We start from the raw sequence: 259927 nt of genomic DNA on the forward strand, positions 1-259927 counted from the left end.
TACGGGAAAGTAACGGTAATCTAATTACCGTTTTTGCAACAGTAATCCCTTACTTTACTCATTACTAGAAAAAAGTAATCGGATTACAGTAACGCATTACAAGTAACGCGTTACTGCTCATCTCTGGTCAGCAGTAAAATTACAAAAATTGCATCATTGTCTAAAAAGCAAAGGACAACATAGTGTTGACCTTGACCTGACTGAGTCACCTGTGTCGTTACAGTCCCCATAGCTGGTGACAAACATTTTGTCAGTCAGTACTGTCCATATATGTTAAACACACACATTTATTTAATGTTTATTTGGTTCTTGTCGCAGCTTTGCAAATACCAGCTGTCAGATTAAATAGAGCTGTGCACCATCCGCAGAGTCCTGTTATGTTTTAAAATAACGATGTGGAGTCCGTACTGAATGTCAGTGAAAAATCTTAAGCCAGTTTTATATGCAACAATTCCAGCTGAAGCTTATTCAAACCAGAAAACCACATCCTCCGTGTTGACATAAAGAGAGACAAGCAGCAACCCAACTGAGAATGAAATGCAGGAAGAAATATAAAAAGCATGGAGGTGCGGATGTAGGATGTGGAGAGTGTGTTATGCAGTGCTATCGTTTTTGCAATAAAACATACAAAAAAACCTGCTATACCACTAAAACAAACTCGTTTGACAGCAGCCATGAGAGAAATCTGACTGAAACTCTTCAAACTGACTAGAAATCTATCTTAAGGTCAAGAGCCTGATCATACAGTGCAGCTGATTATCAAGGATTGTGACTCACTTCGAACAGAACATCAAGGACCAAATGATCTGGCAAAAATTTGATTCTAAAATTAGCGTGGGCAGAGATGTGGAATTGCTCAGCTTTGATATATTGAGGATGTAATTCAAGTGAAATGAACTGAATGGAGGCAAAACAAAGGAAGGCAGAGAAGAGAAATCATTAGAAACTAAAATAAAATGCAGCTGGAGGAGTACGTGCTAGATCTGCTGCACTGTTTTATCAAACACATACTGAAGGAAATTATATTTAAAACTATTTTAAAAGTCAAAAGCAGGAAATACAAGACACACAGTGCCCACAATGAAAAATAATATTATTCATGTCACGTCCGGTGTGGCAGACGTGTGGAGTTTGTAGAAAGGACCCAAAAGGCGGCAGCTCTGGTGCAGGTGAGTATTTATTTACAGGAGTGGGTACAAACAGCAATGGTGGGTGAACATGAAACTGGAAAACCTAAACTGGGTAAACTAACAAAACAAACCAGAAACGAAGATGCAGGGAGGTTCGGGGAAATACACAGAGAGACGCAGGGAGACCGAGGGGAAACAACAGACGAACCAGCAACGAGGACGAGGTAACACACACTATGGCTGTGTCCCAATTAAGAGACCGCACGCTTGAAGTACGCGCACTACGCGTACTACGCGTAGTACGGTGCATACTATAAGTACGAGAAGTGCGGAAGGGAGAGGCGTGTGAAATGGGACGGTCTAGCCTTCGTCGCGCTGTTCAGGTTGCCTAGCAACCATGATACTAACCGCGAGGAACGTTACATACAGCTTTGTTTGACAGAAATGAAGGAGAAAAAATGTTTTGTTGGTCATTTTTGTCATGACATCACTGTGGTTAGTTGAGTATCTGAGGCTGAAACCACGGGACTGTAAAACTGGGCTTCATTTCTGTACCGAACAGTCATTTAAGATTAGTTAGTAAATAACACATATATATATATATATATATATATATATATATATATGTGTGTATATATGTGTGTATATATGTGTGTATATATATATATATATATATATATATATATATATATATATATATATATACACACATATATACACACATATATACACACATATATATATGTGTGTGTGTGTGTGTGTGTGTGTGTGTGTGTGTGTGTGTGTGTGTGTGTGTGTGTGTGTGTGTGTGTGTGTGTATATATATATACAACCAAGTTAATGCTGAAAGTAATCACTAATGTCACATAACTTTGCCACATGTGGCCAAGAGCAATGTTTTAATGTTCTTCGTTATTAAACATTCGCACATGAATAAGTGACGTCATATTCAGTACTTAGTTTTGACAGTTCACTCTTGGCCGCTCCCTTCTGCCGTATTTTGCAGCAAAATTATCCACACCCACCGCCGCGCTATGAATTGTGGGATATATGGGACCACGAAGCGTGCACCGGACCACGCTTGATATTTGGGGAAATCGACAGCACACTTGGAGTATGCATTTGAAGTACACTTCGAATTGGGACAGCCATCGTCGCGTGGCGGTGACGTAATCACACTTAAAATGCGTACTTCAAGCGTGCAGACCCTGAATTGGGACACAGCTACAGACTTTCGCAATAAAACAGGAACTTACACATGAAAGGACAAACTAAGAAACGCGGACTAAACACAGGAATACATGAGCAGAACAGAGTAAACACTAAACAGAGGAAGAACAGAACCAACAATCACACTAATGGAAAACACAAAACGCTGGGTCAAAAGGACCCAGGACCATGACAATTCACATGGCTTCTCGTTCTGCTTCTTAGCGAGGACTCCCCACCAGCTCCAAGTCCACTGTGAAGTTAGCAGAACTTAAATTAAATCAACCAGCTGCCTTAATTTCTTTACATTCATGAACTTAGAAGCTTATCAGAACTCCAATATTTTGATTGCATTTGACATTTACCTTTAAAGTAAAATGTTTAATAATTAAAATTAAAAAATATTGAGAATGTAGAACCTAAAATTTTTACTCATGTCTCCCTCTGGAATAAATTGACATATCTTAAGCAAAACTTGAGCGCCTTGAGGCAACTTTTGTTGTGATTTGGCGCTATATAAATAAAATTGAATTGAATTAAATTGAATTGAACTCAATATTTATTGGTCACTTTTTTAATTAAACAATAGTCAAACATCAACACTGAAAATTCAAAAACATCACACATCACGTTAAAAAAAAGGCAATTTTCTCAATTGCATTGAGCACTGCTAAATTTAAAAGCTTAAGGGCATTTCTAAAATAAAACATTTAAAAAAATATTGCACAGCAAAATGCACTTTTGAATATCTTAATAGCAGATGTAAACTGCTGAAACTCTAGTACATATACCGCTGTCCTGGTTCTGTTATTTGTCAACGCCTGCTTGGTTAATGTTAATATTCAAAACAATGACTATAAGAAATGTATTATTTTGGTTACAACTCTGTATTTTGTAGTTCTTTTGAGAACAAACTACATATTGGTAAAAACAGATGACATGTGTTCTAGACAGTAATCTGTTCCAAGGCCACGAAACCCAACTGATAAAAAGAGATGCAAAGCTGAGATGGTGTGGAGGGATAGTGGACACAAGAATTTGAAGATTGAGCTGTAAAAGCTAAAAGGAGAAAAGAAAGAGGAAAGCAAAAAAATGAAAACAAAGTGGGCTAATTCAAGAATTCAAACTCCAAGGGATACCCCAAGTTTTGACCCTTTGCTATGGTGAACCTCTGTTGCTCATCAAAGTAGCTAGCACATTTGGTCTCTGGTAATGGGGACTAGAAAGAGAGAGCATATTTCTCCTGTTTTGGCTTCCCATCATTGGCTTCCTGTTAAATCCAGAATTGAATTCAAATCCTGCTCCTCACATACAAGGTCTTAAATAATCAGGCCCCATCTTATCTTAATGACCTTGTAGTACCATATCACCCTATTAGAGCACTTCGCTCCCGCTCTGCAGGCCTACTTGTTGTTCCTAGAGTATTTAAAAGTAGAATGGGAGGCAGAGCCTTCTGTTTTCAGGCCCCTCTTCTGTGGAACCAGCTTCCAGTTTGGATTCGGGAGACAGACACTATCTCTACTTTTAAGATTAGGCTTCAAACTTTCCTTTTTGCTAAAGCATATAGTTAGGGCTGGACCAGGTGACCCTGAATCCTCCCTTAGTTATGCTGCAATAGATGTAGGCTGCCGGGGGATTCCCATGATGCATTGAGTTTTTCCTTTCCAGTCACCTTTCTCACTCACTATGTGTTAACAGACCTCTCTGCATTGAATCATATCTGTTATTAATCTCTGTCTCTCTTCCACAGCATGTCTTTATCCTGTCTTCCTTCTCTCACCCCAACCGGTCGCAGCAGATGGCCCCGCCCCTCCCTGAGCCTGGTTCTGCCGGAGGTTTCTTCCTGTTAAAAGGGAGTTTTTCCTTCCCACTGTCGCCAAAGTGCTGCTCATAGGGGGTCATATGATTGTTGGGTTTTTCTCTGTATCTATGAAGCGCCTTGAGGCGACTTTTGTTGTGATTTGGCGCTATATAAATAAAATTGAATTGAAATTGAATTGAATTGAATTGAATTAATATTGGACGTTGTCGGAAGAGACTGAAACAAGAATTACGACTTCCAAAAGGCTGATGGGCAGCAACATATTCCTCTCAACAGGTTCAGCCATTTCTCTTCACATTCATATTACTAAAGGTTAACTTCTCTTTTCTTTTATAAGCTCATGTCACTTTTGAATTCTTTATTAACTCAATGTCTTGATGCTCAATCATCCAGGTAAGTAAATCCCAAAAAGTTGATTCTGTTCATCTGGACGTAGCGTTTTGTGGGAGAAACGTTTCGTCACTCTTCAGTCTCAGTCTCAGCTGACTGCAGGTTTCCCCAACTTTATAAACATTATGTTGCACGAGAACTGACACTAGCACCACTGAATGAACGATGGGTTGTGAGGTAAGGTCCTTGATTGTTAATATGCAAATTCTCATGACTATTGATCAACAAACACTGATCAAAACCCACTGATCAATGGCCATGAGTCCCATTCACAGAGAGTTGGGGAATGGCTGCAATCACAGCATTGTAAGATGGTGACAGATGTACCCTTAGGCCCCCTCCTCAATTCAGAGATGGTCTTTCCCTTTTCACGTAAATGGCCTCCTTGACTCCGCCCTCAAACCAGCGTTCCTCCCTGTCGAGGATGTTACATCCTCATCGTTGAAAGAGTGTCCACTGGCCTGTAGGTGTAAATAGACTGCAGAGTCCTGGCCTGACGAGGTAGCTCTTCTGTGTTGTGCCATCCGCTTCACCAGAGGTTGTTTGGTTTACCTGATGTATAAATCCTGGCAATCCTCCTGGCACTTCACAGCGTACACTCTGTTACTCTGTTTGTGTCGGGGGACCCGATCTTTAGGGGTGGACCTTTTTTTTCAGTCATTATGCAAATGTCCTGTTTGTAAGATTGGGGAAACCTGCAGTCAGCTGAGACTGAAGAAGTCACTTGGATGAGTGGCGAAATGTTTCTTCCATTGACTACTACCACTACGTCCAGATGAACAGAATCAACCTTTTGGGATTTATTAACTTAATCCTGTTAAATTTAAAAGAATATACTAATGAAGTCTTCTTTAGAAGATAATTATATATATAAAAAAATTAAATCTAAATAAACTGATTGTTTTTAAAGCTTGCATTTGCGACAGATTTTTTTTAAATGCCATAATAAAATAATTGCAGTAAACATTTAAGTTATAAATTGTTTTTTAAATGTTTATTTAATATTTGAAAAAGAAATAAAAGCAACCAAAAAACAAAACAAAAAAACGTAAAACTCCATCCATTCGCTTCCGCTTCTCCTTTTCAGGGTCGTGGGGGGCGCTGGAGCCTATCCCAGCTGTCATAGGGCGAGAGGCGGGGTACACCCTGGACAGGTCGCCAGTCTGTCACAGGGCCAACACACAGAGACAGACAACCATTCGCACTCACATTCACTCCTCACATATGGCCAATTTAGATTGATCCCCACTAACTGCATGTCTTTGGACTGTGGGAGGAAGCCGGAGTACCCGGGGAGAACAAAGCCAGTGATGGGATTTCCAGCTCTTTTTAGAGAACTGGCTCTTCAGGTTGTTTTGTTGCTTTAATTAATTTATTATTAACAACAATATAAAAATATGCACAAAAGGAATTACTAATGTAAAAAGAAATGTGATTTTATTTATATATGTTTATATATAAATATATGCGGTGGCTCCTAGAGACAAAACACGTACAAACTCCAAAACGCATTTCTAGCATTAACTGAACTTCCAAAACAGTGTGTATTGTTTGTGTATTTATACACAAGCACTCATATATATTCAAATAATTTTTTTAAAAAAAGTTCATTTACCTGTTACTACCACACACCAAATAAAATGTAATAAATAAATCATATAATACAAAAATCATCACTATTTACATTTCAACTTTTAACTATTTAAATTTTCAGCTATTTCCTTTTAAACAAATTTAAAGTGAAACAACACAAAACACTGCAAACCACAACACAATTAAATACAAATTTCTAATGTGACGTTGTTGTCCCTGGCTCTCTTTCTCTCTCTCTCCCTCCAGCTCTGTTCTTGTGCTACTGCGAGTGTAACTACCACCCCTCCCCCCTCTGCCCAGCGCAAAGCACAAGGCTCGCATGCGGAGTGAAGCGGGAAAAAAGGGCGAGAGAGAGAGAGAGGGTGAGAGAAAGGGGGGGGAAAAAACCCACAGCTTCCAATAAGGAGCCGGCTCCCAATAAGGAGCCAGCTCCTGTCATTCACTTCAAAGAGTCGTGTAAATACGGGGAGAACATGCAAACTCCACACAGAAAGACCCCGGCCTGATGGTGGAATTGAACCATCGTGCCACCATGGTGCCATTTGTTACATTTTGTTCAAATTTAGTGCAAGAATTGTTAAAAGATGGAGACATTTCACTCTTACTCCATTTTCTCAGGATCTAAATCTATCCAGCTTTATGTTTGGGGTCAAGCTGATCCCAGGAATCAAAACCTGCCAAAAATGTCGTGATGTCATTTAAATAAATTAGTAAAATGAAATTATATTCTTTAAGTAGCAGGTACTTAATACACAAAATAGTTGAAGTTGAACTAACTTAAATGGAAGAAAAGGTTCAGTGAACTTTGAGTTAGAAGGACTGTTTTAAAATAAAGAGGTTTACTTAATTGATTTAAGTACTATGAGTGTTTGGGTTTACAGTGTGGTCACTCGATTGCTGATCTTTTTATTAATTGTCCTGCTTAATTCATTCACATATTTGCATGTTTAAAATGTCCTTAATCAGCTGAGCTCTAAACATGCATCAAACAGCCCAGCAATATCAGCTTTTATTTAGCATATTTCTATGCAAATCAGAAGAACTGCAGCTGGACTCATTTACATATGCAGCTTTAGTATATGCTTTGCTAAATTGAAAAATTATGGTTACATAAAAATATGTCACCCTGATTATTCCAAAGTAATATTCTACTTAAACTAAGTGAAGTACTCAAACCCAGCGTGCTGTCGTTTTAATGGCACAACTATCAAATCAGATGCTAAACTATTCTTGCGCATCAGTGAGGAAGGTTTTTAAAAACGTCTTTTGGTATTTGTCATGAGTGACTGTTATATTTCTTCTGCACTCGTTCTGTCTGCGCTCACCAAATCTGCTCTGGAGATTTTTAAGATGTGTGACAAGAAAAGTGTATCATGATTTTTATGGAAATTATCATGAGACCAGGGCGAAGCAGAGCCATTGCCCTTCTGCAGAATTTATTTTCAAGATGTAGATGGATTAAGTATAGATACACTCATTATGGAATATGAGATCAAGAAAAATGGTTGAACAAACATTGGAGCAGGCATGGTCATCCTTTACTAAAGTCGTAATCTTGCACAGACTTTCATGAACTGCTTCCGATATTAACTCTCAAGAAAACTCAGTATATCTGTGAAGTGTCTAAAAGTATCTGGGCCGTGCTTTTGACCCATCATGAAGTAGAACGAGACAATCCAACTCCTAAAAGCTTACTACTGAGAGGTCTTTTTTTGTACCTCCCTATAAGCTAAGACCTTACAAAAAAGGTTAACCTACAAAGAAATACAGTTGTAATTGGTGCAAGTTATCCAGATACAAATGTTAAATCTGATATCTGATGCTAAGCTGCAAAAAAGAGAAAGCTCCATTACCTGAGTCAAACACTTTGATTCAAGGACCAGTGTTGAGCACATGAATTATCAGTACATGGGGAATAAAAACAAAAGAAAAAAACATAATGCTGATCAACTTATTTACTGTAGTCCATCACAGCTTGTGCTGACTCTCTTGGCCACTTATGGTCATGCATCCATCAGTCTGTTAAAAATTCGTATGTGATTGTTGGCAGCTTGTTTAACCCATAAGGAAAAGATTTGTATAAATCTTATAAAGTTTGTATCTGTCTTGTGTGAAACTTGTATGAAAAGCATACAAGAGTGAAAACAGATATAAGATCCCTTGAAGAATTATATAATGAACTTGTATATTTTGGATACTTACTAAAACAATATATGAAAGTAATGAGAAAGTGGCCACTTTCATGAGTAAATCATATAAGTCTTTACTATTTCTTTTCCATATGGGAACCTTGATGAACAGATCAGTTCTGTGGTTATAGTAATTTGTTTCCAGTTGAGATTTTGGGACAAATTGAAGCACTTTCTTATATTGACTTTGTCATACATGTTGCACGTGGTCTTATCATGACAGGACTGGATTATTGTAATTTTTTGTACAGACGTTTACGACAGTTCGTTCAGCTCAGCTGGTGCACTGCTGCTTAGCTTTTAACTGGGAGAGGAAAATGTACTCAGTACTTCATTGGTTTCCTGTCAATTTTAGGATTAATTAATAATTTGTAACGTCCTAGGGCCACTGCATTTATCTGCTCTTATGTTCACATTCACTTTCAGTTGATCAAGAATATTGTAAGATGTCGACCTAAAAATTGAGTTGACCGAAGTCTCTGGATTGTCTCAGCATTTCATGTTAGATCTGGCCAAACCGTTTTTACTTTTAAGTTGTTTCTCATACCTGGCCTTTAATTTGAACCAAACCTTCATATTTTGTTAATTATTGTTATGTTTTTTTATTTATTTATGCTGCCTGTGAAGCAGTTGGTTAATTCCAATTGTTTTAAATGTGCTATATAAATTATATAACTACCTTAATTGCTAATTGTGTTTACATTTTAAACACAGTACTGTAAATGACCTTAAATTTGGTAAAAAAAAATTTACGTTTGTTTGAAAGGCACTTCGGTTTTATTTTGAAATCCAGGCTTTTATTCTGAAACAGGAAACTGGCGCAAAACCGTTAAAGGGCTTGTTAGTAACGTTTCTTTTAGGATATGGTAAATAGTGTGCCTTAAAGTGAAAAATATGTACGTTTCCTTTGCCAGTTAGTACCTGGCTGACAGTGGCACAAGGTTTGTTAATGTTTCCTTTAACGGAATAAGTTACATGCAATCAAAATGTCGTTTAATAGAGTTTATGTTGTTAACCTTGACATTGACCTTTATGTGTAGTTGTAAGTTAGTGAGGTGATATAATGAATTGAGTGATGTAAATTTGATGTATATGCTATATGTGAGCAGGATAAATTTGTTTCCTTTGATGTTATGGTATTAATATTGCTGGTTTTGTTTTGCTCCTAGCTCTTACGGTGTCTTCACTGAATGTTTCAATAAAAACCTTTCCAATAAAACCTCTGTGAAGCATAAGATAATAATAAGAGACCATCATTCAGCCAGGTGATGCTACAAGTACTAACCTTTTTGGAAATAAGGTTATATGTACACTGTTGAAGCCAGGGCTTTTATCCACAACACAACATTTCTTTGAAATAAAAACAAATGAGTACTTTTCAGATATAGGTCCCCTCAATTGTCTGTTGTAGCTTACTACAAAAGGATGTATATCCATTGGATACTGTTTAGGATATTTGGACTACATTTTTAATGTCTCTAGGTTTAATGCCAGTTTTTTTCTGGGCAGCAAATGAAACACAGAGTCCCTCAAAATGGGCTGGAACACATACAGCAAAGACATACAGCTAATTCACATTTGAGTGTGTGGCCTCTATTATCTGTCTGGACAGTCTTGTGGGGATAACGTCAAGGAGACTGGATGAGGGTCTTATGTGTAACTTGGTATTCATAAGAGCATGCAGTGATATTAGCCTAAAGCAAATCAACAAATTTAGACTGAAATTGGGTGCAATAAAGGTCCACAACAAAGACAGCAGGAAGGATGTAAGCCCTGATATGGCGAGTCTTTTTGACAAAGAGGGTAAGATGTTTTGCAAAAATTAGTAAGCTAAACAAGCTATGAACTTCGGTGTATTGAAAGCCATTTTCTGTTAAGGGTGCAGATACTACTTGGGTGTAGTGCATGTTGAAATCAGGTGTAGAATACGTTTTTCTGTAACTGCTTTCATTGACAACGTCTGTCATTTAGATTTCATATGGTCTTTTATAATCAGGTAGTAGACTAAATAAATGCATTTACACAAACACACAAAGTATACCCAAAGTAAGTATATACAGGCCCCTAAATCTCACCCTAAAGCCTACCCAGAGTCACAAATGAATGAAAAATGTGAATAAATTGAATCCAAAAAACAGAGAACAGGACAGGTGAGCAGTGTTTCCGGATTTGTGTCAACAAGAGGAACAATGTGAAAAAGGGTTCATTGATGTCAAGCATGGCAGGAGGCTCAGTCACAGACACTGAGCAACTGGTTTGTCAGTAGGAATGCTAAGTTAAATCTGCATTTAGAGCTAAAGGAAAGAAACCAGTAAATTACTACTGGTGACAGTGCACATGACCACAGTGGTTGTACATTAAGCACAAAATGTAATAAAACTTAGAAGAGCAACTCTTCCTCACCTGACCGAGAGCGTCTAAAGCTACGTTCACACTGCAGGCAAAAGTGCATCAAATCAGATTTTTTTGACCCTATGCGACCCATATCCGATCATGGTGTGACAGTGTGAACGGCACAAATCCGATATTTTCAAATCCGATCTGGGTCACTTTTGTATGTGGTGCTGAATCCGATACATATCCGATGTTTTAGAAAGCGACTGCTGTTTGATGGTCATGTCGCATTAAATCCGTCTTTTACGTCACTGACACAAGACAGACGCCAATTATCAGCTCCGGAGAAACGCCTGATAAGACATCGCGAACGCTTCCTGGCCATCCGGTGAAACTGTTGGGAAGACAACGTTGGAGAAACGTGAACATTTTATTTGTACTGTATAATCTGCAGATTCTGACAGAAATCTGCAACTATCCTTTGAAGCACCGCTCCTCTAAAACAGCAATAAGGATCATTATTAGGTTATTTACATTATTATGTAAATAACAAAATAACTTAAAGCAAAAATTGGGAAACATGAAGTCCGAAGTCTTTATATTAACATCAGTCAAACAATACTGTTGCTCTGGGTCTAAACAGAGCGCGTTGTGTGTGACGTCTTCTTTTGTGCATGTGGCCGCTTTGAGCGTTCACACTAGAGCGCGTTTGCTGTCGCATTTTATTTGTAGTGTGAACAATCAAAATTTGATCAAAAAATAGGAATTGAGCATTAAGACCTGCAGTGTGAACGTAGCCTAAGGGTCTAGAGCAACGCTACTTTTTAAAGTTTGTGAAGAAATTTCACTTCCCATCCAGGAGGCATCTTCAGTTCTAAAAATGCCCTACACCTTTACCCAAGCCTTGAAATAGGTCAGCATACACTATGTTGCTTGACATAAGTCAAGGTATGAAAAAGGCATAGCTTATTACCTTACCATCAAGTTCACCAGGGAAGACACGAAGGATGACTGTTTGCCTTTCCTGGACTGCGCTGTGCACATTGAAGAGAATGGCAACCTCAACATCGAAGTTTACCGGAAGCCCACACACACGGACCAGTACCTCCTGTTTGACTCCCATCACCCTCTGGAACACAAACTTGGAGTAATTAGGACCCTACACCACCGGGCAGAACATGTTCCCTCTAAGCCTGAAGGGAAAAAGAAGGAACACACACATGTAAAGGAAGCACTCAAAACGTGCGGCTATCCTAAATGAGCGTTAATAAAGTCAGCAAAGAGGCACAGAAAAGAAGATCAGACACCAGCGAGGGAGGATAAGAAGGACAGGCGCAACAACATTGTCATCCCCTATGTAGCCGGTGTATCAGAGAAACTCAGGAGGGTTTTCTCCAAGCATGACATCCCGGTGTACTTCAGACCCAGCAATACACTCAGACAAAAACTGGTTCACCCGAAAGACAAAACGCCAAAACACAGACTTAACAATGTGGTGTATGCCGTACAGTGCAGCGAGGAATGCCCAGACCTCTACATTGGAGAGACCAAACAGCCACTTCACAAGCGCATGGCACAACACAGAAGAGCGACCTCCACAGGACAAGACTCAGCTGTCCATCTGCATCTAAAGGTCAAAGGTCACTCTTTCGAGGATGCCAATGTTCACATTTTGGACAGAGAGGACAGATGGTTTGAAAGAGGAGTGAAAGAAGCCATCTATGTCCACTGTGAGCGACCATCTTTGAACAGAGGCGGTGGTTTACGACACCAACTGTCTGCCATCTATAATCCAGTTTTGAGTTCCTCCCCAGACGCCTTAACGCCCACTCACATCCTGGGCCATCTGACCTCAGGAAATCACATGATAAGGTGGGGCCAGGTTTCACAATGAACCCACCCGAAACTCTGGCTGATTGGGACCCACACCCAGTTCCACACCTTGGCTCAGGCGATTAGAGGATCATCAGGGGGTCCTTTTGTCCCTCTGTGGGGGGACACTCCCACTAGGGTTATATCTGGGACTCTCCACCATTTGACCTTAGAACTGAAGAAGCCTCTCGGATGAGAGGTGAAACGTCTTCAAGTAACTTAAAGAAGTCCAGACGCTTTTCTTTGCAAGCTCCTTTGAATAGCTTATTACCAATCAACTGGAGTTAAGGGTGCAACCTCTGTGGGACATTGCCACACCCTGTCATATTGAGGTAACCAGGCAAGGTGTGACTGGGGATTAAAGTCCCTGGGGAGGGATATCAAGACTGCATTGTAGGTGGCTGACTGTTGCTGTAAGTCACCCTTCCTGTTAGATAATGGCCCTTCACAGTTAACATAGACAGTTTGGGGGAGAAGTAAAGACGCCATCTGTCTTATTGGTCCAAAATGTGAATACTGGCGTCCTCAGGAGAGTGTTCTTTGTCCTTTAGGTGTAGATGTACAGCTCCTGTTGACATGGCTCTTCTATGCTGTGCCATGCATTTGTTGAATGGCTGTTTCGTGGCTACTATGTAGAGGTCCTCACTGCACTGCACAACACACACTATGCTGCTTAGCTTGTGTTTGGGAGCTTTGTCCCTGAGATGAACCAGGTTTTGTCTGAGGATGTCATGTTTGAAGAAAATTCTTTCTCTGACAATCCGGCTACATAAGGGATCGCAGTGGTGGTCCATCTGTCATCCTGGTTCTCCCTTGTTGGTGCCTGGCCTTGTTTTCTGTGTGTCTTTGCTGATTTGAGGAAGGCAAAGTCAAGAAAACCATGTTTTAAGAGATTTCTTTACATGTATGCATTCCAGTGTAAATTTCGTTGAATAATCATTTTTGTCAAACCTTTCTTCTTTTTTTTTTTTTACATGAAAACAAGTCAATAATTAATAAAAACTAATGGATGAGGACAAAACTATGATGAAATGTGTAGACACTTTTGTTAAAAACTGAAAAACTGAATGGAAGCGGTTTGGAAGAGTTTGGAACAGATCCAATCAGAAGTATGAAGAAAGGTTAGACGCACAACTTGATCTGCCACCAACAAACAGGGTGGGAGAGAGAGGAACCATTTCCAAACTCTATGATACTATCCTGTCTTTTAGTAACCATTTAAATGTTAAGCTTAAGTGTACATGGGAAGGGGAACTAGAAATTCAAATACATGAGGAGTCTTGGAAACAGGCTATAGCGAGGGTACGGACTTCCACCTCCTGTGCTCGTCTTGGACGTATTCAATTTAAGGTCATACACAGGGCGCATTTCTACAGAGCCCCGCAGGGGACATGGGAGAAAAAAAAATTAAGACAGACTTTTGCGAAATCTCGCAAAAGTTTTGCGAGATCTCACAAACATTTTAGCCGCATTCTTCGGACGCTGGCTCGAAGCCGACCGGGAGGTCGAGGCACGATGTGCCGGGAAAGCGGTGTTCCTCCCGGCTGTAGTAGGTCTCGACCTCCCGTTAGCTCGAAGCTAAGCAAAACTAAGCAAACTTTTCCCGAGTTTGTTTTGCGAGATCCCGAGTTTGTTTTGCGAGATTTCGCAAAACTTTTGCGAGATCCCGAGTTTGTTTTGCGAGATCTCGCAAAAGTCCATCTTAATTTTTTTTTCTCCCATGTCCCCTGCGGGGCTCCGTACATTTCTCTAAGTCTAGACTTTCTGAATTGTATCCAGAAGTGGAAAATAAATGTGATAAATGCCACGGCTCTCCTTGTCACCTTAGTCACATGTTGTTTCTGTGTCCTGAGCTGGAAGGTTTCTGGACAGGGTATTGTGCTATTATGTCAACTGTTGGGGTAACTCTTCATCCTTGTCCTCTGATTGCTGTATTTGGGAATCCTGATCGCTCCCTTACACTTGATTCTACACAAAAGGATATTATTCACATCCCTATTAGGGATTAGATGTCTAATATTGTTGCATTGGAAGTCTGTTAAGTATCCTACTATTTCCCAGTGCCTTAAAGATGTCATGTTTTTTTTAAAAACTTGAAAAAATGAAATATACGTTGAGAGGTTGCACAGCCAAATCTTTCCACAGAGTGTTTTTGTTTAGTTGTTTTTTTCTATATATAAGTATATTTACTTAGGAAAATGAAGAAAGGTTAATTGTATTTCGGTAACTGCAAGTACTTTCTCTCACCCCAACCAGTCGCAGCAGATGGCCCCGCCCCTCCCTGAGCCTGGTTCTGCCGGAGGTTTCTTCCTGTTAAAAGGGAGTTTTTCCTTCCCACTGTCGCCAAAGTGCTTGCTCATAGGGGGTCATATGATTGTTGGGTTTTTCTCTGTATCTATGAAGCGCCTTGAGGCGACTTTTGTTGTGATTTGGCGCTATATAAATAAAATTGAATTGAATTGAATTACTGTGTTGTTTTCTTTTTTCAATTAAAAAAAAGGGAGGGAGGGGAGTTATTGTGCTTCTTGTTTCTCATGAAAACATGAAAAAATGCATGTGCTTGGGAGGAAGCGAGGAGCAGATATCTGGACGCAATTCAAATGTCAAAGGAAGGCGCTTTGAAAACCATATGGAGCAATTTACTGAAAAAAAACACAACTTGGCTTCAGATTTAGTCTATGATAATCTTATATTTATTTGACTAAAACAAAGTTAGATGCCTAAATTATGACCAAAATCAAGGTGTATAAAATCATGCAGACTACAAACATTTGTGAAAGAAACGGTCGCACAGTGAATTGTAGCGTGGGACCACCTGTGTATGCAGCCTGTGCAACAAGTCCAGTTGTGGAGATAAATTATCTGAATTTCAGGAGCGGGACCACGCCTCCAAACACACCCCTTCTGGGTTTTATCTATATGACCCCCCAGTTCAACAAGCTGTTCGTTCTCTTTTTCGTGCCCCTCCCTCCCTCCGCTTTTTTCAGTTCATTCACGTCCTCACTTCTCATTAGTACAGGAGGATCTGCCAGGCCTGGGAGCTGCCGCCAGGCCCAATAGAAACATTCCCCAAACCGCAGCTCAATTCTTAATTAAGCCATTCGCCTTTGCCTGCTAAAAACGCTGCCAAACCTAAAATGAGGACGTGGGTCCAGCTGCATTGTGCAAGTGTGAAGTTTAGTGGAGAGAGGATTATGGTGTGGGGTTGTATTTTAGGAGTTTGGCTCATCCCTTCATGTTTCAGGATAACAAGACATTTCCCTCCCCAGACGCCTTAACGCCCACTCACATCCTGGGCCATCTGACCTCAGGAATTCGCATGATAAGGTGGGGCCAGGTTTCACAATGAACTCACCTGAAACTCTGGCTGATTGGGACCCACACCCAGTTTCACACCTTGGCTCAGGCGATTAGAGGATCATCAGGGGGTCCTTTTGTCCCTCTGTGGGGGGACACTCCCACTAGGTTTAAATCTGGGACTCTCCACCATTTGACCTTAGAACTGAAGTAGCTTCTCGGATGAGAGGTGAAACGTCTTCAAGTAACTTAAAGAAGTCCAGATGCTTTTCTTTGCAAGCTCCTTTGACTACGATGACCTGGATGACTGAGAACCTTCACAGACAAGACATTTCGGACAATTTCATGCTCCCAGCTTTTTGGGAACAGTTTGGAGATGGCGTCTTCTTGTGTGACTGTGCACCAGCAAGATCCATAAAGATATGGGTGAGCGTGAAGGACATGTCCTTCAGCATGTGCAATGTCAGATTCTGTCACTAGTTAGTTAACATAAACGAATGTAAGTCTATTAGCCACAACCAACAAACCAACCACATGTTGTCACTGACAGAAGATGGAGCTAATCGTGTTTAAAAGTTCAACTCCAGCTTCACAGACAGTGTTACATCATACATGTCATTTGTTGACAGCTGGGCTCCATCATGTAAATTAGTCTTTATGTGTTTTGTGTTTTAGGTCCACTTCAATCCAACGGCGCAAGAAATTTGTTTCAACAAACCAAGAATTTGATATGAAAAAATAGGAGAGAGAGAAACAGGTCATTATAATTAGCTTGGTTCATCTGTCATCATCACAGTCAGTATAATGACACATACCTGTATATGAGTCAGTACTTTCATTTACCCAACAAACGTTCATTAGAATGATCTGGAATACTAATGTTGCATGATTATTCAGCGGTAACAAAATGAAGGTGTCAGAAACTGAGGAAGTGGAAAAACAGATCAGACACAGTTACTGACTGGACTAGTTACCAAGACAGCAACAGACTCTGTGATGGATCCACTCCCAGTTTGCTTTTGTTTTTTATTAAATAAAAGCTTCTTTTTTAAGTTTATTACATTTTTTTTTTTTGCAACAACCTTCTTTGTTTTCTTTTTTTCATAATTTCTGCCATTACTGGATAAAAATGTTTAATGAGATTTACAGAAAAACTAAGCTGATCTCATCTCACACGTCATGATAGATGACAGCTTTCTTATAGCCATAACAGAGATGTTTTACTGAGTTACTAATACTGGGCTAATCCACTGTCAATATGTGACACTGTGTATTGAGCCTTTACAGAGCATACCTAACCATTTACACGAATCTGGTTCTGGGCAGACCCACTGAGACCAGTTTAGGTTATTTTCAGGTGAAAAATGTTTCGGTTCAGACTCTGTTCAGTTTGTTTTATAGTCTTAAGGTCATCTCAGCCTCATCTTCACTAATCTTCAGGATCCCAGCTGTGACAGACATTGCACTTTGGATAGAGAGAAGGAACAAATCTGTCAGCTTGTTCAGGACAGCAGGGAAAACTCAGCTTGTTAAAGAAAACCTGCTGCTCACCTGGGTTAGTTAACAGAGTCTGTCACCCTGGTAACTGTTTAAATCAACTCTCTTTGTGGAACAGAAAACCCAAAGTGTTCCCCTAAATTCATGGGTTTCCCTTCCCATAATGCATTGGTCTGCGTTTCCCCCATGATTTCTGTTTTAGAGAGTAACGTCAGGTAACTACACAGTAACTGTTCTTACTGCTGTGCTTCTCCACCAAGTAACCAATCACGTTTCCTTGATGATCAAACACTTAGTGACTCAATTACAAGCCAATCAGTTTGTAATGTTCATGTAATGTGTTTTTGTCTAGATTTGTTTGACATTTGGTGTCTCTGCATTGAAATGAAACTACCATGAAAATTGGAGGCTTTTCATTACTTTGTGAGAAAACTTACAAATTCAGTCGGGGATCAATATGCTATAAATACATATTTCCTTCTAGATATTGATGGATTATCCATTGTTTTTCTGTATGGATCGATCCCTGGCTCCCCCAGCTTGCATGCCAAATATCCCTGGCAAAGATACTAACCCCGACTTGCTCTCCGATGCATCCATCGGAGTATGAATGCATATGAATGATAGTTAGAAAGCACTCACTGTATAGGTAGTAGTGCTTGTGTGAATGGGTGTGTATGGGGTGAATGCGGCGTGTTGCATAGAGTGCTTTGAGTACTCCAGGAGAGTAGAAAAGTAGTATATAAGAACCAGCCCAATAACCATAAATTAATGCATCACTATACATTATTGCACAATCATTGTCTAAATGGAGGCTGTAAGTAGGGATTATGTTCGCTCAGTTTGTGACTGCAGGCTCCTCTCTAGACTCATCAGCTGCAACACGTGTCTCTGTTTACCCATCTACAAATAAAACACCTCCACACGTTCATTTACTGATAAATTATCGGCGCCTCTCTAATTAAAGTTGGGGCTGTGGGCGCTGCACTGATCCTGCTAGTTGGATGTTACAGCTTGATATCCATTCTTAGTTACTGCAGGATACGTGCGCCCATTTTTGTGTCTTCACTTTTGGAGGAATTCCTATAGAAAGAGACATCTATAAGTTATTTTTTTAAAGTGATAGATATGTATAGAAGTATAACAAGGTATGGGTAATCTACTAGAGCCTATTACGTTCTGTGCACAAAAGAGAACCTTATATTAGGGCTGCTCAATTAATCGAATTTTAATCACGATTACGATCGGGGCTTTCAACGATCATTAAAAATGACTGAGCCGATTATTAGCCCCTCCCTCGTGCTTTACTCTCGCGCTGCTCCGTGTGGCAAATCGAGCGCACCTCTCTGCATTTCGAACACGTGTCACAACAATTAAGAGCAGCGGTCTCCAATCTTTTTTGCGCCACGGACCGGTTTAAGCGCGACAATATTTTCATGGACCGGCCTTTAAGGTGTCGCGGATAAATACAACAAAATAAAACTAGTACTGGTACCGAAAAAAGAAGATTTATTCATAACACACGTGAAAAGACCCAGGAAAACCGAGTAAACGATAAAAACGATAACAAAATAACGCTGAAAACCGATAAAAACCCTGAAAACTATACATTTCACACCTGAGCCTCAACTCTCGCGGCCCGGTACCAAACGACTCACGGAGCGGTACCGGTCCAAGGCCCGGGGTTTGGGGACCGCTGATTAAGAGGACCCGAGGGAAGCTTGGAAAGCTCAGCAGAAGTTATTTGGAGAGGAGAGTGACTGCTGTTGGTTGAAAAGAGGTAAAAACTTCAGTGGTGTGGAAACATTATGGGTTCGTGGAGTCAGACGTGGATCAAGTAGACACAGTGTGTAAACTTTGCTACAGTGTCGTAGCTGCACCACAGAGCAACACTGCAAAGTTCACTAAACATAGATGTTTACATTTTTCATTTATTTCTTATATTGCAAACATTTGCACTGTTATCAGTATTTGCACACTATTTTATATTATTTTTTAAAGTCATTATTTAATACATTGTTATTGTTAAATAAATATTGTGATTATCACTTTTGCCATAATCGAGCAGCCCTACCTTATATTGTCTTACCCATCAAGTTGTGTGACAACTCTCTGCTTCCTGCTATCATAGTTCATTAGGCCAGTTTGAATGGAAGATGCTACACTTACCACCAGTTATTATTCCAACATCAAGGTGTTCTTTTGATGTTCTGTTTTATTATTATGTAGTAGCAGTGTGTATGTTAGCCTAGTTTCTGTATTTTCTTCTTTAAATCTGTTGTGTTGTTTGATCTGCACTTTGTTCAGCAGCCATTTAAAATAAACATTCAGATAATGTGTATTTTCAACCTTTTATATCAAGCTCAACTTATGAGCCATGTGGCCCACATGCTCTGAGCCATGTGGCCCACATGCTTTGAGCATGTCACGAGCAGGTTTGGGATCAAAGGTAGAAGCTATGCCTGACAGCACAGGTAGACACTGGCTCAGCACTCTGTTGGAGACGCACAACATATAGTTATATGCAATGCTCCCAGACATTTAGACAATAATTACAACAAACTGCTAAAAGAAAAAAAAAAAAAGAAAAAAAATTAAAAAAAAAAAAAAATATATATATATATATATATATATATATATATATATATATATATATATATATATATATATATATATATATATATTTACATTTTCATTGTTTGCTGTCCAATATTAATGCTGAAAAGATAAAAATAAAAAACACTGCAAGTTGCTTTAGAGTGGATTTCAGCCAAAGCATTTCACTTTTGGTCTTCTTGTGTTTATTGCATGGAGCATAAAACTTGCTTTTATGCTACTCTGCATGTTTAATTTGGCAAACTTTTACATCAGAGGCCCGTTCTGATGCAACCCCAAGAGGGATTTGTATCTCTAGCTGGAGATGCACCAGCAACCTTTCGCTAGCAAAGCAAATGTGCAAACCACTCTATGATCATATGGTTGGTCAAATACTATTTGGACTACAGACTAAACAGGAAAAAAAGTCATTCAGCCTCAGTTATTAATGTGTGTCCAGAAAAAAGATAAACAAATCATTGCCAGTTCAGCGCAAACTGACCCAGTAGCACTGACCCCTCTCTACACCTCTGTCAATGTTTTATCAGAATTAATTCAAACCTTTTCAATCTATCGTCACAAAGAATCAACAGACAGAAAGAATGACGCAGACACAGATGGTGGACAGAGTGGTGACTGTGCTGTAAACACGAACACCTGCACCGCTAAGGCGAGAAAGAAGAAGTCTGACCTAAATAATCCAAGCAGAAAGCCAGAAAAGACACATCTTTCCAAAGCGTTTCCACTAAATGACCAGTTAAAAAAGAAACAAAAAGCAACACTCTCTATATGTAATAACAGAGGTGCTTTATAATGTTTCCCAGAGAAAAAGAAGAAGTTTGGAATGAAAGTTGATATAACAAAAAGACTAAAAATACAAAAAAAGAAAAAAAGAAAATGAGGTGGAGGACAAGCAGCATGTGAGAAACTCATTTGAGCTGGGGGCGGGTGCAGCTTCATCAGCATACATGAGATGGTGCCAAGAAAGAGGACAAGTGATGACATCTAGCAAGGATAGAAATCATTTTTAATGAAAGCTACAGAAGTGGAATATGTTTAAACTGGGTTAAATCATTTTTAGCATTGATTTTTCTCTACATGCAATCTATTTCTGATTGTAATTGTGATATATAAATGACCAAAAGGCAATAATAATCGCCACCATCATTAGTAGTAGAATTCTTTTCAAAGGCTTTTAAATTCAATGAGTGTTTAAATGTGTCACGACAGCCAGGCCTTCATTTGTTTGTATCTAATGTACGAATAAATTTAGGCATGAAAATATTCGAATGGTATTTGTGCACGGTTGATTTACCAGTTCCTGTGTATGGACTGTTAGGAAAAGAGGGCCTGAAAGTCCCAAAATAAGATAAAATAAGAAAGTTACCTGAGCGAAAAAGAAAAGTAAATACAGACAGAGAAGCAGAGAATTTGTGAGATAAATATTAAACAAACACAGACATAAAAACTATGACATTCTTTCTGGAGATTGATGAGCATTCAGTTTTTATTATTTGTGCCACACGTGAATGAATTTGAACAAATGGCCAATTACAAAGACACAAAAACTGTGCGATATTAAATAATGATATAAAATATGACTTAATGTTTGTACAACTGACAACAGAAACAAACAGCAGTAGGTTTCCTACGTCAGAAATGGCTTGTAAAGTGAAAATATACTGTGTTCAACTCATCAGACCAGAAAGTCTTCACTTTTAGTTGTGCTCTTCCTCTTCACATGTCCTTATCCGTCCATCCCCATCAGCAGTTCATCAGTCTGCTTTCCAAACTGCTGATATATCAGTGTTATGATGTAACTGCTTTGCAACGGAGTCTCCAAACTGGGTCATGCCATAAAAGACCTCTACACATATACAGTTTCCATCTGCAAATTGTGCTGTCTACAAAGGTAAAATTTTCCTATAGCAGCAGAGCTGACTGCACTTCTGACTGCACGCTGCCACGCTGCTGCTCTGCCAGTCTTCAACGTTCTGATTCCTCTGAATGATTTTGTTTGAATGGAGGGATGAAGCCTACCTCTAACCGAGACTACTCAACACCTTCAGGTGCTTCGAGGCACAGACAAGCCTGTGCAAGAAGCTGACAATTCACAACACCTTCAACATGTCCCGAACCTGCTGAGCAGCAGTGACCGCAGGGTCAGGTAGCACCATTCGCCTCAGCTTTATTGCTGTGGATCACAAGGACTATATTAATTACAAAGTCTGTGGTTCAATGCATGTGGTGCATGCACCATCTGTTTGTAAATATGACTCACCAAATGTACAGCTGTTAGTGCAAAAGCAGCGTTTAGTCTAGATTTTAAAAGTGGTGTATAAACACCCCTGCATTCACCCTTTGGCTTCACTGTCGCAGTCATGGCTGGACCAAAAACAGCAAACATATCAGAGAAATAATTATAACGCTACAAACTGGAGCAATACTTAGTGCTGTAGATCTATTAGTTGCACTGACAGCACGATGGAGTCACAACATCTGAGCACTAATGACTAGACTAGAAAGAGAGAGCAGATTTCTCCTGTTTTGGCTTCCTGTTAAATCCAGAATTCAAAATCCTGCTCCTCACATACAAGGTCTTAAATAATCAGGCCCCATCTTATCTTAATGACCTTGTAGTACCATATCACCCTATTAGAGCACTTCGCTCCCACTCTGCAGGCCTACTTGTTGTTCCTAGAGTATTTAAAAGTAGAATGGGAGGGAGAGCCTTCAGTTTTCAGGCCCCTCTTCTGTGGAACCAGCTTCCAGTTTGGATTCGGGAGACAGACACTATCTCTACTTTTAAGATTAGGCTTCAAACTTTCCTTTTTGCTAAAGCATATAGTTAGGGCTGGACCAGGTGACCCTGAATCCTCCCTTAGTTATGCTGCAATAGATGTAGGCTGCCGGGGATTCCCATGATGCATTGAGTTTTTCCTTTCCAGTCACCTTTCTCACTCACTATGTATTAATAGACCTCTCTGTATTGAATCATATCTGTTATTAATCTCTGTCTCTCTTCCACAGCATGTCTTTTATCCTGTCTTCCTTCTCTCACCCCAACCGGTCGCAGCAGATGGCCCCGCCCCTCCCTGAGCCTGGTTCTGCCGGAGGTTTCTTCCTGTTAAAAGGGAGTTTTTCCTTCCCACTGTCGCCAAAGTGCTTGCTCATAGGGGGTCATATGATTGTTGAGTTTTTCTCTGTATCTATGAAGCGCCTTGAGGCGACTGTTGTTGTGATTTGGCGCTATATAAATAAAATTGAATTGAATTAATGTTTACAGCTTTAAATATTTCAACAGCAGTAGTAGATTTTATAATAGGGCCAAATGCCTGTATAAGGTATTTGTGTCCATGCTAAGGTCTTTGTATAAGGAAGACACTATTAAAAAAGAGATGCAAAATTCCTTAACGGTGTTTACTGGACATCAGGACATAGACCTGAGACAGTTCTATTAAAAATGACCCAAAAGGCACAAATAGCACAAACATGTAGAGAGGTCCAATTCATTTACTTCAGTTATAGGTCAGGGCTACAAAACAGCTGTGAAAACAGCCATGCCTCTAATTTTAAGCCTTTCCAGGATCTAGATGGATGAGCTAACAGTTGTTATAAAGGGAAAAACAACAGTGGGAGTATTGGAATACAACACTGCTGGTATCAGAAGTGAAACATTTGAAGTTGTCTAAGGTAAAGCTGGCAATGTGTACTGATTGTAGGATGTACAGCAGTTGTTGTAGTGATCTAAAAATAATAATAATACAGAACCGCTGGTTGTAGCTGATAGCAGTTATGGCAGTTTTGGTGGTTGGAGTAATTATTGTGACAGGAGTGAGAACAATGCAAGACAGACAGTGCCAGTAGTGTAAAGCACAGTTAGGCTTAGCTGTAGAATCAGAAGTAGCATGTGTAGCAATTATAATACCCGTATTATGGTAAATGTTAAATGGCCTGTATTTATATAGCGCTTTACTAGTCCCTAAGGACCCCAAAGCGCTTTACACAACCAGTCATCCACACATTCACACACTGTATTAGTGGAACTAATTTTGGTATCAACATTAACAACAATTATTCTGCTGCCCTCAGGTGAATGTATGGCTATTCACCCTATGCAGTGAGCTTAACATAAGAGGAGATGGTTCCAGTAACGACAGGACACATCGCTTTGTCTTTGTGTCTTTAACTGAAGACCGTTTTTTCCTCTTTTAATTTGTAAGACTGTGAACATACAGTAAAATAATACGTAAGCATCAGTATCAACATATTTTGTAAACAAAACAGAAGTTAGCAACATAGCTTTCCTTATGCTTTACATTCATTATAAACATCTTTCCTTATATGTTCAAATAACCTTTTAAGTAACATGAAAGTAACAAATCTTACAGAAAATGAAGCTAGACATTGCTTACTTACAGATTATGGCTCAACAAACTCCCCAACGATGTACACTGGGCTTAAAGTTTTGCAGCTTGTTCTCTGCTCCATGCATTTTCTCCCACTGCCTGCGTGAACTTTGCCTGCTGCTTACAACACATCACCAAAGGGGGCAGTGTAGTGCACACCAAATAACCAAAGAAGAAGCCACAAACTGAAGGGGTAATACTGCCCACTATTGGGAAACCTGAGAAATGCGCCAGCCAAAGAAACCCAACAAAGCAACAACCGAGGGGCAGAATAATTATATATAGAGTAGAACATGACTGCTATAGGACTTTTATATCAATGCTCATATTTAGTAATTTAAAAAGCCAATATTCCATTAGATTGGAAAATTTGAAACATAAGCAGATTGTCGTGGCATTTAACACGACATGCTCGGATGCGTTGCTTGTTGTTTCTGGTGTTCCAAACTTGCTGCACAGTTCCTTCCATCCTACTCTTGAAATGGTTGAAGATCGTTTTTTTCCATCTGTTCTTTTTTTATTGTGATTTGTCAGCCATTATAAACACCAACACAGACAGATAACCAATAAAATTGGATGACCAGTATTATTGCTATTATTGCTGGCTGGGAAAGAACAATCTCATCCTGAGGCATCAAGCACTGGTAAATTGTAAAGTGCCATTAATTTAAAATTCAGTCGTGTGAGGTGGTATCAGAGCCTTCATGCACCTTTTGCAGCAATAGTAGATTCTAGAAGTTAAGATTTATCTCTATAGAAGCAAAAAGTTCTTATTTTGATGGTCCATTGAAGTTTTTGTGCCCTGTTTGGACTTCTGTGTTTTCAGTCATTGATTTACGTCATTTTTTTTCTTTTGCCTTCACTTCATATACTGCAAAACTACTTGGTTTGATTTACAAAGTGAGAGCTCCGTGGTTAGCTTTGGAGTAAAAAAAACATCCCTTCCTAACACTGAAAAATTCCACTTACCAAGTGTGTTTACATGGGACATTAGGGGATCTTTTACAAGCATCCATGTGAGATTTCTTAAACATGCGTCATCACGCTGAATCAAAAAGAAGTATTGGTTTCTGTGAGACACCGACAACTTTTACAATGCAGCAGAATTTAATTCTCTGGAAATGAGAACACATTGTAACAGCAGTATTAAGGTGTTTAGTTTTTAGTACGCTATCAATAAGCAAGAGCAGAGATATCGGAACTAGAGTAACATGGCTGTATTAGTAGCAGCAGTTGTTTCAACAGTGTGTGTCAGCAGTAAAATTATTAGGCTGCTATTCAAGGTTTTTGAAATATTGGTTTGAGCTTTGATTGCAAACAATGGGACGCTGCCTTCTCAGTGCTGCAGAATTTGAGGAAGAACAAGAGAAACACACGAGACGAAGCAGAGGGAGGACACAGCGAGCAAAGGCTCGTGGTGCTACAAGAAGTGGTCGTTTGCTTTTCCTTTCAGCAAATGATGTAACTCACTGCCACTGGCCAGTGCAAACAAGGCACTCAGATAGTATACTAGTTATGCGGACACACACACACACACACACACACCTCCTATGTAAATACAAGATTGTGCACCGGTGTGAGAGACGGAGATGGATAGAAGCATATGATGTTACACAAAACATACCGCAAGTCTTTACTTCAAAACCAGTTTGGAAAAAATAAACCCTGCACTGTTTTACCTGTGAAGAAGAACAATACTGCCCTCTAGTGCCGGGAGAACGGATAACATTGGGAACGCTGCAGATGATTTCATCCCACCCACTCCAACAAGATAACAAGTGGCTTCTCTCTTTCTTTTTCTGTCTGCCTTTTACGTGTCTGTCTCTGTGTCGCCTGGACAGAATGGATGATAAAGACTTCCTAGGGTGGCCTGGCTGTATCTACACCATAAAACTGTCATGGACCACTTGGTTAATTCCTTGGCCAAGGCAAGAGCAGAGTAGGAGGAATGTTATAAGTGCAGTCTATCAGCCAAGGTTGGGCAAAAATGATGAGGCTGATCTTGATTAAACTCGTTGGGTAAAGGAAGAAGCTGTGAAGTGTTGTTGATCCACGTCTCTTTAAATGGTCTTTGGGTCTGTGCTCTCCAAATATCCGTTGACTTATATGCATGTCATTCTTGTCACTGGTCACTTATACCCACTTAGGGTTTGGCTTGGGTTCTGTTTTAGCCACATGTTTAATATTTTCAGAAACTAGAATATTTGAAATTACAAATCCTAAATGTTGGCATGATAATTTTTCAGTTAAAAGCTTTTCTAATTCAATTAATGTAATTAATGTAGTTCTTTTGTATCTTCGTCTCACTGATCTGGCTGCTGTTCACCAAAAACAAAGAGATGTGCTTCACTTTATTATGTACAGTATACTAGACTGCTTAGATTGATTTTTTCCAATGGGTAGTGAACCAAAATATCGACATCCCTTGGAGCCACGGTGGAGGCTGATACCAGACAATGTTTTATTAATCTAAAGCATCATGTTAAATGGCTGCTGAAAGGCACTCTGGGAAACACTTCTGCTGGAGTAGATGTGTCAAGGTTGAGGGGGAAAATCATTATCACAAAGCAAGTCCTGGAATACATTTGGCATCACAAATTAATGATAGATAGTAGCATGCAGGTTCTTAAACATTCATCTTAGTGTGTTTTTAACATTACGCGAGCCTTTCCGAGTCTCATCACTCCCACACTATCCATGTTTCCTTGTTAGTACAAGAAAACTCACCTGTCTAGGAGGCTGCGGTGCAGAGGCACTAAACAGCAGGAATTAGATTTGTGTAACAAGTTTACATGTCTCTAAAGATATAAGGTAAGCATTTTAATAAATTCAAATGTGCCTGCTTAGCTCTGTGATATACACACTGTTTGGGACCTTTTTCCCTTAAAGGGAGCCATTCTGCTTTTTATTTTCCATCATATATATACAGTTTACTGTTCCCGTGGTGGATGCTTATAGTAACATGGCTGTAGTTTGTGATACTGAAGTCTTTAATTCACTTCAGTTTAATGTTATTTAGACAGCGCCAAATCACAACAACAGTCGCCTCAAGGTGCTTTATATTGTAAGGTAGACCCTACAATATATACAGGGAAAAACCCAACAATCATATGAGCTCCTATGAGCAGCACTTTGGCGACAGTGGGAAGGAAAAACTCCCTTTTAACAGGAAGAAACCTCCAGCAGAACCAGGCTCAGGGAGGGGCGGGGCCATCTGCTGTGATTGGTTGGGGTGAGAGAAGGAAGACAGGATAAAGACATGCTGTGGAAGAGAGACAGAGATTAATAACAGATATGATTCAATGCAGAGAGGTCTGTTAACACATAGTGAGTGAGAAAGGTGACTGGAAAGGAAAAACTCAATGCATCATGGGAATCCCCGGCAGCCTACGTCTTTTGCAGCATAACTAAGGGAGGATTCAGGGTCACCTGGTCCAGCCCTAACTATATGCTTTAGCAAAAAGGAAAGTTTTAAGCCTAATCTTAAAATACTCAATGCATCATGGGAATCCCCTTTACAATAATGTATCTTCTCCTATTTTACCTTATCTGTCTAACCACAGCAGTCTACACACGATTTGCTTATTTCTTCCACTCAAACTCTTCTCTTTAAAAGTATGTGATATTAATGACAAATGCACAATAACCAGTAATTAATGGGTCTGAATGTGCCTTACATACAATACATACAATGCAATGCCTACCATGTACATTTCTCCTGACACTTGCTTTAAATCTGCTCTTTATTTGTTTTACAGGGGCTGCATTTGGAAAAGCAGCACATAATAACAAGCGCAGTTCAAACGTTTTAGATTCCAGGCGTAATTAACTGTATAAGTTCATTTAATTTCCCCCTGCATGAAATAATTAAACTGGGAGCATCGAGATCATCACCCCCATGACACCTGCTGGGTTGTGTTGTTTTTTAATTGACTGCCGCCTGTACAAGTAATTGCCTCGTGTGGTCAGCTGATAAATTAATGATAATCAGCCATATGGTGTGAAATTATAATTACAACAATATAGAAGATGTCAGCAAGCCCACTTCCATACACACTACACTATGTTTAGACATCTTTGTGGGAACCTAAAAGTGGCGTTTCTGAGGTTATGATTAGGTTGTGTTTCGGTTTAGGATGCCCTCACGGAGATATGAAAATGACTGTGTGTGTGTACCGAATAGTTTAGTGCCAGAGCACGATTTTGCTTGTTGTCTCTGAGTCAGAATTAAACATGGAGAAGCAGTATTTCATTTTTATGCTCCACATATTTGGAACAAATTCCCATAAAAATTGAAGTCTGGCTCTCAGGGCTGCAGATTTTTGTATTTGTGAATTTATTCATATCTCGTACTGTAATGTTTTTTCCTCCTGTTTAATCTGTAATTTTTTTAATGTCTTTTCTAATGTCTGGTGTTTTTTAAAGTATACATATGATGTATAGTATTGCTCCACAATCCGATTTTCACCCGAGAAAGAGAAGATTACAGTTTAAAAGCACTATTAAAAAGACTTGAAAAGCTTTAAAGATCTGCATCGTCTACACTCGTGTTATGATATCCTTTGAAGAGCTGCGTAAATTCAATCCCAGCAGAAATTATACCTCATTTTATTGCTGCACTGCGGCTACAGAGTATTTTAAAGACTCATCTGTGGGTTTGAATGCCTTATTGTGCTGCCTTATTTTTCTTAAGATATCTGGGGTTTTAGTTGGCAGTGTTATCTTTTTATCTTTCATCTTCGAAATTTATATTATTTATATATTTATAATTTAAAAATGTATAATAATGTTTTTAATCTACCAAATCTGCTTCTTTTTTAATTTACAGGCTATACATGTTTTCTTGTTTTCTTTGCTGGGATGTGAATTATTGTCTTTTTCTTTATAAACACATTTCTGATTTTCAAGACAAAGTCCAGCCTCCTGTTGCTATGTTGCAACTGGACTTCAGGAAAGAAGTAATCTTTACATCTCTCCCTCCTTCTCCTTCCTCTCCTCAGTCGCCGATAAAATGAATAGCCAGCTGTTTCTCTTTCTTCTTCAATACATCAACCTTAATAGAAACAAGCTGACAGAGGGGCTGGGAATATGAAACCAAGAACAGGAGGGAGGAAGAGAAAGTGACACATAAACCTGAGGAGGGGGGATGGGTGAAACCGCACAGAAAGATGGGGAGATATCAGAGGACTGCAAGTTAAGCCAACCCAGGAAGGTGTTTGTGTTGGTTACACATCTACATTCGTTGTAGCCATTCCTCTTTCTAACTTTCCCCCTCTCCTTTCTACACAGCAGCACAGGCTGAACACACACTCAGTCCTTCACATGTAGGTTATTTGCCCGTGTTTGCTCATTTATATTTAGAGATAATGTAATACTGATGCATCACCAGGTTCTGTCCACCAGATGGCATCAGAGTAACAGTCCAAGCTCTGAGTGGCACTCAGACCATTTCAAGGTTACAGATCAAAGCTGAAAGGTTTTTCCACTTTTAGTTCATTTTATATTAATTATTTTACTGATGTCGCCCAAAAACAAAGGAAAAGACATCAAAGGATGATTAAAAAAATTTGGACAATTTCAGCGTGACAATGTTTTTACTCCCAAACTTGAATATAGACATGCCTGTTCAAAACCACAGAGCTCCCTGTCATGTTCTCAAACCAGTTGAGATGATTGTGTGTGTGAGTTAAACTGCGCTCTCTCGTCAGTATACCTCTGCAGGTATGCCATTTGGACCAAGTGCCTTTCCACTCTCTATCCTCTTCATATCTATGCTTACTTCCTCCTTACTCCTCTGCACTTCCTGACTCAGTAACTGTGCTCCATCCATCTTCCTCTTTTAGTTCACCTACAGTTCACTATAAGCCTTTGCCGTGTCTCTCTCTCACAGTACTCCTGCCTATCTCCCTGACTGACTTATATACCAAATCTTCGTAGTTTTCCTCACAACTGTACTTTCCGAGTCATCTGGTTACTCTTCCCTAGCACCCAGAGTCTGTCTCAGCTCCTTCCTGAACTCTGTGCAACATTCTTCAAATCCCACCATTTAACCTTGGCTCTGCATTCACTCACTTCCTCTTCCTGAATTCTGAAGTCATCCTATAGTCTGATGCTGTCTAGCTGCATTCTCCCCATCACCACCTTAAAGGCTTCTGTGTTCTAAGTTGTAGTCCACCTGTTTGCACCTTCCTTCAGTCTTATATGTTACATCATGTTCCTTCTTCTGAAAGTACATGTGCACCACAGCCATTCCCAAAGTCTTGTGAGGTATAAAAACACACTGACAACATTCATCAGCACTCTTTTGACTCCACTGGCCCCGACAGATTCAATATAGAAATCTCATTCTTTATGATATTCATGTTCGATTACTCCAACCCCTCCCATTTATTCAGGCTTGGCTTTTAAGGGACACCCCACTCTGTTCCTTAACATCAGGGACATACTAAGAGACAGTGATCTCACTTTCTGGTGCATTTATGTGCCCCACATACTGCACATGAAGCACATGTGAACCCTGAAGATGAACCCTAAAGTCATAGAGGTATGTTAATAGACAAACTTTGACACTGTTCTCTATCCACAAACCACAAAACATATGCTCGTGAATTTAAATCAAAATACAACTAAAATAATAACAGCATGGATAAATGAAAGATTTGACAGTAGGCATTCGCTGTCTTCATCACGTGCAAATTGCTCAGTGGAATAACTATAAAAAACGTAGTAATATGGGCAAAAATCACAAATATCTGTATTATAAACAGTTAAACACACTCATTTAAATTAGGTAAAGACCTTGTTTATTAACAGTGCACCATTAAACCAGCAGTGTGTACTATGTCAGCACGGTAGATTGGGTGTGTGAATTAATGCTGGTAATGCAAAATCTTGAGCCTGAGGTGTGCCCAGAGGCACTACACAGAGCAAGAAATGACCAAAGTAAGCATATCCCCTCTCACTGCAGCTCTGCCTCGTGGCAGCTTGCCAAATAATCACAAAAATGTAACATATTTTTGTGTTCATGGACGCAAATTGTAACATTTTGCTTGTGTATGTTAGTGAAAGGTGAGGTGTCACTATGGCAACCAGGACAACAGAGTCTTGAAAGATGTGACAGCTGTTACATTTTGACTTAAACCATGGTAATTTATTAAATGCTACCCAGTAGATTAATGCCTAAACCTAACAAAACCACATACTTGTAATTAATGAGGTATTTAGAAATCATACAAATAATGTGTAAAAACATCTGAGACATGAATGACTTAAACCTGAGTGTGGTGAAAGTCAAGATGTCTTCTAAACCAGCGGTCTCCAACCTTTTTGGCGCCACGGACCGGTTTATGCCCGACATTATTTTGACGGACCGGCCTTTAAGGTGTCGCAGATAAATACAACAAAATAAAACTAGTACCAGTACTGAAAAAAAGAAAATTTATTCATAACACACGTGAAAAGACCCAGGAAAACCGAGTTAACGATAAAAACGATAACAAAATAACGCTGAAAACTGATAAAAACCCTGAAAACTATACATTTCACACCTGAGCCTCAACTCTCGTGGCCCGGTACCAAACGACTCACGGACCGGCACCGGTTCGAGGCCCGGGGGTTGGGGACCGCTGTTCTAAACAACCAACCTCCTTTTAGACTTTTTCTTTGCTCTTTAAACACTGGATACAGCATGAGACTGTCTTCATGAAAAGTCAAGTTCAGGAATGCAAAATAAAGTTGGGAAAGCAGTGATGAGGAACACAAACGATTTGGAAATTTGCATCCAGCAAATCTCACTGTATGATCGTGTCACATTTGACCTCTGACCTCTGTCAAGTATGCTATGTTTATCGCTGCCATTGTTTGCATTGACAACATATAGACATATAGGGAATTAGATATCGTGATTCTAAATATCAAATTACGTTTGGCTTCCAACATCTTCCTCAAGGTCAAATAAGGTCAAACTTTCAGAAAATATCTTTTACCTTTAAAACGATGCTTCCAATCAATTTTACTGCTTTTGTTTGTATTGGCAACATTTAGGAACTGATACACGGGTATATTAGGATTCTAAACATCATATTGTAGTTTGCATACTATAGCTTGATCCTTATACGACCGTTGCAAGAGCTTGGTCCTCATAGCAGTGAGTGTTGGACTCCCCCCTTTGTAATCTTGGGTTCCTGCCCCAAGTGGAAGAGTTTAAGTACCTTGGGGTCTTGTTCACGAGTGAGGGAAGATCGACAGACGGATAGGTACTGCGACTGAACTGATGTGTGAAGAGAGAACAAAAACGAAGCCCTCGATTTAGTGGTTTAGAGGGAGGTCAGGGCTTCTCTAGGCTGCTGCCAATGCGACCTGGCCCGGAAAAGCCGAAGAGGACAGATGGATAGTTTGCATCCAAATATCACGTCACATTTGACCTCTGATCTCAATTTTACTTTTCACATCTGCCTTCTCTTTAAGTTGAACCCATAAGGTTTTGTAGTATTGTCAAAAAATGAGCTGCCTAGTGGGTTAGAAATATACTGTAATGTAATATTATATAAGAAGCTCAAGTTATTTGTGTCCAGTTATTTATGAATCAACACCTATTATCCATTTCCTGCTCCTACATAATGTTTGTGTAATCAGAGTAAACACCCGTCATGCTGCCCTTTTCTGATTTTTACTGCACTACAAACTTCTTAAAGTATATTTTAAAAAAGAACAAGGAAAACAAAATAAATATACATAAAACTAAATACTCCTCAGAGAGTGTGGTGCCTTGGTGAGGCTTTAATTCTGTGAATGCATCTTGGTTTTATTTGAAAATGCAATTTCTTTGTATTCTCACTGTTTGGGGGTGGGTGCAAAAATTCCCTGATGAATTTGTACATTTTCTCACTTACAAAGAAATGATGAGCCTCTAATTTTTACAGTAGTTTCACTTTAATGGAGAGAGACAGAAAAACAACCAAAAAGTCTAGAAAGGAAAATACACGAAATTCTAAATTAATTTGCACGTCACTGAGTGGAATAAGTATTTGATCCTCTACAAACCACTGAGAATTCTGGCTCCCACAGACTTGCTGTGAGCCCACGTGGCACACAGATTACGATCAGTCAATCAGTTACAAATACTCCTGATGTCAATTTGTTATGTCTATAACGCAAATCCATTTTTTCCAGTCCACCATGGGCAAGACCAAAGAGATGTCAAAGGATGTCAGGAACAAGATTAGAGACGCTCTCAAGGCTGAGGTGGACAACAAGACCATCAGCAAAAAACACTTGATGAGAAGGTGACCACTGTTGGTGCGATTATTCAGAATTGGAAGAAATAAAAAATGACCATTAATCACCCTCAGTCTGGAGCTCCCTGCAAGATCTTGTTTCATGAGTACGAACTCATCCTTAAGTTTGCCAATGAACAGCTAACTGATTCAGAGAAGGAGTGCTGCAGTCTGACGAAAACTAAATCTAGCTTTCTGACATTGATTCAACCGTCCATGTTTGGAGGAAGGAAAATGCAGAGTATGACCAAGAAACCCCATCATCCCCACAGTCCAAGCATGGAGGTGGAAACATGCTTTGGGGCTGTTTATCTGCACAGAAAGACTCCACTGCATTGCACTGTCATTGGTAGTGTCTTCGGTGGCTCCCCTGAGAGTTTATGACGTCCTGCCCAGTTCACCTGCGGCTTTATCAATGGTGTCTGGTTGCCAGTTCAACACTGGAAGTGTGTGGCTCAGGGAGACAGAAGGAGAATTGTATTTGGCAAATTTAAGTGACAAATGGTGACACTTGATAAACGTTCGCTGAAAAGATTGAGTGACCATAAATGAAAGCAAAGAATACTGCTGATTGACATACTACCTGCTAGTAAATACATTAACGGGTCACCTAGGTAACTGGAGCTATAGTCACTAGCTGGCAGCTTGAAAGCGACACTGCTTTACACGAAAACATTTTCAGAAATACGGGATTTCCAGCTTTCAGTTGTACTGTACTCATCCTCATCCTGTATTCATATACATACGAAAATGTCTGTTCTGCAGGCACAGCATCGACAATGAGAACACGGTTGCCTGGGACGGAGTCGCATTTCCTGCTTGAACTAAGTTCCAGCTTTCCTTTCGTCTTTCCGTCTTTAGCTTCTGTTGTTTTGGCGGAGGGAGTAATGCGAGCGCTTGCTATCGCGTGCGCGTAACTAGGTACATGAGCGGAGGGAGTAGAGATGAGGAGGTAGCGCACGCGAGGCAGAAAACCCGCTTTCGGATTGGCTGAGAGACACTGGTACCCAGCTCAGTGAAGCTCGAGAAATTCGCCTCAAACGACCGGAAGTTCCACCGGAAATCGCATTCTTACATTGTAATGCAACAAACCGTAAGAAAATAATATTTGGGATAGAATAGGTTTCCACACAAAGTATTACGTCACATTTCATTATATCAGATAAACTGAGTTCGGAAAATACTGACCAAAAACTTCGCGGTATTCGGTTTTCTAACGGCGTGTTTTGGCCGCATCCTGGGACGTGTGCGCGGTTGTTGCTAGCTTTACTTTGGTCCAGAGAAAGAGTGAAGGATGTGACTGAAGCCTCTTTCGCGTGCCTCATCGGCCCTGACTCACTACGCCGTTTGTGTACACTCCTACTGCACTTTGCCTACGAAATGGAGCTCGATGGAAATTAGCAAGCGTGTACCTCTTCGAATTCCCACCCTTACCTTTGGAGAATGATCCACCGGCAGGTTATTTTATCCCAGGTAGGTCGCCTCCATTGTTGCCTTAACGTTGATGTAGTCTCATATCCTGCCAGTCTCCAGCAGCGGGCCCAGGGCTCGGTAACCCGCATTTATGTCATTCTCTTCCGTGTGGAGGAAACGTTACGCTGAATTGTTTAAACAGTGAGTGATTTATTGTAACAGTACATAACGTCAGCAAAAATATCAAGTACATAGCCGCAGCATTTAGGCAGAGTGCCTTTTCAGAGGCGGTTTACTTTAAAGCCAAACGTGTTTCCCCAGTAGCTTAATTTTCTATTGCTGCAAGGGCGTAACATCCTTTAAAGTTGTTATTTTGTGTAATAAAACATCTAAATTGAGACTGTGTCAGCTGTATTACACGTGCCGAATTGAAGGGTGGCGACTGCTGTATGAAGACATTAAGCTATGTTTCAGTGAAAACCTTGCCCTTCTCTGGTAAGCAGCGCTGCATTAAATTAATTAATTTCTTGAATGATGTTTGGCGTGAATGTATTGGCGCTGAAGATGTCGGGGCCCTACAGCGTCGCACTGAGTTCTTCCTCCTTATTTGTAATGTACCACGAGCAGGCTATACAAGAGAAAGGCTTACCCCCTCCAGGCTTTGTGCGAGGATTCCCATCCACAAAATCCTCTTAAATACTGGAGCCACACATGATCTGTGTATTTCCTTTTGTTTGCTTCTGTTCTTTGGAGACATGATAATAATAATAATAGAAAAGGTATAGCCATGAAGAGACAGCATTTTTCCAAGTTTGGGGGATGCATATCACCAGTGATGGTGGTTGTCTAGCTGTCAAGCTGCTGAGTAAATTGTGACCCACATAAATCCCTGTAACAATGGGGAAAAGGAAACGTTTACTGGGTATTGCACACTACCATTTGGTTCTTACTATGAACTCAGATCTTCCAGTATCAATAGGGCAAACCTAATTTTTGCTGGGTTTTCTGTTCTGAATGGATGCCACTGATTTGCCACCAGCTATTTTTAACATATTCATAATTATGCACATAGGTATGGTTGGTACCAATCAATGGTGGATATTCTCCCATATATGCAGTATTTTTGTTGTATAATGTCAATGATGTTCATAGTTCCTGTAACTGCATGCAAGTCTGCAGTGGTTGGCTATCACCAGAGGTGAACTCAGGTAGTTTATGATGAATATGAGAACCAGACCCTGATGTTTTCATGTATCACCCACTCCACTGTAAGTCACACAGGGCTGAATAATGTTTCTACTAGAAAGCCTGAGAGGTTTGAGCACATCTTTGTGACCTGAGCTCTGAAGATAAGCTTTTTATGTTTATCTTTCTGTGGGCATTGCAATAAGTAAAATGATAAGCACTGTTTTCTTTGAGTGGTTCACCTTCTTATGCTAAGAAATGTTAATCAAGCAGGCCCAAGTGAAAAGGATTTTTCTAATGCATTGTCAAATTTAAAGCATGATAAAACAGAAAAGCACTTTGCTATTTTAAGAGAAATCCCTGCTTAACCAATCCATTCTTCTGTTTGATTGGGGTCTCTGATTATTGAAAAAAGCATCATCATAATTATTTCTCAGTTATTTAATTTGATTGTTAGTTAACATTAACATTCACCAGGTGGATGTTGAACTACTTGGGGGTAGGGTTAGGTTTCATGCTAACCAAGCGTAGTTTCAGAAACCTAAAATTAATTGCTTTCAGATGAATTCTCTTCCATGCATTTTGGCTTTATAGATCTTCACTTGTGAGATTACATTTGGATACACCAGGTAGATGAAAACTTTGTTGTTTTGTTCCAACAGAACTAAACAATGAGTGAGTTTTGGCTAAGGTGAAACACTCATTTGATTTAAAACGCAAGACAAAATAGTCTCATAGTGAAAATAAAAAAAAATTAAGCACTTTACCCAGATTTTCTTTATTCATAATTAAACGTAACACGCGTTCTGATCCAATCAGCTGAATGTTGAATTATCTTTACATAATTCAGCATCATTGTGGATTGCATATGTAAAAACATATTCGTTACACTGGCAAGAAGAAAGTCAGATTTATCAAGAGAATTCTGTCAAAGCAAATAGAAGTGCAACATTTTCTGTTTGGCTGGAGAGACGCCAAGTCAGGTCAACATGTACAGATGGAGGAGCAAGACAGTTACTGTAGCAAGAGCAGGTTAAACATGTCTTTGTCTGCTCATGCCAACTGTCATGGCAACTCGGATACAATCAAAATAACACCCAACGTGGGAAAATGCTGTCGAGTGGATAACTCCTCAAAGATGATATATAATAATTAAAACTACCATGATGTTCCTGCCACAGCTGGCTGCCTAACATTATTTCCTGACACCTGACAGTTTTTCAGCAGAATAAATGACAACATAAAAATTGATCTAAGCCAACAGGAATACGTAAATAAGCCAAACAACAGTTTAAAAAGAAATATGAAAATGGAATAATTTAGGATAAGTGCAGCAGCTTCTGCCACTTAGCTGTAATGTAATCATTTCATACTTCAGCCTGTTAAAAGACACTGCTTAAATGTATATGCAAGAAACAGAAGAGGCAGATTTCCAGTAATAAAAGTGTACTTGATAGAAGACTACCACTGCATGAGAAGTGTAGCCTGTAGCTTTTTTCATTCAAGAGGTTTAAAGGACTAAAGGTAGTTTAAAGGTAGGACTTGAGTCCCCAGTTTCTTTTTAATGAGTTTTGCAGAGAAAAGTTATACGCAGTCAGAAGCTCTACAAGCACTTATCATAGTTTGGTGAGTATCAAAGCTCACAATACAAAAAAAACTCAACGTAAGCAACACTTACACTGTTTTCTAGCTGTTTAACCTTTCAAGTGAGAGAAAAAAGTGTGCAAGCTATCATAAAGTGGCCATTTACTGCATGATGACAGCAGCTGCTGCTGCAACCAACTAACTTGATTAATAAAGTGGAAATTGTTTGATCATGGATTATTTCTGTCTCTAATATGTTTGTCCTAGTATTGCAAGCTTTAAACAAAAACAACATCTGCAATTTAAATGTGTGTAGTTGGGGACTGGTAGAGATGGGTGTTTTCAGTTTTGTGTGTGTTTGTTAGCAGTCACTGCTTTGTGTCACTTGGTTTGATTTAGACAGTAGCGACAACTGTGCAACATGTTTATCAAGTTTACTGGGACATTATAAGAAGCAGAGTATGCCATCGGTCTTTATTCCTAATGATGTAGCATAATAGCAGTTTTTTGTTTCAGTCCTTTAACATCACTTTTATAATTTTATCATGGCTAAATTGTGGATATTTTAATATTGAACGATTCAAGTAACGCTGAGATAATTTGATTTTAATGACTTTTCTCATCTAAATAAAATATGGAAGGAATTAATTCTTCTTTATTCCCAAGAAAGTTAATTTGATTTTGTGCATCAAGATGGGCTGTGTTAAGTGTCTACAGAGGGAGGAGTGAGTAAAACGATAAATATCCAAGTGAGTGAGTCAACCCCACACTCATCCTCTTAAATAACTTGCGCTACTTTACCACTTTTAGCACAACAGACCCAATCTGATCCTCCACACTAGAGTTTTAAAGCCAGTGCTGAAACCAAGGGGAAAAAAGATACTTAATACTAGTGGTGCAACGGATCACAGTTGATCCGTAATCTGAACCGATCCCACTCCACGGTTCGGCACGCACGTGATCCGAAGATTCGATAAAGAAGAAAAAAGTATATGTATGGTGCGCGTGGTGGGTCTGTCAAGCGATAGCTATGGCCAGCGCTAGTGGTCCAAGTGGAGGAGCAGAGGAGTTTGTGGCATTTAAGCAGCCCTTTGCTGCCCAGTCCGACCAGACTAAAGTTATTACAAAAGCTGTTGGGGTGTTTAGCTGCAGACGGGAGGCCGTATTCTGTTGTGCAAAACAATCAGAATCAGAATCAGAATACTTTATTAAAACAAGGGGTTTAAACTATGATGAACGTGCTTGAGCCACGCTATGATATCTCGTTGCGCGTCCGCTTTAGTGGCAAGATCGTACCCAGGCATGTATGAGCAGGAAAAGATTAAAGTTATGGCTGAACTGTCACAGGCATCTTCTGTTGCCCAACTACAAACAGGTGGACCTCCAGGTCAACGGAAAGCTACGTGACCGTGACCGCTCATTATATCACAGCGGAGTGGTAGATATAAAGCCCTGTACTGCCCTATATTGCACCTTAATTTGTTTTTATATAATTGCGTGGAATGAGTCTTGAGTTGAATGTTTTTAACAGGCAAAAAATACTTAAAAAGTAAATGTTAAAAATGTTTCTTTTTTTCTTTTTTGCTGATCCGAAAATTGATCCGATCCGTGACTTAAAACCGTGAGATTTTTGAACCGTTGCACCACTACTTAATACCATTTCCAATGCCACTGGGGAAAACAGAGCAAAAAATTCAGAGCGGTTATTTAAAAAATGGGAAAAGATTAGAATAACACTCGGTAACAGCACCATTTAAGATGTCTGACATAGTGCAAAAAACATGCCAACCACGTTAGCATTTATGAGAGCTCTTTAATTTAGTGTGAAACTGGAGCTTTACTGACCTCTCAAACTCCTTTATGAGGAATGCTTTGGGAGCTTCGTTGTGCTGCTTGACTTTGTAGGGTCATTTGCACAATATAATATAATATTAAATATGTTGTGTCTTGGTCCAACTTTTTAAGCAGCTGCCTAAAGAAGTCCTTTTTTACATGTAACTACGTTAGTAAATTCCATTGATTCTTGACTTTTTCTGTCTAATGGAGTGCAGATAGCGAGTGCTGCCACACTTGTTGGAGTCATTTGTTTACATTTATATCGAACATCACCTGCTGTTAGTGTGTCCTCGTCTGTAGCTCAGTTGTGTGTTGTTTCCAGCTTCAATGGGAACAATATCTTGCTAATTAATGCGCTTTATTGGAGGTTTTTGAAGTAGCTGTCTTTTTCGACTCATCGGAGGCTGACATGTGGCTCTTGCTCTCAGATATATCCCGGCTTGTCTTGTTGTTGCTGCGTGCACTATAGAAAGTGCGTGGTGTTGTTATAGAAGTGATTGCAGTATGACATTTTCATACCATGCAACAATTTAAATCAGTATTATCACAGATGATGGGATATGGCACAGCCTGAGAAGACTATTGTTGGTATTAAGACTATTATAAATCGGCATGCTGTTATGATTTTTAGTATCTCACAACCCGTTTTTTTCTTTCTTTTACTTCTTGGATAACACTACTGCACACACAGCATCAGGGCAAACATAGCATTCTGTTCACGGCCTAAAAGTGTTTATCCTTAAGAAATTAAACTGTGGTCAGTATCGTGGTAGACCTCAGTTTCATTAAGCTGTCTTTCCATTGAATTTTTAATCCCACGGACAAAAACTCAAGAACAATAAAAAACAAAACGAAACAAAACAAAAGCTAAATTTACTTTGCCAGCTTAAGTTTGTGTGCAAGAAATACTCATGTGGAAGGCGTTATTCTGCAGAATGGAAATGTAGGGACACAAACAGATCTTAACAGGAAGAACTAGTATCTGCAAGTTTCATTACATGCAAACAGTATCAGTCAAAATATTCAATCTGCATCTACCCATGGCTGTATTTCCAACTAAAACTGCTGCTTGACAGTTAAATAACAGAACTGAAGTTGCATGGACTTACTCACTGGAGTTTGTGTACACCTTTAAGCATTATGGGAACTCTATCGTAGTTCTCAAAGTTTAGGTTTTTTCCTATTCTCAACTGTTATTGGCTACAATACATAAAATGATCTCCAACAAAAGACATACATCAACACCAAACACACTAGACTTTTAAAAATAAAAACATTACATTATATTTAAGCCGAGTTCAAAATGTCCTTTTCCCCAGCAACTGCTTGACATTGCTGGGAAAACCATTAGAGCTCTGCATTGATGGTATAGCCTAAGACTTCACTGCATCAGCAATCTGCTCTCGATCTGTTTAAAGTACAAATAGAAGTATTAATATTCGGTTTGTTATTAGGTTTTACCAAGAGCTCAGGTCATGTTTCTGATTCAGGATTGAGTGGATTGTTACTTTGTACTAAGTCGTTTTAGCAATTTGCTTTGATTCTGTTTATAGGTCTACAGTACATTATTTACAGGGACCAGTAGGATCGACGGGTACATTAGCAAATGGGTCCAGTCTTAGTTTAAAAAGACATAAAAGCACCAGCTTAGCGCTGTTACTAAATCAATGGGTTTGGGTTCAGTTAGTGTTACAAGCTGAAAGAATGAATGAAGCTTCATTCGAAAGTGACTATTTATTATGAGCCTAAAGCAAAATCCAATCCTAACCGTAGCCAGTGGCCAGTTTTGAGATGAAGTGAAGACTCTACTAAGTGACCACATTCCTGGTGATAGTCAGGTCATCACTCAGATTAATACTAGTTCTGTAGTACACTGTGTTTTGCAATACCGTGTTCACGAAACTCATGAAACGTGTTCATGAAAATCATTATGTGAAGTCCATGTTGCTCTCATGTGCTTATATTGGTCAGGGAGATCTGTGTTGTAGTGCTATCACAGTAGAGGCTTCCAAATCTCACCCATACTGGACTGAATAAACGTCATTTTGAATGTGATTATACCAGTTAATTGTGCAAATGTAAGGATAAGCAGGAAGTACAAGTGGGGACATTTCCTAGGAGAGTTTTGCCTTAGTGAAGCTATGGCACTGTACTAATGTGTAGCTATGAAACTAATGAGCACTGTAGGGATTTGAATGTGACTGTATAGTTTTTGTTTTCTCTCTTATTTGCATATGTGTGTCACACATGAGCATTGTTTTTGTGATGCATATGTACTCAGTGAGTGTGCACTCAGTGTATCTGTAACTGTTAGTCAGGCTGTTAGAAAATAGAAGGGTGAGTAAGAAAATATGAACATAAGGTGTCAGTGTGTTGGGATGTAATATTGATCATTTCTTCATTCACACTGACGTGCAGATATGAGCTGACTCTCCAGTCGCAGATGTCAGACTGTCCTTGAGTACATAAACTTTTACTGTATTGTGTTTAGTCACAGAAATAGAACAAGTGCATTTAGAGATTTGTTATTTATCCTGATTAATGGAAGTAAATTAAACTCTTGCTGCAGGCTCAATCATATTCTGTCGTATTCAAATTTTTGTCTGGGCCGTTTTTAGCATAGCTGCTTTTCCTGTAGTAGGTCAGTCTGTAGTAGTCCTGTTAGTCTCTTGGTTTTGTGCTTCTCATAGATGCTCTGCAGTCTGGCCAGAGAGTAATCCTTCAATTTGCTTTTCATTTTTGGCAAATGGACAAAGTTGCAGGGAGGCAAATCTGGCAAGTGGTCCAGCTGGTGAGCAAAGTTTATGTCGGTGTTCCAGAAAAAGTGCCTACGTGATGTTTTTCCTGCTTGCCAACACCAGCTCTGATTGTTTGCTGCATGTTTCCTCCTCTAGCTAAGTGAGGATGTTACAGAGGAACTAGGGGCTGAACTCACAGTGAAAAATCCTGTGAATGCTGAAAAATGACGCGCATAGTCCTGGCTTTATGACTGTGACATTGTAGACTTAGAGGCGAAATTCAAGCCAGATTTTGGAGAGTTACTGAAATTAGACTAGTTACATACAATGATATGCCATTGCATGGCTATCTTTGGAGCTATTGTTGGGCTAATATAGACACAGAAGCACTGAAATACTTTAGGGTGAGGGATGAATTGTTCCTAATTGCATGTTGGGGGTTAGTCTGTGGTACTTGATTGGCAAAGTTCTGTCGTAGGGCAGGAAGAAGACATGGTTTAATTGGAGTCATTCTCCTTTTAAGGGGCTCTGCTGGGTGTGCTTGTGCGAATGCAGACATTTTGCAAACTTGCAGGGAGGCAGCTCTTGTGCTTACAAAATAAAGTTTGGTTGTGTATAAGTCAATGGGAAAATAACCTGCCACCTACGCAAATACTTGGCTGATTAGTTGATGGTTTCATAGCTGGTGTCACATCTGATTGTTTATTTCATAAATTATTGCCATCAGATCAGGGTGTTGTTTAGGGTGGGCCTTACGTGGAGACACCTGGGGACCTACACACACCTGAACTAAATCTGATAAGGAGACACTGGGGGGTAAACTAAAAATAAGGCAAAAGAGTCTAAGAGTAACTTGACAGAAACACAAAGACGAATACTAGACAAAAACAAAAGGATACTGGAGATAATAAAAGAGATAATACCCAAAGATCCTCACTTTAAAACAGCTGAGGTCAAAGGCAAACATTGACCTTAAATCACAAGATGGTTATAGAAAGGACTGTACACCGACCATAGAGTGTAATTAATAGTAAAGCTGAACTCAACAAGTAGCACTCACAGAGTGGAAATGAGTGCAAGGTGCAGGATTTTGTTATTTGCCCTATTGAAACCAATTTTAATATATCTGACATAAATTTCAATACAATTATTTTTTTAAATACATTTTTTATTAAGGTAAAAATGTTTAATAATAAATATAAAATTTTTAAAAAAAAGTATATCACCCTCAGAATTTATATTTATTCAGAACAGTGCGCATGTATTCAAATTGTTATGTATTTAAATGGTTAAAACCTGTTACTCTGATGTACTTAACAAAGTCAGAATAACATATCATGATATTTAGAATGGCCACATATCATTCCCTGTATTACTCTCTGTTGTCAATATAAAAAGTGGCAGTAAGTTTTAAATGGCTGTATATGGCATTACTTTGCCCTTCAGATCAATCTGGTGACCTTAGAGGAGACGTTAGCGGTGGAATATGGAATTATATTTTAAATCCTTATGCATTACTTTCTACATTTTGGCTGCACACAGCATTTGTTAGAATAATGGTTACAAGACTTTTTTGTCAATTTTCAGCTAATACATGATTCAGTAAAAGGACTAGATGTTACAGTCCCTGATGATGCATTGCTTTAAATGGAGAGAATCTTGAGGGACGGCTGTTATGAGGAAAGGCAGCCCAGAAACTTTACCAACGGGACACATCGTTGTGTGCCTCAACTTTTGGTCTTTTACTCAGGCTAATCTGCAATTTTTTGGTTAGGTTTAGTGATTAGAGATCTGATCTAGATTATCTTATTAAAATTTGGGACACATCGTCAGCAGTGGACCTTGGATTCATCGGGTGTTTCGGCCATTATCACTAGACACTCTCATCCAAGGAGGCCCTGCCAGGGTTGATCAGGCCCCGGAGTGTGCCACTGGTTTATGTTAAATTGTTATTTCTCTTCTTTCTTCTTTTTGTGTCTCCATGTGTATCTGCCCTGAGTAAGGCTAATCCTACAACCAACCAAGTCATTAAGACTTGGTTGGTTGTAGGCCACAGTCTTCAAGGTCATTAAGATGACCTTGAAGACTGCAGTGGATGTAAGCCAAATTTCATAATCAGAATACTTTTTTAATCCCAGAGGAAATTATGTTTACATTTTAATGGATTGTTGAGCCCAATCTACACCTCTACAATGTTTTCTTTCTAAACTTTCTGAGCTTTCACCTTTACAGACAGACATTTATGGAAAATCCAAACCAAAATCGTAACTTCCATAGAAGAGGTAGAAAAAACAACAAAATAGTCCAGAACTTCTCAGAAAACTCAGAAAACTCAGAAAATGCTCTCTCCAAGGCTGAACAAATGAGCATATATTAGTTTTTTGCTTCTACAAATCAACACTTTTCCCGCTGTTGCCCCACATGTGGTAGTAATGCTAAGTATTGCTTGAAACTGCAAGTTATTGTGTATATTGTAACACTGATGCTGTGTTTCCCTCAGTGCCTCGGGACATTTTATGAGCCAGAGTGGCTGTTTGCTTATATAACACAGTGATAGTAGGCCTGGGGCTGTGTGGCGAGCGAGGATCCGTGGCACTTTTTTGCTAGTCCGTTAACCCTTGGTTACGTAGAGTGACGCAGCTCCATAATATGTCAGTATAAACAACTCTGTCTCTCCCTATATAAACTTCAGCAATATCATTTTAAAAATTCAATTTACTGCCCAGTCATCCCGTAATAGTTAGTCTTCATCCTATCTATTTTTTTACTGATATTTATTTTTTATTGAAGTTTCATATTTTCAGGTCGTGATTCTCTGCTAGCGTCTGATTTCATTCCAGTGAATTCACAGAAAACAGCATTCAGAGACGTCTTGTTAATATTTGTAGGCTTGCTTCTCCACTGCAGGAACACCGACCATGTGAACATCTGCAGATGCACATGAAAAGTGATTTTTGTTGTATGTGTTGTAACTGTGTTGAGTCTATATGTCTGTTCTACCTGTGCTATAATTGTGTGTTCTCCATGTCTCTGTTTCCACTTGTTTCTCCATCTGTGCTTCTTTTCTTGAAGTATTCATATTTTTATCTGATGAAGATGAAGTATGAAAAGATGATGATGATGTTTCCCCGCCTCTAACACCCTCCTTCACTTTCTCCTCTGCATTCACTGCTTCTGCTTTTTGTTTCTGTGGTTTGTAACACCCCACCGTTCTCCTCCCACTTCCCTCAGGTTTTGGTCTGCTTTGGGTTGACTGGTCATTATGCTGATGCAGCTCTGTAGTTTCAAGGTCAGTGCCCCCTCCTTCCTGCAATCACTCTCCAGCTTCTTTGTATGTGCACCTCCACCCAGCTTCTGTTGTGCATTTATGAAAGCTGCTGCAAATTTTACACACACACACACACACACACACATTGGTTGGACGATAAAAAAAATCTTATTTGTAAACTGTAAAAACTCCACAACTGTATTTTAAATAAATACCATAGCTATATATGATAAACTAAAACCTTAATTGACTCGACTTACAGCTTAAAGTGCTACAGAACAACACTCACAAACTGAAAACTTTAAACTTTGGTCAGTTCCAAAGAAATAAAGTAGTCATAGTACAAGAAAAAAAAAACTACCTCTACATTGCATCAGTTTTTTGTATACAAACAAACTGTTTTCAGTTATTGGGTAGAAACATTCAAATGTAAAGAAAGGAGAACAAAAACAAAACTGACACCTAATTTTGGTCTGTTTATTCTTTAAACCTTTGTTCATATGAAGTACAAGTACTGTGTCGATAGAGTGGGCAGTGAGTTGTAATAAAGGTCAGTTACTTTAGTCAGTACATGCTGCTCTGCTTCTTTCCTGAACTTTAAATAATCAATTCCCCAATTTCTCAACAATGTTGTCATCTTTTGAACCCTGGGCTGTATCTGCTGACATTAGCAGTGTCAAAGCATCCTGTGGTCTCACCTGGAGTCCGGTACAGGCAGTTTTTTCTGGGTTTTACCTGTACTGCGAGTCGAGTGTTTTGACCAATGCATGAAACAATATATTTTTAGATCTAAGTTTGTAATGGCCATTTTCTTTGTGCGTATTTATTACATGGCGTGCTGTGGGGAAAGGCCTGTTCTAATGTTTGAGTCTAAGGTTTATTTTGAGCACCTGACGGCTCTTTTTTTGCTTCTCCTCCCTAAACTCTCTTTGATTACTCTTTCACGTGATCCTTGCGTAGGTGGTAGCAGAGGTTTGTCGTGTTTGAGTCTGGGGTGGGGACCGGTTTCCTGCATAATTTGCATAATACAGTTTTCTGGTCCGTGTCAGACTTTTCATAACCAAACCATGTCCATGCTAGCCCCTCGTTTAGAAATAAGGTCCTCGTATTGTTTTGACTGGTCCTTCTGTTTGTCATCATTTCAGTTTATTTTGAAAAATCTCAACAGGATCTTAAGCTTTATTGTGAAAGGTTTATGTGGAAAATAAACAAGCGGACGGCGGCTGGGTTTACCGCCGTTGTTCCTAGCGTGAAAACAGTCGCCTGTCTGTCCGTGTGGTTATTTTAAATATAAGACAAAGAGAGAACATTAAAAAATTAATATAGAAACTACAGTGACCATCAAAACGATGAAAAAATATTGCCGTAAACAGTTTATTTTGCGACACCACGAAACAAAGAATAGTGTAAAATGAAATGATAGACGTTTTCACATCGTCATCCGATATATATCGTTATATCGAACAGCCTAGCAGAGGAGAGAAGAAGGGCATTCCAGAAGCTTAATGTTAGTTTGCTTTGTCTATTCCAAAACATTGGACAATGGATTGGACGAACATTTAGACTTAGACTAGCTTTTTATTGTCATTGTGCAGTTTCTTGCACAGCGAAATTGGGTAGCTGAACCACAAAGGTGCTAAAGTAAGAAGAAGAGAAACCAATATACAACGAAGGCGGAAAATAAATAAATAATTAAATAAATAGAATAAAATAAAAAACAGTGTATATGTATACATATGTGAGTGGAACTATATACATGGTGTATGTGTAGGAAACATTGAAACAGACTGGGACCAAAAATATTGCACATAGATGATCAACAGCAGTGTCAGGGTGGATGTGTTGGGGAAGTCTTTACACACTCTTAGTTTGCATTAAGAGCTCTGACAGCCCACGGGAAGAAGCTGTTCTTTAGTCTGTTGGTTTTGCACCTGATGGATCTGAGCCTTTTTCCAGAGGGCAGGATGTTGAAGAGGTGGTGGTTAGGATGGAGGTGGTTCTTTATAATTGCCCTGGCTCTGGAGAGACTCTGGAAAAATTTGGATCAATTTGAACATTTTGGAGCAGGTGTTTTTTTGGTCAGCACCCTCTGTCCATAATAATGTAAAACTGGCTTCACTGTCAACAGTGAGTCTAGTGTTGCAGCAGCTTTAAGTTCATGTGAGTTGACCTGAGTTGTTCCTGAACATCCTAACTAATCTGAGGGTCTTCTTGCAGACTTTGGCAACACATCCAAATAACTTGTGCTCTCATACAGTTGTTTGGACTGATGATCTTGGAATCTGGAGTTGCTTAGAAATGGCTCTAAGAGACATTCACAACTTGTGTAAATCTGCAATCCTCGTTCATAGCTCTTCACTGAGTTCCTTGGACTTTCCCGTTGTATTGACAGTGAGTGCTGTCAAACAAATCCTTTTTATGCTGGCAAAGTTGTAGTTAATCATACTAACAAAAAGTTAATAGGCCTCGGCTTTCACAAATATAAAAGACATCATAGAACCTTCAGCACCACCTCTGTACAGTCAAGTGAATGTGCAGTCTGTCAAACTTAAATGTTTCAGATCATCCAAAAATTCTAATACGAGACAAAAATAAACCAAGTGAAAACAAAATGCAGTTTTTTAAATGATGAGTGTGCCCATGTCTCCACCATGGTCGATAGATGTCATGGTATGCTGAAGATCACGAGTTGTGCCTTTTCTCCTCCATACTGTTTTCTTCCCGTCATTCAAGTTCATTTTTTGTACAACTTTGCAGGCGCTTCCAGTTGCCGAGGGTAACTAGTGGTTTTCCTCTCTGTCTCTTGATTGTACACTTCGGACATCAAGTTATTTTTCTTAGTCAAGAAAATAATTCTGGTATCGTCCACTTAAGTTTTGTTCTGAGTCTTCCTGGCCTTTTGGTGTTGCTGGATGTAAGTGATATAACAGAAAGAAAGCACTGGCCAGTTTTTGCTTTCTGTGATAGGTTTATTTTTGTTTCTTCAGCCTATTGATGGCCTCGGTGAAAAACTGACACATCCAAGTTGAACATTCAGAGTGCCCTACATATATTTTATTTGTGTGGCTGCCAAGGAATAATAGGCAGAGACCTAATAGACCTGACCATGAAACAGCTTGTACATCTGACTCTGACTCTGAAAATGTGGTTGTATATCTCAGAATGGCTGTAACTTCCACTGTGATCCTAGCATTACTGTAGGATCTGCTGTACAATATAAAGCACCTGGAGGCGACTGTTGTTGTGATTGTGACTGTTGTTGCGCTATATAAATAAAATTGAATTGAATGCCATGCTTTTGTTAAAAACTTGAAAAAGTTTGAACTTCAGTACAGAGACAGAATTACAAAAACTGTGTCATCATCTAACTGGCTCACTGTATCAGTGTTCAAATGGGACCCACAAGCTGACTAGGGCTGCCACGATTAGTCGACTAGTCACAATTACGTCGACTATCAAAATCGTCGACGACTGATTTAATAGTCGACGCGTCGTTTGAAGCTTTGTAAGATCCCAAAAGACGCAGGAATAAGTAGTAGGATTTAAGAGTGTAATAACGGACTGAAACAGAAGATGGCAGCACTGCATGTACAAGGATGCCAGCTGCTGTTAAACCCCGAAGAAGAAGAAGAAGCTGTGTTCCAGAATTCATAGCGCAGCCCTGCTCAGTTTCCAACAATGGCGGCAGCTAGTTAGTTTTAATATTACTCTTATTATTCTTTCTGGGTCACAAAATAAACGTTTAACATATTTTCAGGCGAGAATGTAGCTGTGTAAACCTCAAATATCTGCTCAGTTTATCAAGACACCACATATTTTCAAAAGCGCTCTGACGTTTTCAGAGACGTCTGTTACCCACTAGCTCGATAGCTAGCCGGGGGCTAGGCTCACTAGAGCCGTGAGAACACCGGACTCCCAGCAAATCGTTTCAAAACCCACCGCTGTCTTTCGCTACTCAGGTTAAACATGATATATAAGTCACTTAGATAACTTAAAAATGTTATTGTTTGGCTTTTTTAGTATTTTATTTGTTCCTGAGTAAATCGGTTTGGCTGAGAAATAAAGTTATAGTTTTTACACAGCTGAATAAACGTCAAGCAGACAACTGATTATCAGAAGTGTGAGATGATCCAGAATATACTCCGGTGTCCTGTTATATTTTAGATAGCAAGGAGCAGACGAGACTGAGTTTATTAAACTCCAACGAAACAATCTGCAGATTTCATTAAACTTTAATAAACTATTATCTTGTCTTTATTTTTAGTTAGCACATACCTTAAACACTTCAAGCTGTAAGCTAATGATATTTATATAAGAGCAGATGCTGCTGCAATAAGCTGTACGTTTTACGTCCAATGGATGATGATCTGATTAGTCGACTATCAAAATAATCGTTTGTGGCAGCCCTAAAGCTGACACATCAGCATATTAACTTAGGGCACAAAGACTTACTATAACTAAGAGATAAAGCACAGACTACACACATAATAATAAGGTGAAGGTAAATTCCATGATTGTTTTTTAGGTTGGAAGTGTCACATTAGAAGAACAGAGGCAGTGGTGCGTCCCTACAGTGGCACAGGATGACTGGCAGGCTGATTTAACACTGATTTAGTAGCTTGCATTTCAGCTGTTGGTCACAGTTAAAAAACAATCTGCTAAACGATTAACAGAATATTGCTGTGTGAGCAAACACAAGCTGCTCTGCTTCTAGCTGGAAGAAGATCTGTGTTTGACGTCAGTCATCAGACAGCATTAAAATACATGACCGTTTTCTGTTATCAGCGCATCATCATTGCATTGTAGCTGTGTGATCGAGTTGATATTGAGGATATTTTTTGTTTTGGTGTCCACCAAGCTGCAGCATAAGAGAGAGCACTGACCACCATAGTGATCAAAATGTGTATAAAAACATGAATTCAGTCACTTTATTGTTTTAAACGAGTTTTTGACAGATTTCTATTTCTATTTTTTATTTTGTTTTTACAAAAGCCGGTCAAATAAATTTATATTGTTTATGAAAATGCACTTTTACGTTTTAAAGCACCCACAAATTTTCAACCACTGTAGGTACTTCGTGTTTTTGTAGCTTTGATTCTGCTAAAAGCTTCTTTCTGTGTATGTCGTTGCAGAACTTGTACCAAAATCGGTTCCTGGGCTTGGCGGCCATGGCATCCCCAACTCGCAGCAGCCAGACCCGCCAGCGCTGTAAGGATGCGGTTCGGCACAGCTATGGCCCCGAGTCCTTTGCTGTCAATGGCCTGAACCAGGATGCTTTTATGTTGGGACTGTCACGCTCCACCAGCGACACTGATCTGGTCTCTCCAGATGCACGTTCCACTCTTACCATCAGCTCTTCCCACTACATCATAGGCCAGTCCGAAGATCTGGTGATCACATGGGACATCAAGGAAGAAGTGGATGCTGGAGACTGGATTGGGATGTATTTAGTTGGTAAGATGTCACGTGCTTTGAGATTTTAGAGTTTTAAATATATTGACTATTTGTTTTTGTACAGTATGCTACTCTGGTTTGCTGTCCTCTGCTGTGATGGTTATCACGTCATGATTTTAGTGCCATTTGTCTTTGTTTAAAAATGGAAAATAAATCAAAGATGTGTGTAAATAGAAAGCACAAGTGGTTAGTTAGAAACTGATATTACAGCATGCACTAACCACTTGTAGTCATTTACCTTACTTACTTTTCTGTATGCATTTATGTTATTGTTTGACTAAAGGTAACATGTAGGCTTGCTAATGAAGCTTTAAGCCTTTAAAGCTGGTCGGAGCGGGCACGCTCTGTTTTGCGTAACTACTTTTAAATCCCGGTAGCTCTGCAACCACGTAAGCTAGCGCAATAATTTTTTTTGCATATGAAACCGGAGGAGTTGTACTTACATCTTATGCCATCAGCTTGTCCTCGGTCACAGTTTCCTTCCACATATAGCTTTGCAAATATTGCATAAAAAGCGCTTGCAGCAACAAAAACATAATATTCCAGAAACACGCTTTGCCGATCCGATCAGCTTTTTGTAACACTTCCTATGTCCATCAGCGTGAACTATCGCATGTCCGCCATGACCTGCCCGAAACCGGAAGTGACGTCATTTTCACGGAAATGTCGTTTTTTACCACCAGGGCCTCATGAGCCTATACTGGTATTTTTAAAAGTTATCTTGTTTCTGGGATGCTTAGGACTCATATTGCACTGCTGGAAATAGTTTATTTTGATGCATATGCTGCTTTTTTGCAAATTTGCATTATAATATTTATTTTCGTTTTTCCTGCATTATATAAAAATTGGTGTATTTCAAAAATAAAACTATGAAGGCACTCAAAATAAATTTCCTGTGGTGGGAAACTATTTTGTGCAACTTTTTTGTATTTACAGTTTTGAGGGATAAGCCTCTTAAATTTCTCTAACTAGAAATATATGTTAAAAAAACAAAAACGATTTTCAATTTTTTTGTAGTTTATTGCACTTTTTTGCAATTTATGTAATTACTATGCACTTAATGCAGACATATCATTAAGATTTAGGCTGTAATGGTTGTATTGATGTATAGCAACTTGAAATGCTCCCAAAAATGGCTCCACAGCATGTAAAAATATAATATAAGCTCTGGCGGCCTTGGTTCTATGGTAGGTCTTAAAGGGTTAAGACACAAAGCAACAATGTAACTTCAGTGCTCTTCTCTGAAAAAGCTGATAGCTCTGAAGTCTGTGATATAGATTTTCATTCAAGCAGACACGTCATGCATCAGGTCGTCTGTTCTAGACAGGCAATATCTGCAAACATACAGTCACATTAAAAACAAAGTACACCCAGTTAATTCTAAGGTTTTACATATCAGGCCTTAGCAGGTCTTAAAATGAGGTAAATACAACCTGAGATGAGCAACAGCACATGAGCTGTTATGTTAGAAGAAATAATTGTTATATTATTATATCATAAATTATTTATTTAATAAACACTAAGCCAAATGCAGAAGCAGTGAGTGAAAAATTATTTACACCCTATGATTCAGTATCTTGTATAACCACCTTTAGTGGGCTGTAACTTAAATAAAGTAACACTTTTGGAAACCTTCTGGTACACAGAAGAGTTCGTGGTGGACATGGTGGTGTTGTTAAAACGACGCAGCAAGACCACGAGAGAGCCGTACGTAAGCGAACAATCAAAAACCTAAAACTACTTAACCCTTTAAGACCTATCATAGAACCAAGTCCGCCAGAGCTTATATTATATTTTTACATGCTGTGGAGCCATTTTTCGGAGCATTTCAAGTTGCTATACATCAATACAACCATTATAGCCCAAATGTTAATAATATGTCTGCATTAAGTGCATAGTAATTACATAAATTGTAAAAAAAGTGCAATAAACTACAAAAAAATTGAAAATCATTTTTGTTTTTTTAACATATATTTCTAGTTAGAGAAATTTAAGAGGCTTATCCCTCAAAACTGTAAATACAAAAAAGTTGCACAAAATAGTTTCCCACCACAGGAAATTTATTTTGAGTGTCTTCATAGTTTTATTTTTGAAATACACCAATTTTTATACACTGCAGGAAAAACAAATATAAATATTATAATGCAAATTTGCAAAAAAGCAGCATATGCATCAAAATAAACTATTTCCAGCAGTGCAATATGAGTCCTAAGCATCCCAGAAACGACACAGAAAGTCATAAAGTCAAAGATAACTTTTAAAAACACCAGTATAGGCTCATAAGGCCCTGATGGGAAAAAAGTACATTTCCGCAAAATGACGTCACTTCCGGTTTCGGGCAGGTCATGGTGGACATGCGATAGTTCACGCTGATGGACATAGGAAGTGTTATGAACAGCTGATCAGATCGGAAAAGCGTGTTTCTGGAATATTATGTCTTTGTTGCTGCAAGTGCTTTTTATGCAATATTTGCAAAGCTATATGTGGAAGGAAACTGTGACCGAGGACAAGCTGATGGCATAAGATGTAAGTACAACTCCTCCGGTTTCATATGCAAAAAAAATTATTGCGCTAGCTTACGTGGTTGCAGAGCTACAAGGATTTAAAAATAGTTACGCAAAACGGAGCGTGCCCGCTCCGACCGGCTTTAAAGGGTTAAGCATTGTTTAAAATCAATAGTGGGCCAACATTTCTCCACAACGATACAACACACTGATACATTCATACATAAAGCGCTTATTTAATTTTCAGATGTGCTAAGGGCCAAATAATCATGTCCTGATATTTAAAACCTTAGAAGAGTTTACTTTCTCTCAAAGCAAAGAATTTCCGCTTGTCCAGTGAATACCAGTAGTTTCAGCTATCATTTTATTTTGTTGCCAATACATTACAGACAGAAATTCAGAAGCATGGACGTGCAGTACGGTTTGAGCTCTCATTCATCTTTCTTTCCAGATGAGACGTTATCGGAGAACTTTCTGGACTACAAGAACCGAGGCATCAATGGATCTCACAAAGGACAAATAGTCTGGAAAATTGATTCGAGCTCCCACTTCAGTGAATGTGAGTAATAAAAAATGTTTTTTTTGTTAATATAGGGAACACTTTGTCTCTAAGAAAATGTCTTTTACCAAACAGCTCACAATATAAAGTAAAACAAACGATTCCACGTCACTCACGCTATATTGGACTTTTGGGGGGAATTGTGCACATACGCAGTCAGTCGTGTCAAAAAGGTAAAACTTTAGTGTTAAACTACAATCAAGATGATATTAGCAGCTGGTGACTTGTGACCCAAATGAAAACAAATATCTCAAACAAGCACGACTCTACCACCTGCTCCATATGACAGACAAAACATAGATGTGGCTTCCGGTCGAGTGAACGCTGGCACGCTTGGCTGCCGCTGCTCATTATTATTACTATTACTATTTTTATTATAATTTTTTTTAAGTTGCTGACGACAATTTGAACCAAGTATCTAAGGCGCAACCCTCTTTTGACTTGTTTTCGCAATATTTGCGGGCTTCTACTGCTTGCGCTGCAGCTGTCAGCTGGTTGTTCGGTCCCTCCGTTTGTGTTCAGTGCTCGGCCCTGATTAAGATGCGGATCCACAGGGTGTTGGTGTGGCTCGTGCTCACCTGGGTTTTTTTATCCATCATTCATCACCCGGCGACAGCTCTTCTCCAGTACTCTGCTACGGATCTTTTGCGGCTCCGTTTTTGCCTGGCTGTCTCTCCACCTGTGGCTCTATACTTCTACCCGGACATCGCCTTCCAGCCCCGCCGCAGGTATATCCACCGAGGGCTTCGCCGGAAGTTCAACATCAGTGACACTAACTCAATATTTTCCATCTGGTCAAAAACTCGTCGTCCTCCCCGCAAGACTGACCGGGCTGTTGACCACAGTGTGCTGGCCCACCTGGCTAGATCAACTAAGCCAACCGTCCAGCATGGCAACTCCAGCATCAAGTTTGGTCTATTAAACATCCGCTCTCTCACTGGTAAGGGACATCTCATCCAAGATCTCCTCTGTGTTGGACTTTCTTTGTTTGACTGAAACATGGCAACAGCCCAATGACTTTGTTTCTCTCAACGACTCCACTCCATCTGAGTTTGTTTACACCTGTCGTCAAAGGAGCTTGCAAAGAAAAGCGTCTGGACTTCTTTAAGTTACTTGAAGACGTTTCACCTCTCATCCGAGAAGCTTCTTCAGTTCTAAGGTCAAATGGTGGAGAGTCCCAGATATAAACCTGGTGGGAGTTTCCCCCCACAGAGGGACAAAAGGACCCCCTGATGATCCTCTAATCACATGAGCCAAGGTGTGGAACTGGGTGTGGGTCCCAAGCAGCCAGAGTTTCGGGTAAGTTCATTGTGAAACCTGGCCCCACCTTATCATGCGAATTCCTGAGGTCAGATGGCCCAGAGTGTGAGTGGGCCTTAAGGCGTCTGGGAAGGGATCTCAAAACTGGATTATAGATGGCAGAGAGTTGGTGTCGTAAACCACCGCCTCTGTTCAAAGATGTTTGCTCACAGTGGACATAGATGCTTCTTTCACTCCTCTTTCAAACCATCTGTCCTCTCTGTCCAAAATGTGAACGTTGGCATCCTCGAAAGAGTGACCTTTGTCCTTTAGATGCAGATGGACAGCTGAATCTTGTCCTGTGGAGGTCGCTCTTCTGTGTTGTGCCATGCGCTTGTGAAGTGGCTGTTTGGTCTCTCCGATGTAGCGATCTGGGCATTCCTCGCTGCACTGTACGGCATACACCACATTGTTAAGTCTGTGTTTTGGCATTTTGTCTTTCGGGTGAACCAGTTTTTGTCTGAGTGTGTTGCTGGGTCTGAAGTACACCGGGATGTCATGCTTGGAGAAAACCCTCCTGAGTTTCTCTGATACACCGGCTACATAGGGGATGACAATGTTGTTGCGTCTGTCCTTCTTATCCTCGCTCGCTGGTGTCTGATCTTCTTTTCTGTGCCTCTTTGCTGACTTTAAGAACGCCCATTTAGGATAGCCGCACGTTTTGAGTGCTTCCTTTACATGTGTGTGTTCCTTCTTTTTCCCTTCAGGCTTAGAGGTAACATGTTCTGCCCGGTGGTGTAGGGACCTAATTACTCCAAGTTTGTGTTCCAGAGGGTGATGGGAGTCAAACAGGAGGTACTGGTCCATGTGTGTGGGCTTCCGGTAAACTTCAATGTTGAGGTTGCCGTTCTCTTCAATGTGCACAGCGCAGTCCAGGAAAGGCAAACAGTCATCCTTTGTGTCTTCCCTGGTGAACTTGATGTTTTTATCCACAGCGTTGATGTGCGCAGTGAAGGATTCCACTTCTTGTGTCTTGATTTTGACCCAGGTGTCGTCTACATATCTGTACCAGTGGCTGGGTACTCTTCCTTTGAAAGAGCCAAGAGCCTTCCTTTCCACTTCCTCCATGTAAAGGTTGGCTACAATAGGTGACACGGGGGAGCCCATGGCACAGCCATGTTTTTGTCTGTAATAGCCTTCGTTGTATTTGAACACCTGTCAACCTCGCATCTCGGGGAGGGGCGGAGGTCTCGCGATAATTCATCGGAAGCACTGGAAAGTTCTCCCTGTCTCTGCCTCTCCCTCCCATTCATTTGAATACATTGCACTACAGCTTCCTGGATCTATCCCCACCATCATATGTACTCTTTCTCGGCTACCTAAGCCAAACAAGGAGTTTTAAAATGAATTTTCTGCTCTTCTCACTCATTTCTCTGTACTTTCTCCAAATCTGATAATTGCTGGTGACTTCAATATTCATATGGACAATGATAAAATCTCTCTTTCCAGAGATTTTACCTCCTGCCTGGAAAGTTTTGGGCTTCTACAGTACATAAAATTTCCTACCCACTCTAAAGGTCATATCCTGGATTTGGTCTGTTGTTCTGGCATTACCCCCACCCATTGTAAAGCCACATTGTTTCCCCAGTCTGATCATATGTTTATTTATTTTGATGCAAACATAACCGCTTCCAAAACCTGTATCTCTCGTAATATCACTTTTAGGAAAATTAGTAATATCAACCCAGCTGTTTTTTCATCTGCCGTCCATGACCTTCCATCTATCCACTGCTCCTCAACCATCATGAACTCGTTTGTCATTATAATGTCAACCTTCATAACCTTCTTAACATATTTGCTCCCATTAAACATCCAACTGTCTCATTTTCCCGTTCAGCTCCATGGTTGGAATTGTTCCTGAAGCACTGAAAAAGGCTTCTCTTATCCCAATTCTCAAAAGGCCTGGTGCAGACCCCAATAACGTTGATAATCTTCGCCCTATATCAAATCTCCCCTTTATTTCAAAACTTCTTGAAAAAGTTGTCGCAGCTTCATTTCCATCTCAATGACCATAAGCTCTATTAACAATTCCAATCTGGTTTCCGCCCCAATCATAGTACAGAAACTGCTCTGTTAAGGATTACCAATGACCTTCTGATGGCAGCTGATTCTGGCCTCCTATCCATCCTCATCCTTCTTGATCTTAGTGCGGCGTTTGATACCATTTCTCACAATATTCTCCTGAACCGGTTAGCATCCATTGCCATTAATCACACCCCCCTTGCCTGGTTTCCCTCCTATCTCTCAGACCGCACTCAGTTTATCTAATTTAAATCCCATTCTTCAACTCTCTGTCCTGTTTCAGCTGGTGTACCCCAGGGTTCAGTATTAGGGCCTCTTTTATTCATTATTTACATGCTCCCTCTTGGTTATATATTCCGAAAATATAATATAAATAATCACTGTTATGCCGATGACACCCAGCTCTACCTTTCTAAACCCAATTCATCCCTCCCACCTACCTCCCTCTCAAACTGTCTTATTGAGATTAGATCCTGGTTCTCCTCCAATTTCCTCAAACTCAACAGTAATAAAACTGAAGTTTTACTTGTTGGTACACCATCTATCTTAACCAAATCCCACAGCTTTTCCATTAACATTGAAAATTCTCCCACCCTTCCCTCCCCTCAGGTTAAGAGTTTGGGTGTCATACTTGATAATACTCTTTCATTCCAGTCTCACATTAATTACATAACCCGGTCTGCTTACGTCCATTTACGTAATATTAACCGACTCCATCCCTTCCTTACTCCCCATGCTGCTGCCGTCCTTGTCCATAGTCTTATTACGTCCCGTATTGATTACTGTAATTCCCTCCTATTTGGTCTCCCTAAAAGGTCCCTTCATAAATTCCAACTTCTTCAAAATTCTGCAGCTCGGGTCATAACTTGCACTCCGTTAAGAGCTCATATTACCCCAGTTCTTCAGCAGAAGCCAGGATAAATTTTAAAATCTTACTTCTTACATACAAATGTATCCATAAATCTTCTCCTTCATATTTGTGTGACCTGCTCCATATCACCACTGTTTCCCGCCACTCAGATCATCATCTGCTATTCATCTTACCGTTCCCTCCTCTCACCTTATCACTATGGGGAACAGAGCTTTCAGTCGCTCTGCTCTTTGGCTCTGGAACTCTCTTCCTCCTGCACTAAGAAATATTGACTCCCTTTCCGTATTTAAGACACAGCTCAAAACACATCTGTTTAAACCGGCTTATTCGCTTTAATGCTGATTTTATCTGTTGTCAAGCTTTGTTTTGTAATTTTAACTTATTTTATGTATTTTGTGACTACTGTTCCTTTTATTAATTTTGTTTTTTGTAAGGTGACCTTGGGTTTCTGAAAGGTGCCCTAAAATAAAATGCTTTATTATTATTATTAGAGGAAACAGTGGATGGAAAGTAGTGATGTGTTTACAAGGTGGTAAAGGAGGCCTTTAAGCAATTTGGATCAGCTGAAAGACTTTTCAAGGGGTTGTTAGGATAACCTGATAATAATGAGTTGGAGTAGTCAAGCCTAGAAGTAATAAATGCACGAACTAGTTTTTCTCCATCATTCTGAGACAGAATGTTTCTAATTTTAGAGCTATTGTGCCAATGCAAGAAAGCAGTCCCATATATTTGTGTAATATGTGCACTGAAGGACATAGCCTGGTCAAAAATGGCTCCAAGATTTCTCACTGTGTTACTGGAGGCCAATGTAATGCCACCCAGAGTAAGCATCTGGTTCGATACCATATTTCTGAGAATTTAAGGAGCTAAGTACAATAACCTGAGTTTTATCTGAATTAAGAAGCAGAAAATGGGAGGTCAGGCCTTTACGTCTTAAAGACATTTCTGCAGTTTAACTAATTGGTGTGTCTCCTATTTGTGCATTAATGTGAACACTGAAGAACATGTCCTAGTCAAAAATGATTTCAGGAGCCCTCACAGTGTCACTGAAGGCCGAAGTCATCTGGCCTTTAACCTTTTAAGACATTTCTGCTGTTAAACTGCAGGAATGTTTTAATATGTGTCGTGTGGAGGGAGAGCACACATTTTCATTGCTATGCAGATAAAACGTAGCTCTAAGGGAAGCCTGAAAAACAGTGTGTAATCTAAATAGAAGTGGTCCTAGAATGGAACCTTGTGGAACTCCATAATTAACCTTAGTGAGTTAGGAAGACCATTTACATGGACAAATTGGAGTCTAGATATATATAATTGAAACCGCGCAGAGTGGCACCATTATTACCAACAGATTGCTTTAATTTCATAATAGTAAAATCATTTAGTTTGTTGGTTTGTTTGCTAATTTATTTCACTCATCTAAACAATATACAGAAGTTCATTTAGCCTGTTGATGATATTTAGTAATATCATGTTTGTTTGCTGTACTGAAATCCAAATCCAGCGTCTTTAAAATCTTTTGTTTCTTACCCCTGGCAGGCTTGTTCTTTACCATGGGGCTTTCTTTGAATTTCTTTTTTACTTCACACTCCAGTCCTTGACACTTGGAAATCTGTGATAACTTTGTATATTCATCCCCTGCTTTTTGAGGATGAAAAATTATTTTGTTTCTGACATGGTGCGTTCTCAAGTGACAGCTATACTGTGTGTGAATTGGAAGTTAACTGCCAGTTTTAACTTGATTTTACAAGCTTGAGTTATGGCTCAACCAGAGCCGCTACCAGCCTCGAACCGCGTCAGTATGGTTGCCTGCAAGCTGCAGTCACCAATAAAATGTTGTGTGTGTGTTTTTTTCTGCATTCATAAATATCATTATCACAAATGTCTTTGAAATGTCGTGATATAATTTTGAGCCTGTTTGCTCATCCATAGATTCAGCATAATGCTGAGTAATGCGGTGATAATACCTCACAGCACAGTATACCTGAAAATCAGTGGCAGTATCACTGTACTGTAGTTTATGTCAGTTTGGACCAATACTGTTTTAAATGGCTTTATATTCTTATATCCATATATAATTTTCTATTGGATTGAATTTGTGCCTGAGCTGTTAATAATAAGAACAGTTAATAATATATTTATATGATGTAGATGCTGAAGAGCTTTTTTTTTTATTTTTTGACAAGTCAAAGCTTAAATATAACATCTGGTATGTAGCTGAGGAGAATAACTGGTCCCTAATTTTACAGCTCAGAGAAACCCAATGTTGCTACCACTCCACCTTATGATAATGAAATGTAGTTAATTACAAAGGAAACACAAAGAAAATAGGAGCACTGGTTATTGTTGTCATGATACTCGAGTTTTAAAGTAAACACAGATACAAAGGAAAATACTAAATACTCGATACCATTTTCAGTACCATGGGGAAGATTTTGACCCCCTTCTGCAATAGCACAAGTAACAAGTCATATCTTGATATGTTAACTAACTAATAAATACAAAATAAGTATTTAACATTAAATTATTATCATTATTCATTTTAGAAAATGGTTTAGGTCATTTGATTGCAGATTGTGAAGTTAAAATATATTCAAGAAACTACTAATAGGCATGTTGCTCTACCCTAACACATCTAAATAATCTAATGTAGAAGAAGAGCATTATGGAACAGTGTGGTATTAGTTATGCTAACAAAAAGATGCACTCGCCGGTTGCTGCCTGCATTTTAAAGCTGAGCTCACTATTGGCTCCAACAGAAAAGTTAACGTTTATGATCGTAGCAGGAATGACCCGCGCTCGGCAGTGTGAGGCGAGTCTTTATTTACAGCGTGCTTTTCAGTACTGTTGTGCTTTCACCAGCAGCTTTTCAGCTCCTCATTGCTTGGCAGCTCCTTCCTCTCACTACTACCACCTCGCTTCTTCTCTGGCCCCGGCACATTAGTGATGCTTTCCAATCGTGATGACCAGCCTCCCCTGAAACCACACCCTAAACCCTCCCCTCCACCCCCTCCCCTGCAGCTGAGCCACCAACCACTTCCCACCACAATCATCCTGTCCACATCTAACTGTAGCCTCTCATCCATCTCTCATCCATCATTCACCCTGCTCCGTCAGTCTCCAAATGTTTACATCCTCAGCTCTACTCGCCAGTACTGAATTTTGCCTGTCCCACTCTGGATTTAACTCTTTACTTGCTCAGTTTAGTTCTCCACACTCAGTTCACCTGCTGTGCTGTACAGTCTGCAACCAGCCTGGTTCTCCATGGGTCAATAATCCGCTCCATCCAAAACCCATTCATCCAGGAATAATGATTCATCTAACCACAGTCCGCTAGCCTCTACCTTAATGAAAACAGATGGCTAATATCGGGTAGTTCCTAATAGTTGAATGGCTAATGTTAATGCGTTTGCTGGCCAGGTTAACATTTATAATAACTGTTTAATACGTCACTGTTTTTGAAAGGAGAGATTTACCGACCTCGGAAATTCCCCCTAAAGTGTAGCTCAGTGTTGGGAACATTAACGTTGCCGTCTTCAGCTGTCAGCTGGCGGAGACAAAGACAGTGCAGTTGGTATTGAAATGGTATTGATACTATTGTAAATGAGTTTCTATATATAATTCAGAATTGATTTTAGTATTGAATAATATCATGTTGTTCTTGTTTATTTGTTTTTTTTTGTTTGACAATCTTAGCACCGGCTAAAACAAACAAACGAGGAAGAAGGCCATGAACCAACTCGGCCCAATCGATTGGACTGCATTGTGATTGTGTTTTTAAAATAATGTGGAGATATCGGATTGAGGTCTTTTGAAATATAAAGTCTAAATGAACAAAGGACAGAGTGCACTGAGCCTGTGAGGCACTTAGTACTGTAATGGTATTACAGAGACACGAGCCACAAGTCCCATCATCAGAGTGAGGGAGAGATGGAGACAGAGCGAGCATGACAGCGAGAGAGCAAACGCAGGCAGACATTCATAAATGGCGTGCAGTGACTCTGTTTAGGAATGTGGGAATTGTGCGTAGGAGTAAGAGAGCTACAAATAACACAGAATACCCATATCACCATGAAGTCATGTAGGTGTTTCCACTCCCACTAACCTCTATTACACAGGAAGTAGAAGTCATTTTTTCCTGTGACTTTACCTTCATATGACTGAAGATGCTACGTTAATCTGAGACATCTGTTCAACTTACTCCGAAATGTATTCTCGTCAGCATGGAGAAGCCTCCAAAACAGCTAATTGAATACAAACTACATAGTTTACATGTTTGTAGCTAGCTAGCGAGCTACAAAGCTAGATAGCTCGCTAGCTAGCTCGCTAGATAGATAGATAGCTAGATAGCTAGCTAGATAGCTAGATAGATAGAGAGATAGATAGATAAATAGATAGATAGATAGATAGATAGATAGATAGCTAGATAGCTAGCTAGATAGCTAGATAGATAGATAGATAGATAGATAGATAGATAGATAGGTAGATAGATAGGTACAGTGCCACTGGTACTAAAACATTTCTTTGTATGCCAGGGTTTTAACTCCTACAGTATTAGCCAAGCTTTTGCCCCTTAAGCTTTAGCCAACATGTTAGCTGATATAACCAGTAGTTTATCTTCCTGTTAGCCATTTTTCCACATATAAAAGCTGCTTAGTTTAGACATAAAAAAAAAAACAAAACAAACAAATGTTTTGATTTAATATTAGGGCTGTACTCAGACATTTAATTACTGTGGTGTTCAGTGTTGCCAGCTTTTAGAGTTTAGCCTTTTCATATCAATGTAGTGGATGGCGATGGAGAAAGTCTGTAGACAGTATCTTTACACTTTGCAACAAAGTGCTGCTTTCCTAACGTAGGAAAAGCTCTCTCTCTTTCCCCCCCCTCGCTCTCTCTGTTGTGTTCATGTGCAGCAAGGCTTATCAGAGTGACAGAGAGCAGCTGTGCACAGTTTGACTGAACAGTAAGAGACCTTTTGTTGCTTTTAACTTTTTCACAGAGTTATCATTTTACACATAAATATAAACAGAATCACAGCACAGCTATAACTGCTGTGTACAGTTATTTTGTTTTTGCTTTTCAAGTAAGAAAGTACAGTTAGGAAGTCAGAGTATCTGTCCCTGCTTGCTGTTGATCAGAGACCCATGTATATTAAATGCTTCTTTTTCTCCTTTGAGCGCTCTGCAGAGCGTCTGCTAAATGCAAACAGCTTTGAGTTGCTGCTTACTCTTTTAGGTATTTTCTCATCTGGCATTCTTGCTCTTGAGTGTAACCTTGTTCTAAACGCTCGACTAACCCTTATCGAGGTAAAACATAAGGCTCGCTCTTTCGAGGATGCCAGTCTTCACAGAAGACAGACGGTTTGCAAGAGGAGTGAAAGAGGCCATCTTTTACTCTTGCTGTGAATGTGGGTCAGTGACCACCTCCTAAGGGACAACCCACACTGCGGTTTACATACCTGGGACTCTTTTGGTTTTAGACCTGAAGAAGCTGCTTGGATGAAAGTTGAAATGTCTTTAGAAAACACACAGAAGTGCATTCACCTTCTTTTCAAGCTCTTAAGATTACCATGACTTGGATTACTGAGAACCTACACAAAACGACCTCTTTGAGAGTGTTTTTGGATGGATGTTGTGAAGTGTTTTTCTTAAGCAAGGATGCAATCATCAATTTGTCTTCGGTTTTTCATTGTTTTCTGTATGTACGCAGGTATTTGTTATGGTAAAAGGACTGATATTTTCCTACTCTGAGCACTCAGAGTACTTTTTACTATAAGCCTCAATCACCCAGTCACACAGTGTGTTCAGTATGTTGCCCGAGGATAATTTGACATGCATACTAGAGGAGGTGGAGGGGGGCACCGACCTTTCGATTGGTAGACAACGTGTTCCATCTCTTAAGTAGAGTTGGATGTCTCGAGACCACTTTTACGTGGTCTTGGTCTTGTCTTGGTCTCGCTGTTTCGGTCTTTCTGTCTCAGATCAACATAGTGGTCGGGAGATTTGGAGTCAACAGTATCCATGACACACAACGTAACGTTCGATAATGTGTCATGCGCAAAAGCATCAGCTCTAAGAGCCGTGCTTAGAGAGTGCTTTGTAGTGAATCAAAAGAGTCGACTCCCATTGAGCGAGAGCCGCTCCTCACTTCATTTCCTTTTGCTGCTCAGCTCTCACACAGTGGCTCAGCTATGCTCCAATTCTCCATATTGTGGCCAATCACATGCGAGGATATAGGATAATATCATTATGTGAAAAACAGAGAGGGTGAGAGACGCGACAGTCAAGTGGAGCGTGCGTCTGTCCTCTCAGTAAGTGAGTGAGACAGTAGACAGCGGTGAGGAGGGCTGTGCGAGTGCAACGCAAAAACACATAAATATGCCTGACACCCGTAAACGAAGCAGCATCTGACTGCAGTTTAAAGACTTTTTTGTCTTTGTCTTGGTCTCGGTCTTGGTCTTAACTCTGTTGTTGGGATTTTGATGTGATACAAGTAAAGGTGATTTGAATTGAATAGCATTTTTACCAGAGGAGTGTAATTAGGGTTAACAAGCTGTGACAGTCTGGGGGAATTATTGATACCTAAAGGTCTGTGAAGGTTCTCAGTCATCCAGGTCATCGGAGTCTAAGGAGCTTGGAAAGAAAAGCGTCTGGACTTCTTTAAGTTACTTGAAGACGTTTCACCTCTCATCCGAGAAGCTTCTTCAGTTCTAAGGTCAAATGGTGGGGAGTCCCAGATTTGGTTTCCCCCCAAAGAGGGACAAAAGGACCCCTGATGATCCTCTACCTAATCACATGAGCCAAGGTGTGAAACTGGGTGTGGGTCACAATCAGCCAGAGTTTTGGGTGAGCTCATTGTGAAACCTGGCCCCACCTTATCATGTGATTTCCTGAGGTCAGATGGCCCAGGATGTGAGTGGGCGTTAAGGCGTCTGGGAAGGGAACTCAAAACTGGATTATAGATGGCAGACAGTTGGTGTCGTAAACCACCGCCTCTGTTCAAAGATGGTCGCTCACAGTGGACATAGATGGCTTCTTTCACTCCTCTTTCAAACCATCTGTCCTCTCTGTCCAAAACGTGAACATTGGCATCCTCAAAAGAGTGACCTTTGACCTTAAGATGCAGATGGACTGCTGAGTCTTGTCCTGTGGAGGTGGCTCTTCTGTGTTGTGCCATGCGCTTGTGAAGTGGCTGTTTGGTCTCTCCGATCTAGAGGTCTGGGCATTCCTCGCTGCACTGTGCAGCAAACACCACATTGTTAAGTCTGTGTTTAGGAGTTTTGTCTTTCGGGTGAACCAGTTTCTGTCTGAGTGTGTTGCTGGATGATACCTAAATATTTAATTTTGACAGTGTGAAGTGGGATGAAATAATGATCTCAGGCATCTTCAGAATGAATAACATTATTCTAATAGTCTCAGTGTGTTCATTAGTTCATTCATTACCTGAATGTTTTTTTCAACATTTCTGCTTTTATAGAACTACCATGCTTTAACTAGCCATTAACATAGGAACTACAGTATAGAAAGATGGGCTGAAAATAAGAATAAGGGAAGTGGAAACACCTGGGGAAACACAGCTGACACAAATTAACATGACATGAGGGGGAAAGTAAAACTAAGCACCTTGAACATAGAAACAAGAGACGTTCAAAATGAAACAGGAAACATGGAAAGACATGAACTGGGACAAGCAAGCTTGACACAAGAGACCGAGGGAGCGAGAGAGGGACACAAGGGACGGGGAAGCATAGAAAAAACATAAACCAGACTAAAACTCAACCAAGACAAACTAATAATAATACTAGAACTAAACATTATCTCATAAGACATCAACAATACAAAATAACACAAAAAGCTGGGACCCAGCCCCTGATAAGGAGTCGGGAGAAAAGGTTTTACGTCGTGTCCTGAAAGCAGCAGCACTCCCAGTCACCCTGAAAATCGTCTCCAGTCAGAAGCTGAGACTTACAGTGTCCACTTATGCTGACCACTTTAACTCGTAATATGAAGGTTGCAATGCATGCAGGGATTTGGTAATTACATAAAATGGTAAACTGTAAATGAGAATTTAAGGATTTTGTCACTCATTTTAATAATTTTACTGTATTTCTAAAAAAACTGAGGTTTGAATTGTTGGTTGGACAAAATGAACACCAGTAAGGAATGGTTTCTTTGGAGTCTGCTTTTTTCACCATGTTCTGTATTTTTAGAAACAAGCAGTCATTAGAGAAATGGTGATGGTAGTCTGAATAATTCATGTGGAAAATGATCCCCTGTTTGCAGCTGGATACCAACTGGCTCAAAAGCAACAACATCAACAACAGCAAAGTCCTGCTTTTCTATTAATGTACAAGCCATAAGAACCTAATGATAGTACATAGTGTTACAGACAATTACAGAGTCACAGCATATGTTTACTTTAATTATTTTAAGTGCATTTTCCAGATTCTAGTCATTTGCGAATACGTTCTCTTCCACACGTTACTCAGAAGCCAAACGACTTGAATAGTTAACATGAGCTAAGCTTGCATGCGGTCTTGCTGCTCCCTTTTCCTTGTCAGAGCATCGAGTATGTTTGAGACGGAGCAGAAAAACATGGAGCTTTAGTATGACCTTAATCTGCTTGTGTGTCCCCCCCAAACACACACACATACAACCCTGCCTTGTCCTTCTCTTGTTTCTCAGTAGCCAGCAAGTGATTTGTCACTGCTGTCACTGAATAGTTAACAAATAAATTAATTTAAACTGATAAATGTTTAGTTTTACACACGTACATCCAAACCAAATCTCTTTTTTCATAATCAGAGGCTGCCTCTGGGTTCACTTCGGCACAGATCCAAGCGAGGACCAGGCTGACCGGCAGAGTTTACTTTACCACTTTGCACAGGCCTACACTACAGAAATCTAAACTCTGTGTTCTTCTGGAGCTTGCCTGGCAAGGCAAAGCACACGAATTCTCAAACCCCAGTTCAGGAAAACTTAACTCAGAGATTCCATAGCTGATGCTTTGCTGTAAACTGCGTGTGTCAGCTGGGTCCAGCTCACTACTTAACCCTTTAAAACCGATCGGAGCAGCACGCTCTGTTTTGCGTAACTATTTTTAAATCCCGGTAGCTCTGCAACCACGTAAGCTAGCGCAATAATTTTTTTTGCATATGAAACCGGAGGAGTTGTACTTACATCTTATGCCATCAGCTTGTCCTCGGTCACGGTTTCCTTCCACATGTAGCTTTGCAAAAACTGCATAAAAAGCGCTTGCAGCAACAAAAACATAATATTCCAGAAACACGCTTTGCCGATCTGATCAGCTGTTCATAACACTTCCTATGTCCATCAGCACGAACTATCGCATGTCCGCCACGACCTGCCCGAAACCGGAAATGACGTCATTTTCACGGAAATGTAGTTTTTTACCATCAGGGCCTCATGAGCCTATACTGGTGTTTTTAAAAGTTATGTTTGACTTTATGACTTTCTGTGTGGTTTCTGGGATGCTTAGGACTCATATCGCACTGCTGGAAATAGTTTATTTTGATGCATATGCTGTTTTTTGCAAATTTGCAGTATAATATTTATTTTTGTTTTTCCTGCAGTGTATAAAAATTGGTGTATTTCAAAAATAAAACTATGAAGACACTTAAAATAAATTTCCTGTGGTGGGAAACTATTTTGTGCAACTTTTTTGTATTTACAGTTTTGAGGGACAAGCCTCTTAAATTTCTCTAACTAGAAATATATGTTAAAAAAACAAAAACGATTTTCAATTTTTTTGTAGTTTATTGCACTTTTTTGCAATTTATGTAATTACTATGCACTTAATGCAGACATATTATTAAAATTTGGGCTATAATGGTTGTATTGATGTATAGAAACTTGAAATGCTCCCAAAAATGGCTCCACAGCATGTAAAAATATAATATAAGCTCTGGCGGACTTGGTTCTATGGTAGGTCTTAAAGGGTTAAAGCAGGGGAGTCCAACTCCAGGCCTCGAGACCGGTGTCCTGTATGTTTTAGAGGCCTGGAGTTGGACACCCCTGCCTTAAAGGGAAGAGGTTGATTAGACTGGGAGCACATGTGCTCCCCATCTCTTCTCCTGAAGCTGAGCCAAAATCTACAACCCTCTGCTGCAAGATGTTATAGTTATCTCCAATAAATGACCATGTACAACTGGAAATTGAATGTAATTGTGTGATTCATTTAAAAACACCTGTTAGATCATCTCTCTGATTGGAATTAAAGATGTTTTTAAATCCTTCTGCAGCAACCATCACTACCAGATTCTATTCATATATCTTGTATTGTATTTTATGCATTGTGTGTTTTTTCCCCATCATCATTAATCCCATTTTTTTCTCCACAGCTGAGACCCAGGTCTGCTTCAGGTACTACCACGGTGTCACTGGGGCACTGAGGGCAACCACACCCAGTGTAATCATCAAGAAGGGCTCAGCGCCTGTGAGTCTCTCAGCACTTTATCTCCTTATTGTGACCCATGCAGCTTTGTGGAGATTCTCACTCAGTGTCTCGTGGCTCGCTGGGAATGACAGTTCGGTTTATTCATTAGCGCTTACTTCCATCGGTTGGGTCAGTCATTCAAGTTTTAAGAGAAGAGACAAGCTGCTCTTAAAATAAGTTAGCTGCAATTGCACCTATGCTGAATGAACTTGATCCACTGAGTACACTTGCATCTGACATGTCAAAAAACGGACTGCTTTTACAGTTAAACCCCAAACAGAAGTTTAACAGCACAGAGTTGATTTGTCCCTTTAACACTTAGCAAATACGGAGAGATGCTTGTTGGTATAGACCTTATCGCAGTACCCAGACTTTAGTGTCATAGGAAGGTCATGGTGATAGAAAGGTGTTATAGACAAGCAACACTGTAATTATTAAAGACAGATTTTAGCCTCGTAGTGTCCACCAGTTGAGCTTTTTAGGGTTAAAGGCAAGGGCTAGGGTTAAACTCAAATTACTCCTTTACGTGAAGTTTTCACCTATGCAACTGGAAATTGTTTGACAGAAGAACAGTGAGGCCAAAATGCACGAAGGAGACTTAATTTGAAAGCTGTCGTTGTCTAGTTCCTGAAGCCATGCTTATTTACCATGAAGCTAATGCTAACCAAGCCTCTTAAATGGGAGACAGTGTCACTGTCGAGGGCTGGAAGCAAGCCGACACAGCTCATACTTTACAACTTGAAGGTTATAACATTCTCATATTACAGTATTTTCCCATTATGAACAAAATGTTTGAAATGATAGTGAAAAGAGAGTCCTTCAAACTATTTGAGTTTGTAACTTTTATTGAGCTTCATTTATTTGTTGATTGCTGTCCATACATCCACTTTAGGATGCTCCAGAAATACTGTAAGAGTAAGAAATACTTGCAGTCCACAGCAGACCAAATGACTCAACCTGTGGTTAAAATGCATCTCATAATGTTGCTAACTCTTACAAACTGCCTTTTTAGCAGAGCTACCTCACCTCGTATTTGATATTTGCTGTAAGAAAGGCACATCTGTTCAAGCTTCTTCAAATCTGTGCACTAAGTGACTTTTCAAGGTGTAAATCTCATGCTGTCAAATAGTGCGTGAATGTAACCAGTGTGATTCTGCGTTGTGTCTGATAAAAAAGATAAAAGAAAGAAAGCTCCAGCTCCTCTCCCACAGGGGAATTGTAGAAATAGGGTGGCATTTATTTTTACATTAAACATAAAGTATGCATTTACACGTAACATATTTGACATAAGATAAAACAAAAACAACAACATGAAATCCGACATACCTGATAAAAAAGGTAAAAGAAAGAAAGACCTCCAAGTAAATAATTTGCCCACTCCAGCTCCTACGACCAAATACAAACAGAGGGGAAGAGGGTTAGCTCAACCCACCACAACTTCCAAGCTAGCAAGGAGTATATTCATGCTAGCATTTATGGCGCCTAAAACACATTTATGATACACACATACTACACACTTGTAACATCTAACAAAAACAGGCTTAATAATGACAATAATTGAACTAAAATCGCAATCAGAAACATCCAGGTGGCTAAATATGCATTATATGTGTGTTTTAAAGTGTTGGAAAGAAATGACACCCACCTCTCCCACAGGGGAATTGTAGAAAAGGGGAGAGGCAAAAGGGGTACACTGTATTTATAGGATTGCACCAAAGAAGAAGAAGAAAAGAATGAGGAGGGGCTCTAACTGATAATGAACATAACTACAGGCTTGGAGGTCCTAAAAGTCAGGTATAAAAGGAACAGTTTGGGGGTTTAGGACACATTTTGGGTAATTATAACAATGTGATTTATGACCCTGTTACATGAACACTGTATAAGCAGTAATTATGTAGAAATGCAGTGTTTTTAACAATCCTATTATTCATCGGTGTATCACACAGCATTGTCCTAAGGCCTGTATCAGTCAGTTGCTGTCATCAAGAGGGTGCCCGACAGGGTGATTGGATTTCCATGTTTCCCTTCCCATTCTGCTGCCGTGGGACCCTGGAAATGCTGATGGCCCTAGAACCTGATCTGTACTTGCTTCCTGAGGACAAAGGAATAAAAATAACCACCACAGAAAAAAAGACAGGAAGGGAGGGAACAAGTAGAGAGAGCAGAAATCCTGTCCAGTTCAGGTAAGTCATTCAGGTATTTGGAGACAAGTGCTAATGCGGCTGGAGACTCCCACATCACAAGAAGAAGAAGGAAAATAATTGGAGACGAGAAGAAAGGACATGGAGAGCCGGGATAGCATTACAGAGTGAATCGTCTGAGCTTGTTTACTGTCGCCAGTCAGAAACTGTCAGATGCAGCAGAGAGAGAAGACATTGTGTTTGTTTGTGTACGTGTGTGATGGATGGCATGTGTCTCCAGCTGGGGCTACTGTCTCCCAGTCACCCTAACAGGAGCGGTAGGAGGACAAGGCTAAGCTGGATAACATGGGTAACTGTACATATCTATTCCAACCTGTTCATGTGTTTCCTTTCTGTTCATCTCTTTGGTTTACTTGCATCAGCTTAATAGACGTGTCAAATTGATTGTGATGCAGTAAATGTAGAGTCAGCTTATCATTGTCATATGTAGATCATTGTCTGATATATTATGCACAAAACCTAGCCAGTGGTTAAAAATGTATTACAAAAAGTAGGACATTTGCTTTTGGTCATTTTTTCTTTGTTGTAACAATGCTTCTTGGCAATAAATCTTATACCTAAATGGTAAATAGTGCTTTTCTACTTTATCTGAGCACTCCAAGCATTCATGGGTTGAGCAGCAGAATTATACCCATGAAAAATCTCCCAAATCTTGTGTTCTGGTGCCAAACAGCTCATTCTGCTATTGACTCTTGCTTGGTGTTGTTTGTTTGATTGGAAGATTGAGGTTCGAAGAGACAAGAAACACTGGTACTTTAAGAGCATTTGTCATAAGAGAGAAATGCTGGTTGAAGAATGGGATAGCGGCGTGTAACCAAGCCAGTGACAGCATGAGCAAGACATGGCAGGCTGTTGGAGCCGTGCATGGTTCTTTCTCATGCTGCTGAGGACCTTATTCATTTAATGCATTTTCGTTACAAGCCTGGCACTATTTAAGAGGAAATAAACAGACTTTCCACTGGTATAAGATTTATTGTGAAGAAGCATTGTTACAACAAAGAAATTGACCAAACATACATTTCTTTAGAAGTTTATTTGATGATGCTGTAATGCTGTGCTTTAGCATCGCATAGTTTTATTTAGCCTTACCTGAGACAGGTCAACAGCAAAAGCTCTCCTTGGACCACTGTCTTAGACAACTGGGATTCTCCAGGTATAGCCTTGTACCTACTGCCATAGCTTCGACATGGTAGCAGAACAGGAAAGGAGACAACATGGTAAATGGCCTGTATTTGTATAGCGCTTTACTAGTCCCTAAGGACCCCAAAGCGCTTTACACATCCAGTCATTCACACACTGGTGATGGCAGCTACTTTGTAGCCATCCTGGGGTGCACTGACAGAGGTGAGGCTGCCGGACACTGGCGCCACCGGGCCCTCTGACCACCACCAGTAGGCAACGGGTGAAGTGTCTTGCCCAAGGACACAACGACCGAGACTGTCCAAGCCGGGGCTCGAACCGGCAACCTTCCAATTACAAGATGAACTGCCAACTCTTGAGCCACAATCGCCCCACATGTGTGTCTCTTTTCCATTCCTGAAAAGAACTTTTGATTCGTTGTCCATGGAGTACTCTGTATGTCATCCCTTTGTAGGCCTGGCTGCTTTCTCATAGTTATAATGCTGATGTGTAGAGGGAACTTTCATCACATGTCACAGTTTTCCTGCGTGGTTAGTGGAGTCTTGCAAAAACTAGCAGAGTGGTCCCAGAGGTAACAATCAGTCAGCTCTTTCTGTTAAAGAATATCTGAGTCAGGACAGATAGTGGTGGTCTTTTGTTGATAGAACATGAGCTAAGTCTTTCTTTGGCACCTTAATGAGATTACTACCTTTCTATTCTTAATCAGAGACCTACTTGATTATACTCGATTGATGAAAAATTACAAACTACAAAACCAAATCACCAAAAAAACACCAAATATGTCCAAATATGGTTACTTTTGTCTCAAAAAAGAAAGCAAAGGTGATAATGTTGAAGCTTCAGAAACCTGTGGGTGACTATATAATGGTTATGTCTATCATCTGGAGTCCCTTTGTAACTCTTTCCATACTGATGCCAGTGACTTTGTTTCTTAGATGTTCTTGAGGTTTTTTTAGGTTGCGACATGAAGTGTTGCCTCCCCCCCCACTCCCCCACCACCACCACATCCAAACAACAATTCATGACTTTCTTTGAAGAGCAGAGTTCAGCTAAAAGATAAAACACATTTACTTAAATGCTTCTCCATTTATGAAATGCACTGTCAGAGCAACTTCCTGGGTCATTTTCACTGAAGTGCAAAAAGCACCAGTCCCATAAAATGCAGCCAACAGATCAGCATTAGACGATGGCGTTCCCCGTCCACCCCCACCAGCCCTACTCTCAACGCTGAACTAACATAACCTACTTAACATTACCCTCCCACTCCCTGTCTCTCTGCTCATCCACGCTAACTGATTTAGATCACTCAGCCTTTCCGTCTTCAAAGGCAGTGGGGTGTATTAAAATATCTTAATACCAGGGTGTCTGACCTGCAATCAGATGGGGATGCACTTTGTAAATGTAAGCTCTCTTTCGGGGTTGCAATGGTTGGAGAGGGGTACTGTTATTTCCATAGAATCAGTCTCGTCTTACATTTAAGATTCTTGCAACACTTGAAGGATGCTCATGAATTATACATACTTTTCCTTTCTTTTATACTTTTAAAGTGTCTTAGTGTTTGGTCTTTCTCTGAAGTGGGTGGTAAATGATATAAAGTGCGCTACAGATGGATGCATTTGTCATTTGGTTTATCGTGAGATTAGACCCACTGCAGAGACCCACGGTGGCACTTCTCTCCATAACTGTACTCAGCAAGGCAGATTAGCATCTCATTAAAATGAATTGGTCTAAACATCTGTCATTTCCTTCATCCCTTTATCTTGTTGTTTTCTCTGCTGGAATTGTTTCTGCTGTTTTGTTTCCAGTCAGTTGCATAAGCACTGAGAGTGATGCAGCATTTTGTGTATCATTGTGGAAAATTCTGACAGCCTGACAAAAAAAAGCTTTTATGGAACAGAAGTGTAACTGTAAATACAAAACTCATAAATCTGTGTAAACCTATGTTTCAGTAGACCTTGTCTTTATTTAAGTGTCCAGTTTAAGCACAGTGCTGCCTCCTGACTAATGCTTTAAACTTGGCAGCGCTACTAAATTCTTTTTCCTTTGAATCCATAAGCATCAATAATTATTTTGTTTCCACAGACTAACTATTTGATCAGCTTTTGTTTACTGCAACAAGACTGGGTCACATCATACTATACAATGAAGAATTATCTGTTTGCCCAACCACCGAGGATGCCTCCTCAAACTACTGGTTGTTTATTTGAAACTGTTATCTGTCTCCAAGTGCGATAAAGAAAAGAAAACACTGAAAGAACTTGAGGGCATGTGTATAGGGAAGTGAGAGGTGGCTCAAGACTTTTGCACTGATCAGGACTGAGGTTAGAACTACCATCTACAGCCACACTCAGCTGCTCGGCTGTTAGCTCTTGTCATTTCTCAGCTGTTGTAGCATCAAGTGCTTGTGATATACAGATATTTTGTAAATTAATTCAACATTTTCTTAACCACATGCTCTAAACGTAGTAAATCCGTCTTCATTTCTGTCCTCAAAAAAACAAAACTTATTTAACATAAGCTTTTTGACTTTAATAATTTGGTAGGAAACAGCTTGGATATCCTTACAATCCTTTTCCTATTGCTTTGGTATGTAAGGGAAGTCAAACATGGGTGCTATATGTTAAAGCAGATGAACGATGGGAGTCTTTACACTCCCCTCCATTTCCAGGACTATGAGGACAGAGTATTGATCTGTCGGCCTCACTGACAGTGGAGCTTTAGCAAACACTGTTGAAATGAAGCAGGCCTAAACGCGCATGCATCATTACGTTTCTCTGACCGTGTTCTTTTTGTTTACGAACACCTATTAACTCTTCACATCTGTGTGTGTGCGTCCAGATACTGAAGCCAGTGGTCAGTCCTGAAGTCAACCATGGATTGGGCAACAGAAGACTTATTAACTTTAACCTGTCAGGTAGGCTGCTTCACTTCAGCTACAGTACAGTGACTTGTGTGTAACTTTACAAATGTGTACATCCAAACTAGAATATATAGTAAAAATTCTGGGCTTCCTCTGCATTCCTGTGCCGTTCAACAAAACAGAAGATACACAGAACAGCTCGTCATGAGAAAACAGTTTTAGCTCCACAGTTGCCTATGAAGGTTAATAGACGGTTTAAATAAGCTGCTGCTACATGCTGAAGGTTTTGCTGGGAAAAGTCAGCCAGAGCTCAGCTGCAGAGAGAGAACAGCATGGTTACACATCCCTGTGGCTCATCTCTGGAGTGAGTACATGCAAAGTAATATCGATATAATCCAGGCAGTTTGGAATAACTCGTTATGTTAATCCGAAGCATTTTGACATCAGAGTTCATCACCAAGTTAACAGCTTTCTCAGCTAACACCATTATGTTCTTGTGACAGTTCTGACAGAGGCTCGTGCAGTACGTTAGGAACAATGTTTTTATGGAGGCTCAGGGGTTCGTACCACTGTAAACCTTTAACTGTGCTTCATTCAGGCTCTCAGTCTCTGTAAAACATAACAAAATATCTATTTTATAAAAAGAGTGTTTGCGTGTGGGTGATTTAATCACACTTACTCGTTCACAGGTTGTATTGCATCACATTATAAAGACACTGCTTTTGTGTTTTGCACACACTATCGTAGGGATGGGTACTGGTATCGGTTCTGACATAAACGGTAGTAACCAGACCGAAAAGCACATTTCGGTGCTTTTTTTTTCCTGAGCTGTGCTACACTTTAGATTCTAGCCAATCATTTTACATTTCCGAGGATAGTAGGCGGGTCCAGGTACATACGTTCTTTTAGAGCAGAACTACAACAAGTGCTTTAAGCTGATACTGTGATACTGTCAAAGGAGGTAACACCTCGAATCCGATGAAACACCTGGCGACGTATAGCGTTTTTTTAAAACCCGAGAAATGCGCCGTATTTGATAGCTTGCTGCGAGACCTCACACCGAGCACATCTACTGCGGGTGTGGTGCCTGTTATCGACCCGGAGTTAGCAACATCCCCCAAAAACCCGAAGAGGAGAGTCCTGGCCCCTAGCCCTGCCAGTGTAGCAGAAATGATGAGGATGATGATGCAGCAGCAGCCGTTCTTCTCTGCGTGAGTAGCTTAATGTTGTTCGTGTGTAATTTACGTTGAGTAGGCTAACCACGTAATTACATTAATGCATGTAAGGTGAACTAGCAAACATCATCATAGCTACATGCGGCTGTCTTCTTGTTTGATGGCAGATGCTCCCTTCACCCTGGACAAAAAGGCTAAAATGACCAAAGAAAAAGTGGAAAACAGTTAAACATGAGAGGTTTTTGGACAAAGTTTGTGTTTTTTCCATTGTTTAAGCACTGCTTCCAGCCAAGAGTGATACCATATATGCCCCATAGCTGCAGAAAAGGCTAACATAGTTACCTTTTTACAAAAAAACAGTTAAACATGAGAGGTTTTTGGACCAATTTTGTGTTCTCCATTCTTTAAGCACCGGTTTGAGCACCGTTTAAGCACCGGCACCGTTTCAAAAGTACCGGTTTGGCACCGGTATCGGATAAAACCTAAACGATACCCATCCCTACACTACCGTATATTTGCTGTCATGTATTTGTATGTAGTGAAGAAAGTGTTTTCCGCTCTGTCACAGTATTTCCAAGGGTCACAGGATGTTGTGAATGTGAAACATAAGTACAGCCTGTTCCATATTTTCCATTATTCTCTGTAAACAAAAGTTTTACAATTTCTAACAGTAAGTGACAGTCATGCTGCAGTGTACAACGGATGCATTACTTCAGTCTTCAGCCACTGCAGCCAGTACAGTATTTCAGTATTTTCCAGAAAGGCAACTCAAAGTACTTGAAATGATGCATTAAATCATTAAAAGATGTCAATAAGACAGTCGTAGGAAGTCTGTCTGTGTCGCTGTTGCAGTGCTCAGCACACTATGTGACGTCCTCTCAGCACGAGTTTCTAGGATGATTTGAACTGGAATTATTGGACACTGCATCAGCCTAATAAAAGCTGCATTTTCACTGCACTCGTTTGCCTTTGGGTCCTCAATACTCCCACACTTGTTTTAGACCTGATGTTTCTAAACATCATCTCCAGGATTTCTGCAAGCTGAAGTTGGCCGAGAGCAGAAAGCTGTTTACTTGGTGTTCAGGATGAATCACTAAGCTAACATGAATGTTAGCCTGTTGTTATTAGAAAATGGTGAGATTAGCTTCAAAGTGTTCTTCCACATTATCTAGATTATATCTATATTACTATTATCATATACTGACTTCAGAGGATGAGCCACAGCATGTCTCTGTGCTCTCCATCTGCAGCTGAGCACTGCCTGATTTTTCTCTGCAGGGGAACATCCAGGTTATGTAAATCATATATTACCTTCAAAGGCTGTGTGCAGCGTCTGTAACTGGAATGTCTGTTTTATTAGAAGGAAAAAAATGGAACACAGAGAAAGCCCAGATATGCCAGTTTTCCACCACGGTTACATTTGTGAATCTGTGCAAACCCCCAGGTGAGCACGTGACCTTGATGTGTTAATGGTCTCGTATCAAGGCAGTCTGGACTTGTAGTGATTTCTCTGCTGCCTATTTGATGTTATTTTAATTTGGGGTAACTCAGACGTCACTCCTTTCTGTGGTTATGTAATTCATGTTTTTCCCCCCTTTGTAGTTTAAGACCAGACTGGGCAGCCTCCTGTTTTAGTTTTTCTGTCCAGAGTAAAACCTTTATTTGTGCTATAGAGGGGAAGTGTCCCAGCTGTCCATTTGTGCTGATTTTTAATTCTTAGAATATTTTTAAACAATGTGTTTTATGCTCACTGTGGACTCCTGTGATGTAATTGTGCTGACGTGTAGATCAGTAAGGCTGAGCTAAAGCTGTGAGTGTTTCCAGGAGCACAGCAGGGTTCAGAAACTGCAAATGATCCCTTTATTCAGAGTTTGTATATCTTTGGTTTTGTCTGGTGAGAATTTTTCTAAACGTATTACCTCTAAAAATACTTCGTCTAAACAAACTGTAGCTTTGACTAAATGAACATCTGAATCACAGACTAATAGAAACCAGACACATGTGTGTCTTCCCAATTTTACAAAACTGTGTGTGTGAATCTTCAGACCTCCAGGCAGTGGGACTGAAAAAGGGGATGTTCTTCAATCCAGACCCATACCTGAAGCTGTCCATTCAGCCCGGAAAGCACAGCATCTTCCCGTCTCTGCCACACCACGGCCAGGAGAAACGCTCCGGAGTGGTCTGCAACACTGTCAACCCTAAGTGGAGCACAGAGGCAAGCCTTCGCAATTTCTCTCCTGTGTGTTGCTTGCATGCATCTTTAGACTCTCAAAGTGTTTAAATGACAGTATCAGTATCCATCCTTGGCCTTTCCTGCAAAATGCAGGCTTAAAGCAGGAAACCTAAAGTCAATCACATGTTTTGAGTAAGTTTGACTTAACCAGGAGGAAATGAATGTGCATTGTTTAACCCTTTAAAGCCGGTCAGAGCAGCACGCTCTGTTTTGCATAACTATTTTTAAATCCCGGTAGCTCTGCAACCACGTAAGCTAGCGCAATAATTTTTTTTGCATATGAAACCGGAGGAGTTGTACTTACATCTTATGCCATCAGCTTGTCCTCGGTCACAGTTTCCTTCCACATATAGCTTTGCAAAAACTGCATAAAAAGCGCTTGCAGCAACAAAAACATAATATTCCAGAAACACGCTTTGCCGATCCGATCAGCTGTTCATAACACTTCCTACGTTGGAATAGACGTCAGCGCGAACTATCGCATGTCCGCCATGACCTGCCCGAAACCGGAAGTGACCTCATTTTCGCGGAAATGTCGGTTTTTTTTACCATATAGCCTCACGAGCTTATACTGGTGTTTTTAAAAGTTATCTTTGACTTTATGACTTTCTGTGTCGTTTCTGGGATGCTTAGGACTCATATTGCACTGCTGGAAATAGTTTATTTTGATGCATATGCTGCTTTTTTGCAAATTTGCATTATAATATTTATTTTCGTTTTTCCTGCAGTATATAAAAATTGGTGTATTTCAAAAATAAAACTATGAAGACACTTAAAATAAATTTCCTGTGGTGGGAAACTATTTTGTGCAACTTTTTTGTATTTACAGTTTTGAGGGATAAGCCTCTTAAATTTCTCTAACTAGAAATATATGTTAAAAAAACAAAAACGATTTTCAATTTTTTTGTAGTTTATTGCACTTTTTTGCAATTTATGTAATTATTATGTACTTAATGCAGACATATTATTAAAATCTGGGCTATAATGGTTGTATTGATGTATAGCAACTTGAAATGCTCCCAAAAATGGCTCCACAGCATGTAAAAATATAATATAAGCTCTGGCGGACTTGGTTCTATGGTAGGTCTTAAAGGGTTAAACAGTACACTACTTCTATCACCTCCGGCTTTAAAAGCAGCATTTCAAAGATGGAAACACCATCACCTGATCTACAGTTTAATCTTCAAAGATTTAGTTCATAGAGATATTTTCGCTTGTTTTTATATTCCATTCTTTTTAGCTTTCACATGTCTCCATGTTTGATGTTATTCTCATCTAATGAATGCTGGCATAAAGGCATTGTTTCCTATTTAGACCAGATTGTGGTGGTTCACGCACAAGTACATGCTGTTTGTGTTTGTGATACAGACCAACTCTCCTTAGAGAATGTCTGCGTTAAACTTAAGCTTAGCCGCCAATACAGTGGATAACAACAACAAGTGTTTTCTAGTGACTTTCTGTGAAAGATGGAAACAGCTTTCATTAAAGGAATGTAACGATATATTATCCATTGTTTATTTGTGCTGCTATAGATTGGTGGTCTAATCAGGATATAGCCTCTTGCTGTATGACAGCTGGGATAGGCTTCAGCCTCCCTGCCATCTTAAAATGAATGCTGAAAAACAGAAGGACCATTCAAAACAAATTGAGGACTTTATTCCTAAACACGGACCAGAAAACTGCACTAATGTACAAATTATGCAGGAAACCGTCCCCACCACAGACTCAAACATGACAAACCTCTCATACCACCTATGCAAGAGTCAAGTGAAAGAATATAGAGATAGTTTACGGATGTGAAGCAAAAGAGAGCCGTCAGATGCTCAAAATAAACCTTAGAACAGGCTTTTTCGCAGCACACCGTGTAATAAATACTCACAAAGAAAACATATCTAAAAATATATACTTTCATGCATCGGTCAAAACACTCAACTCCAGGTACACGACGCTCAGCGGAAAACATTTCACACAAGTGAAGTTGCCAGAGGTTCACAGAATTTACAGAAAATTGACTATTTTGTGAATTATATTGTTATTGGCTGAGAAATGTTTTATATCGGGATATGAGATTTTGGTCACATCGCACAGCCCTATCATATCGGTGTATTTATATTCCCAGCAGGTGCCTAAGCTCTTGTGACCAGGGCTTGCAGGCCAGCACACCAGATTAAAAAAAAAAACGTGACAGAGCCTCTGGAACTCTCTCCCGTTGAGTTTGAGATCTGCAGACTTAAAAAAACTCATCTTTTTAAACTTGCCTTTGGTTGATGTTTTTTTATGTTCCAGCTTCTGTGAAGCACTTTGTGATTTTATCTTGAAATGTGTTACATATATACAATTTCACTTACTTATTTATTTATAATAATAATAATGGATTCCATTTATAAAGCGCTTTTTGGGGCCCTCAAAGCGCTTTACAATTCCACTATTCATTCACTCTCACATTCACACACTGGTGGAGGCAGCTACAGTTGTAGCCACAGCTGTCCTGGGGCAGACTGACAGAAGCGAGGCTGCCATATCGCGCCATCGGCCCCTCTGGCCATCACCAGTAGGCGGTAGGTGAAGTGTCTTGCCCAAGGACACAACGATCGAGACTGTCCGAGCCGGGGCTCGAACCGGCAACCTTCCGGTTACAAGACGAACTCCCAACTCTTTGAGCCACAAAAATTTACCATTAATGTAGTGATAATAGGAAGTGTGTTGACAATGCTGTTTGACAAGAAACCGATACAAGAACTGATACAAAGGCACCCAAATTACAAAAACAAATAAAAGGATTGTGCAATTGTAAAAACAGACAAATATAAAAGGGAAATATGACCAGAAACTGCAGAAGGCAGTGAAGAAAAATGTATGCAGTTAAATGCAGAACGACTGCAAATAAGCAAAAAACAAAAAAACAAAACTGGAACTGGATGGAACTAAAAATAGATTTTAAATGAACACAAATGGATGCAAATGGGATGTTCAAAATGTGTGCAGAAAGACACGAAATCATCATTACTGGATGGCATGTAACACGAAAGACAATAAAATCATTAAAAAAAAACAGTGAAAAGAGACAGAAAACCAGTATGAGAAGAGTCAAATCTGTACAATCAAAGCAAAATGATTATGAAAAAGCTCAAAGGTTTTCAGTTTGAATCACACTGACTCTGAATCTTTCCATGAATTTACAGAATCATTTCTTCTTTTTTGTGGGAGAAACTATTTCCGGTCCAAACATGTACTACGTTTAGTCAACCTAAATGCTTCTGGTCTTATTTTCAGTGAAGTTTGAAGAAATTTAGCCTGAAAATCTGTTAGTTTTGGTTGAATCATGACGGGTAATACAATAATAATACAATAATAATACAATAATACAGTGAGCAAAATGTAAGTTATTCAAGCAAATTCTGGATGGTGTATCACAAAAAAGTCAGGAAAATAAATTCTATTAATCATTAATATTATTAATGACTTGTGGCTATGTGGTGCAGTGGTTAACACAGCCACCTTATACATAGAAGATCCTAAGTAAGGAGACAAACCCAGTGTCATGAGGTCAAGTGAGGCTAATGTCTCAAGGTTAGCATCAGGAAGGGCGTCTGGTCTAGAATCTGCACCCAATCAAAGATGTGGATACATCCACTGTGACGACCTCTTAAAGAAGCAGTTGAAAGTACCAATGGTAAATATAAAATGGTAAAGGGCCTGTATTTGTATAGCACTTTACTTAGTCCCTAAGGACCCCAAAGCGCTTTACACTACATTCAGTCATCCACACATTCACACACATTGGTGATGGCAGCTACATTGTAGCCACAGCTGTTATTAATAAATATTTTAGTTCTCTGAAAATCATCCAAAAGGCCCCAAATCAAAAACATGGTGAAGTCCAGCACCTGAATTAGCAAAGGTGAAGCATGGACAATACCAGCTGGCTCCAACTGTCATATGACACTGTTTGGCAGGAGAAGGTGAAACCCAATACAGGACTCTCAAGACGAGAGTTTAACTCTGACTAGACAGAAACCAGGAACTGACTGAGTGACTGATAAGCTGGAAGCACCTACAGTTATACAGCTCACACAGGGCACACAGCAAACTGAGGGTTTAAATAAAGATTAGGCCAGAGTGGAGAAACTTGGGGAACACAGCTGAATAGAATCAAAATTCTCTTAATTCCCCAAATTGTCGTATTATATAATTTCTCTTATTGTTGAAACAACAGAAGCATTTACAAAGGAAAACGTCCTGCTGCCCGTACAGCACCAGAAAGGATAGTTAGGGTGAAAATCAGTGTTTGCTTTGTGAAAAGCAGAAGCACCTAATTATTGTAGACTTTCTGGAAATTACTCTACAATCTGTTGTGGACAAAGCAAATGAAAACGGAGTAGGAAAACAGAACACAAAGAATGTAAAAAACAAACAAAATATGTTAATGTTAAAAGAGTCTGCTACATTTAATTTCCCCACTCGTGCAAAATATGTTACGTTTTCCACGGCAAGAGAAAAAGGATCATGTGTGTGGGACACATTCCAATAACCACCCAGACATTTACCAGACAGCCCATCCTAGAGCGCATCATCCTCCCAGTTTAGTGTCTTGTATCACAGTTTCACAGAAAGTGATTTGCATCCACACCAAAATCACTAATGGTAGCTCATTAGCACTCTTGCAGGCAATATATCTTCATTTTGACTCTCACCTGAAGAAAGAAGTTGCACTAGTGTGAAGTGACTTGATACCAGTTAAACCACTGTGCTGAAGTAGGGAGTACTTTGCTTGACTCACGCTTAAACAAATGATCCAGTTTCCAAACATTTTCCATTGATCATTTTATTGCATGAGCTCTAGGAAAGGCAAGTGACATGCACCCATTCTCCATGTCACCAGACCGGTAACCAGGTGAATATATTTCCTACTCATTCCTCAAAAACACCTCAAACGGGGCATGCTGTCATGGTTGGCTGTGTGGCAGGCAGGCAAGCAGGAGTGGTGGACCCAAAATGCAGAACTCAGACATGGAAGTGAGACTTAAAGCGCAGCTTTATTGCTGGGAGAAACCTCGTACTAAATAAACTCACTAAAAGACAAACGAAGGTCGTAACAGAGGAACTGAGAACTGAAACACTAGAAAAGAAACACTAAACTGGAGCAGGTGACTAAACACTAGAAACATGGACGCAGAACACACAGCTAGTTGAGGGTACGACGCGACACTGACACAGAGAAACACAGGGCTTAAATACACAGACCACAGTAATCAAGGGATGAGAGACAGGGGGGGAACACACCTGGGAGAAATCACAGCTGACGAGACAGGGGAAACGTAAACTGAGCACACTCACATAAGACACAGACCTTCACAATAAAACAGGAAACTCAGACACAGGGAACCAGACAAGACGCTGAACTGAACAGACAGATTCACAAACAGAGGGGTGACACCATAGACAGACAGAGATACAGACACAGACTCAGAGGCAGACCGAAGAGAACTCAAACAATAATAATCATCATAATAATAAACTAGAAAATGATAATAATAAACTTAAAGCGCTGGGTCACCGACCCAGGACCATGACACATGCGTGCCAACTGTAATCACTGGAATAGACATGCAACACCATACACACACTACCTTATCATCATAGAGTCTATGTGGCTACTACACTATGCATGAAGCCTTTTCTACACTGGTATTACATATACAGAATCTTTTAAACACAGTAAGAAGGATCTTTTACATGGTAGAGTGAATCATGCCCAACACAGTTAAGACAAAGATGAAGCCTCGACATGAAGGCATTTGTCCCTCTGCTCAGTTTTAGCGTTAAATCTGTTTGTTTGTTTTTTAGATTTATTCCTTTGTTTTTGTATCCAGACATCACAAGCAGGGAGTAGCTCTAACAGAGGAACTGATTATATGCTTTTGTTACGACCCGGCTCAAAAGCCGCAACATAAAAAAGGGACGAACACCAGAGTGTCGGTGAGCAGAGGTTTTATCTTAACATGGAAAACCAGGTTGGCTAAAAGGGCTGTTGCCACCAAGGCAAAGACAAGTGAGCTCAGGTATGCTTTTATCCACACCTGACTAGGTGTGGCCAATTAGCACCAGCTGAAAACATTGGGGAGGTTAGGGGCTGCAGAGGGACGTAACAGCCCGTAAGCATACCCTGCTTTACTATGTGCATTTAAAAACACATTAAATCAGAGAACAAGATTGGCTTCATTTTTAAGCAACGCATTAAAGTATTGATATATCATGAATTGCTCCCTTTTCATTGGAGTCAGGTGTCAACATGGCTGTCATATTGTTCAGGGAGCCAAACCCTCTGAAGTATATGTCTATGGAGACAAAGGTCTACACACAAATACATGTAATCCTGATTCATGTTTATATAGAAATGTGTCAGAGCACATAGTTAGATCCTCAGAGCAGGATTCCAGCAGATGTATTACACAAAGCGACCTTAAGTAACTAAAAGTAACTTTAGAATTCAATTACATTTGAAATGAGGTAGCCAGATATTTGACATGGTTTAGGGACTGCGTTGTGAACAATACAAAATGTGAATAAGCAGTAACCATTGTTTCAATAGGAGATTATAAATGAGGTGACGTCAATCAGCACTGTTCTTCTACATGATCTGGATAGAACAGGCATAACTGTGCTGTGACCCTGTGATTTGTGCACAAGCTCCACTGATCGCAGTACGTGTCTCAGGATGTCCTGTGGCACAGTCTCTATCTTTATTATGTCCCTCAGGAGACTCATGCAGAGATTTAATGTGGTGTCCCAGTTGACAGCATCCACTCAGCTCTAAGTCACTTTCCTTTTTCCAAACTGATCCCATTTTGAGCGAGCTGCTCAGCTTGGCAGTGATGTACTGTGTCAACTCTAATGGAACATGCTGGCTCATCCAGCAGACTTTCCATACTGCAGTCCAGCACTGCGCTGGATGAGACACAATTTTGAATCAAACCTGAATGTTTAATATGGCTTCCTGTCTGTAGAAGCAGACTCTGTTGTTTATATAAAGGTGTGCAATTCTCTGTTAACAGATAATTGTGTTTTAAAATGAAGCCTGATTAAACTAGAGCAGAGTAAGAAACCATTAGTAACAATTAAAGGTTGAACTAACGGCTAAAAAGTCAGGCGAACAGAGGTTGACCTGAATGTAACGGTTTTAACGTCCAAGTCAATCAACAAAACAGGCTACAGAACATATACAATGGCAAGTAATAAACTAGGGATGTAAACAAAACAGCAAACAATAGAAGAAGGATAGAAGCAAATGACATGAGCAAACACATGTAACTAACAGTAACTTCCAGGCCATGGCTAGCTGCTCACAAAATAATAATAATAATAATAATGGATTGGATTTATATAGCGCTTTTCAAGGCACCCAAAGCGCTTTACAATGCCACTATTCATTCACATACTGGTGGAGGCAGCTACAGTTGTAGCCACAGCTGCCCTGGGGCAGACTGACAGAAGCGAGGCTGCCATATCGCGCCATCGGCCCCTCTGGCCAACACCAGTAGGCGGTAGGTGAAGTGTCTTGCCCAAGGACACAACGACCAGGACAGAGAGGTATCGAACCGGCGACCTTCCAGTTACAGATACGCTTCCCAACCCCCCTGAACCCCGGTCGCCCCAAAACAAAAATCCACAGCTTCCATGAATAACGCTTTTAAACAGCTCCAACTAACTGTGGAGGGACTGAAGAAGTAGTAGACAGGAAGGGTAGTCAAGATGAAAAACAGGTGGAGGACCCAAGAGCAAAGAACCTACAATACACAGTTAAAAACACTTAAATAAACTGAGGGCTGTAACAAACACTGGCAAGTTAGCACAATGACACTGGAAGATTGTGATGATCTACCACTAGACGGATTCTGCTACAGAATAGGGTCAGGATCGTTAGCTAATGGCACCAGCGCAAGAGCGAATGTTGTAAGCACTGTGTGAAGAAGTAGAAACATACCCCTACATTCACTTGAATTTCACACCTAACCTGGTGTCTAATGTTCTGTTGCCTAGCGCTTTAACAGGGACACTGTTCATGTCTATAAAACTGATAATTATTTCCTGGCAACAGAAAAAGAAAAAAAATGAATTAAGGTGTTTGTAAGAATCTTCTTATTGCAGATGTTCATCAGGGGAAACAAAGACTTTAGATGCTACTGGAAAACTTTGGACCCTTCGACTCTCTCCAGAGGTTCAAGAGATTGCCCAGGAATGGTGCCTCTAGTTTTTGGACAATTGATTTGTCAGTAGGCAGTGGTTTCATACCTATAGATCTGTAGTTCTATCACATGGCAGTTTACACCTGTGAGAAATAAACCAACTTTGTAGTACAGAAACCAAAGTTACCTGGATAAGACAGCCTCAGGACAGGAGCCCAGTTCATCAGTCACATTAAAGTGGGACGATTAGCCTGCCTGACCAAGCAAGATTGCTAATTTTGGCTTGATTCTAATCAATTAACAAAAAACTGAGATTAAGGTAATTAATCTGGCTGCTGTCTATTTGCCAGCTCCTTAACATTCACTGTTTTATAACCACTTACTTTAAATACAGTGGACAGCCCAGTGAACCTGCTCTGTATGACCTTGTAGGGATCAATGGCCTCATGTCGAGACGCTTCAGCTCCTCCTGCGTTGTGGATTTGTGGTGCTGAAATGAAAAGAGCATTTTTTTGGCTTGAGGTGAATGTTGTTGTGATTTGGAGCTGTACAAATAAAATAGAATAGAATTGCCTTTTTTTTGTGAGACTCAACCTCTGTACGCTGTCAATCAGAGATGAACCCAACCATGGTGGTGTTATTGGTAGACTTGACGATGACGTTGTTTGGGTGGGTTGGTTTACAGTCATAAGTAGGGATGGGTACCGGTATCCGGTGCCATGATGGCACCGGTTTTGTCATAAACGGTAGTAACCAGACCGAAAAGCAGCGCACATTTCGGTGCTTTTTTTTCCTGAGCTGTGATACACTTTAGATTCTAGCCAATCATTTTACGTTTCCGAGGATAGTAGGCGGGTCCAGGTACGTACGTTCTTTTAGAGCAGAGCTACAGATTAAAAATGCCCAAGGCGAAGCGGTCAAAGTCTGGCTGTACTTCACAGCAAAAGATGCAAACTCAGCAGCCTGCAACAAGTGCTTTAAGCTGATACTGTGATACTGTCAAAGGAGGTAACACCTCGAATCTGATGAAACACCTGGCAATGCATAGCGTTTTTTTTAAAAGCCGAGAAATGCACCGTATTTGATAGCTTGCTGCGAGACCTCACACCGAGCGCATCTACTGCGGGTGTGGTGCCTGTTATCGGACCCGGAGTTTGCAACATCCCACAAAAACCCGAAGAGGAGAGTCCTGGCCCCTAGCCCTGCCAGTGTAGCAGAAATGATGAGGATGATGATGCAGCAGCAGCCGTTCTTCTCTGCGTGAGTAGCTTAATGTTGTCCGTGTGTATTTTACGTTGATGTAAGGTGAACTAGCAAACATCATCAAAGCTACATGCGGCTGTCTTCTTGTTTGATGGCAGATACTCCCTTCACCCTGTCCAAAAAGGCTAAAATGACCAAAGAAAAAGTGGAAAACAGTTAAACATGAGAGGTTTTTGGACAAAGTTTGTGTTTTTTCCATTGATTAAGCACTGCTTCCAGCCAAGAGTGATACCATATATGCCCTATAGCTGCAGAAAAGGCTAACATTGTTATCTTTTTACAAAAAAACAGCTGAACATGAGAGGTTTTTGGACAAAGTTTGTGTTCTCCGTTCTTTAAGCACCGGTTTGAGCACCGTTTACGCACCGGCACCGTTTCAAAAGTACCGGTTTGGCACCGGTATCAGATAAAACTTAAACGATACCCATCCCTAGTCATAAGTGTACAGAAGGGGGCTGAGAACGCCTCCCTGCGGGGATCTGGTGCTGAGAGAGAGTGGGGGAGAGAGGTGGGGCTGACTGAGTGAGGCCGGTTGGTTAGGAAGTCTTTGATCCAGGAGCAGGTGGCAGCGGGATCTGAAGGTGGTCCAGTTTGGTGGTGAGGATGTCTGGGTTTATAGTGTTGAACACTGAGCTGTAGTCCACGAAGAGCATCCACATTTAGCTCTTTCTGTTTTCCAGATGGCTCAGCACTCTGTGAAGGGTGATGGTCTGTCAGAGTTGGGGGGCTCTGGCCTGGTAGTTGGTGAAATGCAGAAGGCAGCTGTGAGCTCAGCCTAAATCTTTAACATATAACTCTGAAAGATGTTGACAGACAAGGAGGGCTGAATTATGTGACATTTAGAGTCAAGGATTTGTGGGATTCTTATTTAAAAATACATGAACCGCAGCCCCCATGGCGCTGATAAGTATAAGCCTATGAGAATGGATGGATGAATGACCCAGAGCAACTTTACTCTCTACTCTAAAATACAGTACATTCAGAATATACAGCACTCTATATATACCTCAATGGCGTTGTTTCCCCTTGAACTTGGTTTCTATGAGCTATTTCTGCTGTGATAAAACATGTAATTATTTACATGATACCCACATTACCCCACATCCACCTCCCATCCATCCTGTGCAATCCCACTGGCACCTTCCTCTGCCTGCGCCTGCTCTTGTAAATGATTCACTCGTTCTCCATTTAATCCTCCTCATTTATCTCTCTGCACACAGATTTCCACAGCCAACTCTTTTTTTCCTGGTTTTCATTTTCCTGCATTTGCCACTTCATTTTATCCCATGCAGTCAGATCCATTTTACATTGTTCTGCTCTCATTTCTTGAGTGAATATGTTTTTCCTTCTGTCCTTCCCACAAAAGAACTATCAGGGACACACAAGAACACAGTGAGTGGAACAGATCGGAAAAACAGCAGCCAACACGATCAGCACTTTAGTCATTGTCTGAGACACTGGCAAGGGTAGCAGAGTAAAGCAGATAGAATGTAATGTAGCAGCCACGACACACACACACACACACACACACACAGACACAGACACACACACACTAATCCAATCAAACTTTAGTGTCACCCCTTCAGGTTTCATTTCATCATGTCCGACTGGACTTGCAGGAAAAAGGAAGTTCAAGCCTGGAGCTTCCAATCACCTAAACACACATGGATATACAGAGACTTGGCTAAGATATTAAGAGAAGGAAAACCCAAAAAATGTAAAATCTGCTGCTGAGAAAGAAGAGGGAGAATTCAATTCAATTTTCAATTTTATTTATATAGCGCCAAATCACAACAAAAGTCGCCTCAAGGCGTTTCAGAGAAAAACCCAACAATCATATGACCCCCTATGAGCAAGCACTTTGGCGACAGTGGGAAGGAAAAACTCCCTTTTAACAGGAAGAAACCTCCAGCAGAACCAGGCTCAGGGAGGGGCGGGGCCATCTGCTGCGACCGGTTGGGGTGAGAGAAGGAAGACAGGATAAAAGACATGCTGTGGAAGAGAGACAGAGGTTAATAACAGATATGATTCAATACAGAGAGGTCTATTAACACATAGTGAGTGAGAAAGGTGACTGGAAAGGAAAAACTCAATGCATCATGGGAATCCTACGTCTTTTGCAGCATAACTAAGGGAGGATTCAGGGTCCCCTGGTCCAGCCCTAACTATATGCTTTAGCAAAAAGGAAAGTTTGAAGCCTAATCTTAAAAGTAGAGATAGTGTCTGTCTCCCGAATCCAAACTGGAAGCTGGTTCCACAGAAGAGGGGCCTGAAAACTGAAGGCTCTGCCTCCCATTCTACTTTTAAATACTCTAGGAACAACAAGTAGGCCTGCAGAGCGAGAGCGAAGTGCTCTAATAGGGTGATATGGTACTACAAGGTCATTAAGATAAGATGGGGCCTGATTATTTAAGACCTTGTATGTGAGGAGCAGGATTTTGAATTCGTGAATAAGTGTATATGGATGGTACTTTACAAGAACACAGCACCGAGCAAAAACTGCTGTTCCTACATCGTATCCTGTAGTCTCAGAACGTAAATGACCTTGTAAATAAATGTTAAACAGTAAATAAAAAGTAAAATGTTTATTTATGCTATTTAAACAGTGAAATTAACTTTTTTTCGTAGTTAATAGTTTTATCATTTTTCATTAAGGGCTGGTTTTAATACTTGTATGAAAATCTTTTGGAGTCAAGGACTGGCTGTAGAGTCCATGGACATCAGCGTGTTATTTCCTTTCTTGACATGTTCTGCCAGCACGCTCCAAAGAAACACACCCTTGTTTTGACTTCAGTGACTTAAAAGCATGCTGTGGTTGTGAAGATCATGTGAATGGCTTAAAGGCCATTTAAGAGAGCATTTCTTTGCTAATATATACCTAAAAAAGCCTGCCCTTTTCTGGATTCTCCAAAACTGATCAGAAATGCAAAGTTTGCAAAAGAAATCCAGCAAACCAAAGCAAAGTCTGATTTGCCCTTCCTCCTCTTGAGCATAAACAGTGTTCACCATTTGCTGTAAAGCCTCTGTGTTTCATGAAAGCATCAATTATAGACTGAATAATTGTTGTGATGGGTGTGAATAGAACAGCTGGTTATGAAACTACTTGTTAGTCAATTGTCTGTAACCTCTGAGCCTCTGAAAATCTCCAAATATGTATAAAAAGAGCTTATTTCCTAAATATTTCATGCTGTACTTTTGTTAAGACCTTTAAATTAAAAACCTGCACGTCTGTCACATTTAAATGATCCCTCAGAAAAGTACACATAGCTAAGGATAGTTAACCTTGGGGTTACATTTTGTCGAAATATTACCTGTAGGGACAGAAATGCTAAAATAATTACTAAAGCCAGTGCTGGTCTTACTTAAGCACAAACGTTTCAGAATCCAAAGAAATATCGTGATGTTACTGCTTCTATGTTACAGAAGGAGTCTTTAACTTTAATTTAGAAAAGAAAGGTGCTTTTAATGACAGGTTTAGTTGTTGTGTATATCACCAGAATCTTCTTTTGATGTTCTGATACCTTTGATGAGGCGGCTTCAGGGCAATCCATACTTTAGACTGACATTAAGAACCTATGGAATTGGGCTGTTGGCAAAAACGAAGGTTTTCCTAATTCAGAAGTCCCTCACTGCAGCAGGCTCCTTCGTATTAGTAGTATGGTTGCAGAAAGACCTGTTCTACAAGGTTTTCACAGGAATTATTCATGTGGGCATCTATTGTATAGGAAATTAGGCATTAGTGAAGTCTTAGGAATTCAATTTTAAGCATCATATTAATGAGTTTGTAGACTAATCTGACACTAAAGAAGAAACATTTCGACCACTTACAGATGAAGAAAATGTTGATTAGCTCATAGCTGCTGTATAAAGACAGTTGAGACCATCAGTGGAGAAGTACTGGAACAAATGGGTTCCATGATGGCTGCACGTCTCAGCTTCCAGAACAGAAGTGCTGCTAATGCACTGATGCCTGACTCCACGCTTCAAAGAGTCAGAGTTGTTATTCTGGCGTGAGCAAGGCCAAAAGCATCTTAAAGACAAAATGTTTCTACTCACTAGTATATAAAGAGTTAGCTGCAGTTTCTTTATACTTCATCATGACCATCATGAAGTAAACATTAGAAATACTCTCAGAATAAAGGCTTCAAACAAGCCGATTACACCCAAAAAAGGGGGTTTTTGGAGCTCCTTGCATCAGAGCCTCAGCTGCTTTAAAGAATGAGGAGGCTGAAGTTAGTCCGAATACTGTCTGAAGCACCAAACACAAAATGTAGAGCAACATATATCAGCTAAAACATTAAGACCACTAACAGATGAGGTAAAGAACACTGATTACCTCGTCATAATGCAGGTTTTTATTGGGAATCCTTGGTTCCTACTAGAGCAGGGCGATATGACCAAAAATATTTATCACGATATACATTTGAAAATTTGCAACGATATAATTGACACGAGACAAAATACTTTACAACTCCACAACTTTATTAGTGCAACCCCCCCCCCCCAAAAAAAACCATCAATGTATTTTCACTTAAGCAAGCAGCTGTTTTTTATCTCCATTAAAGTTATATAAAAGTTTAACAGTGCAAATGCAAATTCCTTGCTGACAGTTTATCCAAAAGGCATTTCCAGTGGAAACTGGCCGACATATCCTCAGCATAACCAAGTATAATATCCACAAAACTTAAAAAGAGGTTATGCACACACAATACGGTAATATTATGTTGAAGCACAGTACGTATCACTCCGCGAGGCTCCAGACTACGATAGCAGTAATGCTCCGACAATCCATCAAGCGGTGCGGCTTCGCAGCTTAGCAAAGTCGCACTAAAACATCTGACAGATTTTTGAGCCCCGATACATGAAATCCTTTTGAGGTCAGTAAACACAACCAGAGTTCATACATAAGGCACACGGGATTATAAGGGGCACTGTCGACTTTCAGAAAAATCAAAGGATTGATTTTAAGTGTGCCGTATTTTCCAAACAACACGGTAATAACGACGGCCCGCTAGCATGCTCTACCAAAAATAGAGCTTTGTTGTGTATCTGACGGACGAAAGCTAAACCAGTTCCACACCACTGAAGTTGCAGCATTTTTACAAACCAGTTCAGGTTCATCTGTTTCATTCAACGATCCACTTTCTCTCTTCTCATTCTGCGTCGCCGCCATGCCCAACATTATACTGTATTACTGTGAACAGTATGATATGGCCCAGCCCTAATTCCTTAGTATTAGACTAAGACCATTCTCTATGCAATGACAGGCCCTAGGTACACAATGCACTTTCCACACTGCAATAACTGCTTATGAATTGCTTGAGGGACTCAACAAAGATCATCTGCCTCATCTTCAAAACACCCAGATCCTGATGAAGTATATCATCAGATCAAGGCTGATCCACGGATGCCCCATTCCACAGCATCCAAATGAAGCCCCAGTGCCAGACACCACTGTGATCACCCAGAGGTCCTATGTGCATTCCCCAACAGGGCAAAACCTCAGGACAATGTTAGGCTGGTGGTTTTAATGCGCCTGTTGATGCCCATTACTTCCCCACAATAATAATTTCAAGGAGTGTTAACTTTAAATGAAGACGCGGACATAAGACAGGACTTACAACAACAAGCAGGTGAAGACAGAGACAAGGAAAAGAGGTCTTTGTATTGACATTTGAATAAAATGTATAAATGCAGAAGGGAAGTCCCATCATGGGTTTGTTGTTGTTGTTGTTGTTTTGTTTTTTGATAAAAACCAACTAACAGGTTTGTGCCAGTACTAATTTAAGCATTTAACGTTTTTGGTGCCAGAAATTCTGAAGCTTGTCTCAAAGAGCTTTAAGCTGCAATCAGTATTTCCCTCTAAAATCTATCTTGGTAAGAGTGAATAAAAAGCTTTGGAGGATTTGGACGGTTCCAAGCTCTGAAGAACTGTATAAGAAGCTTGGACGGTCATCAGAACCCCAAAAGAGAAAGATGGGAGACAGGGAATTGGATTCTATCAAATAAATAAAGTACAAATAACACAGAGGAAGAAAAATAAACCCCAAATTAGGCATGCTAAGCTACCGGGAAATGTTTTAATCCAGGACGTTTACATGGTTGTGATTCCTGAGCCTTACTGTATGTGCAGAGTTTCTTTCAATGATTATCTGCTGAAGAGGGAGCACTTTAATCCTCCCACATATTTTTTTCTTTTTGATCAAGGTCTTTTTATTGAACAAAGAATTGCTTCCAACAACAATTACGGCAATATTAACAAACAGTCGTGCCCCCCTCCCCCCCCACCCATCCAGAACAGTGTAACTAAAACCCAGCCAAGAGGAAAGAAGAGATAAAAGAAAATAAAATTACAGATACAAAGTAAATAATAAAATAAATGAACAACAGCAAGGGAAAAAAAACACTCACACGCACATTAAGCGATAGTATCCGGACTTAATCTTTCAAAGTAAGAAAAGGTTGCCATGTGTCATAAAACCTCCGAACTGAACCCTTTACAGTGTAGCGGATCTTTTCCAGCTGAGTATAGTACATGACATCCTTAACCCATTGCCCAACCCTCCCACATATTTGCAGAAATTTGAACAATCACGTCTGCAGCATTCATTTGAGATAAGTCGTTTTTAGTAACCTGGGGAGAACTTAAAATAACATACAAGTAGAAACACTTTAATACCACCGTTAGTTCATTTCATTCATTAGTTTATTCTAACAATATCAAAGTGTAATCATAGTTTCTTAGTATAGTAGTTGTGGAACCATAACGATGATTGTATTGCTTAATTCCAATAACTATAATATTTAATTACAAATGCAAAAAGTGATTTTAGTTTGAATAAGTCTCACCTGTGTGAAATGTGGCAGAACGCACATTGTATTTTATGAATAAATAATGAAGTTGTTGCTGTTGTGTCACATGCATAAATGATATACGTTGGTGTAAATATGTATACGGTTGTTGGTGTTCTGCTCCCTTCATTCTGCAGGCATTTACTTGACTTTGCCTCGTGCCTCAAACCAACATGTTTTCACAGTTTTCTTGGTGAGTCATGAGGATTGATGTGCTGGCACTGACTCTGGTCTGGTCTGTTCAAGGGTTGCCAGATCTGTGTTGGTTTTAGGTGTATGGATTAGGGCAGTTTGAGTAAGTGCGAGCAAAGAATTCAAGAATTGGCACATTTAAGCCGGTTTAGATTCAACACTCAGACCCAAGTCAGTCTACAGAATATGGACATTTCTGGCATCTCATTTAGTAATATATTCTTGTATGCCAAATTTGGATGATCAAGTTTTTTGCCTGCTTTTTTTCCCTTTTTTTTAGGTTTTATAGTAATTCACGTTGCCTGTTAGTGCTTTAAACACTGGATGCTGTAAATGATTGCCTGTGTTACATATCACACATCCAACAAGAAATTGCTCTGTCCTCTGTTGTTTCTCCAGAGGTTTAACTTTGTGTCCCTACCCACTGATGTCCTGGAGATTGAGGTGAAGGACAAGTTTGCCAAGAGCAGACCAATCATCAAGCGTTTCCTGGGGAAGCTCTCGGTCCCGGTCCAGAGACTGCTGGAAAAACATGCCATCGGGTAAAACACATTTATGAGGATTTTCCCTGTTTAAATAAATGCAGCATGACTGTCATCAGCTCAGGGGTTCAATCTGTAAAAGTTCTCCTACATAAACTGGCCCACACAGGCTGTCCGTGAGGTAAATGATGTGGGTGGTTGTAGCTGCTTTAAAAGCCATGTAACAGTCTGATTTTAGCTACTATGTTATTTTTACTTCTTTCTCCCTTCTCTCTCATTTACATACCCTTTCTAACTGTCGTCTGTCTCTGTGTTGTCCCCAGGGATCGAGTAGTAAGTTATTCCTTAGGTCGCAGGTTGCCTACAGATCATGTCTGTGGCCAGCTGCAGTTCCGCTTTGAGCTGACCTCCTCCATTCACCCAGGTACACCAGGCTTAATGCTATGTAGTAGTATGGACAGTTTACCTTGAATGAGCAGCTGTAGATTATGTAAGAGACTGAAAAGGACTTGGATATGCTGCGAGATTTATTTTCTCTCTATAATACATTTTATAATATAAGATTTCAAACTGCTACTAATGTAATGGCACAACCATTGTACCCAGTTGCTGCCTTCAAATGGAACTTATACCGGCGGTTAATGTTAAAGTAACATCCATCAAATGTTCCACTCAGGCGGTTGTTGGCCGACTAAATGATGGTTTAACCGCACTATAGCAACTGTTGCACTATGTGTGGTGACCCTTCAGTTACAGACATGCATTTTTAATTTCTCTTTGATATTTGGGCTGATTGGGTCCTGATGAATATAAAAACAAACAATTACCAGATGAGGATATTTGTTTAAAACAGTTCGATAGAACAGTAGCAGTATAATGTCCTCATAAGTGGATATCAGGCCCTTGTAGAGCAAAATTGAGTATTGAGTACACTACATTTGGAGAAGGTTGAGTGCTAAATTAAAGTTAATGATAGCAAGCTTGGTTAACATACTACGGAGCCCCGCAGGGGACATGGGAGAAAAAAAATTAAGACGGACTTTTGCAAGATCTCGCAAAACAAACTCGGGATCTCGCAAAACTTTTGCGAGAGCTCGCAAAAGTTTTAGCCGCATTCTTCCCGTTAGCTCGAGACCTACTACAGCCGGGAGGAACACCGCTTTCCCGGCACATAGTGCCTCGACCTCCCGGTCGGCTTCAAGCCAGCGTCCGAAGAATGCGGCTAAAACTTTGCGAGGTCTCGCAAAAGTTTTGCGAGACCTCGCAAAAGTTTTGCGAGATCCTGAGTTAGTTTTGCGAGATCTTGCAAAAGTCCGTCTTAATTTTTTTTCTCCCATGTCCCCTGCGGGGCTCTGTAACATACTGCATCCATGGACATCCACACACCATATGCTTGAATCACACAGACACACATCTGCTAATTAGTGCTAAATAACAAATACTAGATTTTCATTCACCTGAGCAGTTGCACACTGTTCGTGCGGGAGCTGTACTGCACAGTCTGTCATGCTATTTGTCAGATGATTCAGTAACAAATACTGCAAAAGGCACCAGCAGCTCAAAGTTTAGTCTCTAATTAGCAGGTAAATCTTTGCTCTGTATTAGAGGGCCACACACCCAGTATTTCTCTGAAAAATTAGTGATTTCACTTAAGTCACTGCACTGAACTGAAGACAAAGCTCAGTTTGAAGGCAGCAACTTGAAAATGAAACTTATGAAACAGTGATGAAAGCGTGTACCTTTCTTTCTTAGACGATGAGGAGGTTTCCTTAGTCATAGAGGCGGCCTGTCCTGAGGGTGGACACGCAGCAGATGTCAACCATGCTGCTGACGCTCCCGATGATGACACACTGAGTGTGGGCCCTGACATGCCTGATCTTCCCTTGGATGCTCCTCCTGACCCTGAGACTTTACCTGAAGCAGCCTCCGCACCCAAGGAGGTCCAACCCGCTGAGAAGGAGCAGGGTGAAGCGACGCCACAGGAGGAGCAAGGAAGTGTGGAAGAGGAGACCACGGTGAGAGAGGAACCCTTGACTCCTGAGCCTCAGGTGGAGCAGGCAGAGGGAGAATCTGCTGAGCAGCAGCAGGAGGGAGGAGAGGAGGGGCAACAGGAGAAAGGAGAGGTGGAGCAGGGAGAGGAGACTGCAGCCCAAGCCGAGGAGGAGGTTACAGCAGAAGGAAGAGAGGCTGTGGATGAAGCACAGTCAGAGCCACACTCTGACTGTGCCGTAGCAGAAATGACTCTCGATGAGGCCACTGCTGTGGAGGCTCCCCCCGAGGAAAACACTGCACCCCAGGAGGCTCCTGTAGGCCCAGCTGAAGGGACCCCGCAGGAGGTTGGAGAGGGAGGGGAAAGAAGCTGCGCCCCCTGCTCCTGCCAGTCTCTCTTGTCGAACTACAACTCCAATGCTCATTCACGCCGTAAAACCCGCCCCTGCTCCCTCCCGGTGTCAGAGCTGGAGACGGTGATTGCCTCGGCCTGTGGCGAGCCTGAGACGCCACGATCCCACTACATCCGGATTCACCACCTCCTTCACAGTCTTCCCTCGGCCCAGCACAGACCGCCCAGCCAGGAGGAAGAGCAAAGTGGGGAAGGAGTGAATACAGACAGCACTCTGGAGACAAACACCACATCACCAACGCATAAAACCTCCAAAGAGCAGGAGGGGCAGGAGGATGATGAAGAAGAGGATACATCACAGTCACCCTCTCAGGTAGGGGCAGTAATGGGCTGGTTAGACACTTGCTGTGTGTATGCAGTGGAGCTTCTTCAGCTGGAGTTTCCCCAAGAAGTGTTGCAGTACACCTGTTTAGCATATATAGCATGTAAGCTAGCTTTTCTCGTCTGTGCTCATACTGTCTCTTTGGTTTAGTTTCCGAGGTGTGTTAGCTATAAACCAAAACGATCCAAATGAAATTGTTCAAACTGAATTTGAATAGCGTGCTGTTTATGAGACAGGGAATTGCCCGGTAGCAGATCAGCTGATGTGCTGGGATTGCTCACACGATGCATGAGCAGATTTATTTGAGAAAGCTGTGGCAGCATAAATCCTGTTCTCATTCTGCACTGTGACATACTGAAGGGCTAACCCACTCATTCACTCTGATTCACCTCTGCTGATTAGTAATAAAAGATCTGTGTCTTTAAACTCGTGCAGGTTCTGGGGTGTCCGGGCCCCTGCTGTCGGCGCTCGCTGCCCCGCAGCCTCTCCATTGAGCGCCTCTCTGAGCTGAATCAACTTCTGGAAGGTGAAGGATTTGGAGGAGGCCACACAGCAGTCAGGAGGATCTCTCCTTCCTGTCCAGAAAGCGAGGAGGGGGATTCCAGCAATGGAGGAGGAAGGAGGGCTGGCGGCAGCGCCCACAGAGCTCCAGGTGAAAGCGAGTGCGAGTTTTGCGACACCTCCTGCTACAGCACCTCGTGCTACAGCACCTCCTGTTACAGCACGTCATGCTACAGCAACTCCGGCTATGAGGGGAGGGGGCGGTTTTGCAGCCACACCCGCCTGTCTTCGGTGGAGAGTAACCGGCTCTCCAGCAGCACTGTGTTCTCCTCCCAGGAAGAGGAAGATGAGGAGAGCGCCTTTGAGTCAGTACCTGATGGCAATCACGGCCCTGACGGACAAGAGCAAGGCGGGGCCGAGAGGAGGACGGGCAGATGGAAGGAGACCAGGAGCGGAGAGCAGGGGGATCCAGCTGTGGCGGGGCCCAGTGATCAGAACAGCATCGGTGAGATTGTCTCAGAATAACTCTCAGCTCCAGCTTTCAAATTAGACTAGAACACATTCAGCTTCGCAGGAAGTTACCTTACCGGCCATATATAAAGTGAAGCTTTTCCCCCAATGCCTACTATGTTGGCCTATTCTTATAGAGACAAATACGCTAGCTCATGCTTCTCTAAAGCTTTCTTGTCTCATTGTCTGGCATGAGGAGAAAATTGACTTTCTTTTTTGTTGTTTGGCCATTTCTAGAATGAAATTGAACCCACAACAATTAATTTCCAAGACACTCAACTGGATGTTTTTTATGTTTCTTCTCCTTCTTTAGTCAGTACGATGACTTTTAGCTGTTCTAACACTGGTGTGTTGGTCCCTCCCATGGCTCCAAAAATGCTCTGACATATGGGGAAGTGGTTATCCAGGGGATGTCCTGTTAAGTGTGGAATGATGGAGAGAATCATTTGAGATCTGTGAGTGTTGAGATGGGTCTCTGTGGATTGTCTCAGGCTCGTGTGCAGAGGTTCAGTCAGCTCAGCAGCTTAGGTTCAGCCGTGTCATGTTCATGAAGCATTTTTCTTCTGGGGGTCATAGCTGTCATTGGGGGGAGTTGTTTATCATGGAGGGGTGCCTCAATGTTCAAGTGAAGCCCAAATGAATACATGTTCCTATTAATATTCGTTTTAGCCAATTTAATGTAACTTTGTATCTAGCAGGTTTTCACAGAATGCTTCTGTTTACCTTCTGGAAGATTCAGGTTCTGCTTGTTAATGACCCTCACTTTACTTTCTCAGAAAGGAAAATTCTCAAGTGACAAATTATTTAAGTATAAGCTGTAAACGTATTTATTTAAGTATAAACTGACTTTTACTACGTTGGACATTTTTGTATATGTGTATTTTTTGCATGATGTTGCCTGTAGAGAGTGAAAGCTGGATACACACACTGTTTTGCAGAACCCTGTAAGACTTCCTTTTAATGTAAACCCTCTGCAGAGTTTGATAGCTGTATAGTTTTCTTCTTTCTGCTTGTTACGATTATATTCTTGCACACAAAGATTGTTTTTTCCCCAACCATTTTGGCTTTGAATGCTCTTGGCTTGAATCTGCTTTTATCACTTCTCTGATATTTAATTTGGTTGTGTGATTATGGGAAACCTTTAAGTGTGTTTGGGTTTTTAAGACTTGGACCAGTAATTGGTTATTTATGCAATTTTCAGAGCTTGATGAAACCATAGTTTCTCCATCCAGATCTGAATTTCTGTCAAGTGTGGGTGCTGTGTCGAGTTTGTGTGAATGATCTACAAAAACATGTATGGGAAGATTGTGTGTGGGTGTTCAGCCTCCGCTAGCATGATGGAAACTTAGCAGAAAGTGAATGAGTAGTGCTGTGACGAGAGTGGAGTTTCCTCGGTTGCCTCTATTAGAGTGACTGTAACTAGCTAATCTTAAGGTTTGATCCCTAGCTCCTTCGGTCTGCATGCCAAGGTGTCGGGCAGCTTAGGATAGAGCATTCATTGTGTGTGTGACTGGATGAATGAGGCATGTAGTATTTGTGATTTGAGTGCTTAAAATGGGCAGACAAGCAATATTTAAACAGAAGTCCATTTGCCATTTATTCTTGGACCAAGTTGTTGGAGTTTGTGTTGGCCTTCTGGGTGTGTGTTGGACTGCTTACCTGTTATAACAGATGGTTTGTTACCCCAAACCATCTGGACAGTTGTCCTTGGTAACTCTTTGGAAAAGGACAGGCAGGTGAGTAAATGAACCATGTGTCATTCACAGGCTCTTACTTTCTATCACACTTTTAGAATAACCACATCCACAACAATCATGCCCCTGCGCATCCACAGCAGCTATCTGTGGGTGAACTGTGGGGCTGCGTGGGCAAAGCAAACCCACAGGTATCCCGTTTTGGCCCCAATTGGAGGCAGTCCAGCTTCAAAAACCATGTGGACCCCTTGTAGGCTAGCCCATGTGGCTCCCACAGCAGTTTTACCCTTTTGGATTCCTGCGAGGGAATCCTCTGTGGTTTAGCCCAATGTTAGTTTTACCTGCAAGGTCCCCATCATGGATTGTTGGGTCATTGAACCATTGGACCATATAAAAGATTGAAGTCGCCACTGTAGTATCCCCTGGTGGTTTGTGATGCCATGTTATTGTAAGGCCATGTTGATATTTTGAAACTGGATGTGATGGAGAGGAACACTGCAAGAACACTAATATCCAGTGTAGCAGTACAGAATGGGGGGAAAACAACAACTGAAATAAGACATAAAATAAAATCTGCATTGTAAGCTCCTTACATATGGGGATAAGCTGAACTGTGCTGCTGCTGGTCTTAGGTTTACTGGTCTTTGTGGGTTTAACTAAATTCTATAACATTTAAGCAAACAGATCAGCCTGCTACCCTTGATTAAACATTGACCATAAACACCACAGGCTGCTTTGACAAGTCCATTGTAGTACATTACTGTTAACTTTATTACCACACTTCAAACTAATACTTTTAACTGGCAATAAACTACATTAAACTGTCATGTATTCTCATTTAACCTTTCAATAACACAAAATTAAATTACTTAAATTTGTTTTTTCATATTTTTAAAGATTTGAAAAACAATTTTAACTATGCCAGTCCTTAACTTTGAACATTTCGTTCTCTCTCTCTTACATCTGATCACTGATTACTGGCACACTTTAACTTCTGGGAAATCCAGCCTCTGTACCTTTAACTCCCAAGCATATTGTGTTCCAAACTGCACAAAAAGTTTGTGTTTTGTGGTATTTGTTGAGATTTTTGAAGCAGTTATAAACATTACTTTATATGTGCTCACTCACTTCTGTAATGCTAGTCACCTCTGTGGTGAATTTCCATGATTAAAACTTTACTGCCATCTACCAGCATGAACATCAGCAGGAAGAAATGCCAGACCTCTGTCTTTATTGAACTGCTCGATTTGATTACTCATTAATTGAAGTTGCCAGAATGTTGTTTCGGATTGTCCTGGTTTACTTTAACTTGTGTGCTTTTGCAACTTTAGACTAGCTTCGCTATTAAAATCTGCTTTTCCACTATAGAAACCTTATAGCCTGTAACTGGAGCTTTCTCTAATCTCAGCCTATGAGAACCTTTATGGCAAAGGTGATCGGACCAGCTTTGCCTTCCAACTATATGTTACAAGAGGTAATGATAGACATTGGCCATCTCCACCCTAAAGCCCAAGCACTGAAGCCTTAAAACATCTCACCTCTTTTTTAATGTATATATATTAGTGCTGTCAGCGTTAATCTCGTTAAAGTGACGTTGACACCATAAATGCATTAATGCGGCAAATCTCAATTAACGAGTTACACACAGTGATGCATATTATGGCCTTCCGTCACAGTCCTACCACAACAGTGATGTTTCTGTCTTTTGCAATGTATGTACAGCCAGTGTGCTGCATCAGTGCTTCTGCCTAGGTGATAAATGTTTCTTTTTCAGTGGAAGGAAAGCTTGCTCATTAATGTGATAGCATTTTATGGATTACATTTCACTCAGGCTGACTCCAGCTAATCCTATCACAATCCCATCTCAAAGCATGCTATGTCTGTTTGCACTTCACATTAACACACATTTTCCTTCATCCAGACCACTCACTCACCATTTTACCATTTAACTAGCTGATGGAAAAGCTGTTAGAGACTATTTCAAAACAGTCTGCAAGAAACAGTAACTATATATATATGTAAATGGAGACAGCGTTTATTGTTGGTGGGGCAATTAGCAGAAAGACTAACTTCTAGCTCTTGTTATTGGTGCTGGTGGTAGAGTAGTTCAAAAAGAGATTAAAGGAATGTGGTTGGCAGATGGGCATGATTTGTTTATGTGTCTGCAGGGCATGAAAAATGTTCCAAGAAATATTTTCATTTTTTAGATACTCTAAAAACTTTTTCTAGGGTGTAATGACTGTATAGCATACACCTTTAATCACTTAAAAAAAGAAAAATTGGGTGTAAAAGTTTACATTTATTTAGGATTTTCTTCAGTCCACACAAGGCCAATGGTTAACACAAAGGCTCAAATATGTAGATACACTCAAATCTTTTAATAAGTGTGGCTGCAGGTTCTAAAGTGTCTTTTAACTAGACCTCCTAGATCTCCTTAGTGACAGACTACAGTTGTTAGTTTCTCTTTGCCAGCAAAAGTATTTATTTGACAGCATTTACTGACCAATACTCATAACATTTGAAAATTTGTGCTCAGTTCATGCCAGGCAAGAAACCAATTTAAATAAACAGTGTCAATTCTGCCAAGACGAATGGTCAAATATCCAGTGAGAATTATGCCAGGAGCTTGTTTTGAGATGCAACTTGTACAGATTTATTTACACCCAATTCTTGAGTTGCTAAAGACCTATGCTGTACAGTCATTTCACCTTCCTATTATTAAAACCCAAAATTAACATGACATTCATGCTCATCGGTATAAGCACCTTTATGACCCCAACTGTATATTAAGCTAATGTAAAACTAGCAAGATAAAGAAAAGTATCAGGTTCTCAAATTTAACAACAGGAAATGTTCTGATTCAAAAACAAAATGAATTTGTTCTTAAAATTGTTGAGAATAAATATTCTTTTTTAACCTTTCATTGGTAAACTGACACATTGGTATCTTTAACCTTATTGATTTGATAAACAGTTACAGTAGCATTAGCCAAATATATGCTAACATTACATGTCATTAACTCTATGACATCTATATATGAAACATTGGGCATGTCTGTCTACAGCCTCAGTGTTCACATATCTAACTAACAACACATGGGGATTCCACATCTATGTGGGCAAAGTGCAGTTTATTCCCAGTCTTATAGTTGGTACAGAATATCCTTGGCCCTATGGTGATTCACCCCGTGCTGTTTCTCTAATGTCCTGTAGGCTCAAGCTTCTCCCCTCCTGTTGGCCATCTTCCAGTCCTGCGACCCAGCCATGACCTAAACCATTTTCCTGCTGCCACTGACCAAGCCTTACCTCCAAGTAAGAACCCACAGCTCCCAGTCTTACTCTGGAGTCTCATGCTAACACTCTGAGTGTTTGTGCTGTGTGTGCATGCCGCCACATTTATTTGCTTTCCAAATACATTCCTTCTCCTCTGTGTTTCTTATCATTGTCTCATCGAGCTTTGAACATACAGCTTCATACTGCTCTCTGCTTCATGGTACATGGTTGGAGATTTACTCTGAGTAAGATTGTTGGATGGCTCGCTGGCCTATACTGATAGGCTGTCAGAAAGCCTAAACTCAACCGAGCTGTTACATCATCACTGAGAGTCCCCAATCACTGTTTCCCCTGCAAGCACCATTTTTCTCACACAGTACTGTAAAAGTACTGTATTTGTAAAAGAGAAACTGCTGCTGAGTTTTTTCCAATTCTAATGTTTTTGTGCTTACAGCATTACAAAACTTTTTTGTTTCATTCATCTATCCATTCTGCTTGGTCTGATAAATATCCCTACAAGCCAGAAAGAAGCAGCATGTAAATATGGAGTGAACTGAGTAATTAGTAATAAGGATTGTTTGGGAATGTTTTCCTGAGGACTATAATAATGTCAAATTTGCAATTTGCGCCACTGGTTTTTCCAGTGCTGTGGACTCTTTTTGGACCACAGTTGACTTCCAATCAGTTGTCATGACGTCCTGCTCATCTGTGCACTGCTCACAGAGCTCACAGAATCTTTTATCTTTGAAAATCAGACATGACCATGAGTTAAAAGTATTTTATTTTGTAATTCATAAAAGCCACACTCTAGTTTCAATATTAATTCCTTCTTGATGTTTAGTATGTGGATTCAAGAAGCTTTCTGCAGACAGGCTGGATGTAGTGGTCTTACAACACATACAGTCAAGTAGGGGAGACCGGGGATAGTTGTAACATTTTTGACATTTCTGTCTGTAAATTGGAGCTCTTTTAAGGTAGTGGATTCAAAATGTAATGCAAAGTATTTACATGTCTCGGCTATTAAATAGTGCAGCTATTGTCTCTGCAGCACAATTACCCATTGCATGGTATGGCCTCAAACACAAAGAGTGAAATGTTACAATTAACCCCATAGTCTGGGTTAGTTCAAATTTCAAATTTCAAATTCAAATTTTATTTGTCACACACACACACAACCATACACAGTATGACATGGGGGTGAAATGCTTGTAGCTGCGCAATGCCCGACCATTAAATGACAGAAAAAAGATTTACAGTATTTACAATTACTACAAAATTTACAAATTAACTTAGGAATTTACAGTAAAAATAAAAATAAAAATAAATAAAAATGTGCAAACAGCAGAGAGAGATTATAAAGATTATAAATTATAGGAAATTATAGGAAATTATAGGAAATGTGTGGTGGTGCGTGTGGTGATGTGATGTGTGTGAGAGTCCAGTCTTATAGTGATGTGTGTGGGAGAGTACAGTCCTACAGTCCTACACCTGGTTCAGGGCCCGAATAGCCTGGGGGAAGAAGCTCCTCCTCATTCTCTCTGTTTTGGCCTTAAGGGAGCGGAAGCGCTTCCCAGACCTCAACAGTGAGAAGAGTCCATTGTTGGGATGGGAGAGGTCCATCATAATCTTCCTGGCTTTGGACTTGCACCGCTTGGTGTAGATGGACAGCAGGTCAGGGAGCTCTGATTGAATGATGCGTTCGGCTGAGCGCACCACTCTTTGCAGATCTCGTCTGTCCTGCTTGGTGCTGTTCCCAAACCAGGTGCAGATGTTTGCCGTCAGGACGCTCTCGATGGTGCAGCAGTAAAAGTTCTTGAGCACCTTCAGTGGCAGATGGAAGTCTCTAAGTCTTCTGAGGAAGAAGAGACGCTGACGGGCTTTCTTAACCTGGGTGTTGATGTGGCAGGACCATGACAGGTCCTGAGTGATGTGGGTTGTAACATATCCTGGGGTGAAATGTAACACAATGAAATAAGGGTACTAACAAAACATTAACATGTAATCTTGTTTATTCAACACATGAATGCACTTAGAGCCATTTACGTAGTTATGTGTGTGTGTGTGTGACAGAATGCAGAAATCTAGCTTTTGAACATATGCCAACCCCCCCAAAAAAGACAAATTATGGAATTTTCTGCAACTGAATATTTCAGTTGGTTTTGGTTGGTCTTCCTTGAGTTTGGCCTCATTGGCTCAGTGGGCATTATAACCTACAACTCTTGCACCAATTTTGAACATAACAATGAAGCTGAAAAAATGTAGTTGTTCACCAGCATCGCAATTCCATTACTTTTTTTCATGGCTTTCCTTGGTGTGGTTTGCAAAGTGCTTCAGAAAGATGAGGAAATCTGTTTCTTGCACCCATCCTGATTTATTTCCACTACCAGTACTTCCTACTGGTCCATCTCTGACACAGTGGTATGCATAATGTATGTGTGGGAACACAAACAGTGGAGGAATTGTGTTGCCAATGGCATTAACCGCATATACAAATGCGACCAGTGAACCTCTCTCTGCTGATGTCGTTGCCCCAACTTGTTTAATATAAGTTAAAGTAATAGTGTGGTAAGTTGTAACATCTGCATTATTGTTACAACTAACCCAGACTGTTGCTGTTACAACTGACCCGGACTCCTATAGCCATGAACTAGCTAACATTACAGCCAACGGCTAAAACATTAGCACTAAAGACCTACACAGAATATATCCCCATAGGCATACAAATAACATAATTTAAGTTTGATGAGTTTAACTACAAAGCAGATAATGCTATTAGAAATTGAAATAAAGTAGAAAAACTTACTTTTTGGCATACAAATTACTTTTTTTCGTGTTAAATTGTCTGTGTTTGACAAAATGTGTTGATTTTTCACATGTGATAGCAGAACTGAATTGGGCATGCACAGGATGAGTCACATCATTTGAAACTTAGCCCTGATTGGAGAAATTGGAAGTGTTACAACTGACCCACGTTACAACTATCCCCGGTCTCCCCTACTATGTTTATAATATATCTTTTCTTTTGAAGAGAACAGGTGAGTGACATTATTAGATCACGAAAATCTGATCCAGACCACCTAGAGCCCAGAATAGAACAAGACTGTTAAACTAGATTAGAGATACTAATTCCCTAAACACAGTCAGGACAGCTAATAAAGGCTGCTCAAGAGTGTTTGTGCGCGTGGACAGGCAGAGCAGTCATGAAAAACAACACAGGGGTTTTTAGTCCTTTGGGAGCATTCTCCATCTTCCTCCTACTCCCAAAGCAGTTAGACAGAGCTGAGGAAAGCTGCAGTGGTACTAGTCCGACACGTTCACATTATCGCTATTAAAGGGCTAAACAAATCCCGGATGTGGCACTACAAGACTGATACTGCTGTCTATCCGGTCGTTAAGTCTGACGTCACTAGCCGTGTCTGGGCCTAAACTCCGCTGCAGGTCCATATATCACTATAATAATAATAATAATAATAATAATAATAATACATTTTATTTATAGGCGCCTTTCAGACCCTCAAGGTCACCTTGCAGTAGCACGTAAACATACCATAAAAAACATAAGAAAAATGTATATATAGCAAACATGGTAGATAAAATTTAGACAAACAGTCATAAAAGTATAAAAGCAAATATAATATATACTATGGCATTACTGAGAGTTGAAAAACTGTCTAAAGTCTTTCATCTTTAATAAAATGATCAGCGTTCTGCTCTACCAGGTGTAACAATTGAGTTTAACATCCAGGCATCCATGAAAACGGAATTTATGACATTTAACGGAATTAGAAGTTAGCAGGAAGTTAGCTCGCTAGCTTCTATCTAAATACAATATAGCATGTCCTGACTGCGGGGTTTTGGAAACAAATTAAAACGTACAGCTCTGTTATCACTTCCAACATAAATGAAGACAGAAAACTAAACAGCAGTGACTTTTGTAGGGTTACTGAAGTTTGGCTAGCTGGTATATAATGATGTGCTATGTGACTGCTAGCAACACCGCTATGTTAGCATAATATAAACAAGCTAACTTTTTTTCCACTCGATAAAAGTTACCGTGAGGATTCTCGGTGGTCAGGAACAAATGTAATCGCATGGCAGGATGCTGTAAAAGGACCAAACTTCAGCAGGAGAACAAGTGAGATAATCCATCCACAATACGAGGTTAGTCATTCATATACTGCTGCATGGGCTGGGCTGTAGTTACATCCTAAGGTTTTAAAAACTGAGCTTAAATAAATGATTAGCGGTAATAAAAGCCGAGGGAGGTCAACAGTGATCACTGACTGTTTTAGGAGCTTTTTGAGATTAAATAGAAGAAAATACAAAACATTAAACATGTTAACAACACAAAAGCCATATTAAACACAGACTACTTTAGGCCCAGAAGTAGGATTCGTCACGTCATCACTTAACGACCGGATAGCTACATTTAACAACAAGCAGCAACCTCCAGGGCAAAAAAAAATGAAGCAAACCTAGAACTGCCCAAAGATGCAGTTTCTGTAATTGCCACTTAAGGTTGGCTTCAAAGGCAAGTGAGTCCACATAAACCTCTGTGTTAAAATGCCCACTTTTAAAGCAAAAATAAACATGGTTCTTACAAAATACCAAAATCGATATTTCGAGTGTTCCTCTTCCTAAAAGCTGTGTTTTTTTTAACTCATTCATTTGAATGTTGTTAAGACTTTGACTTATGACAGCTTTGATTGACAGGTTGATTCTAATAGCTGGTGTTTACTCCAAAGCCTCACTCAGAACTGAACCTCTTCTCTACATGTGTTTGGTTTTAATGGAATCATCTTTCAGGTAATATGGATTAGAAGTTGGATAGTCCTAGTAGTAGTTTCTTGTAGTCCTAAAAGTACTACTGAGTGCTTAATAAAGTTTGCCTTCGATATAGTTAGAACTATGTGTGGAAATAGCATTTAATATTTATATATAACAAACTGAAGACATTTGCCATCTCATCATCTGTCATTTGTCATGTCAGAAAGGACCTCACACCATTACACCTTACTCATCTTGGGCATGGCTGTCAAGGGTTTGGCTTATTTCTTTGAATGATTTTTTTTGTTTGATTCATTTTATATTTATTGCACCAGCTGGCAGTTTTCTTAGGATTGAAAGCCTTACCTTTACTCCTCCAAACAAACCTCTGGCAACTAAACCACTCAACATTTGTCTCATCCATCCATCCATCCATCTTCTTCTGCCTATCTGGGCCGGGTCGTGGGGTCAGTAGACTAAGCAGAGAAGCCCAGACCTCCCTCTGGCCACCTCCTCCAGCTTGTCGGGGCGTAGATCGACCGGTAAATTGAGAGCTTCGCTTTTACACTCAGCTCTCTCTTCACCACAACAGACCGGTGCAGCGTCCGCATCACTGCAGCCGCAGCACCAATCCGTCTGTCGATCTCCCGCTCCCTTCTCCAGTCACTCGTGAACAAGACCCCGAAATACTTTTAATGTTCTTCCAGAAGGATTTTCCTTTGTCTATGTGGTCAGCTGGAGGTTTTATTCAAATTGTCAGTGTGCTGTATTTGGATGTAAGGTTTCTTACCGGAACCATCTCCATCAATAATGATAATAATATCTTTGTTTCCATGACACTGGTTGTTCGGGCAGTTTCGTTCCTGTGTCATGGCGGTTTCCTGGTTGTTTCTGACCATTTGGTTCTCTGAAGTCGCTGCACCTCCCAGTAACTTGTATACCTGTTAGCTCGGATGATTTTGGAATCTGCAGTTCTGAAAGTTTCTGCTATGTTTTACTTTACTGTGTGCTTGTCAGTCCTACAAGTGCCCTCAAACACACCTTTTAGCTGTTGTAGAGTAGAAGGTACCAGCTGTTGTCAATTATGGTCACAAGCATGGTAATTGTTGCTAACTAATGATTACATTTTATGACCTTGGCTTTGATAACGCCATTCTGGAACCTTCATTTTCAACAAGTGTTTATCTCAAAATATCAAAAATAAATTTGAATTTGTGTAACAAATTCTTAAGAATGTGCTTTTTTCAATTTTCAATTATTGAGCTTTGAAAAGAGAGCAGGTCACACTAATTATCAAAATTAGTGTGCCCTAAAATTAGCAGCCAAAGTTTGGCATCCATGAATGCATGTAAATTTCAAACTGTAGCTGTAGTTTATTAAATTAAACCTGCAAAAATAAGTAAACACGGCAGCTGGATTTCTGTTACTTCTTTGTTTATTTTGTCACTAGAAGACATTTCCAGTCTGGTTGCCTAGGTAACACTCTGACATATTTATCACCATATCATATGTCAATCAACAGCATCCTTTGCTCTCTCTGGCAGTCACTTCAATCGCTTGTGTTGAAATTCAGCTCAAGATCTGCCCTCTTTGCTTTGCCAGCAGTTATTTTGCCTGCCGTTGCTTGAAGTCGCAGAATGTCATTGGCTTTCTATGGTGCCTGGTCGCCCTGTCACTGTGAATTGCTTCATGTGTGGACACTCCGTTGGAGCTGTGCTTCCGCCAATAACTTTATGTAATAAACTGCCCTCTGTCACCACAGACTGGGAAGCTCGGATTGACAGCCATGGCAGAGTTTTCTACGTGGACCATGTCAACCGGACCACAACCTGGCAGAGGCCGAGCCACGCTACCAAATGTAACCATGGCATACCTCGCTCAGGGTCCACGCATCAGATGGAGCAGCTCAACAGAAGGTCAGAATAGGAACACGCAGAGAAAACTCCAAGTGTAAGACTGCAGCAGTTCTGTCTAGACCCGTCAAAATAAGATACATTTCTTAACTGCAGCGATTTATAGTCGTTGGTATTGCTCTGGTACCTGAGCCTGCTATGCAGCAAGCAGTAAGAATGCCTCATTATTAAGTTAGCATGGATGGAGGATCTGGAGTCCAGACGGGTTGCAAAGAGGCTTGCAGATGCACAGTTAGTGTATGAAGAGAAAAGGGAGGGAAGTGGATCAGTTGAGTGATCAGCTGGTGTGGGCTAGCACAGAGATCAGTGAATCTGATGGACCTTCGTCCTGCCAGTAACTATGTTTGCTTTACTTCCATAAAACATGGAAGGATTATGAATGAAGTGTGGAAGAGAAGAGACACTTGGTATCTTCTCAATGAAATGTACTTTATAGTAATTAGATTAAAATGACCAGAATACATACATTTCTTAATCAATTGGATTTTTAGTCTTTATCCATGTCATAATTTATAAACATAGTTTATAGAGTTTTTGACTGAAGTAAATGTGTTTTTCTTTATTTTGTAAGTACATTAGTCCGATATATCTAAAATATTTGTAATAAAAATATAATAATGTACAAATTTGAAGTGGAAATATAGTGTAGCTGAAACTATCTATGTAAAGTACAAATTGCAGCCAAACCACCAGTTTGAACAGAAAGGTGAGGTAGCACTCAATAGTCTGAGCCTGTGCAGTAAGATAAACTAATGTGGAGTCAGGGTGACATCTGGTGTCTGGAAAAGGGATCGAAAACATGAAGTAGTAAATATGATGTGACATGAGACAGAAATGTGTACTTTTGAAAGGCTCTCAGATTCCTGGCTGTCGTTTATTATGCAGGTACCAGAACATACAGAGGACTATGGCCACAGAGGAGAGTGGAGGGAGTCAGAGGATTGAGCGGAGCAGCAGTACTGAAACTGATCCTGACTCCACTCAGACGGGTACAGCACTGAGCCCTCTCATGCTTTACACTCACACGGCCTGCGCCTTTTAATACGACCGTCATTACGCATGAAAGACAAGTGTCCTGATGTGTGCTGGATTATGTTGTGTAATTGTGAAGGTCCTGCCTATGTGTAAGTGTTACTGCAGGTTCTGTTTTCTAAAGCTGTGCTTTAAATGTTGTGGAGTCATAGCTGGACTGGCCATCGGGCATACCGGGCACTTGCCCGGTGGGCCGCTGGCGATTTTTTGTTTTTATGGGCCGATCGATTTTTTTTTTTTTTTTTGGAAGGGTATAAATAATGAAAGGTGTTGGATTGGCCAATTGGTCATGATCGACTCTGGGCTGGACCAATTACAGCCGAGGAGGTCGGATGCACCCTCCCCCTTGTTTAGCAATCTTATAGGCCATCCATCGGCTTTGTTACTTCGGAAACATGGCTTAAACAATTTCCACGACGTAATCCGATAACAACCGATCTCTTTACCCGTCGGCTTCCCGTGGCTGTCATGCAACAGGTGTTGTGCCAAAAAGTGATTTCCAATGTTTGCGTGTATTTTTATGTGTAATATCTATGTTGGTAAATAGACTTCGGTGAACAGCGTTTACAAAGGGGCTATATATGGAATTAAAAAATTATCTGTTTTTTCAAGTATCTTTACAACTCTGTGTTATTGTACTTACATTATAACCAATCCGGTCCTTTATCCCCACTTTAAATATTTTTACAGAACTATTGTAATATTTGAGCCATTTCTGCTGTCCAACTACTTCTTACAAAAGACATTTTTAATGTTAATTAGACTTTTCTTTTAACGGCATAAATAAAGGTTATATAAAAGTCACTGCCAAAGACTGATTGCGGCTTCTACCTTGTTACACTAATGTTGTTTGTAGCTCAATATGACTTTATGTCATCCATGAGGGATGCATTTGACATATGTTTCACATATTATAGCCCAACAAGTTACTTATAGCAATTTAAATACGAGCAATCAGTTTTTGGCACAACACCGGCTATTGCAGTTAATAATACAACAGTTTCTTGACATTTTTTGTGTTTCTTTTTATCACTGTGCAACTGAGTTCAATTGAAAGCCTGCATGCGCTAGTACCGCTTGCCACAAGTTCCCAGAATCCTTTGCGGTTTTACCCCTGATTGACGTCACATTTTTGGTGGGCCGGTCTCTAGTCAAAATGCCCGGGCCGATTTTTTGTCCCAGTCAAGCCCTGTGTGGAGTGATGCTATATGTATGCACTGGCACAGAGTACATGACATCAGTCAAAAATCATGTTGTGTTACCACCTATTCAGCTTGTCCTCCGCCTCCACCTGACTCACTAACAATTTAACATCATATTCCTGTAAACCCTCTAATATTTTACATGAACATGGTTTATAATTCGCTCTTGTATAGTTGGGATGCTGAAATCACCTGATTGTCTTAAATGATGAAAAAAAAGCTGTAGCAGTTGCACTTTAATGTACATCAAACTGCATGGGTGGGTTTAAAACAGTAATAAATAGTAAAGATTTCATTGTATAAGCTTCCTAAAGGGCCTGTTGCCTGTTTGCAGGCCCCGCCTCTCCTGTCAATCAACAGAAGATCAGCCATCTCCTCCAGTCTCCTGCTGTCAAGTTCATCACACACCCAGAATTTTTTACTGTGTTGCACAGCAACTATGTGAGTATAAACATACAAAAAGATACATACAAGCACATATTATATGTTTATTGCCCTTTGTTGGGCTTTTTCACTGATATCTTCCTTTATCACACATCTGCAGTATATCACAGTACTGTTCTTATCCAGGGTGAAATACTGTAGTATTAAGTAGTTTAATGGGTTTATTAAGAGTCCCACGCTCGATACTTTTTGGTGACTATAATTTGTGACCATAGGCAGCGTACCGGATGTTCACCAGCAGCAGCTGTGTAAAGCACATGATCCTGAAGGTGCGCCGTGATGCCAGAAACTTTGAGCGCTACCAACATAACAGGGACCTTGTGGTCTTCCTCAACAAGTTTGCAGATAGTCAGCTGGAGCTGCCAAGGGGTTGGGAAATCAAAACAGACCCCCAGGGCAAGGTAGGACAACTCGCCCACACGAATGCCCTTTCAGCAAATGTCAGTGCCTGATAGTCAGCAAGTCCTTGTGCTTGGAAATGTTAGTGAAGCGATATGTCATGGAGCTGAGAGGAGCTTCATAAGCACTGTCTGTTTCCACCACATGGTGGTTATGTGAATTTATTTTACGATATAGACCGAGGATGGCATTTAACAGATGTTATATAATGAATCCCAACAGTTCTAGGGTGTTCTTTTCTTTTTAAATGAGTATGACTGATCCATTTATTAATGCCAAATAAGAAATGTACACTTTCTAAATATTTCAATAGTAGAAAATTTGATAAAGACACTTATTTTGAGGAAACTCTTGGTCCTGGTCAAAGTTGACCTGGACCGCACTGTTAAGGCATGAAATATGAAGAGTAAGTAAGGGCTCATGGGAATTTCTATGTATTTAGACAGAAACAGGTTTTCAGACTGCCTATAATTGCCAGCATGACCCCATTTAAATTCAATATAGTAGCAGATTTATCTGTTTGACTTCTCTGACTCACCGAAATAGCTTTGAAGACATCAACTGACTGAGTGCTCGCCAACCTGGTCCTGGCAACTATTTGATAGTCAACAAGATCACAAATCCATTGCACACAATAATTCTCGTTTTCCCGTATGTGACTACACTGAACCAGCTCAGTGCTCTCCAGATTACCTTTGGGTATTTATTTTATGCTGGTGCTGCCATTAACAGTTGGAACCTCTCATTTTGAATGATTAACAAAAGCAAAGAATATGAGTGTTTTCTGTTATCAATCTACATGTTTGCTTCAGTCCTTTTTTGTCTGTCTCTTAGTCTTTCTTTGTAGATCACAACAGCCGAGCCACGACCTTCATCGACCCTCGGATACCTCTGCAGAACGGCCGGCTGCCTGGCCACCTCGCCCACAAACAGCACCTGCAGAGACTACGCAGCTACAGCGCCGGGGAGGTACTCTAACCCATCTGCATCTGTCGGTTTACAAATACTGCTCCTGCTGGGTGGCAGCATTTAGGCCAGCTCCTCCCCTGGCTGGCCCGGTCACGCTTCCACCTCCGGGGTTTCGGCACCAATGTGACACAGATGACGACCCTACCACACTTTTTGCTTTACTTTATTTTTACTCTTTCCGCACGCGGTCGCTGTGCACAATCACATGGCTCGGCTGCAGCTTTTCAGGTCAGCCGCCAAACACATGAGCAACAACCACATTAGACAGACACAGACTTTTGAGCCAGCGAGGCGTGATTGCGGATGCCGCTCAGGTGCGTCACCTGCAGCGTCACCGCAGACCTTGCCGCGCCACAAGAGTCTGAAAAGACAAAAGAGGTCATTATCTTAAATCTTATCTTTTTCATGTCTGTTTTTAACTTAAACAAGAATTGCTGGAGTAGTGGTCACGTCCTGAAACATTTTATTCCACAACAAGACGTCCAACGCCATCGTTATTTAAATAGCTTCTCCATCCAAACTGCCCCCAAAACAGAGTGGATGGGCTTTTCCACCTATTAGTGAATTTTCCTCACGTTTCCAGTCATAAGAGGAAATTCACCTCCTTTTCCAATTTTTGCTTTATATATCTTTATATATCTATATTTATATTTATATATCTATTTATTATTTATTATTTATTTATTTATTTATATATCTATATCTATATTTATATATCTATTTATTATTTATTATTTATTTATTTATTATTTATCTATTTATTTATATATCTATATTTATATATCTTTTTCACCCATTTATTTTTTGTCATAATTAACCCTGGGACTGTTTTATCAGCGATGATCTTCAGAACACTTGACTTGAAACTTATTCTAATTTGTAAAAACCTGTTAAAGTCTGCATTTGTTACAGCACATTCTTTTAACTCTCTTCTTAAAGTCAGCCTTATAAGGAAATCACGATATTTTACCAGATCAAAGTCCTTTAGTCTTTACTGAAGGACTAGCAATCTGTTTTGTTGGGAATAAGGTTTGAATAAGAAATAATTAAAAGTAGAGCGCTGTATCAGTGTTCCTTATTTTGTTTTTCTCTGACTGCATCAAACCAAATTTTAATGGGGTCTCCATCCGTGGATTAGTTTGGCACTGTTGCTTATTATAGCTTGTAGTGAAATATCACATGACATTTGGCCTTCTATCTTTCCGCTGTGCTGGACGGGTTGGGTAAGATAGTAAAATGTTTATATTTGGCAGAGAATGAACGCAGTGCTCTTTAAAGAGCCAGGTGTAAAGTCTTACAATGCAATATGTTCATTTTGACAGCTTCTGCTCTTTGTGCAATATCCATGTGAGGCTGAATAAGGGCAGGATGCTGACCTTTAATGACAGTCCAAAAAACCTCAGGGAAAACATGGCAGCAAAGCAGCGCGTCACAGAGTACTGAGACAAACTGAGACTTCAAATACAGCCGAAACCATGAAACACGAGGCCAAAGGACGGTGACACATTCCTAAACAAGGATTCAATCTTTGAAATTAAAGGTTCAGAATTCATTGATACAGTATTATTGAGATTTGGGGGCACTCACCTCAAAATACTTCACTGAATCTGAACCCATTTTATTTTCAACAAAATGGTAATTAACATATTTATTTAACTTAAAAACCAGAAACTTTTTCACATATAAAACTGTAAAAATTAGCTCTGGGAAAAACATATTTTGGCCCCTGTCAAGAGCGCAGGAGCAGAAACGTGGATGACAAACCGCTGCAGCAGAAAAGGACAATAAAGGTTCTTTTTCTCACGGCACACTGCTCAGTGTAGGATATACATGCGCCCTTCTTCCCTTGTCGAGTCTAATCAGGAGATAAATAAAAAATGTCCACGACTACATCTTTCATTATATGTGGACAGCAGTCTTACGTTGTTTTTGTTTCAGGCCTCTGATGTGTCCAGGAGTCGAGGGGCTTCTCTGATGGCCAGGCCGGGAAACAGCTTGGTAGCTGCTATACGAAGTCAGCATTATGCTGACTCACAGCAGCTGAGCGCTCCATGTAAGCCCATCACCGGCACATCGTTTGTATTTTTTACTGATGAGTCGCTCTTTTACCGTGTTTATGTCTGACTGCTTCTCTCACCAGCTTACAATGACAAGATAGTGGCATTTCTGCGACAGCCAAACATATTTGACTTGTTACAGGAGCGACAGCCCAGCCTGACTAGGAACCATGCACTGAGGTAAAACATCCGCCTGATGCCAACGTCGTTAACAATCATGTTAGGGTTTGTTTTATACGATTAAAAGACAAGTAGAGGCAACGATAACTTTGAACCGGACAAAGCTTAAAATGAGTAGATAATCAGCACAGTGTATTGGTCTCTCTGTCTTGGTGTTTTTTAACCCTTTAAGACCTACCATAGAACCAAGTCCGCCAGAGCTTACTTTATATTTTTACATGCTGTGGAGCCATTTTTGGGAGCATTTCAAGTTGATATACATCAATACAACCATTACAGCCCAGATTTTAATAATATGTCTGCATTAAGTGCATAGTAATTACATAAATTGTAAAAAAAAAGTGCAATAAACTACAAAAAAATTGAAAATCGTTTTTGTTTTTTTAACATATATTTCTAGTTAGAGAAATTTAAGAGGCTTATCCCTCAAAACTGTAAATACAAAAAAGTTGCACAAAATAGTTTCCCACCACAGGAAATTTATTTTGAGTGTCTTCATAGTTTTATTTTTGAAATACACCAATTTTTATACACTGCAGGAAAAACAAATATAAATATTATAATGCAAATTTGCAAAAAAACAGCATATGCATCAAAATAAACTATTTCCAGCAGTGCAATATGAGTCCTAAGCATCCCAGAAACCACACAGAAAGTCATAAAGTCAAACATAACTTTTAAAAACATCAGTATAGACTCATGAGGCCCTGATAGTAAAAAAACTACATTTCCACGAAAATGACGTCACTTCCGGTTTCGGGCAGGTCATGGCGGACATGCGATAGTTCGCGCTGATGGACTAGGAAGTGTTATGAACAGCTGATCGGATCGGCAAAGCGTGTTTCTGGAATATTATGTTTTTGGTGCTGCAAGTGCTTTTTATGCAGTTTTTGCAAAGTTATATGTGGAAGGAAACTGTGACCGAGGACAAGCTGATGGCATAAGATGCAAGTACGGTTTCATATGCAAAAAAAATTTTGCGCTAGCTCTTGTGGTTGCAGAGCTACCGGGATTTAAAAATAGTTGCGCAAAACGAGCGTGTCCGCTCTGACTGGTTTTAAAGGGTTAACAATGCTTCATAAGTCCCTCTGCCTGACTGATGACTGCTGCTGAGATGTTGGAGGTGGTGGCATCACGCTGTCTCTCAGCAGCAGGAGCAGACAGACTGGTCGTACCTGAGGGAGGGATGAGATATCTTTAAAAAGACAAATTACAAACCAATTCGTTTCTCTCTCGATTGTTCAGGGAGAAGATCCACTACGTCAGGACTGAAGGAAATCAGGGAGTGGAGAAGCTGTCATGTGACGCTGACCTGGTCATCCTGTTAAGGTGAAGAACTTGGATTCAGGTGGATTCAGCTTCAAACCCAGTGTCTACTTTCACACCACTAATCAAAGTTTTGCTTCTCTGCTCTGTTTCTTGCAGTTTATTTGAAGAGGAAATCATGTCATGTGTTCCAGCTCACCCCATCCATCACAACCTCAGCTTCTCTCCTCGCTGTTCCCCCGCCTCGTCGCCACAGAACTCTCCCGGTAGGACTTCGTTCCTTTAACGATGCTGCATCCTTTATAATGAGTTCCTCTTTCAAATTCTCACTAATTAATTCCTAGCCGCAACTTTTATAGTGGCTCTGTGTCACAATTATGCTAGCGTGTGCTATTGTCGTTGTTTTGTTTAGTTTTAATTTTTTTTTTTGACATTTATTTCATTTCAAATTTATAACCCCCAAAAAAGTGAGAAAAAGAAGTACAAGTGATGGGATTTTACTTACACGGAAGGTGGAATTTGAAAGAGGGTGGAGGGTGCAAGAAAAGGAAACAAGAATTAAGAGAGCTGTTCTTTCTCTCTGTGCTAACTAGAGAGGGATCAAGCTGATCAAGAAGCTGTGGGAAAGAGTTGGTTAAGCTAAGTTAAGAGGGATGTCGATGAGTGAGCAGCAGTATGGCTTCATGCTGAGAAAGAGCTCCGCAGATTTAAAGTTTGCTTTGACAGTGTTGATGATGAAGTATAGTTACGGATGTCAAGAGAGCGCCTTAGGGCCTTAGAACACAGATAAGATTCATGAATGTAGTTAGTGTAACAGAGAAGGGTGCTGGGGATAGGGTGAGATGGCGCCCCCTAAAGGAAGCAGCTGAAAGAAAAAGAAGCACTTGACATTATAGTAACTGTGACATATAACATGTAACCATGAAACTACCTATTTATTTCCCTACATTGGTATGATCTGTGATATGCTACTGGTTTAGCATTCCAGCCTAGAAATGGAGGAACAGGATGCATGTGGCATTCACCAATAACAGGTGACCATAATACAGTAGACTGTATATAAAAGATGGACATAACCACTGTGACGTTATTGTTTTTTTTTTTTTCCTCAGATATTTTTATTAAATTTTCTGCATCGATTTTTACAAAAGACAAATTGAACAATATGCCGTTTTCTTTTTGAAGAACATAAAACAATATGAAACATACACTCCCACCTCATAATTATAGGAGTACCAGTGGGTGTACAAAAAGAAAAAAGAAAGGGTCCAATCTAATAATACAAATAGTAAACCCTGGAGTACAAGATAACAGTTCCTAAGTGTACAAGAGAGCTGTAGAGAGTTTCAGAGCCCACACCCCCACACAGACACAGAAAAAACAAAACAAACAAACCAAAAAAAAAAACAAAAAACACAAACACAAACATAATGAGTGGTCAGCTTAGTTGTAGAGATAAGTCAAATCTGTAAGAGAAAAGAAATATGTATAAAGTAGGTAAGTAAATGCCATCATAAAGCGCAGGAACAATAGAGTCCATATACTTAAACATAAGATAAAATAAAATAGAATAAAGTCTAATTGGGACCGTTGTGGGAAGTCTGAACATGGTCAAAAATGGGTTGCCAGATCTTAAAAAAATTGGCCATAGACCCACGCAGGGTGAATTTAATCTTTTCGAGTTTGCTAAAATGCAAAGCATCTCTGATCCAGATTTCCCAGGATGGGGGAGAAGGGGACTTCCAACAACGTTATTGGTTTTAGACTCATTTAAAGTCTCGACATTAATGTTTGTTTATCAAAACTTTTTCTTTTTCTTTCTTTCACTTTTTTGGGACAAGAAGTAGGAGTGCTAGGTTGTTAGCTAATGCTAGCAGACGTGCATGCACGCTAAGTAGTGTTAAGTAAAAATTCTATTTAAAGAATAAAATTTCATTCATCAAAACTGAATTCTTGGACTGTATCACACAGCAGGAGGTGTTTGCTGTCGGGTATTTTCATGGATGTGTGCTTGTGTGTACCTGCTGTTTGAAGCAACCATGTGTGCAAAAAACACAAAAAAGCTGATCTCATATGCAGGTGATGAAATCTGGAGCCCATCACAGTGCACACAATAGACACTCACACACAGTGACAACTCATAATAGACACGCTGTGCTGTGCGATGCTGCTCTAATCTTATCTTAATGAGCTCCAGCAGACTTCTAACAGGCCTCAACAGTGTTTTTGTGAGTGTGATTTGGGGTGTGCGTGTTCTTGATGGGAGATTCTATAAAAGGAAACTAGGTCACAGCAGGGAAGCCTGGTCTGTAAATGTGTTTCATTCATTAGTTGTGCTATTGTCTTTGTTGAAACGATGAACGCTGCACCGCTTCATATCACTCATTCACCGTTAGAACTATCCGTCGCTGCCTACTTTTACTTCTTACTGACCCTTGAAGCATGTTTGATCCTTTAATGCTGTAAAGGATTTTTTTTGCTATAATTTGATAACTTTAGCACCAAGATTGAAGGGAAATGAATGAGGAGTGACATGAAGGAAGAAGTCTCGACTGTCACAGATGAGAGCAACTAATGTGCAGACAACAGGAGCCAGCAGATGGGTAGAAAAACAAGGAACTGTAATTAGCCTCACAGTTAATTAAACACCACGTCACACTGTGACAGGAAGAGCCAATGAACTTACTTACGCTAAATAATTTTTAAAAAATGTGAGTCAGCAGAAGAAAATGAGGGAGAGTCATTTATGGACTAAATAATAAAGAACAAAGAGAACAGGTCAATTCAATCAGACACTAATGCAGGCATGAAAAGAACAAAGGGAGGTGAGCACAGAAACGATCCTTCAGGACAAGACAGGAAGTAAAACGAGAGCCGATTAGCAATGAACTCACACAGGCAAAGAGAAGAAGAGTGAAAGTCTGGGGAACATTATATCACCATAAATGCCAGGTGTTAGCCAGCGGCCACCAGGAGAGTAAAACCCAAAACCTCAGCAAGAAAAACGTGTGCTTAATTTTTCTGAGTTACAAGTAAGAATAAGCAGATGTTATCACACAGTGTGTACAAGATGAGGAACAAGTGCAGGTTGTTTTTTTGTTTTTGCAGCTGGATGATATCTAATGGAGCTGACTGTTTACTGTGCTGCAGTTATTACTGTAAAGTGGATTCTAGTGGTTAACAGCTTGATAAGACTAGTGACTGCTTTTTCTTAGCAGTGAGCAGTGTTGGTCAAGTTACTTGAAAAAAGTAATCAGTAAGTAATTACTGATTACTTCCCCAAAAAAGTAATCCCGTTACTTTACTGATTACTTATTTTCAAAAGTAATTAGTTACTTAGTTACTTAGTTACTTTTTAAAAACACGATTTACAACCTGAATAGGTGATAAAGCGATAGATCTTTCAGCCCAATTCTACTTTTTCTGCGTAATCATCATACAAAATGTAATCAAATGGAAAAGTCTCTTTTTAAAACTTGTTTTATTAGTTTTAATCTTTTAACTTTATGCATCAAGTAAAAATTTAATTATATGCAACATTCTCTGACTGGAAGAAATTTGTTTAATATTTAAACCTATTTTCTGCACATTCCAGCACATAAAATAAAATATTTTTTTGTTTACACTCAGTCTTTCAAATAGATGCAAGTAAAACACAGCAGAAAATAAATAAAGTCAAAGACTAGCGGTCCTGTTGCTCTGTTTTCACCTGTAAAGCAGGAGTAGAGTAGGCGGAGGTTTATCCTGGTGCAGGTGTGCAGCGGTCAGTGGAAGAATCCGCGAGTTTCTCTGTGAGTTTCTCATTACGTCGTAGCTACTCGGTGCTTGTTTGGAAGTTTAGGGGTTTTTTCGCTGTAAAAAGAAGTTTTCTTCCCACGCACAACGGACACTAATGTTTTTGTCACTTTTTATGGAATCAAACTCAAAGTAAGGTCAGTACTTCCACGCTTTAAACGCTGCACGCTCATACTCTCTCTGCACTCGATATATGATCCATTGTTGATCTGCACACAGCTGTTGTCACGAACGTCGCTTACGTCACTGTCATGAGACATTCTCGCAAAAAATCACGGTTTTAGTAACGCAGTAACGCAGCGTTCCTACGGGGAAGTAACGGTAATCTAATTACCGTTTTTGCAATAGTAATCCCCTACTTTACTCGTTACTTGAAAAAAGTAATCAGATTACAGTAACGCGTTACTGCCCATCTCTGGCAGTGAGATATGAAATAAAGTCAATAGGCCCGTGACAGCCTGGCCACCTGCCTAGGCTGTATCCTGCCTCCCACTTTGAACAAAACAAAGTTGGTAGAACAACTTCCCAACTTGTGCAAGAAGCACATATTTTCAGTGTGACACAGGCAGAAGAACTGGGTGGCAGAACAGTGGTGGCTGTAGCTCAGGAGGAAGAGCTGGTACTTAATAATTGGATGGCTGATGGTTTAGATTTCGGACTGCTCCAGTCTGTATGCCAGATATCCTCGGGCAAGATATTAACCCCAAGTTTCTGTCCATCTGGGAGACCTACATCCACTGGAGTATGAATGTGAGTGAGTGTTACATAGAAAAAATGTTTGTATGCAGAAACCAGTTCGTTTTTATTTGGCATTCCTTTGAAAAAGGTTTTGCCTCAGAGGGTTTCATAATCTGTTGTTAGACTGTTTGGTGGACTAGATGGTGATTCCCTTCACATAACTGGCTGAGTGTAACTGTAACTGCAGTTTTACTGACTGGCAGAGTAATGCAACTTGTGTTCTGTGTGCAGGCCTGCAGAGGGCCAGGGCTCCAGCTCCTTACCGCAGAGACTTTGAAGCCAAACTGCGAAACTTCTACAGGAAATTAGAAGCTAAAGGATACGCCCAGGGGCCAGGAAAGATCAAGTGAGAGTTTTTCCTTCCCACTGTTGCCAAGTGCTTGCTCACAGGGGGTCCTTTGATTGTTGGGGTTTTCTGTCTATTATTGGGGTTTTTACCTCGAGGTTTGAGACCCTTGAGGCAACTTTTGGCTTTATATGAATAAAACTGAATCGAAGTAAGACCCAAATGGAGCAACTCGTTTTATCATGGCAGAGTTTGATGCCCATGTATTTATTTACATTGCACATGTATCAGCATAGGTCCTGATGCAACTTTAAAATACGTCCAAAGACATATTTGTTCACTGGTCGTAGCTATAAAGGAGAGTGGTGAAGTCTTTTTTTAAATGTGTTTCTCAGTAATCAAACAGAGCGCCTCTTTAGAAATGATACTTATGTTGTATGAATGTGTCAGCATTGCTTAAACAGTGGTGAGGTTTTTTGGGGTATATCGGTGCGTTTCAGCTGTCCTGCTTGTTGTAGGTTGCTCATCAGGAGAGAACATCTACTGGAAGGAACCTTCAACCAAGTGATGGCATATTCACGCAAAGAGCTGCAGAGGAATAAACTCTATGTCACGTTCCTTGGGGAGGAGGGGTAAGACAAACAACCACGAACAGGTGACCGTGGATGTACCACTGCAGTGCCTACAGTACTGCTGTCACACACTTTAGAGGCCTCAAACTGTGTGAGGAAGAAGCTGAGTGCTCACCCATGCCAACTACACACATACAACTACAATGCACCACTAGATGAATCCACTGAAAACTAGAATGCGTAATGCGGCCATACTGTACGTGCTGTCATCTAGAAACATGACCACTCCACAAGCTCACACCGGGACTGCACGCACCGCAGTTAGAATCTTTCTCAGCGCAGAAATGAGTTTTCATGCATGAAGGTAGAGGCCCCGTGTGATGGCGTGACCTCAGTGACCTCTCAGTTTCTGGCAGCTTAGCTCTGGCAGCACTGGCGTCTTCAGAAATGCTTACATTCACTCCTGTACTCAAGTGCAGCACAAATCCGATCAATAGTCGTATTAGCATTTAGTTCACAGTCGACTACTTAAACACCGTTTAGCAGTCCAGAATTAGCCTGTATTGTCAGTTGAAGTTGCATCTTCTCTCTTCAGGTTAGATTACAGCGGTCCTTCCAGAGAGTTCTTCTTCCTCTTGTCTCAGGAGCTGTTCAATCCATACTACGGCCTGTTCGAATACTCAGCCAATGACACCTACACCGTGCAGATCAGCCCCATGTCAGCGTTTGTTGAGAACCATCTGGAATGGTAAGCTGTGTGACGCATACTCACGTCCTTCTCTCACCCCAACCGGTCGCAGCAGATGGCCCCGCCCCTCCCTGAGCCTGGTTCGGTCGGAGGTTTCTTCCTGTTAAAAGGGAGTTTTTCCTTCCCACTGTCGCCAAAGTGCTGCTCATAGGGGGTCATATCATTGTTGGGTTTTTCTCTGTATTAGATTAGATTAGATTAGATGAAACTTTATTAATCCCTTGGGTGGGTTCCTCCGGGAAATTCAGTTTCCAGTAGCATAGCACCGAAAGAAGTTGCATGTTACAGATACATTAAGGGAAATGAGAGTAAGGATATAAGCATAAATACACCATATATACACATATACACATATATAGATACAGAATATACAATATGGATAAATAGGATTGCTCATTTGAGTGAGTATATTGCACAGTGATTATTGCACAGTCGAATATAAGAAAAAAGACAAAACAAAAACAAATATTACACAGTGTAGAAAAGCACCTGCAGCTCAGCTGTTCCCGCCCTCCCTTGTCCCCCTGTTTCTCCTCCCTCTCCCCTCCAGTGAGGAGTTAAACAGTTTGATGGCGTGTGGGACAAAAGAGTTTTTAAGTCTGTTGGTTTTTGACTTGGGGAGAAGCAGCCTGTCGCTGAATAGGCTCCTCTGATTGTTTACGACCGTGTGCAGAGGATGCCCGGCATTGTTCATATTATTGTAGGTCGACCTTATAATATGAAGCACATTGAGGGAACTGTTGTTGTGATTTGGCGCTGTATAAATAAAACTGAATTGAATTGAAAAATAATAAAAAGCCTCTTTTATAAATATATTCAGACCACAGATGAGTGTTTTGACTGGGAACACACAATGAAGGCCATCACCTTTCAGTTCCTTACACATTTTACAATGTGAACAAACAAGCATGAAATGAAATATGTGAAAAGCTGTCACTGACATAAGACAGGTTCTTAAAGCATGCTTCAGTTGTCAGTTGTCTGTCCACAGCAGAAGCGTTTAAAAGTGGGCTGTCCTGTCATAATGAAGAGAATAAGAAAGTCTCAGTCCAAGACATGACTGCCCTCGGCTCACTGCTACATGTTACCCATATGTTACGCTATTTTTCAGTATTTCCCTCACATGTGATGCAGGGTTTCTCCTAACATAAACTTTAGGAGCAGCATTCATTCTTTTGTGTTCCTGTCGTTCCCTGTGGTCGTTCAACAGTGAACGCCTTCCATAGTTGTCTTGTTCAACATGCACTTTTTATGAAAACACAGGCATCATCAGCATCTTTCTGTTTGCTGATCCTTGCTCGGAGCGTCGTGCATGATAATCAGGATGCTGAGACAAAAAATAATGCACACGGGAATAAAAGTAGGAGGAACCATACAAATATATTCAAGGCCTGGCGTTTTGGACATTACTCTAAATCTGGTGAGGGTTGCAGAAATCACTTTGTTCCCAAATAATTAGGCACTGTCCAATTAGCAAAGGTTGTCTTTGTGCCCCTAAAAGACTTGGGTTGCCTTGAAATTGTGATCAATTAAGTACAACAGTGAAAGAAAGTTGGTGTCAGCCAATTTAAAAACACTAATTAAGCTAACGTGTCTCTGCACTGTTGGTGAAAACCCATTAGGTAAAGGGAGAACCTGCGAACGCCACATAGAAAGGTCCCAGGTGATCATGAGATTACAATCTAGACCCTTCTTTCCATAATGTGACGGTACACCACTAAACCAGTGGGCCACCCGGGCTTGTTTGTGTGATTCTGAAGCAAATGTTGGGTTTGTGTGTCTCCAGGTTCCGTTTCAGTGGTCGCATCCTGGGCCTGGCTCTGATCCATCAGTATCTGCTGGACGCTTTCTTTACTAGACCGTTCTACAAGGCGCTGCTCAGACTGTCAGTACACACACGTAGTTTCAGTTGAAACAGTTACAGCTAATGTGTTAGTGATGAACATTTGAGGAGCGAGTGAAGCGTGGCAGTTGTGTGTCAGTGCCTTTGACTTTTGCGTCTGTCTCAGGGCGACGGACCTGTCTGATCTGGAGTATCTGGATGAGGAGTTTCATCAGTCTCTACAGTGGATGAAAGACAACGACATCACCGACATCCTCGACCTAACCTTCACTGTCAACGAGGAGGTGTTTGGCCAGGTCAGTGTGTGTGTGTGTGTGTCACTGACCCACCACCAGTCGCGGCAGATGGATGAACACTTTTTAATCAGAGCATCAAAAGTAGGGATGGGTATCGTTTAGGTTTTATCCGATACCGGTGCCAGACCGGTACTTTTGAAACGGTGCCGGTGCTTAAACGGTGCTCAAACCGGTGCTTAAAGAATGGAGAACACAAAATTGGTCCAAAAACCTCTCATGTTCAGCTGTTTTTTTTGTAAAAAGATAACAATGTTAGCCTTTTCTGCAGCTATGGGGCATATATGGTATCACTCTTGGCTGGAAGCAGTGCTAAACAATGGAAAAAACACAAACTTTGTCCAAAAACCTCTCATGTTTAACTGTTTTCCACTTTTTCTTTGGTCATTTTAGCCTTTTTGTCCAGGGTGAAGGGAGTATCTGCCATCAAACAAGAAGACAGCTGCATGTAACTACGACGGTGTTTGCTAGTTCACCTTACATGCATTAATGTAATAACGTGGTTAGCCTACTCAACGTAAATTACACACGAACAACATTAAGCTACTCACGCAGAGAAGAACGGCTGCTGCATCATCATCCTCATCATTTCTGCTACACTGGCAGGGCTAGGGGCCAGGACTCTCCTCTTCGGGTTTTTGGGGGATGTTGCTAACTCCGGGTCGATAACAGGCACCACACCCGCAGTAGATGTGCTCGGTGTGAGGTCTCGCAGCAAGCTATCAAATACGGCGCATTTCTCGGCTTTTAAAAAAACGCTATGCGTCGCCAGGTGTTTCATCAGATTTGAGGTGTTACCTCCTTTGACAGCATCACAGTATCAGCTTAAAGCACTTGTTGCAGCTGCTGAGTTTGCATCTTTTGCTGTGAAGTACAGCCAGACTTTTGACCGCTTCACCTTGGGCATTTTTAATCTGTAGCTCTGCTCTAACAGAACGTACGTACCTGGACCCGCCTACTATCCTCGAAACGTAAAATGATTGGCTAGAATCTAAAGTTTATCACAGCTCAGGAAAAAAAGCACCGAAATGTGTGCTGCTTTTCGGTCTGGTTACTACTGTTTATGACAGAACCGGTGCCATCACGGCACCGGACACCGGTACCCATCCCTAATCAAAAGTCAATTAAAATGTGATTTGTTTTACATTTTTTTGAGGAGTAAAGTTTAACACCTGCTCATTTCCTTTTTGTTTTTCACCTGTCGAGGCTATAATGTCACTGACTTTCCACACTGCTGTTATTTACCTCTTTACTCTTCTAACTGTGCTGCCAGGTAACGGAGCGTGAGCTAAAGTCTGGTGGCGCCAACCTCCAAGTAACTGAGAAGAACAAGAAGGATTATATAGAGCGAATGGCCAAGTGGAGGGTGGAGAGAGGAGTGGTGCAACAGACGGAGGCGCTGGTCCGAGGCTTCTACGAGGTAAACGACACAAGGTTTTCAACAACTCGTCAGTGCTTGCAACACACAGTTCACTTCCTAGTGCCTGCAACCTCAAAGCATCATAATACACACATGGAAATAAATGTTGGCACAAAGAGCTGAACCTTTTGTTCCTTCCTTTCCAGGTGGTGGACTCCAGGCTGGTGTCGGTGTTCGATGCACGGGAGCTGGAGCTGGTCATTGCTGGGACGGTGGAGATTGACCTCGGTGACTGGAGAAACAACACCGAGTATAGAGGAGGTGTGTTAGACAAAGAAAATAGAAAGAAATATTGACTCTTTGATATTTGCAGCTCATTATTTTTGTTCTTTAGCACTACTACCTTTATGCTGGGGCTCTTCCCAAAATAATCCTGGATTATTATGAGTTTGTCTTCTGTCTGAATCAAGATGGTTTAGCTCCAGTCTTCACGTTACATTGGCTCACATTAAGCCAACTTTCTGCAGAGTGGCTGCCCCTCGTAAACAAAATACTTGAACAGCAGGTGTGTGGGATTTCTGTGCTTACACAGTGAGCACAGAAATGAGTATATTAGCTGTACAACAGCAGAAAATCCTGTTTTTAGAGCAGTTTGGACTAAGTTAAATATGGGTTGCCACTATTTTAACTGCAAATGAATAACAGAAAATCCTTGTTTTGTCAATGTGTGTAACCTTAGTTAAATGTGATGTCGCACATGCTAGGTTACCATGACGGCCACATAGTGATGCGCTGGTTTTGGGCTGCAGTGGAGCGCTTCAACAATGAGCAACGCCTCCGTCTGCTGCAGTTTGTCACGGGGACATCCAGCGTTCCCTACGAAGGCTTTGCCGCCTTGCGAGGTTCGAATGGCCTCCGGCGCTTCTGCATTGAGAAGTGGGGCAAAGTGACATCGCTACCCAGGTATCTAGTCCTCTTCTGCACTCCTACCTGTTCTTTACAATCAGTAAGGAACATGGTTCAAGTAGAGTGAGCTCATCCTGGCCACCAGGAACAGCACAGCACAGTTTTCTACAAAGCCTGCATGTGTGTATTTTTAAAACAAGCAATCAGGAGGATGGCACTTCAGCACCAAAATGTAGATTTATCAGCTGGTAAAAATAGTTCCCAAATGATGGAACTAAAAACCTATTTAGCTAAAATCTGAACCTTTATGACAATCACCTGGCTGTACCTGTTCTACCATGAACAGAATCAACGACACCCACCAGAAATCCACAAAAGTCCAAAAAATACACGTAGACAGATTGTACAAACCCCCACATACTCTCGAACGTCCTCAAGAGGATTAAGAACTGATCTGTTGTTCCACGACCAGGATAAGGAACTGCGTTGTTCCTCTTGAATCTGAGGTTCAACTAACAGACACATTTCTCCAGTACGCTGTCATAGGACCAGTTCATTTGGGGCTGCTCAATTAATCGAATTTTAATCACGATTACGATCTGGGCTTTCAACGATCATTAAAAATGACTGAGCCGATTATTAGCCCCTCCCTCGTGCTTTACTCTCGCGCTGCTCCGTGTGGCAAATCGAGCGCACCTCTCTGCATTTCGAACACGTGTCACAACAATTAAGAGCAGCGGTCCCCAACCTTTTTTGCGCCACGGACCGGTTTATGCCCGACAATATTTTCACGGACCGGCCTTTAAGGTGTCGCGGATAAATACAACAAAATAAAACTAGTACCGGTCCCAATAAAAAGAAAATTTATTCATAACACACGTGAAAAGACCCAGGAAAACCGAGTAGACGATAAAAACGATAACAAAATAACGCTGAAAACCGATAAAAACCCTGAAAACTATACATTTCACACCTGAGCCTCAACTATCGCTGCCCGGTACCAAACAACTCACGGACCGGTAGCGGTCCGAGGCCCGGGGGTTGGGGACCGCTGATTAAGAGGACCCGAGGGAAGCTTGGAAAGCTAAGCAGAAGTTATTTGGAGAGGAGAGTGACTGCTGTTGGTTGAAAAAAGAGGTAAAAAAAACTTCAGTGGTGTGGAAACATTATGGGTTCGTGGAGTCAGACGTGGATCAAGTAGACACAGTGTGTAAACTTTGCTACAGTGTCGTAGCTGCACCACAGAGCAACACTGCAAAGTTCACTAAACATAGATGTTTACATTTTTCATTTATTTCTTATATTGCAAACATTTGCACTGTTATCAGTATTTGCACACTATTTTATATTATTTTTTGACAATCTTTAAAGTCATTATTCAACACATTGTTATTGTTAAATAAATATCGTCAAATAATCGAGATCTCAATTTCAGTGAAAATAATCGTGATTATCATTTTTGCCATAATCGAGCAGCCCTAAGTTCATTTACAACATGCAGTATTTCTGACTTCTTTCTTGAGAAGTCTTCTCTGATTGGTCAGTGATGTTGTGCTCATGCTTTTTTGGTAATTTTCCTTTGAGGTCTTTTTAAACTGCTTTCAGCTCCATTTCCCATTCTTTTGAAAGCTTATTCTAATGCCTTGTTTTAATTCAGGAGTTGTGCTGGTTGTCGTTTGGATATAGTTGGATAGTAATGAATATTTCTGACACACAGTGTCAGCACACAAGTGAATATACCCTGTAAACGCCTCTACCATGTCATCATCTTGTTGAAAGACATCCCAGTCTGTAGATGGAAAACAGTCGTTTAACTCCATGTAATTATCTTGCCAGAGCTCGACCATCTCTGAGGTTTACTACATTTCAATGCAGATGTGTGAGTGGGGGATAGATGGTGCGAATTACAAAGAGGTGGTTACATCTCAACATAGTGTGCATCTTTTATATTACCGTAACATTTGTCCAGTGTCTTGTGTTTTCATTATTAACGTATTGCTGAAATACAAACATGTAAACAACATGTTTGTATTTGATGTCAGTATGTGTAAATACCGATCGCCTTACATGATTTTGGGTGTAATAAAGCCACCTGAGGTCATGAAGGTTGTTCCCTTGACATCAAAGCTGCAGTAAAACTGTCTGCCATGTCAAAGTACCTGGACTTTGATTGACTGCAGCAGTGTATTATTTTGTTGAGGCTGTATACAGGATATACAGTTCAAATGTGTTGACATTGATCAGCAGAGAGGCTGTTTGGCTCTCCCGCCTCTGCAGTGCAGCTAGATGAGAAATTGTTCTCCGACCTTGGAGTCAGATGTTAATTTGATAAACAAGCAGTGCTCAGCAGAAAGTATGCAAGAGTCAGGTTTTACTGCAAAGGAGGGAAAAGGTGCAGGTGTTTGATACTTGCCTGGAGCACTCACATCGTTCTGTTGTTCAGCTAATAATAGGAAGTGTGGAAATGGTGTGTATGGGACTGTGTCCAGCCTTTTTCAGACGTGGGATACTTCGAATCGACAGCTTCCTAATTTTTTCAAAATCACTTCCGACATAGGTCACCATAGTAGTATTTGCACTGGACACAGGAACTTTCTTTCAAGGAACTAAAAGATTCCTCTGCACCATTAGTTGTCTGTCTTTCCACTACATCTAAATAGCTTTAACTATTAGGCAGTCAATCTTGTCATGAAAAAGTGTTTTTACGTGTTATTTTTGATGCAGCTACACCAGCTACACTCACTGCTCCAGACCAGTTGATTTATGTAACATTGTAACATTCAATAAGCCAATGACGGCCCTGTTGACTGATATAGTCAACAGGGCCGTCATTGGCTTATTGAATGTTACATTAATCTGGGCATTACAACTTTGAGCAATCCAGTAGGTGGCAGTAATACAGAAGATATTCTTCAAAACAGTCCTGTTTTTAAATCAGCTGTTCAACTCCAAAAGACTCATTTTGTATGTGCCTGCACTGCGCTGATAATTCAGTTCAGTTCAGTTCTACTGAATTCATGTGTCAAAACACAAGACGTGCTGCCTCAAGGCACTTTATATTGTAAAGTAAAGACCTTACGATAACAGAGAGAAAACTCCAACAATCAAACCTGTGGGCAAGAACTCGGCAACACAGAAAGAGAAAGAAACTTCCAGCAGAACCAGGCTCAGGGAGAGACATACATGTATTGCAACGGGTGGAAATGAGGGGAGGTGGACAGGATAATGATGTGTTATCTGTAAATGGTACATAAGTATTACTAGGGCTGATCTTTTTGGACGGCCTCATCCATCTTTGATATAAAACTGATCAGACACGAAGCTGACACATTCAGATTTCAGATTCAGACATTTAAATATTTTAACATTGACTGTTTGTTCTGTAATTTACATGGTCACCCCCAGCTAGCCAGAGATTTTTACCATGCAGATAGCACCACATCTCTGTGGGACTTCGATGTCGAACAAAACGTGTCAGCCATTTCAGATGAACCTGACATAATATTAATGGACTTTTCAAGACCCCCAAAGCGCTTTACAATTCCACTATTCATTCACTCTCACATTCACACACTGGTGGAGGCAGCTACAGTTGTAGCCACAGCTGCCCTGGGGCAGACTGACAGAAGCGAGGCTGCCATATCGCGCCATCAGCCCCTCTGGCCAACACCAGTAGGCAGCAGTGTTGCCAACTTAGCGACTTTGTCACTATATTTAGCGAGTTTTCAGACCCCCTTAGCGACTTTTTTTCTAAAAAGCGACTAGTGACAAATCTGGCGATTTTTTTCTGGTATTACTGAAGACTTATTTATGACGACTCTTTGACGTGAAAACGCGTATTGCTCTTACTCTCAACAAGCAGCGGTGCTGCCGTGGGCGCCTCACCCGTGCCAAAGCGCTCACAGGTGGAGGATAGTTCTCCCCCCGCTGCTTTCAGGGCAGGAGACGTTCACACCTGTGCGTCCAAACTGCAAATGAATCGCGCATGAGTGACGCCGCACTGACTGTAACGCAGTCAGTTCTTCTTTTACTCTTATACTGTTTTGTGGATCAGGTTTAAAACTACTTATAAACACACACACACACAAAGTAACTCCACCAGAGTGCCAATTGCCGGTCCACTTTTGCCGGTCCAGGCCCGGGTAAAGGAGCAGGGTTGGAATTGTGACATTAAAAAACAATAATTGCTAAAAGAAATTTAATTTGTAGTTCTAAATAAACTCTGAATGCATTTAGGACGTTTTTACTCACTTTATGTCTCTTCTATGATGTTATTTCTCTCTCCAACAACATAGGTTACAATTATATTAGCATGACCAATTATGCAAATTGGGCGATGACGTCACTTAGCGACTTCTAGCGACTTTTAGGACAACCAATAGCGATTTTCCTTACTGAGGAGTTGGCAACACTGGTAGGCAGTAGATGAAGTGTCTTGCCCAAGGACACAACGACCAAGACAGACAGAGCTGGGGATCAAATCGGCAACCTTCCGGGTTTATGGATTTTAACCTGCAAGGAAAGTGGGCTGCAGCTGCTAGCATCGCTAGCAAAGCTAGTCTGCTAGCTAATTAATTAATTTAGAGACTGTTGGGACCAGCCCAGCTGAAAAGGAGGCTAATGAGCATGCTCGTCTACTTGTCTACCTCTTGTATATTCTGGCTCTCAGCTCTATTTATGGAATGTACTTGTTAAAGTGGATAAAAGCTCCGTTTTGTTTAAATGTCTGTCTCTTTCTCTCTGTCATTTCTCAGAGCTCACACCTGCTTTAACCGCCTCGACCTGCCTCCCTACCCTTCGTACACCATGCTGTATGAGAAACTGCTCATTGCTGTGGAAGAAACCAGCACATTTGGTCTGGAGTGAGACAGACAAATCGAACACTGCACGCCTCTATGTCCAACACTGGCTGGGCCAAAATGTGAAAGGAGCGCAGCCTAACCTGTCTTAAAGATCCCGGAATTGTACTGGAAATGTTTCTGATCATTTTGGATACACAGTATGTTTGTCACTGTCATGGTTCTGTGCGTCAGAGTCTGTCACTTACGAGGATCTTTACGATTGCACGCAACACTCACGGCGTCACAGCACTTATTTTTCTATAAATCATTAGAAAATAAGAAACAATTACAAAGACTTTTTTATAATTAATATTGATCAGTTTGTGTGTACCTGAAGAATGAGTATGTCAAATTTTGTTGCATGTACCACAATTCATCCGACAATGAAAATGCTTTGGCTAATAAAAGCAAAAGCAAAGTATTTATACTCAGTACAGCAACAAGTGAAAAGTAATGTACAGAAATAAGAACAATATGAGCAACACAATAACACTGAAAACAGTCATTTTCCATATGACAATAACAACAGCAATGTGCTTGGAGACATGCTGGAATTTATCTTTAATAGACAGAAAATATTTAAATAATAATTTAATAACCATCAAAACCTACTGTAGAAAGAAAATCGGAAAGAGAAATGAAAGAAATGGGTTAATAGAATTAAATACTATTAGTTCCTCTAAAAAATGTTACAGTCATTGCAAACTTTGATTCAGAAATCTTCTTTTTTTTATCAAAAGATGTATGCAAAGATTGTTACACAAATCCTCAGGTGGTTTCCTGCTGTGGACATGTAGAATGTCTAATGCAAGTTTAAATTCAAGAGAAAAAAACCTCAATCAGTTTAATGCAAAGTTTAGTAGCCGTGAAGCCAAAGGAACAATTGTCTGGGTTTTTTGTTGTTGTTGTTTTTTAAAGTGGAGATACTACAAATACCAATATGTATCTATGTGGACTGCAGCAGCCCAAAAGGAACTTGCCTGAGGACTTAAGAACAGAACTGCAGCACAATGGGAGATAAGAGGTTAAGGCTAATATATGACGAGCTGCAGACAATTAAGAGAGAAAGACTGATTATCACTCAAAAAAATCCCAACAGGTGAAGAAAACTGCACTGAAGACAAGGTGAATAACACAGGCTCAAAACTCAGAGACTACTGAACATCTGGAAATGAAATGAATATCAATAATGGGCAAGCCACAAAGCAGTGAAGTTTCTGTTTCAAGCAATGTGAAGAGTAGTCTGGTACACTGGAAATCAAGAAATATACATTCACAGCATCCAGGTTGTACTGGCATAAAAAGACAGGCCCTCCCTGCAGTTAAAGACTCCGCAGTACTAACATGCTTCTGATACTCATCCTGGAAGTCCTGCATCTGGGCCCACAGCTTCCGGTACTGTGCCTCCCTTTAAAGTGATGACAACAATTGGACACAGACACTCCACAGTCCTGTCTGACTGGACACTGATGTTGCATAGAGCTCAGTGATGAGGCAATGATGTCAAGTATTGCGAATGCAAAAGTAGCCATCAATTCCAGCACAAGGGCTTCTGGGATTCCTTTTGTGGAGACTAAGGGCGATTACGTCAAACCAAGCTACGCGAGCTCCGTGATTCGTGACTCTTCGTGACAGAATTTATACCTGGACGCTCTGCAGATGGCTAAGGAGGACTAAAGTGGGATTCTGCTTTCAGCCTGTGGTCTGGCTGTTTGAATGGGAGCTTCTCACACTCTTGTTCGAGTCTTCCACAAACGAACTTGTCATCTCTGACCATGCACCATTGGTGCTGCTCTTTGTATGGAGCCGGTACTCCAGTATTTAACTCTTTACTGTCTCAAACACAGTGACCAGTGCAAGAGCAGCGTGTGGAATCTCCACTGGCCTCAGACCAGTGTAACAGATCCCTGAACTGATGTGGCCCTACTGGTAGAAATGTGCGATGTGTAAAGGGACAAACAGGTGTAACATATGCAATAGTTGAGACCTTTACTCCAATCTGTTCCACAGTCTGCCATATTGTTTTAGACACTGACCGACTGCAGTGCACCCTTGACATCTCCAGCCCCTCGCCTGCATCTCTAGCTGAGTGATGAAGCTGTGCCTCAGTTACGTTCTGCCTCATACATGCCCTGTGGGGGTGACAAAAGGAAAGTCATTTGCCTTGTTTTTTTTAAGTCAGGTTAATTGGTAACAGTCACTGATTACTGTATTTACAATGGATGTAGCTTTGTGGGCAGATAACTAGCCTGATATAAGCAATGCCAAATATAAAGAGAACCAGGAGGCATTAAAGCTGGCTGGAAATCTGACACATTTTCGCCGGATTTGACAGATACACTTGTAGCTACTCTTCCCAAGCTGTAGGCTTTTGTCAACCTAACTGTTGAATGAGTTGTAAGGCTAACAGAGAACTAATGGCTTACACATCAAAGTGTGTTTTACCATTTCAAGTACAGCTACAATGTTCATAAAACTTGAGAAAAGTTGTCAAAAATGCTTTCTTGTGGAGTTGCGTATCTTTGTCGCAGGCTAGACACAAATCTCCAACCAAGTGGTCAAAGCACCAGGTTTCTGAATGTTTCTGAAACCCATGACTGACATCACGACGTGCAAAATATTGTAGTCCATTTACATCTTTTGTAAACTTTATTAATTCCCAGTTAAAGCAGACGACTCCAATGGTGGAACAGTTCAGTTAACGAATGAACTGGAAACACTTCTGAATCATGGAGTGTAGTTTTTGTTCTTGATCCAGATCTGATTAAGCGACTTGGCCTGTGGTAAAAATAATGTTTGTCACTTTTATTATTGCTCCCCTCTAAAGACAATTCAAGGTTTGAACCAAACTGTGCTTTTAGAGAATTGTTACATACCTAATAAATGTTAGGTGTTTGCAGGGAAGACAACTGTGTGCAATGAGAAAGATGAGATCTCTTGTTCTGCTTCTGAGTGTTGGGATTAATTGTTCAGGTTTTTGTGAATCTATAGTTAATAATCTACTGAAGCCAGTTGCACCAGCTGTTCATAAATTCAAACTTAGCCCTGTGTTTGCTAAGTGGCACTTTATGCAAGATGAAACTACAACTGGTTGCAGCACAATGACAGTTTCTGCACAGAGATTAGTTGTTACTAAATATTCATACCCACTAACCACCATGTGTAACTGGCATACAGCTAAGTGAACATAGCAACAAAACCAACAGCTTAAAAAGAAAAAGCTAATATGAAAGTCTTTAAATTCACTTCCTACTACCTGGCAGGCATTTTGGGAATTCTCCAGGGAGTTATTTGGAATCATCCAAGGCCGTTTAAAATAATTGGGAGCTGTGAATGCAAAAAAAAGTTTAAAAGGTCTAACAACTTTGCCCCAAAATAAGGTTTAAAAGCCATTATTTTTATTTTAAGCATAGAAGGTAACAACAGTTTTCAAAGCACAAACATAATAGTAATACTTGGCAGATTTAGGGGCGGCTGTGGCTCAAGAAGTAGAGCGGGTCATCTAGCAGTTAGACGTTCGATCCCGTGCTCCTCCGGTTTGCATGTGGAAGTATCCTCGGACAAGATACTGAACCCCAATTTGTCCCTGATGCATCTGTGTGAGCATGTCGATAAATGTTAGCTAAATAGCAACGCCTGTTCCTATGTGAGCAGGTAGGTTTGGCTGTCTTTCTTACCTTAACAAATCAAAAAATACTTTAAAGAGTGCAACTTGTATTTACTCCGGCTGTCTTTGTCTAACATTTGCTTGATGATCTGGAACCTGTCGTGTGACAAATATGCAAAAATTAATAAATGAGAAGGCAGCACATACTTAAATTGCATGGATACAGAGAAAACAGAGTGTTTAGGAATACAGTCCCTATTAGTCCACCTGAACACCCTATATGAATTCCCCAAATAACTGGACAAACTCAAATAATTTCAAACATAAGGATTGTTTTTAACTCATGAACACAGGCATCCAATATTGATTTTGACCTTGTCCCTTGCAAACAGATTTCTCTAGGTGCTCAGAGTCTTTTGATGATATTGTGTACTCTTGATGAGATATTGAGCGTCTTCATAATTTTACGCTGAGGAACGCTGGTCTTAAACTGTTCCACAGTTTGTAAATGTGCTTTTTTTGCAGATTGGTGAACCTCTGCATATCTTCACTTCTCAGAATATTTATTTAAATTATACACAGTGTCCGTGTAAAGACATTGAGGCGTCACTTACTTGCGGCTTTTGACAATGGTACAGCTGCCTCCGTGAGAGTGTTCTTGACTTGAAGTTTTTCTTAACCAAGAAAATATTTCTGTCATTATCCACTGGAATTTTTTGGACAAAAATCTGTCATTGTTCAAAACCAGTTTACCTAACTAAATGAAGAGTTGGTGCAACTCAGTCCAGCCGGTTTCCAAAAAGCTTTAGGTGGATAGCCACCAGAGGGTGGTGGTAAAGTATACATAAAAATATATTCAATCACATTGTTAGTTTAGTCAGATTTGCAGTGTAAGCAGCAGACGTTGGTTTATGTCTAGACTGGGTTTATGGGTAGAGGTACAGAGCATCAAACTTTGACATAGGAAATAAGAATTTCTGTTTAATGTTTGTGTTTAGGGTTAATAAAATGCAATCTTTCGTTACTTAATTGCCTAATCCTTACCATACCCTTACCCAATGACAATCTTTCCCTAACCTGGCCCTCACTGGTCTGTGTCCTGCCGTGTGCAGATGTAGGTATTTAAAGCAAGATTTATTTATTTTTTGTCATTGTTGCCACTCTACATTGTCTTGCTGTGCTTCTCTATCGTCCACCCAAAGCATGCTGGGATAGAATCCACCTTCTGGTCCAGAGTAGGACTGATGTGTGTGTCAATTGTCCACATCTTATCGTGTGAAAGATTTTCACCACAGCAGAACTTTTCACCTTCATGAACCATCAGCAACTCAAGTAGACGTGTGTGAGATGAGTTAGCCGAAATCACTTTCCAGGTATCACATTTGGGGCTAATTTGGGCTGTCGGGTCACTGACAGCCAATCTAGGGTTAGGGTTAGGGTTGGTTAACGTGCGCCCCTTTTTGTACAGTTTGTGCTTGCTTAGAACACCCAGAATGATTGTAATGCCAAAAATATGTGACTTCATTGAAAACGTGTCATCTGCTAGTGTCTGACTTTTTGCCTATTTAGCATGCAGCTCAAACAAAACCCAAGCCTATCCCCAATGTGTCACCAGTGACTTGGTGGAAGAGTTTAAGGCTCAGCTGTGGTGCCAGCAAATGTCGTGTGAACCAGATATGGCCCAGATATCACAGAATGCTGAACTTGTAGCCAAACTCACCCTGGGTCAACACTATGTTGTTACTCACAAATCAACTACATGTCAAAGTTTGACACATAGCAAAGATCCCTTACTTCAGCGGCCTGTCAAATTTTAGGCTTCTTTATTCCCAACATGGTGTGATGTTTGAAAAGCTGACTATATCTCCAGATTTTACTTTTTTTATTTTCATTTAAAATACAGCACTGTCATGAATTCGCTTCCCTGTAGAGGAGAAAAACTGCAGTGATAGGTTCCACTAAAGAAGAATCCACAGAACTTTGATTGACACAAATTTGAGATTTTTGGAGATTACCCACGCTTCTGTGAGTCAGATCGATAATTACTCCACTTATTGTTTGGTGTGGCAACATCTTGTCCACACATCCCAACACACACAAGGACAAGGCTGTGATTTTGTTGCTCTCCTCATACCTTTTTCTACAATCGTTTGTACTCTTATTTATACAGTATTGTATTTATAAGCAAGGGGAAGTCCTGCAACTTTCCTTGAATGTTTTCTTTCTATTTTATTTTGTAATCATGTAATTAGGAGGATCAGTGGAAGATTTTGCCTTTGAATTTGAAGCCTTTGGGTTCTTATGTGTGTCTTTTCTATTCTAAGCTGGCTGATTTTTTTTTTTTTTTTGGTTTTCTGCGGGGAAACTGTGATGTTTGTTCCCATTTGGCTCCTCTTTTTCTGTTCACCACTTTTGCTGGTGGCATTATTGAGGTTAATGTCAGCTGTGGCTCACTCTGTTAGAAATGTCAGAGCCACATGAATCCAGGAAGCACTCTATTCTTTGGGCAGTTAATGACAGTTAACAGATTTCTGTATGTGCTTTGGTGAACATGTAAAGAGAGCTTACTGATTTGTTGTTTTTGTTGGGTTGATATGATGAATGCATACGTCATAACACTGATATTTATTGTGGGAAAGGAATGATTACAAATGTTCCAGTAACACTTATCTGTAAATGTGCTGATAGAAGCTATACAAGTTTAAACAGAATATTGGAAAAGTAAATGATGATGGGCTGTCTTGTTGCTGCTGTTTTGTGTGTGTGTGTGTGTGTGTGTGTGTGTGTGTGTGTGTGTGTGTGTGTGTGTGTGTGTGTGTGTGTGTGTGTGTGTGTGTGTGTGTTGAATTAATCAAAAGTAGACAGGAGAAGACCAGGTGGTGACACTAAAACATGAATATTTTCTTTTGTTTCCAGTTTCATGTGTGGTTACTATACATGTATGTACATAATGTTAAAGGGTACAGTTCATATTTGACTGAGAACAGGTTTCTAAATACTCAGGCTGTTCTATTGCCCCACCTTACCATATGGATCTTAATAAAATGGTCACTTTGTTACTGCTGTGTGTATTCATTCTACAGACAAAGGGGTGAAAAATGAAAAGGTTCACTGTTGATCTTTGATAAAAGGTTTTTATTTTTTATAAGTCTTATATTAAATATTAAGTAGAGATAGTCCTTAAATTCATGTGTGCCCTGAATGCAGGTAAGAAGGTATTGGATATGAGACCTAAAACCCACCTGGAAGTTCCCCACTCTACATAAAAACTGGACTGGTTCTTATAAAGTACTTTTCTACTTGAATACTCAAAGCATTTTATACAACATAAACAGTTTTCTATATCTAAGTGCTTTCTGTATAACGTTCACACACATTCACACTCTGATGAGTGTATCATTCAGTATCTTAGCCAAGGACACTCAAACCACCAACTATCCACTCTGCTTCCTGAGCCTTCCTCTGTAGATGTTTTGTTTCTCTTTCTAATCATGCCATATTAAACCATTATACACCTTAATAGTAAAATTAAAAATGTGTTTAAATTGCATGAATTAATATTTATTAACGTCTCTTTGTGACGTCATACTATGATAATGACTGCCACAAACAGAGCGTCCTCCTGTAACCATGGTTACAGGAGTTCGTTGCAAGAAGTGTTGTGAATCTCGCTGAGACGGGGAACCTCCTGCTGGAGGAATGCTCTGCGATGATGGTGGAAAACAGCCGCCATTCCACCCATTTGAGAGCTTCAAAGAACTGGCTGCAGGTATGATTGAAAGTTTGACAACACCGACGTTGATGCGTCTGTGATTTATTAGTGATCGCTCACTTGTGTGCGCGCGCATGTAGGTGAACGCTCGCGGCATGACGTCACACAGCTCAGTTCCTTTCTGCTTTGATGTCACAGTACGTGCCTTTGATCTTGCAGCACGTGACCTCCACTTGAGTCCCTAAATAGGGGTGAAACAGCGGCTTTATACCTGAATCTTGCATTTTGCATTTTTAGTTGTCGTACGTTAAATGTACAGACCGCGATCTTCCCTTTCTGAAAGCTTTCTGAAAACGGATTTCCAAAGTAATTGTAGCGAAACTAAGTCATTGACAATGTCTTTATCCAGTGTTAGAACCCCTACCCCCATTAATTCAGAGCCTTTTTCACCTGCTATCAGCGGGTGTTTCGATAGGCTCTCTGGATTACAGTGGCGCTTGATAGAAAATGGGATCTGGGACTCCGATGTCCAAGTAGCACTGGCTGATATGATTACTGATGTCATTCAGTCAGTTAGTGCAAGCACCATAAAAACTTTACTTGTAGGAGGTCAGGACCAATTAAATGATGCATCATTCCAGACATACCTTAGCATAGCCGTGACAAAAATAAGCCCCGTATTGGGAGACTCTTTCTCAACCAGCTTTGCTGCTGCTCTTAATGTCACCCATGAGGAGTGTGAAAGCGCTGTGGTGCTGACACAGATGATTGAGGAGGAGATCTCAAATAAAGTCAACTCGGGTTGGGTTCTAGTCCCAGAAAACCCGGATTCTATTTATGTCACCAGAAAAATAACAAACATAAAAAACCTCAGATGCATGGTTTCTCATGCTTTCTCATGTCTGAAGAGTTATAAAGGTAAGCTGAGCGGCCTGTTCATGAGGGGGGCTTTACCCACTTCCTTTAGTTCAAGTGATGAGAGTCTTGAATCCAAGCTCTCTGAGATGGGAACAATTAAAGAAATAAGTATGGCTCTCATGAGGTGGAGTACAGACAGAGAGATAAGTAAAGATGACCAGGACTGTCACATAGAACTGCAACCCGTGGAGGAAAAAGAAAGTGATGAGTTTGCAGAAGCTGAGGAGAAAGCTCAAAGTGATGTTGAAACAATCCTCAACAATCTGAATTATTTACATGATGCAGATAAAGCTGCAGTTGACATTGTAAATGTGTTAATTGCTAACATTGAGTATCCTGATGCAGAAGATATCACATTAAGTGATAGCTCACCCAAGCCTGCTTTTGATGTGGACCTGGTGATCAAAAAGGTGAAAGACTTTTTTGCATCATGCGCCCTAATTATGAAACCAGATGAAGTAAAACAACACTTCTTCAGGTTTGCTAAAAAGGAATTTGAAAAAATGAACAGTGAGCTGAAAGATCATTTGAAGAAAAGCAAAGGATTTTTGACCTTTCAGAGACAACAGGCAAACTCCCCGGAGAGTGAGAGAGCTGACTCCAGGAAAAGCGAACACATGAATCCCTCAGAAGTTCCCAGAAAATCACCAACCTTAGGAATCAAAGTTAAAAGTTCTTCTCCGCTCAAATTTACAACAGTTGTGCCGGTTCTGAATAAACTGTTTAGTAAATTAACCCAGGCAGGACACCTTGGCCTGACAAGTAAGGAGATGTTTTCAAGGGAGTTGACAGAAAATGTGTACGGCCATGTCGAGTCAACATATCCAGCCCCCACGATGCAAATGGGTAAAAGTCTCTCAGACTTCTCTAAGACTTCACAGGGTGACTGTAATGTACCCTCTGCTCCTGAGGTGCCATATGTGCTCGTAGAAGATTCAGTGGAAAGGTTCTTACAAAACCTTCTTTTCTGGTTGGAGAATGAAACTTTAACCCAAACTATTATAAATGACAAAATTTCTGGTGCCGTGGAAGATATAGTAAGAGTGCTGACCCCATCAAAGGAAGAAGTTATGATTGGACCAGATGCTGGTGAAACAAGCGACAGACTGTTTACATCACGGTCAAGTCCAGTTACTGATCTCACCAAACAGCCAGTCTGTGTGAGTGCAGAAGACCCGGACCTGGTTTCAAATACAAGCAGTGATCAGGCATCAGTGTCTCACTCTGAACCCACAGAGGGTCAAAGTCAGCCAGCAACCTCTGAAAACCCAGAGGAAGAACTGTCAGAAACATTAGTTACATCACAGTCAAGTCCAGTTACTGATCTCACCAATCAGCCAGTCTGTGTGAGTGCAGAAGACCCGGACCTGGTTTCAAATACAAGCAGTGATCAGGCATCAGTGTCTCACTTTGAACCCACAGAGGGTCAAAGTCAGCCAGCAACCTCTGAAAACCCAGAGGAAGAACTGTCAGAAACATTAGTGTCACCTGATGATAGGCTAATTGCCAATCAATTTAGTACTCTTCTAGCCACAAGAATCGCACAAAATTTACACGAAAATACCAGAAATCTTCTGGATCCAGAAAAAATAGACTTAGTTATCAACCATCTGACAGATTTGGTACTTTCTGAAGATAGATGCACTGAATACCTAAAAATTCTTAATAATAACATAAATAAGTTAGTCAAGGACACAGCTAATAGTCTTATCAAGGAGTTTGGATCTGCAGACAAGTTCTTCGATGTAATGTTGTCAGAAGATTCATCTTTTGACGACACTATTCTGAAGCACCTAGCAATGAATCTCGGTGATCAGGCATCAGTGTCTCACACTGAACCCACAGAGGGTCAAAGTCAGCCAGCAACCTCTGAAAACCCAGAGGAAGAACTGTCAGAAACATTAGTGTCACCTGATGATAGGCTAATTGCCAAACAATTTAGCAGTCTTGTAGCCACAAGAATCGCAGAAAATTTGCACAAAAATGCCAGAAAACTTCTGGATCCAGAAAAATTAGAGTTAGTTATCAACCGTCTGACAGATTTGGTACTTTCTGAAGATAGATGCACTGAATACCTAAAAATTCTTAATAATAACATAAATAAGTTAGTCAAGGACACAGCTAATAGTCTTATCAAGGAGTTTGGATCTGCAGACAAGTTCTTCGATGTAATGTTGTCAGAAGATTCATCTTTTGACGACACTATTCTGAAGCACCTAGCAATGAATCTCGGTGATCAGGCATCAGTGTCTCACACTGAACCCACAGAGGGTCAAAGTCAGCCAGCAACCTCTGAAAACCTAGAGGAAGAACTGTCAGAAAGATTAGTGTCACCTGATGATAGGCTAATTGCCAATCAATTTAGCACTCTTCTAGCCACAAGAATCGCAGAAAAATTGCACAAAAATGCCAGAAAACTTCTGGATCCAGAAAAATTAGAGTTAGTTATCAACCGTCTGACAGATTTGGTACTTTCTGAAGATAGATGCACTGAATACCTAAAAATTCTTAATAATAACATAAATAAGTTAGTCAAGGACACAGCTAATAGTCTTATCAAGGAGTTTGGATCTGCAGACAAGTTCTTCGATGTAATGTTGTCAGAAGATTCATCTTTTGACGACATTATTAGGAAGATCATAAGAAAGAATCTAAGTGTCTTCATGAATCTTCCAAAGAAATCCAAACTTGCCAGGTTTTTTTCAGCAGTGTTAAAAGCTTTTAAGAAGCTGTTCAGCTGCTGCTTTAAAGGCAGTACTGATGACTAAATTGTCATCTTGATTTTTTTCAAATACCTCTTTTAAAATCTTAAAGCAGTCTGGCCTCAGAGTTAACATCTGAGGTATATTTTATTTTAAAACTATTTCATTCGACTTTAATTAGACTGAGAAATATTCTTCATCGTGTCTCCTCGTATTATCGTTACCATCACCCCCCACCGGCCGAGGCAGATGGCCGTCCCTTCTGAGCCTGGTTCTGCCGGAGGTTTCTGCCTGTTACAGGTAGTTTTTCCTCCCCACTGTCGCCAAGTGCTTGCTCATAAGGGATTATTAATTAATTGGGGTTTTCTTGCTGCTACTGTAGGGTCTCTATCTTACAGTATAAAGCAACTTGAGGAGACGGTTGTGATTTGATGCTATATTACAAATATTAAATTCAACTGAATCTTAAAAACATGTAATATAGCATCACATCACCATCAAATCAAGAAATGAAAAATAAAACCAAATAAAAAACCAAACCTACATTGAAAACTGTTTGTGATTTGTCTTGTGCTTTAGTCTCTTTCTACATTTTTGTTTCTTTGTGTAACTACTTGCGTGCCTTTATTTCTCTTTTGTTAAGTTAGCTTTTCTGTTGCTTTTGTTCTTTGTAGTTTACATATCTTTTGTGTTGCTTTTTAAGAGACTTACAGTACTATCAATATTTATTATTAAAAGCAATAGAAATGTATACATTGTATGCATTTTTTTATATTAAAAGGGACGGTCCCGCTATATATTTTACGTTTAATTTTTAATTCGCCGATCAACACAGAAGTCTCTCGCTCTCTCCCTCTCTCTCTCTCTGTAACCCATTCCGATTGGCAGGCACGCCTGTCAATAACCACGTGCTGCCATGGTTACAGAAAACGCAGCACCGGTTCAGCTTCTAAGTGAGGAGCAAGTTGAGGGACTGACAGGCAGGGCGCTGAGTGTGGAGTGATGAAAATGAGCTCTCCAGCTGTGTTTTTAATATAATGCTAGACTGAGCTAATAATTTGAAACTTGGCCTAGAAGACGTGACGTTATTCTGTCCCCCTAATGTTTTGGGTTTTGTTTGGTTTCTGTTGTCGTTCGGAGAATAGTAAGCGGCGTCATTTAATGTAATTGTGCTGACTGTTGTGTTGAAGTGTTTAACGTTAGCCAACTAACCGGTCCAATTAATCGTCGCCATGATCCCCGAATGCCCGCGTGCCGGGGACTCGAGAAGCAGAAGCCGCCTTCATCACAACCACGCAGCTGGACCGAGCCAGAGCCGTAGTGTCAGCGGCTTGTTGTCCGAAATCCAAACCGCCATCCACAACGAACCTTTCGCCGACCACTACACTGTTATTCCCGGCAGAGAGCTCGGAAGGTAAGAACATGGCACACTTAAACATAAATTTAGCTGAGTTTATGTTTAGTTTCGTGTGTTTCTTATTTTACCCAGCTTAGACTTATTAGCAGAAATAGATCTGTTTTTATTTGGCACGACTGCTCGAGCTTTGGGACTCTTCCCATACGAGTGGTGGAAGAGGTCATGTAAAAGCACCAATGTCGTGAAATAGACCTTTACACCTCTGATTTTTGTATTGAAAATGTAACGTAAGTAAAAAAAAAAATGCAAGGAATCCCACGAGAATGTGCCCAAAGCAGTCTGTCGGGTCTGATCCAGACTTTCTGAACTGGTCTGGTCGCCCAACCAACTGGATGGGGGGCTGTTGGCCCAAGTCAGAAAATAACACTCACACACCCTGCACTATTACAGTGTCTGCCTCACACGTGCTGGTCACCGCCAAGCACTAAACCAGTGTTAACCGAATAAGGAAATCGAGTTCGAGTTGCATTAACTTACTGTTTACGTTTTTAATTACTAGGCTGTGTGAATTCATGTAACTCCCAGCATCACAGTCCTACAGTTTATAATTATAATCAATGTTGATTTGTTTTCTAAAATAAACATCTGAGCTCAAATGAACATCAAAATTAACTTCCAAATTAGTAAAATAATTAAAAAGAAAAGTAGCTTATTGGAGCTGTAAGATATTTTCTGTGTCTTAATTTTGTAAATTAATTAATTAAAATTGTGACATGAATGTAGTGGAGTCACACATAATTGGAATATTGGGTTAGGGTTATACCGTTACAGTCCCTAGGGATGGGGCCACAATACTAGAAATTAAATCCCTGTGAATAACGGGTAAAGTTCGGGAGCAATGAATACACAGTATACTCAGTTCACCATAAAGCATGGTATTCTTTTGATTATAGTGGACAAATTCATCTCTTATGGATACTGAAATGAAGGAAGGTAAATGTACGTTATTATCATCACTTAAGTATACATGCAACTTTCATATGTTCTCTTACATCCAATAACACTGATGTGGGCTTTGCACTCTTTGGTATTTAATTATGCTTAAAGTGGACCTGAAACACTTCATGTATAAAGACTGATTTACATGATGGAGCCTTGCTCTCAAAAACAGCCATGGATGTAACTTTGTCTGTGAAGCTGGATTTAAGAAATAAGTGCTAAAAAATGCGTAGCGCCATCTTCTCTCAGTACAGAACGTGACACCATTGGTTGGTTGTGGTTAATAGCTAAAATAAACTAATCTAAGTCTAGCTAGTAACAGAACCGTCTAAGGAGTTTGGAAAGAAAAGCGTCTGGACCTCTTTAAATTTCCTTGAAGACGTTTCACCTCTCAGTGGAGAAGCTTCTTCAGTTCTAAGAGCAATTGGTGGCGAGTCCCAGATTTTAATCCCTATGGTAGTGTCCCCAAGAGGGTCATGGACCCCCTATTGATCCTCTACCTAATAGAGGATCAATAAGGAAACTTAAAGAAGTCCAGACACTTTTCTTTCCAAGCTCCTTGACTGACTGAGAACCTTCACAGGCATAGTAACAGGACCAATAACTCAGGGGAAAACAGGGGGACTTGGAATAAAAATCAGTTTAAGGGGTCACTTTTGTGCTGCCTCTGCCTGCAACAATGAGTTTTTGTGTTAAACCGAGGATGTAGCGTCCACTTTCACTGTCTGTCTCCTGTCTCAGCTGCACTGAAACAGGAAAATCCAGCTGTTAGCTCCAATGTTCAGGTTTGTAAAGCACTGTTTAAATGACAGAGTGGGGGAGAGCCTGTTTGAGTCATCAGACTAAAGAGAAGCTGGAGTCGCACACTCTGTTTTTCCACGCCACGCCGGGTGTGTTTCTGTTTGAGAAGGTTATCAGCATGTTTTTCAGAGGATGGAGAATCGTTTGTCCTCTGACCTTCTTTCCACCACAGCTTCAAATGTGTCCAGTTTGCAGCCAATCACAGATTCATGTTTGTCGTTTTTTACCATTTGTGCACCTTAAGCAAATATGTAGAACTGATTTCATTTATCGGTACAATATCACTAAAATTAGAAACATCTTGACTTGGAGTGATGCTGAAACTATAACTCTGCATTTATTACTTTGAGGTTGGACTATTGTGATTCGTTATTATCAGGCCGCTTTAAAAGCTCTCTGAAAAGCCTCGAGTTGCTCGAGAGTGCTGCAGCGAGAGTCCTGAGAGGGACTGGAAAGAGAGAGCATATTTCTCCCATATTGGCTTCTCTTCATTGGCTTCCTGTCGAATCCAGAATTGAATCAAACTTTTTCTTCTTACATACAAAATCTTGAGTAATCAGGCCCCGCGATATCTTGAAGACCTCATAGTACCTTATCATCTTAACAGAGGACTTTGCTCTCAGACTGCAGGCTTGCTTTTTTAAAGTAGAATGGGAAGCGGAGCCTTCAGCTTCTGGGCCCTCTGCAGTGGAACCACTCCCAATTTGGATTTGGGAGACAGACACCCTCTTTAGTTTTCTTTCTAATAAAGCTTTTAGTTAGGGCTGCATCATGTAACCCTGAAATAGATGCATCTCTCTCTCTGTGTTTATACATTACTGCTGCATTCCCATATGGAAAAGATATATATAAATCTTATAAAGTTTGTATCTGTCTTGTGTGAAACTTGTATGAAAAGCATACAAGAGTAAAAACAGATATAAGATCCCTTGAAAAATTATATAATGAAACTTGTATGTTTTGGATACTTACTAAAACAATATATGAAAGTAATGAGAAAGTGGCCACTTTCATGAGTAAATCATGTAAGCCTTATATGATTTACTCACGAAAGTGGCCACTTTCATGAGTTAAGTCATATAAGTTTTTACTATTTCTTTTCCATATGAGTTTGTTCATTGGTTACTATTAGGCCTGCACAATAAATCGAAAATTTATAGTCATCACGATACCAGCATGTTCAATGGGCCCATCGCAAAAGACGGCGTAAACTGCGATAATTGGGTACCTTAAAATGTTTACACACGTGCTTTAAAGAATTTACCAATCAAAGAAACCCATTTACACATTTAACCAGTCGAATAGAGCCCTTCATGGCCAATCAAATGGATTAGAGGCCCGCCTCCTACGTAGGTGGGGAGCGAACAACGCTGCAGCAACAAGTCAGTTGTAATGGCTGAGAGCGAGACGCATGACGAAAACGCTACTGACTATGAACTTGTGCCTAAAAAAAAAAAAAGTACCTCGCTTATTTGGAGGTACTTTGGATTTGATAAGGACGACGTTCTCCAAACACAGATACTCTGCAAAACTTGCCGAACACTCGTGGCAACCACCAGAGGAAACACGACTAATCTCCACCATCATCTTCAACAACCACAGAGAACTGTTTGAAGAGTTCCAGAAAGACAGGGCTAGCCAAACAAAGGTTGCTAATGTTAAGACAAAGAGCACCGACAGACAAAGAGTTTTTCAAGTGGAACTCCTTATGAGAAAACGTCGAAGCGCTACAAAGAAATAACACGAGGCCATTACACATTTTTTGGCTAAAGACATGATGCCTATAAATACAGTTAGCAGAGAGGGCTTCACCAGTCTGATACATAAAGTGGACCGGAGATAACGCATCCCCTCACGAAACTACTTTTCCCATGTCGCCATTCCACAAATGTACGAAACATGCCGCAAGACCGTCATGTTTGAACTGAGCCAAGCTGAAAACTACGCAGGCACTACAGTAAAGTTTCCTCTCCAGTTTTGACTTACATCATAACTACTTGGTGAGTTGTAAAATGATGAACAACTGCATTGAGATAATTTGCAGTATAATTTAAGTTATGTTTATTTAAAACTAATTCTAGAGACCGGGAAGGACGTCTTTCAGAATTCAAGCCTCGGAAATGTTTTTTTTTATGGGGGCAGTGTTTCAATGTTAAAGTGCACTTTGTTGTTACACTGCTAATACAGCAGCTTTCTTTAAATAAAACTGTTGCAGTAAAACGGAAATTATTTGAATTTATTTAAATGGGACAATGCAGTTAAACATAGTTCAAGTGCAAGACATGAGACTGATGTACCGCACATAGGTTTATAGCTACTGCTAATTTTCAACAATTGTCCCTTGTTGGGCTTACAATCTAAATAAATACATATTACAATAAAATGTAATACGAAATGTATTCGGGTTTTTCTTTTTTGCTATTTATTTTATTGCAAGTCATATCGTTATCGCAATATTGATCAGTTATCGCACATCGCAGGTTTTCCTAATATCGTGCAGCCCTAGTTACTATTACCTTCTCTCTCCTCTTCTCTTCCCTATTTTGCGTTTTGTCCTGTCCTGACCAGTGGAAAGTTTTTCCTTCCAACTGTCAACAATTATATGCTCATAATTGGTCATGTGATTGTTAGGTTTCTCTCTAATAGTTTTCCAATACAAAGCGCTTTGAGGCGTTGTTGTGAATTTGCACTATAGAAATAAAATGTAGGTGAATTGAATTCATAGAATTAGGGAGCAAAGGGTAATAGACCATTATACAACTAGACGTCCTTTTGCCACCTTTCTGGCTGGTTGCTGGTGTACTGCTTCTCAGTGTCATCCAGCCACTTGCCAGAGTCTCTTATAGTAATGCAAGTTAGAATTTTAATCCAACTCTACGATTTTGGATTCCAGTTATATAGCAGTGAGATTGTACATGTACAGCAAAATTGTGGGTGCTCCACACCAACTGCACTTTGATAAAATATAATGAGTAAACAGTGGGAATAAAAAGCAAACAGAAGAAATGTATACAAAACAAGGGAAAAGCACACATTGGAGAACAAAATAGTGTCCAGTCTAAGCAAAGTTGTTGCAAACCTGCAGCAGGTGGAGAACTGGTTCTGCTTCACAAAGTTCCATAAAGTTGCACAGCAGAACAAGGACTATTGTCACCGGCTGCACTTCATCCATAGGATGACAAGCTTGTTAAAGCTTATTAATGTTATGTTTTGTTAGAAAGTGTAAATGGTTGTCAGTCACCCAGGTCATGGTAATCTAAGGAGCTTGGAAAGAAAAGTGACTGTAGTTTAATACGTTTCTTGAAGACATTTTATCTCTCATCCGAGGAGCTTCTCAGATGACGCTCAGCTTTTCCTACATGTCTTTAGATGTAAATGCTGTTATTGATTACTGGATAACCTTCCTTTTGCTAGTGCACACAGCACATTTGTCTTTTATACTTCATGCTATATACTTACATACATAGTCTGTGGTTAAAATGAGACACCAGGTCTGTTGGCCAGTTTTGCCAACATCTTTTTGTGTGCAAGTGATCACTGAAATTGCAGTTATGGTTCTCTCTCCATTCATTTAGATAGGTTCTTGTACCTGAAATAACTGCCTAGAGATGTTACCAAGATAGCTGTAGAGCGGCAAGTTCTAGAATGACTTTGATTATAGCACACTTATACAGCTACAATCTTAGCTACACAACAAAGGCTGTTTATGTCTGTATGTCACAGACCTGACATTGTGACTGAGATTAGCTGCAACAGAACAACATGAAAGCTTACATTAATCTGCAGAACCACTCTGGCCTACAGCACTGTAGAAGATCAGCTGACAAAAGGTCATGTGTCCAAGTTTATGTTCACCAAGGCACTGCTCAGTGGTTTGATGTAAATGCAGACTTATGTGTGGGCATACTAAAAACCATTGATTGGGGAGATGGAGAGAGGTAGAGAGCAAGGCACAGCTATATCAACTGAACACCAGCACCAAACAGCTGAGATCATAGTGTCCAAGAATAATAGTCAAAAAGTCTAAATAGGAATCAAAAGCTTAGCTCGCAATAACCAAAAGTCTAGAGCATTAGCACACTGAAACTATAATGTTTGATTTGGCAGATTTTTACACCAGATGACTTTCCTGATGCAAACCCTCAGGGATTTGTTTCCTTCTGGAATCGAACCAGGGATCTTAGGTGGATTTGTAAACCACTACATAAGTAAAGATATACATTCTCATAAGAGACAACATACAGCAGTAACTTGTTAAGGCTCTGTTAGTCAGTGTAATAACAGATGAAGGTGCTGTTGTTCTGTAGCCATACAAGTTGTGTTTATTCCGTAGCTGACTCTTAGCCTACTCTCTGCATGAGCCTTCTGAACTTAGTGGTGGAATTTCATTCATGAGGCTTTTTTGGATTAAAGGCTCAGCTGTAAACTTGGCTTTGTTTGCCCATGCATTCCTCTGTGGAGTTGTGTTTTGTTGACTGTGAACATGATCAAATGTATCAAAGAGGTTAAGTTACCTCTACAATTACACTTTTTTGAATTTGGAACACATTTTTTGACTTCCACACCTAATTACTCCTCCTTTATTTTTTGCTTTTGTCCTTTTAGTTTTAAAAAAAAAAGTTGGGGGTTTCATGACATTTCATTATTGGACTTTATGGTTTACCTCAAGTTCCAATATGGGCTTACAAATGTATGCTTTGAAACTCCACACTAATGCAAACCTTTAGTTCTAAAAATGAAAATGAGTGACTTGGTGTTGGTATGTAATTTTTCAAGACGTGCCTGAAGTTTGAAAGCTTGCTATTAATTAATTAGTGCATTTTTAATATGGCTTTCAGACCCTCATTAACGATCTACTTTTCACATCTTGGGGTGGAAGTAGGATGACGATGGGGGCTTTGAGGTATTGCTTTTATGCGGTGGGAGTCCCAGATGGCTCACACCCAAGCTCCTTTTGTAACTTGTACTATGGCGAAGCTCTGAATTACATATGGTTAAGACCCAAAGCTTTTTCCTTGATGGGTTTTAGTGACAGACAGGGATTCTCACTTAGCCCATATGGTCCTGGAAAGAGCATTACACCAGTGACTGTGCTTTAGTCAGCCAAGAGAGACCAAAACATAAATTTTAGGCTGTTAGGTTGATTTACCTGTCAAGCAGAAAGCAAGCGACTTTAGAGTCGCTGTTAAAACCCTTCTTTCTCTGCATCATCTTCTGTGAAAGGCTGCTGTGCCAATATTTACTCTGTCGTCTCTTTCCTTGTGTTTTCACTTCTTTGGTGAAGAGGACCCCCACCAAATAAGAAGTAAAAAAAAAAAAAAAAAGAAGAAGTATGACCCTTCATAACTTGATGGTATAGGCATGAATTTAAATTTGCCGCCATGGCACACAAACACGTATAAGTTCCCTTCCGCGCTGCCTTTGTCTTACTATGTTGTCATTCTCTAGCCCAGACCTTCCCAAAGTGTGGGGCCCGCCCCCTAGGGGGGGGGCGCAGAGCCATTGCAGGGGCGCGGTATGAAAAGGGGGGGAAAAAACCAAAACGCTTGGACACTGCTAGCACGGGCTCCCACACAAACGCAAAGCAGGAGATGAAGCATCGCTGAATATGTTTCCAAACCAACTTCATTTTAAGCCAAAGACTAGAAAATATGGTGAAGCAAATCTTCCCTTTGGCTTCACCTGCAAGTGCCGAGGTAGGTCTCCCCTGCAGGATTGGTTTTCCCTGTGTCGGGAGCACGTGCTGGGCTCTCCAAATCACGGACAAACAGAATCCCACATTCTTGATTTTTAGTTCACAAACACTTGTTGTAATAAATAACTACTCCTGACATTTTGGAGATGTTAGCTCTTTATACAGTAAAGTTACAGCGGGATACAAATAATATCAGGCTGATCCTGCCACGATTTGTTCCCCCAGTTCAAATCCCGGACAAACAGTATCCCACAGCTGTTTATGTTTTTAAACCCATTTTGCACAGAGGCATTTTTTTTTTGAAAAATGATTGAATATTATTACACAGGAAAAAAACAACTACATGTAAAATAATCACACCATGACGCCTCTGCCTTTGTAAATGGAGGGACAGTAACTGCGTATGTAAATGTAAGCGTGTAAACCCTGCAGATAGTCAGATTAACAGTATTTTGTCTCTATCTGCTATTCTGCAATTCATCTCATGTAAACAATAACGTGGTGCACAGCGTGACGTGGAGGGCACATACCTTTGACGTTGTGTGACGAACTCTGTATTCCTCGTCCACACGTAAACACAAAAAAGGAGTGATTCGGTGATTCGAAACGCCGTTTACGTGTGGACGAAACAGCTGCATTTTCAAAAATACCCGTGTAGGTGTGGACGTAGCGTAAAAGAGTTAGGAGCAAAATATGGGTGTGTGTTGTTGGAGGATGTGTGTGTGCGCACGGGAGGGGGGTCGCAAACATTTTTCTTGTAAAACAAAGGGGGGTCTAGCAAAAAAAGTTTGGGAACCACTGCTCTAGTCACATACAGAAAATGAAATTAGGTGGAATGGCGATGTCCATCCCAACCACTGTATTCAAGACTGATGGGGAAACTTGGCAGTTTCCACAAATCCGGTGCCCGTTCATATATTTTTAATAGGTTAATTCCAAGTTTATGAGAGTGCATCAATGTCTTGGAAGACAGAATTACACACCAATCAATGCATATTCATGACTGTAATATTCTAAAAGTCAAAGCCAGAATCTTAAAGTGGACCCTTAAACGTTTGCACAGACAAGTGAATTACAGTAATTCAAATGTGATTAAATAATTCAGAATGTGACAGCATGTAACTCAATTTGGCAATATTACTTAATTGATAAAACCAAGATTGAACCAGAGATTTGATGTTAGCATCCAACGTGAAAACTGAGTCAAATAGTCATCCCAAGGTTCTTGATGAAAGAGCAAGTGGCAAGGGGACCCACAGCTCACATTACCTTATACATAAACATGTTTGGGGAGACAAAAAGGGACATGTGTTTTGTCTTTACTGTAGCTTGAAATATTTTGGGACCTAAAAGCAACACTGTTGTGGCTAGAAGATTTCAGCTCATCATGGGCATGAATGTCATGGCAATTTTGGGCTATGAATCATTTCTTTAAACTGTTCTTTTTCCAAGGTGGGCTGATTATATAGCATACATGCTTAATAACTTTAAGAAACAACAATCCACACATGGTTAAAAGTATTCATGCACTCACTTAAATATTTGAATGTGGTGCTGAAGATTCTACAGGGTCTTTTAACTTGACAAGGCCAAGGCTTAAGAATTTATCAGCGATCCTGATTGAGTTTATCTTTGCCAACCCCAAAAGTTACTTGTCTGAAAACACATTTATTAAAGTCATGTTTTTTCAGCTTTAGGATCAGTGACATCTTTGATGTCAATAAGTCAACATTACCAGTTTGCAACCAACCCTAATCCAAATGGATAGTCAGTGATGGTAGTGGAAGTGTTAGACACTGAGCTAGTGGGGTCGCTGGAGCCTATCACAATTGTCTTAGGGCAAGAGGCAGAGTACACCCTGGACAGGTCGCCAGTCTAATGCATAGAGACAGGCAATTATAACCACCTTTGGGAAATGTAGAATAACCAGTTAACCTAAACCCACCCATGTCTTTGGATTGTGGGAGGAAGCCGAATAGACATGCAAATTCCCCAAGCTAATGGTGGAATTCAACTCACGACCTTCTTGCTGTGAGGTAATCGTGTTAACACCTGTCCCACCTTCTACCTGAAAATCTTTTTCATTAAATGAATCTAGGGCACCCTTTCACAGGGACAACGCAGCCAGAACACTGATACACTCCAACTACTGATGGCTAATAGTTGGTAGAAAACCTACATTACCTACACATTTTTGATGACTAGAGCTTGAACTTCAGCAGTGATTTTAACAATGTCTTCATGCCTAAATGTATTACTTTGCTGCCATGTGATTGGCTGGTGAGATATCTGCGAGCAGCTGGATAGGATGGTGGCTGCAAAATCACTGTTATAGCATAGCATCAGGGGCGATCGTGGCTCAAGAGTTGGCAGTTCGTCTTGTAATCGGAAGGTTGCCTGTTCGAGCCCCGGCTCCGACAGTCTCGGTCGTTGTGTCCTTGGGCAAGACACTTCACCCGTTCAGAGGGCCCGGTGGCGCCAGTGTTTGGCAGCCTCGCCTCTGTCAGTGCGCCCTAGGGTGGCTGTGGCTACAATGTAGCTGCCATCACCAGTGTGTGTGAGTGAATGGTTGGATGACTGAATGTGTAAAGCGCTTTGGGGTCCTTAGGGACCAAGTAAAGCGCTATACAAATACAGGCCATTTACCATTTAGCACCTCAGAAATCCACCTGTCATACCTAAAGACTATTTATTTCAACAATTGTGACCATTTCATCACTTCTGGCTTGGTGCATGTGTGTGCACATATACATGGACTTGCACACATGCACAAAAGCCATCTCTTTCAGGGTGTAGCCTGTGAATGAGGCTGCTGGCTTTGGAAATGTGCTGACGCTGCTTTAGAAAAGGCTGCGGTGGCCCAGTATGGTTTCTGAAAGGCAGGCCTAGACTCCAAACTAAACAGCGTCTCTCTGCGTTTTTCAGGCAAGACCACTGCTAGAACGTGACGCACTGCTCCCAGAGGTCTTTTAAGGGTGGCTGCTTAAAGCAATCCCAGTATAAACCTTCATTAATTAATATGCATGGCCAACAACTTTCCAGTGCACTACTTTCCGATACCAATAACTGATCAATTCTCCATCCTCCCTCTCTCATCCCCTGCTACTTGTTATTTTAAATATAACATTTTTTTTTCTTTTGCATGTTTATGCAAAAGTTTATTTGGCTGAGAGCTGGTGCTCAAAATAATACGATAGTCATTGAAGTTAGTAAATCTTCAGTTTTCTAGTACACGGTCAATCAGTTGGTGCAGTATTGTCTGTTTCCTGTTCACTGCAATATTCATGTGCACAGCTGAATAGATGAAAGGTTTACAAAATAAAAAGGAAATGCCAGAACCGCTTAGTGTGGTGGACAGAAAAAGCTGAGTGTAGGCTCTGAGGAAGTTTCCCATTCACTGTAACAGGAAGGCATTGACTTGCTTTCTAATATAAATCTTTGAAAGTGCTTAATGAAAGGAAATGTGAAGTAGAAGAGTGCATGCTAAAGGAGTTAGTTTCTTAAAATATCTTAGTGACTTATATTATGAGACCAGCTTCAAGTTGAACACAATGTTATCTCAAGAGAACAGGCATAAAGTAATATGGGCTGGTGTTCATATATTGCCTTTCGAGCCTTACTGACCACTGAAAGCATTTTTGACTACAAGCCACATTTAACCACACATTTATGCAGTGCTTGATTCTAATTTTGTGCACTTCATGTCTGTCATGCATGGCCAATTTAGAATCACCCAGTAACCTAACATTATCCTGGTAGTATGGTAGTAATTCTTAGATTGCACAGTTATGTGTAATAAAGTCTCTCTGATTCTGACATGCAGCATGTCCAAAAAAATCACATCGTAGAACTAATATGCTAATGCAAAACTCAGTATTTTTATTTTTGAATTCTGTTAGAGTAACTTTGAATGATTCAAATCAAATTCAAATTGTATCTATTATTGTAGGGTCCACCTTACAATATAAAGCGTCTTGAGGTGACTGTTGTTGTGATTTGGCGCTGTATAAATAAAATTGAATTGAATTCAAATTCCAATATAATCCTCACTCATGTTTTACTGGGCCCTTATTTCAAGCCCTCTCTGTTTAGGCCAGTTTTCTTCTGATTGAAGAGATTACACTAAAGATTTGAAGAGCTAATGGATGGGGCTAATGTGGGATTACTTGTACATACACTGTACAGTTTTAGAACACCCCGATTTTTCCAGTTATTTATTGCAATTCAAGTCGTTCAAGTTCAGTGAATATCTTGAAGTGGTACACATTTAAGTTGGGAACTTCCAGAGGTTTAAAAAAAGAAAGGTAAGGTTACCCAAAACTGAAAAACAATGTACATTTCAGAATTATTAAAAAGGCCTTTTCAGGGAACACAACATGGGTTAACAATTTAAAACTGTTCTGCAGCAATGGAGGTTGATCAAGCCTTGAAAGCTGGCGCTACTAATTCCTACAGGTGTTCCAACTTTTCTGGATTACTTACAACCCCATGTCTGTATAAAAGCAGTGTTTGAACACACTTTGGTGAGCATCACTTGAACAGTATTGTACTGCAGAAAGTGTGTTGCTACAAAAAGGAGAAAAAAGCAATTAACAATGGAAGAGAGACCAAGTATCATAACACTTTAAAAATGTAGCTCTTTCCTACAGAGAAAATGCAAAGTCAAGGTGTCAGTGAGCACAGTTTCCTTCACCATCAAAAGGCACTCTGACTGGAAGAGGTATTGCAAACCCAAAGCCACATCTGAATCAGAGGGCAAGTTTATGAGAGTTAACAGCTTGTGTGATAGGCGGTTTAATAGTGGGTCATAGTAAGCAAGTCTCAGTTTCAACTGTGAAGAGAAGACTTTGAGCTGCAGGTTTGACAGGACGAGTTGCAGCAAGTCAGAATAAGATAAAGAGGCTTGCCTGGGCCATGAAACACTGCCATTGGATTTCTGAAGACTGGAAGAAGGTATTATGGACTGATGAATCAAAGTTTGAAATCTTCAGTTCATCACGCAGGATCTTTGTACGCTGTCGAGTAGGTGAGTGTCCAAAACGGACACTCAGTTAAAGAGGGGGGCTGAGCTGTCAACTGATCACCACCTGGTGGTGAGTTGGATCAGGTGGCGAGGGAGGACGCTGGATAGACCTGGCATACCTAAACATACAGTGAGGGTGTGCTTGAAACACCTAGCAGAGGCCCTGGTCCGCAAGATCTTCAACTCACACCTCCGGCAGAGCTTCAACAGCATTCCAAGGGAGGCTGGGGATATTGAGTCAGAATGGACCATGTTCAGCATCTCCATTGCTGAAGCTGCTGCACTGAGCTGCAACCGCAAGATAGTTGGTGCCTGCCGTGGTGGTAATCCCCGAAGCAAATGGTGGACACCAGAGGTGAAGGGAGCCACCAAGCTGAAGAAGGAGTCCTACCAGGCTTGGTTAGCCTGTGGGACTCCGGAGGCAGTGGGCGGTGGCTGAAGCAAAAACTCGGGTGTGGGAAGAGTTCGGAGAGGCCATGGAAAAAGACTTACGGACTGCCTCAAAGAGATTCTGGCAAACCGTCAAGCGACTCAGGAGGGGAAAGCGGTGTTCTACCTGCACTGTGAATATTGCGGGTGGAGTGCTGCTGACTTCGACTGAGAAAATCTTCGGGCGGTGGAAGGAATAGTTGGAGGACCTCCTCAATCGCACCTGCACGTCTTCTGTGGAGGAAGCAGAGTCTGGGGACGAAGGGGATCACCCGGCGATCTCTGGGGGCGAGGCCACTGAGGCAGTTAAACAACTCCTTGGTGGCAGAGCCCCTGGGGTGGACGAGGTCCGCCCCGAGTTCCTGAAGGCTCTGGATGTTGTAGGGCTGTCTTGGTTGACACGTCCCTACAATGTTGCGTGGAGATCAGGGGCAGTACCCCTGGACTGGCAGACCGGGGTGTCGGTCCCCATCTTTAAGAAGGGGGACCGGAGAGTGTGTTCCAACTACAGGCGAATCACACTCCTCAGCCTCCATGGGAAAGTCTATGCCAGGGTGCTGGAGAGGAGAGTCCATCCGTTAGTCGAACCTCGGATACAGGAGGAACAAGGCGGTTTTCATCCTGGTCGTGGAACACTGGATCAGCTCTTTATCCTCTCGAGGATACTTGAGGCTGCATGGGAGTTTTCCCAACCAGTCTACATGCGTTTTGTGGACTTGGAGAAGGCATTCGACCGTGTCCCTCGGTACCGGTCTCAATTTACCGGTCGATCTACGCCAATACACTCACCTATGGTCACGAGCTGTGGGTAGTGACCGAAAGAACGAGATCTCGAATACAAGCGGCGGAAATGGGCTTCCTCCAAAGCGTGGCTGACCTCTCCCTTAGAGAGAGGGTGAGAAGTTTGGCCATTTGGGAGGGGCTCAGAGTAGAGCCGCTGCTCCTCCACATCGAAAGGGGCCAGTTGAGGTGGTTCGGGCATCTGACAAGGATTCCTCCTGGGTGAGGTTTTCCAGGCATGTCCCACCGGGAGGAGGCCCCGGGGCAGACCCAGGACACGCTGGAGAGATTATATCTCTTGGCTGGCCTGGGAACGCCTTGGTGTTCCCCCGGACAAGCTGGAGGAGGTGGCTGAGGTGAGGGAGGTCTGGGCTTCTCTGCTTGGGCAGAGCAAATCTTAAACTTGAAAACCAGGTCAGAGCTGTTGTTAAGAGCTAGCTTTTTTCATTTGAGGCAGTTAGCCAAAATAAAGCCTGTTTTGTCAAGAGACGGTCATCAACGCCTTTGTTACATCTAGACTGGATTACTGTAACGCACTTTATTGTTGGGTTAGCGATGCGTCCATTAGGTGTCTGCCATGCGTCATTTAACTGAGGACTTACACCCATTTTAATTTCACTCCACTGGCTGCCTGTACTTTATAGGGTCCTTTTAAAAGTTCTTTTATTAGTTTTTAAGTCTCTTAATGGCCTGGCCCCTCTTACCTCTCCAAGCTAATACAGCCATATACACCTGCCTGCTCCCTTAGGTCCACCAGTTAGCAGCTTCTTGAGGTGCCAAAACCAAGCGTAAATTTAGAGATGATCATGATTTTGTTGTAGGTTTGGATCTGCCCTTGCACGTTAGGCAGACCTCTTCTCTTTCTGATTTTAAAGCTCTTCTTAAAACAGGTTGACTCTATTTTTTTTTTTAAATAATTCTCTATTTTTTTTTTAACATATTTGATTTTATTTCCTGTCTATGCTATTTGTATATATGCAGCACTTTAAACTAAAACCAGGGTTCATAAAGTGCTTTATAAATAAAGACGGTATGGTAATTGATGTGTAGCAAGTTTTTGTCATGGCATCACACTGGCAGAAAGCACGGATCAGTGCTGGAATCTGTAGCTCCCAGCAGCATCGGCCCCATGACTCTCACATGCACCACCAGCTGAGAATGAAGCAGTTTGGTCCACTGCTTCAGGCACAGGGCTGTACAAGTCTGACAATTTTATTTTAATTTCACAGCTTCTCTTCTTGCTCTAGGCTAACTGTAACTACCCCTACAGCACAGAGTTCAATAATGCTGTTCTTTGTGAACATTTTGAAGAACCTTCAGTGTTTGTTCTGTTCTTGCAATAATAGAAAATAGGAATGAATCTGGGAACAGATGATATATCATCATCTATTCATCATTTTATCTTCATGAACTCATAGTACCATATCACCCCATTAGAGCACTTTGCTCTCATACTGCAGGCTTGCATGTGGTTCTTAGAGTATTAAAAATTAGAATGGGAGGCAGAGTCTTCAGTTTTCAGGCCCCTCTTCTTTGGAACCAGCTTCCAGTTTGGGTTCGGGAGACAGACACCATCTCTACTTTTAAGATTAGGCTTCAAACTTTGTGCTAAATCATATAGTTATGGCTGGATCAGGTGACCTTAAATCCTCCCTTAGTTATGCTTCAATAGGTGTAGGCTGCTGCCCATGATGCATTGAGTGTTTCTTCTTCGGTAACCTTTCTCACTCACTATTTGCACTGAATCATTAAATTGAGTTTTTCTCTATATGTATGTATTAGGGGTGCAACGATACAAAAAATTCACGGTTCGGTTCGGTTCGATACTTTGGTGTCACGGTTCGATATTTTTTCGATACAAAAAATGTTCATGCCTTTTTATTAATTTGTCATTTATTAAATTTCCACGGCACATTCTGCACCACATCTCTGTGCGTTCATCATTTGTTTAAAGCCAGCTCACCTCCTGCAACCACTTTTCTGAGAATATGCGCTTCTTTTGTGGTTCGGACTCCTTCTGACATTTCTTTGGAGGTGGAGGAACACCAAAGTAACTGCTTAAAGGAGCTTCTTCGACATCTTTAAGAGTTCTAAACAAATGTCTGTCCTCCTCCAGAAAATCTTATGTATGCAAACACGCGTTGCAACTTCTTATCTTGTGCGCGTTTTTTTTATTTTGACAGCGAATGCGCACCTGCGGACCACTTATGTGCAGCCCTGGTTATTTAGCTCATCATATTGCAGCCACAGAAATTCGTTTGTCCATGAAACCATAAAGCTGCTCTTTCTTTTTGCCTTATAGTCTGATTTGTCATAACTTTTCCGTTTTGTGGTAAGCTTTTCTTTGGCTGTCACTTCTTCACCCTGACCTGTCTTATTTGGCTCAGCAGAACTAAAATATATATCCTGCTGCTTTTACACACGCACTCACATAACGCTCAGCGATTCTCTGCGCGATCAACCTCTCACATGTTTAAGCTTGCTGCGGGAGATTTCACTTGTCATGTTTGCATAGTAAGCTAACGATTGATAAGACGATGTCAGAGGAATTGGTGCGCAAATTATCATCACTCACCAATCAGTGCTGTCGCTCTCTATACACAGTTCGCGCGATTGCAAAGTGAAAGCAAAAAACAAGCGCAAATTCAAACGCGATTTCAATATGTCACATATTGACAGTGGCTCACCGATGCCAATGACATAATTACCCAGCTACATTTCCGAAAGAATGCAAAAGCATTGACATATATTTTTCCTTCCTACGATAGGCCGACGGGCAGGGCAGCCCGACTGGAAAAATCGCTAGCCCGGGACATCGGGCTTGCGATTTTGTGAGCCCTGTATCTGATTGAGGAATCCCTCATCTTTGGAAAAGAGAGTTTATTACAGAGAAATGTCTCTTTCCAAAATAAAAGCTATACTATACGCTTCTTCTGGGCTATATTCTCAGCAGCATATTAAACATATCAGGTCCCCATAAGGAGAATCATGTGCTAACGGCTGTCTAAATGACTCGGCTAAAGTTTGTAGCATGCCTGCTTGTTGTTTTTGTCTGCTTCCACTTGTCTTTGCACGAGGATGATGTCGGAGTAAATGTGCAGTCATATTCGTTGTGTTCCCACTAGTGCTGTCAGCGTTAATCTGAAATGAGGTTAACGCCACAACACGGCAAATCTCCTTTGACAGCTACCGCGGATTGCCCTGTGCACGGGGCTGGACGGCCAACACGTTAACGAGCTAACTGCGCTAACACACTAGTTCCCACTCATGTAATTGAACATTGCGTGGCACATCTGACATACTGTTTTACTTTAGTCCATGACTCGCTTACCTTCAGGGTCATACATCACATGAAAACCAAAATAGTTCCAAATGCCAGATCTGAATGAGGGTGGGGGAGGTTCAATTTGCCATGTTGCAACGAGCTTAACTTCTGTCTAGCTAGCTTGCGCTGCGCTCAGTGAATCTGTGTTCGACTACTCCGCCTAGGCTGCACTGTCGAGCGCAGATCCACTGAGCGCTCAACACAGACAGCATCGTCAGAAGGAAAGTTGATAAAATAAATTAAAAATGTTGTATTGTTCGATACATATGCGTACCGAACCAAAAGTACTGTATCGAACGGTTCAATATCGATACGAGTATCGTTGCACCCCTAGTATGTATCTATATGTAGGGTGTACCTTATGCCTACCTTGGCGCTGTATAAATAAAATCGCATGAAATTATTTACCTTTTATTTTTGTTTGTTTGTTTCTTTAATTGGTCAGTGCAATGAGCATGCAGTGTCAGTGTTATATTGTCATCTACCAGTGGCTGTTATGAATATAGTTCTGATGGTCTTCCTTTCTTTCAGGGGAAAATTTGCTGTGGTCAGAAAGTGTGTGGAGAAGTGCACGGGTCATGAGTACGCTGCTAAGATAATGAGGAAGAGACGGAAAGGGCAGGACTGCCGGATGGAGATCATCCATGAGATTGCAGTACTTGAACTGGCCAGCGCCTGTCCCCATGTGGTCAACCTCCACCAGGTCTATGAGATGGCTTCAGAGATGGTGCTAGTTCTGGAGTTGTGAGTGTCAAAAATTCAAGGTTGAAACCTTTCCTTTCATGTTGTTTAGAAATGGAGACCTACTGGGAAACACCAGCAGACATACTGCAAAGGAACAGAATGGCAATTCAAAATTGCAAAAACGTAAAGGGGCAAAAATTGCTTTATCAAATTGTTTTTGGCGCAAAGTTAGCAAATGTTTTAGGATAAATACAGTACATCCAGTTTTTATCCCGGTAAAATGAATTAATGATAATTTAGATAATGCTCCACAGTAATGGTGTAGTAAGTGCCCAGAAGCATTTCACAGTGGCTATCAAGTGGCGACACTTGCTTGACACCATATTAACCATAGACTGTTTATAAAGATTTATAATCCAAAGTAAACTTGTAATCAGTGTTAACTATATTAAGGTTACTGGCAGTTATTGTGGAGAATAAATCTTATTCTTTGTTTTGCTATAAAGATCTCTTTCAGGGTCTTTTAAGCTTTTTTTAGTCTTAAAAATCACCACTTATTCAAAAAACTAGTGCTTCTCAAAATATCTTGAAAAAGTAAATTACATTTTAAATTATTTGCATCAAAATGATAATCTCAGGAAATCCACTATCTCACATTGTTAGAATATTTAAGATTTAATGAAAAAGGATTTACGATCCGGAAATATCCATTGTCTGAAAAGAGTTTTTAGGTAAGTTGTAGTACTATTTCCACACTCCAAACTTGGCTGGACCTTCTTTACCATTAATTTTAGTTTCAGCAGTGTGACATGTTTTTGTAGCAGCATTCATCTCATCTGTATTTTTGGGCCAGGGATTTCTCCTCTTCTACTTGACAGCGCCCCTTAGATTCTCTGTGGCGCTTAGGTCAGGACACAGTGAACCAACAATCACCCACACTAGCAGATTACATGACACTCCATATCACCACAGACTACAGAAACGTCACGTGATTTCCAAATGAAATATATTTACTTCCATCTGAAACGAGGACTTTGGGCTGATATTGTCTCTGATTCAAGAGTGACTTGATATTAGGAATGTGACAGTCGTAGCTCCTTTCCTCAAGACATCTGTATGCGGTGGCGTTCACCCCAACCTCAAATATCTTCTCAGTTTATCAATACACCACATATTTTCAAAAGCGCTCTGACGTTTTCGAAGAAGTCTGTTACCCACCAGCTTGATAGCTAGCCGGGGTTCAAGGCTCACTAGAGCCGGTGAGAACACCGGAACCCCGGCAAATTGTTTTCAAACCCACCGCCGTCTGATATATAAGTAACTTAAAAATGTTATTGTTTGGCTTTTTTCAGTATTTTATTTGTTCCTGAGTAAATCAGTTTGGCTGAGATTAAATTATAGTTTTTACACTGAATAAACGTCAAGCAGACAGCTGATTAAACAAAAGTGTGCAAGTCTGCAAATTTCATTAAAATGTAATAAACTATCATCTTGTCTTTATTTTTAGTTAGCACATACCTTAAACACTTAAAGCTGTAAGCTAATGATAGTTATATAAGAGCAGATGCTGCTGGTGCGATAAGCTGTACGTTTTACGTCCAATGGATGATGATCTGATTAGTCGACTAATCGCAAAAATAATCGGTGACTAGTCGACTATCAAAGTAATCGTTTGTGTTGACAATCCTCTCTATGATGCAGTCATCCCTGTTGCTTGTGAGCCCTGTCCTACAACAAGTTTTAAGTTTCCAATCATTTTCATCAATGATCATTTGTTGCTTAAGCACCTTGTGAAGTGTGTCACTGAACTTCATCTCCCATGATTGCAGTTACTTGTACTGAACTGAATTTATACTGTTTGAGTAGTAATTTCCTCACACTCAAAATAAAATACTGTAACGATTAGAGAAAACTGATTTACAATTTTTAAAAATGAAATTAATTTTAAAAATTTCATTTTTTCAAATGAAAGTTTAGTTTTTCAAGCTTTTTTTCTTTTATAAATATTTTTAGATGCACTAATATTTGTATTATTTTGAATGATCACGTTGCCATGGAATAGTAGACTTATGGACTCAGTGTAACAAAAGTCTGTACATAGTGGGGTTAAACAGAGGGGTATTCTGGGGCTTTCTGGTCCTTCAAAGCTTCAGGCCAAACTTTAATGCTTCAGCAAACACTAGCTATTCTAACAATGTGCTCTGTTTTTTTCTTATGTATACACACACACGCCATTTGCATTATAGGATATGGATTTGGTTTCCTCTGTCTTCTGGTGAGGAGGACAGACAGACAGCAGTAACAGAGACAAACGGAAAGACAGCTCAGTTTGAGCCAGCGTGGCATTATTACACATAAATGGGAAACTGTAATTTAGGCTGCAGTAGCTGCATGAGTTGTTGATCTCATCTCACTGGTCACGTTTGGGTATGCTTGACCTGGTTCTAACTCCGTGTGTGTGTGTGTGTGTGTGTGTGTGTGTGTGTGTGTGTGTGTGTCTGTGTGTGTCTGTGTGTGTCAGTTCATGACATGCCAGGCTGATCAAGGTCTCTCTCACTTCCAATCTCTTAGTCTATCCTTGTCTCTATCCCTGCTAATGCCATATTGGATTTTGCCTGCATGCCAGACCATAGTGAATCCCACCTCCTCCTCCCCCATCCCAACACGCATGCACGCACGCATGCATACTCACAGACGCACAGAATGTGTGTTTAACCAGTTGAGAGCAAACTGCTAGATTAGATGGTATTGACACATTCTGGATCAGCTGTCATGTGTACACAGAACCTCTGACAGTGCTGAGGATTGTACTCGTATTTTCACTGCACAGAGTGGTACATGCCAATTATCCCAATTGTTAGGAAGTCCAAGTGAGTCTTAAAGCTTTTAAGAATAATTAGGAATCCCAATTATGAGGTCACCTCTTATGTATTATGCAGTTTTGGACTGGTTGATGTTGTTCTGCTATTTGTCTTCTCTTGTGTAGTTCTCTTAACCAAATGTGTCATTTCTTGAAACCAACTATACTTTGTTGGGAAGGTTTAGTCTGCTCAGCCTTCCCAACAAGGACAAGAATCCACTGCTGTGATGACAAGGAGAGAAGGGTTGAAACTGAAGACTGATTCCTCCCTTGGTCTCGTACTGAGCTGCTGTATCATAGTATTTATACGATGAAATAGCTACGTGGTACACATGCATGTGTCCTGTGCTACATGGCTAAAAAGATAAAATTCTAAACAACAGTTGAAGAGAATTCATTTAATATTTAAGTGACACATAAATATTAGACTTTGTTATTTATTGAGGATAATGGTCTATTAATAAATGTCAAAGTATGCAGACATTTAGGATTACCAGTTAATTTGAAGGTGAAATCCGATGCGGGTTTTGATTTAAAGTGGTGTTCTCCCATTATGTTTTTCTCCACAAATATTTAATACATGGTCATGGTTTCACAGCCAGCAGTATTTTTTTTGTCCAGGCCTTAAAATGTTTGCATCATGTCTTTGACATCTAAGCAGTAATGACACATTTCTGACCAAAACTCGTTGCATTTAAAGCATTTTTGGTGCCTAATTTGTCAGTAGCTGAAGAAATGTAATGTCATGTCCACAGCCTGGGCCTCATATTTCACTCTGTCTGTGAGAGATGAGTGTGTGTTCTGCCAGTGTTTCACAGATTATAGTGTTTTGCAGGATTATGTGCTGTCAGCAGCACATGCCATACAGTGCAATCTGTCCAGTTAAGAAGATCCCATAAGTTCGTTTTTTTAAGTGCTCTAGTAAGCCCACCTCAGTCTGTAATCCCAGTCCCAGCATATAAAGGCTAATCACAGAATTAAGTGCCGTCCTGAATGCGGACACATCTCTCACACACACAGGCCAAACCATACTGCACTTTGACTGGTGTTATATGAAAGTAACAGTAGATGTATAACGATACGAGAAATGTTTGTGTCTGCCAGTCTGTCTGTCTCTTTGTTCATTCGTGTGTTTAGGAATGCAGTATTTCTATCTAGCTTATAATCAGTGTTGGACCAGGTGACCCTGATTCTGCTCTAGGCTCAGGCTGCCCTTGTTTTACTCTGATTTGTTTATATGCCATGATTGCATGTTATTAACTTGTCTACACCCGCCTTTAGTTTGAGTTTTGTCCTGTTAGCTGTTCTTCATCTCTCTGTTTTGTCTTTTATTTCTTTTCACCCCTTGAAGTGGTGGTGGCCAATGACAGTTTCTGCTGGATTACCCTTCTTGTTTAAAAGGAAGTTGTTCTTCCCCTTGCTTGTTTGCTCAAAGAAGATTGTAGAATAGCATCCATATCTTCTATTTTAAATTCTGTTGAATAGAAGAAGCTCCTAAATTCATAATAAAACTACAGACAAGGAAATCTAGGCCCTTGTTACTGCTATTCGGTCTGTACTGTCCCCCATTCTTTTCGCTATCCTTTTATATGGGAGGGCAATAGAGCAGAATGCTTCCATTCTTCCTGACATGGGATGTTGACAACACAGTCTTTCCTTTTTTTCCTCCCCATCTTTTATTTGGCCAGCAGCTGACAGATATTTCGGGCAGTGGGGCAAATGGTGATGGAGGATTGAAGGATAGAGGGAGGAGGGGGCAAATAGTCTACGAATGAGGGTCATAGAAATCTATTCATGACATTGCAGAGGGTGGGGAGTGAGAGAGAAAAGGGGGAATAACACCGAGACATGAATAGTGTAAATGCGACAGAGAATCATTAACCAGAGAGAGGACAGTTACCCACAGAGAATGAATGAGAGCAATAAAGAGCTCCATGCGCTCGCTGCTGGCTGAGCTCCAACTGGGAGTTCATTATGTATTGAGCCGCACGAGTGCACGTGACCAGTCCAAGTATGGCTCCTCGCCCAGTCGTACTGAAAAAAGATGAATACATACTGGTTTATAAACTGGTTTGATACTGTAAAGATCATATCCTCTGAGGATCATCATAATATCATCATCATATTATCATATTAAACTACTTTCACTGTGTCAGAGGAAGGGTGGATCAGATACATCATCACAAATATATTTAAAAAGAAGTGAATAGTTTCCCACAACCAGTGATCAATATATTTGTATTGAACAGTGGTCAAACAGGAAGAATTAGAGAGCTGGTTTACTGAGTAGAGTAAATTAAAGTTACAAAGTAAAGTAGGAGTCATGCAGGCGATCTACTGAAGTGTGCCAGTTTCTGAACAGCAGCACGATTTAGCAGGTTGCTGACAGCGCAAGTAGTCGAGCTGCAACACGCACGCAGCTTGGTAGTTGTAATCTGACCAAAATATTAAAACATTTCTATGTGAACATGACAATCAACATGCATTAGATGTATGTTCACCCTGTGAGGCTCACTGATGTGTTTAACAGTTTTAAGTCAACAGTAGAACTCTGCAGCTTCAATTTGGTTTGATGATGTGATATTTGATCATTTGTTGATATGTTGAAGCTGGACAGTACAGACGCTGATTAATGAAGTAACACCTTTTCTCATTATTTATGTCATGCTGCTGTTGGGTAGGGTCATTTCTTTTTGTTTAAATAGAAGACTGTTTAACTTAAATGTCAAACTCATTGGGGTTTTATACAAATGACATATATGTGTCAAAGCCTGTAGGAGGTTAATTAGTGATGTCAGGTCACAGACATGTAGGCAAATTATTGAGCTTCTATTTTCCACCAATAAATGGAGCCTTTAGGATGTGGGGAACTCCGGGTTTCTGGACATGAATATTTTATGAAGGGTCACTTTGCTCCATTCATTTGCACTCGGTCTGACTGTATTGTTCCCCTTCTATCTGTCACACACAGTGGGGTTAGATTAACTGATGATTCTAAAGTGTCCACAGTGTGAATAATTCTGTCTTTCTGTGTTAGCTCCAGGTCTGATTGGCGACCTGTCCTGTATGTACCCTGTATGTACCCTGTATGTACCCTGCCTCTCACCCTTTAGTGACTCCCTTATACTCATAAAAGAAAATCCAGGACTTTCATGTCTTGAGTTAATGCATTCTGCAGATAACAAGCAGAGACCCTTCTCGTTGTTCCTGTGTTTTTCTCTGCATTTAGCCAGTCTGGTTTATCTGAAGCAGGTGAGATTTTGTTTTCTTTTTCCTTTCAACAAATCATCTGAAGTTGATGGTAACGGATGGCCGACCAAAGTTAAATTGATTCAGTCCCACAGGACTGTGCTGACATTAATTACATTAGCAACTCATTAATCAAATTCAAACTGCCCTCCAGCCTCTGGGTCAACCTGACATCTCACAGGGTCTACTGTAAGGCTGTCAGGCCAACAAGCAGGCAGCTAGCCAGTGTGTGTTTGATATAGTGTGTGTGTGTGTGTGTGTTCCTGTCTAGCTATCTTTGTGAGGACCGAAATCTGCATTCTACTATACTTGTGAGAACCAACAGTCACTTGTGAGGACACACTCACCGGTCCTCACAAATTTGAAGCCTTTTCGAGGCTCAAAATGTGGTTTTAGTGTCAGGGTTACAATTAGGTTATGGTTAGGTTTACGGTAAGGGCTATGGTTAGGTATTCATTTTTAATGGTTAGGGTAAGGGACTAGGGAAACCATTATGTCAATGAAGGTCCTCACTAAGATAGCTGAATGTGTGTGTGTGTGTGGGGGGGGGGGGGGGGGGGGGGGGGGATTTTGGAAGTGTGGATCGCTTGTTTAGTGAGACTTCTCTGTCTCTTAAGTTGATTGGGTTACTTCTGTTTAAGAAGCCAGGCAGCCTGTTATGAAAGTCTTATCAGTATTTGCTGGATTAAGTGTCACAGTTTAACTCCTCAGATCTTGATTCCTCTGCATGTTGAAGTTGCACTGTAACTCCCACATGTGTAAATCCGCACATCACCACTGTTTGTTTTTTGGGGGCGTTGGAGATGGGGTCTGTATTAGTGATGGGATTTCCAGCTCTTTTTAGAGAACCGGCTCTTTCAGCTCCCAACCGGCTCTTCAGGTTGTTTTGTTGCTTTAATTAATTTATTATTAACAACAATATAAAATTATGCACAAAAGGAATTACTAATGTAAAAAAAACCTGTGGTTTTATTTTTACATGTTTATATATAAATATATGCGGTGGCCCCTAGAGACAAAACACGTACAAACTCCAAAACACATTTTTAGCATGAACTGAACTTCAAAACAGAGCTACCTAGATCACTTAAATTACACAATTGAAAGCATGAAAGCATGTGTGTATTGTTTGTGTATTTATACACAAGCGCTCATATATATTCAAATAATTAAAAAAAAATGTTCATTTACCTGTTAATACCACACACCAAATCCGGTCGTTGGTACTTCCTGGCTTGTGTAGCCACTTGGTAACAAAAGCTCAATACTGCCCCCTAGCATCCTGGAGCACTTCTGTTGTGTTTTGTATGTGCTTTGTCTGTAGGGGCCACCGTAAATATACTTTTATTTATTCACTCCACATAAAATGTAATAAATAAATTTAGAGGATCATCATTTAGCCTGGAGAAATAGTTTGTTGCTTTATAAGAAAGCCCTCCGCAAAGCCAGAACAGCTTACTACTCATCACTGATTGAAGAAAATAAGAACAACCCCAGGTTTCTCTTCAGCACTGTAGCCAGGCTGACAAAAAGTCAGAGCTCTTTTGAGCCAACCATCCCTTTAACGTTAACTAGTGATGACTTCATGAACTTCTTCACAAATAAAATTTTTATCATTAGAGAAAAAATTACCAATAATCATCCCACAGATGTAATATTATCTACAGCTACTCTTAGTTCCATTGATGTTAAGTTAGACTCTTTTTCTCCAATCGATCTTTCTGAGTTAACTTCAATAATTACTTCCTCCAAACCATCAACGTGTCTTTTAGACCCCATTCCTACAAAACTGCTCAAAGAAGTCCTGCCATTGATTAATTCTTCGATCTTATATATGATCAACCTATCTCTAATAATCGGCTATGTACCACAGGCCTTCAAGGTGGCTGCAGTTAAACCTTTACTCAAAAAGCCATCTCTAGACCCAGCAGTCTTAGCTAATTATAGGCCAATCTCCAACCTTCCTTTCATATCAAAAATCCTTGAAAGAGTAGTTGTCAAACAGCTAACAGATCATCTGCAGAGGAATGGTTTACTTGAAGAGTTTCAGTCAGGTTTCAGAGTTCATCACAGCACAGAAACAGCTTTAGTGAAGGTTACAAATGATCTTCTTATGGCCTCTGACAGTGGACTCATCTCTGTGCTTGTCCTTCTTGACCTTAGTGCAGCATTCGATACTGTTGACCATAATATCCTATTAGAGCGATTAGAACATGCTGTAGGTATTACAGGTATTGCACTGCAGTGGTTTGTATCATATCTATCTAATAGACTCCAATTTGTGCATGTAAATGGAGAGTCCTCTTCACACACTGAGGTTAATTATGGAGTTCCACAGGGTTCAGTGCTAGGACCAATTCTGTTTACATTATACATGCTTCCCTTAGGCAGCATCATTAGAAGACATAGCATACATTTTCACTGCTATGCAGATGACACCCAGCTCTATCTGTCCATGAAGCCAGATAACACACACCAATTAGTTAAACTGCAGGAATGTCTTAAAGACATAAAGACTTGGATGGCCACTAACTTTCTGCTTCTTAACTCAGATAAAACTGAGGTCATTGTACTCGGCGCTGAAAAGCTTAGAAATATGGTATCTAACCAGATTCTTACTCTGGATGGCATTACCTTGGCCTCCAGTAACACTGTGAGGAACCTTGGAGTCATTTTTGACCAGGATATGTCCTTCAACGCACATATTAAACAAATATGTAAGACTGCGTTCTTCCATTTGCGCAACATCTCTAAAATTAGAAATATCCTGTCTCAGAGTGACGCTGAAAAACTAGTTCATGCATTTATTACTTCCAGGCTGGACTACTGCAATTCATTATTATCAGGATGTCCAAAAAACTCACTGAAAAGCCTTCAGTTAATCCAAAATGCTGCAGCAAGAGTACTGACAGGGACTAGAAAGAGAGAGCATATTTCTCCTGTTTTGGCTTCTCTTCATTGGCTTCCTGTTAAATCCAGAATTGAATTCAAAATCCTGCTCCTCACATACAAGGTCTTAAATAATCAGGCCCCATCTTATCTTAATGACCTTGTAGTACCATATCACCCTATTAGAGCACTTCGCTCTCGCTCTGCAGGCCTACTTGTTGTTCCTAGAGTATTTAAAAGTAGAATGGGAGGGAGAGCCTTCAGTTTTCAGGCCCCTCTTCTGTGGAACCAGCTTCCAGTTTGGATTCAGGAGACAGACACTATCTCTACTTTTAAGATTAGGCTTCAAACTTTCCTTTTTGCTAAAGCATATAGTTAGGGCTGGACCAGGTGACCCTGAATCCTCCCTTAGTTATGCTGCAATAGATGTAGGCTGCCGGGGGATTCCCATGATGCATTGAGTTTTTCCTTTCCAGTCACCTTTCTCACTCACTATGTATTAACAGACCTCTCTGTATTGAATCATATCTGTTATTAATCTCTGTCTCTCTTCCACAGCATGTCTTTTATCCTGTTTTCCTTCTCTCACCCCAACCGGTCGCAGCAGATGGCCCCGCCCCTCCCTGAGCCTGGTTCTGTCGGAGGTTTCTTCCTGTTAAAAGGGAGTTTTTCCTTCCCACTGTCGCCAAAGTGCTGCTCATAGAGGGTCATATGATTGTTGGGTTTTTCTCTGTATCTATGAAGCGCCTTGAGGCGACATTTGTTGTGATTTGGCGCTATATAAATAAAATTGAATTGAAAATTGAATTGAATTGAATAAATCATATAATACAAACCCAACTATTTACATTTCAACTTTTAAACAAATTTAAAGTGAAACAACACAAAACACTGCAAACCACAACACAATTAAATTAAAATATGAAAACAAAAAGAAGATGCATATTCTCTGTCATATGGACCTGCATGAATAAACTACCTGAATCCTTTATCACCTGCAACTGAAAATAGTTGTGGATGATTACTATACCTTTCTGTCCCTGGCTCTCTTCTCTCTCTCCCTCCCGCTCTGTTCTTGTGCTGCTGCGAGTGTAACTACGCCCCCCCCCCCCCCACCACCTTCCCAGCACAAAGCACAAGGCTCGCGTGTGGAGTGAAGCGGGGAAAAACTGCGAGAGTGGGTGAGAGAAAGGGGGAGAAAAAAAAACAAAGCCACGGCTCGTGTCGTTCACTTCAAAGAGTCGGCTCTAAGAGCCGTTTTGTTCGCGACCGACACATCGCTAGTCTGTATGAAGTAGGTGTTTAATTAAATGAACATGTAACGCTACATGTATGAAGACTAATTAATTTACAGCTACTCTAAATATCTGTTAGATTGAACACTATCTTTGAAGTTTGAGTTTTTAGGACAAGTTTAGCACCATCTTGTGGCAGTGCACAATGTGACACCAGTGGGTTTGGTTGGTTGCTGCTTATTGACTTACATTATTTTATGTTAGCTAAGTGACAGAAATGATAACTTAGTGGAAAACAAGTCGGTCACTTCTCCACTGTCTTTGGCTGCAGCAATGAGTTCTTTTGTTAAAACCAAGGATATACTGTTCACGTTGTTTTTCGTTGCTGGCTAGCTGCACTGAAATGTAAAAATCCAGCTGTTACCCATAATGTTAGTGTTTGTAGAGGACTTTATAAATGAGGACAGTTTGAGGAGTGCTTGAGGTGCACCGGTGGTTCACTGGACCGACAAGATCAGGTCAGACACTTGTTTCCTCCTTAGGTCAGGTTGACAGACCGAGTGGTGTAATCAGCTGGTGTCAACAAGATGTGATGAGCACTATTTTATGCAGTAAAATCTAAACAGTTTACAACGTAAAAGGAGCCAGATATTAATAATAAGTAATGACTAAATGCAGGGGGGTCTTTGGTTGTGTGAGGCTTTCCTGTGGCGCTCCTGCAATACAAATGTAAGGAGGTCAACTGCAAAAATAACTGTGTACAGGGCAGATTTACTAAAGCTATACACGAGAGGCACAGTGTCAGTTTTGCGACTCATATGTTTTGCATGGATGTGAATTTTTATTTTTTTATTTTTTTATGTGGACATCCCGTTTTGGGTTGTCTAGACCAGCGGTCTCCAACCTTTTTTGCGCCACAGACCGGTTTATGCCCGACAATATTTTCATGGACCGGCCTTTAAGGTGTCGCGGATAAATACAACAAAATAAAACTAGTACTGGTACCGAAAAAAAGAAGATTTAGTCATAACACACGTGAAAAGACCCAGGAAAACCGAGGTAACGATAAAAACGATAACAAAATAACGCTAAAAACCCTGAAAACCATACATTTCACACCTGAGCCTCAACTCTCGCAGCCCGGTACCAAATGACTCACGGACCGGTACCGATCCGAGGCCCGGGGGTTGGGGACCGCTGGTCTAGACTACAATACCAAATTTTGCTGATATCGTCTCCTCAGAAACGACATCAAGTAAAAAGACAAATCTTAGTTTTCACATTCATCAGGTCCCAATCAGCCCAAATAGCAAAGACAAATTAAAAATGCATGCCATGAAAGAGTCGTTCTTCTGCATGTTTAGAGCAGGTTTCTGCGTAGTAAGGAATGTTTTGTGTTCTTCTACTCATCGAACAGGTCAGCTGACTTCAGGTTTACAGGTTCGATTTTTAACAGTCTGCTTTATCTACTCTACACACATGCATCAGAGCAGCATTTGGGTTTCACTGCCCAAGGATGGAGTAACTAGGGATCGAACCACCACCCTTCTAATTACTGCACCTTCCATTTTGTCCTCATACACAAACACCTGTAAAACCTCCTCTTACACTGTATTATTTTTCTTAGGACATCACTGGCTCCCTCGCTCTCCCCTGCATGTGTTCACTTTCGAGCCACTTGCTTTCGCTGCTCTTGGCAGGTGATTATTGAAGTGAACTAACTACATCTTTGTACATAAAGTGGGACACTGTTAGATCACTCAAAGAACTTTCCATTCTCATGGGCCCATTATGGGATGATACTGATACTAAATGCTGAGTTGCCCCTGATGCGTGTGTGTGCGTCTGTGTGTTTCAGATAAAAGTGCTATGGTATGGATAAATACACTGTATGCATGTTGGAGTCTAATTGGGTGAATGATACTTTTAGTAGAAAGTGTTACTCTTCTTCATTGTCCTCCAGGGTCAAGTGACACCTGCAATGTATTAAGTCTGGCGTATCAGACTTCTCACAGCAGAGCAGCTGTGTGGCACCACACTGCATTCATATCTGTCTGATCCTCTGACAAACGAGGTTTCTCTCAAACGTTTGAATGCACCTGCAGTTGTTAACCAGGTGCATGGTCAACAGTTTAACACTTTGAACATTCCCTCTGAGTCGGCCTAGTTATTAATCGTTAATTCTAAATTTCCAGTGCTCTATTTTTGTCTGGCACTTTCTCCAGTCACACACTGCTTTCTGCACAAAGTTATTTATGAAGACACTGATGTTTAAGCTGCATCACTGCCTTCATAAAACAGGGGGCTATTGGCCTTTGTCACTTAAGTGAAATCTGTGGGGTTTTGTGATTCAAACTGGGGGAGAAATAATTAAAATATCTAATTAAATAATTAAAAATCTTATATATGTCCTTATGGTTGTGGAGCTGAAACGGATATTAGAGTTTCATTATGTAGGCTCTGCGTTATCCATGTTTGATTGATAAACCAAAAAATGCGATACTCATTCAATACTAAGAATGACTTTTGGATTACACATTAATTTCTTTAACGAGATTATAGTATTAAACAGTTGATCACAATTATTAATTATGATTAATATCAGCCAACACACAGTTAACATTAGCCCTTTACGTATTAGTGATTACCCAATAGTGACGTGACCCAAGGGTAGAGCTAGCAGCTATGGCTAATAAAATAATAATGTTCATGCGGGAGTTAGGAAGCAAACTTTATCAGGACTGGCCATTTGTAACTGTAGTAAACAGTTAATGAAACAGGAAAACATCATTATTTGTGTCTACAAAGTCTTATGTTTCTACCAGCAACTAGATAGAATAAAACAGAATAGGGCTTTATTGTCATTTTAAATGAACAATGACACCAACTGCGGGAATAAAATATAAAATAAAATATAAATAAATAAATATAAATCGTAAGACAGTAGGAATAAATAGAATATATATACAAACAAGGAGTCTGGAGGTGTGGGATCAGATTGACCTGAGGCGCCGATCAGAGGGCAGCAGGTCAAACAACACCACCACCTCAAACACTGTGATGGGCCCTTGAAATATATAGCAATGAAATATGCAGCCAGATCAGCAGGAGCACAGCACTACCTCAGACAACCTAAAACTGTTGTTTTGGTTCTTTTGTTTCTTTGTATTACATCAAAGAATCTTTAAACATCTGACACACGTGTATTTTCCCCACACTACATGAAACAACAACAATAGTGTCACTGATGTTATTTTTTGTATAGATTTGTCACATTTTTAATACCCATGGTGCCCCTTTGCTAAATTATTTTTTTATCTCAGTTTTTAGTATCACATCTTGAAATGGTCTGTAGCACAAACATTCATTCATTATACAACCATTTTTTCCATGTAATCATTATGAAAAAGACCGTTAAATACATAAAAGAGAAATGAAAAATATACAGAGAATCACCTTACAAAACCTAGAGACACCTACTGAGTGCCAGACACCTGCCTGATCACCTGCATCAGAATTCTGTACAAAAGTGAGTTTGCAACTTATTAGTTCACCTTCTGTTATGCAGAGGAGCTGCTGTCAGTGAAATCCTGCAGTTGAAGTTAAAGGGGATTTCTCTGCATGGGATTGCTGTAGCTCAGAAGGTGCAGTATGTCATCAACTAATTGGAAAGTTGGTGGTTTGATACCTGGCTGTTCCAGTCATGGTAACACTAAGTTGCCCTCCGATGCATCTGTCAGAGTATCAGTCTGTGCAAATGTTAGAACGAAAGCACTTACTTACCAACCCTAATCGTACCCAGCAAGTGCCTCTTCTAACCATCCGCTGTGTGAATGAGGACAAGTTGCATAAGTGCTTTGAGTGCCCAGGTAGAGTAGAAAAGTGCTACTTATGAACCAGTCCGTTTACCATCTGCAGATACTGTTTATTGGCTTTGAAAGTGATGGTGCAGCTGCTTTGATGGGCTGAAACTTGAAACTCCGTCTGCTGTTGATTTCAGTAAATGGATGAGCCACCACCTCCCCTGTCTGTATATTTGCAGATGGGCAGACAATGCTGATGGTGCTCCACTGGAAAGCACAAGTCTGGCTTCAAAGCATGCTGTTTTCTTAGGAAGTGTAAGATTTATTCATTCTTTCTTTAAGCTGATGCCATTTTTCTGTTGCACTCAGCATGATGCCATGATGGAAGGAAAAGGGTAAAGAACAAAACTAGCTTATGTACTGTTCTTGAGACACATTTGGTATGACCACACCTCTACATGTTTTCCCACCATTGCCAAGCATGGATGGTGTATTTGTGCTCGTCTGTCTGTCTGTATGCATGTCTCAGTGTGAAAATAATACACAGTAGCTGATGGACCTAGCTACCTGGCTGATTTAAAAAAATTTAAAAAAAGCCAATGCACAGGTGCCTAAATACCTATATGTCCATATGTCCATCTTTTATACTGTTTATTGTAAAAATGACAGAGAGACCACTGCCAGCACTCTTGGCACACACTTAGAGAGGAAGAGAGGTCAGGGCTGGCAACAATGTATCACAACCTTAGAAACAATGTTAATGGGATGAGATTTGTAGCATTCGTGGAACAATAAAAAATAAAAAACAAATTTTTCAGTGTCATGAGCAGACCTTTTAAACTTGAAGCTTTATGATATCCAGTGTTTTTTAAAAAATGGTCTAGGGAAGGTAGACTGGTCTTGGAGACTGGAATCTGTTGGTCAGGTTGAAGTTTGGGAATTTACAAATGAAAACCAGAATTGCTCTTCTGGAAATGACTTAACCCTTCACTCAGGTCCTGGATCTCAATGTGTGAAGTGCGTAGTTATACTGTAGCTGGGCTTCAGTAGTGCCTCACACCTTGGTCAGTGTTCAGACTGGGTTTCCTGTCAGGAACTGTGACATTTGGCTTTGATTAGGACTCAACAGTTCTAACCCAGACTTTTCTTCCCAACGTGCAAACCAAAAACGCAGTCACACAAACCTCTTCCTTCTCCTCTCTGCCTTCCTCTGAGATAAAGCCTAATTCACCAGCACCCTAAGGGGACCCGTTGTCTATTCCTGACTGCCCTCACTTTATATTTTGAACCGAGTTTATTGAGTTTACATCCGGTCAGAAGAAATTAAAGTTAGATGTAGAGGTTCAGTAAGTTTGATTGTTTGTATTTTGATTATAACCCTTTTTATTTGTGTGCGACTGAATAAAATAACAAGTTATCACCAACAGTGTAAATGGCCCCATTCAAGCTCATAATTAGTTTGCTATATTTGGATTTGATGTGCTATTTCTGCCTCCACCTCCAACAAGTCAGAACACAGACAGGTCAGAGAGGGGGTTATTTCTGCTGGGTCTCGTGGGATTCGCCATACAAAGTAATCACGTAGGACAAGCTTCATATTCATTTCGGTCAAATTATGGATGAAACAAGGATACAGTCTGTAGTTTGGGTTTCATATGGGTGCTGCAGTTCCCTCCTACAGCCAACCCCAGAATTACACATGGAAATGTTTGTCTCTCTGAGGGTCTGCAGGCCTGAATGGTGTAAGATACTTTGACGCTGACACATTACAGAGGGCCAGTCAACAGCTTTGCAACTGATCTGTCCCACGTCATGTGTCTTTGGTTGCAGTGCGGCTGGAGGAGAAATTTTCAACCAGTGTGTGTCAGACCAAGAGGATGAGGCCTTCAGTGAGGAAGACGTGAAGAGGCTCATGAGACAGATCCTGGAGGGAGTGGCCTTCCTCCACCAGAACAATGTAGTTCATCTTGACCTAAAGGTTTGTGGACACACTCGTGACTCGCCACCATCTCCTTTACTTTGGAAATGTATCAACTACACAAGTGACACAATCTTGTAAACTAATCCCTGATACATTCTTTGTGTAAACCTCACCATGACACAAAAAGTCTATATGGATCTAACAGCAACTGAACGTATATCTCACGTGGAGGCAGAGGGAAACATCTGTATTTTGAATGACATCTGCCCTGTGAAATCAGTTTAAAGCACAATTGAGTATTTCCTGTGTGAAAGTGATGGGCAACATTTGCACAGGCTAAGGTTTGCCTGGGTTATCCCACAACACTCCACCTTCCTCCGTTCAAACACATAATTATTAGGTAATTGGTATGTGATAGAAAGTGCTTGAAGTGCTACTCAGTTCTCACTCTGTAGTAAAATGCTTTGAAGGTCAGCCAGTTGACTCCATGAAACACACACAAGTTAACACAGTTTAAAAAGCTGTCTAACGATAACACGTGTGCTGTCCTGTCAGCCTCAGAACATCCTGCTGACGAGCACTTCTCCTCTGGGTGACATTAAGATTGTGGACTTCGGTCTGTCCAGGATGGTCAGCAGCCACCAAGAACTAAGAGAGATTATGGGAACCCCAGAGTATGTTGGTGAGTTGTTGCTCAGCCTTGCTGCTGCCACCTTACAAGAATCGAACACTGGGGTGATTCTAAACAACTGTCTATTTGTCTTTACAGCTCCTGAGATTCTGAATTATGAGCCAATAAGCACAGCAACAGACATGTGGTGAGGAAAGTCCTGTAGTGGTATACTCAGATAAATTTCATGTGGAACAAAAGGTTTTGAAAACTTGTATTTGATCATTTCTGCTAATTACCTATCGCAGCAGTCGCACACAAACAGACATCTCAATACACTTTCCTCAGCTTTCTTTCCAATATGAGCTTCATTTGAGTAGAACTTTTAACTTTGTTGCCCCCTACTGGCAGCATGGGTGATTTTCAGGCAATGTGCTTGTCTTCAGCAGTCTTAAAATACATATAAATATGTTTATCACAAAAAACATCAGAATCTTTAACAAAGTCTCAAAAGGCTTGAATCATACAAACACTGAGACACACATCAGTGTTTGTGAACGTCGTCCATCAGTTTTTGCTGCATGTACGTCGTATCGTTGGACTGTTAACTACCAACAAAACTGAAGCCGAGATCCCAGATATGAACTTCGATTGTTCACCTTTCTTGCTTTGTTGTCATAGAAACAGTATTCCTTGTTTTAAGTGTTGCATTTGATCGCACTCGAAGCCTGAATATTTTGCTTTCTGTGTGTTTAGGAGTGTTGGTGTGCTGGCATACGTGATGCTCACAGGAATCTCTCCATTCCTGGGCGAAGACAAGCAGGAGACGTTTCTCAACATTTCCCAGCTCAGTGTGAGCTACAGTGACGAGGAGCTTCAGCAGCTGGACCCAGCCGCTCTGTCCTTCATCCAGATGCTGCTCCGCAAACACCCACAGTCAGTCACAGAAACAACACAGTTCACTCTAATGTGGCCTCAGAATGTGGTATCATTTTTGCCTTTGTGTATTTCTCTTATCTTTGGAGCTTAATCATCATTTTTTATAACATTTGTCCTGCTATGACCAGTTTAAGATAAATGGCTGACTGCCACAGAAATGTCTTGATGCATGCTCAATCATCCAGGTAAGTAAATGTCCAAAAGTTGATTCTGTTCATCTGGACGTAGCGTTTGTGGGAGAAACGTTTCGTCACTCATCCAAGTGACTTCTTCAGTCTCAGCTGACTGCAGGTTTCAATCTTATAAACAGGACATTTGCATAATGACTGAAACCAGCCCACTGAAGGAACAATGGGCTGTGAGGTCAGTTCCTTAATCTTAATTATGCAAATTCTCATGACCATTGATCAACAGCCATTGATCAATGGCTGTTGATCAATGGCCATGAGTCCCATTCACAGAGTTGGGGAATGGCTGCAATCACAGCATTGTAAGATGGTGACAGATGTACCCTTGGGCCCCCTCCTCGATTCAGAGATGGTCTTTCCCTTTTCACGTAAATGGCCTCCTTGACTCCGCCCTCAAACCAGCGTTCCTCCCTGTCCAAGATGTTACATCCTCATCATTGAAAGAGCGTCCACTGGCCTGTAGGTGTAAATAGACTGCAGAGTCCTGGCCTGACGAGGTGGCTCTTCTGTGTTGTGCCATCCACTTCTCCAGAGGTTGTTTGGTTTATCTGATGTATAAATCCTGGCAATCCTCCTGCACTTAACAGCGTACACTATGTTACTCTGTTTGTGTCGGGGGACCCGATCTTTAGGGGTGGACCTTTTTTTTTTCTTTCTTTTTTTCAGTCATTGTGCAAATGTCCTGTTTATAAGATTGAAACCTGCAGTCAGCTGAGACTGAAGAAGTCACTTGGATGAGTGACGAAACGTTTCTCCCACAAACGCTACGTCCAGATGAACAGAATCAACTTTTGGTGGGTATGACATGGATAACTGTTTCACGTGTGGGTCTGTGTTTGTATCCAGGGAGCGGGCCACAGCCGAGCACTGTCTCACACATCCGTGGCTTCAGCCCACTGAGCCTCAGGACAAGCAGACAGTGGAGGAGATCCTCTCTGTGGAGGAAGAGCCCAGCTCCACCAGCAGCTCCACCAGCAGCCCCGAACCTCCCACAAGTACAAGCTCAGCTGAGGAAGAGGATGCAGGGGAAGTTCACGGCCCGCTGACAGAGGAGCTGATAGTCATGGCAGCCTACACCCTGGGTCAGTGCCGTCAGTCCTCCGCCTCCAGCGTGGAGGAGGCGGCCCTGACTGCTGAGCAGAAAGCCATTTCCAAACGCTTCAAGTTCGAGGAGCCCTTCAGTGCCCTGCAGGAGGTCCCTGGAGAGTTCATCTACTGACCCATCACACGCACCAGCAATCTCACTGAGGACAACTTAGTGCTGTCACATTACCACACAAACCCTCTTAAATATATACTGTAAGTATATAATCAGATACTGTTGCAGTCAGTCTCTTATTTCAACTGTTGGAACTTTTTAAGAACCTGCAAAGCCTACTTCGCTTTACCCTCCTCCTCCTCAACACCTCCTAAAGTAACTACTGTAGCTTGATGTTGCATTTTATTTGGTTTGCTGTTGTAATGACTGACAGTGTAGCGGCAGCATGACACACTGTTTGCTCCCATTTGATACCAAAAGAGAGGCCTCAGCGTGTTTGAGCAGAACTCAGATTCTGGGAATGGGAGCTGTAAAAGCTGTCAAAGACCAGCACAGATACGTACATGCAGACCTGTACACAAACATTTCCAGCATTGATTGAAACTGAAAGTTCATTTTTGGCTTAAGATGACAGAACACTGATTGCCAGGCCTGTTTTGTAGGTCTGGATCACAAACAGGGGCACAAACACGAGAGACTGTCATAGAGAAAAAGCTACAGAACAGCTTTTTTATTGTTATTTAGTTAAGTGCAATTTAAAGAACTACTTGCATAATAAAGGAAAAATATAAAATGCTGGTGCTATGCTTCTAAATTATTTCTAAATGCAGCCGTTATTGTTCCTGCTCTCTTATTAATATGACTAATAAAAGTCCTCGTACGCTTGCAGCTGGCTCTCTAGAAGCAGTGTAGTCTATATATCTGGATTCAAACAGAGTTTCCGTGTGAGCATCAGACAAGAAGAAGACACGAGCAGTGTGCAAGTGCTGTGGTCCTTCCTCGTAGGCCCCCTGTGAGCCAATGGGGTTTGAGTATGAGTGCCACTGTATGACTCTGCAAGCTTTATTTATTTCACCTTAGCTCTCAGATAAAGATTACTCAAACATATGATCTCTGGTTTCTATTTCCGCTCATTTTATTAAGATTTAAGATTTTTAATTTGATGCCAGCAAAATATTTCAGAGAAGTTGGAGCACGCAGAGTGACTGACAGGAAATGTACCCTCAGAGCAGCCTGGACTCATGACCTCAGCAGGAGGGTGGTGGCTAAATAAAGTTGCCAACGATCAAATCTGTTGGCATGTTTGCATTTCACTGAGCCTCCTGTGTGTATTTGTATTTAGTGCCATGCGCAGAGAACGATGGTCTCACTTCTTGCTGTTTTTCATGGTTATTATTGTCAGCAGTAGTATTTCTGTATAATGTTACAAATATTACTGAGACTTTTTTTCAAAAATTTGTGTTAGTGTAAAACAATATGATTTAAAGACCCACGTCACATAGAAAACCTTCCTTTTAGAAAACAGACTGGTCTCCTCAGAGTTCAGTCCTTCCTGATGTGGACACGGATCATTTCCAGCTTGGACGTGGAAGCGATGAACTCTCCAGGCTTCAATTGGGTCTGTCCTGTAAATGTCTGTGAAATGATAAGCTAAACAGATTTGTACATGAATGTGCTGTGCTGTAAATAAACACTGCAAACGTGCTGAAAGTTGTCTTATTTACTGATTAAACCAATAAGTGTTCTGTGGAGAGTGCTCTTTAGTTTTTGCACTGTATTTTAAAAGCTTGTGGAAATGCAAAGATCCAGATAAAATGCTCTGTGCTCCAAATTCAGTTTTATTTATACAGCGCCAAATCACAACAACAGTCGCCTCAAGGCGCTTTATATTGTAAGGTAGACCCTACAGTAATACATACAGAGAAAAACCCAACAATCTCATGAGCCAATATGAGCAAGCACTTTGGCGACAGTGGGAAGGAAAAACTCCCTTTTAACAGGAAGAAACCTCCAGCAGAACCAGGCTCAGGGAGGGGCGGGGCCATCTGCTGCGACCGGTTGGGGTGAGAGAAGGAAGACAGGATAAAGGACATGCTGTGGAAGAGAGACAGAGGTTAACAAGTATGATTCAGTACAGACAGGTGAGTGAACAAGAAATACTCAATGCATCATGGGAATGCATTGAGTCAGAAGATAATCCAGCCAATCAGAGCATATACAAGACAAAAGAGACAGCATTATACTCGCCCAGTTAGAAGTGGGTGTGTGACCCACAACTGCAGCTGTGACTGTCACGGCTCCACTTTCTATTGGCCAGATGTTTATTGTTTTGTGACACTGGAGCAAATGTCTGATTGGCAACGGCTTTGTTTTTCAGCATAATGATCCCAAATAGTAAAAGCAGTAAAAGCATACTTGGATTAAAACGCACACACAATGAAAGACAGCGAGCCATGGAGAGGCCACACCCCAGAACTCAACGCTGTTGAAGCAGTGTGCTATTTGTCAGCAAAAACAGAAGCATGTGTGTCATGAATTATGCACAGTAATGTTCAAATGTGTATAAACTGTTGAATGACTTCTCCCATCATCTTGATGCAGAATTCTCATTTTCATGTCTTGAGCTGCAGCATTTCCCCCAACTGCCACAAGATGGAAGCAGAAGTCTGTATTTGAGATGGTGCATATCTGTGGCAGGTAAGATTAAAAGCACATTTTTACCTGTAATGATAATCTCATTTTAATTGTATATATTTTTATATTACTACCAAATTTCATGAGCATGGGTTTTGTTTATAGTGGAATTGTCTTTATTTAAATCTGAAAATTCAAGGACAGTTCCACATAAACTAAAATACTAAAAATGCAAGCGTCACTTGCATTCCCCCTTAAATCTTTTTTTGTCTACTTCCTTTAGGGATCGAAATCATCTGCCGCCACCTCAGCTCATCCCCAGCATCCTCCTCTGTCACACCAACCCTCTGCGTGTCCTCCTTCACTGCATTCATGAATCTTTTACATTCATGGTGTTCCTCTTTTGCTCCTGCCTGGCAGCTCCATACTCATCTCCACCGTTCCTCATCTGCACATGTCCAAACCATCTCAGCCTTGCCTGCTCTGACACACTCCGACATATTTCTGATGGATTTGTTTCTAATCCCGTCCATCCCGGACACTCCCAGTAAAAATCTTTATACCTGCAGCTCAGCCTCATGTGTCACTATCATCGCATAACCCTTTCCTTTCACTCTTTCTGCCATCCCTTTGTCACATATCACCCCCATCTCCACCCACTCCACCCTGAACTCTGCATAACATCCATCCTTCTTCAGCTTCCACATGTTCAGGGTTAATGGGTATAAAGGTTGGTTTTATAGTGTCACCAGTTCAGCAGCTCTATATGGTGTCCGACACAGAGCCGCTAATTAAAGCTGACACCAATTACCCTGCATCTCTCTCTCTCACACACACACACACACACACACACACACACACACACACACACAGTGTTCTCAGCTGGTCCCAGTGTTAGCAGGATGATGCTGAGCTCTAGTCAGCTTCTGTCTCCTTACAACGTTGCTGTTCGTTAGTGAATAGTGAATGCACTAGTCAAAGCACTTTTTGCTATAATCCTCATCCAGTTGCACAAAAATGTGCTTTTCCCCCACCTAAGCACCTTGTTTAACACTCCCAGAAAAACATGCACCAGCAGATGCAGAGTTCTCCATCTTATCCGGTAACATTTTGACATGCATGGAGGAGTAGCTGAGGATCTAACCTTCAATCTGTCTGATTAGTAGATGATCCACTCTACTGACTGAGCTATAGCCACCCACAATGATACTGCATGGATCTTTAATGTGACACTGATTATTTTGTTGCATGCGTTTGACTTAATGTTTGATTACAGTAGAGTTTCTCTCTACGGGTTGTTTTCTTCATTTACATAAAGCACTGAGTGATTTCTATTTGATAACTGCATCCAGCAGGCTTCTCCATTTTCACTCCTGCTGACACCTCGGGTAGAGAAAATCGGGACATGGTCTCATAGTGTGTGTTTCAGACTTTTAAGGACATCCATGGAAGCTTATGGCACTACCCTACATGTTGAAAAATATGCTAAAGGGACAGGCTTAGTTAGCAAGCGCACACACGTGAAGATGTGCAATTTACAGACAAATGCATTTGCCACAAGCTAGTGCGCTCCTAGTGCCAGACTTAAGCCCAGAGGAATGAGGAGGCTTGCATTAGAAAGAGCATAAAATCTTTGCCAAACCAAATATGTAGATCATCAAAAGTGAGAGTTCAGTTCAGTTCAGTTCTTTTTTATTTCAAACATATACATTCACCAACGTTTCATAAAATCATTCCATGCAGTTGTTTGAAAAGGAGAAGGCAGAAGTATATACTTATTTAGCCCGACCCCCTCAGGTTTACATCCTCATCGTTATTAACCTCTGTCTCTCTTCCACAGCATGTCTTTTATCCTGTCTTCCTTCTCTCACCCCAACCGTTTGCAGCAGATGGCCCCGCCCCTCCCTGAGCCTGGTTCTGCCGGAGGTTTCTTCCTGTTAAAAGGGAGTTTTTCCTTCCCACTGTCGCCAAAGTGCTTGCTCATAGGGGGTCATATGATTGTTGGGTTTTTCTCTGTATCTATGAAGCGCCTTGAGGCGACTTTTGTTGTGATTTGGCGCTATATAAATAAAATTGAATTGAATTGAACTGAATTGAATTGAATCATCTAAATTTGAACAACAAAAACGTTACAACGCCTTCAACTTAGAACATCACAAAAAACATATTTTCTCATGTTCAACTAAAACTATATTTAAATTTGCTAATTTGCAGAAGAAAATAAACATCAGTTTGACTGCTGTCTTGGGTTAATTGCATTTTCTTCATTCTTATACTTATTTAAAATTTCTTTTTTGAGTTTTATTTTAAACTGGTTTATATCACTACTGACCTTTATTTCTTCTTCTAACTCATTCCAGAATTTAACTCCCGCTATTGAAATAGACATCCTTTTCAATGTTGTTCTTACTCTTTGTAATTTTAAATTCCACTTCAGTATTTGCTACTTAGTGCTGAGTAAGAGACTAATAATGTATTAGAACTTCACTCAAGTGTGTAGCTCAGAGCAGGTAATATTATTTATAAGATAATTCCATGAGAAATGCTGCAAAAGGCACCAGATTCCTGAATCTCTTCCAACGCCTGCTCACAGTCTCCATGCCTGCAGCATCAGGTCAGCATTGTAGGAAAACTGATGGTGAACACACAAATGTATGTTTCTGTGGCAGATCATCTGTGGTTCTGAATGGTTTGTAAATCTTCCTCAAAAGTGTCACAGACCTTGTAAAAGTGCAGTAAAGGCCAGATGAAAAGGCTCGAATCTCAAATAAAAAGAGAACATAATGCTGCTTGGAGCAGTAGATGTGCCAAGATAATGTCTTGTACTGGAAATCTTGCATGGCAAAAAAAATCTCAATTGCTAAATGGCATTGATGCTACTGGATATTGTTGTTCTTTCTTATTGTTATATTTCTGTTCTGTTGCTATGTATAAAAATGCTGTGCTAATTGCATTAGTACACAGAAATCATTCAGACATCTGCCCAAAGCTTTAAAGGCTCTTAACATGTGATAAACCATGGGACCTGTCTGTCCAATCATTTGATTGTCTTGGACATAGAATATAAAACATAATAAGTTAAAGAAAAAGAAAAAATGGTAGTTAAAAATTCACTACTTGAGTAATTTGCACTGGACCTGCAAGAAAAACAAAGATTTGTGTGACATCAATCCTCACCTTTGAAGAGAGGGGCTGCAAATAAGTACAATTTTAAAAAAAGTTCTTTTTCTTTTGCTTACGAGTGACACTTTTATCAAACATAAGTCTCTCTGATAAGGCACGTAAAGTATCGAGCATCTAAATAAAGGTAGTAAAAAGAGAGTCGGGCTGTTATCAGCAGTTATTTATATTTCTCCTGACAGCAAAAAGTTACATTCCCCAAGACTGAAGCACATAAATCAAAAAACAACGTGAAGGTTGTGACAAAGAGCCCAAATAATCTCAAGTGACAAAATCATCTTCAAGAGTGCAATCATCCGTAAACCCTCTACTGCTGCAACTGCCTGTCACGCCAGACTCATAAATCACTGTCACAGCCAAACGGAGATTATGGAGATATATGTTTACTTTAGTATCACATAAATGCAGCGCTGTCTGTGTTTCATTTTATGCTTTTCTTTCCTTTCTCTCCCTCATTAGACCTATACATTACCATTGATTCTTTCTCTGCAGATCTCTGCTGTCTGAGCTGAATCTCATAATTCATTCTCTCTCGCTCTCTCTGTCCTCCTCTATTTCCTCCTCTTTCTGTTTTGCATTTGTGCTCCTGTGGGATCCCTTATGGGGTTAACTATAACACTGGAGTGTTTACATCCTCTGAGTCCCAGTAATTACTGCATCACGGTGCAGTCATCTAATAGAAATGCCGGAAATGAAAGACAGAAGCAGATAAATCCGTGAGGAGATATCTCTGTCTGTCTCTGATTGTTTTGGCCCCAGAACTGTTTTTCCTATTAGCACTACAACCCATTCAACCCATATCAGAGGCTAACAAAGCAGGGTTTCATCTTATCCGGGTAACTTTGAGGTTAGCCTTGGGTTTTCTGCATTACAAAAGTGGTTCACTTCTTAATCAGGAATCTAACCTGCTCCAGAAAACATTAAATTCACAGATTACAGATGGACAGGTATGAAATCACCACCCGCTGTCCAGTCAATTCTCCAACTGGAAGACTCCCTGTAGAGGTCTTCAGTTCCTGGAAGTCCTGGAAGAAATAAATATAGATTCTTAGACACAACTTTATTCCTTGATTTTTTTTTTTTCTATTAGGCAGAAGAAGATTCTGCAGTTGAGAGAATGAAGACTAAAACTGTCGGCAGCAGGTTGTGTTCCAAGTTTCTGTTTAAAATCAGCTGGAAGCTCCTGTGAATAAATCCATCTTCCTTTACTCAGGAGCTCAGACACCCCTAAGAACTTTTACCACTGGAACATCTGTATCACTGGATCAATTAAATTCAATTCAATTCAATTTTATTTATATAGCGCCAAATCACAACAAAAGTCGCCTCAAGGCGCTTCATAGATACAGAGAAAAACCCAACAATCATATGACCCCCTATGAGCAAGCACTTTGGCGACAGTGGGAAGGAAAAACTCCCTTTTAACAGGAAGAAACCTCCGGCAGAACCAGGCTCAGGGAGGGGCGGCCATCTGCTGCGACCGGTTGGGGTGAGAGAAGGAAGACAGGATAAAGACATGCTGTGGAAGAGAGACAGAGGTTAATAACAGATATGATTCAATACAGAGAGGTCTGTTAATACATAGTGAGTGAGAAAGGTGACTGGAAAGGAAAAACTCAATGCATCATGGGAATCACCCGGCAGCCTACATCTATTGCAGCATAACTAAGGGAGGATTCAGGGTCACCTGGTCCAGCCCTAACTATATGCTTTAGCAAAAAGGAAAGTTTTAAGCCTAATCTTAAAAGTAGAGATAGTGTCTGTCTCCTGAATCCAAACTGGAAGCTGGTTCCACAGAAGAGGGGCCTGAAAACTGAAGGCTCTCCCTCCCATTCTACTTTTAAATACTCTAGGAACAACAAGTAGGCCTGCAGAGCGGGAGCGAAGTGCTCTAATAGGGTGATATGGTACTACAAGGTCATTAAGATAAGATGGGGCCTGATTATTTAAGACCTTGTTTGTGAGGAGCAGGATTTTGAATTCAATTCTGGATTTAACAGGAAGCCAATGAAGGGAAGCCAAAACAGGAGAAATCTGCTCTCTCTTTCTAGTCCCTGTCAGGACTCTTGCTGCAGCATTTTGGATTAGCTGAAGGCTTTTCAGTGAGTTTTAAAGACATCCTGATAATAATGAATTGCAGTCGTCCAGCCAGCAAGTAATAAATGCATGAACTAGTTTTTCAGCGTCACTCTGAGACAGGATATTTCTAATTTTAGAGATGTTGCGCAAATGGAAGAACGCAGTCTTACATATTTGTTTAATATGTGCGTTGAAGGACATATCCTGGTCAAAAAAAAATCAGTATTCACCTTAGCTCCAGCTTGTCTCAAAGTCTTGGCCCAGACGTTGAACCTGTGTTAAGATGTGGGTCACGTGTGCAGTGACTTCTAAGTTGCCAAGAGCGATACAATGAAAAGAGTTTTGCAGACGAATAGGTTGCCAACGTGGAGCAGTGTTCACCCTCTTTGGCCTATCAGAGCGCCTCCAGTATGAAACATGGTGTCAAAGCTTAGAAATACAGACCAACAGCAAAGGACAGAAACAAGTGCAGTCAAAATCAGAAATGGCAGCTCAAGCCACCAACACATTCAGTTACTATTACTATTAAATCCACAGGCCGCTAAGCTTAATCAGTCAGTCAGCAAGAAAAGAACATCCAAGACCATCTACCCTGTTGCAACAAAGATGGCCACTGCCTCAGTCAATGCACCAGCTTAAGGTATTCAATAGGGATCAGATTGCTGAGTCACCAGGCAACCCAGTGCAGACTGAAGAAGCCATGCAGTATCTGCAAGGTCCATCACCTTCACATCTTACATGAGGAAAACTCATACAAATTCTAAAGGTCTCTAGAACATATCTGGACAAGCCCACAGATTACAAACGAGTCCTCCTTAAGATACTCAGAGTCTTGCTCCACAACTAAAGTACACATCTATCAGCATGATGAACTTACCATGCTCCTCTCCAATGCTACACTGACACTTGGTATGTAAGGTGCAGAAAACAGCTTGGCCTTAAGAATGAGCCGCCAAGATGTCCAAACTATTAGCAGCCCGTCTCTATTGTTCCAGATATCTCCTGCAGCCAAGTCTCATAAGACCTTCCAGACACTTTCAGCTAAATTCCTTGGCCTGAATGACCGTTCCTATCCTGCTGCCATTCTGACAAAATATAAGCACCTCAAAGATCTTCCCTTACAGTCTTTGGAACATTTCCATCCTTTGTTGGTGCTGATCAAAGCCATGTTATAAAACCTATTGCACCAGTAATTCTTGAGCCACCAGCATGTCCGGCTGCCATGAAGATTCACATTGGATGGACCAACTCGGCTTGTCCATAACAGTGGCTGGCAGAGCTAGAACTGAAACAAATTGTGGAAAAATTATGGCAGCCTGATTTTTTACCTTCCTTATGTACTGTGAGAACAAATAACCAGAACTAGAGAGGATCAAGAAGCCATCAACCTTCTGGAGGCCAAGACGAGCAGGATAGAGGTCAGTATTATCCTTCGCTACACCAGTACTGCACAAGGAGGGCTTTTTCTGCTTCCAGGCCTCTAAAGAATCTGTGCCTTGGAAACATGGAAACACATCTTGCAAAGTATCCCGATAACTCAAAAAGCTATTTTATTTGTTGTTATCTATCTTCCACCTGGAACTAGTTCAGAGTTTCTATCAGATTTCTCAGACTTTTATGTGATTTTGTGCCGAGATTTGGAAAAAGAATTATTGTTTGTGATTAACATCCATGTAGACACTGAAAATGACAGCCTCAACATTTACCAGCTACCTGAATTACTTGACTCCCTGGTATATCTCTAAAACGTGCACCTTAAAGCAGATAAATCATAAGCTGGAGAGGATATGGTGTCTCACAAATCTAGTAGATCTGCATTTAATTTTTTTTACTGGAATAGTTTGTTGCTCTATAATAAAAAGCCCTCCATAAATCTGGTATATCTAACCATTAATCAGTGACTGAAAAAAATAAGAACAACCCCAGGTTTCTTTTATGCTCCTCTTGTTGCACCACAGGAACAGTGAAAGAGGTTTATCCTGTGGCTAGAGTAGCTCCTGGTGTGTATTAGGGGTGGGTTTGATAATCGATTTATCGATTAAAATTGATTCTGGCTTGGATAACGTAAAATCGATTCATTAAAATCCTGAATCGATTTTTTAATATAAATTTATTTTGACCGAAATGCCAGAATCTCAGGTGAAACCTCACAAAATTTCAACAACCACCAAACAGCTAAAACAGTGAATGAGAGCAGGAACACAGATTCTGCACATAAATGTAAACACAAAGCTCGGACCCGCCGACGGATCAGAATCAGTGAGATGTCGCCTTTCTCACCCCACGGCACCAACACGGTCGGGGCTGAAAGCCGACAGCTGCTGATTCTGATGTTTCGGTGGGTCCGCATTTTGTGTTCACGCCCTTTTTGTGCTGATTCTAAAGCTGCTAGTTTGATCTTTCTCCAAACAATATTGACCGAACCAGCAGCAAAAGAAGATCCAAACTACGCTTCACATAAACATCGTCATGAATTCACTCTGACTTTTGCTGTTTTGCTTCCACCACACTTCATGCACAGCTCTCTCTCCCTCTCTCTCTCTCTCTCTGTACTTCAAGAACAGTTTCCTGTCTAAAAATCTGTTTTCTGCATTATTCGCTTGCTTGTTACGCACAAGTCTACCGTTGTTTTCAGGCTGTCAGCCGCTGTTTTATCCTTTTACTTACTTCCGAAAAGAAAACCTAATTTCTGCCATTCAATACTGAACAAATTGAAACTTTTTAAAATTATGCAAAATGCAAAACGCTCAGCTGTGTCTCTAATAAAACCGCTGTAACTTCAGAGGTGATGTTCATATGTTGATTAATGGTTTTCTTTCGTTTTTGATCTATTGCAGAATATTTAAAAAAAAAAATCCCAGGCCAGGAAAATCACCTTCATGTTTTTCTGTGTTTTATCTTCAGCTACTTTGACACAAAGGCAGCTGCTGTGATTCTCACACCTTTGATAAAGTCTTGCGAGTGTCAGCTTCCTTTTTATAGATACAAAAATATGTAAATGTGCTGATCTGAATTATAATATTTCTGACTGTCTGAGGCTAAATTTCCCAGATACAAATCGAATTGAATCGCATTGTGGATTGAATCGTTTCGGGACCTTGTGAATCAGAATCGAATCAATTCTAGAAATCAGTGACGATACCCAGCCCTAGTGTGTATATCTCAAAAGATGACAATGTTGGAAGGCTACAGCCAGAAGAAAGAGATTCAAGGCTGGACCAGGCAGTAACAACCAGTGTTGGGGAGTAACAGAATACATGTAAGCCATTACCTATTTAAAATACAAAATATGAGTAACTGTATTCCGTTACAGTTACCGTTTAAAAAGGTGGTATTTAGAATACAGTTACTTTGTTGAAATAAATGGATTACACGGAGGTACTTTCCTGTTTCATATTGTCGCAGGTCAGGACTGTTTGGGTTTTGTTTGATCTGTTATGTTGTTCCAGCGGCAGCGTTACGGTTGCCATGGTTACAGGGTGACGCTCTCTCTGCCACTGTGTGTTTCCTGGGTGAGAGAGGCCTTTTTGTTGTTGTGCTAAGCTAATAGGCAGAATGCTGCAGGCATCGCCCTAAAGAATGTAGCATCATGGGCAGTGTAGTCCGTGCTGCAGGGAGAATGGACTGCCATACACGTTATGTGTCTGTGAGCGAGGGAGGGAGAAAAAGGAGAGTAGAAAAGTATGAGCTGTCATCGAGCAAAAACGGGAGCTGGAAGCATGTAAATATAATAATAACCACTGCAGCCAAGAAGAGTGCCTGACGAGCCCAGTTGTAAGTAAGCTATTAAGACTCGACTGTACACCGTGTTCATGTTTTCCTCCGAAACAATAAGTTCCGTTGGAGCAGCCTTTCAACGCCTCTCTCTGTCTAAAACTTGACCCAGACAACAAAGTAAAGCTATTTTTCAGCTATGAGCCCAACACAGAACCCGACGTATCAGTCAGAGGTCCCTTTACTACGGAGCCGCAGACCGTCAGTAATCGTAATAAATCACACAGCAATAGTACATTCATGTAGTTGTAAATAGCATGATAATATATTAAGTAATCCAAAGTATTCAGAATACGTTACTCTCATTGAGTAACGTAACGGAATACGTTACAGAATACATTTTGGGGCATGTATTCTGTAATCTGTAATGGAATACATTTTAAAAGTAACCTTCCCAACACTTGTAACAACTGACTGTGGTTAAGACCTCCACACTGGAAGAAACAAAGCAAAATAATATTGATAGTTTGGGAGTCAAGGAGGCCATTTACATGAAAAGGGAAACCATCTCTGAACTGTGGAAGGGGACACATTTTTCATCATCTTACAGTGCTCTGATTGCAGCCATTCCCCAAATCTCTGTGAATGGTACTCATGATCAATTATTATTGATCAATTGTCTTTGATCAGTGGTTGTTGACCAATGGTCATGATAATTTGCATATTGTTGATCAAGAAACTGACCTCAGAGCCCTTTGTTTACCAATGGTGCTAATTTCAGTCATTATGCAAACGTACTGTTTATAATGTTGGGGAAAGCTGCAGTCAGCTGGAGATTGAAGAAGTCACTTGGATGAGTGACGAAACGTTTCTCCCACTGAAAACGCTACGTCCAGATGAACAGGATTTCATTTCCTGGATGATTGAGCATGCATTGAGACATTTTGCGGATGTGGTCCGCCCCTTCCGGTTGTACCAATCTCATAAGCACCATTTTGAGATGCACCCTGGCGTGATGCTGCATTCACAACTAGAAGCAATTAAGTTAGATGGCTAATATGTATTTACATGTAAATGTGTTACTAATGTCTGTTTAAACACGTCCTGTGATTATTTTCATGTTGACTTGAAATAAAATATCTCCCTCTGCTGGCACTGCAGATTAATGCAACTTACTGCAACTTGTGCATGTGCGTCTATTTTGTGTTCTGGAGAGGCAAAGCGTGAAATGGACATGATGGACCGCTGTGTCTATTACACGCTTTGCAGTGATACTGGGTTGATATACATGATATGACCTCCAGTTTGCTCTGACGAATGCCACAAGCCTGAAATATTAGCATGTTTGTTGACATGACTTAATAAATTTGTGTAATTGAGATTTTTCAACTACTGTTTTATCCTCGTGATAACTATTACCCTTTAGGACTCAATGCTAGATTATTTTCCCCTACTTGGACAACACTTAAATGTAGTCAGGTGTTGCATAAAAACCATGACATGCAAACCACCATGGGATATTTCTGCAATCATCAAGCTTAATTTTCTTCTGTGGTCTTTCAAGCCTTTTAAAATTGCTGAGCTGTATTCCTTCCTTTGCTGAATGTGCCAATTTCTGATAGGTTTATTTTGTTTTTTCACTGATGGGTTCCTTCACTTGCTTTAACATCTCTGTAGGAGTCATATGAGTTGTTCCTTTTTGACTAAGTGGGTTGGTTTAAATGGACTCACTGTATTGGTGCACGGGTGTGGGGCGTGTCTCATGGGTGTGGTAGATGATAAATGTGGTTGCACTCACCTGTTCACGGCACCTGATGTTGATGAGCAGAAAGGTAGGGTGAGCATGAGGCAAAACTTTCTGTTGACCGCAGCTTGAATGATTTTGATGTATTTTGACTGTGACTTGATGGTTTTTGTGTATTTGTGCACTAATTGATGCCATAGGCCAAATTCTAAGTTGGCATTGTAATTAGTGCAGTTATTGGTGAGTTGCAGTTATTTGTTTGTGCGATCTGTGCATTTGTTTAATAGTTAATCCCATGTGCTGATTTATATATTGGACAGTTGCATGTGGAATAAAAGGAGCAAATGGTACAGAAGTGTATTTTATGCATTTATTGTTGCGCGTCATCTGTGTCCTCATGTTTAGCCTGCCGTGGCCATAGGTTGGAGGAGCCACAACAATCTCTTTGGACCTCATATTGAGATTTCGAGCAAAAAAAACTATCAAATACTCTAAAAAAATCCAAGCAATGCCACCGGCACTACTCCCTAAACTATTCAGCCACAGCTGAATGAAAAACAGTCCAACAGTTACAGATTAAAACACATGTTTACATGGGAAATTTGGAAAAAATGGGAAAGCACTCATAAAAACTGGATGTGTATAAATTATAAACTACAATTGTCAAATTTCATATCCAATGATATTATTTCTTTTTGACCTCTGTTATGATGTTGGATTTTTTTTGGTCTGTGATGTGTTTTTTAATTTTCACTATGACCTGTAATAGTACTGTGACTTATAACTTGCACCAATGAAATGCTTTTGCATCTCTTCTGACGGCACCATTGTTTTGGTAAAAAGAAGCAGAATAAACTATGCTTGTTATTTAATATTAAATGTATTATATCTCTATGTGAAATGTGAAATGACATTGTTGCTTTGTAAGTGTGGAGGTACTTCATTTGGTACTCGAAGCTTTAAGTATGAAGAAACTGCAAGTAGCTACGGAGAGGAGAGGAATGGGAGGCAAAGTAATTAAAGGTCCTGACAGTGATAAATCACCACTGCCTGTCTAAAACGTGTAGATTACCTGCAGAATACGACGGATCTCAGCAGCAACTATGAGACTGATGTAGAAGTAAACTCGAGCCAAAATTAACATGCATGTAAAAATCCAATTTAAATAACTTTCTTCAGATAAGTGCCCCACAGTTATATTATTACACCCTTTTGTCTACAGACTACATCTTGACTGCGTCTGGTGGGAAGAAAAGCATATTTCTCCCACTCTACTTTGTGCATTAAGTCCAATTTTAAGAACTTAACATTAGCATGCATTAGTGATTTGTCAATCACAAAGCACCTTCAATCATCATCATTTTACTGTCTGTTGTACTCTAAATTGGGCCATACTTTACTCACCAAAGTTCGTCAAGATTAAGGGAGCAGTGGAATCATTTTCTTTGGGTTTTCTCTAAAACCACAGAAGTTCCTGTGAGCCACTGGAGCTGATGCAGGTGAAAGACACTTCTACATAGACTTCATTTTTTAAAATGAGAAGCATGCCTGTGCTCTGACCTTGTTAGGAATTCTGTTACCACTGAAGTTTGCCTTCAAGTAAGAAAAAATCTTGACTTCACAATGAACCGCAGTGGTTTATTAGATGTCTCAGAATACCTTTTGTTACATTGTTTACAGACAAGTTTTTCTGTGGGACTGAAACTTCACTGATTGATGATGGCTCTCTTATAGCCAGAGCAGATGTTTACTGAGTTACGTTCGAGTACCTGTTTCATATTTAAATCAGAAATGCAGGGTAACTTTCCAACATTCAAAAAAGACTTGAAGTTTAATCAGTTAAGGGAAACATGTAATAAGAAATAAGCAATCTATATGTTGGTCAACTATTAGTGAGGTATTTCAGTATAATTTTGAATACAGATGCAGATTGTGGGGGACAAAAAAAGCCACTGTGAATGGATCCAAAATCAGATCCTGATGGAAATGAACTGAATAGGACCTGGACCTGATCTGATCTGAGTCTTTTTAACTCTGTCCCACTGTACAAGTGTGACCAGTAAATTTACAGCTTTGCTTTTATGCTCAGTTTTCTCCTCACTACAACAGATCAGCGCAGTATTTACATGACTGTGGACACCATCCCAGTCCAGCTGTCCATTCAACCCATACTAATAAACGCCACTTGAACTTCTCCACCTGGGCCAGTAACATCCCTAACCCGGAGTCGCACCCACCCTTTTCTAAAAATCAAATAGGTCCCAGAATGGAACCCTGTGAGACGCCTTTAGTTGGCTCAGGAGAAGATGTCGATCCTCCATGTAATAACTTCTGGAAGACAGGCTTTGTTTTTCATCATGACGGTGATCCTAAACACACTGCCGGTGGAGTGAAAGACACACAACTGAACACCATCATTCATGCACTGCCCTAATCATTGTCATCTCGACAGAGAACAGAAAACAAGCCAGCTCCAAAGAACAGTTCTCCAAGAAGCCTGGAGAACTGTTCCTGCTTAAAGACATCACCAGAAAGCTTGCTCAAGACAGTTGTTTGTTTGATGTATATTTGCGGATGTTTTACTGCATCTATTATAAAGAAATGAAGGTGACTCGAAGCTTTTGCACTGTACTGTACATGTGTTGGATATGAAGTCATAGCCATTGTTCTAATATTCTCCGGGGAAGTGTAATGTCCTATGAAATGAGGAAACTGTGCGTGTGTGTGTGTGTGTGTGTGTTTGTAAGGCAGAGTAGGGGGTGGGGGGCTGGGAAAGGGGCGTGGAATAAACCAACATCACAGGCTAATGCAGCTTCCCATCATGCCATTTAATCTCCGTTTTTGGTCTATTTGACCGTCGCCCGGTTTGCCTTCATCTGTCCTGTCAAACCGACCGGATCTGCTGTCTGTGTCCGCCAGCGGGATGAAACCGACATAGTGATAACGGAGCATCCCCCCCCCGCGTCCTCCTGTCCACGAGCGGAGCTTCGCTCCCACTCTCCTACCGACGGAGATATGAGACATCCACTGCTCGATGCAGCCCTGACATTGTGGCTATTTGTAGAGGTGAGGTGTCCTCCGGTGTTGCTGTGGTATTAATAGCGCTGTGACGGGCAGGCGCGGGTTCTGGGTGACGCCGCTGGCTGTACCTTTATAAGGCTTTCGCCTTGTTGTTGTGCCGGGGCTGACTGTGATGTAGTTCCGATACGTTAGTGCCGACAGATCCGACCTAACAGAAGCCGGCGTGCCCGGCTCAGTGAGAAAGGACCTCCGCTGTACGTGCGGCACTCTTTGTCAACTTCATGAACGTCACAACGAGAGACGCTCGAATATCTGTAAAAGCTCAACGTTAAGCTGGGATATAGCAACAAAATCAGAAATGTGGAAAAAGGCAAAGCTGGTGGGATTGTGTTCGTGCAGAATAAACAGTGTGGAGCAGTAATATGGCTTTTACCCCCACATGTGCACATCGGATTGTTTGAGTGGGTGAGCTACCTGTGATTCTGCCATCCTTTGTCTTTGTGCTCAGACCCCCATAACTCCTCAGTAGGTTACTGGGCCTGTAGGACACACGGCAGCAGTCTGAATCAGTGTGCACGCAGTCATATTCACATTTCTTTTTTGTAGTGTTGGTCTTTTCCTCTGATGTACCCTTCTGCACTTGTTGGGGATATAAGGATCATTTAAAAAAGGTGAAAACGAGCTCCAGTTTAATTTTACAGCCTCTAAATGTAGCTCCCTCTTTCTATCAGCCTCGCACTGCTGACACTCCTGTCTATTCATGTAATATTAACCCTCATCATTACTATTTTATTTCATTCAGCAGATGTAGTGAGCACACATTCATTTTGAATTCAAGCAGGCTGCCTAGAGGGAGTCAAGCCCTCAGACCTTGTGCTGCTACTGCAGTGTCCGCTTTGAGGACGGGTCCTGACAGCTTAGATATTTAGTGTCACTTATAACAGCGTTGACTCACAGGAAGCACGCTTTAGACCCTGGGACATGCTTCTTCAGGGGGTAATAATAATCCTGGTGCTGTTTAGTTTTCTTCACTTATGTACAAAGTGATAGCAGAGCTGTAACATTTTGGTTTTTACGAAATCCCTGAAAATGGAAACAAGCAAGCTAACTTCCTGCTAATTTCTAAGTCAGTAAAATGTCTTTTTCATGGCTGCACGGATCATTAAGAAGAAGAAATTGGGCTGTTTTTAGCTCCCAGTGATGTCAGTGTTTGATTGACATTGGGAACCAGAAATGGCAGCATTGGGAAATATTTATAAAATGAATATTAGACAGCGGTAAGCTACATTTCTTAAAAGTACTGTTTAGTGGGTTTGAAGCACTGTTTTGCAACAGAGGCAGCAACTAATGAATCCTGTTATCTTATCGGCTTTCTGTTAGATGAAAGCAGATCAGGAGGAGTCATTGTTTCACTGTTTGCTGGGCCTGAAAACACTAGTAAAACACAGACTCACACAGTGTGAGACTCACACTTTGACACTGTGTAAATTTACCTGAAGAGTGAAGATTAAAATGTCCTTAAAGCAGAAACTAATTCTCTCATTGTGGCCTGTGGGCCTCACTCATGTGCTCTCTGTTGGATGGTAGCTGCTGATATGTGCACACCAGATGACAACAGTTAAACAAGGCTCTGCTTCAGGGTTTTTTGCATGATCGGTGCTTGTAGGGGGTTTAAACTTCCTGTATGAGCTATGAAGCCTGCAATAAATTATATTTACCATTATCAGGGACTGTTGATTAACATTATAGTGGTGCTTTGGCAGCCAAACCAGTTCTAACTGGTTCTTTATTATGACATTTTAAATTTTTTTACTTTAATAGAATGGTAAATGGCCTGTATTTATATAGCGCTTTACTAGTCCCTAAGGACCCCAAAGCACTTCACACATCCAGTCATCCACCCATTCACACACTGGTGATGGCAGCTACATTGTAGCCACAGCCACCCTGACAGAGGCGAGGCTGCCGGACACTGGTGCCACCGGGCCCTCTGACCATCACCAGTAGGCAACGGGTGAAGCGTCTTGCCCAAGGACACAACAACCGAGACTGTCCAAGCCAGGGCTCGAACCGGCAACCTTCCGATTGCAAGACGAACTCCCAACTCTTGAGCCACGATCGCCCAGAAAGGCCAGAGTGAAGGGTGTGACGTACAGAATATGTTCCAGGGCAGACTCAAACCCAGCCTGTTCAACCAGGTGAACTATAAGCACCTGGAGGCGACCGCTGTTTTGATTTGGTGCTATATAAATAAAATTGAAGTGAATTATAGCAGTGCCAGTACCAAACTGATTTTAATGTGCCTTTTACTGACTATATCAAGATTAACAAATGGTCAGATTAAAGCTGATTAGTGGCAAACGGTCTTGTTTAGTTGACCCATCAGAGGCTTGTTCAAGCAAATTAACTGCTCAGTTTTCCTGTCTAGTTGTCGTATATTGCCTTAAGTTTCCAAGAGGACATTTACTTACTGACAATGGAAAACATGTCTTCAGAAATGTGATTGTGATTGAAGCAATCGTCAAATCATGGCTACACTTAAAATTTCTAGAGGGGCATTGCATAGTACTCCAAAACACTTTGTGGGAACTGGACCCGTTGTATTCTTGACACCAAACGTGAGGACACCATCCTACAATACAATGGGCTATGTGACATTTCCATCATGGGCAAAGACCCCGTTCTTCCTAAACATGCTCCATCTTCTGGTCTGCATATTTGTGGAGAAAGATTCATTATTTCAGTGCACGCCCTTTCATGGAAGTACTTGAAGTCTGGCAAAGCTCAAATGTCTGACTTTACAGTAAGCTCTTTCTATGTAAATGAATTACACTAATTGCCAGTTTAGAATCACTAATGAATTTAGCTTAAAAACCAAGACAGGAAGAGAAGCCTCAGTGTACACACAGGAAGGCCTCAGCTAACCAAGTGATCCAGCCCGAGAACCCTCTTACTCTGAAGTGAGTGTTCCAGCCTCTACACCGCGGTGTCAGTGTAGCACAAATGTTAAGTTGGCATTAAAACGGCAGCAAACCAAATGCTGAGTTAATTAATTAAAAACACAGAGCTTCTGTCCTATGATGAGGTTTTCAATAATATCACTTTTGATAGTGGCCTCAGGGTAAATATAAAGAGGTTGGTATTTTGTATGATTCATCTGGCTTAAAACCTTTGGCATAATACTCAGAGACAATAGAGCAATAGAATAGAAGCTGTTGTGTTGTTAAATGCTAACTGGGTGGGGTTTGGGGGCATATTCTTAAATCTGAAAGCTCACTTTGAATGTTGTTTTTTTCTATTAAAATTAATATATTATGGGTTTCCAGTATTATTACACATTTGTTTTATTTGTTGTCTCATCAGGTTGGTAGTTACTGACTGTGTAACGTGGAAGTTCTGTGTGTTCATCTGCCACCCTTTGATTGATATTGCTGTGATTTGCTTGCAGTAGAATAATCTGTCCACAGATCTTCAAATTATTATTACTAGGGCTGGGTATCGTCACTGATTTCTAGAATCGATTCAATTCCGATTCACAAGGTCCCGAATCGATTCGATCCACGATTCAATTTAATTCGATTCGATTCGATTCACTTCGATTTGAATCTGGGAAATTTTGACAGTCAGAAATATTATAATTCAGATCAGTACATTTACATATTTTTGTATCTATAAAAAGGAAGCTGACACACGCAAGACTGCCTTTGTGTCAAAGTAGCTGAGGATAAAACACAGAAAAACATGAAGGCGATTTTCCTGGCCTGGGATTTTATAAAAATATTCTGCAGTACATCAAAAACGAAAGAAAACCATTAATCAACACATGAACATTACCTCTGAAGTTACAGCGGTTTTATTAGAGACACAGCTGAGCGTTTTGCATTTTGCATAATTTTAAAAAAGTTTAAATTTGTTCAGTATTGAACAGCAGAAATTAGGTTTTCTTTTCGGAAGTATATAAAACGGGAAAAAAAACGTCGGCCGACAGCGCTGTGAACAACGGTAGTCTTGTGCGTAACAAGCAACCGAATAATGCAGAAAACAGTACAGAGAGAGAGAGGTAGAGAGCTGTGGTCGAAGCAAAACAGGAAAAGTCAGAGTGAATACATGACGATGTTTATGTGAAGCGTAGTTTGGATCTTCTTTTGCTGCTGGTTCGGTCAATATTGTTTGGAGAGACATCAAACTAACAGCTTCAGAATCAGCGCATAAAGGGCGTGAACACAAAGCGCTGAACCGCCGACAGATCAGAATCAGCGAGCTGTCGGCTTTCAGCCCGACCGTGAGAAAGGCGACATCTAACTGATTCTGATCCGCGGGTCGCGCTGTGTGTTTAAGTCTTTGTGCAGAATCCGTGTTCCTGCTCTCATTTACTGTCTTAGCTGTTTGGTGGTTGTTGAAATTTTGTGAGATTTCACCAGAGATTCTGGCATTTCGGGCAAAATAAATTTATATTAAAAAATCGATTCAGGATTTTAATGAATCGATTTTACGTTATCCAAGCCAGAATCGATTTTAATCGATAAATCGATTATAAAAACCCACCCCTAATTATTACTGTTACTGTGGTGCCATCAGGTAAACAGCTGGTTAGATACAGCACCTTCTTCACACATCTGAAATCTGTCGATGCAGCAAAAAGATCCCTGAGACGATCAGCTTTTTAAGAACTACAGCAGCAGGGTAATAATAAGTAAAAGCCTGGTCATCACTTTTTTTCTTTTCATACTCCTGTAGTTAAGCTCAGTATTACCTAACGGATTAAAAACATTGAGTTGAGTTTGTTTTGTGTATTTATGGGAAAACCTCGAGCTCCAAATAGACTATATTAGTCTATGTAGAGTATTTGGACCGTAAAAGTTTCCTCATGTTGCCCTTGTAAACCATCAACAATATTGCAAGTCGTACAAATAATTGTAGAAACTAACATACTGTAATTTCTTGCCAAACTCAAAAGTTTATGGATGCAAAAATTCTCCATATTCCCATTATGGCTCATAGCTTAACGTCTTTGGCCATGTGTTTACTCATACCTCAGTTTTATTTGGTGGGGCGACATAAGCATTGTCTTTAACAAAAAACTGACAATTCTGTTTGTGTCTCCATATCTCTGCCTATCCTGGAGCATCTCTACACCATCTAGTTTTTCAATTAATAGGCAAATTTCCAAGTTTGTATCAGAAAGAGACCACGTGTTGATCAGAAAAGGATGTATCTGTGGCTATAATAACAATATGAAGGCGCTGCCACTCAGTTGTGTGACACATGGTAATTTCACCTTTCTTCTATATTCAGGAAATGCTTAGAAACTAATTGTGACCTCTATTGTTGTATGATGTTCAGATTTGAATGGGCTTCACGGCCTTTATTGACATAAACATAAAGAAGAAGTTAAACAGGTGTTAGGTATGAGCAGTTGTTGGGATTTGGGAACAACCAAATGGGTGGTACCAAGTTCTGCAAATATCAACTTTGAACTGGCACAGTTAAGGAAACACCCGTGGGGTCAATACTGTTGATTGATGTAATAGGACTGCAACCAGATCCTAGACTTAACGTTCTGATTGTTGCTAGTTGTTCACAATAAACTAACAAAGATAAGTAATTCAACCCCAGGTTTGCTAACCTGGCACTTTTAGGCACACTAGTAGTTAGCTGGAGCCCCCTTTTTGTCTTTAAATCTATGCTATGAAGCCAATTCTAAAAAGATTCCTCAGAGATTTTACTTTATATGACATGATAGCATCACTCAGTTGCTCCAAATTTGTTGACATGTTGAGTTTCAAATTGGTTGGGTGCATTGGATCAGGGAACAGTTCAACTGGTGTACCTAATAAAGTGGTTAGTGAGTGTAGAAATGATTGCTCCTTATAGTTTTGGGTATATGATGGAGATGGGTGCAAAGAGCTTAGTACAGACTAAAGCAATAAAAGTCCTCAAGTGTGTCATGCGGTGAATGATACGTGGACCCCAATGTGAAGTGGCGCTGGAAAAGGTGAAGTTTGAAATGCTCTTTTTCTTTAAACACATTTCACATGGAAACCATCTCAGCTTTAATCTTCCTGGTTCCCTGACTTCACCGGACTTCAGTATCTCGTGTCCTTGTGGAGTTTTCTGCTTTCCCATGTGCTTTGAATAAATGCTTTGGATGGCTGACAAGCATGTATTAGTATCCTGTGTATATACACTGACTACCGTAAATACAGGAAAAGTTGTGCAGAGTAATCTAGAAATGTAGGTTTATCAAAACCTAGTAAAAGGTCTGATTCCACAAAGAAGTCTGGGTCTGGACCATGACCTAGGACATAGAGGATTAGAAGAGATGGAACAAAATATTAGATTTAATTAAAGAGTTGAAAAACTGAAGACAAGTATGACCATTGCAACAACATTCATAAGCTCTCTGTGGCTATTTTCATATCAGTCCTGGAAGAAAGTTTTTCTTGCTTTATGTCTTATTAGGAAATTTTTGCAAAACAGTCCAAGTGAGCAAAATTCAAATGAGGTTGATGGCTCTGCTCTGTGTTGGAGCAAAGTGGTGTTCTCGGATGTCCGACTGTTGCAGAGCTCTTCCCTTCCTGATCATTCCGAACACTTTCGCTGCTTCTAAAAGCTTTCAGTGCAGCATACAACCATTTGAACTATTCATCCCTCTCGGCGTCCTCAATCCAAAAGCCATCTGAGCTGCTTTTAAAGCAAGAAAACACATCCTCTGGTTGCGTAATGGTCATTTTTGTCCTGTGGGAGCACAGAGGGACTCTTTTCTCCACTGTCAGCTTTTCCAACCAGCTTTAATTAGAGAAAGACAATGAACAGAGCCGGATTGTATTCATGGCTGGCAGAGGGTTGAAGACAGGATGAGAATTAGGTCCAAATACAAGTGAATAGATGGTAACAAGGTTAAAAATTGTGAAATTGAGCATTTCCTTTTCCAGCAATATCTTAAATACACTTTCAGATTGATAATGTCATAAATCGTACTGTAGTTTTCTCCTGTTTCTTCCAATGTACAGGATATAACAGTGGAATAGTTCTGTTTCACACTCATATCCCTCATGCCAGAGGTGACTGACATTGCTTACTGAGTCATAAAGGCTTATGTTGTCTAGATGAATGTGAGATAAGAGACAGTTTTATTTATATAACACCAAATCACAACAACAATTGCCTCAAGGCGCTTTATATTGTAAGGTAAGAACCATACAATGATACAGAGAATACAGACAAAAACAACAATCATATGACGTCCTCTGAGCAAGCATTTTGGCGACAGTGGGAAGGAAAAAATCCCTTTTAACAGGTCCGACCGATTTCAGCCATGCGGCACGTTGCCACCCGCCCCTCCCAGTGAGCCAAGCTGGCGCCCGTGTTTCAGGTTTTTGGTCACAGTGAAAATGTCTCTGCATCTTTCACACACAGAGTGACTTTCTTGTGGACTTAAGCTGTTTTTGAGAAGCAGTTTCCTGGACTCTATTTGAGGTTTTCTTTGGAAGTGATACGCAAAAGCTAAAGATATTTTTAAAACCCTCCGAGGCTCTCTCTTTCCAATGCAATTTAAAATGGTTTCATTCTCATGGGAAGAGCAGGAAATGAGTCCATGAACACACTGGATCTTTTCTAGTGGTAAGAAGCTTTACCCTAGCACGAGAGTGTCACCAGTCAGTGAATCTGTATACTAGAGCCCATTTTACAGTAAATGGAGTTTATTATAAATCATTTTATTACCTTTTAATTTTTATGTTACTAAGCCCTCATTTGTCAGCTATTGGCTGGAATGTCCCAGCTACAAACTTCTTTGTACTGCTCAGGCAACATTAATTACCCCCCTGCTCGACACCACACATAATACACTCCCGATCAAACGTTTAAGACCATTTGAAAAATTGAGAACCCAGCAAGAGCTGCTGCTGCTGCTAACTGAGCTTCATTTTGTGAGTTGGAAAGAGTTGCAAGTTTTTAATCATCACCTTTTTCTCTTTTATAGTGTGTAGAGGCGAAAAAGTACTGCTGGTATTTCGAAGGTGGATACCCTATCTACTTCATGTAAGTTTTTAAACCCTGGGATGTCCACTGTGGTCACTAACCATCCTTTTCATGTGTAAACGTTTTGTAGGTCTGAGATGTTTGTAAAAGAATGAGATTAAAACATGTTAGTAGATTAAATGTGTTGCCCTAAAATGAGTTTCATGCATTCCTGTTTTTATAATAAAAAATGAAAATGACTTTGGGAGAATATTTGACAATTAGGACTTCAAAACTAAAACTCCACTTTTACATCACAAGTCATGGCGTGCATGGAGAAGCGTGAGGCAGAGGCGTGGCATGTGGTGACTAGTTCTTGCTGATGTTCTAAAAACTGTGGAAATCCAAGCGATTGGACTATTCAGCAGAGAAGCAGTAACGGCTGCAGCGGCTGTGCATGCAGCCTGAGCACCTCGCTGCAGTTTTGCAATCATTTATTACCTGGGCTGTTCACTCCATTAATTTCTGCTCATTGAATGCTATCTTATTATGTTTAATGATGTACTGTCATCGTTTAACAGCCACTAATTTCTATACAGTGGGATTAACTGTAAATGAACTGCCTCTCTTAGACTGGCTCTGGCCTACAGATTTGATCCTAATGTTATGCTTCCTGTTCGCACCTCTTAAATCTTAAACTGAAGTGTCAACAATAATAATAATAATTTGAATATTTTGATGTGATGGAATCAGTATTTTTGTAAGTAGTGATGCTAAAACCCTTTTTTTAGGTAACATGTTTTGTGCCAGTGCATAGAGAGTATAAATATTATGCTACCTACACACAAGGAGTGTGACAGAAACTGGCATCAACTGTATCTGGTGTGATGCAAACACTGCTCGCTGCGTGCTTTGCAGCATCTGCAGACATTGATTAGCCTCCCAGCTCTAGCGCTGAAATGCTAGAAGGGCTAGGAATGGGAGATCCCAGCATGAGAAGTCATGCTGGTTTGTCCATAGTCATCTATCGCACACACACACGCACTGCAGACAACTTTTTTTTTTTTTTTTTTCCAGCTGCATTAATTCCAGTTTCCTGCTGCTCTTCTCAGACTGGTCAATCACAGTTGGCCTCTGTCCTGACTGTTCCCAGGCTGCTGGGTTGTCAGTTAAAGGGAAACTTCTTTAAATTTTGTTTACCAAGCAGAAAGTGTGATTAATGCAAAAATACACCTGGGTGTATTGCAAATTATAATGGAAATGTCAGGGAACTGTAGCGAGACTCTCTGTACTGCAATAAAAAAAAAAGTATGTTACTGTACATACAGACTAATGTAATTTACTGTGTGTGGAAGGACAGTTTTTCCTCAGCTCTGTAGTACACTGAGGTAAAAACAGTGTTTAACTGTCTTGCAGTTGAACAACTAAAATATCTGGCAGAGATGTTTTTCCTCTGGAGTTATATGGAGTTGTTCTGTTGTCCTAATTACTGGAGACGATAAGCTCAAAAACACACAAGTTCAACACAAAACCATTACTATAAAAAGGAAGACATTCCATCCATCATCAACTTCCTTCTGTACTTGCAGAGCTTTTACCCTTGAAAGCAACTGCTTGGCTTCTAAGTCTGAATAAATAATTGATTTCAAAGAGGTGAAATCTGTCTGTAAGAGGAGACTTTTCTTTTTTGCTGACGGGCTCCACCAGTGTCAGACTGAAAGTTATCGACTCACTCACCTGTTGAGAAGAAAGAATGTGAGATGGCTACATCGTATTTATCTTATAACTCGAGTTGTTGTTCATGACGCCAAAATACTGAAACGTGCTGTATCGGAGCGATCTCTTCTTCCTGTTAAAAGGAAGATTTTCCTTCCCACTGTCACCAAGTTCTTGCTCATAGGAGGTCCTTGGATTGTTGGGGCATTCTCTGTATTATTGTAAGGTCTTTACCTCACAGTTGAGGCAACTGTTGTAGTAATCTGTTGCTATATAAAAAAATTGACTGGAAGTTAATAATAAATTAAGAATGATATTTCCATCTGTAGTAATTTATATTTGGTGGCATGGTTCTACACTCTACCGAGGCCGTAAATTCAATTCAATTTTATTTATACAGTGGGGCAAAAAAGTATTTAGTCAGCCACCGATTGTGCAAGTTCCCCCACTTAAAATGATGACAGAGGTCAGTAATTTGCACCAGAGGTACACTTCAACTGTGAGAGACAGAATGTGAAAAAAAAATCCATGAATTCACATGGTAGGATTTGTAAAGAATTTATTCGTAAATCAGGGTGGAAAATAAGTATTTGGTCACCTCAAACAAGGAAAATCCCTGGCTCACAGACCTGTAACGTCTTCTGTAAGAAGCTTTTCTGTCCCCCACTCGTTACCTGTATGAATGGCACCTGTTTGACCTCATCATCTGTATAAAAGACACCTGTCCACAGCCTCAACCAGTCAGACTCCAAACTCCGCCATGGCCAAGACCAAAGAGCTTTCGAAGGACACCAGGAAAAGAATTGTAGACCTGCACCAGACTGGGAAGAGTGAATCTACAATAGGCAAGCAGCTTGGTGTGAAAAAATCAACTGTGGGAGCAATCATCAGAAAATGGAAGACATACAAGACCACTGATAATCTCCCTCGATCTGGGGCTCCACGCAAGATCTCATCCCGTGGGGTCAAAATGATCATGAGAACGGTGAGCAAAGATCCCAGAACCACACGGGGGGACCTGGTGAATGACCTGCAGAGAGCTGGGACCAAAGTAACAAAGGTCACCATCAGTAACACACTACAACGGCAGGGAATCAAATCCCGCAGTGCCAGACGTGTTCCGCTGCTGAAGCCAGTGCATGTCCAGGCCCGTCTGAAGTTTGCCAGAGAGCACATGGATGATACAGCAGAGGATTGGGAGAATGTCATGTGGTCAGATGAAACCAAAGTAGAACTTTTTGGTATAAACTCAACTCGTCGTGTTTGGAGGAAGAAGAATACTGAGTTGCATCCCAAGAACACCATACCTACTGTGAAGCATGGGGGTGGAAACATCATGCTATGGGGCTGTTTTTCTGCCAAGGGGACAGGACGACTGATCCGTGTTAAGGACAGAATGAATGGGGCCAAGTATCGTGAGATTTTGAGCCAAAACCTCCTTCCATCAGTGAGAACTTTGAAGATGAAACGAGGCTGGGTCTTCCAACATGACAATGATCCAAAACACACCGCCCGGGCAACAAAGGAGTGGCTCCGTAAGAAGCATTTGAAAGTCCTGGAGTGGCCTAGCCAGTCTCCAGACCTCAACCCCATAGAAAATCTGTGGCGGGAGTTGAAAGTCCGTGTTGCTCGGCGACAGCCCCAAAACATCACTGCTCTTGAGAAGATCTGCATGGAGGAATGGGCCAAAATACCAGCTACTGTGTGTGCAAACCTGGTAAAGACTTATAGTAAACGTTTAACCAACAAAGGTTATGTTACAAAGTATTGAGTTGTATTTTTGTTATTGACCAAATACTTATTTTCCACCCTGATTTACGAATAAATTCTTTACAAATCCTACCATGTGAATTCATGGATTTTTTTTTCACATTCTGTCTCTCACAGTTGAAGTGTACCTCTGGTGCAAATTACTGACCTCTGTCATCATTTTAAGTGGGGGAACTTGCACAATCGGTGGCTGACTAAATACTTTTTTGCCCCACTGTATAGCACCAAATCACAACAAAAGTCGCCTCAAGGCGCTTCATAGATACAGAGAAAAACCCAGCAATCATATGACCCCCTATGAGCAAGCACTTTGGCGACAGTGGGAAGGAAAAACTCCCTTTTAACAGGAAGAAACCTCCGGCTGAACCAGGCTCAAGGAGGGGGCGGGGCCATCTGCTGCGACCTGTTGGGGTGAGAGAAGGAAGACAGGATAAAAGACATGCTGTGGAAGAGAGCCAGACAGTAAATGAAATGTAGAGTTCTTCTTCTCACCCTTCCATGGAAAGCCAGAGTCTGGGAGAGCTGCAGTAAAATCCTGGAACAGATGACAGCAGATATATATCTGAGGTCAGATACAGCAAGAAAGAAAGGTGGGTTGCAAAGCAGCTTGCAGGTGCAGAAAAGAAGGAATGGGATAATGTTCTTAAACAATAATACAGTTGTACTCTCACTGTTGTTCAGTAGTCTTGGCCTAGTGCCAGGCACACTGGTTAAAGGTTTGTTTGTGGTCTGAAAGAAAATGGCTCAAACACTGTATCTTCTATCATCTCCCAGTATTTTCTCTCTGTGACGCCTGCACCTCAACAGAAACTTCACCGCTCCCAAGTAGCTAAACAGTAAAACAATAACAGAGGCTAACTGCTCCATGCTGTTGCTGACTCATTGCCGTGTGACTCGCTGCAGATGCCGTTCCTACGAGGACTGCTGTGGGACTCGCTGCTGTGTGAGAGCCCTGTCCATCCAAAGACTATGGTACTTCTGGTGAGTTACTGTGTGTTGGGTTTACTATGTGTGCACAGCTGTGAAAACGAGCAAAGACCAAACAAACAAATAACACAATCGTAAACTTGTGCACATTTTTTACCATTTTGTTTAGCAGGTGTAGCTACATTAAAGAGCTTTACCCTGTGGTTACACTGAATGTGCAGCATATGTGGACTGAGCTTTCTTTCAGTGGTGACTTCTGGCGCACACATTCGACATAAGGCTGACTGAATTACAGGCAAAACAAGAGGCTGTAATTTGTTTTTAGCATCATATTGTGTCCTCTGCTTTTATTGAGCACAGTGGGTAGAACGTCACACTGGGTTTGTGTCATTTACAGACTACAGTAGACTGTGTAGTTATTTAATTATTAAGCAAAATTCAGCAGGTACTCATCACTGTTAGAGTAATTTCTCCTACACTGGTAAAAAAAAGTCTGTTTTTAACTTTTGCACATATAAAAACTTATGTGTACAAATATACTGTATGCTGGTCTCATTCAGCAGTCATTTCAGTGGCTATTCTGTTAGCATAATGTTGCAGCAACTGCTTTGCAAAGATATGTTTAGCTCCAAGGTTTTTGGAAATGAGAAAAGATCAAAGGTCTCGCTAAAAACTTTTTAAGAGAAAGAAATCATTTTTTAAATAAAAGATAAAAATAGCTTCCCGTTCTGAAATTTGACTTCTTAACATCCGCCTGATTGCTGGCGAGCTGTTTAGACTTCCATCTATTAACTCTACCCCTAAGTGATTGGTGGATGTTAAGAGACTTAACCAGATTTTTTTCCAGTGGCTAAAAAATTCTGGCTATTATAAAACAGCTCTTAGTTCATAGGATCAGTTTCCTCAGTTTTACTGACAAATTTATGGTGTTTTCTTATTAAATACAACATGATAATTGTTTACATTATGACCCCCTTAATGTCCACAGTGATAATAGCTACAGTTCCTAAATTCATGGCTCGAAAGGACCCAACACACAAGATGCCAAAATGCTGTTCTGGTTCAACAAACCTTTATTCATGAAAGTGTGATTACTTATAAAGAACGAACATAAGTAACAGAGTTGGGAGGCCCAGCAACAACAAAGCTAACAGAAAAAGGACAAGCCGCACTTTCCAGATCACTCTGTCGGGTGTGGAGAGTCCACTTTGAGGATCTCCTTAATCCCACTTCCATACCTTCTGTAATGGAAGCAGAGACTGGGGATGAAGGGGTTGACTTGCCTGTCACTGGGGGTGAGGTCACTAATGTAGTTAAAAACTGCTTGGTGGCAGACTCCCCGGGGGGGAGGTGGTTCTCCCCAGGCTTTTGTCAGCCAAAATAAAGCCACAACTACCAGTCTCAGCACCTCTGGTTTGGCAGACTGGGCTGGTGCCCCCCATTATTAGAAGGGGGGATGGAAGGTGTGCTCTATCTATAGGGGGAGTCGCACTTCTCAGCCTCCCTGGTCTGTGCCAGGATACAGGAGAGGAGAGTCCATGAGTTAGTTGAACGTAAGAGTCAGGAGGACTGTACTAGCTCAAGGATATTTGAGGGAGTTTTCCTAACCAGTCTGCCTGTGTTTTGTGGACTATCCTGTGGGGTGGTGCTGAGGGAGTATGGGATGTCTGGGGTGTTGACCTCAAGGCCGACCTAGGAAGCTGTCACGGACTTGGGTCTTTTTTCCTTGTGCCTCTATGATTTTGGACCTTTAGTGGTTATTTAAACATTCTGTGTCTCCTAGCTTCCGAATATCTATTTGCTCTATTGTTGTGTCTCTATTGTTTGTTTGTTTTTTCATTATAGATTTCTGTTAGTGAAGTTATTGTTTCCTTTGTATTTTGGAGTTATTTTGTGTCCTTGCATCAGCCTTTATTAAAGGACTTGTCTCCTGTTTAATCTTGTCTGCCTGTGGGAGTCTGTGAGTCTGCTCGTGGGTCCTAATCGTCACGATCAGCTAAATCACGACAGTAAACAACTCGATGTCCCCCCCCGGATGAGCTGCAAGAGGTGGGTGGGGTGAAGGGTTTGTCTACTCAGACTCCAGCCTCCAACCCGAACCCGGATAAGCAGCAGAAAGTGAATAAATGGAATGATGACCGACAACATATAACATCAGAGATGTCTTTTAGAAACAGCAAGTGTAGCTTTCATGCTTAATAACATTTTTTGGTAGCAAAGTCATGTCAGTGTTGACATGCTAGCTGGATAGTTTGCCACATGACGTCTTCATACTGATTTGAGCCAGAACTCCTGTATTTACAGTGATATGTTTTGTTTTCTTCTCAGGGTGCTGCTGATGATGGGGGTGTTGTTCTGCTGTGGTGCAGGCTTCTTCATTCGCAGAAGGATGTACCCGTCTCCTTTGAGAGACGAGCCAGCCTTCAATGTCTCCTTCACTAGGCACCCTGTTACCACACCAGGTACAGTAGCTGTGACAGGTGCACAGACAAGAGTGACAAACTAAGATGCAGTAAAACTTCATATTAAATAAAAAGAAAAATTAAAACGGTGTGAGATTTGTGTTTACCATGGAAAACCGTTGAGTTGAACAGTGTAAGAAAGTGAAGTCAGAAGAAGAAGACATGGTTGCATCAAACGTACTCCGAAGTACAAGGCCCACGTTTTGAGGACCAGCACACTTAACTCAAACATTCTGCATGTTTCTTTTATTAAAGTTTGGCAGCCGTGTGGCTCTGTTTATGAACGCGGTGGTGTGACTAACATGTACTTATGCTAACATATAACTGTATTACTCTATGAGCTCTAAAGGCCATCGTAGATAAAAGCCATCTGGACTGCCGAAGTATACTTTACAGTCTGATATGAGGGAAGTAGGGCTGCCACAAACGATTATTTTGATAGTCGACTAGTCACCGATTATTTTTGCAATTAGTCGACTAATCTGGATGTAAAACGTACAGCTTATTGCACCAGCAGCATCTGCTCTTATATAACTATCATTAGCTTACAGCTTTAAGTGTTTAAGGTCTGTGCTAACTAAAAATAAAGACAAGATGATAGTTTATTAAATTTTAATGAAATTTACAGATTGTTTCGGTGAAGTTTAATAAACTCCTTGCTATCTAAAATATAACAGGACACCGGAGTATATTCTCGAGCATCTCACACTTCTGATAATCAGTTGTCTTCTTGATGTTTATTCGGCTGTGTAAAAACTATAACTTTAATCTCAGCCAAACCGATTTACTCAGGAACAAATAAAATACTAAAAAAAAGCCAAACAATAACATTTTTAAGTTATCTAAGTGACTTATATATGTTTAACCTGAGTAGCGAAAGACGGCGGTGGGTTTGAAAACGATTAGCCGGGAGTCCGGTGTTCTCACGACTCTAGTGAGCCTTGCCCCCGGCTAGCTATCGAGCTAGTGGCTAACAGATGTCTCCGAAAACGTCGGAGCGCTTTTGAAAATATGTGGTGTCTTGATAAACTGAGCAGATATTTGAGGTTTACACAGCTACATTCTCACCTGAAAACATGTTAAACGTTTATTCTGTGACCCAGAAAGAATAATAAGAGTAATATTAAAACTAACTAGCTGCCGCCATTGTTGGAAGCTGGGCTATGAATTCTGGGACAGAGATACTACTTCTTCTTCTTCGGGGTTTAACGGCAGCTGGCATCCTTGTACATGCAGTGCTGCCATCTTCTGTTTCAGTCCGTTATTACACTCTTAAATCCTGCTACTTATTCCTGCGTCTTTTGTGATCTTACAAAGCTTCATCGACTATTAAATCAGTCGTCGACGATTTTGATAGTCGACGTAATCGTGACAGCCCTAGAGGGAAGTGGATATGACAGGCGGCACCCTAAGAACTTAATGTTTGCATAAGAGACAAACAGGCACAAACATGGTTTCCTTTTTAAAAGCTATTCAGGCAGACATCACACAGTATGTTATTATTATTGTCATTATTAATAAAATAATAATAACAAGATATAGAGAAATTTATTTGTATGTGAAATATTTTAAAAAAATCAACAAAGTAAAGTAGAAATAAAAACACTGATGTGCTGCACAGTGGAGGAACGTTTCTGATATCAGAATCACTCTGTTAGAAAACGTGCTGTAGGTGGTCAAGATTGTCCAAGCTAACAGTTTTGCCCTCCTCACCACCGTTTACAGCGAATCATCCTTCCTGATTCAGTCTCTGGGTGCTGCCAGCTGTGATGCTAGACACGACAGCCACAACAGACTGATAGAAAATCTCCAACATTTTACTGCACATGTTGAAGTGCCTCAGCTTCCTTAGCAAATAGAGTCTGCTGATCTCCTTCTTGTATGCAGTCTGCGCTGGTCTACCAGTGGGCGTCCAGGTACTTATACTCACTCCTTCACCACATCGGCATGCTGTTCAAGGATAGATGCTTGCTGGCTTGCTGGATGCATGCTAGCTGGCCTCTTACGCATCTCTTTGAAGCATCTTTTTGGTCTTTTACATCGAAAGAATATCAATCTTTCGATGTAAGCGGTCTTCCGCTTATCCGGGACCGGGTCGAGGGGGCAGCAGCCTAAGCAGAGAAGTCCGGACCTCCCTCTCCCCAGCCACCTCCTCCAGCTTGTCCGGGGGAACACCAACGCGTTCCCAGGCCAGCTGAGAGATATAATCTCTCCAGCGTGTCCTGGGTCTGCTCCGGGGCCTCCTCCCGGTGGCACAACACCTCACCTAGGAGGCGCCCTCGAGGCATCCTTGTCAGATGCCCAAATCACCTCAACTGGCCCCTTTAGATGTGGAGGTGCAGCGGCTCTACTCTGAGCCCTCCCGGATGGCCGAACTCCTCACCCTATCTCTAAGAGATCATGCTGTGATCGAAAGGAGATTTCTCCTGCAACACTCCATGAAATCACTGCAGAAACAAACCCTGGCGTGTCCCATTTATGTCCCCTAAACCTTTCTAAGTCTGTTCATTATGCTCAACATTATGTCCATTATGTAGTTCAGACATGAAACTGGGTGAGAGCAGAGCAGCTGTTAAAACTCTGGTCATAATTTTACATGGATGGAATTTTAGTCAAGTCAAGCAAGCAGAAACTTAAGTGGGACAGTCCAATAATAGCACAGCGTCAAACTCTCTGAAAAGGTGACCTGGAGGAGGACGTTTTTACTCGTTTTTCTCTCTGATGAACTCCAAAGTAAAGTCAGCATCTCAGCCTGTTTGTTCTAATCTTCTCTGACACCCTGTTTGTTTAAGGCTTTGGGTTGAAGGCAGAAAGATAAATAAGGAATCAGTGATGTAACTGTGGTAGTGAAGAAACGATCGATGGAGAGGATTTCTGCTCAGTGAGTAATAAAGTGGTATTCAGAGGTACTGGCAGTCTATCCTTACTGATTATCAGAGTTTTAGGAATAACAATAACACTGAAGATTTTTACTATAAACATGAGACCAGTTTATGTACTTGTACCTGTTATATTTTAGTTTTGATTTTTAACAAATTTTCAAGAATTTCAAACAAAAAAAGTCACTTTCTTATCATGATTATGGGGCATGGATAGATGCACTGTGTTCTTTGATGGCTGAGCTCTACTGTTTATAGTAAATGTGAAAAAGGTTTTGGATATTTAACATATGAATACCAGAATGAATCAAATGCTGTCATAACAGCCTATTTTTAAACTTGAGATTTTAAAGGAAAAGCATTTCTTTTCTCTTTTCCTGCAGTTTCCCAGCAGCCAGGGAGCATGCAGGGCTTCGGGGTGAATGGATTGGCAGGAGGCGACCCAGGGGTTACCATGACACACCCGCCGTACCCGCCACAGCCTGGCTCCACCCACATGATGATGGGCTCCTATCCGCCACCTCCGTCGTACTGCAACCATCCTCCACCGTCCTACGAACAAATATTTAAAAACAGCGACAAGAAGTGACGTCTGCAAGGACTCGAGGATGAAACGAAATAAGGGAATGTGGCACTGAGGCTGAATCATCAGGATGTTTAGACACACAGGGACACGTGGACAGCGTTTTTTTGATGTAAAAACTGGAAGACACACACTCTCCTCCCATGTGGAAAAGACTGAAAAAGCACAGTAACCAGTCACTCATTCACCATTTCCTTTCTAGCTCACACTACACACAAACACATTCATCTGAGGCCTCCTTTTTCTGAATCCACATGTATGTACCAGCTTTCTGAACTGACGATAAGTGAGGATGGACGGAGTAAGTCAGAGATTCAGTATCTCGCTCAGAAAAAGAAACTGCCATGTGCATTCAACATTTTGATTTTTAAAGGTTCTTCTTCTATTAGGAAAACTGAAAATACCGACAGCGAGCTCCATAATTATAAAAAGGTCAGTTAGAAAATGCCCTCTGTAGCCAGCATTTTAGTGCAACAGCTCTTTACATAACGATGAGATCACGATCCATTTTATCTTACAGATGTTTTTCCCAGTCGTGTAAAGACATAACGAGCAGGCAGTGGCTCATTTTCCTGAAAGCAGTGACAGTTTCGCCTCAACACAATTTATGTTGTCACTCTTTTCATCAGCGTCAGATGTCGATTCTTAGTGCGAGGACAAACGAGAGGGCGTGTCGCTTCTCTGAGATTGGCTCTTTGGGTAAATGTGTGCCTGAGAGGCAGCACATGTGTAAGAACAGGAACACCTACTGTTGTTTTGGGAGCAGTGTTTGTGTACTCATTCAAAAAAGTCATGCATCACATGATTTGTCATGCTACTCTCTACATTAATTTTGCATTACTCACCAACATGGCCTGTAGTACACCATTTAGTTAACATATATACCTTAGCCTGCAGTCCCACTGACACAAGAACACACAAGGTGTTTTTTTGTTGTGTTTGACTGCTCGTCTGTGCTTTTGTCGAAGTCAAAAGTCAAGCTTGGTTGGGGTCAGTATGCGTTCAGTTTTACATCATTCTGGGTTCTGTTTTGACTACATTTATTGGCCTTTGTCAGGTAATTAAAACAGTTACATCACAGTTTAAAGTAAAAGATGGTCCTGTGTGTGTCTGTGGGACAGCAGTGATGTCTTTTCCATCATCGTAAAATTCAGTCTAGCCTGATTTCTTACAGACTGTCAGGTTGTCAGACAACACAAAGGCAGATTTAACAGTGTATCAGTGAAAACAGAAAAGCTTATTCAGAAGACACAGCAGCACACCAGAACACTAACACAACCACTGCAACAACATATGCCAGCTCAGAACTGCTGAATGCGGGATGTGGATGGTAGCATTTTCCATGGCTGTGTGACAGATGGTGCAGCGTCGGAGATGCAGCAGCGATGCTCTTCTATCCTCTGTCAGACCTGCTGAGTCACTGAGTGCAGAGCACAGGCCACATCTAGGAAACCATCACTTGCATTCATCTTATTTGAGGATGTTAATGGTCCATATACTCTGCAAATGTGACCTTCCTCTATTTAACAAGCTTTTTGCTACCATGCTCATTTTTCCATAACATTGCTGCAACATGCATCAATCCTCAGTTTGCACATTTTTGTTAAAACCCCTAAAATTAGAGCTGCAGATTTATAAAATACTTGGACCTAAATTATTATTTAGCAATTCTTGATTATTTATGCGCAGTAAAATTTGATTTGATGCTTGTTCAAATGATTTATTCTTGCACAACCTCTGGTACCTGATGATGAAGATAAAGGGAATTATGTATTATTGATGCTGTGGTTTTAATTCATTTACTGGCTCAGTGTGTTTGCATGAGAGTGGCGGGCAGATCTCAGGCTGTCTGAGTGTTAAATAGTTAAATGCTGCCGAATTTCCATCAGTCCTACATGTCGAAGCATGCATGCCCTGCTCGTGTTATATTTTTTTAATCAGGCAGGGGATCTGGACACTGTTTTATCTGGTTATTTCACACTGAGTGATGTTCCTTTAAAGGGTGTATGTGACAGTAAGTGCACGCTAAAATGGGACGTTAGCAGTATTGGGGCACAGTGTACAGGAACCATGCAACATTATTGCTGTAGAATGCATCGAGCTAAAACCACGATGGTCAGTAAACCTCAGAGCCAGCAGCAGCACAGGGCAGCTGATCACAATCTGCACACAGAACATAAAACAAGTGATGCTCTAAGTGTTTTGAACACTGGGACATGCTCATTAGTTCACATGAACCTGTCCGTGAGCATAATATGGTTTGCCCATCAGTGCCAGCACTGAGCAGGGCACCACGATTTGATCTACAATATTATCCAAAGTCATGTTCAGTGTAACACACAGTGTCACAGCACTAATTCATGATTTGTGATGACATCAAAGACATATTGTACATTTACAAGGATGAGAACGTTTCCTTATTGCCTTTTGTCAAACCATTCACTGTTCGGTATGCTAATGATATTCCAGACTCACTGTATACTTATTCTGACACATACTCTGAGTAATTATGGCTGAATATAACGAAAATTTGGAAAAGGTGATTTTTTTTTTCTCCCCTTTTTGGTATTGTAGGTACTCTCAGCAGAGTGTGTACTGAGGCTGCAGCTCATTCACTGCTGAAGAAGCAGGAAACCCACAAGCACAGCAAAAACTGCAGTAATCTACTTTAGGTTGTTTCAGGCAGCGACACACATTTGATTTGATGGGCCCCAAACAGTTTTGTGTATTTTCTCCCAGGATCAAACTTTTGCTTGACAGGCAGATGTGTAAACCACTTTACTATGGAGCCACTATAACTGGTTATAGTGGAACCAGAATTCTGAAAAAAGTCAGAATTCTGTCCTGAAACTCACTATTCGGACTTCTGAGTTTCAACTCAGTATTCGGAATTCTGAGTTTCAACTCAGTATTCGGAATTCTGAGTTTCAACTCAGTATTCGGAATTCTGAGTTTCAACTCAGTATTCGGAATTCTGAGTTTCAACTCAGTATTCGGAATTCTGAGTTTCAACTCAGTATTCGGAATTCTGAGTTTCAACTCAGTATTCGGAATTCTGAGTTTCAACTCAGTATTCGGAATTCTGAGTTTCAACTCAGTATTCGGAATTCTGAGTTTCAACTCAGTATTCGGAATTCTGAGTTTCAACTCAGTATTCGGGAAAAAATCAGAATTCTATGAGTTAGAGTTGTTCGTGGAATTTTTAAGAGGGAAGACATTTCACAAACTGACTTGTTACGCTGGCGTCCCGTTGCAGTACAATGCTTGAATTCGGGAGCTCTTTAGATCAACCTGTTCTTTCACCTGAATTCAAACGTTAACAGGTGTGGCCTATTTTGGACCAGGTACTGAATCTAGTGTTTGAGCGATTCAGCTTCTCAAAATTCTGATAGTTGCTACAAAATCTGAAAGTTCATGCATGTGGAATTACAAATACAGCGAGGAGAGGCACCGATCCACAGGACTTGCTTTAATGTAAATGCACTTATAATGGGAGATGTAAAATTGTCCTCAAAGATATAATAAATATCAATCGATGACGATAAGTGATGGTTTGCAAACAGTGGTGCCCCCCTTCCCCCCCGTTCATGGGGTGTGTGGCCCACCAGGTGAAAAAAACTAAAGTGAATTACTGTTATTTTACTGTTTATTGTGATGCTACACTCTCACTTTTACAATGTGGATCCTTTGTTATTTGTGATGACTGATAAAAATTGTAGTGTGGGATCTTTCTTTAGCTTCTGAAGGGGGGCAGGTCTGAGAACAAAATTACTGCAGTACAGTAAGTACTCGTAGCTGCTGATATTTTGTCCCCCTCCTAGATAATCATACCAGCATAAGGTAGCAAGGTTTGATCCCTAGACAGGCGTTACCAGTCCTTGCTCTCTGTTTATGAAATAGGTCAAAAATCTGCACATAAAGACATTTTTAAACACATTAAACATGGTTAACCAGCAACTCATCACTTGAATAAAGCATTGTATGTTTGTGCAAATTAGAAACCGTGTGTGTGATCTGACTTGAGATCAACATTTCATCAATATTGTATTTCAACCATTGGTGGTGCTTTTAAAAGAACTGCTTTTAAGATAAGTTATATTTATAATTTCACACCATGCGCTTCGATCACACAGAACAATGCGATACCCTCTGGGTTGACAGCAGACATGAAACAGTTGTACAGCTGAATAGCAGAGCCCAAACTGCCATTGGATTTATGTTTGCACAACAAACGACGACAACATCGTGAATACTGTTTCATGAGATTTCTGCGAGCTGTCACACTGTTAACCTCTGCGATGTGCACACACACACTTGTGTGAAGTTAGAGGCCATGTGTGATGGGAGTGTTGGGCTCCCACAGGTAACCAGGAGCAGGTTTTAGATTGACTCTGGGTCAAGCAGTTGGGCTGGGAATTGGGAGCACACTATTAGAAAGGTATTCAGTTCAATCATCTCAAACTATGCAATAGATACGGAAATAGGTGAAGCATTTTGATCCTGCTTTTCTCCTCCCACGTTTACCTTTTTCTCTGTTTCATCTGCTTTCAGACTTACATTGTACATTGTGAAATATGTAAATAAAGGTCACTTCTAATGAGATGGTATACTGACCTGTTTCTTTGAATCTTTCTCGTTATACCACAGTGACATCGCTGAAGGTGATGACTCCAATAACAGAATATATACAGTTATGTGCAAAATGGGGTGGCTGTAGCTCAGGCGGTAGAGCAGGTCATCTACTGATCGGAAGGTTGGTGGTTCGATTGCATGCCAAGTATCCTTGGGCATGATACTAACCCCAAGTTGCTCTCCGATGCATCCATCGGAGTATGAGTGTGTGTGAATGTTACTTAGAAAGCACCTAGAAAAATGTGCTTGTGTGAATGCACAAGTTGTGTAAAGCGCTTTGAGTGCTCAAAAGAGTAGAAAAGCGCTATATAAGAACCAGTCCATTTACCATTTACCAAAATAATAGCAGTGTGTTTAAAGCAACAGATGAAAAATTCCATGTTCCTAATAGCACTTATTTCCATATATACTGTTAAATATTCCAATTCTTCGATCTTTGAGCTAAAGGAAGAACAATACTCGGTGTATAAATTAGAGATGGACTGATCCGATATTACGTATCGGTATCGGTCTTTAAGTTTAAGCTTAAACCACATAGTAATTTCACAATCTTTAATTAGGGGTATAACGTGGCATAAGATAATATAATAATCTCACAGTACAAAGGCACTGGGAGCTGTGCACATTCAATCCCAAATGTAAACATGAACTGTTTTTCCTTTCTGGAACATTTACAGTATAAATTGAAAATGAAATGAGGCACTTCGTTGTGTCAGACTCTATATTTGAGCATTAGCACAGGCCTGTGGTACATAGCTGATTATTAGAGACAGGTTGATCATATTTAAGATTGAATCGTTAATTAATGGCAGGACTTCTTTGGGCATTCTTGTAGGAACGCGGTCTAAAAGACACGTTGATGGTTTGGAGGAATTCCTGAAGTTAACTCAGAAAGATCAATTGGAGAAAAAGAGTCTAACTTAATATCAATGGAACTGAAAGTAGCTGTAGATAATGTTACATCTGTGAGATGATTATGAGCATTTTTTTCTCTAATGGTTACAAATTATTCGTGAAAAAGTTCATGAAGTCATTACTAGCTAAAGTGTAACGTAAATTTCTCCCTTTATCAGATTACAATCCTATATATATATATATATATATATATATATATATTATATGACTAAATGTGTAAAAAAAAAAAACAAGGAAAAATTTAAAAAGGAGGTACACAAGCTCTATTCAGCTTTATTTTAAACAAAATCACAGACAATTCTGTCACTTTGTAAGCAATAGCTTTAAGCAGATTAAAAACATTTAAGACATTTTACTTGCTGCTAAGTCACTGAAGTCCAGGAGTTTAATGAGGAAAAATAAACACAGATGAGAACGAGGGCAAATAAATCACAAACACGTGTCTAAAACTTTGTCTCTTTCAATGTCCAGTCTTCAGCACACACATAATGAGCCTAGACACAGGAGCCAGTGAGTGCAGACACACACTGACACATCAACACAAACATTGTTACAAGTCAGATTTTCATGCAATGACATTCATTTACAGATCTCTGCAAAAAATGAGGCATTTTATGTGCATTCGTGTGCTGTCGGGATCACTGGATGAAGTGTAAAGGTATCAGTGTAACTCCATGTTGGTACAGCCCGTGACTTAAAGAACGGTGAGGAAAACAAAAAACCTGAGCTCGTTAAGGACTTTAGAGACAAAGTTAGAGATCTACATCACTTTTATCCAGATATATTTAAAAAAAAAAAAAAAAATTTCCAATGTTCATTTTTAAGTACACATATTCACTGATTTCTGGGCTGGGAGATGCAGGCCTCAGTCTGATCTCAACACTTGATGTGCAACAATTTGTTTTCTACTTTTGTGACACAATGTAGATCAAGTTATAATGTGGAAAGATTTTTAATACACTGGGAATCACTACAGACCCATATATTCAACTTCTTGGATATTTAATGATTGAAACACAAATACCCGCACAATTTCATAATTCTGATGTGTTTATAAAACGTACAAATATAAACCTCCTCAGCCTGTTTCCTGACATTCCTCAATCAGACCACTGATCACCACACTTTACTGGTACTTAACAACTTTGTTGCTTGAATGATGACTTTTTTCCCCCTGCAGTCTTTGTTCTTGTTGTCCCATAGGAACACCTCAGAGCAAGGCACACCCTCTCTCTTTGTACTTCAGAACTGCAGCACCTACAGTGCATCCAGAAAGTGTTCACGGCACTTCACTTGTTCCACATTTTGTCATGTTACAGCCGTATTCTGAGAGATGATCAGAGGAAACAGGATGCACCTGAGCTCAGTTCTGAGTGTCAACTTTTCACATAACTGTGAAAAGTTATGTTAAATTTTAGTTTTTTATTTTAAATACATTTGCAAGAATTTCAAGCAAACTTTTTTCATTTGTCAATATGGTTATTGTGTGTAAACCTGAGGTAAAAAACGAACTGAATTAATTTTGGAATAAGGCTATAAAATCACAAAATGTGGACAAAGTAAATACTTCCCGGATGCACTGTAGATTGTTTACTAGAGGGTTTAAACATTGAGGAAACTGTTCCTTTAAATTGGTGCAATATAAATAAACTTCTCGAATTGCCCAACACACTTTGCACCCGACCCCTACAGCGCCTTGTTTGGGGGCCAACAGGAGGATGGGCCCATGTCCCTTTTTCAGGCTGTGCCTGGCCACTAGACGCTCACCCTCAGGCACCCTCCCTAGGCCTGGCTCCAGGGTGGGGCCCCCGGTAACTATGGCGTTATTTTTGTGCCACTATTCTGAGCGCACGTAAAAAAAAATATTGCAGGTGCAAGTGTTGCATTTTGAGGAGAAATTTACTTAGAGTGAAGAAAAGCTAAATTTGAGTGAACAAAATTCATAGCTGTGTGCAAAAACTGTATTTCAGTGTTTGCTATTATCCACACACACACACAATAGCAGCCCCTCTCGCTCAGTTTTTGCATTTGCGCTTGTTGTTGCTTGCACTCTCAACATTTCTGCCCGTGCGCGCTCAACTCTTTCTCTACGCTGGTTTTGTGGCACAATCTGATTGGCTGTTCTGGTCTCCAATCAGCTCGAAATGAAATATCATAGAATCCATTTCGTCCAAAACTCAAACGAGGCAGTGGCGGAGGAACACAGAGTGGTGGAGTTTGAAATATTACTCTTTCTGGGTCATAAAATAAACTTTTAAGATATTTTCATGCCAGAATGTTTCTGTGTAAACTTCAAATATCTGCTCGATTTATCAAGACATCACATATTTGCAAAAGTGCTCTAACGTTTTTGGAGATGACCGTTACCCACTAGCTGACCGTGCAGCTGGACTGGCCTTGGGCCCGGTGGGCCAATGGTGATTTTTCATTTTTATGTTTGTTTGTTTGTTTTAGTAACGGTATAAACAATGAAAGGTGGTGGATTAGCCAATTGGTCATGATCAACTCTGGGCTGGACCAATTACAACACATCCGTATTGAGAGGTAAAGGAACGCGATTCGTCCTGTACTTCAGCTAGAATGAAAAAAAGACACAAAACTGGAGTTATTCTGTGTTTTTGCTGCACAACTGCCTCTTCTCTCATTCTGCTGTTGCTGCTGTTGTTTAGCGCAAAGTCCGCTGGTTTCCTCTTTCTGGCACAAAGTGGGCAATAAACAAACAAGAGACACAGCTTGTGGCAGAAAAGTCGATCAGCTGATCATTGATCAGTTTCATGATTGAAGTAGCAACAGGAGAGGGAGGGGAGAGAATGAGAGAAGAGGCAGTTGTGCAGCAAAAACACAGAATAACTCCAGTTTTGTCTTTTTTTCATTTTAGCTGAAGTACGGGACGAATCGCGTTCCTTTTCCTCTCAATACGGATGTGTTGTAATTGGTCCAGCCCAGAGTTGATCATGACCAATTGGCTAATCCACCACCTTTCATTGTTTATACCCTTACTAAAACAAACAAACAAACAAACATAAAAATGAAAAATCACCATCGGCCCATCGGGCAAATGCCCGGTATGCCCAGTGGCCAGTCCAGCTGTGCGGTCAGCTGGTGGGTAACAGTCATCTCCAAAAACGTTAGAGCACTTATGCAAATATGTGATGTCTTGATGAATCGAGCAGATATTTGAAGTTTACACAGCACCATTCTGGCATGAAAATATCTTAAAAGTTTATTTTATGACCCAGAAAGAGTAATATTTCAAACTCCACCGCTCTGTGTTCCTCCGCCACTGCCTCGTTTGAGTTTTGGACGAAATGGATTCTATGATATTTCATTTCGAGCTGATTGGAGACCAGAACAGCCAATCAGATTGTGCCACAAAACCAGCGTAGAGAAAGAGTTGAGCGCGCACGGGCAGAAATGTTGAGAGTGCAAGCAACAACAAGCGCAAATGCAAAAACTGAGCGAGAGGGGCTGCTATTGTGTGTGTGTGGATAATAGCAAACACTGAAATACAGTTTTTGCACACAGCTATGAATTTTGTTCACTCAAATTTAGCTTTTCTTCGCTCAAAATAAATTTCTCCTCAAAATGCAACACTTGCACCTGCAATATATTTTTTTTACGTGCGCTCAGAATAGTGGCACAAAAATAACGCCATAGACACACCAACACTAACCCTATCCCGGGCAGGGTGAACTGTTCCCTTGATTGTATACTTATAGGGGTCTTCTGAATCGCTCTTTGTCTGGTCCCTCACCCAGGACCAATATGCTATGCGAGACCCTACAAGGGAGCAAAAGCCCCCCGACAACATAGCCCCTAGGATCCCTGGGACACAAACCCCTCCACCACGATAAAGTAGTGGTTCACTGGACCAGCTCTTTGCCCTCTAGAGGACACTTGAGGGTTCGTGGGAGTTTTCCCAACCAGTCTACATGTGTTTTGATGACCTGGAGTCCTGTGGGAGGTGCTTTGGGAGTATGGGGAGTCTGGCCCACTCCTACGGGCCATTTGATCTTTATACAACCGCTGCTTGGTCTGCATAGCGAGCAATAATTCGGACTTGGTTCTGGTGGGTGATGGACTCCAAAAGGGGTTCCTTTAGTCAACGATTCTGTTCATAATTTTTATGGACAGAATTTCTAGGAGTAGCCAAGAGGCGAAAGGCTTTCACTTGGGTGGTCTCAGAATCTCATTTCTGCTTTTCGCAGATTATGTGGCTCTGTTGGCTTCATCGGGTGATGGCCTCCAGCTAGCACTTGAACGGTTCGCAGCTGTGAAGCAGTGGGAATGAGAATCAGCACCTCCAAATCTGAGGTCATGTGTCCTCAGCCGGAAAAGGGTGGAGTGCCCACTCCAGGTCAGGGATGAGTTCCTGTCCCAAGTGGAGGAGTTTAACTATCTCGTGAGTCTTGTTCACGAGTGACGGGAAGGGAGCGGGAGATCGACAGACGGATTGGAGCTGCGGTTGCAGTGATGCAGACGGCGCATCGGTCCGTCGTGGTGAAGAGAGAGTTGAGTGTAAAAGTGAAGCCCTCGACCTTCACCTTTGGTCAGGAGCTGTGGGTAGTGACCAAAAGAACGAGAACGCGGATACAAGTGGCAGAAACGAGGTTTCTCTGAAGCTGACCTCTCCCTTAGAGATAGGTTGAGAAGAACGGCCATTTGGGAGGGATTCAGAGTAGAGCTGCTGCTCCTCCACATCAAAAGGAGCCAGTTGAGGTGATTCGGGCATCTGACAAAGATGCCTCCTGGTCGAGTTGTTCCGGGCATGTCCTACCGGGAGGAGGCCCCAGGGCAGACCCAGGACACGCTGGAGAGATTATATCTCTCAGCTGGCCTGAGAGCGCCTTGGTGTTCCCCCAACAAGCTGGAGGAGGTGGCCGGGGAGAGGGAGGTCTGGGCTTCTCTGCTTTAGCATAACCCCGGATGAGCAGAAGAAGATGGACTGAATTATATGTTGTTCAACTTTAAACCATTTGAACCTTATAGTCATGCTTCTTCCAACAGATCCATTGCCAAAATGAAACCAGTGCTAAAAGAAATGTGACCAGGAACTGCAAATCATTTTTTCTTGTATAAATGAAGAAGTAATTTTCATCTGGAATTGGATCAAAATGCAAAAAAAAAAAGAAAAAAAAAGTTTTTAAGACCATAGCAAAGTGGATGTGATGTAGCGCTCCAAACTCGTCCAATTGTTTGAGCTGATTTTTGAATCTACAGTTCTTTAATAAATATACCCAACTTGTATAAATCAGATCCGAAATACACTTTTTCCTGAACACAGACTACTGAGCTGTTCAGTGGTGTCAAACAAAACCAGACAGAAAGAAGAAACCACATACAGCCAGTCACTAAGAGGAATTGAAGAGGTTTTGACACTTTCATTAGCACTGGGCTGAATAATCCAAGATGTTTGAACATTTTCAAGCCAGTACATACAAGTTTGACCCTGTTTTTATTTCACAAAAAACAAATTGATTCAGTTTTGCACTTGGCTCGTGTGTTTTCCCTTTGAGATGTATGCTAGTGTCATGTTCCTGGGTCTGTTGACCCAGCGTTTTAAGTTTTCGTTTATTTGGATGTTGTTTATGTTTAAGTTCATTTGGTTATTAGACTCCTTGTGTTTTCTTCCCCTGTATTTAAGTTTCCCTCACCCTTTGTGTTTCATGTGTGTGTCTTATGTTATCAAGTTTGTGTTATCATGTCTGTCTCGTGTTTCCTGTTTTATTTTGAAGGAGTCGTGTGTTCTTTGTTCATTGTATTTAGTTTCACTTCCCTTGTCCTGTCATTAGGCTCATGTCAGTCAGCTGTTCCTCCATGTGTTCCCACTTCCCCTAATCACCTCCTGTGTATTTAAGTCCTCTGTTTTCAGTGTGTCATTGTCAGGTCGTCTGTTGTCCACGCCATGTTTCCTATGCCACGCTTCCAAGTTGTCTAGGTTTTTCTTATTGTTTGTTTAGATTTCCCAGTTTAGGTTTGTGTTCATTTTGCTTCACTTTACCTTGCCCTTTGTTTGTACCTTTTTTACCAGCCATATTATACGCCGTTCCCTGTTCCTTGGAGTCTGCGTTTTGGGTCCTTTTGTCAACCCCTACAGTCTGCCCTCGCCAGACTGTGACAGCTAGGCAATTATTCAGCCTTTAAAAAGATCGAAATTAGTCAAAGCCCAGTATTGCCGAAATATACACGTTATGACATCTATTGCAAAGTTGACACTTAAACTGTGAATCACTGCAATAACTGGAACCTGTATTTTTATAACAGAAAAACTGCAGACAGACTTTACAGCTGACGGTCAGCTTGTGAGCACTGAGCTACTTTATACTTGTTAATAAAATAAAAGAGGGCAAAGAAACATGTTGCCTACTATGCGATCAACACATGAAGAACTCAAACAGCACACCTAAATACAGGAAGAATAACTACTACACTGACACACAATGAGGCACCAAAAGCCAATAACAGTGAGCATGCCACAACAGCTTTAGTTCATTTGACACAGATACACATCTTCACACACACACCCACACTTGCTCTCTTGGCCTAAGTGCTACAATATTAAAGGCTGAGTGCTTAGAATGTGCTGCTGTGACCAGCTGATGGGAGCCATGAGGTCCATGTCTTTGTCTCAGCACATTATAGGCGAGTTCTGACAGCGTCCCAACATCAGATCCTGTGTCTATCTTCAGCAAGAGAAAAAGAGGCAATACGATGGTCGCGCTCCATCCATACTGCTTCTTTTATTTTTGCTACACCTCCATAAATGAATGTGTAGTTATGTCCAAAAACATTCCCTGTACATTTTTAATCACAGAAAAGCTAACCATGTCTTTAATCCAACAAATAATTAATCAGTTGCACTTATTTCCAGTTTGAATGTCTAATATTGGTCACTACTTACGCATGACCAAGGCTGAACGTTTTATCAAAATACACTGCTCAAAAAAATTAGGGGAACACTTTATGATCTCAGAATAAAACAGTCAATTAAGCTTCAAGGATTCTTGGAAGCATAAACCATGGTCAACTAATTTCACCTGTTTTGGTGCCAATGAATGTGGCAACAATGGAAAAGCAACTCCCAAATGGGAATGGTTTTGCAGGTTGTAGCCACAGACCAATGCTCTCCTCTTAATCCTCATGACTGATTTTTTTCAGATACCACCGAAACTGGGAGGTCTCACACTAGTGCCCTATGATGAGAGCATGTTCACATGTGAAATAGTGAAACAGACATGCATGTTTGGTATCAGGATGAAATCCACATATCTAATGTCAGACTTCATGCTGGAGCAAGCCCTGGGATCCTCTTGGTGCACAACAATGTCTGTCCTCCGCTGGCTAGAATGAAGGCAGTTCCTGGATGATGAAGGCACTGACGCCAGGCATAGGCCCCCGTGCTTCTCAGATATGAAGATTCTCAGGAAAATTATGCACTGGTCCATCGAAACCCACCAAACAGTGCCACACACTGTCCAGAAGTTTACTGGTGCCTTGATCCAAGTCCAGAACAAGATTTAAAGACATCAGCTGAGAGCGCATGTAGGCTCACGGGGACCACACACACTATGATGCAGGTCAGTGATTTCTATTTTTAACTTGGATTTTTGGTTTCTAAATTCAAACCCTTAAAGGGTAGATGATATTGGTTCTCACTGTTAGTAGATCATTTTGTTCTCAAGATAATTACAAAATTTATGTCACTAAAGATTTTCAGTGTGAGTATTTCATTTATCAAGATCCAATGTGTGATTTAAAAGTTCCCCTCGTTTTTTTTGAGCAGCATACCTTTAAAGGAAAGTTAACTTGAAAATATTAAGCCTCCCCTTCGTAATCCAAAGTCAGGGGCTGTCAGGTCAAAGTTCAAAGGCAGGGAAACACGAAGCTTCGGGGTTTTCCATCTCTGATATGTAGTGGATGGCTCCTGCCATACCTAAGTGGAGAAACAGTCATTACTGCTGGATACACATTTCACCGTATGCCATTTTCGCTGTTTTTTTTGCTATGTGTGACCTACACATAGCAAAAAGTCAGTGAAAAGACTACTTTTCTAAATGACTGAACAATGCTGAGCTTAAGTGAAAGGTGAAAAGCAATCTGAAGTTACAGAAAAAGCCGTCTCCTCTACACCCGTTTTTGGTTGGAGAGCAAAAGAGCGCTCTTCTGCCTTCAGACCTCTGAAAGCTCCACAGACAGCCAACAGATTAAAACCTTTTGTTATAATGCAGCTGTGCTAACACGCTGCAATAGATCACAGTAACTTCTGATCGACCAGAGGCTCGTAGAAATAAGCTTACCATGCAACACACGATGAGAGTTTAATGAGAAACATCATATACTGTACATCATCTGGTATCTAGAGCGGATGTTGTGATCTGATCATAACCATTTCACAACCAAATAACAAACCAATTGCATGTGGCTACGTGTCACTAAATTACAGACCTCCAAGCAACAGAAAATGTTTATTAGATAAACACAAAGGATTATCTACCTTTTATTCATATACTGCCTTTATTCTTTTCTATTCTTACTGACTATGCAAAGCACTCAAGATTACAAGTCACATTTAAGCCTAATTCATAAATCAGTTTATTTTATATGTATTTTATATTTATTTTATCTACTTTAAGCACTTCATCTACCTCTCATCCATGGGCAGTTTAGATTCACAAATAAAACTACTGTCTTTGGACTGTGGGATGAATCTATAGCACCTGTGAAAGAAGAAACACCACATCTCCACACAGGAACCTTTTTGATATGAGGCCATGGTGCTAACCACTTCCACAGTGTGCTACAGGGGTGAATGGTTGAAGTCATATTCCATAATTCTTGATGTAACATTACACATGTGAGGAAATGTAAGGAAAATGTCATCCATTACAGCTGAGCAGCTGCTACACAGACAGAAGAAGATGCCGACGAATATGTGAAATATTAAATCAATACAAATTAGGTACCTTCAAAAAGGGAGTATGGTCTGTCTGGGATACGACAGCCATGTGTCCCGTAGTCCAAACACCACTCAGCAAACTGTTAGAATATAAAAACAGCACACGTGAACATCATTCTTTCTTAAAAACAACAAAATAGATTTGCTTTTATAAGTCTTCAGTGTTCAACCTTCTGCCAAGTGTGAGGGGCACACATGAATCATGTAATAAAATTGGCTCATTAAGGTCACTGGTTGTCAAAAAGCCCAACTTTTACAGTGCAAACAAACATGTTTACAGTCTGGTTGCTATAGTAATGACAGATGCACTGAGCTAACAAAGCTAGGTAAGGAGTGGAAAGACTGCATGATAAATCCCACACTGGATCTCTTTTAGAAAAAGACAGTGCAGTATGACCAGAAATCTGTATGGTAACATTTCCATGGCATTGTTAAAGACCTTTGTAGTTCCCCAGCACATCATGATATATAGTGAGCCTTAATATAAGAAACCAGGAATAAAAAAACTCAATTTGGATTGTTTTTTCAAAGATAGTGGCACAAAATTTCCTTTTAAGGCAAAACATGTCTGCTTGAGGCCACCCAGTCCCCTCTTATTTTTAAGAAACCAAAACCTCCAGGCTGTGGAGAGGTAAATGTGAATCATTCCCATGTGTTCTGGTTCTGTCCCAAGATTACAAAATTTTGGGAAGATATTCATTTAGTTATAGGTAAAATTCTGGGTTATGCTGTATCTAAGACTTGTATATTATTATACTTTGGTGTCATTACGGCAAATGTGATGAAAGAATATAGATACATAATGAAAATTATGCTTGCTGCCTGTAAAAAGGCAATTACAAGAAAATGGAACAAGACAGACCCACCATCACAGGACGAATGGATCAAAATTATAGATGAAATACAAACCATGGAACAATTGACCTACAGAATAAGGACTCGGGAAGATCAATACCATAAAAAGTGGGAGAAATGGACTGAGTACATAAACCCAACAGGATAAAGACCAACAGATTGATAATGAGAAACGATCAAACTGTAGAAACAAAGAGATCCAACATGTTTTTTTTTTGTTTGTTTGTTTGTTTGTTTGTTATCCTACTTGTTGTATTTATCTTTTTGTTGTTGTTTTGTTGTTTTGTTGTATAGTGTATAGTGTTTAAAGAAAAACAATAAAAAGAAAGTTAAAAAAAAGAAAAAAAAGAAACCAAAACCTCCAGAAAGGAGACGCAGCTCGTCTCTTAGCAACAGATCAGCTGTTAACAGTCTATTATACCACCATACTGTCTGACAGTGTACTTCTTTATACGTTTACCACAACTACACACATTGAAAAGCTGCTGTGTCATATGATTAGAAACACGAGTAAGAAGACTGTACATTACAGGTCTCCTCTCAACAGGCTTCACAGCGCTCTGGTGTCCAATACGAACATACAACAGGGCAGCTTAAATTATTCAGAAACAATCATATCACGCACGCATCCACGACAGTTTTAACCACGGCATCTTTAGAGCCACTTCTTGCTTGTGCATATTTAGTCCACTACTGAGAATCCTTTTTTGTTTACCCTCCGTCTTACCTTGCAGGCGCGGTGCAGGTATTTCTTCTCCTTGGTGAGTTTGTAGAGAGACAGGAAGGCGTATCCGTTGCCAGCCGTTCCATGGCAAATACCGTAGCCTTTTCTGAGCAGGCCCCGCTGCCATATCACCTCGCCGCAGTCTACAGCCTCCTTCAGGTACTTTTCTTCTTTAAAAATCTGGCGAGACACAGGATGAAGCCGACAGGATAGTCAAACCTTGTCAGCCTTCAACAGCTACTGCCAACTCATAACAGATGCAGTTAGCATTTTGACATTTTTTGTTAAATATCGTAGCAATTAAAAAAAAACCCAAACTGCATTCTGTATGTGAAAACACTTCATAATCTGAAAGCATCGTCAGCTCAAGTCAACCAGCAGTAAATGTATCAGACAGCCCATATAATATCTACAAACCTGACGCTGTATGGTCCTCGCAGAAGAGATAAAGACTCTGCCCACATAAAAACTAAATGTAACCACACATCCAGATCTCATTTCAAAGAAATAAATCTCATCTAAAGCGAAGCGACTTGAACTCATAACTGAGGTGACAGACGACCTATCAGACAGGTATGAAGCTGGCAGGGCACAGTACGAGTACAGTGCCCCGCCAGTGCGCCTGATTGGATGTGATTATATAAGCCAGTCTCCCACAGCTGTGTGAGGTCCGTGATGGCGTCAAGCAGGGAGCGCTTTGAAAAGCTGCATTCTGCAGAGCTGCCATGTAATGTAGAAGAAATTGTATCCGGCCCCACCTCTCTCTATTATTATTATCAGCTTTTAGCTGCAACACAGAAACATCAGCTACAGGAAAGGAGCAGGAAAAGAAACAATCCACTATTAACAACCTGCGCTTTTTTAAACTCATCCCAGTGACAGTTCCTTCTGTTTCCACCTGAATACAGGGAACCAGCCAATCGTATAAACTGCTGCTGCGCTCTCATTTCAAACACACCAGAATTCTCCTTTTCCTTTGAAAGCAGAACCATGTACCCTCGCCTTTCCTACTTATCCCGAGAATTCCTCTCACACAGCAAGGCACGAGTCACCTATTACAGCTACCAGCTAGATCCACTCCTACAACCCGACTATATATGACATGCAGACGAATCCTTAGCTACATGGTTAAAGTAACTTCAGCCATGTTGATTTTATACGAGCTCATGTCTCTGCGGTGAACTCTGATGCTGCTAAAATCAACTCGTGATGTATTCTGCCACTGTAACCTGCAGGGTGCTCACCAACACTCCACTAGGGGTGATAACAAGCTGGAAAATACCAGCTATTTTAAGAAGCAGTGACCCCTGACTGTCTGAAAACAACTTAATATCTGTATGGATTTGGTGATATCAGTTGATATCATCGAATATGGAAGGCTTTCCATGAACTCGATGTTTTTTGTATGGGAGCATCTGTTCCTTTAAACGGTGGCTTGCCAACGTGCCGGTTCCATAGGCGCTAACGCAGCCCTCCATCAGAGAGGCAGTGACGCGTGTCGGATGTACCTCTCTTCTTTAGTCTAAAGGGTGTGACACCCATTTTTTTCAGTCATCAGACTGCAGAACAAAGCAGTGTTTTCTGCATCATTTTGATGTATGGCTGCTTCTTTGCATTCAAGCAACACTGTCAGAGCCATAAAATAATGGAATAGGTCTTGGGTGAGACTATGAATATGACACAGTATGCCTACTGTTGTCAAATAATTGCGAAATTAGTCCAAACATCACATTTATGGAGATCTAGCACAGTGAAAGAGAACTTTAAGCCCTAATAACGGAGCATCCCTCTGTGATAATACATCACCATTATTCTGCCTCATGAACAGGATCATATTTTCTGAAATCGTTCAGCTTGCCGTCCATTATTGTAAAAACACAACTCCATCAGTGGGAGCGCGACGTGTGCATGCAGCATAGTTCCAACAGCCGACCTGAAATCTCCCACTAACAAAACACGCGGCAGTTTAAATGTTTAAATGCGCAACAAAAACAGCACAGTTGTTGTGTTCTGCTAATAGCGGCACATTGTTAAGTGCAGTGCTTTGTTCACTGTGCCAAAACAACAGCAAAAAATAAAAAGCAGAGTCTCATTAGTAAGAGCAAAATGCCAGAATGGCAGCATGTTGGCTGTGATGTAGCTTCCTAATGGACCAAGAAAAAAAACGAAATTAGCCAAAGTGTTAGACGCCAGGCGAAACAACATCCCATCAGCAACATGATTTTTCTTTGACGTGCTTCACAAATATAAACACAATAAACTGTTCATGCAGTGTAGAGCTGTGCCACAAGGTGACAGTGTTGTTTGTGCGTGTTAGACATAGAGGGTGGCTGCTGACCGCACAACTCTCACCTTATGGGCCATGATGAGCATGTGGATAACACCGGGCGCTCCGTGGCACCAGTGGACCAGCCGGTCGCTCTCGTTGCTCAGGGATGAAGGGAAGTTTCCTGAACGAAACCTCTTGTGGCGGACGTAGTCGATGCTGGGGCGAACCAACTCTGACAGGATGTCTGGATGGACTTTTGCTCCAGACTAAAAGTGTTACAGTGGACAGTGTTTAATTTCAGTTGTACTCTTCAGCTCTACATTTACAGAATTCTCTTTAAATGCCCCAAAAGGAGGTGACTATCACCTTTCCTAATGGCAGCAGAAAAGCTGGTGAGACACAGGTTCAAATCAGAGCAGATGTTTATAAGATCTAAATGGACTCAACACATACTTTGATTGCTACAGTCATGAATTATTCATAGAGAGAAAGATGGATTCTCATGTGTTAATGAGAACATCAGTGAACAGCAGAGAAAACACAAAAGTCTGTGGACAGATTTCAGTGAGCTTTTGCTATTGTTATAAATCACAAGATGAATAATGGACTCATCTTCATCTTTGTTGCCATGGCGATCTGCTGTGTTGCCACCCATCGTTTTGTATTCTTACTCAGTCAGATTTTGCTACTTACAGTTTTTTCTGATTTATTTTGGCCAAGGGAGAGTCACAATGTTTCCATATGAAATGTTTGCATTTATCTGACAGTGAAAGCAAAGAGTGACAGACAAACATTTTAGTTAGGGCTGGACCAGGTGACCCTGAATCCTCCCTTAGTTATGCTGCAATAGATGTAGGCTGCCGGGGGATTCCCATGATGCATTGAGTTTTTCCTTTCCAGTCACCTTTCTCGCTCTCTATGTATTAACAGACCTCTCTGTATTGAATCATATCTGTTATTAACCTCTGTCTGTCTTCCTTCTCTCACCCCAACCGGTCGCAGCAGATGGCCCCGCCCCTCCCTGAGCCTGGTTCTGCCGGAGGTTTCTTCCTGTTAAAAGGGAGTTTTTCCTTCCCACTGTCGCCAAAGTGCTTGCTCATAGGGGGTCATATGATTGTTGGGTTTTTCTCTGTATCTATGAAGCGCCTTGAGGCGACTTTTGTTGTGATTTGGCGCTATATAAATAAAATTGAATTGAATTGCTGCTCAATTAATCGAATTTTAATCTCGATTACGATCTGGGCTTTCAACGATCATTAAAAATGACTGAGCCGATTATTAGCCCCTCCCTCGTGCTTTACTCTCGCACTGCTCCGTGTGGCAAATCGAGCGCACCTCTCTGCATTTCGAACACGTGTCACAACAATTAAGAGCAGCGGTCTCCAACCTTTTTTGCGCCACGGACCGGTTTATGCCCGACAATATTTTCACAGACCGGCCTTTAAGGTGTCGCGGATAAATACAACAAAATAAAACTAGTACCGGTACAGGAAAAAAAGAAGATTTATTCATAACACTCGTGAAAAGACCCAGGAAAACCGAGTAAACGATAAAAACGATAACAAAATAACGCTGAAAACCGATAAAAACCCTGAAAACTATACATTTCACACCTGAGCCTCAACTCTCGCGGCCCGGTACCAAACGACTCACGGACCGGTACCGGTCCGAGGCCCGGGGGTTGGGGACCGCTGATTAAGAGGACCCGAGGGAAGCTCGGAAAGCTAAGCAGAAGTTATTTGGAGAGGAGAGTGACTGCTGTTGGTTGAAAAGAGGTAAAAAAAACTTCAGTGGTGTGGAAACATTATGGGTTCATGGAGTCAGACGTGGATCAAGTAGACACAGTGTGTAAACTTTGCTACAGTGTCGTAGCTGCACCACAGAGCAACACTGCAAAGTTCACTAAACATAGATGTTTACATTTTTCATTTATTTCTTATATTGCAAACATTTGTACTGTTATCAGTATTTGCACACTATTTTATATTATTTTTTGACAATCTTTAAAGTCATTATTCAACACATTGTTATTGTTAAATAAATATCGTCAAATAATCGAGATCTCAACTTCAGTGAAAATAATCGTGATTATCATTTTTGCCATAATCGAGCAGCCCTACCCACAGATACAAACAATTACATTGTAAGGTAAACAATTTTAGGTAAAGGTGAGTGTACAGCAATGCATTTTCAAACAACAGCACGTCCAATAGATTTTTAAAACTAGCTGGAACAGTTTATAACTTCACTACAAGGACATGTTAGTGTGCGGCCGTCAGGCTGTGTGTGCCAATCCCTGTCCAGCACCAGAAACGCTGAAAATCATGTGATTCCAGTCCCTGGCTGGTCGCTCATGTCTCTCTACAGTCCAGACCCCATCTGTACCTTTGACCTTTTATTTTACTGACATTAGTGTCAACTTTTATCATAATTAGACTATGAATTCTTGTCTTCTGGTCAAACATGTTTCATTTGGTTACTTTAAACTTCTGACTGCCAACGTCTAATAAGTCTAATAAGTCTAATAAGTCAAGGTTTAAGTAAGCATTTATAGCCCCCCCACACACACAATACAATCTCAAGACACATCTGAACTGAGCAGTGTGGCTGCCCTGTTAAGTAATGTATGTTGTGACTATTTTCAGAATTACATTGCTTGAAAATGTCCCATAATGGTACAGAGAAGGTCACATGCACACAGTAATATACTGTATGCATGTGACAGCTGGGATAAGCTCGAGTCCTTCTGCGACCATGAATTTGACATGTGTGCATATCTGTATTTATCTAAAATACATTTCTAGCTGCTAACAATACCCAGTAGCATTTGAATGCACAGTGGGAACACTTTGGTCGTTCTTTGTAGGCCATGCTTCGGCAGGATTTCACACAAAACTGCTTCATCTTAGGCGCCAACAACACTTACAGGATGTCTGCCTGCAGAGTCTCAGCTCCTCTACTGGCTTTAAGCCCAGAACAGTAAGAAACAACAGACATTAAGCAAACCTTAAATCAATGACTTACTGATTGCCAACACCACTAATCAAACAGTTCTTCTTCCAAATACTGAATACTGATAAAGAGTCTATCTGATATAACAGCACTAAGGAAAACATAATCCTCCAGCTAATAATCCTTCATTCTTTCAGGTAAAGTAAAATTCATACTTGGTGCTTTTATTATATATTTTTTTCAGTAAACATATACATAAAAAACGAGTACAGAGAAATCTGGATCCAGTCTCTGGCCTCTCTTCATTGTTTTTTCCTCAATAATTAGATTGCAGTGCTCACAAAGAAAGTGGCAGGTGGCTTGCAGCATTGGCTGCAGGCGAGAGCTGTCAGCAAAAATACAGATTCAGCAACGCTGACACTGCAAGCACATTACCTGGATTCACTTATATGGATGTCACTTTGTGTATTTATGCGTGTGTGTTTGTGGCTACAGTATATAAATGTGTGATCTTATATACAAGTGATATTAAATGTTACTCTAGAATGGAAGTCAGTCTATTTGGAATAAAACGTGAATAAGAAATACTTTTATTTCTCTGATGTAGCAAAATGACACAATTTATTGTGTATCATCAACCAGAAGATCAGAACCTTTGAGTGTTTCTGACAGATAACATTAACTTTTGTAATACTTTCGAACTTATTTATGTAGAGGAACAAAATAATCTTTTGTTTTTAGAAACCCACTGACTTTGAACAGACCGCGTTGTTTTCTCCTACCTGCATCAGCATGTAATAGATGCCGGCCAGGCCGTGGGCAGCGCCGATGTACTGCTTCTTGTGCCACTCATAGAGGAGTGGACAGCGGTCAGTCTTCTTCTGCTCTGCTGACATGTTCTTACCAGATTCCACGATGGCTGTGACCACCTGACGTTTGGAGAGAGAAGAGCCGGAAACATAAAGCAACCTTTGAGCTCACATTTGAATCCAAACACACAGTTTGGCAGAAACTGATGTAACATTTTTACTACAGAGCTGAGAGAGTGGAGTGTTAGCATTCAGTTCAAAATGACAAAGTGAGAAACCTACAGTTTCATTATAAAACTATAAGAACGACATGACCTGGGAGACACCATTTCTACTGTTGCAAACTATACTTTTTCTTTATTATTTGTCTGACAGCCTCATGGACAGAACGATGGCAGAGAGAGGGCACAGCAGGCGATTGGATGAATGTATCGACTATGAACGATAGGCTGAGCCTTTTACCGATCGTTTTTACAAGTGATTTATTTATTTGCCCCTGGGTGAGTTTGCTAATAATGTTGGTTGAAGCCAAGAGAAGTGGTCAACGGAAAAATAATAGCGCTGTTTTAATGACACCCTCCTCACAGTGCGCCCAAATGCAGCGATTTGTTTTCTCAAACTCATAACAGAAAGAAAGGTAGAAGCCTACATTCAGGAAAAAACTAAAACATCCATCCATCCATCCATCTTCATCCGCTTTATCCGGGGGAACACCAAGGCGTTCCCAGGCCAGCCGAGAGATATAATCTCTCCAGCGTGTCCTGGGTCTGCCCCGGGGCCTCCTCCCGGTGGGACATGCCTGGAACACCTCACCCAGGAGGCGCCCAGGGGGCATCCTTACCAGATGCCCAAACCACCTCAGCTGGCTCCTTTCGATGTGGAGCAGCAGCGGCTCTACTCTGAGCCCCTCCCGGATGGCCGAACTTCTCACCCTATCTCTAAGGGAGATGCCAGCCACCCTTCGTAGGAAGCTCATTTCCGCCGCTTGTATCCGCGATCTCGTCCTTTCGGTCACTACCCACAGCTCGTGGCCATAGGTGAGGGTAGGGACGTAGATCGACCGGTAAATTGAGAGCTTCGCTTTTACACTCAGCTCCCTCTTCACCACGACGGACCGGTGCAGCGTCTGCATTACTGCAGCTGCAGCCCCAATCCGTCTGTCGATCTCCGGCTCCCTTCTCCCATCACTCGCGAACAAGACCCCGAGATACTTGAACTCCTCCACTTGGGGCAGGACCTCATCCCTGACCCGGAGTGGGCACTCCACCCTTTTCCGGCTGAGAACCATGGCCTCAGATTTGGAGGTGCTGATCCTCATTCCCGCTGCTTCACACTCGGCTGCGAACCGCTCCAGTGCGAGCTGGAGGCCCTCACCCGATGAAGCCAACAGAACCACATCATCCGCAAAGATCAGAGATGAGATCCTGAGGCCACCAAAGCGAAAGCCCTCCGCCACTTGGCTGCGCCTAGAAATCCTGTCCATAAAAATTATGAACAGAACCGGTGACAAAGGGCAGCCCTGGCGGAGCCCATCACCCACCGGGAACGAGTCCGACTTATTGCCGGCAATGCGAACCAAGCTCTTGCAGCGGTTGTATAGGGATCGAATGGCCCGTAGCAATGGGCCAGACACCCCATACTCCTGCAACACCTCCCACAGGACACCCCGAGGGACACGGTCGAATGCCTTCTCCAAGTCCACAAAACACATGTAGACTGGTTGGGCAAACTCCCATGCACCCTCAAGTATCCTCGAGAGGATGAAGAGCTGGTCCAGTGTTCCGCGACCAGGACGAAAACCGCATTGTTCCTCCTGCATCAGAGGTTCGACTAGCGGACGAACTCTCCTTTCCAGTACCCTGGCATAGACTTTCCCGGGGAGGCTGAGGCTAAATAAAACATTTTATTTAAATAAAAATAAATAAATAAAATAATGGTGGGGAGGGAAACAGAGAAACTGGCTTCTTTTTCCCACCGTGTTTACAGGCTGTTCCAGTGTTTATCTGTCTTAAACACTCGACAAAACAACAAATACATAAAAAAGTTAAAAATCAAACTTTCTCTTCCAGCGAACATTAAAAATCCCCAAAACAAAAGAAAAACTCTGACGTAATGTTGTTTTTTGTGCGATTTGGCACATCTCAAATAAATAAATGATTAATCCACAAAAAGTAGCTATATTAATAATGAAGTGGGCAGCACGGTGGCACAGTGGTTAGCACTGTTGCCACACAGCAAGAAGGTCCTGAGTTCAATATCAGGCCGGGGTCTTTCTGTGTGGAGTTTGCATGTTCTCCCCGTGTTTGCGTGGGTTCCCTCCGGGTACTCCGGCTTCCTCCCACCGTCCAAAGACATGCAGCTTGTGGGGATAGGTTAATTGGGATCAATCTAAATTGCCCATATGTGAGGGAGTGAATGTGAGTGCGAATGGTTGTCTGTCTCTGTGTGTTGGCCCTGCAACAGACTGGCGACCTGTCCAGTTTGTACCCCGCCTCTCACCCTATGACAGCTGGGATAGGCTCCAGCGCCCCCCACGACCCTGAAAAGGATAAGCGGAAGCGAATGGATGGATGGATGGATGGATTAATAATGAAACAAACAAGAAACAACAAACAGCTCAAATATTCCCTCCAAAAAAACTGTATAAATTCTAAACCCGCAAATCAGTCCGTGGATGATCACATTGCTCCGCCCATCAAAAGGTCACCTGCGCGGATATATCACCTGTCGTCTTTACGTCTTTACAATTTTTACATGTCTGCCAACCTTCGGGCACAATACATTGGATTTAATCAAAGTGAGATTGTAGGCAGGTTAAACGTCAGTCAAACCTCTCACCTTCATTTCTAATCAAACGTAGGAAACAAACATGATTTTAAATGCTTTGAGCACAGAGCCTCCCATATGATAAAAATCTAGATAAATGTGGTCTAATTCAACGGTCCCCAACCCCCGGGCCTCGGACCGGTACCGGTCCGTGAGTCGTTTGGTACTGGGCCGTGAGAGTTGAGGCTCAGGTAAATGGCCTGTATTTATATAGCGCTTTTCTAGTCCCTAAGGACCCCAAAGAACTTTACACATCCAGTCATCCACACACACATATTCACACACAGGTGATGGCAGCTACATTGTAGCCACAGCCACCCTGGGGCGCACTGACAGAGGCGAGGCTGCTGGACATTGGCGCCACCGGGCCCTCTGACCACCACCAGTAGGCAACGGGTGAAGTGTCTTGCCCAAGGACACAACGACCGAGACTGTCCAAGCCGAGGCTCGAACCGGCAACCTTCCGATTACAAGACGAACTCCCAACTCTTGAGCCACGATCGCCCCTATACAGGTGTGAAATGTATAGTTTTCAGGTTTTTATTAGCCTCTTTCACAATAAAGTACGGCTCCATTTAAAATCATTTGATGCATATAGGACAATCTTTCATCACAATAAAACATAACACAAAATAATACTTTAAATAGGACAAGCAAAAAGCAGACAGACATACAAAACGACGCACACATCAGCCAACAGGGCACAGATGAGGATGGGCAATGGAGGCTAAATGATTCTGATAACAGGAAGCTTTTTACTGCTATTTCTTGTCAGAGTGTAACTGTGCAGAATCACAACTTCCCCAAGAGAAAAGAGAGAAGAAAAGACTAAAAATCAGTCTGAAAATAGAAAATCGTAGAACACAACAAGCCTTTGTTAGCTTCTTATTTTAGAATATTAGGATCACTTTTTGAAAACGTGCGTTTGTGCCTCCCGTTAGTGGTGTCAGTTACACTACACAATCAGAAACCCTCTCAGTGTGTCTATGACAACAGCATTGCATGCCTGACATTATGACTGTGGGTGTTGCATCTCGTGTCTTGTCTGTGTCATTTATCAGCTCACTAATATGACACAAACCTCTGAGAGCTAAAGAATTATCCATAACATTAAATCTGGGTTAGATTAAGAGGTCGAGGGATTTAAATTCAATGAGACTGCTGCACACCAGCTACTAAGGTTTATGTGCAGCAGGGTGTTATACGAGGGATTTCTTTATGCTCGTCCATTTAGGAACAGCTATAAGCTGGAACAGTTTCTCCAAAGCCAAACAACCTGGATTAAACTGAGGCGTTGGCGTGTGGAAGGAGCAGAAGTTTGTCTTCCACTGATTGGTCGAGCAGGTGATTAGGATGACACGTGGCTGCTCGATCAGCCTCAGATATGTTTCTGTTTACTTTCTTTAAAGGAGAGAAGACACATTTACACTAACATGAGCACCTATGTGTTAATCTTCCACCTTTAGGAAGCTCTTGGCTCTTTTTTTTACGTCTGGACACCCTGGCAGGGTGAGACAGAAGCATAGAAGAAGAGTTACAATTTAAAACAGCATGCTATGATTTGCAAAGCTCATAAAGCCTTGTTTAATTCACTACCAAACATAGAAACTGAGACAACTGGGACTTATTGTTTATGTTGCTCAACATAAAACTGTGAAGACTGAATATGTCAGTAGCTACAGTTCATAATATCATCAAAACATCAACATTTCTGCAGAAGAGGCTGAAATCAGTGATGGTTGCTTGCGATCTCTGGAACTTCAGGTGGTCTGCCTTAAAAACAAGCATGATTCTGTCATGGAGATCACTCCATTGTGTATGAGACACAGAAACACAGCCACCTCCTCGGGGCCAAAGCTCATTTAAAATGGACTGAGACAAAGTAGACGACTGTTCTGTGGTCAGACAAACCCAAATCTGAAGCTCTTTTTGAAAACATGGACACGACATCCTCTGTAGTGGATCCCATCCAGATGATGTGTTTTTCAGGGAAGCTCTTCCATATTTAGAATTGAAGATGGATCCCAAGTTAGCTACACTTCTGCTTGATAGGACGAAAACAGCAAAAAGGCATGTCGAAGGAACCTGGAGCTTGTACTCAAATTTCACAGTTCAAAATTGCAGCTTTATCATCACTAGGGATGGGTACCGGTATCCGGTGCCATGATGGCACCGGTTCTGACATAAACGGTAGTAACCAGACCGAAAAGCGGCGCACATTTCGGTGCTTTTTTTTTTTCCTGAGCTGTGATACACTTTAGATTCTAGCCAATCATTTTACGTTTCCGAGGATAGTAGGCGGGTCCAGGTACGTACGTTCTGTTAGAGCAGAGCTACAGATTAAAAATGCCCAAGGCGAAGCGGTCAAAAGTCTGGCTGTACTTCACAGCAAAAGATGCAAACTCAGCAGCCTGCAACAAGTGCTTTAAGCTGATACTGTGATACTGTCAAAGGAGGTAACACCTCAAATCTGATGAAACACCTGGCAACGCATAGCGTTTTTTTAAAAAGCCGAGAAATGCGCCGTATTTGATAGCTTGCTGCGAGACCTCACACCGAGCACATCTACTGCGGGTGTGGTGCCTGTTATCGGACCTGGAGTTAGCAACATCCCCCAAAAACCCGAAGAGGAGAGTCCTGGCCCCTAGCCCTGCCAGTGTAGCAGAAATGATGATGATGATGATGCAGCAGCCGTTCTTCTCTGCGTGAGTAGCTTAATGTTGTTCGTGTGTAATTTACGTTGAGTAGGCTAACCACATTATTACATTAATGCATGTAAGGTGAACTAGCAAACACCATCATAGCTACATGCAGCTGTCTTCTTGTTTGATGGCAGATACTCCCTTCACCCTGGACAAAAAGGCTAAAATGACCAAAGAAAAAGTGGAAAACAGTTAAACATGAGAGGTTTTTGGACAAAGTTTGTGTTTTTTCCATTGTTTAAGCACTGCTTCCAGCCAAGAGTGATGCCATATATGCCCTATAGCTGCAGAAAAGGCTAACATTGTTATCTTTTTACAAAAAAACAGCTGAACATGAGAGGTTTTTGGACAAAGTGTGTGTTCTCCAATCTTTAAGCACCGGTTTGAGCACCGTTTAAGCACCGGCACCGTTTCAAAAGTACCGGTTTGGCACCGGTATCGGATAAAACCTAAACGATACCCATCCCTAATCATAACCATCGTAACATTCAAATGCCTGCACCAAGCTGCACCAACACAAATGGTCTAAACTGCTTAGAGATGACGATTTCTCCTCATGGTAATAATCACATCCCAAAATTGTGCTGAGGATATTTGACAAGTTACTGTGTTTTTCTATAGTCATGTTTTCTGGACATTCTGCTTAGATATATGCAGTAATACACAGCAGCCTATATGTGGAACTGAAGGGACTCTGAGTCAGCAGTATATCATGTCCCCAAGCAAGACAGAGTGATGAAAAACAGTTCTGCAGCAGCAGCAGCAGCACTGCCTCCATCATGGCAGGACAGATTTACATCCCCTGTTCATTACACAGGGAATGTGTTCTACATTACACAGATCTATGAAGCTCCATGAAGATCTCATGTGTGTCATGCCTGCAGCTGTCCATTTCCCTGTGGCAGAATCCTTCCTATTATGAGTTGACCTTACGACTGACTGGTTTAGCTTAATAATTTACAACTGCTACTCTAACAGGGTTCTCAACCCATCTTGTAATTTAAATTATTTTAACATCACACTATAAAGAACAGAAAACCCTGACAGGCTGGCATTTGAAACACAAACACATGCACACTGTTGGGTATTCATATCTTGTGGGGACATAATGCTTTCCCTAGCTGCTTACCCTAACCCAGAAAAATGAATGCCTAACCCTCACCATAACCCAACTGTAACCCTGTCACTAAAAACACATTTTGAGTCTCAAAAATGCCTTCAAACTTGTGGGGACCTGGATGTTGGTCCCCATAAGGGCTGCTGGTCCACACAAGTATAGTAAACTTTGAATTTTGGTCCCCACAAAGATATGAATACATGCTTTTACTCATGCATTTACTTAGGGAATCAGTAAGGGGAAAAAACGCATAACTAGCAAACCACAGAGATCTTTCTAATAACTGATACACACACAGAGACAACAGAGCAAAGATCTGAGCACGAGAAAAAGAAATAAAAGCATCTATAAAGCGGGTCCTGGAGGAGAGCCACTGTTTGGTAAAGCCTCCAGAGTGCTGAGTGTTGTTGTGTGGTGACAGGTATACGAGCACAGCTGACAATGAGATGAACAGCAGTGCAGCACTGCAGGAAACTGGGTGCTTTGGGGCATCCGATTTTTATTCCTTATTTGGCCATGAAAGTACTTTTATCTACCGATTCTGAAAACAACGATAGCTTGTGTGTGTCCGCTACTGCCCACTCTCTCACCCCTTTCCTCACTTTGTGTGTGTATTTGTGAGAAAGTGAGTGAGAAATCGGGCACAGTATATGTATTTCAGTCTGGCGCTATACCAAATGGTGACAGCTGGTCCTGCAGTGACTGTGTGTTCTCAAATAAATAACCAAAAAAATATGAGAGATTATTAGTCACAGTGTGTTTGAGTTTGCATGTTGTGTTTTTGGGTCCCGTGTCCTCTGTGCTCTGGTACTGTCCACTGCCAACCCTCTCCAAGAAGTCTTTGCTAATAAGAAGGTCAGAGTCAGGACAACTTCCAAAGTATTATTATTTTTACCTTATCCTGAACTGCACCTCACCACTTTGTTTGAGACATCACCTTTGTTGCATAGAGTAAAAGGTGGCATGGCTGTCATTAAATACTTATACTAGGGGTGGGCGATAGAAACGATATACGATAGAAACGATATAAATTTGGCCAACGATAGAGATTTTGACTATATCGCTCTATCGCAATAGCGCATGTTGATGATGTCATCAAGCTGCGCCTGTTTTGGTCGAAAGCATCGCAGCGCCTAAAACCATTATCATCTGCAAATTATGGCGGGCGACAGTCACAGCAAAGAGATGAAGCACTTTTGAAATATGGGGAAAGCCAAAAACTGCGCTTCCTCCACTTCCGTAACATTGATTCATTAATGTTGAATTCTCTCGCAGCTGCTCTATGTTGCAGTATATTAATAACTAACCTCGTATTGTGGATGAATAATCTCAGTTGTTCTCCTGACTGAAGTTTGGCCCGTGTATAGCATCCTGCTATGCGATTGCATTTGTCCCTGACCACCAGAATCCCTCACGTTAACTTTTATCGAGTGGAAAAAAAGTTGGCGTTCATCCTCCAGCTTCACTGTGCTAATGTTATGCTAACATAGCTGTGTCGCTAGCAATCACGTAGCACAACATTATATACCAGGTAGTCCAACTTCAGTAACCCTACAAACGCCACTGCTGTTTAGTTTTCTGTCTTCATTTATGTTGGAAGTAACAGCAGAGCTGTACGTTTGAATTAGTTTCAGAAATCTCTGTCAGAACATGGTATGAAATGTTTAGGTGGAAACTAGCGAGCTAACTTCCTGTTAACTCCTAACTCCGTTAAATTTAATAAATTCTGTTTCCATGGATGCCTGGACGTTAAACTTAATTGTTACACCCGATAAAGCAGCAACGCTGATGATTTTATTAAAGATGAAAGAATTTAGACTGTTTTTACCTCTTAGTGTTCATTTGACTTTGGGACCTGAAACAGACGGAGTTTTGGACCCAGATTACTCCGCGAAGCTCCTCACTACGGCAGCCGTAATGCTCTGACAATCCATCAAGCAGTGCGGCTTAGCAAAGTTGTACTAAAACATTTTTTAACAGATTTCTGCAGCCAAAATCGGTTCGAGGTCAGTAAGCACAACCAGAATTCATACATAAGGCACACTCTCGATTTTTGAGAAAATTAAAGGATTTTAAGTCCTTATAGTGTGGAAAACACGTTATACAGAAGAAAATAATATATCGTGATATATATCGTTACCACACGTGTTTCAAATTATACCGCGACATGGATTTTAGGCCATATCGCCCAGCCCTAACTTATACTAACTTAATGTAACTGCAACAATACTAGGCTACTCTGCAACTATCCTAATACTTCAGTATCAGTCTTGTCACACTACGATTTGAATGATCTGCTACGGTGTCAGTGTTTTAAAGCAACTTTTATTAAAGGAGTTTAAGTAATTGAGTTGACTGTTTTTGTTCTGGTATTAAACCCTCTGTTAGGAATCATTTAATTCTACAGGTGTTGGTACATCACTGGTCAAACTGATAACTCAGTACTTCACCTTTCAGTCTAACTATGGTTACTTGTGGCTCCAAAAATTCAACAGGCCAGTAACTAAAGGGTTGTGTGCGACCTGAGTGACAGCATGGTGACTACGTTTATCACACTAACAATTAAAAAAAAAACAACAACAACCCAAAAACATAATTTAAAAGTGCGGTAAACAAAATGCAGCATTATGATGATTTCTGTCTCAAAATGAAGTTTGAGGACAAATAAGGAATTTATCCTGATTTGCATAAATCAGGTATCTGGAGCATTAATATGAATCCTATCCTCCCTCAAAAAGCTGGATCAGATATTGGTGACAATGAGCCAATTCAGGGCTGAACACACCATACATGAGCAGAATACCCTCGCAAAACATGGAGAACGTTAACAAACAACGTGACATTGTTAGACATGTCTTTATCATTATTAAAAATAGTGGCTACTATCTTTCTATCTGTGATTTAAAGTGGAGAAGGTTTGATTGGTGCATCCCTAATCTGAAAAAGCACATATGACATGTGCAAGTCTCACCTTTGTAATGGTGTCGTCATCCACAGCGTCAGTGCCGATCTCTTTGTTAACGTACAGCAAAGCATACAGGTATCCAGCACGACCATACAGCAGCTCATCTGGTATATCAGAGTCTGAGCTCAGCACAGACCGCTGAAGCTGAAGAAGCCTGATGGAGAAACACAACAATCACTGACAAGCAGGAGGCTGGGGTACGGATCAAGCACAGATTTGTTTTCCACCTGAGCCATGGGGGATAATATTCGTTCACTATCCTGACCGCAAATACTGCAGCTCCTCACAGCACCAGCAAAGGTGGATTAATACACTGGTTGAGGAATTTTAAAACCCCCGTATTATCCTTACTGACACGCTCATTATTTTATCTTGGTGGTCTTCTAGTATCCCTGATATCGGATTTTACCTCAGGATTACAATTTCCACATAGCTCTTCTTGGAGGTTTTTCATGCCATGACCAAGACCATGGGGGGAGGCTCAGCTGGCGGCTCTCAGCTTGCCTGCGATGGCACGGGGCCATTTTGTGGATGTCCGGCATATAATTATAGATCGGATGAAGCTCACCTTGGAGGACCACCATCAAAGCTTCACAGGGGATCGGATGACTAGCCGTTTGCCTTTGCCAGGCAGTGACACGGTGTCCAGGTGGCTGTGGCCCAGCCCTGAGGAGGGGAAGGAGCGCCTGGTGGAGGCGGTTGGTGCTTAAGCAGTTTGTGAAGGGGCTCCCAGCCAGAATGGCAGAGTGGATGCGTCGCCACCGGCCCACAAGATTGGAGGCAGCAGTGACACTAGCGGAGTATCAACTGTCGTGTGTGCATGCGGGCATACGCATGCCTGACGCATCCCTTCATTCAAGTCAATTCAATTTTATTTATACAGCGCCAAATCACAACAACAGTCGCACCACTTGTACAACAGAAGGGCTAGACTCAATTTCCACCAGCAGATAAAGGGCTTGTATTACTCCCTCCTTCGTGGTGAGCGGGGGACGCTGACTACGAGGTGGTACAATCAGACAGATTTATCACCTCAAACTCCTCCGAGCATGGGGAGAGGCTGAAACTGCTACAATGAGCCTGGTGAACAAAAGAGATGTTGGGGCTGGAGGTGCCAAATTCCAACATTTCTGCCTCAAAAAATAGCCATCGTATCCTGGTGAGCCAGTTCTTGGGGCTGGCTGGTTACTACCATCGGTTTGTGCCTGGTTTTGTGGACCTGATCATTTCCTTGATTGATCTCACCTGAAAGGAAGCCCCAGAACTGGTCCAGTGGCTATAGCAGTGCGAGGGGGTGGTCGTACAGATAAACGAACCCCTGCTTCACACTCCTAACTTGTCTCTCCCTTTTATTCAGCTTCAAACAGAGGGCTGGGGGTAGTTTTGTCCCAGTAGGTAATGAAGGGCCAGACCGCCCAGTTGTATACATCACCAGGAAACGGAACAGGAGGCCAAGTACAGCACGATGGAGAAGGAGTGCCTGAGGAGGGTCGACTCCCTCTTCAAAGGCTGGATGGTGCCCTAAGTCGGGCAATGGGGGTATGAGGTGGCAGGAGTAAAGAAGTAGGTTCAGGTTGTTGTGTCAGGGGAGGCTGGCCCACAAAGCTGTTCTCCATCACCTGACCATGCCTGCCCTACTTCAGTAGGATACTGGGACCTGATGGGAGAGCTGTGCTGCATGGAACGAGGCAGCTGGAAAGCTGCATGAGCAAGAAACAAACCGTAAATAAAGTCAGTCAGGTATCCATAACACTGTGTGCTTCAGGTCCTGTCTACCACACGGGCCTTTCAGGGAATGTGCTGTCAATTAAAAAAATATATATACTGGCAGCTTCCATTGCTTCTTTATTGCTTCGTTCTGAAGTCATTGCCTTCACAAACTTGCTTGTTCACACTGCCCGCCCAGTGGAGTGACCCAAAAACAAACAAACTCCAAAGCAAAACCGGAAATAGCCTACCATCAAAGCCTACATGGGGCTGGGAAAGCTATCCTGTCTGTGTGGATGCCAAATTACACTTATGTCACTGACTAAATCTTCATTGTATATAAAGTTTATAAAGTGCACAGTAGCAGTACGATTTCACCAGAGGCTCCATTTACTCTGCTACTCTTTCAGATAAAGATCGATCCCTCTAACCTAGACAGACACTCTTTGCTGTCAGTCGTGTTATCCAGTTTGTGGTGGACCACCGCACCCACTGCCAGAGGCCCCGCGTCACCACATAGAAATGTCACTTTGCGCCCATTCAGGATCCTCATGGTCCTCTTTACATAGTCTAGGGCTCTATGCAGGTAGGAGGCCTCATTTGAGACCCGGTGCAGTTGAAGGTACAGCAATGCAATGCCTGTAGTGAAGAGAAAAGACACAGTTAGGTCCATAAGTATTTGGACAATGACAGAATTTTTGGTATTTTTGTGGCTGCACACCACACTGTGGATTTTAAATCAAAGAGTCTGTGACTGAGAACCAACTTTGAGTTTTAATTCAGATGTATTCCACTAACCACAGACATTTTTGTAAGTAGTCCCTAATTTTCAGTTACAGGACAAATGTAAGCCCTGTTCTTAACGCTTGGATGATTTTTTTGTTTTTGCAGCCAGTGACTGCCCGAAGTCTAGAAATCACCAAACACTGCAGCACATCCTCTCTCTGGCTCCAGTTTTATCTTCATTAACTAAAACGCTCTCTCTACTGTAAATCATGTAAATCATAGATAAGGTCAATGATTTACATCTGGTAATTACTGATTTTTTTTTTATATTTGCCTTAATAAACTCTTGGGTTGCTTTTGAAACATGTTTTGGGTCATTATTAATTTTAACTTTAGACTAAACCTCTAAACTTTTCTCTGTAAATGGGGGACTATGTACAAAAAATATCTGCAATTCCTTTATTGCAATACTTTTGTTAAATCCCTAAATCAAAGTTCAAGGTCTGCATTTCAGTTCAGTGTTAACTGTTTAATTTAATATCTATTAATTGTGGACCTAAGCGTATAAAATAGAGAATATTTTTGGGTGGATGGATAACAGAACTGTGCTCTCTTCACATTTTTAGAGTAGCCAGGGACAAACCTGTCCAGCCGGTGTAGGTGGAGAAGTCATGGGGGTCGGCTGTCTTTAGGCCTTCCTCCATCTGCTGGAGGAGATCTTTGATCTTACTCTGGACCTTCTTCTGAAAGTATGTGCTAACCTGAAGACAGAATACATTTATAAACTCCAAGTTGTCAGACTCAAGAGCTGCACTATCCATCAGCTATAAAGCTGAATGCTGATTCTGTGGTAGCACAGATGGAACAACAGAGGAGGGGGGGAGCAGCAGGAAGATAAGTAACATGCACTGGGAGACAGAATCATATTTAAGCTTGTTTACACACAGCAATGAATGAGTTAGGCTGTCTTGAGTCAAGGACATAAATGTATGGGTATCGGCTTTTGCTGAGTACTGATTCGATACGAATCGCAGAGACTGGGACAGTTTTTTTTTAAATAAACATTAGGCTGGACATAAACATTGCTTTCCTGACGCTTTAAAAGAAAATGGAACAAATAAATGTACCAAGATCAAACATTTACTGAATTTGAATGTCTTGGTAAAATAAATAAAATGAGAAGTGAAAAAAAAACAGTATGTTGTTCAGCTTAGTTTCATTTCAGATGAGTGACTTTTTATCTTGAATATGCTCACAGTCGTGCCGTTTTCTCCTTTCTCTGCTGTTGACAACAAGTCGAATCGAAGTCAGGATTAGAACAATATCTAATGTTTTCATCCACGTAGGTTGAGCAAGCTCAATGTCTATATGTGATCTGCTAATACCAGCAGTGGCAAATCTAATAAATGCTCAGATATGAGTTCATGGTCCAATCTTCTTATCATTAGGAATTATTTAAGCAAATGCTAATTAGGTTTTCCACAAGGCCCAATTTTTTACTAATTTAACATCATGGGTCAGGCCATGCTTTAAAGGCTGATTTGCTTGTGGATGTGAAATGAACTAATTCTCCACAGAATCCATTCACACAGAATCACAGCATGAATGTGCTGAAAAGTAGGGCAGGGCACAATTCTGAATCAAGCTGCTTTTCACACAAGGCCATGTAGGTTTGGATTTTTTCTCCCTTAATAACAAACACCTTCATTTAGAAACTATATTTTGTTTATTCGTGTTATCTTTGTCTAACATTTAAATTTGTTTGATGAACTGAAACATTTAAGAGCAACAAACAAGATTGAAAGTCAATATTTGGGCTGTCTGTTCTCTCTGCTCTGCAACAGTTCGACGAGGAGCTCGATGGTGAAGGAAAAGAACACAGTGACAGACACATGAATAGATGGTGCTGTTCTGCATAACAATGCAATCTTCAGAACAGCCAAAGAGGAGAATGAGGCCTTTAATGACGGTGACACAATGCTGAACATCTACAGCTCTGACTTCAACACAATATAACAGCGTTTACAATTCATTAGCAAACATCTGTAATGGATCCATTTTAACAAATATTTGTATATCTGGAGATTTTTTGGCAAATGCCATTAAATTAAAAAAAAAACATGAGCATATTTAAGCCTGATGAGCTTCTTCCTGTTGTTGAATTTCAATGAACACGAAGCACATTCCAACTGCTGCAGTCCACGATGGTGGACTTGAATTTTTTTCTCATTGTGGGTCAAAATACTTACTGAGGAGACAGCTGAATGATATCATGGACCACAACATGAGTAAAGGTAGGGAAACACAAGGAGCGAGGGCACCTGGTGTTAGCAGTGAATATTCAATTCACTTTTATTTATATAACGCCAAATCACAACAACAGTCGCCTTGGAGACTGTTGTTGTGATTTGTATTGATTTGGCGAATAAACTTTCAATACAATAAAAGAAAAGAAGGGGGGCTGCTGATATACCTCAACAGCCAACAATTATACACAGTGCTATAGTGTTAGCTCCTGAGCTTTCTACCTGATTTCAGGCACTGCCAGTCAGCAAACGGCTGTGTACAGCGTCTCAGCCAATCCTGTGCGAGTATGTTCATGCACATATTCTGAACATTGTTTCACAATTACCACATAAATTGATAAGTTGCTACGTTCTTGATCTTCTGGAGCTGTTAAATTCTGTTTCACAGAATCATAAAGTCTTTGGGTATCTAATAAGTCTTACTGAATTCATGACGTGGTTGTGAAATAATACAAGAACATTACAGATGCAAAATGCAGAGAAATGTGTTATAACAGGTAAGCTATATGTCCGTAATGGTGAATACAGTCTTCAAAATGCCAATACACATTTACAGCAGCCAAGCTTTGTGTGAAAATACAAAAAGCTCAACATAACAGCAAACGAGCCTTCTTGAAAATTCGTTGACGACCAGAAAATTGAAATCCAGGTATTTTCCGAAGCTCCTCTCTCTCTCTCTCTTTGTAACCAGCTCCAAACTCTTAATATTTTCTTGTTTTTAAAAAACAGGAATAAGAGTGCAGAGGTAAATTATATTTAGGTATAAATTTAATAAAATGTATAAAGATGTAAAGATAATAACTTGAACAACTTAAAAACAGACAACATAACGTTGAATGTGCCGTATATTGTGTTTTATGACCTTCCTAAAAACACTGGAGATGAGTTATTTTGTTGGGTGAAACCATCTTCATATTAGCCAATGAAAAAAATAGTTACTTTCACTTGCAGGATTCAAAAACAACCTAAAATTAGACGTTGACTACCAAACTTACGATACGATTATATTTGGTGAAGCATACCTGTCAGTGGGAAAAAAATATGTGGAATTTAAATGCAGATTTATTTATTTTTTGTTTTTGTTTATGTGAAAGAAACCTCCAAGATCTGTCAGTTCAGACCATAACACCAGCTTCACCGATTATTACTGTACTGTAATATGTACCCAGAGGACCCGGATGCGGGAACTAAAACAAACTGTATTTTTTACTTACTTTGACAAAAAGTGACTAGCTTTGTAATATTATTGCATTTAGACTGATGACAGACGCAAACCACAGCTAAGACATTATATGCGCTAACATAAACGAACCCCTTTCAATGCCAGGTACTCCCACACCGTAACAATCCCGTAACATTAACAACAAGCCTGGGCCAAGCTAGCTTTACTTTCTGTTAGCAGATGTGAAAACCAAAATAAGGGAAAACATCTCACCTTTCCTTCCGAATCAAGGGTGTCATTGCAATCTACATCCGCTCCAGAGTTGGAGGTGAGGACTCCTTGGTCCCAGTCGGGATATGGGTTTGAAAAAGAGCGCTCCTCCATCTCTGCGTCTGTACCCGAGATCAGCTTCAGTCGCTTGGACATGTTATCTCCCATCTCTACGGCGGCTCGGCAAGGCCAAATATCTCAGTACGCTGTAGAGCCATTATAGTGGAAATAAAAAATCGCCTTACAGAAATATTGTTTTAAACCACACTAAAGTGACATGAAAAAATATGTAAATGAATGTAATCATTAAAAGGATCAAGTAGTGTATTTATGTTTTGTCTAATGCCATTGACATACAAAAGAAGCCACAGGACAACATGCTTTATTAATCGAAATTTAAAAAGCATGCAAAGCTACCCTTTAAAAGTTATTTTGATTCACACAAAATGACGTTTAAAGCTTGTGGTTACTCATTTTACATTAAAAGTCCTCATTTTTTATTCAGTCTCGGTTTCCTTGAGTACTTTTAAAGGCATATTCTTCACTGCTGTTTCTGTTATTCCCCAGAAATATATTTTTGCTTTGCATCGCACAGACCAAAAGAATACTGAATGTAACTTCAGCTGGAAGTTAGAAATAGAGCACAAACAAACTGAACACGTTCAAAATCAAGTTTTACAAACATGAAGTATTGCATTTAACACCCGAGGGTAAAAAAAAAACTTTAATGAATGTCACCTTGGATAGGCTGACTGTTGTTAAATTGAGAGATTAAAAAATAATGCCATGAGTAATACACCTTCTTTGGAACCAAGTGTGACGCTTAAGTTTGCGCAATGAGACGTCTGAATGGAAAAAGAGAACAATTGTTGCTACACTGGCCCAAACAGCAGGTCGTTATATTAGCAACAGCAGCTGCGATGCTAAAATGCTGCAGGTAATGCCAGGTGGAGCCAGAATTGGGCTTACCAAAGGGATCAGCAGGCTGTCCGATCAGCAGTGTGCGGGGCTTCCACAGCTCGTTTGTCGGTTGCGGCAGCCTCCAGCCTCCGAGCAGCGTCTCTAGGCACCCCGGAGTCCAGCCTCTCCTATTTTTCGGTGAATGGAAAGAAGTGTGAGCCGCAGTCTAAGTGCACCGGCAGGCAGCCATGTGTCACCGCATCACCGTGTCCCGCCCTGCCTCTCCTTCCTCAGCATCCTCCTCACTGAGCGCACATCGGATTGCTGCCGATGCCAAATCAGTAACACTCACCCCCCACCCTACACACACACGCACACCCCGACGGTTTGTACACAGACCACGGGCGTAACCACCTCACTGACACAGACTTCCCCTCCAGCAGCCGCCCGGTGCCCGTCAGTACCCAGCAGCCCAGTTCGGTAGCTGACTCCTATGTAAATGGTGACAGATGGTGTTAGTGTGTGATACCGTGCTGCCCGGATTAAGCAATATAACAAACCACCACCCCTCCCTTTCTCCCTCCTAACAAATTCCACACACAACCCTCTTTCGTCCATTCATCCTGTTTCCTATTTCCTTTTTCCTTTTTCTTTTTTTAAGACTTGAAAGGAAACACATTAGAGAAAAGGCTCTACCTCCAACAGAAGGCAAAACTTTGTCGCTCTTCTAAGGATTCACATTTTATCTGCATCTCGGTTGCACTTTAAGAGACACAAATGCTTTGTGGATTCCATTTTTGAATTAGCTGACCACAAGCTATAACTATTAGTGCAATCAGAGCACTAATGGCTCTGTGATTCAGCTGTTTCCACATCTGTCTTTTCCCTTGTATTTCCAAATCACCACTTCATCCCAATATCCTGCAGGACCTCTAAAGCAGTTTGAAACTGCTTTCCAGGGAAACTTTCAGTCTCTTCAGCCAAAGAAACTGATGATCACTAAAGATTTTTCTGAATAAGAGTCATCCATGGGAGTAAACATCTTTTTGAGCACTGTGGACAGGTTAAATGAGTTTAGGAGAATTTTGAACGCTGGGTACTTTATTTCCTCTATTCTGGTGACTATGCAAAGTGTAGCTTCTCAGTTTATGGTAGAAAACACACAATCAGATGGTAGTAACAGTTCATCACACGGCAAGCATTCAGTGTCACCTACTACTAGTCATTCTCAGCGTTTTTTCATTTAATATTATTGCTGCTAAAACAACACACAGTTATTGTAACAGGGCCTTAGCATGAGGGCCGACACATTATTATCACCACATACATGATGAATGTATTTCATGCATTTGCTTCTGCCAGTCTTTATTTATACACATTCATGTGTTTCAGCTCCACTGAAAATATGTTAGGCTTAGTGTGTCTCGTTATCAAAATCATAATGAAGTGAAATATAAGCCCGTACAATCTCAAACAGTATAAACAAACATTTTAAACATATTACAGATATACAAAGAAGGATGTTTGTCACAGCACAGTGGTGCAGTTGTTAGCAAAGCATACAATCGGTCCTTTCCAATAGAACACAGAAAGTAGAATATCTAGACGAATCTAACCAGCTAACCTCAAACATCAGTTATTCTTTGCGTATCTCTGGTGTCTTTTCACCACTGGTTTGTGCACACATACAGAAAGACATTACTACGACATCTACTTCAAATGTATCATGTATCACAGCATCATCCTGTAGACCAGGGGTAGGCAACTCCAGGCCTCGAGTGCCAGTGTCCTGCAGGTTTTAGATATCACCATGGGTCAGCACACCTGAATCAAATGATCAGTTCATTCCCAGGCCTCTGGAGAACTTCAAGACATGTTGAGGAGGAAATTTAGCCATTTGAATCAGCTGCGTTGGATCAAGGACACATCTAAAACCTGCAGGACACTGGCACTCGAGGCCTGGAGTGCCTACCCCTGCTGTAGACCAAGGATGATGCTATGATACATGATACATTTGAAGTAGATGTCATAGTAATGTCTTTGAGACACACTATTCTAATGTGATATTACATTTTTAGCAAATTTATAACAAATGAAACGAAGCACAAATTCAAAGCTTTTTTCATTTTATTTTATTTAATTTTATTTTGTGGTTTGGCGCTATTTCTTAACTTAAAATGTCCTGTTGTAATTGGACATTTTAAGTTAAGAAACAGCGCCAAACAACAGCAACACTTCCTTTATATTGTGCTTTATATTGTAAGGTCAAGACCCTACAAAAATACACAAAAACTCCAACCCCCTAAGAGCAAGCACTTTGGTGACAGTGGGAAGGAAAAACTCACTTTTAAAAGAGAGAAACCTCCGGCAGAATCAGGCTCTAGGACGGGGTGGCCATCTGCCATGTCCACTTGGCGATGAGCAAAGGAAGATGGGAGAAGAAGAGTGGTTATTTTCAACCACTCTAGTTTTAAAATTCAATTTAGATCCCCAATTTAAATTAATATTTTAAGCCAGTTTAAGTGTTTTGTCACATAATCGCGTGCGCGTGTCAGTTAAATTTTAGCGTGCGCATGAGAAAACCCTAGAGATCATATTTTGTCTCTTCAATGTGGCATTTTTTAAAGGTTTTGATGATACTTAATCAACCATTGGGTCACTTGACTTCATTAAGAGTATTGGAGGAGGCCACCTGTCATGGAGTTCATTGTATACTGTCAGGCTGAGTTGTTCAATGTTCTCTAAGGACATTTTGTACCAACTGAATAACTTTCCCCCCACTTTCAGTGTTTTCTCCAGTCCTCATATTTCAGCCTTTGTCTCCAGTATTTGATCGACCTCACCTTTAAATACTATCGGCACTTCTTCTCACACTTGTTTTGACTGTTGAATTTGCTTCTTTGTGTCTTTAACATATTTTCTCTCCTTCGACAGTGCTGTCTGCACTTCATTCAGTTGTTGTCTTGCCTTTTCGTACTTTCTTTGCGAGTTCAATATATTTTGTCTCTTCTTTGAGTGCCTTTTTCACGTGGTTATCTGTTGTTGGTGGTGTTTTGAGACTGCTCTTCTCTGCGCTCTAACACAACTTGAGGATTTCTGATGAGGAGGAATCTGGGGTTGCCGCTTCTTCTGTCTCTGTCTTAGCCTCCGCTAATTGTTTCCTCTGCTCATCCAGTTTCTTCTGCATTTCTTTTGTGCCCTTCACCAATTTCTGCTCTTCCAGGACTTAATTGATGAATGGTGTTGTAACAGCAGGATCATTCACACACACTGTTCTCCTGATTTGGAGGTTCTGGCAGTCTCGTGCAGACCTTTTTATATCCCGAGGGAGTTTACAGTAGTTATTGTGATAGCTGTTTTCAAACCGCCGGATGCTAACGTGGGCACGGCTCTCAGCCTCTTGCTCAACACCATAAACAAACAACAGCTTGCCCACCCCGATGGGGTTTTTATTGTCGCCGGCGACTTTAACAAAGCGTGCCTAAAGACTGTGCTTCCCAAATTTGTCCAGTTTGTGGACTTTGCTACGAGAGGAGAAAACACTTTGGACCATGTCTATTCAAACATCAGGCATGCTTTCAGAGCGACGCCCCTCCCCCATCTGGCTGGATCTGACCACCTCTGCATGTCCCTCACCCCCACCTACACCCCTCTGCTGAGAAAAACAAAGCCCCAGACAAAGACAATAAAAACCTGGCCTGAAGGAGCCCTCTCTCAACTGCAGGACTGCTTCTCAACAACTGTATGGGATTTATTCTTCAGCCTCAACCTCCAGGAGTACACGGACACTGTACTCTCGAACATCAGGAACTGTGTTGACAATGTCACCGTCAACAAAAGGTCAGGGTGTTTCCAAATCAAAAACCCTGGATGAATAGCAAAGTGCAATCCCTCCTAAAAAGCCGCAACACTGCCTTCAAGTCAGGGGACAGGGCTGCGTATAGGGCGGCCAGGGCAGACCTGAGTAGAGGTATCAGGAAAGCTAAGGCTGCCTATAGGAGGAGGA

At 40.9% G+C, this 259927-nt stretch overlaps 4 protein-coding genes across 8 annotated transcripts; 3 read left to right on the forward strand and 1 right to left on the reverse strand.

Annotated features, from left to right (window-relative positions):
* Positions 1-34563: 34563 nt before the first annotated feature.
* On the forward strand, positions 34564-135828 carry hecw1a (HECT, C2 and WW domain containing E3 ubiquitin protein ligase 1a). Of its 5 annotated transcripts, XM_087845838.1 has the most exons (30): positions 34564-35085; positions 45600-45657; positions 50769-51090; positions 54046-54153; positions 68703-68797; positions 74977-75052; positions 78219-78388; positions 95299-95441; positions 95705-95805; positions 97134-98095; positions 98540-99110; positions 104022-104120; positions 110611-110764; positions 111647-111750; positions 113330-113436; positions 113655-113840; positions 114673-114807; positions 116746-116860; positions 116948-117044; positions 118290-118373; positions 118470-118576; positions 123075-123189; positions 123648-123761; positions 124297-124449; positions 126236-126334; positions 126459-126588; positions 127859-128005; positions 128152-128266; positions 128710-128908; positions 133606-135828. In XM_087845838.1, exons 2-30 carry the CDS (start codon positions 45631-45633, stop codon positions 133715-133717), a joined length of 4947 nt encoding a protein of 1648 aa, XP_087701964.1. In that variant the 5' UTR covers positions 34564-35085; positions 45600-45630; the 3' UTR covers positions 133718-135828. The 5 variants fall into 5 exon arrangements, with proteins under 5 accessions (XP_087701964.1, XP_087701967.1, XP_087701963.1 ...); XM_087845841.1 differs by lacking the exon at positions 104022-104120; XM_087845837.1 differs by lacking the exon at positions 45600-45657.
* A 9722-nt stretch (positions 135829-145550) lies between these two features.
* stk17a (serine/threonine kinase 17a) lies at positions 145551-183250 on the forward strand. Its single transcript, XM_087845842.1, has 7 exons — positions 145551-146045; positions 163572-163784; positions 179591-179738; positions 180237-180363; positions 180451-180499; positions 181048-181227; positions 182265-183250. Exons 1-7 carry the CDS (start codon positions 145864-145866, stop codon positions 182635-182637), a joined length of 1272 nt encoding a protein of 423 aa, XP_087701968.1. The 5' UTR covers positions 145551-145863; the 3' UTR covers positions 182638-183250.
* A 15352-nt stretch (positions 183251-198602) lies between these two features.
* On the forward strand, positions 198603-217758 carry vopp1b (VOPP1 WW domain binding protein b). Its single transcript, XM_006800865.3, has 5 exons — positions 198603-198874; positions 206814-206872; positions 211181-211258; positions 213533-213666; positions 216929-217758. Exons 1-5 carry the CDS (start codon positions 198824-198826, stop codon positions 217132-217134), a joined length of 528 nt encoding a protein of 175 aa, XP_006800928.1. The 5' UTR covers positions 198603-198823; the 3' UTR covers positions 217135-217758.
* An 11951-nt stretch (positions 217759-229709) lies between these two features.
* On the reverse strand, positions 229710-256402 carry lancl2 (LanC lantibiotic synthetase component C-like 2 (bacterial)). Its single transcript, XM_087845843.1, has 10 exons — positions 255991-256402; positions 255025-255227; positions 251927-252044; positions 250989-251196; positions 248857-249004; positions 239214-239360; positions 235563-235745; positions 233214-233390; positions 231639-231711; positions 229710-230608 (listed from the first exon to the last, which is right to left on the reverse strand). Exons 2-10 carry the CDS (start codon positions 255187-255189, stop codon positions 230532-230534), a joined length of 1296 nt encoding a protein of 431 aa, XP_087701969.1. The 5' UTR covers positions 255190-255227; positions 255991-256402; the 3' UTR covers positions 229710-230531.
* Between the last annotated feature and the right edge of the window lie 3525 nt (positions 256403-259927).

The sequence above is a fragment of the Neolamprologus brichardi genome, chromosome 9 (assembly GCF_056152115.1).
Source record: "Neolamprologus brichardi isolate AB-2024 chromosome 9, ASM5615211v1, whole genome shotgun sequence".
NCBI lineage: Eukaryota > Metazoa > Chordata > Actinopteri > Cichliformes > Cichlidae > Neolamprologus > Neolamprologus brichardi.

Bases quoted from the DNA above. Each gene is read 5' to 3' on its own strand.
- lancl2 (XM_087845843.1), bottom strand. From the start codon at position 255,189: ATGGGAGATAACATGTCCAAGCGACTGAAGCTGATCTCGGGTACAGAC. The intron at 252,045-255,024 runs GTGAGATGTTTT...TTCTGTCTTCAG, and splicing joins CCCTTGATTCGGAAGGAAAG to GTTAGCACATACTTTCAGAA. The intron at 230,609-231,638 runs GTACCTAATTTG...TTCTCCACTTAG, and splicing joins ACCATACTCCCTTTTTGAAG to GTATGGCAGGAGCCATCCAC.
- hecw1a (XM_087845837.1), top strand. From the start codon at position 35,056: ATGATCCACCGGCAGGTTATTTTATCCCAG. The intron at 95,442-95,704 runs GTAAAACACATT...TGTTGTCCCCAG, and splicing joins CTGGAAAAACATGCCATCGG to GGATCGAGTAGTAAGTTATT. The intron at 128,909-133,605 runs GTATCTAGTCCT...GTCATTTCTCAG, and splicing joins AAAGTGACATCGCTACCCAG to AGCTCACACCTGCTTTAACC.
- vopp1b (XM_006800865.3), top strand. From the start codon at position 198,824: ATGAGACATCCACTGCTCGATGCAGCCCTGACATTGTGGCTATTTGTA. The intron at 198,875-206,813 runs GTGAGGTGTCCT...TCTCTTTTATAG, and splicing joins CATTGTGGCTATTTGTAGAG to TGTGTAGAGGCGAAAAAGTA. The intron at 211,259-213,532 runs GTGAGTTACTGT...TTTTCTTCTCAG, and splicing joins CAAAGACTATGGTACTTCTG to GGTGCTGCTGATGATGGGGG.
- stk17a (XM_087845842.1), top strand. From the start codon at position 145,864: ATGATCCCCGAATGCCCGCGTGCCGGGGACTCGAGAAGCAGAAGCCGC. The intron at 179,739-180,236 runs GTTTGTGGACAC...CTGTCCTGTCAG, and splicing joins TAGTTCATCTTGACCTAAAG to CCTCAGAACATCCTGCTGAC. The intron at 181,228-182,264 runs GTCAGTCACAGA...GTTTGTATCCAG, and splicing joins CTGCTCCGCAAACACCCACA to GGAGCGGGCCACAGCCGAGC.